Below are 261,687 nucleotides of genomic sequence, written 5' to 3'. Positions count from 1 at the left end.
AGCCAGGCACGCTCACGGTGATAAGACTAGAGCCGCACAGGAGTGAGGCCACAGCACACCTGCGTTCTGAAGGCAAGAGCCAGGGCGAGGGGGCCACGGCAGCAGTCAGGAGAGTGAGGAGGGCATCAGTGACCATGCCACGGAGCCATCCATCAAGACCCACGGCACTTACTTCCCAGCCCTCTGCTGGCCCAAGGTTCGATGCCTCTGCTCAGAAAGCCAAACACCTCGCCAGCAACTTCTCAGTCTTTCCCAGCAATGTTAAACCCAAAGGGACGCAGAGGAGAGTCTCTAGACCTAGTAATAAATGGCGCAACTTCACTGCTCAAATCACCTCCGGAAAACCAAGGCTCTTGGGGCATGAATGGGCAGTAAGTCATAGCTCTGCAGGTTAAATTCTGTCCAGCCATAAAGATGGTCAGTGTCACACCTCTACAGGTTACAGCAGTGGCTGAAAAGGGAAGAGAGGGCACTTTTGTTCACGTAAAAGAGAAAGGGGGACAGTGTTTATACAAAAGTATGAAAACCACAAAAGGCAGGACTTAGGTAGGTAAAAAAGAAAACAAAATGAGAAAGACTTACCACTTTAATTGAGGGAATGCCTCAATTAAGTAAATACATTTAGAGAAACCCAATTTTAATTCCTTAAGGAATATGTAACAAAACTGGCCCCAGGGCACTGCATGCTCACACACTCTCGTAATGGCTTTAACCACACACAAGAGTAATCAATACAAACGTTATCTGGACGCATGTGTATACACACATACACACACACACACACACACACACACACATCAAAAAAAGAGTCGCTTAAGGCAGTTTTTTTTTAAACTTACTCTTAAAAGAAAATGAGAATCCAAATGCTTTTGGGGGGCACTTAGCTCTCCTGAGAAATGAGATGACAGGTGTTGTGGACAGGAAGGAGCCTGGCTCCGCCACCAGCCATCACCGCAACATGGGCGAAGTCCCCAAACCTCCTGGGGTCTCAGTGGTTAGCAGACCTCCCTCTCCAGGCTTTTATGAACATGGGCAAGTGTAGATGGGGCACTAAGCACAGCAGCTGACAGACACATAGGAACCACTCAGTAATCAATGCAATCTCCCACCCAGGAGCTGAGGAATCAGGAACTTCCCTAATAAATGACTGCTCAAGGTCTGCAGACACACTTCCTATAACTAACTCAGTACTCTGCAAGATAGTCAGTTCCTTGTTAGATTGTTCCAGTATTTAGTTAGAAAGTTATTCCTTTTGCTGAGTTGATATCTCCCTCCTTGTAACTTCTACCCACTGAGCCAACTTCTTCCCTCTAAAATAAACACAAAATACATTTACTATCTCATCCACAAGATAACGTTTCAAATATTGTGTGACAGGCATAGGACTCTCCAAATCTTCCATCTCCCCGGCTCACACCTCACACTACTCCTCTGGCACGCCTCAATCGTGACAGTTTCTTCATCTCCCATCCAAGTCACCATCACATGGATTCAACTGTGCACGCTGCTTCTTCAGAGGGAAGCACACAATGGCACATATATTTATACTGCTCCATAGCTCTCTTATTTCTAAGCTAAGCCATTATAACCAAAGGTGGCTTATATAAAAAACAGCGCTAACAGTGGTTGAGAGTCCGCCTGCCAATGCAGGGGACACGGGTTCGAGCCCTGGTCTGGGAGGATCCCACATGCCGCGGAGCAACTAAGCCCGTGAGCCACAATTACTGAGCCTGCGCGTCTGGAGCCTCTGCTCCGCAACAAGAGAGGCCGCGATAGTGAGAGGCCCGCGCACCGCGATGAAGAGTAGTGTCCGCTCGCCGCAACTAGAGAAAGCCCTCGCACAGAAACGAAGACCCAACACAGCCATGAATAGATAAATAAATAAATTTTTAAAAAAAATTAAAAATAAAAAAAAAAATAAAAAACAGCGCTAAGACAACTGGCTATTTGGGGGGTGGTGGGGGGGGAAGATGCATTCCTACCCTCACTATACACTAAAATAAATTCCATATTGCATAAAGAATTAAAGGTTAAAAAACCCACGAGAAACTAAAATAAAATTTAGGCAAAGGTCTATATGCATACAGGTGAAGGTAAAGAGCGTTCTATGAATAAAATGGCAGAGAACTAAAAGAAAAGACTGATAAGAGTTTATTTAAAATAAGAGGGCTTCCCTGGTGGCACAGTGGTTGGGAATCCGCCTGCCAGTGCAGGGGACACGGGTTCAAGCCCTGGTCCGGGAAGATCCCACATGCTGTGGAGCAACTAAGCCCATGCACCACAACTACTGAGCCTGAGCTCTAGAGCCCGCGAGCCACAACTACTGAGCCTGTGTGCCACAACTACTGAAGCCTACGCACCTAGAGCCTGTGCTCCGCAACAAGAGAAGCCACCGCAACTAGAGAAAGCCCGCGCGCAGCAACGAAGACCCAACGCAGCCAAAAATAAATAAAAAAATATAAATAAATTTATTTTTAAAAAAAGGTATGTTTAAAATAAGAAACTGCTAGGGAGTTCCCTGGTGACCTAGTGGTTAGGATTCTGGGCTTTCACTCTCGTGGCCCAGGTTCAATCCCTGGTCGGGGAACTGAGATTCCACAAGCCGCAGGACACTGCCAAAAAAAAAAACCTCCTACTAAAGTTTGATCTAGAAACTACCTTTCTGAGGAAACACTATTCTGCAGCCCATCACAGTAGAGAGCTGAGAGGGTTAAGGCAGAGGTCACGCTGATTTCTAATGTCAGCCATCCCAGTTTGTCAGCCCTCAGCCTCCCTCCACCCCTGCTGCTGAGTGCGCCTCCAGGCGGCTCCGCTGACGGCATCAGCCAGCACAGCCCTGGCAGGCACACAACAGACACGCTAGTTATTCTGTTGCTCAAACTGTTCCAGCTCTGGCCATGGGAGCTCTTTCCATTTCTTTTGTGCCCCACTGACATGCCCATCCTTTTATTTTTCGAGCACTTTCTGGAACTACAAGATATTCCAGGCCCATCTTGTATTCTCCCTAGCCCAGCCCTAGAATCAGCCATTAGTCCAAAACTGGGCTCAGGGGTCTCCCTCCCAAAACCCATAAACCGGGCTTCCCTGGTGGCACAGTGGTTGAGAGCCTGCCTGCCAGTGTTCGAGCCCTGGTCCGGGAAGATCCCACATGCCGTGGAGCAACTTAGCCCGTGCGCCACAACTACTAAGCTCGCAGACCACAACTACTGAGCCCACGAACTGCAGCTACTGAAGCCCGCACGCTCTAGGGCCCACGTGACACAACTACTGAGCCCACGCGCCTAGAGCCTGTGCTCCGCGAGAGAAGCCACCGCAACGAGAAGCCCGCACACCACAACGAAGAGTAGCCCCTGCTCGCCACAGCTAGGGAAAGCCCGTGCGTAACAACGAAGACCCAACACAGCCAACAATTAAAAAAATAAATTAAAAAAAGAAACGTGGGGAAAAAAAGTAGCAGATCTGTATGCAGAGTGAATAACAGCCAAGAAAGAAATGTGAGTTATTCTGACAGTTCTTGAGTGCGAAATGAAGTTCCTATAAACACAGCAGAGTATGGCACAGAAAAATAAGATGGAGGGAAGAACACGGAGGTCTTTACCTAGCAAAGATTGGTAGCAGAAAATCACATTTGAGATGTTTTTCCAAGAGATATCTGAGCTGATCCAATGGGAAACTCTGGCAGCCAGCCAGACCCACGGCCCATCTCTCCACACAAGCCCTGATGAGCACCAGGCCCGGGGAAGCTCCTGATGTAGAGGGCAGGAGTGAGGAGAGGCAGGTAGAGAGTCTCTAATGAGTCTGTAGAAAACAACCCAAGTTGTATTCAGGGAAATATTCAGTGCTATGATCTGAATGTCTGTATCCCCCCAAATTCATATGTTGAAACCTAGCCCCTAAGGTGATGGTACCTGGAGGTAGGGCTTCTGGGAAGGTCATGAGGGTGGAGCCCTCATGAATGGGATTAGTGCTCTTATAAAAAAGACCCCAGAGACCTCCCTCACCCCTTCCCCCAGTGAGGACACAGGGAGACACCATCTATAAAACAAAAGCAGGCTCTCACCAGACACCGAATCTCCTGTCACCATGACCTTGGACTTCCCAGCCTTCAGAACTATGAGAAATAAATTTCTGTTGTTTACAAGCCACCCGGTTCATGGCATTCTGTTACAGCAGCCTGAATGGACTAAGACATTCAGTACCCTGGAACCCAAGATGACAGTGTGTTGTGGGTAAAATGACACAAGTGTCAAAACTTAAAAAATTAAATGAATGAGCCATCAGTTCCACTCCTGGGTATATACCCAAGAAAACTGAAAACACGTTTATGTAGAAACTTACACATGAATGGTCCAAAAAATAAAATGCTGGACAAATGCAAAACTTGGACACAAGTATTTTGGCATTAATCATAATACTAAAAATGTGGGAATAACCCAAATGTCCATCAACTAATGAATGGATAAACAAAATGGGGTATATCCAGACAGTGGAATATTATTTGGCAATAAAAAGGAACGAGATACTGATACATGCTACAACATAGCTAACCGTGTGCTAACTGAAGGAAGCCAGACACAAAAGGCCACGTGTTGCATAATTCCATTTATATGAAGTGTCCATGGAGACGGAAAGTAGATTAGTAGTTGCCAAAGGGATAGGAGTATGGGGAGTAACAGCTAATAGGTACAGGATTTCTTTTTGGGGTGATGAAAATGTTCTGGAATCAGATGGTTGCAAAACCCTGTGAATTTTTTCATACATGAATCATATCTCAGTAAAATACAACCAGAATTTTTTTTAATTAAATGATACAGATCAAAGAAAACAAAAACACAAAACCCCACTTTGGGACCTAATCTATTTTAGCTTTGTCAAAGAGTCACAGAAAGCTTCATTTCTCAATCTTTTTATCCTGTGCTCCCCTTCTGATAAACAAAAATCTCAAGCCCTTCTCAAGGTATTTAAAAATGTCTAAATACACGTCACCTATTGCAACTAAACAGGTAATCAATGGTAATATTAGAAGTAAAAATATACATACTTTTTGGTTCTGAAATTTCAGAACAAAAATTATACAGTGTAGAGTCAAAGGGAAATACAATTCGAGAATTTCCAGGGGATGGTTCATTTTTTGTTTTGGTGGGGGCAGGAGAGGGTAAGCAGTGAGGTGTGTCACTCCCCCAGTTTATATAACAAAGTTAAGGTTCACATTTGAGCAAAATCCAAAAAGGTCTCCTGCAGGGTCTCAATCTTGTTCAAACCATGACATTTTGAATAAAAATGCAAATGTCACACCCCTTCGTGGTTTGTATTACAATAGTTTGTTTTCTAAATATAATATAGTATTATAATAATAAATATATTTTATCCAGCTCTACATGGCCTGCCCTTACCCACTGAGGATCACTATAATCTACTCGAGGGAGGATGTGCTCTATCAGGTACCTCCTGACCAGAAATTTCATCTCTGGGCTATGAACTGACAGAGACAACTGAGAGATACAACTCCAGAGCCTGCCAATGGAAACTACTGACTGCATCATTTTCTGCTAGAACCATGGTATCTCCTCTGATCTAATCTAACTTTATCTAATCCTTTTATTTCCTCTTCTAAACTTGGGTCACAAGAATGAACTTGAATGAACAAATCCTGCTGGCCTAAAAATCAGAAAAATCTATAAAGTGAAATGTTTTAAAATTAAAGACTCCATAATTACAGTATCTATTCTGAATTTGTTTCCATCCTAAAACTATAAACCACTGGATAAAACAGAAGCTTGTATTTGCCTCTTGGGTGAGTCTACTGTAGATGCCCTTGCAGAATTAGAAATAAAGGCAGTCAGAACTCCGGGTACTTTTCCCCACAAGCCCTGCTCAGGAAGTTGAGGCTGAGTGTGATTCTGTTTTGCACTGGGCCACCTCTGCGTACAGAGATCCTCTAACTCTATGATAACCTAACCACACCACCTGTGGAAAGAACTTTACAAGAAGGCCAGGTCCCCCACCAGCTGGTGAAGTGTCTACCTCTCCGCGAGCAGCACTCCAGGCCAGGGCCAGGAGTGCACTGAGGTCTTTTAATCTGCTGTGGGACCACAGGTCCATCTCTCCACATACAAATTTTAAGTATGAGAAGCTACAGGAAAGGGTACTACATGAAAATATGGGAGAACATGCGTTTTCCTGAAACAAGGATGACTGAGCCCAAATGATGCAGATGTCTCTATTACAAGTCCTTGGTTGAGCAAGCGAAAAGGAAAAACAGCTTCATCAGACGCGACTAAGAGAATACATAAGAGGGTGTTATGGGTGACCGGGGCAAAAGAATATAGAGTACTCATTCTGTGGTTTAAAAAAAAATCCATTTTTATTTCAAAATGAAAAATGTCAGCAGATTAACATAATACCATAAGACTAAGTTCATGTATTTAAATGCTAATCAATAACACATACATGAAATAATTTTCTTTCCTAAAGAAAAAAAATTTAAAAAATTTTTTAAATGAGTTCTCTCAGGAGAAAGGAAATGGGAAAAGAGAAAGAGGCAACTCACACCTTTACATCTTTCTGTATCATGAGTTTTCCTTAATGAGCACACATTTTTAATAATTTAAAAACAGAGAGGGGGACGTCCCTGGTGGTCCAGTGGCTAAGACTCTGCGCTCCCAAGGCAGTGGGCCCGGGTTCAATCCTTGGTCAGGGAACTAGATCCCACATGCCGCAACTAAAGATCCCTCACACCACAATGAAGATCTGGTGTAAATAATAATAATAATTAGTAAAACTACTAATTATTAAAAGGCACAGCCAAAGAACAGTTAAGCCCCAGATTCGGAAAAAATATTTCCAACATATGGCAAAAGACATGTACCCAAATACATAAAGAACTCTTACAATCAATAACAAAAAGACAACACAATTTTTTTAATGGGCAAAAGACTTTAACAGACACTTCACAACAGCAGGTATACAAAAGGCCAATAATTATGTGAATAAGTGCTCATCATCATTAGTCATCAGGGAAACGCTCACTAAACCCATCACAAGATGCTACGGGCTTGCAGTCGCTAAGATGAAGCAGACAACACCAAAAGCTGAAGAGGACATGGAGCAACTGCAACACTCACACACTGCTGGTGGGAGTGTAAAATGCACAACCACTTTAGAAAACTAGCAGTGTCTTTAAAAGTTAATCCTACATCTAACCTATGAACAATTCCACTCCTAGGTATTTATGCAAAAGAAATGAAAATGTGGGACTTCCCTGGCGGTCCAGTGTTTATGACCCCATGCTTCCACTGCAGGGGCGGGTACAGGAGGCACAGGTTCTATCCCTGGTTGGGGAACTAAGATCCTGCATGCCTCGGGGTGAGGCCAAAAAAAAAAGATGTATGTCCACACAGTCCTGTAGAAGAATGAGTGCTCCCCACCCCAGATGCGCAACAAAAGGAGAATGGCTAGACTGTGGTAGATCCATACAAGAGAACAATACTCAGGAATAGAAAGGAACAAATCACTGACACATGCTATCGTATGTGAATTTTTTTTTTAATTTATTTTATTTATTTATTATTTTTGGCTGCGTTGGGTCTTCGTTGCTTCACGCAGGCTTCCTCTAGTTGCGGTGAGCGGGGGCTACTCTTCGTTGCGGTGCGCGGGCTTCTCATTGCAGTGGCTTCTCCTGTTGTGGAACACGGGCTCTAGGCATGCAGGCTTCAGTATTTGTGGCATGCGGGCTCAGTAGTTGCGGCTCGTGGGCTCTAGAGCACAGGCTCAGTAGCTGTGGCGCACGGGCTTAATTGCTCCGCGGGCATGTGGGATCTTCCCGGACCAGGGATGGAACCCGTGTCCCCTGCATTGGCAGGCAGATTCTTAACCACCGCGCCACCAGGGAAGTCCCGCAGGTGTTGAATTTTAAATGGTTACGCTGAGTTACAGAAGATGGATGCAAAAATACATATATTGTTTAATCTCATTTGCATGAAATTCTAGAATGGATAGAACTAACCTATGGTTATGGAAGTAAGTCAGTATTGCTGGTAGGGGATTGCAGGCCACCTCTAGGAGCTACGGGAGGCAGCCCTCAGCTGACAGCCAGCCAGCAAGAAAACCAGGACATCAGTCCTACAACCAAAAGAACTGAATTCTGCCACAACCGCAAGAGCTTGCAAGAGCACCCTGAGCTCTGGAAGAGAACAACAGCCCAACACACGACTGTAGCCACGTGAGCCCTGAGCAGAGGATCCAGCCAAGCCATGCCTGGACCCCTCACCCACGGAAACCGTGAGATAACAAACGTTACTGTTCTAAACCACTAATTTGCAGTAATTTGTTATATGGTAAATAGAAAACTAACATAAACGTCACACAAAAAAAGCTTTAGAACTTAATGATGTTTTAGTTAAAAAAAAATAGAAATTATGGATGAATCTTGAGGACATTATGCTAAGTAAAATTAGCCAGTCACAAAAAGACAAATACCGTATGACTCCAGTTATATGAGGTATCTAAAGTAGTTAAATCTATAGAAACAGGAAGTAGAATGGTGGTTGCCAGGGGCTTAGGGGATGGGGGGAAATAGGGAGTTGTTATTTAATGGATACAGAGTTTTAGTTTTGGAAGATGAAAAAGTTCTAGAGATCTACTGCACAACAATGTAAATATATTTAAGACTACCGAACTACACTCTTAAAAATGGTTAAGATAGTAAATTTGGGGGTTTTTTAAACCACAATCTAAAAAGAATAGAAATTAACATATTTTCCCCATTTGGTCAATAACACAAATAATTTTTAAACAGACAGAATAAATGAATTTAAGAGAAAACACACCACCATATTCACCATAAGAATGAGGATTCAGTCAGCTTTTACTGACCACGGAGCCTGCGCCAGCTTCTCTGAAGGACACAAGTACTACAATACCAACATGGTGACCCGAAACACTATACTTTAGACGGCAACCCCAAGGAGTGACCATGACCACCCTGCATCACCTGGGCTTTATGAAACGGAAGAAATGGGGCAAGGGTGTCCCAGGTGAAGGCAACTGGAAGACTGAGCTTAGCATTACTGTGATTCATGATAGCAAGGTGGTTCAAAGCTTTAAGTGCACAAGCAAAAAGCCTTGAAATAGAAGGCTGGCTTCACAGCTGTATACCTCTGGTTTACATAACTTGCCCTCTCTAATCCTCAATTTCCTCAACAGCAGGATAGAGGTGATTGCTGTACCAATTTTACCTGGTACAGTGCTAAATTCACTATTATCAGTTTTATCAGTAGTAGTATAATAACTTCAAAGAGGCTGGAGCATAAATTTCCACATTATGCCATCGAACTCAGGGAACAATCTAAGGTTTGAGTTGAGTTAGGTATTTCCCTGGCGGTCCAGTGGTTAAGACTTCGCCTTCCAATGCAGGGGGTGCGTGTTCGATCCCTGGTCAGGGAGCTAAGATCCCACAGGCCTCGTGGCCAAAAAACCAAAACATAAAAAACAGAAGCAATATTGTAACAAACTCAGTAAAGACTTTAAAAATGGTCCACATCAAAAAAAAACAAAAAACCTCTAAAAAAAAAAAAAGAAAAAAAAGTTGAGGTAACTGGGATATTTTAGAACCAAGGAAATAATTTCTACTTTACACATGCACTTAGCTTAAATTGTTTGTTCTAGTGATATTCACTTATATCTGCTTTATTAAGTATCAACGACATACCAAGCATATTTAAAAGCATAGACTGAGATTGCTTTCATCTGCCTCCAAAAATTAGTTAAAAATAAAAACATAATTCATTATTGATCTAAGAGTATGTTAACCAGCAGGCTACAGGGCAGAATGACACAAGGATACTTTGGGAGAAAAAAATGCAGGTCATCTCTGAATTAGCCCTCCAGTCTTGGAAAGCAATATTCTCAGGAAAAGTTTAAAAGGTCACAAATAGCCCTCCAGAACCAAATCCAATAGACTTTTCTGTCCAAATCTTTCCTTACCTCTTAGCCCATTTGATACTGCCCTCCTCCTCTTCCCTGTGCCCCAGGGCTTTCCTACCCTTAGGGCCACTCCGCAATCTCTACCAAGTGTCAGAAGCTCTCAAATCTTTATCTCCAGCCTAAATCTTGTCTTGAGCTCCAGACCTGAATCTCCAACTGACCACTAATCCACTTGGCCGCCCCACGAGCATCGTGGATTTAACCTACCCAAACCCAAACTCGCCATCTCCTCCTCCCATCTTCCCCATCGTGGTGGGTGTCATCTGCCAGTGAGTCACCCAAGTTAGAGACAAGGAAGTGACTCTAGATGCATTCCTTCACATTATGTGCCAAGCACTGACACTGAATACACCAGATAAAAATCCCCACCCTGCCCTTGTGGAGACTGAATGTAAGTGGAGGAGACAGATAAACTATATAAGAAAATAATTAAGTAGGGAATTCCCTGGCAGTCCAGTGGTTAGGACTCCAAGCTCTCACTGCCGAGGGCCTAGGTTCAATCCCTGGTCGGGGAACTAAAATCCCACAATCCTCGAAATGTGGCCAAAAAAAAAAAATATATATATATATATATAATACTGTACAGATAGTGAGAAGTAGTAAGGAGTGTGTGGGGAAGTGAGGACACACTGATATCCAGAAGAGCAGACTCGGAATGCGACGGGGCGTACTTGAATGAGGGCAAGAGTAGGAAGACAAGGGGAAAAGATGGGGTGGGGTGCTTACGGGACACTGGCAAGAACTTCAGCAGAGGAGTGACATGATCCCACTTAGGTTTTAGCAGCTGGCTCGGGTTTGAAAACTGCCTATAGTCTCCTTCTGCCTACAGCCCCACCCTTCCCCCACTCCACTCGGTCCCAAGTCAGGACCACCCTAACCCATCAATCCCTCTCTAATTCATCAGTTCCTCTGTTCCTACTGCCCTGCCCTAACCCAGAAGCTCCGTCCTCCGGAATTCCCTGTCCTCCCTAGACACACTGCACATCGCCTTTCCTGATCTCATCCTTCCATTCTCATCAATTCCCAATCTGCAGCACCACCACTCCCAGTCCCACCCCCACTTTTCTCCAAGTCTCCCAGGCGGAATCACCTCCTCAGAGCACTCGGCACAGCATTCTGTCTAATCTGTGGTACCAGACTGTGAGCTCCTCCAGGACAGCGACTGTCCCCGTATCCCCGACTACTCAGCACAGCACCTGCCATTCAGCTGGTTCCCAACAGACATTTAAGACCTTGCTTTCACATCTTAATAGGCGAATCATTTTTATCCTATACCACGAAACTGACACTTAAAACTTCCCTGTGCTTTTTGATCAGTACTTTTGTACTGATCACTTCTTTGTTAATAAAGTTCTGGTTTATTATCATATTTCACTTAGGTTTCCAAGTTATACGAATCCTACACTTTATTTAAATTCTGACTTTTCCACTTCTAGTTTTCTTTTTGTACAATTATATTTTGAAATAGTTTATAGCCCTACATGGAAAGCTACACATTGACTTATCTATTTTTCAACATTATGAAACATGCTTAAGAAGGTATAATATTTTAAAAGAATATATAATTTAAGTAACTGCAGCTGAGTTTTTACTTACTATGCAATATTTAGGATACTATGTGCCTTTCCCCAGTGGCATTTCCTCCCTCCTCCTTGCTGGCGATTCCCATGCATGTCTTTCTTCCTTTATTATGTACTGTCTACAGTACTGTTAGAAGACACTGCCAAGCCAGGTGAACCTGCAAGGCTGCCATGAGGTTACCACCCTAGGTCCTCCACGCCCCTCAGTGACAACAGGGCTGCCAGGCTCCACTGCAACATGAGGCTGCATTCTTAGATGACTTGGAGAAACTGGCTCTTAAGAGAGGGTCCTCCCGCGCCACATATAATCCCACACAATCTGAAATTTTTAGTATTTAATATCACTGTACTCTTAGAGGTACTTAGGAAACAGAATAATGAATCAAATTTCCCACCTTAACTGAGGCTTGTTGCCAGTCCCTAAAAGAGGGTCATCCTAAATAAGAATATGAGATTTAAGGAGGTTGTTCCAATTTCTAATGGAACTATTCATTGAACTATTACAATGTATTCTGAGCTAATGATTCTGATCAATGGCTTAGTCACGCTCTACCAAAAAAGCCTTTACATTTAACTAATGCAAAGGCTCAAAGAACTAACTGCCCCTTCACACAGCAGTTTAAATGGTGTATCACAAATTTTCTGCTCTCACACTTCTAAAGAACATCATTTTTTCAAGTTCTCCTTAACAAACGCTTAATATGTAAACTCTGAATGTGCTGTTTAACAAAACAGTAAAAAGCAACAACAGTACAAAATCTCTAACACCAAATTGCCTGGATCTACAAACCTTAAGTTATAAAAACCATCCAATTCACCAGGCATTCACTTTTTTAATGTCTTAAATTTTTAAGGAAAGAAGTGCATCAAATTTGACAACCGAGTAGGTATTCCAGGACCGCAATGCTACAAGTTTAGTGGGAGCAACTCCAGCCTAAGCGAACACTGGGGATGAGGCGTTTCGGGTCTCGCCGCTAGAAGAAAGGGGCCGCGGGGCAGGCGTGGTCCAGCCGGACTCTCGGGAAGGAGCCCGCACGCTTCCGACCCGCCGATCGCCCGCGAGCGTGACAGGCGCGCCCGCCCTGGGCGGTGCCGCGGGAAAGGGCGGGGGCCGGAAGGAAGGGGAAGGACTCGGACAAAGCGAGCCGGGCCGGCCGCCCCCTCCCCGCGCGCCGCGTCCTCCCTCCCGTCCCCCGCCGCGCGGCTCCCGGGGCCACAGCTGTTCCCAGGGCAGCCGCCCCCGCCCGCAGCAGGGCCGAGCCTGCGACGCGGGGCCGGGCGGGGGTCCGGGAGGGGCCGGAGCCAGATGGGCACGCTGAGGGGACCCGAACCTGAAGGGGCCGTGACGAGAATGGGCCGGAGTCCTGAGTCCTGGGCGGCGGCCGGGACCGGGGGAGAAAGGGGACGGACCTGCTGGAAGCCCGAGGGCCGGAGAGGGGCCGGGAGGGGCCGGGGGCGGGAAGGGACACGGGTGCGGCCGGAGGACCCGGGCCCGCCGCCGACTCACCGTGCTGCTCCCGCGGGGCCGCGCGCTCGCGCTGTCAGCACCGGGAGGCCGCGGGCGCGTGCGCCGAGCGGGACCGCCGGGGCTGTCGCCTCGGCCGCCTCAGGTGCGGCGCCGCGGTCACAAGCGAGGGGCGCCGGCGCGGCCGCCCCGCAGCATCCTCGGCCGCCCACGCGCGCTGTGCCCCGCGGCTCCTCCTCACAGCCGCCGCCCCGCCGGCTCCGGCTCCGGCTCCACTGCTCCCGCCGCCGAAAATGGCGTCTCTGCGTCCCTCCCCCGGCTCGGCGTCCCCGCCCCACAATGCCGCGCGCCACCGTGACGTCACCCTGCCCCACCGCCTGGGGCGGAGCGGCCCGGGAACCAGGGGCCCGGCGGAGCGGGCCACCTGGACCCAGACGCGGTCCCAGGCTGGCTGCCGCGGGCCACACTGGGGGCGGGGAGCGAGGTGGGGGGGGCCCTCCGTGGGCGGCCCCGCGCGGGCAGGGCCAGAAGGTGGCCTGAGGAGGGCGCTGGCCCAGCGCTGCCGGTCAGCACCGCGTCCGGGCCCTTCCCTCCCGGGCGCGGCCGTCTCGTGCTCTCATGTATCAGGAATAATATTTATTCACGTAATATTTATGTGCTCGTTTAAATCTTTCCAGAGCCCACTAGGGGGGCTTTCACCAGCCCCTCCAAAGGAAAGGCTCCTGAGGCGCTAGCCTAAGCCAGGAGGCCTTTCTCCAGGACAATCTGGAGTTTTCGGTCGAGACCCTGACCCCCCAGTCCCCACGCCTTGCCTATCTCGTTCCCTCGCCCCTGGGCCATCGGATCTTCAAGGATCAGAGTCCAAGGGCACTTTTCAAGCCCTCCCTTCAGCCACAAAGGCCTCGCAGGAACCGCACCTCAGGCTCATAAGCGGGATGGGATGCTTAACCTCTACTGCCTGGCAAGAGCAGAGGTGCTGTCGCCCCCCCACCCACAGGCAGCCATCACCAGGGCACACCCCTGGGCGCAGTGCCACGACCTCCAGCCCAACCCAAAGGTCAGTACTTCCAGGTCAGAGAATGCTCCTGGGCCGCATCCTGCTGCATCGGGGCTCTGCAGGCCTGACTCAGCAGCCAGCTGCGAGGATGCCTGCTGATTCAGTGGGCAAGGCTCAGCTTTCTTCGCCTGCCACCAGCTTGGGAGACCCCCCCCCCCCAGGTGTCTGCAGATGCCCCAAGTGGCATTACTAACCAGGAGGGGTTCCTGTGCCATTCCCCCCCACACTTGCTTTTAAACTGCTGTGTTTTTCAGATGCTACCACCCCAGCACCAGCAGCCGTTTTAACCCTGCGATGACCCAGTCACCTGGGAAATAAATGCTCCTAGATTTTCAGAGGGTGGTCCAGTTACTTTGCTTTCATTTGTAAATGCAAAGTTGAGCTAAAAGTGGGGAAGATCCTTGGTGACACAGCAATTACTGGGCAGAGAGAGAGAGAGAGAGAGGCAGTTAATCAGAGTCAAACAACCCCTCCACATTCCCTTAGTGACTGGGCCGCACTGCAGCTTGGATGTCACCTGCTCCCCAGCAACCACCCTGGGGCTGGGCATGGCAGGCAGCTGTAACTGAAGTGCTCTGGAGAGGGGAGGAGTGGGCTGAGCTCTGGGCTCAGTGACTGTTCCTTCCACTCACTCATCACGCCAGCAAGCGAGGAACCTGAGATGCTTATGCCCTCTTCCGATGGGTCGTGCAGTGCTCGGCAGAGAATTGAAGTAAGATGATGCGACAGGCAGAGGCAAGGTGGTGGGGTGAGCTGAGACCTAAATAATAGGAAGCAGCCAACTGCAAAGCCGGCGGGGCTGGCGGGGGGTGGGGTGGGGGGACACTCCATGCAAAAGTTCTCAGGCAGCAATGAATCTGAAGTGATGAGGGAAACAGAGAAAAGACTGATCATCCACCACATCCAGGGACCCTCCTGGAAGCACTGCGATGCACCCTCATTCTCAAGGCGGCAGGATGGAGCGCCTGTCCTCACCCAGGGTCTCACGCTGAGATTAACAAGCGTCCATCCTCCCTGAGAACCCCTGAGCAGCCTCAGTCTCTTGCAGTCCTCTGAATCTCACTGTAACTCCCAAGAGAAGCACTGCTCTCTCCGTTTTACAGATGTTGCAGCTGAGGTCCTGCTAGTTCTGAGGTTTGCTTGCTGCTTCCCGAAGAGGGGTTAACTCGGCTTTAGGAATCAAATGGGAGCCCTGGGCCTCTCTGTGCAGGCACTGGCAGAGCCAGGAGTTGATGCCTTTGTGGTGGGGAACCCTCAGCAGGGCTACTCAGGGGCCGCACATTCGTTCGTTATCTGTCCTTCCCCAGAAACCTGGAGGCAGCAAACACGCTTGCACATCCCTGTAGCCAACAGCCTGCTGGGCCAGCCAGGGTCCTGGAGGGGTGGGGCTGTGCCTGGGGGGCAGCAGGGATCTTTGGCCAGAGCTGGGCCCTGCACCCGACTCCTTAGGGCAGGACTAGGGGTTCCTCCCACAGACACGAGAGACATGAGCGGCCTCCCACCTCACTCCCATGTACGTGCTCTTCCATTTGGAAAGGCAGCCCACGTGGCTTGAGCCGCCGCCGCCTGCTCGTTCTCTCTGCCTGTCCCTGTCTCTCCATCCTCCTGCCGTGCTCTCTGCCCTCATCCACTTCTGTCTGCTTCCCACCTTTCACTCCCCTGTTCCAAAACCTGAGAAATCAACAGGCAGCCTATAGGTCGAAACAGAGGTTAGGGCTGCAGTACAGCCTACAGGGCCCAGATGAAGCTGTGACTGAGGTCCCCGGTCGAGGAACAGCGGAACATCCACAAGCCAACCTCCTGCAGTTCGCAGGCACCAGGGCAGAGGAGATAAGCTAGGAGGGTGGCCCACGCTCATTCCACTCCCAGTATTTATTGAGAACCAATACTGTCTGGTGCGAGGCTGGGCAATGGGAGAACGAGGGGCCCCTGCACAGGTGAGCCCAGGGCAGGAGCTGAGACAGAAGGCTGGGCCAGGTGCGGCAGGGATCAGGGGACCCCATGCAAGAGGGACATTCACTCGGCAGGTGGGAAGGACCCAGCAGATGATGGTCCCAGTGGAGGAAGTGCCGGAAGAAAAGCCCAGCGCCCAACAAACCACACAATCCTCTGTCTCCAGCGGAGAATGGGGCGGGATGTCACCACGGTTATAAAGCATCCATCTTCTTACTGTAAATGTCTGTGGATGTCTGTGTCCAGGCGCAGCCCTTTGGGGGAGACTGGGATCTGGGGATTTCCCTTTGATCCTGAGAGGTCTGCACTCGGGGAGCCGGGGCCGGCCCCAGTCTGGGAGTGCCTGAGAGGGAGGGCAGGCAGGGAGAAGGAAGGGAAGGAAGCCTGCTTGCTCACGGCAGTGGGGAGGGGCCAGGAAGCGGTACTTGGGTGGCGTCCTCGGTCTGGAGGGGCGACCCATCTGGTCGGCCCAGGCCAGAGAGGGGCCCGCGCACCCACAGAGGGACAGGGAGGGGGGAGGGTAAACACAGGCTCTACGGCCAGGACGCCCCAATTCCCTGCTGGCCCCACTGCGCGCCCCGCACCTCATCCAGCGCCCACAGCCCGCACTCCTCCCCGCCCCCTCCCCTAGCCTGGGCGTCGCACCCAGCCTGGACCCCGCCCCCCAGCCTGGGCCCAGAGGAGCCTGGGCATCCTCGGGTCTTCTCCAGGCTCGGGAACAAGTGGCCAGCGCAGCCGCTGGGAGGAGCAGCCTGGCAGCCAGCCCTGGGCCGGGAGTGCTCTCAGCTTGCCCGCCTTGCTCTCCGTGGCAGGTCACACCCTCTCTGGTCTCTGGCTTCGATTCTGAAAATGTCATTTATCAGATTTCCAGGTGCTTTTCCTCTAAAGAGCTCGAGCTGTTAGCATTAATTAAGCTCCAGGAACTGCTCCCTCAGACAAATGGGAAACAGCAGCGCCTTAGGGTGGGGAGGAGGTGGGCGAGGGTGGGGGAGCTGCAGGGAGAAGCCCTGCCCCCTCCTTCAGCCTCCCTCATACACATTTTTTTTTTCTGATGCAGAGGAATTGAAGCCTGGGTCCTGCTGGGGAATTTTGACCCTGCAGGAGTGCCCAGGGCCCCCAGCATTCCTGAATGTTGAATGGAGTTCATTATTTGCTTGTTTTTTAGGGAAAACTTACACAACGTAAAATGCACGCATCTTAAGGAGACCATCTGATGGGTTCTGATAAAGGCTCATACCTGCGTAACTGAAAGCCCCATCAGTAAATGGAAAGCTCCCATCACCCCACAAAATTCCCTCATGTGCCTTGTCAGGTAATCCCCCAGCCATTGTTGTATATTGTTGTTTCCTTTGGTTTTACTGTGGATTAGTTTTGCATGTTCTAGCGTTTTACATAAATGGAACCATACAGGAGCTACCTTTTTGTGTGGCACCTTTCCCACAGCTAGTAGATTTGCACTCATCCGTGTTGTTGCATGTTAGTTTGACCCCGTTGATGAGAACTTGGGCTGCTTCCATTTTGGTTAGCATGAATAAAGCTGATCTAAACGTTCTCATACAAATCTTTGGGGAACCTATATTTTCATTTCTCCGGTGAATACCTAGGAATGGAACTGCCAGGCTATAGGGCAGGGGTATGTTTAGTTTTATAAGAAACTTCCAGACCTGTTTCCTACATGACTGACCATTTCACACCCCACTAGTGTTGTATGAGCATTCCACACGTGGCAATTTGCTATACTAGAATCCTTGAAGAGCCAGTCTGGAACAAAGGCCAGCCAGTACCTCCCAGCAGGTACCACCAGGGGTGCCACACTTGGATGATGGCGGAGGGTGGTGCTGGCTGAGCAGAGGTGGTTGCTGGGAGGCATCAAGCCTCCTGCAGGGAAGGGACAGAGTGCCTCAGTGACAGCCCAGCCGCCAGGTGCAAAGTCCCTTCACAAGACATCCTGTAGGCCAATGATTCTGCTGTTCAAAAAGTAATGATTAAAAACACTGGAATATGTGCTCCAAATGTGCAGGAACTGGAGGTGGGGTGAAGAGTGAGGAGGGGACACCAGCTGTCATCTCTGGGGAGAAGGCAGGTAACAGGTCGGGTAGGTGGCCTTAGGACCGGCCCCCCCCTGCAGAGCCAGCTTACAGTTTCCAAAGATGGCAGCATCGGTATGTCCCTCCCACACATTCTTCTTACAAAGTGACTTTGACACTCCTCCCAACAAAAGGTGAAGTCTCTGTCCCCTCCCTTTGAACCTGGGCAGGTCTGTGATACAGTGGAAGTGACACTGTGTGACACTACGAGCAGCTAGGTCTTAAGAGATGATTCTGCCTCTACCCGGCTCTCTTGGGAAGCTCCCTCTTGGCACCCGGCCGCCATGCTGCTGGGAGGTCCAAGCAGCCTCGTGGGGAGACCACGCAGAGAAGCCTGTGTAGACAGTCAGTTGACAGCCAGCGTCACCGTCAGACATGTGCCAGCCCCCAGCCCTGGTGTCACCCCAGCCTCTGAGACATGGAGGAGCACAGATGAGCCACCCTGGATGTGCCCAGGCCACACCCTTGACCCACCCTTGACCCCACGAGCACAGAACACTGTGTTGTGCCGCTGAGTTCTGAGGTGGTTTGTTCCCTGACGTTATGTCGGTTCCCCCAACGTGGCCCCATTCCTCTAGTGCTCGTGGCCCTTTGGGAGGCCCTGACACCTGGGGAAGGAGGGGCATAAATTAAGAGTGCAGCCCCCGCAGGACCCTCCCTCCCCACAGCTGAGGTGAGGTCATCCTCGCGGCGCACCCATCCTGATACGAGTGCAGCACGAGGTTGGCACAGAAAGCGTTAAAGGGGGAGGGAAGGAGGGAAAGAGGAGAAACTGAGTTCAGTCCTGAACTATGGCCTGTGAGGAGCCACACTCTCCTGCAATCAGGAGAGCCCTGCTGGAATCCTGCTGGAATCAGGAGAGCAGGACCCAGCCCCGTTCCACTCCTGCGCCGGCTCAGTCTATCCACCTGTAAAGTGGGGATAATCACGCTGTCCATCTGGCCCCAGAACCTTGTGAGGAGCTGGTGGGTGAGAAGGGGGCTCAGGAGTGCCAGTCCCATGTTTCACCCCAATCCCTGGCGGGCAGCTGACCGATGGCAGAGCCTGGGGGCATCTCCACCCCCAGGGGAAAGGGCTCAGGCAGAGTCTCCCACGGCGACCACTGCTCCTCTCTCCTTCTGGGGGGCGTCTACAGCAGTGCCCAGAGCCTGAAGGGCTTCAGGAGGTTCCAAGGCTGGGCTGCTGTCCCGGCTGCCCTGTGCCCCCGGCCCACAAGGTCACAGGTGGGTTCACGGCCTCCACTGACCATGTCGTGTTCTCTCGCGTCCCTGCCCCTGTCCACCTGTCTCCACATTCTATGGCCCAGCGCAATTGGCCTCCTCCAGGCAGTCCTCCCGGTCCTTCTCTCTCCCAGGGACTCTGCTGCTTCAGCTCTGCACTCCCCACGCAGGAGCGCCCTGGAGGCAGGTCGCCAGGCCCTTCCAGGGGGAGAGTCTCTTGACCCTCCCCATAAGGCCCTGCTCGTGCAGAATGCTGACGGCCCAGAAGCCCACATCTTGGCCACCCCCTCTTTTCACCTGAGACGGCTGCAATCCCGGGGGTGGGGGTGGACCTGCTCAAGGACACAAATCTGGGGCTCCTCAGACGGCCAGATGGGTAGCTTATTCGTTTTTAGACAAAAATAGCCACGCAGGTGCCAAGTCTGTCCTGGAATCAGCACAGGCTGCAGCCCCCCTCCACGAACAGGAGTCTGTTTGGGGACTTTAACCTCTGGATGCCTGATGGTGCCGGCCTCGTGCGTGTGCCCAGATGCGCCCCCCAGGACTCAGCCTCCTCCCGCCCTCTCCACGGCGTCAGCCTCGTCCAGTTAAGACCAGGCTGTCTCCAAGCTGTTATGGGTGCTCTGGGAGCACAGACCCCACCTTGATCTCTTTCCGGCCCCTCCTCCTTCCCACACGCCCCAGGCCTAACTCAGGTTCTTGAATATAGTGATTCTCAGTCAGTGGGGCTGAATGAATGAACAAGTGAATGAACGAATGAACAAACGAGGAAACAATCAACACCCCAGGTGCTGATTTCACACGTCCCAGATGGGAATCCTAGTCGGCTTCGCCCTTCCCCTGCTCCACCTGCGGGTGCCCTTGGACTTCTGGATCCCACCATCAGGCAGGGAGCTCTGTGTCCTGTGGCTTTCTTCCTTCTGCCTCTGTTCGGGTTGTGATCAAGCCTCAGCTTGGCTCTCTTTGTAGGAGCAGAAATGGCTGCAGCAGTTCCAGACATCACATCTTTGAACCTCACAGTTCAGAAGGAAAGAGACCCTCACCTTCCATCCATCAGCAATGCCCTGGGCCTCACTGGGATTCCACCTCCCAGGTCCCAAGGCCCCCAGGACCCACCCCTAGCCGGGAGAACACCTCGCACTGCTTTGCTTTGCCTATGGGGGCTGCCCTGGGAACATGCTGCCGCAGGATGGGGGATGGGGACTGGAGGCCGGGGGCAGCTGGTCCCCTCTACGGGGCTCTCTGAGCTCACACAGGCCTGTTTCCCCGGGGTAAGGGTGGGGGTAGGGTGCAGCGGGGAACCTCCAAGCAGACCTTCTGCACGCACGCCGGTTTGGCTCAGCCAGTCAGGCTGGTTGAACCTCCCAGGCCCCATGAATCACCCTCCAAACTGACTTCCCCCTTTCCTCCCCCAAACCCCCCGCTGCCAGACAAGCCTGTCTATATACGAAGTGCAGTTGTGGGCACTGTTCACGCTGGTTTTCCCTCTCTTAGTAGACTTCTTGGTCCCCACGCGATCTGGTGGATTCACAGTCACTTTGGGAGAAGAGGGTCAATTATTTCCTCCCACCAGAATCACCTGCATGTTGGCCCAGCTGGGACCACGTGACTTGAGAAAGGGAGCTGGGGGCGGAGGCGGGCCAAAGCTGGGCTTAGAGTGTCTCCCCCAGGGGCAGGAACAACACACTCCCACCCTGCCGGCACGTCTGCTGCGCTGGTCACCTGTGCAGAGGGCAAGGCCAGGCCTGAGGGAACCTGCGAGCACGGCAGACCCAGGCCGCCCACACCCGGGGAGGGTTCTCAGCCCTGCCTGCGTTCGGTGCCCTGGGAGGGGCCTCTGACGGTGTCAGGCCCCACGCAGCTCTGCGGGACAGAGCGGAGAGGGGACAGGCGCTGAACAAGGAAATGTGCAAGTGGATACACCACGGCAACGGGCTAAAAAGGAAAACACCCGGCCTTCAGAAGATCCGGGGTGAGCCCGCCTGGGCTGGGCTGACCTGGTCCATCTACGCTGCACCCTTGGCCTCCACCTTCGTCCAGCACCCGTGACCCCCATCGGTAGAGAAGCTTGGCAACCACAGACCACCCTTATCCCACGTGCTGGCACACCCTTTCCCCAAGAGCCAGCCGGGACAGGGAGCACCATCCCACCCTGCAGATGGAGACACTGAGGCTCGAGTGTGGAAATTGGCTGCGAGGCCTCAACTCAGGTCTAGTCCTTGGACCCAAGTCGAGTGCCCACTTGGGTGCTGCAGTAAGTAAGACTGAAGCCTTTACCCACATTCTCGCCTCTGGAGAATAGATTCAGGAAGAGGCTTTTAGCAGGGCCTCTGGAAATTTTCACCTGCTGGTTCATTGTAGAAGCTGCTGATCCAACAGACATAAATCTCGTTCTCCTTTTCCAGGGCTGCACACCGACCCAATCTCATCCAAAGTGCCATGAGTCCCTCCTGCTGTTCTCCTCGCTAACCCTAAGTCTGGAGCCTGTCAGCGTGCGACTCCTATGGCTGCCGGAACAAGAGACCACAAAGCTGGGCCTTAAAACAACAGAACTGTATTCTCTGGAGGCCGGAAATGGAAGCCAAGGTGTGGGCAGGGCTGGTTCCCTCTGGAGGCTGTCGCAGGCCTCACTCCAGCCTCTGATGTCTCCCGAGGTCCTTGGCTTGAAGACGCATCACTTCAACTTTTGTGTTTGTCTGTGCGTGGCTTTCCCCTTTGGGTGTCTCTGTCTCAAGTATCCCTCTCCTTTCTAAGGACACCTGTCAAGGGATTGAGGGCCCACCCTAAATCCAGGATGATCTCATCCTGACATCCTTATCTTAATTACTTCTGCAAAGCCTCTGCTTCCAAATCAGGTCACAATTCCAGGTACGAAGGGTTAGGATGTGGACACATCTATTGGGGGCCACCAGGACGGTCAGGCTCTTCACAGAACCAGGAAGCTAACATGAGCCACAATGTTATTTAAAGTTGTCCGGTAGCCACAGTAAAAAAGAGGAAAAGAAGCAGAGGAAATTTACTTTAATAAGATATATACAGGGACTGCCCTGGTGGCACAGTGGATAGGAATCCACTTGCCAATGCAGGGGACACGGGTTCGAGCCCTGGTCCGGGAGGATCCCACATGCCGCAGAGCAACTAAGCCCGTGTGCCACAACTACTGAGCCTGCGCTCTAGAGCCCTGGAGCCACAACTACTGAAGCCCGTGCGCCTAGAGGCCGTGCTCCACAACAAGAGAAGCCACTGCAATAGGAAGCCTGCGCACCGCAACGAAGACCCAACACAGCCAAAAATAAAGTTAAATCTTAAAAAAAAAAAAAAGAAAAAGATATATACATATATTGTTGTTGTTTCTTCAGCAAATTTTATCAGAAAATTTTAAAAATTATTTTTAATTGTGGCAAAATATACATAACATAAAATTTACTGCTAGCTACTCTAAGTGTACAGTTCAGGAACATGAAGTACATTCACACTATTGTACAACCATCACCACAGAACTTTTCATCTTCCCGAACTGAAATTCTATACCCATTAAACAATAACCTCTCCTCCTCCAGGCCCTGGCAGCTACGGTTCGACTTCCTGTCTATGAGTTTGACTACTCCAGGTACCTCATGTAAGTGGGATCATACAGGATGTGTCCTTTGGTGTCTGGCTTATTTTACTTTATACACTGTCCTCGAGGTTCATCCACGTTACATCATGGGACAGAATTTCCTTTCTTTTCTTTTTTTATAAATTTATTTATTTTTATTTATTTTTGGCTGCTTTGGTTCTTCGTTGCTGTGTGCGGCTTTCTCTAGTTGCGGCGAGCGGGGGCTACTCTTCGGTGCGGTGTGCAGGATTCTCATTGCAGTGGCTTCTCTTGTTGCGGAGCACAGGCTCTAGGCGCGCAAGCTTCAGTAGTTCTGGCATGTGGGCTCAGTAGTTGTGGCGCGCAGGCTCTAGAGCCCAGGCTCAGTAGTTGTGGCGCACGGGCTTAGTTGCTCTGCAGCATGTGGGATCTTCCCGGGCCAGGGCTCGAACCTGTGTCCCCTGCATTGGCAGGCGGATTCTTAACCACTGCGCCACCAGGGAAGTCCTCTTTTTTTTTTAATTTATTTTATTTATTTTTGGTTACATTGGGTCTTTGTTGCTGCGCACGGGCTTTCTCTAGTTGAGGCGAGTGGGGGCTACTCTTCGATGCGGTGCGTGGGCTTCTCATTGCAGTGGCCTCTCTTGTTGCAGAGCATGGGCTCTAGGAGCGTGGGCTTCAGTAGTTGTGGCACGTGGGCTCAGTAGTTGTGGCTCGTGGGCTCTAGAGCACAGGCTCAGTAGTTGTGGTGCACAGGCTTAGTTGCTCCACGTCATGTGGGATCTTCCCGGGCCAGGGATCGAACCCATGTCCCCTACATTGGCAGGCGGATTCTTTTTTTTTTTAAATTAATTAATTAATTAATTTACTTATTTTTTGGCTGTGTTGGTTCTTCACTGCTGTGCGCAGGCTTTCTCTAGTTGTGAGCAGGGGCTACTCTTCTTTGTGGTATGCGGGCTTCTCACTGTGGTGGCTTCTCTTGTTGTGGAGCACGGGCTCTAGGTGCACAGGCTTCAGTAGTTGTGGCATGCAGGCTCAGTAGTTGTGGCACACGGGCTCAGTTGCTCCGTGGCATGTGGGATCTTCCCGGCCCAGGGCTTGAACCCGTGTCCCCTGCATTGGCAGGCGGATTCCCAACCACTGCGCCACCAGGGAAGTCCTGGCAGGCGGATTCTTAACCACTGCACCACCAGGGAAGCCCCTCTTTTCTTTTTAAGGCTGTTTAATATATCTTACTGAACCCAATATATCTAAATTTTATTTCAGCATGTATCTGTGTAAGAAATTATGAGGTATTTTGCATTCCTTTTCTCACACTAAGTCTTTGGAATCTGGGGTGCAGCTTATGCTTACAGATAGCTCAGCTCAGACAGGCCACATCTCCAGTGCTTGCTACCATGTGGCCTTGGCTGCAGTACTTCTTGCCAGACATACTGGGAAAAGCCGGAGTGGCCGTGCCTGGCTTGGAGCATCTTCTGGATCCCCTCCCTGCTCAGTCAGGTACTGACTCACCTGGATGGCCCACCTGTCCTCCTGGGGACACAGCCTTTTGCATCCCCCTCCTCAGTTCTCAGCTCTGTCCTGCCCCACCTGCTGCCCAGCCCACACTCACACATTCCAAGCTCCCCTCTGGGACCAAAGAAGGAAGAACATGCCTTACGGCACCTCCTAGGCCAGCACTAGCAGAACTTGCTGCAACAATGGAAATGTTGCACATCTGTGCTGCCCAATACAGTAGCCACGAGCCACACGTGGCTACCGGGCATTTGACAGGGGCTAGTGCAACCGAGGGACTGAGCTTTTAACTTCACTTTATATTTACTGAAATGTCAATAACCACACATGGCTAGTGGTTCCTGCACTGGACAGGCTACTTCTCACCGCCCTCCTGGCTACCCCCTGGTCGGAGCCACCCGAGTCCTGGCAGTAGCCTGCGTGGGGCTCCCCCCCTGCCCTGGCCCCCTGGCAGAGTGACGAGGCCATGGCCTCCCTTGCACAGAGTCCTCGGTGGCTCCCCAGAGCACTCAGGGGAAAAGCCAGCGTCTGCGCGGTGGCCTGCCAGGCCCTGGCCTATCTCCTCCCACCCTCCTCCCCCATGGTTCCCGCTGTGCCACCACGCTGGCCGTCCTGCTGCTCTTGGCTCTGCCAGGCGCACTGCAGCCCCAGGGCCTTAGGCACTCTTGCCCAGATCTGGGTCAGGTGCCCTTGACACCTGCTCCTTCCCAAACTCCCTAGTCTGCTTGCTATTTCCCCACAGCACTGAGCATCTGGCATGATTTACTCTTTACTGCATACATGTCTGCCCCCTCTAGGATTTCTGCCAGTTTTGTTCACGGATGACCCCCCAGCGCTGCAGCAGTGACTGCAAGCCTCCAAGCATTGTTGACCGAACAGGACACCTGGGAACACGGGCTCCGCGGCATCCATCCTCCCTGCCAGCATCTGATAGGCCAGGGGGCAGGCCCAGGACCTGGCCGGGCCAATCAGAGCAGATGTGATTCCAGATTGCCCCTGGATGCAGGGGCATGTGTGCTGGCCTGACCCGCCTGGCCCTGTGCTCTGAGGGGCCCCAGAACCCTCCAAGGGCTGTTCTGAGGATGCCAGGAAGCCACCTGAATAAAGCTGCAAGAGCCGTGCCTGGCAGACAATAACACTTGCTCACTATTACTGTTATTACTATTATTCGGTAAAGGGGTCCAGGGGCGCTACAAGTGCAATCATTAGCACACTTGTGTCCAAGGCCTACTCTGCACCAGGCAGCATGGCGAGCACCGGGCAGGGCGGGGGCGCGACGACAGGGATGAAGGTCACCTCCCCGGGCCGGGCAGTCACGTCCCTTGGTGACCTCTGGGCCCCATGTCTGCATGACCAGATGTTCAGATTCTGGAGTTCGTGGCCAGATGCAGCAGGACCCTAGCTGATGGGAGGTCTTGCTTTCTACGTAAAAGGCCCCCAGCCATGGCAGGGGAGCTGGGTCTCTGCAGGTGGCCCTGCCAGGTGTCCTGCTACGTCCCTACCAGAGTGGGTGCTCCCCAGGCCAGGGCCATGCTTGACATATGACCACTGTGGCCAGGCCTGGGGAGGCACCAAGGACACATTAGGATGCTGCTTTCTTTCTTTTTTTTAAATAAATTTATTTATTTATTTTTGGCTGCGTTGGGTCTTCGTTGCTGCACGTGGGCTTTCTCTACTTGCGGAGAGCAGGGTTACACTTCATTGCGGTGCGCGTGCTTCTCACTGAGGTGGCTTCTCTGGTTATGGAGCACGGGCTCCAGGCGCGCGGGCTTCACTAGTTGTGGCACATGGGCTCAGTAGTTGTCGCTTGTGAGTTCTAGAGCGCAGGCTCAATAGTTGTGGCGCACGGGCTTAAGTTTCTCCGCGGCATGTGGGATCTTCCTGGACCAGGGCTTGAAGCCATGTCCCCAGCATTGGCAGGCGGATTCTTAACCACTGCGCCACCAGGGAAGGCCCTGCTTTCTTTTTAAAATAAAAATCTCGTTTGCCTACTGGTTTTCCTGGCAGATGGGCCAAATCTTCACAAGCCAGTGCCCACAGCTGTTTGCTCCTTCGTCTGGCTGTGGCTGGTGGACCCCGGGTGTGTGTGCCTGCGTGTGCACAGAGACAAACAAGCAAGCAAGCCGCGCCTCTCAAGGGCCTCTCCACCACAGCTCTGGCTTCCTTTGTGTTAATCTTCCCACCCTGCACCACACTGTGGATCTGTTTGGATGGCAAACTCAAGTCTTCAGGTGTGTGTGCTGGGGTGAGGGGAAGGGGGGATGGGCCTGGGGGAGCTTAGAGCCCCCAGTTACCTGGATAGAAACCACCTCGAGACACCTACCAACCTCGTCCATCCATCTCATCCCCTCCTCCGGCAGCTCTTCCTGTACTTTTTCCACCCAAGGACCAACTCAGGACTCAGTGAAGACAATCATCACCGCAAATCAATAGCCAAGCAGCTCCAAATGCAGCCTGAACATTTTTGGAAGATTGACCAATTCATTTTCAATGGCATGAAAAGAAAGAAATGACTTTCCTGGAAGACCAGTGAGGTGAGCTGAGTGTCTGAGCAGGGGCACTGCCCAGCAACGAGGGAGGCTGTCCTCACCCTGTGGGCACAGGGCACTGGGGCCACAAGATGGGCAGGGCGGCCCATGAGGGCTGCTCCATTCCCAGCGCTGAGAGCAGGGCCTGGCGTGCAGCAGGTGCTTCTGAGCATTTGTTGAATGAGTGAATAAGCAAGGACCCCGCTGTCTTCACAGGACCCTAAACGGAACACCATCACGTGCCCTTTGCTGGAGGGCACACCATTCTCGGTCTACAGTGCATTTGAGGCTCAGAGGGCTTAGACGCCAGAGCTGAGACGGCAAACAAAACCGTCTTCACTTGCTACAACATGGATGAGCCTTAAGGATGCCACGCTAAGAGAAATAAGCCAATCGCAAAAGGTCAAGTATGGATGAGGCCCCCCCCGGGCAGTCAGACTCAGAGATTGTTGGGGGCCAGGGGCTGGGGGTGGAGGCGGAGAGTCAGTGTTTCACGGAGACAGAGTTTCAGATGAAAAAGTCCTGGAGACGGATGGTGGTGACGTGACTGTACTGTATGCCACTGAACTGTTCACTTAAAAATGGTGAACTTAACGCTATGTGTATTTTACCACACATACTCACACAAAATTACTCTTCTTTCCGTTTGGCCTCTGGACCTTGTGGTATCTCTGAGGTGAGGCTCGTCCACTCCGAGAGGAGGGCGCCCTGCACAGGGACCAGGCTTCCTAAGAGGGATGCCACAGAGATCCGCCTCCCAGCAAGGGGTAGCGGGCACGCCCCGAGTCACCAGCACCCCAGCCTGACCCAACTCGCCTCTGCTCAGGTACAAGGGTTGCTTCCACGGAAGGTGAGTGAGTGACAGGCCCTCTCTGGGCCTGGCCTGTAAACCCTTTGCTGCTCCTCCAGCCTCCCTCCTTTCCTGCAGGCTCGGGGGGCAGTGCCCTGGGCCACTCGCCAGCCATGGACATGGCAAAGCTCCGTTCAGGTGGGCAAGTCTCCTGAGCAAAGCTGAGGGGCAGGCCCCCTGGGAACTTTTTCTGGGGAGCCAAGTCTTGTAGCACAAGCAAGTCTGGCAGCCAATCAGGGGGTGAGGGCACTGTAGGCTGCACGTGAGGCCCCCGAGGTCAGGACAGGGACCGGGCATGAGAGGTGCCCTCTTCGGCGAGCAGGTGGAAGGTGTGGAGGGGGACGGTGCCCTAGAAGGGCTCACGTAGTTGTCTGTACGTCCCCATTTGAAGTTCCGTGTTTTAAAATTTGGCTATCCACTTTGCTGTACACTTGAAACTAACACAGTGTTGTTTATCAACGGTACTCCAACATAAAACAAAAGTTAAAAAATAAAAATAAAAAAATAAAATTTGGCTATCAACTTTACGATGCTATTTCTTTTCTTTGTGATACTAGCGAGAAAATAATGTTAATTAACTAGCACTTAGATATAATTGCAGTACATTTTAAGTAGAGATGCTTCTGCAATTGAAGGAATGTAATTAAAATCTATGGTTAACCTGGAATATAAACATGCAAATCAGATCAGGTGATTCCATAAAATATTCTTCATGGGTTCTTCATCACGTGACTAATTTTTTCTCCTACCTTAAATCCTGTTAGTCTGTAAGCGCTGCAGCGGAAGCAGCAACAAGCCCTCACCATCACAGCCCCTGTGCCTGGCACGGACAGGCACTCAGCATCTGTGGGAGGAACGAACGCTCCCACTCACCCACAGCCTTCACGGGCGGGCAGCGTGCAGCTGGCCAAGAGCAGGCGGCGTACGCCCAGGGCCCATGGGAAGCGCTGGGCTTTCCCAGCTGTGGCAGATGAGACACCACGATGCAAACACCTTGGGAAGAAACGGAGGCGCCAGAGCACATATTCAGAAGGCCTGGAAGTTGTTAAAAGGCAATTACTTTGAAATAAAAATAACACAGGTGCACTGGAGTCTGAGAGGGAACCTAACAGGACTGAGGCCTCCCCAGTGGGCTTGGCCGCCCCCCAGAGGAGGGGAAAGCACGGCCGGCGCCAAAACCCCAGCTCTCACCGGCCCCCCCGTCAGGCGGGCTTGCTGAGCAAGAACGCACAGCCTCCCCTTTGGGAAACTGATTCCCCGTAAAGGAAGGCTGTTCCTTTGCTGTCTGCTCCTCCCTGCACTGTCCCAACTTCCTAACCAGAGGCATTCTTAAATTTTTAACGTAAAAATTGTCAACAGAATATGCCTATTTGTTGTTCTGTTCTCAGAAGCAGGAAAAAAGCAATGTTAGTAGGGAAAAAAAAAATCAACACACACAAAACTTTATCATACAATTTCCCATGACTTCTATGATCTCCCCACTAATCAGAAGTGTAAAATAGTCTTTGCAAATGTGCAGAACAAGAGGCCTGTTGTGCAGGCGCCTCCATGGCTGTGCGCCCTCCTCCGGCGTGGAAGCCCCGCACCATGGAAGTGGCCTGAAGGGCTGGCTGGAAAAGGGCCCGCCAAGCCTGTGTCCTCGGGGGAGGGACGGAGGATCAGAACACAGCACAAAGCTTCTTTGCAGCGATGCTGCGATGTTTCCTCCAGAGCCCGTGTGAGGCTGCCGGCCACAGGAGTGGTACGCGGGCTCATTCGGGGAGAGGCAATCCCCGAGGACCCCGTGTGCCAAGATCTACCTACAGCACCTCCTGCTTAAACTCCCGCTGGTGCAGATGCTTGGCTCCCACTCATGACAGGGGCTGGCTTCCAGTCACCCTTCCCCCACAGAGGCCTGGAGGTGCTTGGGAACCAGACCCTTTGAATGTTATTAGTCACTAATTTCCTCATTTGTGAGCAGCCTGTTAAGTGCCGGACACCATCCCCAACAGGCACGTGGGATGCACCCAGGGGTTCTGTCAGGTGAGTGTCATTGCGGCCAAGGAAGCTGAGGCCAGGAGATGGGCTTGGGCAGATCGGTCTGCTCTGGAAGGCTCCTCTGTGCAGGTCTGTCATAAAGACGCTCCCCTGGACCTCCCAGAGGCAGACTTTCCAATATGCTATTATGGTTAAACAGGGAAAGAGGACTTCCCTGGTGGCATGGCGGTTAAGAATCCACCTGCCAGTGCAGGGGACACAGGTTTAAGCCCTGCTCTGGGAAGATCCCACATGCCGCGGAGCAACTAAGCCCGTGCGCCACAACTACTGAGCCTGCGCTCTAGAGCCCACGAGCCACAACTATTGAGCCCGTGTGCCACAACTACTGAAGCCTGCGCATCTAGAGCCCATGCTCCACAACGAGAAGCCATCGCAATGAGAAGCCCACGCACTGCAACGAAGAGTAGCCCCCGCTCGCCGCCAACTAAAGAAAGCCCGCTCGCTGCAACTAGAGAAAGCCCGCATGCAGCAACGAAGACCCAAAGCAGCCAAAAATAAATAAATAAAATAAATAAATTTATTTTAAAAAAAAAGGGAGGGCTTTCCTGGTGGCACAGTGGTTAAGAATCCGCCTGCCAATGCAGGGGACACAGGTTTGATCCCTGGTCCAGGAAGATCCCGCATGCCGTGGAGCAACTAAGCCTGTGCGCCACAACTACTGAGCCTGTGCTCTAGAGCCCAGGAGCCACAACTACTGAGCCCACGTGCCACAACTACTGAAGCCTGTGTGCCTAGAGCCCGTGCTCCACAACAAGAGAAGCAACCGCAATGAGAAGCCCGCACACCGCAACAAAGAGTAACCCCTGCTCACCACAACTAGAGAAAGCCCGTGCGCAGCAATGAAGACCCAACGCAGCCAGAAATAATAAATAAATTAAATAAATAAGTTTTTTTAAAAAAGAGCTAGAAGGACTTCCCCGGTGATCCAGTGGTAAAGAATCCGCCTTACAATGCAGGAAACGCGGGTTCGATCCCTGGTCGGGGAACTAAGATCCCACATGCTGCAGGGCAACTGAGCTCTTGAGCCTCAACTAGAGCCCGCATGTTGCAAACTACAGAGCCCACGTGCTCTGGAACCCATGCACCATAACTAGAGAGAGAAAACCCACACGCCACAACTAGAGAGAAGCCCGTGCACCACAACAAAGAGCCCACGTGCCGCATCTAAGACCCGATGCAGCCAAAAATAAAATAATTAATTAATTTTAAAAAAAAAGAATTAAAAGCTAGAGAACAGTTCATGCCTCCGGGCTCACTCATATGGAACCGGGGCCCGACCTGGTCCCCTAACTGTGCTGGCGTTCCTTTGCAGACACACACAGTGTCACATGGGCTGGTGACAGGTTGTGTTTAGCAAAGGCAGCGGCGTGACGCGTGAGATGGGGTTATTTCTGTGAAGCCTCGTGTCCCACGCTGCTTGGTGCACGCACTCCACTCCCCGGGGACCTCCATGGACACCTGGGTTAACAGCCCACAGAGCTGATGGAGTGCACAGCGTTCGCCAGGAACCACGGCGCTCAGTGGCGCCCAGTGCTGGCTTTCCTCTTCAGCAGCACCCTCGTCCATCCGCGTGGCCCTTAAAAGCCTGGGGTGGGGTGGGGGTGGGATGATGTGCTTCCTCTGGTCTCTGGAATTTCTCCTTGGAAATCACCTTCGGTGGCAGCAGTTTATAAGCCACGGAAGAAATCCAGCCTTTCGACTCTACTGTCACATCCCGTTTTGGAATAAAAACTGCTTGCCAAGTGGCTTTTGGTAAAATCCAGATGTCTCATCTGTCCTCAGAGGACACCTTATGCTCTGGCTCTGAAGGGCACTTGCCCGCTGCTGAGGCAGGTCCCCCCACCCCTTCCCCACCACGGCTCCAGGACACAGTACAAAGAGAGCCTCATCATTTTATAACCACATAATCCTATTTCAAACAATGCTGATTTTATAAGAACTGAAGCAGAGGGACATGAGCCACAGAAAGCTGTTCCGGAAAACCTTGGAAACAGGCTCTGCCTCCCTGGAATAAATGTAGCAAAGTCCCCTGGGCTCTGGTGGAGGAGCCGCACCTGCTTCCAGGTCTGTGTGTGGACGCCTCCCCGGACAGCTGCACTTCACCAGGGCCGGGACCCGGGGCCTCCAATAACCAGGGCTCACTGGTCAGGTGAGGCCGTGGTGACACTGCAGCCAGCCTCCAAAACATTCCTATCAGTAGAGGCAAATTTTTCAAGTGAAATTTTATTAATATCCTTATATTGTTCTCTTTCAAATTGGTATAATTCAAAAACACAGAAAACAGGCACACAGTGCTTGGGTTTTATTTAACATCACTTCCATGACCAAGAGCCAGCCTGGAATCCACAGTCAGGACGGAGCCACCTGGGCCACAGCGCACCAGGACCCGCGTCCTCCCAGCCTGCCCTGCACACACAGGTCTTCGAGCTCTCGTAAAACGAGCTCCTATAAGCAGCTGCTTCTCGTGGCAACTTAGACGCTGGGCGGGTGGGTCAGGGTGGGCTCCTAGTTGATGGTCTTCTTTCGTTTCAGTCTAAGCTTGTTCCAAATCCTCTCCAGGGCCACTTTTCCCATGAAGAAGGTGATGGCAAAATTACGCCTGTACCAGTCCCTAAGGAGGAACAGGACAAGCACACGTGACCCCCGCTCAGGCCTCCCAGCCGTCTCCTCTTCCACCCTTCCTCACCGTCTCTGCCATCTCCCGCCCTCTTTAGAGCTAGACTGCCCGTAACAGCCTGCCTTCCTTCCCCCTGGGTTTTCATCAGGCTGATGTGCCCAGTGCACCCCGACCCCGCTCTTCCCACTCCTGGAGGCTGCTGCAGCCTTCCTCAGTTTTTGCTACAAGACACAGAAAGAGCTCTCGGAAGCCCTGGGGCCCCCCGAGCCCAGTGGCATTCTCTCGGAGACACAACTGTAGAGCGATGGGGGCGTAACCTCTCAGAAAAGGACTGGAGGCTCTGCCGGAACTCGGTGGGGACCCTCCAGGCTTTGGCACCTTAACTGCGTAAGAAGCACATGACAGAAGTACTCCATGTTGAGAAGCTAACTTGTCCAAATGCCAACATCATCAAGTTTCATATCTTCTTCTTCTAGATGATCTGAACTTTTGGGTAACCTGTGTCTCGAAAGAGATCATTCCAGAACTTCTCATACAAATACTGGGATGGAGTTACATGCTGTCATAGGCTCACTTGCCTGTGAATTACTCTACAGAACATGTCAGAGCTTGCAAATTCACCACATTGTCAGCAGCTGAATGGGCAAAACTTGGCAAGTTTCCACAATGGAAAGCACACATTCCAGACTCTCAGCGCTGAGCCCTTGGAAGCTGAAATGCCAACAAGTGCCAATGCTTTTCGTCCAAATGAGCTAATGAGGGAACGTGGAGCTGCTATTCCAGACTGGACTCAAATGGTTGACTGGATCTCAGCATAGAAGAATGGAGAATAACCAAGGGCTTAAGTGAAGTACTAGCAAGAGGTAAAAATACCAGTTTTCTGGAGCCTTTGCACGGCTAGATAGAAAACCCCTCTCCACACGAGAACGATCCTTACATTTCTATCCACTTCAATGATGCTATAAATGGGAAGCAATGCCCTAATAAAAAAGGCTTCCAGAAAAAAGAAAACTGGTATCCCACCGAGATTAAAGTTCTTAGGTTATTAAGGAAAAGCCAGATTCCACTCCACCGATACAGACAACCTGAACTGATGAAGTGTGGCGTAAAAGACAAACTAAGCTTCTCCTGTTTCCCTAAGGGAAGCAGGGGCAGGAGGTGGTGCGGGCACAGAGCGGGAGCGCTCAGGCTCCACTACTGCCCGACCCTCTCTCTCCTCTGAGTGCCACACGGAAAACATCAAGCTTACCGGAGAGGAAGCAAGACGCAAACATGCTGTGTCCACACCAGAAATCAAAGGTCCAGGGAAACCTAACTAATACTGGCTTGACTGAATAACTCAGCTAGATCAGAGGGACACATGACAGCATTAGCAACAGACCCTGGACGCTGCAGGACTGGGCTTTATGCCTGAGTGTCACTCAAGAGCTCCTCCAGACTCGACGATCACCCCACTGTCCAGACCCTGCCCCACCTGCCCATCCGGCGTGGCCACTGCCCTACGAACGTCACAGCAAATCTCAAACGCCACGTCCTATCATCACACCTGGGAATACACATCACTATGTACCGTCAAAACCTTTTTTAAAAACACCTAACCACAATACCATCATTGCATCTGATAAAATGAACAATGACTTATCTATACAACCTAATATACAGTCACTGTTCAGTTTCCTTTGACTGACTGTCAAAAATAAATACCTTTTTTTAGGTGGTTTGTCTGTATTAGGATCCAAACAATGTCTACACACTGCATGAAGTCTCTTTTATTCTATTAGTTCCCCCTCCTTTTTTTTTTAAATCCTAGGTGCTGGTTGAAACTGGACCGTGTCTGTCTTGTAGAACTTCCAACTTCTGGGACTGTATCTTCAGGCTATGATTTAAGCATGGTCTGTGAACCGCTCTCTCCACGCCCCCCAACACACCCTTTTATCTTTTTCCTGTAACCTGGTATTAGATCCGGAGGCCTGCTGGACTGCAGTTCCCTTGTTTTGGTGAGGACACCTCCCTGGCCGTGCTCGGTACCTCCTGCCGCACCTCACAGAGATGCACACAGGCCGCTGCCCCACTCTGCACAGTGTGAAGAGGTACCGGGGTTCAGGCGCAATGAGCCCGACCTATCCATTATGAAGTCCCCATCAGCCTTGCTGCCCAGCGGTTTAGCAGCTGTGGGGTGACCAGGCCCAGATCTAACTCCAGCACTCCTGCGTTAGCTGTCATTCTTCTACCAAGAAAAATGCTCCTTCGTTTGGCTACCCTGGAATCCAGTCGGGGCAGGAAAGGCAGGAGAGGTGAGTGTTCTTTGGAGGCGCTCCTTCACGTATCGATTTTCAGAACAATGGGTTGGCTGCCTAGCAATACCCCGCGGTGCCTGTGGGCCACTCAGTGTCATTATGATCGCAAAGATGTTAGCATATGTGATAGATTTTTAATCCACAGCCGTCACTTTCTTGGTGTGGCTGCAATGGCTCCGTCTCTGGCCTACGGGAGCCCCTCGAGTCGCCTTCTGGGCTGTTCTCACATGACCCCGCTGGGCTCCGAGCTTCCTCACTTTCAAACACAAGACGTCTCGACTCCTCTTGTGCTGCTCCTGCCCCAGACTGTGCTTCTCAGTGGAGTCCGGGTTCCTTCCAGTGGGAAGTGCTGTGTAGAACCCACTGTCTACGCACTAGGGGTGCAAGCTGCTTTAGGGATGCCACGCAAACAACTTTAAGCTGTCAATTTTATTTAAAAGTGCGAAAACTAAGTTGATAGCAACTTCTACCTTTAATATAAACACAAATGTTAAATTCAGATAGCAAAATAATCCTAGACAATACGGTTGTGATATTCAAATTTTCAGGAAAAAAGTAGACACCCACCTGTTGTAATACATGTGCTTCTGAAAATTTTTACTTAAAAATTGCTTGTAAAAGTCAGCCATTTCTTCTGCATTCAATGTTGCTTTTTGACCTGAAAATTAATTTCAACTTAAACATTAAGACTTAAGGGGAAGGGTTCTACAAACAATTATTAGAATTAACAAATGAGTTCAGCAGGATTGCAGGATACAAGATCAATACACAAATATCAACTATTTCTATACACTTGCAATAAACAATCTGAAAACAAAATTAAGAAAACAATTCCATTTACAACAGCATCAAAAAGAATAAAAGACAGGATAAATTTAAGACAGGAAGTATAAGACTTACACATTTAAAAACTACAAAACATAGAAACGAAGGACCTAAATAAATGGAAAGACATCCCATGTTCATGGTTTCAAAGACCTAATACCGTTAAGGTGGCAACACTCCCCCGTAATGACATATAGATTCAAAACAAACCCTACCAAAACCCCAGCTGGCTTTTTTTTTTTTTTTTTTCCCCAGAAATTGACAGGGAATTCCCTGGCGGTCCAGTGGTTAGGACTTGCTTTCACTGCTGGGGTCCAGGTTCAATCCCTGGTCGGGGAACTAAGATCCCACACGCTGCGTGGTGCGGCCAAAAAAAACCAAAAAACAGAAGAAATTGGTAAGTGGATTCTAAAATTTATATAAAAATGCAAGGAAACCCAGTAGCCAAAGCAACCTTGGCAAAGAAAATCATAGTTGGAGGATTCACACTTCTTATATTCAAAACTTACTACAAAGCTACAGTAATCAAGACAGTGTGATACCAGCAGAAGAACAGGCTTATAGATCAATAGAACAGAGCTAAACCCAAACATTTATGGGCAAGTGATTTTCGACAAGGGTGTCAAGACAATTCAATGGGGACAAATAGTCTTTTCAACAAACAATGCTTAGGACAACTCGATTATCTACATGTAAAAAAAAAAACAAGCTGAATCCCATCTCACACCATAAACAAAAATAACCTCAAAATGAATCAAAGACCTAAATGTAAGAGATAAAACTATACAATTCTTGGAAGAAAACACGTGCAAATCTTCATCACCTTGAATTAGGCAATGCATTTTAGATATGGCACCTAAAGCACAGGCAAACAAAGAAAAAAATAGATAAGTTGGATTCCATCCCCCCCAAAATTTTTTTTTAATTTAATTTATTTTATTTATTTTTGGCTGTGTTGGGTCTTCACTGCTGCGCACAGGCTTTCTATAGTTGTGGCAAGCGGGGGCTACTCTTTGCTGTGGTGTGTGGGCTTCTCATTGCAGTGGCTTCTCTTGTTACAGAGCACGGGCTCTAGGCGCACAGGCTTCAGTAGTTGTGGCACATGGGCTCAGTAGTTGTGGCCCACGGGCTTAGTTGCTCCACGGCATGTGGGATCTTCCCGGACCAGGGATTGAACCCATGTCCTCTGTGTTGGCAGGCAGATTCTTAACCACTGCACCACGAGGGAAGTCCGGATTTCATCAAAATTTAAAATTTTTGTGCTTCGAAGGGCACTACTGAAAAAGTGAAAAGACAACCTACAGAATGGGAGAAAATATTTGCAAATCATCCTTCTAATACGGGTCTAATATCCAGAGTATGTAAAGAACTCTTACAACTCAACAATAAAAAGAGAAATAACCCAATTAAATCCTTTAAAATAACCCAATTTTAAAGGATTTGAATAAACATTTCTCCAAAGGAGATATAAAAATGGCAAATAAGAACATGAAAAGATATTCAACTAATGACTAATGAGTCATTAAGGAAATTCAACTTAAAAAGATAGTAAGATCACTTCACACTCACTAGGATGACTACAATCAAAAAGACAAACAATAACAAGTGTTGATGAGGATATAGAGATATTGGAACTCTTACATATTGCTGGTTGGAATGTAAAATGATGCAGCCACTTTGAAAAACAGCTTGGCAGTTCCTCAGAAAGTTAAACATAGAGTTACCATATGACCCTGCATCCCACTTACAGGTATATACGTGACTGTTCACAGCAGTGTTATTCATAATAGTCAAAAAGTGGAAACAACCCAAATGTCCATCAACTGATGGATAAACAAAATGTGGTATGTCCATATAGTGGAATATTATTCAGCCATAGAAAAGAATCTTCAATGTAGTGATACATGCTACAACATGGATGAACCTTGAAAACACACACTTAAGTGAAAGAAGGCACACATAAAACACTACATATTACAGGCAGACCTTGGAGATATTGAGGGTTTGGTCCCAGACCACTACAATGAAGCAAGTATTGCAGTAAAGTGAGTCACATGAATTCTTTGGTTTCCCAATGCATATAAAGTTATGTTTACACTATACTGAGGTCTATTAAGTGAGCAATAGCATTATGTCTAAAAAACCATACATACCTTAATTACAAAATCATGCTGTTGGAAAAATTGCGCCAATAGACTTGCTCTATACAGGGTTACCACAAACATTTAATTTGTAAAAAACACAGTATCTTCAAAGCACAAATGAGGTATGCCTGTATATGATGACATTTATCTGGAAATGTCCAGAATAGGCAAATTCATAGAGACAGAAAGTAGACTAGTGGCTGCCAGGAGCTGGTGGGAGGAGGAAACTGGGGAGAGAGCCCTCTGGCTTAGAAGCCCCAAGCTCCAAACAGGCGTCGCACCCAGGGTCCCTGCACTTGCAGAGCACCCCCATCCAGAGAGGCCCCCGCTCCGGCTCCCCCCGGGGTTAGTCCACTCGCCAGGACTCCAGACAGAGGCCGTGTTTCCTGGCTGCAAAGCTGATGCTGACACTTCAACCGCACCAGGATTTTTGGGAGACAGAGACAAAGCTGGGAAGGTGACCCCAGGGCACATTTCTACAGAAACAGGAGGGAAAGTGGCCAACCCTGAACTCACACAGCACAAAGGCAAACGCAGACCGCACAGTACAAGCGTGGCTGTCCCCCACAGAGGCAGAAGGGCCACCTCCCGGCTAGCCTGAGCAGGGGCCCACACGCCACCTAGACCCCCGCGGGCTGAGCGAAGAGCAGTCGATTCCACGCGCCCTCGCTCCTCTGACCCAGCCTCCTGCTGCTCCTCAAAACCTGCATCTGGAAGACCCTCTCGCCACCTCCCCAGACGCCGCCCCTCCGAGGGGGCTTCCCCGAGGCCCCCGTTAAAACGCCGGCTCCTGCGCTCCCCTCGGCTTCGTCCTCCCCTGCGGTCAACAGCCCGGGAGTGCGGAGCGCGTTCGCCGAGCTGCTCGTCTGCTGGTCACCCGCCCGGCCCACGCAAGGAGCTCCGCTCCACAAAGGCGAGGCCGTGGCTCCGTCTCGTCCCCAGCTGGTCCCCAGGACTAGCCTGGGATGTGGCAGGTGTTCAGTAAATACCTGGAATCAATCAAGGGGTGGATGCTGATGGGGGAAAGAGAGGGACAACCAGCTGCCTGAGGAGGGGAGGGAAGCCGAAGGCTCCCAGGGAAGGGGACAGTCCAGCCAGGATCCCACAGGGCACAGAAGGGGAGCAGCACGGGCAGAGCAAGTGACGGGTGTGGCGAGGCAGAGACGTGGCTGAACACAGAGTGAGGGGCGGAGGGCAGGCAGGGCTGGAGCGCGATGCGGGGCCACACACGGAGCTCTCGCTCCGGGGAGCGGGGCGCGCACGCTGGCCGAGAGCAGCGGCGTCTCCTAAGCTGCAAGCGGGTCCCGCCGGTCCTCCAGGGAGAGGCGCCTGCGCACCCTCCAGCCAGCCTCCCCTGCCTCTCACACGATGACGAGAGGTGCTGAGGAGGTGGGACGTGTCCTCCCGGCCCCGCAGGCAGTGGCTCCACGGGCCGGGGCTCCGTCCCTCGCCGGCCCTGTGGCTTCTCCGGGCTCCACGACGCGGATCACAGCAGCACACCTCATAAGGCTGCTCTGAGACAAACTGAGTCGCGGTCAGTGTGGCAGGTGGGACGGGCCTGGCACAGAGGGGCGCGCTCGTCACCGCTGCCGGCAGCACCGCAGGCGCCCCAGGGTTCTAAGGACAGGTGGGGGTGCCACCTTCAGCTACTGGTCTAGTTTGGTGTCCTGCCCAAACATTCCCAGGTGACGCACAGCATAAAGCAGAAGCACCATAAACGTTTGCTGAGTAATTCAGATTCCACACCTGTCAACACTGCAATGTGATACTGAACTTTAGTAATACTAAGAATGACAGGCAGAACAATCTAATTTATTACACATTTACCAAAAACCGAGTGGGTGTTTCTTAAATACCAGCTGACTTAAAGTAAATCCATCCTGATGGCACCCGGCTCCAGCTGCATAAACACTTCAGCAGTAAAAGAAACTAGAGGCAAGAACCCTCCCACAGCACTGCCTGCCTTACACGAGATTTAATCTGGGGGCAGGCAGAGCTGACGTCATGGTATTCTACTTCTCGCACTTGAAATGAAGTCAATAACGTTCCTAGACTGCTGCAGAATATTCCAGTGAACATCCAGTGCGCAGTGGGCCACCACAGCCTTATCTAATCTGAAATGACTGGATATTTAGATACTTCCCATTGTTTGGCAATGAAAGACAATGCTGCAAGGAACAGAGTGAAGTCCTCCCATGTTTTCCTATAGGATGAATTCTTAGATATTCAGTGGTCATAATTTCCCCGCTTCTTGGCATATGCGTACTTCATGCAACTAAATCCTTCTGGAAAAGGAGCTGGGAAAACATCTCCTTGAGTTCAGTAAGCATAAAACAAGGCCTAGGTGCTGTTTGTTTTTTTTTTATTTTTATTTTTTATTTATTTATTTTTGGCTGCATTGGGTCTTCGCTGCTGCGCACGGGCTTTCTCTAGTTGCGGTGAGGGGGGGCTATTCTTTGTTGCAGTGCGCGGGCTTCTCATTGCGGTGGCTTCTCTTGTTGCGGAGCACGGGCTCTAGGTGCGGGGGCTTCAGTAGTTGCGGCACGTGGGCTCAGTAGTTGTGGCTTGCGGGCTCTGGAGCTCAGGCTCAGCAGGTGTGGCGCATGGGCTCAGGTGCTCCACGGCATGTGGGATCTTGCTGGACCAGGGTTCGAACCCGTGTCGCCTGCATTGGCAGGCGGATTCTTAACCACTGCGCCACCAGGGAAGTCCCTAGGTGCTGTTTTAATAGGCACTGTGAAATTTAGTTTGAGGAGTTTTTTTCTTGTAGTCACATTATTCATCTGCAGGTGTTTTGTTATTTCTACAAATTTGTTAAGGCTTTTCATAAAGTCCACACGCCTCTTCATCTCTGCCCACAAACGCCTCCTGCCACCTGCCGTTCGCGTTTAATGTGCCTCCTGGACGTGGACCCCTTTGCCTGGCCCTCAGGTCTGCTGGGCACTGTCTGTGGAGCAGCCTCACTCCTTCAACAGAACCCCGCCTGGGCAGAGCCTCAGTCTGGCTACTTCCTTGGACCTGGGAGGTATAAACTGAGAGGTGGAAAAAGCCTGTTTACAGCAAGAGAAGGCTGAAGCAGTGGGGTAGACAGGAGGTGAAACGAGAGGAGGGGAGGATGTCCTGGGTTGCCTCTAGGGCCAGTGTCTGAGTGCAGGCCATGCCTGGGCCCGGCTCTCCCCTGGTCCTGTGTCTGAGCCACTTCGTGTCCCCTCAGCAAACTCTCCTTTCCAGGAGGACAGATCATAGGGAGTCCTGACTAATCCAGACATTGTCAGTTTTCACGTTCTTGAATCTTTCTACCTTTACTGTCAAGCTCAGGGAATCATCACTCCTCCAGATAATGGAGGGTCACTTTTATTGTTAGACTTCCTACAACTAGGAGCGATGTATTTAACTTTTTACTCCATAAACAATTGATTTTTAATAATTAACTTTTTCATCTGTTTGGAATACATTTGTATTACAGGGAGCATGAATCTAAATTTATCTTTTTGGGTCAAAAATAATTAGTTTCTCCAACATCACTTATTAAACGAAACTCCTCTTTCCTGGGTTCTGCGAGGCCCCTGCACTCAGGTGTCACACATGCGTGCTCTGGCCCACGGGGGTGACACACCTGTCCCCCCGCCCCCAATTCCATCCCTGCAGCCTGGTAACTGTTTAAACAGCTGACAGAGCGGCACCTCCCTTCATGAGTCCTTTCCTCAACATACTCTTTCCTGTTTTCTTACCAGACTAATCTGAAATCTAATTAAGGCCCGTCTTTCAACACTCAGTAACGCCATCAGTAGGAATCCATGATACTCATAGACGACAGTGGCCCGGGGGCCTCCCTGGGAACCCACTCTCCAGGTCAGGACCTAGGCCCCTCCACTTACTCACTCTGTGATTTTGGTCAAACAACTTGCCCTCGGGCTCCTCATCTACAAAATGGTAAAAGTAACAGTACCTACTTCATTGGGTCACCATGGGAAATAAAACAGAACATATGTGCAAAGGGCACAGTCCTGAAGTCGGGGCTCTCATTCTCTGCTTCGGGATGAGAGCCTGTCCTCGCCTCGATGCCCCCGCCCCCGGCCTCAGGACGGTGCTACCTAAGAAAGTCTTCCCCTCACCCCACACTTGCCTGCTCAGCGGTCAGCCAGTTGGAGGAGGATTCAATGGGAGTGTGTAAATGGGAGATAAAATGTCTCGGTTGTACCTGTTTGTGGTTTAGCTTTGTATTAAAAAAAAAAAGAAATAAACTTGAAAATTGTCTGTCACCATAAAAATAAAACAAAAATTAAAATATTTATTGCCCCCCCAAAAAAACAACCAAAAAACAAACAAAAACTGATAGGACATAGCACCCTTTCCTGCTCACTCCTGCCCTCCCAGACCCTCAGTGGGGCCCGTGCAGCAGACAGCATACGACTGGGCCCAGTGTGGGGCTAACTCCATCCTCCCCAGACTTCTATTCTAATGAGCCCAGGCAAGGCTACCACGAGCAGGGAGGGTCACGGTGCTTTAGCCCAACACAGACCTGGCTTTGGGGGTCAACGATTTCAGATTTTCCATCAGAATGTTTTGACAGTAGATGTCTGTTTAACCGACGGTACAAAATCTTATTCAGGCCTAACATCAACACCAAGAGAAAATGATTAAAGGTTATTTTGAGCACTAGATTCTCCGTCCAAAAGAAAGGACAGCACGGTAGGCAGAGGGAACTGAATGCAGTCTGCACCCCTGACACATGAAGTGCGCAGCCTGGGGAACAAGACACGAAACAGGTAAAACGGGCAGGGGCCGGGCAGGCCTCCAATCGAGAAGGAGGAGCACAGCTGTCACTCTGTCGTCACAGGAAATCTAAAAACCTAAGCTGAGTGGCAACTATCAGAACTGCATTTTGGGTAGAACAGACTGGCTACACTGCAAAGAATGGATTTAAGGCATGAGTTGTGAAACTACAGCCTGCAGGCCAAATCTGGCCTACTAGCTGATTTTGTAAATACAGTTTTATTGGGACAAGTTCACGCCCATTAATCTATGTATTTTCTATGGCTGCTTTCACAGAACAACAGCAGAGCTGACCAGTTGAAGGAGAGACCCATATGGCCCAGAGAGACTAAACTATTTACTATCTAGCCCTTTACAGAAAGTCTGCTGACCCCTGATTCAAAGACTGGGGGCCAGGGAACCAATTAGGAAGATACTGCAATAGGCAGAGAATTAACAAGAGCCTGAATTAAAGCCATGTTTAAAGGAGAGGGAGTAAGGACTGCCCTGGTGGCGTAGTGGTTGAGAATCTGCCCGCCAACGCAGAGAACACGGGTTCAAGCCCTGGTCCGGGAAGATCCCACATGCCACCGAGCAACTAAGCCCGTGCGCCACAACTACTGAGCCTGCGCTCTAAAGCCGGTGAGGCACAACTAGAGGAAGCCTGTGCACAGCAACAAAGACCCAACGCAGCCAAAAATAAATAAATAAATTTATTAAAAAAAAAAAAAAAAAAAAGGACAGGGAGTAGCAAAGGTGCTGAGAAACACCTAAGAGGTAAATCTGGTGGAGAGATGAAGGATGAAGGGGTGGGGAGGGGCTTCCAGGATGACTCTGCAGTTTCCGGCTCATGGTCAGTGGGACCATGAACTGCCATCAGGAATCAGGGAAGAGAAGCCAGGGCAGAAGAGACAGAGATTGCTGAAGCCATGGGACCTCGGATGTAAGTCCAAAGGTCAGAAAGAGGTCATCGATCAGAATGACCCAAAATGACGAGAGGGCTGACCTCACCCAAAGACAGAAGAGGGAGCAGGAGGAGGACAGACGTACGTAGCACTGAGGACACCCTCAGAGCGCCTGCCCCATGGAGCCATGACCTGCTCCCTGAGCTTTCTCTACTTCAGTCAACATCCTTTGTTTTTCTTTTCTTTTTTTTTTTGTTTGTGCCGAGAGGCACGTGGGATCTAGTTCCCTGGCCAGGGGTGGAACCTGCACCCCATGCAGTGGGAGTGTGGGTTTTAACCGCTGGACAGCCAGGGAGGCCTTAACACTCTGTCTTCACACCTTCTCATATAGTTACTCAAACAAAACCAGTGTTGGCAGAAAAAGAACTCACTCACCTGATTCAGCTCTCAGTTCCAGGCCTTTGGCTTTTAGTCTTGAGTCAATAAATTTTTCTTTTTCCTAAAAGAAGACAGCTATCAGAATTCCCTTTCTTCGTCTTTCCGTTTTTCCTTGGCTAGGACACAGCTCTCAGCGCTCTGGAGAAGTCTGGGTGTGGATTTCCTGAGAAGTGGCCCATCTCAAAGCCTGTTTTAAACCATCTGAACTTAGTTAAAAGTTTCATGCTTGAAATAGGATTTGAAAATGAGATGTTTAATAAACTTTGGGAGGCACTATTTGTTTATAAATCCACAGAATAAGATAAATGCAACTCCATTTGACTTAGCCTGCCCAAATGGATAAACATGTATCGCCTAAGTCTTTCTTCTGGATTAGAATATTTATACTCCTTTCTCGTAGTTTACTGATGAGTATGCTGTTAAGAATCCTGAATTCTCAGGAAGAATGACAACACATCCCAGACACCCATGATTTCATAAACACACACACACAAGCGTATATACACGTGGAACCTGCAGTTCTGGTTCCGGCTCTGCTACTCCCTTTACTTCCTTGAACGTCTCAAGATCTGTGATTCTGTGAACGATCAATATTTCTTCTTTACAGTTACATACTGATTTTAAAATTCTACGCATATATACACACATACAGATGTATGGCAGGGAGGCAACGCGATGCTGCCAAATAACTGAAAGGCAAAGCGGATGCTAAAGATTTAGCGCCCCCAAGTGGCCAACTGTATTATTTCTCATTCTGACCCGAAACCTAAACTTACCTTAAGAAAAGTCAAATTCTGGTTTGCCCAGAACTGTTGGTTCCATTCTTGTGTTTCTTGTCTTAATTCTCTTAACTTTTGTTCCAATGGTGATTCATTTTCAGGGATATAAAAGTGAACAGGTCGAAGGTTTGAATATTTATCTGGGGGTCCTATCCAATCATGGCAAGATTTTCTTGGAGGGCAGAATCTTGAGACCTTTAACAAAACGCATGGGGTTACTATACAACTTAATGAATGTCTAGTATTATAAAATGAACAGTCCAGATTTATTAAAGACCCTTGTTAGCTTCCTCTTTTTAAGACTATGTGCCAGGGAATATCCAAATTAAAAGAACTATAATAAATAGCATTCACATTAATACTACACCAAACATGTTCAACAATGGTGCTGGAATAATTCAACATCCTAAGGAGAAAAAAGAATGTCAATCTGTGCTTTGCATCATATACAAAAATTAACGCAAAATGGATCAAAGATGTAAAATGTAAAATCTAAAACTATAAAACTTCTAAAACACAGTAAAAATTCTACAAGCTTGGATTAGGCAAAGATTTCTTATGTACAACACCAAAAGCACAATCCACAAAATAAGAAATAGATGAACTGGACTTCACCAATGTTAAAATCTTCTGTTCTCCTAAAGACACTATTAAGAAAATGAAAAGACAAGCCACAGACTGGGAGAAAATACATGCAAATCTGTAAAAAGACTTGTTTCTAGAATATATAAAGACTTCTCAAAACTCCATAATAAGAAAACAGGGCTTCCCTGGTAGCGCAGTGGTTAGGAATCCGCCTGCCAATGCAGGGGACACGGGTTCGAGCCCTGGTCTGGGAAGATCCCACATGCTGCGGGGCGACTGGGCCCGTGAGCCACAACTACTGAGCCTGCGCGTCTGGAGCCTGTGCTCCGCAACAAGAGAGGCCGCGATAGTGAGAGGCCCGCGCACCGCGATGAAGAGTTGCCCCCACTCGCCTCAACTAGAGAAAGCCCTCGCACAGAAACGAAGACCCAGCACAGCCAAAAATAAATAGATAAAAATAAATAAATTTAAAAAGAAAAAGAGAAAACAGACAACCCAATTTAAAAATGGGCAAAATATTTAAATAAAAGTTTCCGAAGAAGATATATAGATGACAAATAAAAGCACATAAAAAATGCTCAACATCATTAGTCATTAGGGAAATGCAAATCAAAACCACAATGAGATATCACTATACAACTATTAATATGGCTAAAAAAAAAAATCTGCCAAAACAAGTGCTGTCAAGGACGTAAAACAATCAAGTTCTTAAATATTGCTCATGGCAATGTAAAATGGTACAACCACTTGGGAAAAAAGTCAGCAGTCCATTATAAAATTAAACACACACCTAACATACAACCCAGCAACCCGTTCCCAGGTTATTTATCCAAGATGCATGAGTACACATGTTTGCACAAAAACCTGGATATGACTGTTTAAAGTGGCTTTATGTATTAACTGCCAAAATCTGGAATTAGGGCTTCCCTGGTGGCGCAGTGGTTGAGAATCTGCCTGCCAATGCAGGGGACACGGGTTCGAGCCCTGGTCTGGGAAGATCCCACATGCCGCGGAGCAACTGGGCCCGTGAGCCACAATTACTGAGCCTGCGCGTCTGGAGCTTGTGCTCCGCAACAAGAGAGGCCGCGACAGTGAGAGGCCTGCTCACCGCGATGAAGAGTGGCCCCCGCTTGCCACAACTAGAGAAAGCCCTCACACAGAAACGAAGACCTAAAACAGCCAAAAATAAATAAATAAATACATTTAAAAAAAAATCTGGAATTAGCCGAAATACCCTTCCACTGATGAACAGAAAAACACAGCATGGCACATACATGTGACGGACACTACTCGACAACAGAGGAGACTACAGGTAACATAGATGAATCTCAAAGGCACTATGCTGAAGAGGCCACACCAAAGAGGCTGCACACTGGATGATTCTATTCCCAAGACATCCTGGAAAAGACAGGTGCTGGGGTGGAGGAAGGGGGTGACTACAAAGGAATTTTCTGGGGTGGTGAAAGTGATCGATATCTTGAATTGTGGCGTACATGTCTGCCAGGAGTGAATTTTACTATATGTGAACTGGACTTCAATAAACCTGATATTAAAATAAAGAGATCAGCTGAGTAATCAAAAGACTAACTGTTCATTTGCCTGTTAAAAGATCAGTGTAACCATTATCCATGGGGGGAAATAATATTCAGTTTGGAAATCTCTTATACCCTATTTTTAAAAAAGCAAGCTCTACCTATAATGGAAAATGTATAACTAAATCACTTTGCTGTACACCCGAAGCTAACACAACACTGTAAATTAACTGTCCTCCAATTTTAAAAAAGCAAAAGCTCTACTGAGCACGACTTCTACCTCCGGAACATCAGAGTGCCTCCCGCCAGACCTCCCTCCAGAAACAACTAGAAAACTACTCAGCAGCGGAGAGGAGTGAGTTACTGACAGGTGGAACACGGACAGATCTCAAAACAACATACAGAGCGAAAGAGCCAGGCACCAAAGAGGACGTTCTATGTGATTCCACTTATGTGACATTCTAGAAAAAGTAATCAGATCAGTGGTAGCCCAGAGTGAGGGGTGGGGGGGATTGGAGTGATGTTCTGATCTTACTGGGGTGGTGATTGCACAGATTTACACATTTGTCACAACTCATCAAACTCGAAATGGGTGCACTCATTTTACTATATATAAATTACGCCTCAATAAAAATTAAGAGTGGTAAAACTTACAAAGATAAAAAATTACTATACTGAACATAATTAACAGTTCTTTTGCATTTAGAAGGCCCTTCATTTAGGATATTTCAGTACTTCACTATCACCATTATAAGCTGCAACTTCCAAGGAACTAAAAATAGAGATGCAGGGTTTGCAAAATTTAAGATAAAGCAGCTCTTTTTCTATCAGTAAGCAGCTTACTGATAATTTCATTTGAAAAACGTAGCTTTAATAGCTAATGCTTTCACAGATTAATGCAGATAACCAGGTGCAGCTGTGTGTTTTGCGGTGGCTCAGCTGGCAGGCGCACCGTGGGAGGAAAGGAGAGGCCAGGCAGAAGCTCAGCTTGGTGCACCATCCTCAGCATTCCTCTCCCTAGGGGGGGTCTGACCATCTTCTGGTCCCTGGACTCAATCCTGGGCAATCAGAGTAAAGAACCAAGCGTAGACTGAGAGAGGAAACCAAGTCACTCTTTAGGAAACACAGTCAGTTAGCTTTCGCTTTGACGGCTGCCACTAAGCACCACCAACCTACACCAAGCATCCCAAGAACTTGGCATTAACCGAAGGAGACTGCTAAATGCAGCACTGCCCGTCCGCCCTCTCCTTGTCTTGGATGCTACGACCTTCCTAAATCTTCTGAATTCCCAGGCAGTCTAAAAATAGGAAGAATTTAAAACATGACAAGGATAGCAGTGGGTTTGGTCGGGAAGTGGGTTACAAAGCTTGGCATGGCCACCTAGCGTGGATTGTTCAGACCACAGAGAACCCCTGAGGAGGTTACATCAGCTCTGCCATCACCGCTCAGAGTTCAGCAGGTCAAGTTATATTACAAAATATGCAGGGACATCCACTCATGCAAAAAGCTTTTCCTTACATCTGAGAACACAGAGTTACTGAGTTATAACACATTATAGCTCTGCCTTTAGGACAACACTGGCATTTATAATATTCTATTAAAAATCTGTGGCATGTTCAGCTCAGCATTAGAATGCTTACTATTTTGGGACTTCCCTGGTGGTCCAGTGGTTAAGACTCCACGCTCCCAATGCAGGGGGCCTGGGTTCAATCCCAGGTTCAATCCCTGGAACTAAGATTCCACATACCCCAACTAAGCGCCACAACCAGAGGAGCCCGAGGGCCGCAACAAAGACCCAGCACAGCCAAAATAAATAAATAAATAAATAAATAAAAATTTTAAAAAAAGAATGCTTACTATTTAGAAAATTATTTTGAGTCTAGAATAAGTGAATGAGCAGGAAATGCTGAAAAGTACATATGATTCCCTCAGACTCTCAAAACATTTCTAGAAAAGTATCTTTTAAAAAAAATTTCAAAATTTTAAGGACCCTTGACAGATTAGGTAAAAGAATACAGCATTTGAATGGGGGAAAAAAAAGATTGATAGAGGACTTCCCTGGTGGCGCAGTGGTTAAGAATCGGCCTGCCAAAGCAGGGGACACAGGTTCGACCCTGTTCCGGGAAGATCCCACATGCCGCGGAGCAACTAAGCCCGTGAGCCACAACTACTGAGCCTGGGCTCTAGAGCCCACGTGCCACAACTACTGAGCCCGTGCTCTAGAGCCTGTGAGCCACAACTACTGAGCCCGCGAGCCACAACTACTGAAGCCTGCACGCCTAGAGCCCGTGCTCCGCAACAAGAGAAGCCACCGAAATGAGAAGCCCGCGCACCACAACAAAGAGTAGCCCCCACTCGCTGCAACTAGAGAAAGCCCGCGTGCAGCAACAAAGACCCAATGCAGCCAAAAATCAAAAAAAAAAAAAAAAAGAAGTAGGGTGAACAAGACCTACTGACCTCACCTGTTTGTCAAGGACACAAATGATTGTTTTTGTAATTAATTAATTAATTAATTAATTTATTTTTGGCTGCGTTGGGTCTCCGTTGCTGCACGCGGGCTTTCTCTAGTTGTGGTGAGCGGGGGCTACTGCGCCACCAGGGAAGTCCACAAATGATTTCTTTGATGAAATGGATAACGGCTTTCAAATACTGGAAGAACATTTTCTCAATTTGGTTTATTCACAATATGATGTCAACCAACAAGATACACTACTTCTTTTTTTTTTTACTATTTATTTATTTATTTGGCTGTGCCAGGTCTTAGTTGCGGCACACGGGATCTAGTTTCCTGACCAGGGATCGAACCCAGGCCCCTGCATTGGGAGCATGGAGTCTTAACCACTTGACCATCAGGGAAGTCCCAAGATATACTTCTTAATTTAATCCACATTACAGTTGACCCTCAAACAATGCAGGGGTCAGGAGTGCCGACCCTCCCTACAGTCAAAAATCTGCATACAACTTTACAGTCGGCCCTCCATATCAGAGGTGCCACATCTGCAGATGGAACCAACCTGAGAGTGTATAGTACTACAGAAAAAAATCTGAGCATAAGTGGATCTGCAAAGTTCAAATACGCATTGTTCAAGGGTCAAGTGTACTAACTAACATTTTATCCTTCACTTTCCTAAGTCTGGACAATCAACAAAACAGTAAGTCAAGCCCTGATCTGGAGAATTTGCCAGTTTCCATAGTGCAATGACTTCCACCATGGACAACTTCAAGCTAGCAATGTGATGTTACTGAACGAGGAACTGGGAAGAGATGTGCAGAAATGCCATTATATGTTACTTCTGCCACATAGGTATGGTAGAAATAGATGCAAATAACCTCAGAAGCAGAGATAATTATAATCCAACTTTTAGTAAGGGAGGCAAACTCTCCGTCTCCTCTCTGAGAGTCTCTAAACGGGCCTGAGAGTCAAACTAACATAAAACAGATTAACAGAAGAAAACCACATAGATTTTTTTATGTACACGTGGGAGCACCCATAGGAAACTGAAGACCCCAAAACGCAGACAGGCCCAACTGCCTACATACCAGGCTGAACAAAACGTAGCCGCTGTGGAAGAGGGACTAAAGTCTATGGGGAGACTAAAGGAAGGTGAGAGTTACTTTACCAAGGTCCGTTTGCACAGATCTCTTTCACTCTCTGGTGATAAGAACACAGTTTTGCTCCTGATTTAGGAAGGGCAGCTTTCACATGAGAGGTTTATCTCCTGCCTAAAGGAAGACAAGGGGGAGGTCACAGTGCCCTTCTTGCACCTGCTGTCTTTCAAGTGCTTTTGGCTCAAAATAATCTTTATGCCAAAGTGGCCTATTTCGGGGTGGCTTATTTTGTTACCCTTTAGTACTATTTATTTATTTATTTTTATTATTTTTAAAAATATTTATTTGGTTGTGCTGGCTCTTAGTTGCAGCGTGAGAGATCTGGTTCCCTGACCAGGGATCGAAGCCGGGCCCCCTGCATGGGGAGCGCGTTGCCTTAGCCACTGGACCACCAGGGAAGTCCCCAGCACAGTTTAACTAGATATGGCAATCACCGATAACTCGCAGCAGCATGTTGAGAAGTTCTGAGGGAGCCGGACGCCACCACCGCCAAGAGTGTTCCTTACGTAACTGCTAATTCTTGATGAGTTCCTAGGCTTTCCAGGAAACTCTCAAAGGCTGTATAGTCAGAGAAGCAGAGCACGTTGAGTGGCTGAGTGTTCCGGAGTACGACTCACATGTGGTGGAAGAACGGGGAGGCACTGTCGCAGGTGGACACGTCAGAGCTGCAGGGGAAGTGGAAAGCCAGGCTGACCGGCTGCTGGAGAGGGACTGGGGGAAGCGGGGAGAAGCCTAGGCGTAGCTGTCACCTCTGCGTGGCCAGTTCACACTCCACACCGGACTACTACACCCTACTGACTAGTTCAGCATGGCTATTTCGTTTCTTCTTGCAGATTCAAACATCTTTATCTCTGACCATTTTTACTTTTGTCTGGTTCTTCTAAAGAGTGTCTCTCTTGGTGTCACTGGGAAGCAAAGTTGAGCCGTAAGAGGCACAGCCAGAGTGGAAAGTTCTAAATGAAGGGCCAGCAAGTCCCCAAGAAGGGACTGAACTCATCCTTCGTGTGTGACAGTGATAGGGCCCCACTAGCAGAAAGGCATCCTGATCTGCTACCTAAGACCTGAAACTGTGCTCCTCACCATCAGGGTTGAAATACACTGACTTGATACTAGACTGACTTAAAAATCCTTTTTAGAAAGTAAAGGCAGGACCATAACACATAGATCTTTAATGTTTTATCCATCATTCTAAGAATAATATATGGTTACCACATTTTCCCTTTCTTTTAAAAAAGTTTTTAAGAAAAAACCCTACTTTTCTGCACATATTTCTGGACTTTTCCCACACAGCCTTTGCCTCTGTGATATCCGGATATTCTTAGAAACTGACGGTGATTCACACAAAGGGATGCAGTGAGTGGACACAGAAAGGGAGCCAGCCTGGGTCCCCTGCTGTGAACTTCCGCTGCACGATGGGGTTCCTTCCCCTCCTCCAAGCTGGGGAGGCTGCGCAACACCCCTTGGAGACGTCAGCTCTGCCAGCAGCAAGGAGACAAAGGGGCAGGTTCCACCCTAACTGCACCTGTTTACCTGCTTTACTATCTTCCAGAACTGTACCCCATCTATTCTTACAGGTTCCCTATCAAGAAATGTTAAAGAAGCCACCCCAGCTGCCCACACGTAACAAAGCAAGCTCAAAGAGGAGCTGGGGTATTCAGTTACTTTCCCATACGCATCTTTTAGTTGTTGCTTATAAACTACTTTACAGTTTATATGTGAACTCTGTGAACCAACTCCTTCAATCATCCTCAGTTTTCCACTATAATCTGAGAGACTGTATCTTCAATTATGGCAGAAGTGGTCCTTCTACTCTCCCCTATAAACATATATTCTGTCTTTGTTCACCCAAGAACTGCTATTTAAAAGGGAGAAGAAGGGGCTTGGGGGAGGAAAAGAAAGAATCCCTTTGAGGTCTGAGTAATTACCATAATTTATGGTTCTTACAGCAAAAGCATGCAGTGCACAGCTTCTGAGGCCTGGAGTGGCAGGGGTGTGCGTGGAAAGGCGTGCTAGACCTAACAGTTCCGCGGAGGACCACACATGTTCTTACTGGTCACACTGAGTTTTCATTACTGGGGGGTGGGGTGGTGATGAACCTTCCAGTTTTTTCTCTTTAACTGTAAACTGTCAGGCTGGGCAGCCCCACACCAGGCCTCTCCTTGTTCAGCTCTGCAGGCCCAGCCTGGCTCTCCATCCCTTCTGCCTTTCAGCAGGCTCCAGAGCTTTGCCAGCACACTCCCACCCTGGGGCCTGTCCTTCTAGAAGCCAGGATTTGGAGTGGGAGACCTTTTTCTCCAGCGCCTTCCTTCCCAGAAGTGCCTGTACACAACACAAAGCTCCTCTCTGAGTTGAAGTTTCACTGCCAGCCACTGGGGAAACCAACGGGCAACAATGAAAGGAACAAACGTTGGCCAGATTCAGTGTTCTCGGCGTGTTTCCTGGTCTAGAGTCCTAACCCTCCTGGGATGGGAACTGAAAGCCTTTCCCTTCTGGAGGGTTGGAGCCCCCAGCCTCTCATTCTAGACGGATGCTAGACAAATCAGCACACCAAATTCAGCAGTACACAAAAGGGCCATTGCATCAGGACCAAGCTGGGTTTATACTGGGAGCGCAAGGTTGGTTTAACATCAGAAAATCAATAACCAGTGAAGTAGCCTTCTCAAAAATAAAAAAGTCAAATCCACATGAAGTCAAGGCTCTAGAGTGCAGCTGTCTGTTTACAGGAAACACACAGGTCAGAGGAACATGTTAAATTACACCATGGGAATGCAATCAGCAAAATCCAGACTGTGTGAAACTCTAAAGGATACACTCCCCTCAGCAGCCCCAGATAAATTGCTTTAAAAAAAGGAAGGGGACCAGAATCACAACTAACTGCTGAACAATCATCAACAGGGAGACACTGGAATTCACCAAAAAAGATAGCCCACATCCAAAGACAAAGGGGAAGCCACAATGAGATGCTAGGAGGGGTGCAATCACAATAAAATCAAATCCCGTAAGTGCTGGGTGGGTGACTCACAAACTGGAGAACACTTATACCACAGAAGTCCACCCACTGGAGTGAAGGTTCTGAGCCCCACGTCAGGCTTCCCAACCTGGGGGTCTGGCAACAGGAGGAGGAATTCCCAGAGAATCAGACTTTCAAGGCTAGCGGGATTTGATTGCAGGACTTCGACAGGACTGGGGGAAACAGAGACTCCACTCTCGGAGGGCACACACAAAGCAGTGTGCGCATCAGGACCCAGGGGAAGGAGCAGTGACCCCAGGGGAGACTGAACCAGACCTACTTGCTGGTGTTGGTGGGGTCTCCTGCGGAGTCGGGGGTGGGTGGCTGTGGCTCACCGTGGGGACAAGGACACTGGCAGCAGAAGTTCTGGGAAGTACTCCCTGGTGTGAGCCCTCCCAGAGTCTGCCATTAGCCTCACCAAAGAGCCTGTAGCCTCCAGTGCTGGGTCGCCTCAGGCCAAACAACCAACAGGGAGGGAGCCCAGACCTACCCATCAGCAAACAAGCGGATTAAAGTTTTACTGAGCTCTGCCCACCAGAGCAACAGCCAGCTCTACCCACCACCAGTCCCTCCCATCAGGAAGCTTGCACAAGCCTCTTAGATAGCCTCATCCACCAGAGGGCAGACAGCAGAAGCAAGAAAAACTACAATTCTGCAGCCTGTGGAAGGAAAACCACATTCACAGAAAGACAGACAAAATGAAAAGGCAGTGGACTTTGTACCAAATGAAGGAACAAGATAAAACCCCAGAAAAAACAACTAAACAAAGTGGAGATAGGCAACCTTCCAAAAAGAATTCAGAATAATGATCATGAAGATGATCCAGGACCTCAGAAAAAGAATGGAGGTAAAGATCGAGAAGATGCAAGAAGCGTTTAACAAAGACCTAGAAGAATTAAAGAACAAACAGCTAGAAGAATTAACAAACAGAGATAAACAATACAATAACTGAAGTGAAAAATACACTAGAAAGAATCAATAGCAGAATAACTGAGGCAGAAGAACGGATAAGTGACCTGGAAGACAGAATGGTGGAATTCACTGCTGTGGAACAGAATAAAGAAAAAAGAATGAAAAGAAATGAAGACAGCCTAAGAGACCATTGGGACAACATTAAACACAACAACATTTGCATTACAGGGGTCCCAGAAGGAGAAGAGACAGAGAAAGGACCTGAGAAAATATTTGAAGAGATTATAGTTGAAAACTTCCCTAACATGGGAAAGGAAATAGCCAGCCAAGTCCAGGAAGTGCAGAGAGTCCCAGGCAGGATAAGCCCAAGGAGAAACACGCCGACATACAGAATAATCAAATTGACAAAAATTAAAGACAAAGAAAAATTACTGAAAGCAACGAAGGAAAAACGACAAATAACATACAAGGGAACTCCCATAAGGTTAACAGCTGATTTCTCAGCAGAAACTCTACAAGCCAGAAGGGAGTGGCATGATATATTTAAAGTGATGAAAGGGAAGAACCTACAACCAAGATTACTCTACCTGGCAAGGATTTCATTCAGATTTGACGGAGAAATCAAAAGCTTTACAGACAAGCAAAAGCTAAGAGAATTCAGCACCACCAAACCAGCTCTACAACAAATGCTAAAGGAACTTCTCTAAGTGGGAAACACAAGAGAAGAAAAGGACCTACAAAAACAAACCCATAACAATTAAGAAAATGATAATAGGAACATACATATGGATAATTACCTTAAACGTGAATGGATTAAATGCTCCAACCAAAAGACACAGGCTCGCTGAATGGATACAAAAACAAGACCCATATATATGCTGTCTACAAGAGACACACTTCAGACCTAGGGACACATACAGACTGAAAGTGAGGGGATGGGAAAAGATATTCCATGCAAATGGAAATCAAAAGATAACTGGAGTAGCTACACTCATATCAGATAAAATAGACTTTAAAATAAAGAATGTTACAAGAGACAAGGAAGGACACTACATAATGATCAAGGGATCAATCCAAGAAGAAGATATAACAATTATAAATATATATGCACCCAACATAGGAGCACCTCAATACATAAGGCAACTGCTAACAGCTACAAAAGAGGAAATCGACAGTAACACAATAATAGTGGGGGACTTTAACACCTCACTTACACCAATGGACAGATCACCCAGACAGAAAATTAATAAGGAAACACAAGCTTTAAATGACACAACAGACCAGAGAGATTTAATTGATATTTATAGGACATTCCATCCAAAAACAGATTACACTTTCTTCTCAAGTGCACATGGAACATTCTCCAGGATAGATCACATTTTGGGTCACAAATCAAGCCTCGGTAAATTTAAGAAAATTGAAATCATACCAAGCATCTTTTCCGACCACAATGCTATGAGATTAGAAATCAATTACAGGGAAAAAAACGTAAAAAACACAAACACACGGAGGCTAAACAATACGTTACTAAATAACCAAGAGATCACTGAAGAAATCAAAGAGAAAATAAAAAAATACCTAGAGACAAATTACAAGGAAAACACGACGATCCAAAACCTATGGGATGCAGCAAAAGCAGTTCTAAGAGGGAAGTTTACAGCAATATAACCCTACCTCAAAAAACAAGAAAAATCTCAAATAAACAATCTAACCTTACACCTAACGGAACTAGAGAAAGAAGAACAAACCAAACCCAAAGTTAGTAGAAGGAAAGAAATCATAGAGATCAGAGCAAAAATATATGAAATAGAAACAAAACAGTAGCAAAGATCAATAAAACTAAAAGATGGTTCTTTGCGAAGATAAACAAAATTGATAAATCTTTAGCCAGACTCATCAAGAAAAAGAGGGAGAGGACTCAAATCAATAAAATTAGGAATGAAAAAGAAGTTAGGGCTTCCCTGGTGGCACAGTGATTCAGAATCTGCCTGCCAATGCAGGGGACACGGGTTTGAGCCCTGGTCCGGGAAGATCCCACATGCTGCGGAGCAACTAAGCCCGTGTGCCAAAACTACTGAGCCTGCACTCTAGAGCCCATGAGCCACAACTACTAAAGCCTGCACGCCTAGAGCCCGTGCTCCGCAGCAAGAGCAGCCACCACAATGAGAAGCCTGCACACCGCAACAGAGTAGCCCCCGCTCACCACAACTAGACAAAGTCCGCGCGCAGTAACAAAGACCCAACATAGCCAAAAAAAAAAAAAAAAGGAGAAGTTACAACGGACACCGCAGAAATACAAAGCATCATAAGAGACTACTACAAGCAACTCTATGCCAATAAAATGGACAACCTGGAAGAAATGGACAAATTCTTAGAAAGGTATAATCTTCCAAGACTAAACCAGGAAGAAATAGAAAATATAAACAGACCAATCACAAGTAATGAAATTGAACTGTGATTAAAAATCTTCCAACAAACAAAAATCCAGGACCAGATGGCTTCACAGGTGAATTCTATCAAACATTTAGAGAAGAGATAACACCTATCCTTCTCAAACTCTTCCAAAAAATTGCAGAGGAAGGAACACTCCCGAACTCATTCTATGAGGCCACCATCACCCTGATACCAAAACCAGACAAAGATACTACAAAAAAAGAAAATTACAGACCAATATCACTGATGAATATAGATGCAAAAATCCTCAACAAAATACTAGCAAACAGAATCCAACAACACATTAAAAGGATCATACACCACGATCAAGTGGGATTTATCCCAGGGGTGCAAGGATTCCTCAATATACACAAATCAATCAATGTGGTACACCATATTAACAAATTGAAGAAAAAAAACATATGATCATCTCAATAGATGCAGAAAAAGCTTTTGACAAAATTCAACACCCATTTATGATAAAAACTCTCCAGAAAGTGGGCATAGAGGGAACCTACCTCAACATAATAAAGGCCATATACGACAAACCCACAGCAAACGTCATTCTCAATGGTGAAAAACTGAAAGCATTTCCTCTAAGATCAGGAACAAGACAAGGATGTCCACTCTCGCCACTCTTATTCAACATAGTTTTGGAAGTCCTAGCCACGGCAATCAGAGAAGAAAAAGAAATAAAAGGAATACAAATTGGAAAAGAAGAAGTACAACTGTCACTGTTTGCAGATGACATGATACTATACATAGAGAATCCTAAAGATGTCACCAGAAAACTACTAGAGCTAATCAATGAATTTGGTAAAGTTGCAGGATACAAAATTAATGCACAGAAATCTCTTGCATTCCTATACACTAACAATAAAAGATCAGAAAGAGAAATTAAGGAAATAATCCCATTCACCATTGCAACAAAAAGAATAAAATACCTAGGAATAAACCTACCTAAGGAGGTAAAAGACCTGTACTCAGAAAACTATAAGACACTGATGAAAGAAATCAAAGATGACACAAAGAGATGGAGAGATATACCATGTTCTTGGATTGGAAGAATCAATATTGTGAAAATGACTATACTACCCAAAGCAATCTACAGATTCAATGCAATCCCTATCAAATTACCAATGGCATTTTTTACAGAACTAGAACAAAAAAATCTTAAAATTTGTGTGGAGACACAAAAGACCCTGAATAGTCAAAGCAGTCTTGAGGGAAAAAAACGGAGCTGGAGGAATCAGACTCCCTGACTTCAGACTATACTACAAAGCTACAGCAATGAAGACAATATGGTACTGGCACAAAAACAGAAATATAGATAAATGGAACAGGATAGAAAGCCCAGAGATAAACCCACGCACCTATAGTCAACTAATCTATGACAAAGGAGGCAAGGATATACAATGGGGAAAAGACAGTCTCTTCAATAAGTGGTGCTGGGAAAACTGCACAGCTACATGTAGAAGAATGAAATTAGAACACTCCCTAACACCATACACAAAAATAAACTCAAAATGGATTACAGACCTAAATGTAAGACCAGACACTATAAAACTCTTAGAGGAAAACATAGGAAGGATACTCTTTGACATAAATCACAGCAAGATCTTTTTTGATCCACCTCCTAGAGTAATGGAAATAAAAACAAAAATAAACAAATGGGACCTAATGAAACTTAAAAGCTTTTGCAAAGCAAAGGAAACTACAAAAAAGATGAAAAGACAACCCTCAGAATGGGAGAAAATATTTGCAAACGAATCAATGAACAAAGGATTAATCTCCAAAATATATAAACAGCTCATGCAGCTCAATATTAAAAAAACAAACAAGCCAAACCAAAAATGGGCAGAAGACCTAAATAGACATTTCTCCAAAGAAGACAATACAGATGGCCAAGAAGCACATGAAAAGTTGCTCAAAGTCACTAATTATTAGAGAAATGCAAATCAAAACTACAATGAGGTATCACCTCACATCAGTTAGAATGGGCATCATCAGAAAATCTACAAACAACAAATGCTGGAGAGGGTGTGGAGAAAAGGGAACCCTCTTGCCCTGTTGGTAGGAATGTAAATTGATACAGCCACTATGGAGAACAGTATGGAGGGTCCTTAAAAAACTAAAAATAGAATTACCATATGACCCAGCAATCCCACTACTGGGCATATACCCAGAGAAAACCATAATTCAAAAAGACACATGCACCCCAGTGTTCATTGCAGCACTATTTACAATAGCCAGGACATGGAAGCAACCTAAATGCCCATCGACAGACGAATGGATAAAGATGTGGTACATATATTCAATGGAATATTACTCAGCCATAAAAAGGAACAAAACTGGGTCATTTGTAGAGACGTGGTTGGATCTAGAGACTGTCATACAAAGTAAGTCAGAAAGAGAAAAACAAATATCATATATTAACGCATATATGTGGAACCTAGAAAAATGGTACAGATTAACCGGTTTGCAGGGCAGAAATAGATACACAGATGTAGAGAACAAACGTATGGACACCAAGGGGGGAAAGTGGGGGGGTGGTGGTGGGATGAATTGGGAGATTGGGATTGACATATATACACTAATATGTATAAAACAGATAACTAATAAGAACCTGCTGTATAAAAAATAAATAAAATACAAAAATTCAAAAATTCAAAAAAAAAAAGGAAGGGGATAGAGGCAAACCCTATAGGTTGAAAGAAAACTAAAAGAATATTAATCAGTTGCAATGTGTAGACCTTATTTGGATGCTGATACAAGCAAATTGTAAAAGAAAACATTTATGACATTTCTAAGACAACTGAAGAAATTTGAACATTGGAAATTTGCTGGGATTAAGGAATCATAATATTTTTAGGTGTGACGATGGTATTATGTTTTATATATACATATATACACACACAGGTATATGTATATATATTTAAGTCTGTATCTTTTAAAGATACATACTGAAATACTTACAAATGAAATATGATGTCTGCTATTTGGCATAAAATTATCTGGGAAGGGGGACTGGATTGGGGTAAGGATGAAATAAACAGCCATGAGTGGATAACTGTAGAAGCAGGGTACTGGATACACAGCAATTCTTTATATTCTTCTATCCTTGTACATGTTTTAAATTTCCCATAAGTAACAAAAAAAGAAAATCAATAAATCAAAGTAATTCTCCACATTAACAGAACAAGGGGAAATCATGTAATTGTTTCAATAGGTGAAGAAAAAGCATTTGGTAGCGTTAGAACACTGGACTGAGAGTGGGAAAACATTGATTTCAATCCTGACTCTGCTGTGTGATAGCAGGCAAGTCACTTTACATCTCTGGGTCCCAATTTCCTCACCTTTATGATAATAGAGTTAAATTGCATGGTTTTTAAAGTCCTCCCACCCCAGCTTTGTTTTCCAACTATTTATTGAAAGCCTTTTAAATACTAGAAATATCCATGTTAACCTTAAAATTCAATGACTAGCTCTCTCACCAGTTTCTCATTTATCCTGAGTTTCAATTTCTTCCTATGAGGTTTATTCCAAATCTAAACTTGGGGATTTTGGAGATCATTCTCCTTAATGAAAATGTAAGCAAAACGTGACACCAGTAGTTCCATTATCTGTTATCTGCGAATACTACCTCTTTATGCTGAGGGCCTGTTTCTCTGTTTTGTTCATCTAGAAATTACTAGAAGAAAATTTTTTTAATTCATTATCCTTTGGATAAAGGAACTATAACATGTATATTCCTTATGTGCAAGCATTATGATCTTGAAATTGTTTAATCTTACTGTAAAAGTAAGTAATTATTGAAAAGTAATTATTCAATCTCATCTGTAAAATGGGGATGATAAAAGCACCTTCTGGACAGAATTTTAGGCTTAAATAAGTTAAAATATGTAAAGTTTTCAGAACAGTGCATGCAAGTGCTTCATAAATGTTTACTATCAGTATAAACGTGAATGGAATTCAGGACTATAAGCAAATATTAATGCATATAATATAACCGTGGTTCCCTAACTTGTGAACTTATTGGACTTGCCCTTAAGAATCCTGATGTTTGGGGCTTCCCTGGTGGCACAGTGGTTAAGAACCTGCCTGCCAACGCAGGGGACACAGGTTGGAGCCCTGGTCCGGGAAGATCTCACATGCCACGGAGCAACTAAGCCCGTGAGCCACAACTACTGAGCCTGCGCTCCAGAGCCCGCGAGCCCCAGCTACTGAAGCCCGCGCGCCTACAGCCTGTGCTCTGCAACAAGAGAAGCCACCGCAATGAGAAGCCCGCGCACTGCAACCAAGAGTAGCCCCCGCTCGCCGCAACTAGAGAAAGCCCGCGCACAGCAATGAAGACCCAATGTAGCCAAAAATAAAAAAATTAAAAAAAAAAAAAAAGAATCCTGATGTTTGGACTTCCCTGGTGGCACAGTGGTTAAGAATCCGCCTGCCAATGCAGGGGTCACGGGTTCGAGCCCTGGTCTGGGAAGATCCCACATGCTGCGGAACAACTAAGTCTGTGTGCCACAACTACTGAGCCCGTGTGCCACAATTACTGAAGCCCGCAGTCCTAGAGCCCGTGCTCCACAATAAGAGAAGCCACCACAATGAGAAGCCCGCGCACCGCAACGAAGAGTAGCCCCCGCTCGCTGCAACTAGAGAAAGCCCACGCGCAGCAACAAAGACCCAACACAGCCAGAAATAAATAAATAATTAAAAACAAAAACAAAAACAAAACAGTAGCCAGGGAATTCCCTGGCCGTCCAGTGGTTAGGACTCTGCGCTTTCACTGCTGAGGGCCCAGGTTTAATCCCTGGTCAAGGAACTAATATCCCGCAAGCTGTACAGCACGGCCAAAAAATAAATAAATAATAATAAACTGGTAGCCAGAGATTAGAGAGGGAAATAAATTGTGTAGGTCCTAAAAGCAGGTCTCCTTAACGCAAGTGAAGAACAAAGAATGAGAAAATACATAGGGTGAACTAGAAATACAGGATTAAAATATATCTCTTTAAATAAAGAAAACAAAAGGTTTAGGACCTGTGACTTTTAAGAAGACCTTAAAGAATATTTAAAATCACAGCCTGAAAGACAACAATCTCTCTCTGCTGCAGGAATTGAATTACCTGGAGAACCGGCTGTGTGCTCAGGAAGCACACAAAGATGGGGCCAAACACATAGGAAACACAAATTGCCCTGAGGAAAGAACTGTTCTTTCACGTCCCATCCAAAACCTAGCGTAATGGGGAACACATTCTAAAAAACAACAACAGCAGCACAAGTCGTAAGGCTAGAACGGGGAAGGTCTGACTCATGGGTCAGCTGCTCCACTTTCAGCCTCATCAGAGTCATTGCCTTCACAGGTGTAGGCAGTCCAACAGCTACGCAGCACCGGCTTCCTTGTCACTTGGACTGCAAAAGGCAGAGAGGTCTCATCTCGAGGATCAGACCCACAGTAAGACTTACTTTAACAAAAGGCTGTATGTCAACAGAGAAAGCCCTGTGTGGGTGCTGTTCTTTTTTCCAGCACTTGTTCACAAAAGAAGTTGGGCTAAGTCCTCACCCTGGGGGCAGTTGTTGGCTGATGTTGTTTGCCCTCCCAGAGCATTTTCAGATACCTGTTGAGTATCTTTCTGCCCAAACACTGAGATGCTGGTGGGTTTCTATGTTCTAGGAATAGAAGTCAGGGCTGTGGCCACTGTATGAGGGAACTGAGCCAGAGGCTTGGGGTCTAGGTGCCCAGTTGCCCTGGTAACTCCCTGTTTAAACTGTAAACCAGACAGAACTTCAAAGCTGCATTTATAAAAGCATGCTAATAGCAACAGACCAAAATAAATGAAAATTTACAGGCAGGCACGTTTTGGAATTCTTAATAGGCTCTTTTTATCCTTCTTTAATTATCGTTTAAAGGATGCTTGCCAGCCTCGCTCCTTAGCCTGTTGGCAAATGAAACGTTAGTTTTTGTATGCTTTTTTTTTCGGGGGGGGGGGGGCGGGCTGCACCGCGCGGCATGCGAAACTTCCCCGACCAGGGATAGAACTCGCATCCTCTGCAGTGGAAGCGCGGAGTCTTACTCACTGGACCGCCAGGGAGGTCCAGTATTCTTAGGCTTCGTTTAAATATTCTATCTGCAGCCTATTCCACACCGTTAGTCCATATTTTCATGTGACAGTTGGAATGAAGGCCTACGGCTCCCTCAAACAAAACATCCTTCCCCAAAGCAGTGCAATTTATAAAAACTGCTCGCCCCTTTGCTGCTAAAGATATTCATCTTTGTGCATCTTTGGTCAGTAAAATGCATATATGCACACACAGTTTCCAAACCAGAAAAAGCGTTCAACGTGAAGTCCTACAAAATATGACGACAGTTTGTCATCACTTGACGAAAAGCACTAATAATTTGAACGAAGCCAAGCGCGCGCGAAAACACACACACACACACACACACACACGCTGTGCTTATCAACAGCTCTTAAATGTAAAGACTAATTATCCTCGACAAGAAATAAGGTACGTATAAACTTCCTAGCTGACTCTGCTCTACTTAACAGAAGTTTTGTCAACAGCCCCGGGGTGGCGGCGACGCAGGACACTTGGCGACTCCGGGGCCTCCCCACTCTCCACCCGCCCGTCCCCCCACGCCGCGTACGCTGCTCCGCGCCAGGCCCGGGCCAGCTCGGGGACCCTGCTCCCGGGTAGCTCAGCCGAGGCCGCCAGTGCGGCAACGCAGGTGAGCGCCCACGTGTGTCCCTGAGGGGCGCGGCTCGGGTCTGTCGCCCCTCGCGGTCACTCCCGGCCCAACCTCTCCGGGAACCACACTCACCCGGCTCGGCGCGGCATCCCTGCGCTCACCGCCGCGCTCGGGGGCGAGCTGGCAGCCGCCGCTGGAGAAGGCGCGGCAGAGACGAAGCAGGGCCCTCCTCGGGGGTCGCAAGGCCGCCATGGCTGCCGTCCGGCGGCCCCCGCGACGCACAGCGGAGTCGCGACGGCGCGAGGGGCTGCCTTACGGCACGGTCGCAAAGCCCGCGGGAGGGGACGACTCGGCCGACCGTGAGCTTGCCCGGCATGTGACAGGCTGCGTGGGCGGCCGAACGGCGAGAGCGCGCCCGGGTGGCAGCTCCTCGGGCGCGGGCATTCCAGGGGACTGCGCTAGGCGGCTAGCGGCGGGCTCAGCAAGGGTCGAGGTGCAGCGCGGACGCCGGAGGACTGTTTCCCAGGGCGGGGAGTGTTCGGCCCGGGGGCGGGGCTGCCGGGCCCGGCGACGGCAAGACTGCGGGGCGTTGGTGGCAAAGCGTGCGATGGCGCGGGCGGCGCAGGTGAGCGAGGGCGGAGGCCTCCGCGGGGCGGGTGGGGGCGCGCGGCCTCACCTCGGCGCGGGCTGCCAGCGGAAGACCCCTGTCCCGGGGCGCCGCCCCGCTCCGGCCGGGCCGGAGTTGGCGCCACCCCCGCCCCGGGTCAGACGCGGCCGGGCCTGGTTTCGGAGCCGGGCTCCCCGCAGCCGGCCGGGCCCGAGTTTCCTCCCTTCTCGCCGGCTCCTCTGCCCGGCCGAGCACGGCCGTCCCCTCCCCCCACGGGCCATTGTGAGGTCAGGCCGGCGGGCGCGTCGTGGGGCCCGGGCGAGACGCCCGGAGCGGCCGCTGCGGCCAGTAGCTGTCGCTGCCACCGCCGGCCCCTTCACCGGCTGCCCAGTTCAGACCTAGCCGGGAGGGGGAGAGAGATGCAGCTTGGGGCGCAGCTCCGGTGCCGCACCCCGTAAAGGGCCGATCTTCTATCTGGCCACTTCACCCACGGGAAGGCAAGACCAAACCAGCTTAGACCGCTGCTGGGTAAAGTGCTGGGAGGGCTGGGCGAGAGGGGAGGAAACAGTCGAGGCAGCCTGCTCTTCTGGGCTTCCAGAGGCGTGTTCTGGGCTCGGCTACCCACAGGGGATTAGTTTTGGTTGAGCATCCATCCCCCTCCCGTGAAAGAGCGTAAAAAAAAAAAAAATGCGTTAAACCCTTCTGGACCCTTAACGGGAGGCTGGTGAATGAATTAGTCATAATTGTCTCATTCTCGTGGGGTGTGTTTTGGAGGAGGAGAGGAGCACGATAGGACCTAGGGGGTACTAGGCCTCCGAAGCCCAAGGTGGTGCCTTTAACGTAACCCAGTCGCCTTCCCTGTGGAATTTTATCCCTGTGCAGGGAGGATTTGTGAGGTATGAAAAGGGTGGGGCGAGAAACAGGGTATTTTTACACAAGTGCTTAAAGGGTGGAGAGGAAGTAGAAGTGGGGACTTTTGGGAGTGTCTGCCAACCCCTGGTGTTGGTTTCAGTGGCTCAGCTCCTTTTGTTTAGTTCCTTTTCCTGAAACTAGGCATAGCACTTTGGTCTGGTCGGGGTGCTTCAGTGTACCCATGACGTCTGGAAGGTTAGAAGAGCTGCTGTTGTACATTCCACAGAGGTGCCCTGCTCTTGCCAAAAACCAGCTTCCAGTGTTAAGACCTAAGGTACTTGTGCTTTCTCCAAGCTGATAGTTCAACCTCATGGCATACTTATAAAGGCATATGCCGTTTTCTTTGATGACTGAGGAAACTCTGAATTTCCCAGGCCCAGAGCTCCGGCTCATATTCCCCACTGCAGTAACCCCGGTCTCAATCACTGCCATGTTTAGGTTATTTTCAGGAGAGGGAGTTGATTAGTCACTCAAGTGTGACTGTCCTTGGGATCGCAATAACAAGCCATATTTCTTAAGCATATCTTTTTAGAATGAATTAATATATGATTACCGTTCTGCAGGCTTTGTGGTGTAATAAGTTATGTTTGTCATCTTTTAGTGCTTGTGAAACTGAACACAACAAAAGTATGGAGATGGGAAACCAACATCCTTCTATTAGTAGGCTTCAGGAAATCCAAAAGGAGGTAAAAAGCATAGAACAGCAAGTAATTGGTTTCAGTGGTCTGTCAGACGACAAGAATTACAAGAAACTGGAGAGGGTTCTAACAAAACAACTTTTTGAAATAGACTCGGTAGATACTGAAGGAAAAGGAGATATTCAGCAAGCTAGGAAGAGGGCAGCACAAGAAACAGAGCATCTTCTCAAAGAGTTGGAGCAGAACGCAAACCACCCACACCGGATCGAAATACAGAACATTTTTACAGAAGCCCAGTCCCTGGTGAAAGAGAAGATTGTGCCATTGTATAGTGGAGGCAACTGCGTAACTGATGAGTTTGAAGAAGGCATCCAGGATATCATTTTGAGGCTGACACACGTTAAAACTGGAGGCAAGATCTCCTTGCGGAAAGCACGGTATCACACTTTAACCAAAATCTGTGCAGTGCAAGAGATTATCGAGGACTGCATGAAAAAGCAGCCTTCCCTGCCGCTTTCTGAGGACGCGCATCCCTCAGTTGCCAAAATTAACTCTGTGATGTGTGAAGTGAACAAGGCCAGAGGCACTCTGATTGCCCTTCTTATGGGAGTGAACAGTAATGAGACTTGCAAGCACTTGTCTTGTGTGCTCTCGGGGCTGATGGCTGACCTGGATGCTTTAGACGTGTGCGGGCACACAGAAATCAGGAATTACCGGAAGGAGGTCGTGGAAGATATCAACCAGTTATTGAGGTACTTGGATTTAGAAGAGGAAGCAGATACCACTCATGCGTTTGACCTGGGGCAGAATCATTCCATTTTAAAAATAGAAAAGGTCCTCAAGAGAATGAGAGAAATAAAAAACGAACTTCTTCAAGCACAGAATCCTTCAGAATTGTACCTGAGCTCCAAAACAGAACTGCAGGGTTTGATTGGACAGTTGGATGAGGTAAGTCTTGAAAAAAACCCCTGCATCCGGGAAGCCAGGAGAAGAGCGGTGATTGAAGTTCAGACCCTCATCACTTACGTCGACTTGAAGGAAGCCCTTGAGAAAAGAAAGCTGTTTGTTTGTGAGGAGCACCCCTCACACAAAGCGGTCTGGAACGTCCTGGGAAACTTGTCAGAGATCCAGGGGGAAGTTCTCTCATTTGATGGCAGTCGAAATGATAAGAACTACATCCGGCTGGAAGAGCTGCTCACCAAGCAGCTGCTTGCCCTGGACGCCGTTGACCCGCAGGGAGAGGAGAAGTGTAAGGCTGCCCGGAAACAGGCAGTGAAGCTTGCACAGAATATTCTCAGCTATCTCGACTTGAAATCCGATGAATGGGAGTACTAAAACGCCAGAGAGCCCATGGTTGATCATTCTTATTTTGCACTTTATATATGTGTCTGTGTATTTATAGAGAGCTTTCAGTTTGTTGAGCCTGCATGTGATTTATACATGCATACGTCAATCTCAGTATTTATGATTTAAGCAAATTATATTCAGTATCTCTGCTGCTTTTGATGTTGAAAAACAAATATTACAACATACTAACTTTTCCATTTGGATCACTATGTTGTGGTGTGGTTTTTTTTGTTTTTTTTTTTTAAATCAGAAAATGGAATAGGGGCAGCTTTTAAAACAGTTTTAATGGGTTGTTCAAGCATTAAAATGCAGATATTTCAGAATCTAGAAATAGACATAACCTTACATAATAAATACCAGGACAATTATGAGGAAGGGGGAAATTTTTGGTTAAGTAGAAGTAAGGTCCAAGCACAAACGCAGTACAATGATATGTTTTATTATGCTAAATAAAGCAGAAGGATTTTTTTCATTTATAAAACCCAATTGGTCCCACCCAATTTAATAGGGTGGGAGTTTTTTTGTTTTTTTGGATGGTGGGTTCTTTCATAAACATTTTTTGTTTGAAATACAGTGTATTTTCTCCTGTACTCTGCATTTAGAGGGGGAGTCTTATTTTTGTGTGTGACATAAGAAAATTATGAAAATGAATAGCAAAAACACCTTTGAGACTGCATTGAAGAAGGGATAAACACCAGCTAATACCTTCAAGTTGTTTTTGTTTGTAAAATCTAAACTTACAATTTCTCTTAGAAATTACTAAGGATGGGAACATTTAAATGAAGTTAATGGACCTTTTATAAAAAAAGGAGACACCCACACCCATAGTAAGATAATGAAAAGTGTAAATTACCAATTATCAGGTTATGCTAAAATAAGCAAAAATGTCTGCATGTAGCACGTAATGGGCTTCTTCTGTCGTTCAAGGCATAAGGGACAAACTTGTTAAACATTCCCAATGCTGTTTTATAGTGTATGAGAGCAGAAGCTGTCGGCAGCCCTGCAGGACCAGCTCTTTGAAGCTTGTTCAGAGGAAGCGAGCGTCAGCTCCCTGCACCTGCAGACGTTGGGCACCAACCTGCTGCATTCCTTAGCTCATGTTATTGGCACATGGATGTTTCTCTAGTGCCTGAAAGGGCCAGTAAAGTCTGTCAGTGCAGGAAATTTTTTTCTTCTGCTAAAGGGTGTACATATTTCTGTACATACTTTTTGAGGGTCCAAGTTTACCAGTTGCCTGTTAATGTGAACAGAAGAATTTCCCAGAGTTCTGAAGTGCCTTGATAACTTGCTGCCCCAGTATTATAACTAACAAACAGACTACTCTGTAGTCAGCTCTCACAAAATAATCGTATTAGAGTACATCTTTTGAGCTCTATAGTAATTTGTTATTTTCTTTCAGAGATAATAATTTGATAACTTTGGAAACAGCTAAAAATAAAATGGATAAAGGAATAGCCCTAAATACCTAAAAGATTATAAACGTGTAGCCCTAAAAAGTTTTCACTTTGTCTCAGTACTGCCCAATAATTAAAAGCCCTTGATATGTCTTTCCTACTAGAAATGTTCTAGATTCATTGGACAGTGGGGTCAAAGGGCAATCGGAGGTCTTTGGGCCGTGAGCCTTCCACCTGCACGTCCAGCGGGCTTTCAGTGCAGCTTATTGGTAGCTCATGCTGACCAAAGTCGTTTCAGGATTGCTATTCTGTATCATAATTTTAGGGTGCTCTTAAAAACTTGAGGAGTTTTTAAGTTCGAGCACTGTTGGCGTTATATCACTGGGCAATCAAGGCTGTACTCTATAACTCACTTCAGACGTCCTCACATCCTGCACCAGGCCCCACTACTTCACGTTAATTTCAGATTTGAAAGTTAAATGTTAACCTGTGCTTTCAGAGTATCCATTGTTGTTTGAAAGCAGGTCTTCCCCTAGCATTCATTTCCAGCAGTGTTTTCCATAACTCGCAGAGATGGCTCAGACTGCTAATCTGTGCACATCGGGGGTGAGTATAGGACAGTGAGCCCATCCACTGCCATGTTGGATTTCTCACGGGGATTATTCTGGTCATTGAAATAATCAAATCAGCCTTGAGTGCTGAGGAGTGACGCTCCCTGTCTTCAGTCTGTTCTAGTTCCCTGTACCTGATGATTCGGTTCCCACAATGAGCCCTAGTGATACTGGCTTTAGCTGCTACTGTCCCTCGTTGGGAGGCATGTGCGTTAATGTGGGCTGCTGCATGTATTTTGGGTTCATCACTTTGTATTGTATTTTTATGATCTTACATGAAGAGAATCTGTACTGGAAGTAACACCTACCCCCTAAAAATGTTTGGCCTTGGGTCTGCATTAAACTGTGTAATCCATGTTCACGAAAAATTGGCTGAGAATGTTTGCTTTCTTTACCTTCCATTCAGTCAGCATTGCTTTCAGGTCATTCTTTATCCAAACAGATTAATCAGCCTACTGTGAAGTAGTTATGAAAATAAACATGATGACTGTGTCTACTAAGTACAATTTAACGCTTTATTTTGCTAAACTGCCTGGGTATAATATATTTGACATAATTTAGTATATTTGAAAAGTTTAACCAGTTTTTCTCATTTGTTTTACTTGGCCAGTTTTTAATCCGGTTTTGGAGGGTCGAAGCTTAGCCTGTTCACACAGGTTTTTTTAAGCAAAGCTTTTTAGCTTTAAACTCATGCAGTGTTTTTCTCAAGAATCATTGGAGAACAATTTGCCACACTGATTTTCATGTGTAATTCAGGTGTGTCATCCCAGCGTGTTGGTTCCCGTCCCCGCCCCATGAACCGTGTGACTACTGTAATACCGTGTCTTAAATAATTCAGTATTATTTTGAGATAGACACACTAGTATACCCTTAATTATTGGTGAAATAAAAAATCTCTTAGCTTCTCTTTGTGGTGGAGAAAGGACGTGAGTCTGAGGTGTGAGTCCTGTTGTCATGTTTTCACCTTTGGGTACTGTCTGACTTGGGTGCCCCTGAGCAGGCCAGGCCCGGGGGAGGGCTCCTTGGCTCCAGTTGGGGGCAGTGACGGGCACAGACGGGGATCCAGTGGTGGGGGAAGGGGTAAGTGTTCCCCCGTAAACAACCCAGGCAGTGGGGGGCCAGGGAACTTGGAGCAGATGTGGCCTCACGCGCTGCTTCCCTGGGGAGGGTGCCCGCGGGCCAATCGCACAGGAGCTGCCCTTACTCGCAGGAGGGGAAACTCGAGGCGTTCTGGAAAGGTCCTCTCCCCGGAGGAAAGGTTTGAGGTAAGGTGTTGTGCTGTTGAAGCTCATCTTCCTAACGGAGATGTTTTTCTGGCCATTTGAGAGTCTCGTGCTCTGCGCCTGAGCTAGCCGGGCGGCCGTGCATCTCTGACCATCTAGCCCTTCCTGCATTCCCAAAATGCTCTGCTCTGCCTCGGGCTCCCTCACCCACCTCGCAGCTCACCCTCGCTTTGGCAGCTGTCTGTCGTAAACCCATTACAACCCATTACGTGGTGGCAGCAACTGGTTTTGCCTTTTCCCTGCCTCCACCTACAGGCCCTCTTCTGTCTTCTCTGCCTGCGTGTTCCTCCCGGTGATCCAAGTGGAGAAGCAGCGCGGCCAGCCCCGCCGTGCAGGTGTGTGATGTGTGATAGGCCAGACGCCAGGAGAAACAAATCGTACAGGTTAAAAAGACAGGAAATTTGACATTTTTAATTCTCTGCCACCCGCCAAGATGCGCTCTGCCCCGTTAGGCTTGGGTTACTTATGCACGTTAGAAACTGTCCTCAAGGACTTCCCTGGTGGTGCAGTGGTTAAGAATCCGCCTGCCAATGGAGGGGACACGGGTTTGAGCCCTGATCCGGGAAGATCCCACATGCCGCGGAGCAACTAAGCCCGTGAGCCACAACTACTGAAGCCCATGCGCCTAGAGCCCGTGCTCCGCAACAAGAGAAGCCACCGCAATGAGAAGCCCGTGCACCGCAACGAAGAGTAGCCCCCGCTCGACACAACTAGAGAAAGCCCGCGCGCAGCAACGAAGACCCAACGCAGCCAAAAATAAATAAATAAATAAATAAATAAAATTTAAAAAAATACTGTTCTCAAGCTCTTGCTGTGTGTGCTCGGTGCTCGGGTTGGGAAATGTCCATCCTATTGTGTCTCAACCAGCGTGGAGGTGGTAAAGGACACGGTTGTCCCACATCTGTCTCAGGCATAAACTCCAGGATGTCAGGAGAGCAGGGCAGGTGCTCCGTGAGCGCCGGAGAGAGACCGTGGGTGCCATGGGCCAGGGAGGCTGAGGGACAGGGCTCAGGGACCCCCCGAGGCTGGTCAGGAACAAGACAGGAGAAACCCCAGTGCAGGGCAGCGATGTCGCACAGGGGCTGAGCAGCACAGCACTGGTAAACTTGGTTCTTACTTCCAGGGCGCAGAAGCGCTAACTGGAAGGCGAGCGAGGCCCACATCGGGGCCCGGATGCAGGTCAGCGGGTGCCCGGCTGTCAGAGTGTGTCTGATGCAGGGCGGGGGGGTGTCCTACGTTGCTTCCGCTATCATTTAAACATTTTTCAAGCCGTCGTTGAGTGAACCTTCCTGCGTGCCAGGCCCTCGGCGAAACATCTCATGTGCATGTTAAACCCTGGGAACCATTCCACGGCAGGTTTTGGTAAGTGTATTTCACAGATTTGGACTCTACAGCAATCACTTGCCCAAGGCACTGCCCGAGGCCGCATGGCGAACCGGGAGGACAGGACAGCCCAGTAGGGTACATGCAAACACAGGGTTTACCTGGAGGGTCCCACCCCAGGGGCTCTGGTTTTATCAGTGTGGGTGCAGGCTGGACGGCAGGAAGGCGTCCGGAGCACTGAGTGTTCGAGAACTCGGCCAGTTAAAGTGTAGTTGGCATTTCCCCCCCTTAGGATTCACAGACCTTCGGAGCTCCAGGCGCCCATGACTCCCAGTTGGACAAACACTGGAGAAACACCGAACCGGTCACAGCAAATGGCTGATGTTGTTTGTATAATAATCCTTTAAACTCCTGCGCCATTTCCCTGTAGCCTCCCGTCTCCTGGGCCTCACACCCACGTGATTGTCCCACCTCATCCTCCAGCAGACTCAGGATGTGGAGTTGGGTGGAGGGGCGAGCCACCTGTGGGGACCACTGGTGTGTTCTGTCACCTCAACCCCATCCCTGAGACAGCGGGCGTGGCCTGGTACTGGCCCTGGCTCCCCTGCCGCATCCCTCGGGGCCCACGGGCTTGTCACTCCCACGCCAGGCTGCGGTGCCTTCCGAGGCAGAACCTTCTCTTCATCCTTGCAGCCTCAGGCCCAGGCAACAGTAGGCGCTCAGATACCCTTTGGCTGAACTTCTCTTTAGAAACAGTGTCCTTGGCTCCTGGCACATAATACATATTCCCCAAAAAACTTGCTGCATAAGTAAATGGAAAATCTCAGACCTTCAGATGGCTTCATAAAGTGTTTAGAATCAGGGGGATTCCCTGGAGGTCCAGTGGTTAGGACTTGGCACCTTCACTGATGACAACATGGGTTCAGTCCCCGGTCGGGGAACTAAGATCCGTGTGGCGCGGCCAAATAGTTAATTAAATAAAATCAACGGCCCTTTTGCTCATCTGGATCCAAAGAAGCTTGGTCTACTGCACCTGCAGCCGAAACCCTGGTGTCACCATCAGGAGCTCACCTCACGCCCACCTCGCCCGCTTGGTGGGTTCAGCAGCGGCTGTGCCCAAGACCCACGTGGCAGGAAGGCCAGCCAGGCTGGCACGTTGCCACCCTCACCTCTGACTGACTGCACTTGGCCGAGCGCCCAGCTGGGTGAGAAGCCCAAGGGACACGTCAGTCCCCACGTAAGGGGCCCTCAGGGGCGCGCACTGCGGCCTCCTCGGTCACCTCGTCTTGCCGGCCAGGCTGGCGGACGAGTCCAAGGGAGAGGGTGCGCATGGGCCCTGAGCCCCTGTGCGGGGGAGTCAGAGGACGCTCTAGTGGCACACCCTTTACAGGGAGACCCCCGGGGTGGGAGGACCTCCCAGGAGAGGGGGCATCGGGCGTAGAGGCCCAGAGTCTGGTGCCAGGCGTACCTGAGGGCCTGGGAGAACCTCGGCAGGGAGCAGGGGGCAGAGCACGGGTGCCGGGGGCCCTGGTGAGCCAGGGGAGGATTTGGGTCTTTGGAGACGAGGAGTTTTGTTGAAGGCTCACCCCGGTGGCAGACGTAGGGACTGAACTGGGAGCAATGGGGCCAGGGCAGCAGGGCCCGGAGGGAGGGTGGGGCAAGAGAAGCAGACAGAGGGAGGGACCCAGGGGGAGGGTTTACAAGGGTGGTGAGGGTGGCGCCAGGGGATGGGGGCTACCAGGGGTCTAACAGCAGGAGGGTCTACTCAAGGGGACAGGGTCACATAAGCAGTGTAAGTGACAGAACCCCCTGGGTCTAGCTGAATAACAAAATGAGCTGGTTATTAAAGGTGCAAAGAGGGACTTGCCTGGTGGTCCAGTGGTTAGGGCTCCACGCGCTCACTGCCGAGTGCCTGAGTTCGTTCAATCCCTGGTCGGGGAACTAAGATCCCACAAGCTGCACGGTGCGGCCAAAAAAAAAAGAAGAAGAAAAGAAAGATGCAGAGAATTTAACAGGCAGGCACAGAAGCCAGCCATGTCCCATGGGCCTGGCTCTTAAGCCTGAGGTCTCGTCAGCACCGTCTACAGCCTCATCATGCTGCCCTACCCCACAGGCCAGCTTAGGCAGGCCCAGGCCACTCTCAGGGTCCCATATGCCAGATTTTCTCTGGGAGGTCCAGGTTCCATCTTTTCAGAAAAAGGCATCTTTTGGCACTTTTAACCAACAGGGTTATCGGGGTGGCCCAGGAGGTAGGGGCCATGCAAGAGCCTGGGGAAGAGTGTGAAGGCAGACCAACAGCAGTGCAAAGGCCCTGAGGTGCAGCAGTTCCTGTGGTTGTAGCCAGGTGAGAAGTTAGGTGAGAGTCTGCAGGGCTGGATCCCACAGGGCCTTGCTGGCTATGGGGGCAGCCATGGGTGCCTGGCAGGGCAGGATTTCATCCTAGACCAGAGGCTCCCCAAGAACAAGAGAGCCAGGTTCAGGTGGCCTTCCGGGACTGGGTGCCTCTGGGGAGACCCTGCCAGGCCCAGCCACAGCAGCTCCACCAAGCCAGGCCTCGTGACTTTTGCCGTGGATGGCCGTCCAGGTGCTAGGCCTGTGCTTGGGCCAGCTTGAGAGAGCGCCCCTGGAGGGGGTCCCTCCAGATGAGATCCCTAGAGGCCTGTGTGAGCCCCACTGTGCGCGGGGCCTGCCCGGCTGGGTGGAAAATGATGACCTAGGTAGACCCACCCCACAGCCCGGCCCTCCGCACGGCCCTGCCCGCACTGCGGCGCACCTGCTCCCACGTTGGGCCCCTGCCCTTGTAGGGCGGTCTTCCCCTCCGCGGCCCGCCCTCTAGTCTTGTTTTGCTGTGCGGCCGCCAGGCGGCGCCCGCGGCCCAGTTTCACGGAGCCCAGGACCCGCCCGGGTGGAGGGAGCAGCAGGCAGCGGGCGGGGGCGCCGGCCGCGCAGCTGCCCTCGGGACGCTGGACAGGTGGCCGCGGCGCCGCTTGGCTGCGGCTTCTGTCCCCGAGCTGTGCGTGGTGCTCGTGCTGGGTTCCATGACCCGTCACGCCGCGACCACGCGCTCTGATGGGTCCTCGTGGAGGCCTGTGGATCTCGCAGCTTCTGACTCACCCCTCGGAGTTGGGGGTCCAGCAGGACCGTCTCAGGCCGGGTCGGCCCACCTGCCCACAGCTCACGTGGCACCGCGCCATCAGGGTGGAGCTGGTGGCCTGGCAGGCAAGGCAGCCCTGCAGTCCGCCCCCATCTCTACGCAGGCTGGTCCCTCCCTCCTGGGCAGTTGAGCTCAACCTTCACGTCCAAGCCAAATGCCACTTCCTGCCCCCTGCCCCGTGTGCTGACCCTCCGGGCCCCAAGGCGCTCCGGCCTGGGACAGATGCCCCCGCCCCTCCGCTGAACTGCCTGATCCCAGTCTCATCCTCTGTTCCCGGGCCCCACTAGGGCTCCTGTGTTTTGAGGTCTAGGGCCGGAGGGCCCAGGAAGTCAGTGGAAACCGAAGAGAAGGCAGGAACTGGAAATCAGTAGCAGGTGGGCGAGCCCGGGCCGGGGGTCTGGGCCCTCGGGGTCAGGAAACGCTGCTGTGGGCAGTGGGAAGGGAGGGCTGGTCCTCGCCCTGCCTGGGCCTCCCCCGGTGCTCCCGGGGCTCAAGGAGCCCTGTCCTTCTCCAGGCCTCCGCTCCCCCCTGCAGGCCTCCCAGGGCAGCTCAGGTGACGTGCGCCAGGCAAAGGTCTCTGCCGCCGTGTGAAGCAGGCCTCTGGCCCCATGCCGCCTGCAGCAGCAAGGGGGGCGGGTGTGAGGGCGACCGCAGCAGCTCCAGCCATGGGGCCTGGTGGGTGGCCCAGGGTGCAGGGGTCCCTCCCGGCCTCCAGCCTGGCCTGTGCCCAAGGCAAGCCTCTGTGCCACTGCCACCTCAGTGCCAGGAGCAAGATCCTTTCCCCCGCCCCCGCCCCCACCCCTGATGTCGGACGCCTCCTGCCCTTTCTCCCTCAGGACCCCCAGCATGCTCCCAGCTCCGGCCCACCCACTCGCCCCTCCACGAAGCCCCCTCTCCCCCTGCTGCCCCTCCACCACGCCCCTGCCCACGGAAGCTTTTGGGGGCCTCTCAAGAGCCCCTCTCCTCTGCCCTGAGCCAGCTCTGCCTTTCGAGCGCTCCCTGGGCGCCTCACACAGCTTCACGCGCTGCTGGCCGCTGGGCTGGGGAGGCTGCAGGGGGCGCAGAGGTAGGATCCCCACCGGGGAGCCTCGGCCTCCTGGGCCCGCAGGCCTTTGTGCTGAAGGGCCGCCGTTGCTAACAGCTCAGGGCCTTTCCCCGGGCCCTTGGGATTCTGACAGACAAAGCGCTCACCCCAAAGGACGCGGGTGCCCACGGGGCCACCGCCACCGCGGGACGCAGGTCGGAAGGACGCAGGCCCTCCTGTTGGCGACGAGCCAGCGCCTGCACAGACAGCGGGCGGGCGTGAGGACCCCTGGCGTCACACTGGGAGGGGGGAGCTCACAGGGCCCAGCTGTGACCCTGAAGGGGGGCCTGGGAGTCCCCCCGGCCCCTCCCACCTAGCCCTCCCCAGGGAACTCGGCCCCCGTGCCCCTCCCTGCCCGCCCTCGCTGGGGTCCTTGCCGGCAGGGCTTCCGGGACCCTGGGGTCAGCCCCCTCACCGACGCCTTGACGTCAGCTGACGTCGGGAGCGAGGCGGGCGGGGCCCCGGCCAAGGCAGCTGCCCGCCAGGGCCTCCCTGGGCCACTGCCTGTGCAGCGGGCGGTGAAAGCCAGTTCGTCGCGGGGCTGAGTCCAGCGAGGCACACGCGGGGCCCGGGGTGGGCACGGCAGCCGCCGTGGTGTGTGGAGGAGCCCAGCGGCGCCCAGAGGCGGCCCGAGCGAACGCGCTGCTGCTCGGCTCAGTCTGCCCCTTAGGCCCAAAGAGCCGCTCCCCTCCCCGCTCCCTGAGCAGGGCAGCCAGGCTAGAGGAGGCCCCTCGCCAAGGCCGCCGAGGCCCAGCTCCGGGCTTCGCAGCCCCTCGGAGTCCGGGGGCGTCTTGGAGCCGAAGCTCTGCCCTGCAGCCCACCTCCCACTGTGAGGCGGAGCTCCTGCAGCTTCACCTTCACCGAGTGCCTCGTGTGGCTGCGCGCGAGTGCTGTGAGTGTGTGCACAGGCTGTGTGTGCAGGCATGTGTGTGCTGTGTGTGTGACGAGGTGGGACAGACACTCTGCCACGGCCCCCCCCCCCACCCCCGCCCCGGCAGCCTGCGGGTGGGCAAGGGGCCCGGGGGTAGAGGAGGGCTCGGAGACTGGGAGCAGCCCTGGAGTGGCGAGGGGGCCTGGCCGGGCTGGGGAGGGACGCCTGGCAGCTAGCTCGAGGTGTCCTGGGAACAGGGCCCAGAAGGAAGCCTGCACAGCAGCAACGGCGGCGCCATAGCAACGCTGCACAGAGCGCTGGCCTACTTACACCCCGCCCCCGCCCTGCTCGCTCTCTGTTCCAGGGAGGGGGTGAGGGGCTCCTGCGGGCTGCGCCCCAGCCTTTGGGGGCTCAGTGTCCTGGAAGCCTCAGGCCTCCTCCTGGTCTCCTCCCCAGCCACAGAGACTCAGTCTCCTCATCCATAAATGGGGGTGATGGGAGGACAGAAGTGTCCAGCACCCAGTCGGTGCTCCGTTGCGTAAGTTTCCTCCCTGTCTCCCGCTGGGCTCTGGCCCCAGTGGTTGCAAAAGGGCTTTGGGCGTTTCCGGACCAGGAATCTCAGAGCTCTCTGTGCTGCTGGAGTGACTGCAAGCCCCGAAGTTCTCGGACCCCAACCAAACAACTCAGGCCAAGTCCCCCAAGTCAGGACAGCATCTGGGTGGGAGGGGGGGCCGGGAGCCCTGGGGACAGAACCCGGAGCTGGTGCCCTCCACACGCTCAGACACCCTCTCGGCCTCTGTGCCCAGTGTGGACAGGACGCAGGGCCAGATCCTACTCATGGCTGGTGGGGCAGGTGGGGAGGGCTGTCACTCTTTGAAGGAGACCCCCTGGGCCTGACATAAGCCCTGCTGACAGTACCAGGTCTCCTGTGCCTGCCTCCTGGACCCGGCCTGACATTCAGGGCCATCTGCCCTGTTGCCTCCGCCTGCAGGAAGCCCGCCCGGCCTGGGGCCCTGGTGCACTCAGAGCCTCGGGGATGGGGGCAGATGTCTCCGGTGCCCAGCAGGGCTCAGCAGGCCACAGAGGAGATCTGGGGCATCCATGGGACAGCCCAAGGGGCTCTCTGGGTGACTTGTGCTGGCCGGGCACTATCTGTGATGTCCACATGCCCTGCCACCACTGGCCACCCTGGGCCACCTGACCCAGCAGGGCCTCACCCAGGGGTCATCTCTGGTGCAGGGGAGGTGCCCTGAAGAGGGAGGGCCGCGGGCCAGCAAGGCAGTGAGGGTGCTTGTGGAGCCCTGGGCCCCACAGGGGGCGGATGTCACCCGACACCACTGATCTCATTGAAAACCAGATGTCTTCCTGACCTCACCTGGGGAGCTGGCCAGGCTGAGAGGCTGCTCTGTGACCTCAGGCCTGGCCACCTGCTGGGGCTTGGTTTCCCCACAGGGACAGACATGTGGCTGTGGGTGTCCGAGCACCTGCTTGGATGGACTAGCTCCCTGCCCAGCCCTGGAGCCTGGGGACCACGGTGACTGGCTGTCCCAATTCCCCCTCCAGACTGGGAGCCCCACCCATCACCCGTCCATTCACTCCTTCCTCCTCCAGATGCTCTTCTGTGTCCCCAGGGCCTGTGCCCAGTGGCCATGTGTGGAATGAATGAAGGAGTAGAGATGAATGAATGAGCCTCGGAGGGGGGCAGCTCGTGCACCGGTGTGGGAGGGGGGTTCGGTGGCCGTCTGTGCGTGCCTTCCTCTGGGCACCAGCTGCAGCCGCCCTGCTCTCCCCTCCCCCACTTCAGCCCCCCTAATTTATGCCATGGGGGGGCCAGCCCCTCACTGGTCCCCTGCCGGGCAGCCGCTTTGTCCCCAGGCAGATTCCCAACGGCCGCCTTTGGGAAGAAAGGGCCCTTCTCTGGCCGGTGGTGAGGTCACCAGGAGGGGCCCTGTGCTCACAAAGGCCGAGGCCCCCCAACCCGCCCTGCTGGCAGCTGCCTCTTTGTCCTCAGCTCTGGCCTAGAAGAGACCCCGAGGGGCCCCTGCTCGGCCTTGGAGAGGCCCAGGCTGCCTCCCTGGGAAGTGGACGGAGTGGGGGAGGAGATGGGAGCAGTCCCCTGGCTTTGCTCCTGATAAGTGACAGCACCTGTTGAGGTGCAGACCCCACCCCAGATGCCTTGCTGGGCCCAGGCAGCTCTTGGTGGGGGGGGTCTTGGCCTGGTGTGGGAGGGTCTGTGTCCAGCTGTCTGTCTGGGTCCCAGGACAGGCAGGCAAGCTTCAAGGATGAGGGCTGCAGGAGGGGGAGGGGAACCATGAGGCCGGCATAAGGAAGCATCCTGGGGTGGGCTCGGGCATGGGGGGCTCTGAAACTACTATCTCCCTGGATCCCACGACGCCTGGCACGTGCACCTGTGCATTCATCTCTGTGCATGTGTGTGCATACACGTGTGTGCGTGTGTATGTGGTGGGGTGAGGGGCTTGCAGGCCTGGGCACGTCCCCATGCGGGAAACCCCCTAAGCCCAGCCAGGGAGCTGCTGGGCGTACCCTGTTGCACAGGGGGTGGGGGGCTGAGGCTCAGAGAGGGCAAGTCTTTTGCCGCAAACCACCCAGCCCCCCGCCGGTGGGGCTGGGAGAAACTCTCACCCTTCTGCCAAGCGTGCACAGTGAGGGCGAGTCACCCCCCTCCAGACTGCACTGGGCACCTCCTCGGGCAGGGGCCGGGAGGCCGGCCCGGTGGCAGGGTCAGCAAAGACAGGGTAGCAGAGAACAGAGACAAAAGCTGAGAAAGTGCAGAGACGGTGCCTGGTGGGCTCCAACGCCGTACCTGTGGACGCAGAGCTTGGACACGGTCGGGCCCGCAAGGACTGCGCAGTTCAGCTGGGGCCCCGGCACTGTGCAGTGGGAGACAGGCCTGGGTGGGCTCCTGGGATGTCTGTCTCTCGGGGCTGCGGGGGACGTGGCGGCTCGGCCACCCTGGTGGAGGGGGCCCTGGGCCGCTGGATGCGGGAACTGCGAGGGCCAAGGCCCGGTGGCCGGACCAGGAGCTTGATGACCGTCAGCGGGGTGAGAAGGGCCGCCGAGCCCCCCCCCCACCCCCGCCGGGCACCAGCTGGTGGCCCTGGGCCCAGAGCTCCTTAGCAGTCTCTCCACGGAGGGAGGAAGTGGAGCCCGAAGGGAGCCGACCTACCCCTTGTCTTGTCCCAGACAAACAGAGGCCGCGCTGGACACTGGGGCCAGCCGCCGAGGGCCTGGGGCCCTGCCGGGCGTGGCCACCAGCAGAGCCAGCCCCGGCCAGGTGCGGCCAAAAGCGGAGGTGCTGAGCCTAAGGGCTGGGGAGGGGGCGGAGGACTGGAGGCCCACCAAAACCTCTAAGCTCTGCCCGGGACCCCGTGAGAGCCCTGCGCTTGAACCTTGGGGGGACCGGCCAGGAAGCACGGTCAGAGGAGACAGAGGCCCAGAGGAGGTGGCCGGCACGGAGGGCTGGGTCAGCCTGAGCTGCAGAAGCACGCGCTGGCCACCCTCCCCACTGGGTGCCCGGCTAGTGGGCCTGGGTGTCGGAGGCCCCGAGGGGCCAGGCAGCGTGTGCCTCACGTCCTGGGGGACAGCAGAGCTGGGGGGTGGGGGTGGGGGTGGCCTGGGCCCCCAGGCCTCCTCCCGCCGAGAAAGGTCTCTGTCCCAGTTGCCTGGTGCCTGGAATGTCCATTGTGCCCGTAGCTTAGCAACAAGCCTCTGTCTGTTGCCCCCGCAGCCCCTGCCCCACAGGCGGCCACCCGCATTCCTCGGCAGGGCCCTCGCCTCCACAGGCCCGGGCCTTGCTCACCCGAGTGTGTCCAGCGGCTCAGAGCCTTCCCATCGGCGTGCCCAGCAGCCTGGGTCCTGCGGAGCCGTGTGTCCGCTGCTGGCCCTGTAGGTGCTCCCTGACACCACGGAAAGAGGCTGTGTTCAGACCTCGTCCCATCCCCTGGTTCACTCGCCCATTTAGATTCATTTTATCGGCAAATGTAATGACAGTGACAGAAGGCGGCCGAGTGTCCGTCTGGGATGGGCGCGGAGACAGACTAGGGAGGGACAGCGAGGGTCCAGGGGTGCATACGTGGGTCCAGCACTCCTGGAGCTGGACTGTTAAACGGGTCCATCCTTGTATGGGAATTACACTGCAATCGAATGAATCCCTTAGCTATCTTCTGGGGGCATGGCATGAGGTCAGGCCTATTGGTGGCAGCAGGGTGGACGAAGTGGGTACAGGGCTACGGGGAGGGTCTGGAAGCCAATACAGGGTGGTTGTCTGGAGCTGGAGAGGCCAGAAGAGGGGCCGTCTCCTGGAGCTGGGGCAGCACCCCCTCCGAGGCAGGAGGTGAGGGCGTCCTGCAGCCCTCCCCACCCCACCCCCTGCGAGGCTGGGAGCCGCTCCCAAGGCCCACGCTCCACCACAGCAAGCTGGCTCCTGGGTCTGTGGCCCCTGGATCCACGCTGAGGGGAGCAGAGAGTGGACAGCTCACCGTTTCCCCTGCCGGGGACCAACCCTCTGTGTCTCTCTCCTGCCCCACAGCGCGTGACCTGCTGCCCCCGCCCCCAGTGCTGGAGAACCCGAGGGACACACCACCACCCTCGACTTAGGAGGAGCCTGGTGGCCCTGGGAGGGGAGGCTGGGACCAGTGACCCTGGGCATTGATCTAGCTGACCTCCTCCAGGGCTGCGGAGCCAAGAGCAAAGAAAAGGTTAAGTGGCCTGGAGCATTTCTCCTTTAAAACAAAATAAAAGAAAACTCTTTATCATGGAAAATGTCAAAGAAAGGTGAAAGTAGAGAGAATCCCAAAGGCTTCCTGGTCCCAGGGGACCAGGGTTTCGGATCTCTCTCCCCTCCCCCCACCCAGGTTATTTTGAGGCAGATGCCAGCCACCCTATCATTTCGTAGTATCGTTAGCACACCTAAAAAAGCTGTCATTCCTAAACCCATGAAACATCCACTCAGCCTTCAAATGTCCCAGCTGTCTTATTTTGTAAAATAAAACATTTGGTTTGTTCGAATCAGAACCAAAAGAAGTGCCCGCACCGCGTTGCCCTGTTGTCCCCTGCTGCTCTCAATCTGGGAGCCCAGGGGCCTCTGCGATGGATCCACTGGGAGACACAGTGATCCCAGAAGGGCCTGGGGCGTCGGCACAAATATTCCAACCAAAGGGAGGGAAAACTAAGCTCTTGTTGACAAAAGCGCAGCCTCGAAAAGAGCCAGGTAGCTGGTGCTGGAAGCTTCCATAGTTGTGACCATGCCACTTAAGTTCATCAAGGCGTGTTTTTGTTTTAAGAAAGAAAAGAAAGAAAAGAGCAGTTTGAGAGATTCCAGTTCCTCTGGCAGGCCAAGGGGCTGCACTCCACGTTGGGCCCAAGTGGCGAGCAGGACGTCAGAGCCTGAAGGCTGGAGAGACCTGAGCCTCCTGAATCCTCGGAGAGGGGCGTCGCCCACTCCCCACCATCACCTTTACCCAGGACAGAAGGAAAGAGAGCCCAGGAAGGAGTCAGGGCAGGAGGGTGGGGGCACCCTCGGAGCTTTCTCACATGACCTGGCCCTGGGCAGGGGTTGATGGGTCCCAGGGAGTGGGGTAAGTGGCAGGGTGGGCAGGAAGGGTGGAAGTGGCCTGCCAGGCAGGGGACATGAATGGAGCGGGGACAGCAAAGGAAGCGGGGGAGGGACGGAAGGGACCAGCCACTAACAGACTCCCCGCCTCGTCCCGACCCCTCCGCTTCTTCTACAAACGTGCCTGCACCCGGTCTGCCCTCCTCTTCGAAGGGACAGATGCTGGGGAGAAAGCCGATTATCCTCAAAGGCTGGAGGCTGTGACCGGAGCTCTCGGGGAGCGTGACCCAATTCTGAGCTATTCTCAGCCTGGTGGGAGCGGAGTTATTCCCTCCCGCCAACGCTGCTGCTTCGGAGGCAGGCTGACTTTGAAATGCCCTCATCCTGCGGCTGGGCCCAGACACACACACACACGCGCACACACACACACACACACACGCGCGCGCACACACACACACACACACACGAGGAAATGCCCTATCCTGCGGCCGGGCCCAGACAAACAGACACACACACACACACACACACAAGGAAATGCCCTCATCCTGCAGCCGGGCCCAGACACACACACACACACACAAGAGAATGCCCTATCCTGCGGCTGGGCCCAGACACACACACACACACACACACGAAAATGCCCTCATCCTGCGGCCGGGCCCAGACACACACACACACACACACGAGGAAATGCCCTATCCTGCGGCCGGGCCCAGACACACATACACACACACACACACACACACAAGGAAATGCCCTATCCTGCGGCCGGGCCCAGACAGACAGACAGACAGACAGACACACACACACACACACAAGGAAATGCCCTCATCCTGCGGCCGGGCCCAGACACACACACACACACACACACACACGAGGAAATGCCCTCATCCTGTGGCTGGGGGCACACACACACACACACACACACACAGAGGAGGGCAAGAAAGGCTGGCGAGCCTGGCTGTCTCAACCCCCCTGGCTGAGGACCTGCAAGCCCCAGCCCCCATGCCCTGTGCCGGCGGCCCTGCAGCTCCTCCCCTAAAATCACAGGGTCTCTCTCTCCACCAGGATCTGAGGTTAGGCCATGTGACCAAAGGCTTGAAAAGCGCCTGCATGACCAGGCTCGCCCCTACTGCGCCTGAGCCACAGGACGTGAGAAGAGCCATGGTCCCAGGAGGAAAGAGTGGAGCAGAGCAGAGTTTACATCAGCTCAGCCCCCACACACGGACGAGCCTGGCAGAGGTTGGCCAAGAGCAGTCAAGCCACAGACCCAAGGGAGGAACTGGCTGCTGCTTTAAGACTCTGAGTATTGGGGGGGGGGATTTATTTGTTATGCAGCATGTCTGTGGTGACAGCTAACTAGTACACCTACCGCAAAAACTGTGGAGGTCAGTTGAGTGCCATCTGCCTGTGCACAGCCCAACGTTCTCAGTTTTTAGTTTAATTATACAACTAACTATAAGCACAGTGACTGGATGACCTGGATTTTCCCGAAAAGTCTCAATGTCAAGTCTTCTGACAAACTATTCAAGTGCCCCTGAAGGTGCAAAAAGCTATTCAAGTGTCACAAAGTGCAGAGGACGTTTCTCAGATTCATAAGTGGCCCCCAAATTCTGGCCTTGGAATCTGAAAGAGAGACCAGGGGTCTTCCTGGAAAGGGCGGTGTTTCCCACTAGCGCTAGTAATCATTGAGACATTCTGTGGACGCCGACAGTCCAAACGTTGACGCAACACTTAATCTCACGGCGGCAGCTTCCCCCACCCCCATCCCCCCACTGGGCAGGCACTGTGTTCACCTCTGCACGAAGGAGGGAGGGACTCATCAACGTGGCACCAGAAGGAGGATGTGACCCCGGCAGACCTGGAGCCTGAGCCCGTAAGTGGCTCCTCCAGAGGGCAGAGCAGGGTCTGGTTATCCCTGCTGAGGACAGGCTGACGGCCGGGCCCAGTCCTAACTCCGTGTTCCCCTGAGATTGCAGAGGCCACATCCTGGTGAGGCCTTCCTGTCCCACCCCACCCCCTTCCCTGCTTTGCTCCAGCCGTGCACTTCTCACCTGCAGTCTGTGCCTGGTTCCCGGGAGCCCTTCAGGGCAGGCCAGGCTGCCCTGAAGGTCTGGGTCCTCAGCACCAGCGGGGTGCTGGCAGGTGCTCAACCCCCATTTGCTGCGTGAGAGCGCCCGAGGCTGGTGAAGAGGATCGTCCTGAGGATTGGGCCCCCATCTGCACGCTCCCTCCTGGGGGGCATCGGGAGCCAAGACCTCCAGCAGGGCCAACCCAGGGATGCTCTCACCTGAGCCCCACTAGGAGGAAGGGACACCCCCAGGCTGGCATGTGAGCCCAAAAGCCCCTGGGCAGAGTGGAGCACTGGGTCCCATGACTGGCCTTTACTCAGAGCAGCCTTGCAAACAGCAGGCATTACCAGCCTGGGGCTCCAAAGCAGCCTCTCCTGACACTTTCCATTTCATTCTCCTGGGCCTGCAGGAAGCTGTCCTGCCTGGGGCCTCCTGCTCCCACCTGGGGAGGCCTCCTGCTCACCCGCCTCCAATTTCCACCAGCCCTTCCACACCCTGCAGACCGTCGCCTCTTCCAAGGAGCCTTCCATGACTGCAGAAGTCTCCTTTGGCCTCCGTGGTCACACCCTAGACAACCACACGGGTGGGAGAGTGTCAGATATAGGAGGTCCTGGGTGGGTGGGTGGAGGCATGGATCTGCCTCATCTCTGCTGGGCCTCAGTTTCTCCCCCTGTGCAGTGGGCTGGGATGGGGTAGGAGCTGCATCATTCCCCTGGGCCAGGGTCCCACGCAGCCCACCCGCCCTCCAACATGCAGGCTAGAGGCTGGAGAGCTGGCAGCCCTGGGAGAACAGAGGCCATGGAGGCAGAGAGAAGGGGACGGGAAGGGGGGCCTTCCTGCAGACTGCAGGGTTGAGGGGGGCAGGTGTGGGGAAGCCCATCCCCTGACTTGTCCTCATGCGGAAGATGACCTTCCTTGTCACCCTCTGCTAGACAGGGTACAGCCTCCAGGGGCCTGGCATCCCTTGAACCAACACCCATCCAACAACCGCCCCGAGCCCCCAACCCACACTGCCCCAGGTTGGGCGCAGGGCACAAGCCCCTCCAAGGCAGGTGACGGTGAAGCACAGGGAGGACAGGAGCAGCTCACGCTGGGGCTGTGGGGGCAAAGCCCGGGGGGCTTCCAGGGGGAGGTGGCTGGAGACAGCTCCAGAGGCAGGCCCTGAACCTGGCCCGAAGGTGGGATCCTGGCCCGGGGCCCTCAGGGCAGGTGAGTGAGTCTGAGTGGCCATCTGTTTCCCGGGCTCAGACCTGGGAGCGGGGGCTGCAGCGGAGGAAGCTGATGTGTCACGTCTCAGCCACTCAGACCAGGGCTGGGCAGGCGCAGGAATTTCCGAGGAAAAACTGAAGGCCAGAGGTGCTCGTCTGGGGCTGGACGGGGACTTTCCGGGTGAATCCTTGTCCTGTGACCAGCCCTAGGCTCCTGCCTCGAGGAGGTGACCAAGTGACCTGCTGATCAGTCACTCACCACGGGCCCTGGCCCTGACTCTCCGGGCATCAAGCTCCCCATCTGCAGAATTTGTGGGGCCGCTTGGCTTCTGCTTGTCTGCCTGAAGGGGCTCCCGGGCTAGGGGCAGCCCTACAGGGGTGATCACCAGCATGGGATGTGTGGGAGCAGAAGACGTGCTTGAGCAAGACGCTCTTGCCTCGGTTGGGGGGGGGAGGGTGGGAAGCACCGAGAGACACTGGAGGGGTTTTGAAGGATGCGCAGGAGTTCACTGCTGGCTTGGGGCCAGGTGGGGCTCCAGGCTGAGGCCCCTGGCATGGGACAGAGGCCCAGTGGGGCCCTGGGGGCTCGTGTGCAGGGCCTGGCAGACAGTCAAGGGGCTGGAGGGCCCCATACTTGAGAGCAGCTCTGTGCCAAGTGCAACTGCGAGCGTGGACAGGGATCCAGGTCGCCTGACCCCTACCTGGTGGCCCTGCGCCTTCATCCATCCTGGGCTTTCCCTTCCAGCTCACACGGACCCAAGTGCAGGCTCCAGTGACTCACCCAGGGCCGCAGTCTAGCCTGCCAGCCGAAGCCCCGCCTGGAGAACAGGCAGAGCCAGGCCTGCAGAGGAGGCCTATGCCCTACATCAGACACCTCACAGGCCTTTCCTGAAGGCCAAGGAAAGCCCAGGTCCCGCCTGTGTCCCCAGACTAGGCATTTGGTCAGAGGTCAGGACAGGTCCTTGAAGGGGGGACATGATCCCTGGAGTAGGGCAAGGGCTTCCAGGGACCCTAGGGTCTCTGAGGGGACACAGGTCTTACAAGGAGACACAAGGCGCCCCTGGCCCTGTGATGCTGCCACCAAGAGACTGGTCCTCTTGCAGGCCCACCTCACTTGGCATCCCTCCAAGGACCCCCAAAGCCTGGGTGGTGGCCTGGGGCCAGGACAGCAGGCCTGGGAGGTCCTTCTTGAGTTCTGGGCCCTTCAGGCAACAAGAGAGGCAACCCAGGTGCCCAGGCCGGGCTGTGGACGGAAGGCCCAGCCGGACATGGACGGACGGAAACACACACACACACACACACACACACACACACAGAGCCAGGGACTCTCTCCCTCCCCCGCCCCCACCCTTCCCAGGAACAAGTGGCCCTTTCTGCAGCTGGGTGGGGGTGGCCACACACTTGCCCCTTTGTCCACCATGTCCCAGGCCATTGTCCTGGAGTCCAGAGCCCCTGTGGTGTCTGCCCTGGGAGAGGAAGGAGCAGGGGCCGGGGGGCCACGTGCAGGGAGGTCCAGCCTGGATGCTGGTGTGGGGAGTGGAGGTCTGGCCTCGTGGGGCACCAGGGGGACCAGTCAGCACAGCAGGGGCAACAGTGTTTTATTTCTCTGCCAGGGGTGGTCGGGGACCAGCCTCAGGCCAGCCCGGGACCCTGGGGCTCTCGTGCCGCCCTGGGGTCACCGAGGCTCCTGACGGCTGGCTGAGGCCAAGGGCAGGCACCCAGACCCTTCAAGCAGCAGGGCGGGGGGCGCCAGCCGTGCACCAGAGCTGGAGAGCAGGCCAGGGCACGGCTGGCGCCCCCCACTCCGTCCTGGGTGCACGCCCCCATCCCCACATCCCTGCGGCTCCTGTGAGCGGCAGGGGCACCGAGTGGGCCCGACCCGACTGGCCACCCACCGGACGCATGTTCCCGCCCTGCCCAGCTCTTCCCTGCGTGACGCTGTGTGTTCGCACGCATCGACACGTGAGGGCTCTGGCTGGGCCAGGGCCGCAGAGGTACTTCCCGGAGGCAGAAGCGAAGCAGCGGGGCTGCCCCGGCCCTGCGCCAGCGGGAATCTAGGGACATGCCCACACGGCCTGTGCACTGCCCAGAGGGGTGGGGTCAGGCCTGAGGCCACACAGCGGGGTCGCCTCAGATGCCGGGCAGCTGGACCGTGGGGGTGCCTGGCCCTCCTCCTCCGGGTCTTTGCTCCCCCTGTTTCCTCCCTCCTCGTTTGGGGCCACCTGGGAAGGGTCAGACCTGCGCCCCGCCACCTGCACTCTTGGGCCTCAACATCCAGAAGAGCCTACGGCAGTGGAGACGCTGAGTGGCAACAAAGAGCCGCAGGACGGGGACGCTGACCACAGCGGTGACGTGGGCGGGAGGCCTCCCTCCCCAGGGGCCGGACACTGCTCCACCGTGGCAGCCCCACTCAGCCACCCGGGAGGCCCCCAGCCCCGCCCCACCCTGCGTCCGTAGGTTTCTAAACACAGGCCCCGGCAGGCATCCGCCGACCATATAAGGCAGCCTCTGGCTGAGCTTCGCCTCCCCATCCGGCCCCGCGGTGCTCCCAGCTCCCTGGAGCTCCTGGCGGGCGGCTCGCTAGCCCGGGGTCTTGGTGGCGAAGGTCAGGTAGCCGGTGTGGCCCACGGTCTCCTTCATGGGCATGCCGCTGCGGAAGGGGCCGGCGTCGGGGCCCGGACTGGCCCCCAGGTCAGGCGCGGGCAGGCTGATGGTGCGCACGTTGTAGACCTGGGGCAACACCTCCAGGGTGCTCAGCTCCGAGAAGCCACAGGCCGCCAGTGCCTGGCACGTGCGCTGCACCTGCTCGATGCACGGGGAGAACGAGCAGAAGCGTCCGCCTGCACAGGAGGAGGACGCGGGGTCAGAGGGCAGGGGGCCGTCCCCAGAGCCCTGCCCGCCCGCCTGCCCGCCTCCTCTGGCCCGGGGGTCTGCGGGCTGGGACTGCAGGGCAGAGGCAATGCACCCCCAATCCCTTCGGGAGTGGGCGCTGCGAGACCCCACTGTGTGAGCTGAGGAGGGTGGGTGCCCCGACCCCTGTCCTGCGGTCCGAGGCCATGAAGCCCCCACCAAGCCCTCTGGCCACGAAGAGCTGCGGCCCCAGAGTAGAGGAGCTGGGCCGGGGCCCGGGGGCAGAAGCTCTTCTGCAGCCACGGGGCAGGGCCTGCCTGAACCAAGCCCTCTCACGTGCCGGCACAGGCCCAGCCCACCACCCTGATCCCCCTGGGCTTCCAGAGGGCACCGCCACCCCTGATTCCCACCAGGCAGCTGAGAGCCGGGCAGAACCTTGGCATGGCAGCTGCCAGAGTGCTGGGCCTGAACAGCTTTAACCATACAGAGCAGCCCCGGAGGCGGGGGCTGCGGCTGTCACGGGAAATTAGAGGCTGTGGCCCGCTCCTGGGAACACGAGGCGCCTACTCTGAGCGGAGCCCCACCGACCAAGGGTGAGGGAGAGGGGGCAGGAGCTGCAACCCCTTCCTGCCGCCTCCCACCGGGGCTCGCCCACGCATCCTGCAGGCTGGCTAGGGGAACGGACGTGGCCCAGGCCAGCCCCCAGAGGTCCCTGAGGCCTGCTCGCCTCAGCCACGCCTGGGACACAGACCCCCAGGTGGTCCGCTGGGAGGCCTGGGCTTGGAGGCAGAGCGTGCGGTTGACGTGAACCCAGAGGGCACAGGGTCACCCCCGAGAGGGGCCCCAACCCCTGTGCACACAGCCGAGGAAACAGGCCCCATTAGACGGGGCCTGAGCCTGCTGGTCAGCCAGAGGCCCAGAGAGCCCGGGGCCGCACCTCGCCGGGCCAAGCTGGAGAAGCGCCAGACCCACGAGGAAGTCGGGAGCCTCTGGGCCAGGTCAAGCAGATCCAGAGAACAGGGCTTAGCGGGGCAGGGGGGGCGGGACAGCACACGGCACGGCTCCCTCGGGGACCGAGGCCTGGGCCCGCTGGTGTCCCTGGAGCAGCGAGGACCTGCAGGTGTCCAGGGGGCAGAGCCGGAGGGGGCAGAGGTGTGGGGAAGCCGGCGCTGCCCCTCTCCCCAGCCCCAGGCCACAGGAGTCCAGGGCTGAGCTTGAGCCAGCGGGCAGGGGCCCCACTGGGACCCTATGGCCGCCTTGCTGCCGGAGCTGGGCCTCGGCGTCTGTCTTTCCAAGGGGCAGGCCTTCCCTGGGGCGCCCCGGCTTGCCTCTCCCGCCCCCTCGTGCTGCACCGCTCAGCGGGCAGGAGGACGGGCCCGGCTGCCCGAGCCAGCAACTTCTCCAGAAAAGGGAAAAACCCAGGGCCTCGCCAGCACCTCCCTGGCTCGGAGCCGACCTTCCCGCCTCTGCACCCAGCATCTTCCCTAAAAGGGGCACATTAGCCTGCCTGTGGCGGGTGGGGAAGGGAGACTCTGCAGGCACCGGCTGGGGTGAGGGGCTGCCCTCTGACCTCTGGCATGCCCAGGGGTGCAGGCCCCGCCTCTCACTCAGGCAGGGCTGCCACATTCCCCAGGGACCCGAGACACCTCCCACCTTGGGGTGGGAGCGGGGCCAGGCCAAGGGGCAGGGGCCCAGGTGGAGCCCCACTCTCCCCAGCCCTGACCCCTCTCACCCTCACCCTCTCCCTGGGCGACCTCCCCACGACTCCCCCGCTGCCCTGACCTACCCCCCGCTCAGGCCGAAAGGGGCCCCGGCCTGGCCACACCCCTCCCAGACCCCCCGGCTCACCTTCGACCTTCAGGGCGTCCCAGGCATGGCCCACGGCCTCCCAAGGCGAGGGGATGTCCAGGAAGACAGCGTCCGCCACGCGGCTCACGCCGAAGCCGCTGCGGCACACGTCCTGGTTGCGCACGGTCACCCATCGGCCCACGCGGTGCTCCTGGAACTCCTCCCGAGCCTTTTCCGCCCGCTGCTGGTGGAACTCCACCGTGTGCAGGTGGCCCGTGGGTGCGATGGTGCGGATGATGGCGTGGGACACGGAGCCGCTGCCGGTGCCTAGCGGGACCGGACGGGTGTCAGACGGGAAATGACCCCACCCTCACCCTGAGGGACCCACCAAGGGCCCATGAGGTCAGCCGACCCCGGGTTACCAGCAGGCACCAGTCTGGAGCTCCCTGAGGGGTCCTGGGACACGAAGGCTGCATGTGTGGCGGGGGCAGTGGAGGGAGCTGATCATCTATGTCTGCCGTGGGTCTCGCGGGGAGGGTGGCAGCCCTGCCCACCCCCAGCTCTGGAGAGACTCTGCTGCACAGACCTGGAACCCCGAAGACGGGTCCCGAGAGGGGCCGGGACCGGCCCGCGGCCCTGCAGGCTCTGTATGGAGCAGATCAAGAGGATTGGAACCGTCCCACGTGGTGGCTGGGCCCAAGCTCCCCGAGGGACTCAGGTCAGTCCATCTTCCTGCCCCCCCCCCACCCGCTCCCGCCACACGGGGTGCAGCTCTGCCCTCACCCTGCGCGACCAGAGACACGGTGACCAACGTGCCCCCCACGTCATCGTCTCTCAGTTTTCCCCCAGCCTCACGGGCCGCCCCTCTACCGGCCTTCCTGCCCTGCAGCGCCCGGCCGGGCCTGCGTCCTCCGGTCACCCCCCCGTGACCTTCCCCCACCTCGCTGCTCCAGGCGCCAGGCCTCACGAAGACGCCCGGGCGTCCACTGCACACCGATCACCTCCCCCACGACCGCAAACAGCGCCCAGCATTTACAGGTGCAGAGCTGGAGCCGATCCAACCCAAATCCACTCCCTGCCAAGCCTCCCGAACCAGTTGGTGACATGACTGCCCGGCCAGACGCCACGGAGGAGCCCTCCCCTCCCCCACAGGTAACTCCTGCACCTCCTTCCCCATCTCTCCAGGAGCCGCTCCTTCTCCCCACCTGCCTGCCGGCTCCCCGTAACAGCCCCTGACCCCCGCCTTCAGTCCACCTCAACACAGCCGCGGATCCTCTCCCCCCTCGGCCAGACCAGGCCTCTGCCCTTCCCACACACGGCTGAGTCGGACTCCTCGTGACGCCCGAGCAGCGCCCACTTCCTCCCTGACCTCATCCCTGCTCCTGCCACGCTGGTCTCCTTGATGGCCCCTCGCGCAGGGTCTCTGCAAGGCTCTCCCTTGGGGTGACCCTCCCCTTTGGCTCTTGGTACCGCCTTCCCATCATAGTCAACCACATTCAACTCACTGCTCCCGCCTCAGAGAGGTCTTCCCTGACACCCCTAGCTGGAGGGACCCCTCTCTGAGTCACCCTCAAACACGCAGCCCTGTCTCCCAAGCCCCCCAGCAATCAACAGCACCGAAACCGTCACAGTGGGCTTCCTGTCTGTCCCCTTTGAGAAGCAGAAACTTGGTCTGCCTTGTCACGGCTGTACCCACGGTTCCTAGAAGGGAAGCTGGCACATCAGAGGAGCCCAGAAGCATGCTCGCTGACAGCACTTTTCAGCCGAGTGGAGCGAGGCCCAGGCTGTGGATGCACGGGGGGAAGCAGGGGATGAGCTGGCCCTGAACCCTGTCCACCCCCCCAGCTGCCCTGGTGCTGCGCAGCCTCTGCCCAGGCCCCACCCACTCTCTGACCCACTCACTGCCCAGGTTCTGCATCTGACTCTCCCCAGTTCAAAGTGCTTGGCTGGGCAAAAAGAACCATCCGATTGTCCACATGGAGAAACTGAGGCCCTCCATGTGGACAAAGAGAGGGATGGAGATGGCTTGAAGCCTCCAAAAGTTGGCAGCAGTGCTATTGGGAACTCTTCGTGACTCTGGAACCCAGATGCCCGGCCCACGAAAAACATGCTGGAAATCTAGGCACACCTGGGCCTGGGCTGCTCTTGGCTAGGTTGCATGCTTCAATCCCCAACACCTGCGTGTGTGTGTACACGCGCACGCGTGCGCACACGTGTGCAGAGGCTGGGAACAGCTGCCTTCAGGCACTTCCATCTGCACTCCAGGCTCTGGGCTCAGTGACAATGGTGCTGGCCTGGGATGAGCACGGGGCCGGCTCCTCACCCACAGTGAGCACCCTGAAGCAGCCCTGGCCTCCCTCCAGGAAGGGGCACTCTCAGCCCTGGGCCTGGGGCTCCCATTCGCAGCAGTCAGGGACTGCCAGGCCAGGCACCCTCTGCCCTTCTGTCAGCACCTTGGTCAGCGCCGAGCAGCGCTCACACCCCCCACCCCACCTAGACAAGTAGGATCCCCCCGGGGCACCAGCTCCTCCAGCGGGCTAGCCTTGGTCCAGTCCCATCAACTCACACGCAGAGTACAGCACCAGTCTCCTAACCGGCTTCCTTGCTTCTGCCCTCACTCCCTGCAGTCAGCCCCCCCAGAAAGACCCTGTTAAAACAGAAGTTGAGTAATAATGCCTGAGTTCAGGAAAGGCAGGCTGGAGGCTGTCTGGACAGTGGGTCTGACCTCCACCTTCATGAACTGAGGTAACCTGAAGAACTCACCTGATTCACAGACCACAGAGCCAGGCCGAAGCTCCAGCATCATGGTGAGCAGGGCAATGTCGGTGGAGTAGAGGATCTGGGTGCGGTGTGGCAGGTTCAGTGTCCAGAGCTCAGGTGTGGGGTGCAGCACATACACCCAGCCACCTCGGCCGCAGGTCACCTTGGAGCCGAAGGGGCGGCCAATGAGGTCTACTGAATGCCGAAGGACGCCGTGCCGGGTCTGGGTCTGGGCCCCACGCTGCACACGCACTGCCACCATCGCACCATGGCCCAGTGACAGGATGGCTGTGTCACCCTCTTTGATCAGCTCCTCGTACGCCACGAAGCTCATGGTGTTGCTGTCTGGCAGGTGCCAGGGACCTGGGAGGTGTGTCAGCATGAACATGTAAGGGGGCCAGGAGGCAGGATATGCACCTGGGGTCCAGAGAGAAGGCTGTGAGGCCCAGATCCTGAGCAATGGAGGTGCAGTAGCTGGCTCAGTCCCTGGCACTGCCCATTAGGACAGCCCAATAGGGCTGCACCCTGGCCTGACATTTGAAGCCCTTCTTGGTGTGGTCTTAAGAAAAAAGCCATCAGCCCAAATCACAGATGGAGAAACTGAGGCCCTACACTGGCAGAGAAGGGGCCCAAGGATTCCCACAAAGTAAGAGCCTGACCCTCTCTCTCTCTCTCATCACCCTTCTCAAGGAGCTTGGCTTCCATTCTCCAGCTGTAGGATGAGAGAGCGACTACCTAGGGAAGAGCTGCAAATGGCCCGTGAGGTCACATCCAGGCCAGGCAGAACCCCCCCTCTCCCCAGTTTCCCCTATGGCGGGCTTCTGGGCAGACAAGTGGCAGGGGGATGCAGATGTAAGGGCTCCCAAGCAGAGGTTGGGGACGTGCAGGGGGCAGTAAACAGAAACACTGGCCTGGCCTGTGTAGAGGCAGGGGGCGGCTTAGGCCAGGCTGGCAACAGGGCTGGGGGCGGCCATGGGAGGCTGCAGGGAAGTGCAGGGCGACCCCCACCCGCGCACTGCCACTCTGGCCCTGCGGAGTCTCACCGGCGACGCTCGTCGGCCTCCGACTCCCGGAGGGTCTGCACGTGGCCCCGCGCCGCCGCCACAGCACTTCCGGCTCTGGCCTGGTGCGCGGCGCCCGCCGATGACGTCATGGCGTACCGCCCCGCGCGCGCGGGCTCCCGGGACTCACGGGCCGTCCCTCCCGGCCACCGGAGCGCGCCTCGTGCTCGGACTCTCTGCTTTATTTCTTTTTTTTTTTTTTTTTTTTTTCCAGTTTAAATAAAAGAGGGAATTTATTAGAAGAATACAGTTTCTTGCAGGGACTCCAACAGCTGAAATGGGTTAAGAGCTAGAAGCAGGGCTTTCTGCAGGACAGATCATGTTATAATCACAAACATTTACTTCTGGGTTTTGCAAGAGCACAAAAAGAATATCCTAGCGGTCAGTCCTCCCTGTATAGTGCGTAAGGCACTAGAATGTGGCTTCATTTCTGCTGGCTTTTGATCCTTATATTCCTTTATGCTGGCCTCAAACTTGTCAAGCACATGCTGGCAGACATTCATGAGCTCAGTCAGGCCTCTCTGAAAGGGCTCAACAGCTGGAAGGGCACCTCGAGTCTGTATGCGCAAATTAATTTTGCTCTCTGAAGGATGGGTTGTAGTGTAACCACAAAATTCCACTTCCGGGTTCTTCATGATCATGTAACGAAGAGAATTTCCTAGGGTATGGTCCTCCTCGTGCAATACAAATGTCACACAGTGTCTATCTGTCCCAGCTGCCTGGACCATTTCCAGGGCTGTCTTCCTCTCGCCTTCAGCCATTGGGGTCTTCAATCCAGATATTTTTCTCTCCAGCTCCTGGTCGTCTTCCATGGCGGGGGCGACTTCCGGGATCCTCAGGTGGTGCTGGCGGGCCGGAGGCGCTGTCCCATACCTCGAAGCGAGCAGGCGCCGCAGGAAGCTCTGCTTTATTTCTACTCGTGCAGAAGACAAACTGAAAGTCCCACTGTCCCGCCGCCGAGCTGCTGCAGTCCTTCCAGACTCCTCCTACGGGCGCTATTGATAAAGGCTGCGGAACAGGGCAGGGCCCCGTTCCGCAGCCTTTTGACGGCCCCGGAGTCCCCGGAAGGGCGGCGCAGGCGAGCTGCGCAGTCCCCTCCGAGGACACTTTGCCATGGACATTTTGTCACTGCAAACCGCTCTGGGAACACCTCTGACGGGCCCCAGGATAAATTCCAGAAAATGGAATCGCTGATGAGAGGGTCGACCCAGAAGGCTTTGGCTAGGGTCAGCCAGAGGAGCAGGAGATGGTGGCCTGGAAGGGTCTGCAGAAGTGGCCTTAGGCCCAGGCCTTGCCTCTTCTTGGCCTGCCTCCTCTTCAGGGGCACATTCTCCGGAGTGCAGGAGCTGCTTCAAGGAGGGAGGGGGTCCTCTGTCCCCTCCTGGAACCCAGGGTGCAATGAGCAGTGGCTGAACTGTGCTCCCTTTGGGGCCGGTCAGTGAGGACAGGGCCAGTGGCCTGAGCAGGGGACAGGGGGAGGGGCAGCTGGAGGACGGGGGCAGAAAAGGGAAGCAGCAGCCCTGCTCTGTCTCAGCAGAGCTGATTCAGAGCCGGTTCCTCTGGAGAGTGTGTGCGGGGGAGGGGGACAGGGGACATGGACTGCTTTCCTCCAGCACACAGGTCCCTGTGGGCCAGGGCTTATCCTGTTAGCCTCGGGTACTGGAGAGGGATAGAGACCCCAGCCCACCCAGCCACCCTGAGGCCTGAGCCCTAACCCAGGGCCAGCTAGCAATGACCCTAGGCCACACTTCCCAGGCCCAGGCTGCTCCATCCTGGGCAAATGGGAGGAGCCAGGCCCTGCAGAGCCAGTCCCTTCCCAGAGCCCTGCCAATCTGTGAGGCACTCTGAACTCTCCCTCCTCTGGGGCCAGGACTGGCGAGGGTGTCAGGACCACAGAGCCCATGATGGAGACCCAGGTGCCTAGCCTCAGCCCCTCCGTGCCCCTGCCCTGACTGGGCCTGGGCCTTGGAGCCCCAGAGGGAGAAGGTGAGGGGCCTTGGTGGCCTCCCATTCTCTGGGGGTTCTTGTCCCTGTGGGGCCAGTGCTCTGGCCACCAGCTGCCTGTGTGGCTTCATCACTGTCCCCTTGCCTCTTGCTCTCGACACTGAGACAACCCAGCTCCATCCACGGCTCGCCAACCTTTGTTCCAGGTGACTTTGCACCAGCCTGAATCACCCCCTAATTGCTCTCCTGGGAGATCTCAACTTTCCACTTCTCGTGGGGGTTCCTTTTCCCCAGGCTTGCAGCTACTCAGCGGCTGAGTGCCTACTAAGAGCCTAAATTAGGACTCCCGACTTCCCACTCTCCTCTCTGTGACTGGCTGGCCAGCTCCTCCATTGCCCCCTCCTCCAAGCAGCCTTCCCAGGGCTGTCCATCTGAGCCTGCCCCATCAGCCTGAGTCCTCAAGCACCAACTGATTAGCCAGGTCAGGTGGGTACTTTGCCCAGGGCAGAGTTTATATATTGGGCACCACCCTAAAAAGAACTGATACTGTATGAGCCCAGCTAAGTGTCATCACATTGAGTCTCCCCCACAATCCTGTGAGAGAGGGACCACCACTTTACAGATGGGGAAACTGAGGCTCAGGGAGGTCAAGTAACTTGCATAAGATCACACAGCCAACGTGGCCAAAGCGGGATTGGGATTTAAAGCCAGTAAACTTGGCTTCAGAGAACTAGTGGCAGATTTGAAGAAAGCTGGGAACTGGCAGGAAGTAGGCCCTGGAGGAAAGGGAGACCCTGAGGATGCCCACTGGGGGAGGCTTCTCTGCTCTCATCTCAGGCAGGGATCAGGTGACCCAAGGTCTCCTCTTCCCTGAGCAGCTCAGTCTCCTGCCCCACCATGCTCTGTGACCACAAGGCAGCCCCTGCTCCTTTTCTGACCCTAACTAACTTCCCTTTTGGGTTTTGCGGAGCTCAGGGACAGGGGACCAGGAGGAAGCAATGCCCACCCTGGCTGCACTCTGAGCACAGACTCTGAGGATGGCCTCGCGTCCCCTGCTTGGATCCTGGCCCTGCCCTCCTACGTGGCTCACCTCCACCTGCCCTGCTCTGTGCCTGCCCCGCTGAGCAGGGTCATGCTCTGTGGATGAAAGGCCGGGGACTCCTTTGAGGCTCCCCACCCCCTCCAGGGCCAGGTGGTTAATGTATAACCGGGTGTGATTTCCAAGAAACCTGGACCATAAATGGGCCCGGTGATGTCACCCAGCTTCTTGCCCGGACGCGGCCAAACCGGCTCCTGTGGGCCCTAGGGAGAGTGGAGGGTCCACAGACGAGGGCAAGTGTAGCTGGGGGCAGTGTTCTTCCTGCTGAGGTGGAGGCCGGTACCCTCCTGGCCCCCTTCCTGCTCCCCTGCTTGGGACCACCCAGGCTCCCAAGCAGCCCCTGCCTGGTGGGGGGCCTCACCCTGACTTTTGGGTCTAAAGGCCTCAAAGGCCCCCTCCCCCCTTCCCCCATCACAGCTGCTGACCATGTGCGCTATCAGACTGAGTCCAGCCCAGGCTTGGCCAGCCGTGAGTCCCCAGGGTGGGCCCCAGTTCAGGTTAGCACAGGGCCAGTCACTCCAGGACCGCTGAGGGACTGCCGACCTCCGACCCGGTCCCCCATCACGCACCTTCCGATCTTCCCTTTGCTCATCTGCAAAACTAGGACAAAACACTCATCTCCGAAGGCTGAGGATTACTGGAGCCCCAGGCAGCAGCATCGCTAGGGCCCGGCCCTGCGCAAGACCCCAAGCCTCTGGACTTCACCTCTCCAGTGTGGACCTTGCTTGTGGAGAGAAAGGGAGGCAGGGGTCCTTTCCTGCCCTCATCCTCCCAAGTTGGTCAGGCCCTTGGTGGCCTGAGCATGGGGGAGGGGGGCCTTCTGGGAAGCTGCAGAGGCTACAGACAAAGAGGAAGCCCTGAGTGCCACCCCTCCACCCGCTGGGGTCTGAAAGCCAAATAGGCCTCTAGGACCGGCAGCTCTGTTTCTAGAAACAGAAACTTGAGCCCATCAGGCCTTTGGGGTGGAGAGTTGGGAAAGGCAGCTGCAGATATTTCTAAAATTAGGGGAAGGGGTTGCAGGGGGCGCAGAACACAGGAATTTCAGGCTTAAGGGACACCTGCTGTCTGGCCAGTCCAGACTCATTTGCCTTTTTTACCTTGGCTTGTTTCATGGGTCTAAAAAATGCTGACTGCGAGCAGGTCAAAACACGCCAAGGTGAGCAAGAGAAGAGGCAGAAGTCTCTCCGCAGTAACCACGGGGGACAGAGCACAGAGGCAGAGGCAAAGGGACTTGCTCGCCCTTTGCTCCAGTGCCCATTCCTCAGAGGCACAAAATACGCTGGAATGCCCGCTCTGCCCCAGCCTCCGCACGACCCATCTCCTCGCATCTCCGGATGATATTTTGTTCACATAGCTGCTTGCTCACAGCCAGTCTTCCTGCAGCAGCAGCAGTGTTCACCTTGCTGCCCACAGAGCACACTGTGCAGTCCTGGCGGGATTTTGTTAAATATACATGTAGATAAGGGTCTTCCCCCTTCCTTGCTTCATTCACAGAGCAACGTATGATGGACATCAACCACACAAGCTCCAATTCACGCTTTTTAATAGCTGTATAATATTCCACACTGGGGAGATGCCTTCCCTACCCCCGGCCAGTCCCCAAGTGATGGGCATCGAGTTATATCCGGGTTTGTTTGTGTTTGTTTCTCCTACTACACATCTCTTGGTCTATCTGCAAAGAGAAATGAGACTGTCTATAGGCTGGATTCCTAGAAGTGTGATTGCTGGGTCATGGAGTATGAACATTTTAAATTTTAATAGATACTGCCAAATTACTTTCCTAAAACGATGTAGCAATTCACAGTTGCAGGCAGCATGTGAATGCTTGTCTCCCCACATTCCAACCCATAGCCAACACTGGCTGGTATCAATTTTTTCTTTTTTTGCCAGTCTGGGTGTGTTGGGGCTAGTGGAAGGCATAGTCGTTATTTTAACTTGCGTGATTCTGATTTTTAGTGTCTTTTTTTTTTTTTTTAAATCTCACATGTGCTTATTGTTTGTTAGCATTTCCTCCAGTCTTTGCCAAAAGTCTCTGAGGACTGCCTTTGGGGGTGGGGTAGGGAGATGAACCTGTCCCCTGCAGAGAGGGCACAGGCCTGGGGTCTGGGGACTCTGAGACTGTGCACTCCGCAGCAGAGCCAGAGTATTTCCGCATCAACCAGGAGGGGCTGGGCCCGGGGGTCTCTGGCTCAGACGCCCCAAAGCCCGGGGACTTGCCCAAGGTCAAGGCACAAAGGGTGCCGCCGGGCTGGGCCGCAGCCAGGCTGCGCCTCCGGAGCGCCTTCGCTCTGCACCAAGAGCGCCCGGGAGATGCCTGCGGGCACCTTGGAGAAGGTCGGCGGCTCGGGGCCAGCTCGGACGGGGCGGGAGAAGGGGGGGCGGCGGGGGTTTGGCAGTACCTGCTGTGGAAGCCCTGGACGCCCTCGCCTGGCCCCTCGCCGCGACCACCGCGGGGACTGGCAAGACGAGGGAGGGCAGGAGCCATGGTGCAGACAAGCCCGAGCGTCCTCAAGTGCCTGGTGGCCCTCCTGCCTCGGTTTCCCGCTCGGAGGCAGGCGGGGGGTGGGGGAATCCAGAATGTCCAAGGGCCTGAGGTTCCGGCTTCGGGATCCTGGGCGGGCGTGGGGTGGGGTAGGCGGGCTGCGCGGGGTCCCAGCGAGGGGATAGTCGGGGTGGGCTGCCTGGGGTGGGGGGGCTCCGGGGGGCTGCGGGCGGCGGACAAAGCGACGGCACCACCCCGTAGCGTGGTCCAATGGAATGAATGGGCTATAAATAGCGGCCAATGGGAGGCCCGCGTCGCGCCCCTTAAGAGCCGCGGGAGCGCGGAGCGGCCGCTGTTCGCCTGCGCCGCGCCCTGAGCTGCCGACCGACCGAGAGCCCCCGCCCCCGCCCGGCTGCTCAGTGAGTGGGCCCGAGGGCGGGGGTGTGGGGGTGGGTCGCGGGGCACCGGGGCAGGGGCGCTGCGCATGGAGGGGGCTCGGGGGCCGCGGCGTCGCGCGCTCCCGGCACGCCGGGGCCCGCCGCCTGGAGCGGGCGCGCCAGCTAGGCCGGGGGTCCTGGGCGATGTGGTAGCCCCCTGCGCGCAGTGCCGACCCCGCTGACCTTGGCCGCGTCCCGGGCGACCGGTGCCCGGGGCCCTGGGTGGTTAGCAGGTCCCCAGGAGGCCCGGAGCCTCGGGTGCCCGCTGACCCCCGCGTCTCCCCGCAGCCCGCCGCCGCCATGCCCTTCTCCAACAGCCACAACACGCTGAAGCTGCGCTTCCCGGCCGAGGACGAGTACCCCGACCTCAGCGGCCACAACAATCACATGGCCAAGGTACTGACCCCCGAGCTGTACGCCGAGCTGCGCGCTAAGAGCACGCCGAGCGGCTTCACGCTGGACGACGTCATCCAGACCGGCGTGGACAACCCAGGTACGCGCACACCAGTCCCGGGGTCAGGGTGCCAGCGCTGTATCCGCGGGACACCCCCCGGCTAGGGCCCAGAGGCCCCCCCCCCGCCAGTCCCCCTCGGGCCAAAGTCCGGGCGCCCTCTTCCCGCGCACAGCCGCAGGGTCCTCAGCGGCTCGCTGAGGCCTGCCAGTGACGTCACTGTCCTCATTCCGCGGCCCCCCCACAGGCCACCCCTATATCATGACCGTGGGCTGCGTGGCTGGCGACGAGGAGTCGTACGACGTGTTCAAGGAGCTCTTTGACCCCATCATTGAGGATCGCCACGGCGGCTATAAGCCCACAGACGAGCACAAGACCGACCTCAACCCCGACAACCTGCAGGTGCCGGGCGGCCCGGGGCGGCGGGGCGGCCTGGGGAGGGGTCTCCCGGAGCTCACCTCTGCTTGGCCCCCAGGGCGGCGACGACCTGGACCCCAACTACGTGCTGAGCTCGCGGGTGCGCACGGGCCGCAGCATCCGCGGCTTCTGCCTCCCCCCGCACTGCAGCCGCGGGGAGCGCCGCGCCATCGAGAAGCTCGCCATCGAAGGTAAGGGTCGGGCCGGCCGGGCCACACTCCCGGTCCCGGTCCCGGCCCCTGCCGGCTTGTTTACTAGTCATCCGAGCCGCCGCCGACGCCGCGCTCTTATCTGCGCTCTGGCTCCGGTTTCCCGGAGGGACCGAGGCCCAGCCCCGCGCCTACAGCGTCCCGGGGCCCGGCGAGGGTCGGCTTGGGCCGGGTCACCGGCTCGGCCCGCCGCCCGGACCGAGAGGACTGGACTCCAGCCAAGCCGAGCGGGCACGGGGAGGTGGGGCGGACCCGTGTCGCTAGGGGTGGTGGCGGTGCGGGACAGGAGCCCACCCGCTCGTCCTCCTGAGCGCGCCCCTCCGCAGCCCTGTCGAGCCTGGACGGTGACCTGGCGGGGAGGTACTACGCGCTCAGAAGCATGACCGAGGCGGAACAGCAGCAGCTCATCGACGACCACTTCCTTTTCGATAAGCCCGTGTCGCCCCTGCTGCTGGCCTCGGGCATGGCCCGCGACTGGCCGGATGCCCGCGGCATCTGGTGCGTGCTCCCCAACCCCCCTCCCGCGGGTCCCCACTCCCCGCCTTCGTCCTCTCCCTGGCGAGGCCGAGGAGGAAGAGGGAGGGGCCGGGCTCCTGGGATGGGTTTGGTGCCACCCAGGCCTCCTCGCAGGTGACCTTGACCGCGCAGGTAAGTGAAGGACCCCGGCTAGTAGAGGCCTCAGCCTCTCAGGATCTAGGAGGTGGGGGACCAGTCGTGTTGGCTTTTCTCCTCCACCCCCCTCTGGGGAGCTGGAGCTACTTGTTTTCTCTCCTTTCCCACCCGCTCCCCCGCGGGGAGTCAGTCAGGTGCTGGGTGACGCAGACGCTTCCTCGAGTGGGCGGCGGGGGAGGAGGGCTTACAAGCGCCTGTTCACACTGTGCGTGTATCGTGGGGCTTCCGCGCCCAGCTACGGCGCATCCCCCTGTGGGGGGCTGTGCTGGCTGCCTCTGTCCCTTGTCCCCTTGGTGGGGACCGCACAGTACCTGATGGGCAAGCTGCGGAAGCGGCTCAGGCCTCTCTTTCCGTCCCCTCTCTGAGCTGTCCTGGCCTCCCTCCGTGCCCCCAGGCTGTTGACGGGGCTGGAGTCCGGGCAGCGGCCCCCGCTCCTGGGTACAGCTGGGATGAGCACCCCAGGGACCTGGGAAGTGCCCCCGGTCTGGGGACCCCCTAGAGTTTTTTTTCTGGATGTGCCCTGAGACCACAGTCCAGGGAGGAGGCTTGACTGTGCCCCTCCCCCAGGCACAATGACAATAAGACCTTCCTGGTGTGGATCAACGAGGAGGACCACCTGCGGGTCATCTCCATGCAGAAGGGGGGCAACATGAAGGAGGTGTTCACCCGCTTCTGCAATGGCCTCACCCAGGTCAGGCCTGGCCCCCGCTACCTGGGCTGGCACAGTGGGGGTTGGGTGCCAGGGAGGGGGCAGGGCCAGGCCCCCCGGTTCAGGCAGAGATGTAGGTGCCCCATTAACCTCCTGGGGAGTCCAGGTCTCAGTTGCCTCAGGGTCCTGCTGGGGGGCTCCCGGGTCTCAGCTTGTCCCCTGGGGGATGTCTCAGCCAGGCCTCCCCTCTCACACCTCCACCTCCAGATTGAAACGCTCTTCAAGTCTAAGAACTACGAATTCATGTGGAACCCTCACCTGGGCTACATCCTCACCTGCCCGTCTAACCTGGGCACAGGGCTGCGGGCAGGGGTGCACATCAAGTTGCCCCACCTGGGCAAGCACGAGAAGTTCCCGGAGGTGCTCAAGCGGCTGCGGCTTCAGAAGCGAGGCACAGGTGAGTGGGGTGGGGGGCCTCCAGGCACCCCTCTCTGCTGGGGCAGCCCCCTCCTCACCAGCCCTGCTGACCTGGCTGTCTCCCCAGGCGGTGTGGACACGGCTGCCGTGGGCGGGATCTTTGACGTCTCCAACGCCGACCGCTTGGGCTTCTCGGAGGTGGAGCTGGTGCAGATGGTGGTGGACGGTGTGAAGCTGCTCATTGAGATGGAGCAGCGGCTGGAGCAGGGCCAGGCCATCGATGACCTCGTGCCCGCCCAGAAGTGAAGCCCTGGCCTGCATCTGCCACCACCTCCAGCCCTGCTGCTTCCTAACTTATTGTCCGGGCAGCGCCCACCGTGCACCCCTGAGGCTCGCCGTTTGGCGGCTGAGCCCTTAGCCTTGCTGTAGAGACTTCTGTCGCCCTTGGTAGAGTTTATTTTTGTGATGGCTGAGATGTTGCTGATGCTGAAATAAACTAGGGTTTTGGCCTGCCCCAAGTCTGAGTGGTGCCTCCCCTTTCCAGGGGCAGCCCAGGGCTCAGCAGCCAGGCTCTGGGGCCTGAGTCTTGGGTCTGCCCTTTGTGCTTCACTGTAAGCTGGGACAGTAGTAAGAGGCAGGCACCCTGCTGTACCCACCTAGTCCTGTTCCACGAGCCTCTCCGCCATCCTGTCTACTTGGCTTCCCTGCAGGCCTGGGGTGGGCTGGTGGGGGAGGGACAAGAAGGGGGAGGAACTCCAGGGTGGCAGAGCCCCAGCCTGAGCATCCAAAGGATTTTTGGGCCTGGGGCGTGGAGCCTGGCACTTTGCTTAGCCCCATCCTGTAGCCTGGGGGAGCTGTGGATGCTGGGGGGAGGGCAGGAGCCCAGAAACTTGATACCTTTTCCTCTTCTTCTTGCAGGCAGCTGCTCCCTCTCCCACCTCAACACCTACTCTATCTCCTAAATAACGTCTCTCCTCCCCTTCCTTCCCTCCCAGCCTCCCATTAGGCTGAACTGTCCCCTCGCTCGCCCCTAGCCTAGCCCTCCAGCCCCTTCCAGGAAGCCCCAGGGCCCCGTCAGTCCCCCTCCTCCCTGCAGCCTCCTCTCCAGGACCCTCAGGTGTCCCAGTCCCTGGGCTTCCCATGGCAGGTCCCCACCAGAGGGTCCCTGAGCAGGAAGGAGGTTGGGGCTGTTCGGGACATGGCCTCCTGGTCTGTTTCCCAGCCACCTCCCGGCTGCTGCTGTCCCCATCTGGTCTCACTCGGGGGTCCCACCATGGGTGGGCACCCTAGGTGGGACGGGTGAGCCAGCCGGGGTCCTGGGCTCTTCCTTCGCCAGCTCCTCAGCTCTGCGGACAGTCTGTGCTGCCACCTGCTGGCCAGGGCCGCCTCTGTCCTCCCGTTCCTCAACCCCAGCAGGGTCTGCGATGCCCACCTCCCCATGCATCAGCCACACAGTCCTCCTGAGGTTATCCTGCAAGTGGGAGAAGCCAGGCGTGGCCTCCGCGCCCTGGACTGGGCAGTCTTGCCCACTAAGGATTGTGGGCGCTCACGTCCCAGGGGCAGCTTGTCAAGCCAGACCCCGAGGCCCAGGACAAGCAGGTTGGTGGGTCAGCAGTGGAGTAGGAGGTGCGCCCTGGCATCTGCCTCGGTGGCCAGGCTTGGTCTGAGGGGCCCATCCAGGCGGTGTCCAGGCTGGGGAGGGCTCTCAGGAGCCTTTGCCAGGGAAGGGGGCATGGGCCCAGAGGTTGGGTGAGTGAACACCTAGATAGGCTGAGCATAAGAGGGGATAGGCCCCCAGGTGCAGAAGACTGGCAGGGAAGGGGTCTCTGCACCTACTCTTGGGGTCCCTGACTGGCCTGGGGGCCAGAGGCCAGTTCTGGGCTGGCCCTGTTGCCATGAAGGTCCAGGTCAGGGGCACACATCAGGCAGGGGGCCCCTTTTCTCAGCTTCCTCCTCCAGCCACCGTCCCCCCACCGCCCTGCTCCAGCCAGTGTGGGCTGGGCCAGGCCAGACAGTGCTTAGTAGACGGTAGAGTCTGGAGACTCAGGGTAAAAAGGGCTGCAGGGGCCCAGGAGGCGTGCGCCTCCTCTGTGAAGGCCTCGCCCTGCAGAGAAGGGAGGCTGCGGGCAGCTCAGCAGAGAGCGGGAGCAGTGGGAGGCCTCCCCCAGCTGGTCCAGGAGCTGCCCAGTCTGGCTGTGTCACTACCATCCGAGGGGCCAGCAGGGTTCCTGGCCCGTCTGCCTGCGCCCACCCCGGGGGCCCTTGCCCGTGCTCCCTCCAGCTGAAGGACCTCCTGCTTGCTCAGGCCCCCTCACCACCGCCTGGACTGAGCCCGGGGTGCAGGCTCAGGAATGACTGTCCCGGAGCCACCCTCCCGTGTGCACGGGTACCTGAGGTCCCTGGTCAGGCAGGCATGTCACTTCCTGATACAGAGAATGTTCCAACACTTCCCTTTCACCACCTGCGCAGGCCTCTCAGGGCTTGGCGCAGGGAAGCTAGCTCCCTCAGACTGGCCTAAGCCTCGCCCTCCTGCCCTTGCCCGCAGCTGGGGTGGGGCACACCCAGCACCGGGGCTCTCAGAAACCTGGTCAAGCGAGCAGGGCGGGCACAGCTCGCCGGGACCCTGGGGGGAAGCGTCTTCCACAGGCTCAGAGCTACTGCTGCTCCCCTAGGCCGCTCGTTTTCCTCCCCACCGTTTTCCCTTTGCCTCACTTTTACTTCTCACTTTATTTCTCATTTATTTTACCTGGCTGTATTGAATGCACGCTTGTAAGCTATAAGCTGCATTAATTCTTTTTTAGGACAAGACAGAGCTGACTATACACTCAGCAAGGGCACCTCTGCTCAGCAGTCCATGGACCCTTCAGCCACAGTCCCTACAACCTCTCCCCCTTTCCTCTGGATTCAAGAGACCTCTAAACAGGGTGGTTTTAATTTTCCTGAAACCATGGTCAAACATGGAAGGTCTAAGAAATGCCCCACCACACGACAACACACACTCGTATTCGCTCGCTGTCTCGGCGGAGGGCACCGATCAGCGCCAGTGAGAGCATCACACCTGCGGCGCAGCCAGGGCCCAGCCAAGAAACTTCTCCACCGACAGCCGGTCCGCGGGAGGAGGGGGAGCGGTCCCTGGGTACTGCCGGGCGCTCAGCACTATCACCAGCCTCCAACCTCTAGATGCCAGCAGTATTACCCACCCCGACTGCGACAATGGAAAGAAAATGTCTCTAGCATTGCCAAATATCCCCGGGGGGGCCAAATTGGCCCTCAGCTGCTTCAAGAACCATTGCCCTACAGAGATAATGAAGAGATGCAGTCACTTAGAACAGGGAAGAGCTGGTCAGGACTCCAACAATAAAGGGTTGTTAAAAAACCAGGCCACCTCCCTCCCTCGATGTGGCGCCACGCAGGCATCGACAGCAACGTGGAGAGCTCAGTGAGACGGTGACATGATTAAAAAAAGCAGAAGCGTAAAAGCAGGTTATAAAACAGCTTGTACTCTTGGGATCCCACACAGAACACGTATGGAAAAATCCTGAGCAGCAGTAGTCAGCTGTGGGTGGTGGGGTAACAGGTGATTTCCTTCTTTATACTTTATTTTCCAAATTTCCTACAGTGAACACATATTACTTACATAAATAGCTGAAACAAATTCTTTTTTTGAGTGGTTTAAAAAAAACACTGTAATGTGTCCCAGTTGGTGGGAGACCACTGAGGCTGCAGGGCTTCACCGCCACCACCCCCATTTGCTCTGGGCGAGCCTCTCCCCACCCCTGGGGTGGAAACAGAACTGGCTCAGGGATCAGCACCAGTGAGCCCACCCAGTTCCAAGTCCTGGGCTCTTTTCACTGCTCTTTGACTTTTCAGAACATCTTCGACGTCCAGTGTGCAGGACCTGCTGCTCTTTTTGGTAGCTGAACTGGTGGCAGTTGCCTGGAAGGTCCTTCATGCTGCATTTCTACCTGGAGCGGCTTGGTGCCTACACCAAAGCCCCATAAAGCACCCTTGGGGGCACACATGTACTCACTCCACAGGTAACAAAGGAAAACGATCTTTTCATTGGCAAGAAGTCATCTTGCTGCCTGTGAGGTTTCCAATGAACAGGGGACAGAATTTCAGCTTGGAGAAGCAAGGCTTTTTGACCCTGCTAAGGGTTGAGGCTTTTCACATGTGAACTGGATGACAAAAATCCCAGTTCCGGGCTTCCCTGGTGGTGCAGTGGTTGAGAATCTGCCTGCCAATGCAGGGGACACGGGTTCGAGCCCTGGTCTGGGAAGATCCCACATGCCGCGGAGCAACTGGGCCCGTGAGCCACAACTACTGAGCCTGCGCGTCTGGAGCCCGTGCTCTGCAACAATGAGAGGCCCGCGCATCGCCATGAAGAGTGGCCCCTGCTTGCCGCAACTAGAGAAAGCCCTCGCACAGAAACGAAGACCCAACACAGCCAAAAATAAATAATAAATAAATAATTAAAAAAAAAAAAAATCCCAGTTCCCAAGTCTGGCTAGAGGCTTTCTGCAGGGATCCATGCCCAGCATCTGGACTCTCTCTACCTTTCTCCCCAAATCTGTCTTTGTATAGCTGGTTCTGCTTTGCTAAAGACAAAGAGAAGTGAAGATGTTCTGCTTGGTTTCAGAAGTTCTAACTTTCACACCTTTCTCAGAGTTGGGGTCTTGTCAAAATCTAAGGCTCAACCTAAAGAATTAAGCTTAACACCCAGAAAAGTTAAAGAGTACTCCTTCCAGCCCCTCCTGTTGCTGATAAATCTCTGTGCATTCTCCTCTTCTGCTTTCGTAGCAAAACCCTGGCTTTGAGCCTGGCATGCAACTGCCCAGCTAGAGGAGCACATTTCCAAGACGCTCTTGCAGCATCCGTGGCTGCAGGGAAAACGCTTCAGAGGTCACCTCGGACAAGGGGCGCCCAAGCCCGGCGGGTGGAACACCCTCGCGTATTTAACCTGGTGCACACGGGTGACAGCCAGTATCACTCCTGACCTGGCAATGGGGACTGGGGCGGGGTCCTGCCTGGCCACACACTCATCCCACTGCAATGCCAGGCCTGGCTTGGTGCCTGCTGGTCCAGGAATTCAGTTGGAACTGAGACCAATGGCTCTAGAAACAGCCTGGCTTTGGGCCCCTCCCAGCCAGCGTGCACTCAGTCAGGATGGGACACACATGACCAGAGACTGACGGCAGTGGCATCAACACCCCCAGACTTGTTCCCATCTGCCACCTCGGTCCAACCCGGGGCTCCCTTGTGCACGTCTGCACTCTGCCTGCGATGCACCTACCTAGTCCCACTCAGTGTTCTCCTTATTTCAACCCCCTCGTCGAAGGATACCAAGCTGGGTGTCATGCTTGTTCTTAAGGGTCACATCTCGTGGGGCAGCCCAGACACCCCTGAGCGGAAGTGTGGGAGAGCACTTCTCTCATGGGGTTCACAGGCGGACTTTATCAATCCCTGAACAGAGGTAGCGGGCGAGCACCTTTCTCAGTGGGCTTACGAATCTCTCTCAGGAAGTGTTGGGGCCGCACACCTTCCTTCCTATCCTGGATTCCTCTTATATCCTCCTCTCCTGACTTCTTGGACTGTCTATTGGTCCTTGAGCCTCCTTGGAGGCCCCTGGCTCTATTTGTTTCTCTTTCTTTTGTTTCAGTGATAAAGTTAATCTGTTCAGTTGGCTCAGGGCCTAGGTCTCCTCCCTCCATCTCTGAAGGATTTAGGCCCTGGGACTCTTGTTCCTTTCCTTGACTAATCCAAGGGGCATCCTCAGGGTAACTAACCTGGCAGATTTCAGGTTGACTGGTGGCTCTCAGGGACCCCACTGTTGACACTGGGAGAATGCCAGGACAAATGACTACCATCTGGCCAGGATCAATCAGAGCCCCGTCATGTCAAGACACCCCAATAAAAAATGGGGGCAACTACAAGCATCCCGAAGGACTCCCCGCTAGGATGCGTATTAGCTAATTGGGGAAAACTTAGGATGGTTTAAGAAAAAAACAAATTAGTTTTCTTTTGCAATACTGCATGGCCCCAGTACGAACTAGGGGACCAAGAGATCTGGCAAAAAAAATTGGGTCATTAAATTATAATCCATCTTGCAGCTGGACTTATTTTGCAAAAGGAAAGGGACTTCCCTGGTGGCGCAGTGGTTAAGAATCTGCCTGCCAGTGCAGGGAACACAGGTTCGAGCCCTGGCCCGGGAAGATCCCACATGCCGCGGAGCAAGTAAGCCCGTGCGCCCCAACTACTGAGCCTGAGCTCTAGAGCCTGCAAGCCGCAAGTACTGAAGCCCACGCGCCTAGAGCCTGAGCTCCACGACAAGCCAAGCCACTGCAATGAGAAGCCCGCGCACTGCAACGAAGAGTAGCCCCCGCTCACCGCAACTAGAGAAGAGCCCACACGCAGCAACGAAGACCCAACGCAGCCAAAAATAATAAATAAAATAAAAATTTATTAAAAAAAAAACAAAAAGAAAGGTAAATGGAGGGGAAGTCCCATCCATCCAAATGTTCATGACCCTATTCCATAATCCAGGTCTGAAGAACTCCTGCTGGGTGTGCCTGGCTCACACCCCTTTCCAAGTGCCTTCTTCCCCCACGGGAGCCCGATGTTTTAGATGATCCCTTATGAGTCCACTTCCCTGGGGTCCACAACCAGGAACTCCTACCTCCCCCAATTCTGAGAGGCCACAGTCTTCCAGACCATTTACCCCTAATGCCCCATCTGGGGAGCTGGAGACCCCAGACCCCCATAAATCAGGCTCATGGATTTGGCGTTTGGAATATTTAACAATACAGATAGGGTTGAAGAGACAAAAAGGATTCAGGGACAACAGCAAAAAGCACGGTTACTGGCAGAGGCCCTAACCCCTGCACCATCTCAGGGTTTCCCACCCTTGCGAAGATCCATGGTGAGGACAGGATCCAGGAAGCCTGGATCAGAGCCACTGTCTCACTGAGAAAGGATCTGTTTTAAGTGTGGACAAGAGGGCCACTGGAAGAACGAATGCTCCCTGTATGGGAAAAGTCCACCAGGACCCTGCACAATAGATCAAGAGGGCCACTGGAAGCGGGACTGCCCTCAGTCCCGAAGGGGACTCGGGGCTCTCAAACCAATGATGGCTGAGAGGACCAAAGACTGACAGGGCCGGGGATCCGGGGCCCTCCCCAGCTCCCCAGTGACACATGGTCATTTCTCCAGAGGAGCTTTGGGTAACCCTTGGCGTGGCAGGTAGGAAAGGTATTTTCTTAGTAGATATGAAGACTGCCTACTCCGTGCTGATCTCCCTGGACCCCTGTCCTCCTAACCCTGTAAGATAACGGGGGTTGATGGAAAGCCCAAAACGAAGTGCTGCTCATGCCTGAGCGCCTCATTCCCTTGTTGGGAAATGGACTTGCTCACTAAATTCCAGGCATCCACCAAGAAAAACAATTACTCTTGGCCAGGGGAGCATGCTTCAGTCCCAAGTGAGAGGAGGTCTCCATTCCACCCCATCTAAGTTTTAAAACTATGGGCTGGTAAACTCGTTCACAGTGCTAGAACTAAAGGTTGCTTTCTTCTGCATTCCCCGGCTCCCAGACTCCCAATATCACTTTTCCTTTGAGTGAGCAAATCCGGACACTGTAATGCCATGAATGCCTCCTCTGTGTGTGCTTATAAAATTCAAGCCGAGGGTGCCTACAGAAGAGGAATGGAATGAGTGAAAAAATTGGGCTAAAAACTGTCCAGCTATCTTTAAAAATGGGATCACATGAGGTTACAGGAAAGCCTCCTCAAAGGCCAGACTGAGAGCCATAATTAAAAAATTTCTTAAACCCAGGGAGGATCCCCAAAATTGTGTGTGAACAGATTACCAAAATGTGAGGCCACTGGTCTGACTAAACTAACCATACCTGATAGGAACTTTGGGGGAGGGCTTCTCCCCTAAGCTAAATAAGGAAAAGTAAAACATTCCAACATAGGTGAATGGGTATATCAGCCCTTCAATATCACTGAGGTAGCCACCCAATTCTTTAAAAGAACAAACAAAAAAATGTCCTTGTCATACAAATCAAGTCTTTACAGGAACAGAGGTGTGGCTCCAAAAATAATCCAAAGTCCACCAATCCTTTTACCACTCCCAAAACTTCCCTATTTATCTTAAGAGGCTTGTAAGTATTAAACAAAGGGGAAACCTAGGAGGAACTTGCCTATGCCTGTGAGATGCAAATGTCCTACCAGGAACCCTTGTCTCTGCCATCTTTTTTTTTAAAGGAGTTTTCGATGTGGCCCATTTTTAAAGTCTTTATTGAATTTGTTACAATATCGCTTCTGTTTTTTATGTTTTCATTTTTTGGCCGCAAGGCATATGGGATCTTAGCTCCCCGACCAGGGATCGAACCTGCACCCTCTGCGTTGGAAGGTGAAGTCATGACCACTGGACAACCAGGGAAGTCCCTCTGCCATCTTTTTAAAATGCAAATTTTGAAAAGGGGCATAAATAATTTGGAACTTGCCAAGCACAAATAAAAATCTTAAACACCTTCCATAAATATTAGTAGAAAGGGTTTAGCCATCTAGATAAGTGAGCTTGATTTGTTCCATCTGCTAGAAACCCAATTTTAATCCAACCTCTTTGTAGACTGATGGATTTTACATTGCTGTACCTGACTCATGGCTGAAATTTTGGAATGGGAACTACGAGGCCTCTGTATTTGTTTGTGTGTTCATTTGTATCTATATGTGTGTTGTAGATGTATGGTATTGCCAAAAATTAATTCGTAAAAGAGCTCTATTTAATTGACTTAAAGGAAATTACGCGTTTATATAAATGCTCAGAAATAGAAAGTAATCTGGCCAGAATGAATTTCAGGTTCATGTCATCTGGAAAATATTTAGTACTAAACTGATATCTGGTACTGAAGGTGGCTTAAGCTTGTTGGTTTAATATAGACATGTCTTTAGAGTCATCAATGTTAAGTATACTACTTCTGTTGACCCTAGGTTTACTAGACCTTATATCTATTGCAAATTTGTCAGCAAGAAAAATAACTCAATGTGGAAAAAACAAAACTTAAGTTAAGATATGTGTTTTCAGTAAAAGGTGTGAGGAATGAAAAAAATACTGAAAAGAGTTATGCACGATCAGGGTTTTCTAAGATTGGATTGAATTTAGTTGGGTAAATGGATTTTGTTGGGAGTAAGCTAAAGTAAGACTTGGATTTGGTTTTTCTTTCTGTTAAGAGAACAAAGTTTTCTTGGAATGCCGTTTTTGATAACAGATTGTCTTTAAGTGATCTGTATTTGTTTTTGAGACCTCTTGTAACTTTGGTTAAGAAATTAGTATTGTCTCACAGAGACCGATGATCTTACTTGATCAAGTGTTTTAATTAAAACTTTTTGACAAACTCCCCAGATTCAAATTTTAATCAAAGTTCTTTTGACTTTCAGCTAACTTTGGGATGCTTTAGAGGGCTCCTGAGGCATCTCAGAGAGAAATATTTAACTAGTATTATTTATTTTATTTTAAAAAAAATATTTATTGATTTATTTGGCTGCGTTGGGTCTTAGTTGAGGTATGTGGGATCTTTCGTTGTAGCACAGGCTTCTTTCTAGTTGTGTTGGGTGGGCTCCAGGGTGCACAGGCTCAGTAGGTGCAATGCGCAGGCTTAGTTGCCCCGCAGCATGTGGGATCTTAGTTCCCCGACCAGGGATCGAACCCACGTCCCTTGCATTGGAAGGCAGATTCTTAACCGCTGGACCACCAGGGAAGTCCCAAACTAGTATTATTTAGTATGCTGAATTACATAGAAAGCATTATCACACGAGCCATAAAGCTACTTAAAAATATACTGTATGGATGAATGTTATTAATATAGACATTCTAAAAATTACATAAAGTTTCTAAAATTTGGGTATGTCCTGGTATAAGGCTAGAGTTCTAGTTGTTACCTTAAAATGTTGTTATGTCACAACAGTAACCAAGCTTCTTTATCAATTACACTGTAATCAGATGCTTAACCATGCCTTTTAAGTCTTTTGTTGTTGTTGTTAATATTTATTTATTTATTTGGTTGCGCCGGGTCTTTGTTGTGGCAGGCGGGCTCCTTAGTTGCGGCATGTGTGGGGGATGTAGTTCCCTGACCAGGGATCGAACCTGGGCCCCCTGCATTGGGAGCACGGAGTCTTAACCACTGCGTCACCAGGGAAGTCCCGCCTTTTAAGTCTTTTGTCATTTACAGAGTTATTGTACTCTGATGCTGTTACAAAAGTGCTTCATCTTCAAAAAGATTCATAGCAAGGCTAGGGAAGCAGTTACCACAGTTCCACATCAAGATGATGGCTATGCGAGGATTCCTGCCCATACGAACTCAAAGCAAGAAGCTGTCCCCCACCCCCCCACCCCTGGGACCCCCTAGATCAGGCATCTAGAGATTTTTACTCCCTGACAGGCAGGGTCAATGACCCTACTCAGCCCTGAAGCAGCTACAGAAGGCAGACCATCGCCCCTCTGCTTCCCATAAGATTGTGGGAGTAAAATCTCTGAGGGGGGAATGAGACAGGAAGGGGGCCAGACACAACCTTTAAAAGAATGACACAGCCCGAGGACACGACATAAACTGATTAGAACCAAATTGGTCCAAGATGGCGGAAGAGTCAACTTCCACTAGACCCTGAGCTTCAGTATACACTCATTGGAACACATAAGGAAGCTAAATGACACACCTACAGGTGCCATGACAGTTCCATAAAGGTAAAAAAGTGGGCAGTGGCCCAATTCCTGGAAATCCCCACCCCTTCCCACAAATAGCTGGAATACTCCTCCCACTCGTTAGCCTATGAAATTACCCACCACTATAAAAACTGACAACCCCATATCCTGGTGCCTCTTTCATCTTTTGAGATGGCTCACACTCTGTCTATGGAGTACTTATCTCCCTGCATAAACCTTTTCTCTCTTTTAAACAAACAAGCAAAACCAGGAAGGACCTCAGCCCTCACCCGTCCTTCTCCTTGTCCCCATCATGCAATGGTTTCACTGTGAATCTCCAGAGAACACTGGCTATGGGGTCAGGCTTTGGGTTTTTCCCCATTCATCCCACCTCACCCAAACTGGGCTGCTCCTATTTCTCGTTAGGGTGGTCTGTGTTAATATCAATACACGCCCAGGTTACTACACCATTTAGCAAATAAACAAAACTATCAAATTTTCACTGGAGTGAAAAGTCTAGTTTTGTCAATACTTTTGACCCACCAACTGCCCAACACATTAAGTAGCGCTACAATTTCAAAAAAGAATAAAGGTGGTCCGTACTCATCCATACTTGAAATTGTCGACTCTGCTTGACAGGGACCACCTGGGCTGCGCACCAGCAGTCACGGCGCCAGTGCCTGTCTTGGAGAGGAGATGCTGTGAGCAGAAGTCGGGACCAGAGGTCCCGCCTCCTCCTCCTTCCTCGAGACCAGACCAGAAAGGAGGATCCAGATGCTGATGGCTTTCCTCTATTCTCCAGCATCAAAGACATAGGATAACATGCCTTTGCTTTTCCAGTCCCGTTCCAGTGTTTTGGTTCAATTCATTAATGCTGTGATACTGGGAAACTCAACCCAGCAAAACGTGCCCTACACACCAAGCGAGGTCAAGACAAGAGGATGTCCTGCACAGCCTTTCAGGGTAACAGGAACTCCCACCCTCTACCCACAGGCTAAGTCGGTATGTGACAACCCATGAGACAAGCCCATGCCAAGCCTCCAGAGCTCTAAGAAGGAGGGGAGAGGACCAGAGACACAAAGAGAAGCCAGGTGGGCTGAGGGTGAAAACGCTGAAGACTGGGGGCAGCAGGTGACAGCTGAGCTGGGTGCTGAAGGACAAGCAGAGACTGGCCTGGGGACCCGAGCCAAGTAGGGACCAGCACAGCAGCCCCCAGGCTGCACAGTGCATTCAGGGAATGGGGTGCGCCTGGGGCTGGAGGAGCAGCCCGCAGCTCTGGTGTTGGGACATGGCTCTCAGGGGCACCCTCTACCAGAGGACTCCTGGTGCCACGCTAATGAACACAACCGCATATGCTCCTACTTCCCAGCTTATCTCCATGCAGAACATGCCTGCTCTGAGAAAGTATTCACACCTCCCCACGCCTGCTGGCAGTTCCCTCCCGAGAGAGGGAGGGCAAGTCAGTGCAGACCTCGCTCTGGAAAGAGGTGGTGAGCCAGGTGCCCCACACTAGGATGCTTCCTTTCTGGTCCCCAGGACCTGGCTTCCCAGGGCAGCAGGGTCTCATTTGGTCTGGCAGCAGAACTCTCCCCCGAAGCCCGCCACATCACTGCCTAAGGAAGTGTTGGCCCTAAGTCCCCTTAACAGAACAGAGGTGCATTGTCTGAGACGTGCTTTATTGGGATGGCGACAAGAAAGCCTGTCCAGCAGCATGCCAGGCCCACCGCTGCCCTTACACGTCCCGAGCTGGAGATGGGATGGGCCCTCCGTGCCTGCCTTTGTACACGCTACGCCCTCCTCTTCCACTGAGCAGACTTGTGGGGCTTCAGGCCATACCTGTCATCTCTACGTGCCTCCTCCACCCAGACTGGGCTTCCTGCTTGGCCCCGAGCCCTGGTGTTCCTTCATGCAGTGCTGGCCATACCAGGTTTCAAGGCTGTGTCTTTGTACTTCTTCCTGTGAGAACGTGCTTCTAGAGGACACAGGTTTTGCCTTATTTTTGGATCCCCAGAGCTCAGCACAGGGCCCTCCAGAGTAGCTGTCTCACCTTAAACCCCCCCAAGTATCAATGTCAATGAAGGAATATATGAACATAAAAACAAGGATAGAAAGTCTCCACATCTTGTCCTGAAACATCTGAAAAGAACTGGGGCAGTTTAACTTAGAGAAGCAAAATTCAGGGATGGAATACAATTTTTATCTTCAAATACTTGAGCCTTGACTAGTTAAAGGCTAGTCAAGGAGAGCAGGAGAGATTCCCAGGGTGGTGCAGGAAGCTGCTGTGCATCTGGAAAACGCAGAACCAGCCCGAACTCCTCGCAGCCCTCTGGCACTGGAGGCACCCAGCAGAAACCAGAGAAGTTCCTGATGAGCAACTGCAGACTTCCCTTCTGTGTGAGGGACGATTCTGGCTTAAAATAACACTCAGAGATGGGTTAAGTGGGTGGGATGTAGAGGGAGCAGGAACATACAAATGGCACAGGGGAAGAGCCGTGGTATGATCGGTCATCTCTTTTCTTGGTGACACCCCCAGGAAGGCCTCTACTCATCACCATAACTAGAAACCACAAGAATGAATATCCAGGGAGCTGGGAGAGAATGTGAGAACCTCAGAGTGTGCAACCACTCAGCCCCATCACACAAACAACCAAAAAAACAAAATAAATCAGCAAGGTGACCAAACCAACGCCAATGGCATCAGAAGTGCCCAACACGGCCCCCAGTCTCCCCTACCCTCACCCCAAGAGATCCAGGTCGTCTCGGCAAGCGTGGTCTGGCCTCCACCCCAAGGTGACCCTGCTCTGTAGGAGGCTCCTGCGCATGACAAAGAGTCAGAGCGGGGGCCACCGTTAACATGCAAGCGAATCTGACGGACCACCTGATTGAACACAGCTCACACGCACTGCCGACCCTCAGGTCGCTACTCTTTCAGCAGTCTGAAATCCAAATGCTACACTGACCGAGCGATTCTTTGTGGCGTGGGACGGAGTACGGCACTAAGCCAAGCGTTTCAACTTGCAGTTTCACATCTGATGGCAAATGTCATGTGATGCGGGGCCTCCTCCTGTACGTCCCAGGAACTTGCACGGTCTGAGCCCCACTTGAGCTGAATGACACCATATGGGCATCAGTTATACAGGCAGCTGGGTGGAGAGTACAGTGCACCGGTCACCTGGACTGCGGGCTCCATTCTCAGCCCACCTCTGGGCCTCGTCTATAAAACAGGAAAGGCTCGGAGAGCTGCCGGACACCAAGGAGGATGGGCCTTGTACAAACCAAACATGGCTTCCCACAGCTGCTGCCTGTTTCAGCCTGGGCCGTCGGGGGACAGGCAGCCACAGGGGAAACTCATGACTGCCTCGTGCTTTCCAGATCTCTCCTGCTTGCGCTCCATCATCATCCTGAGCCTCATCACTCAATGAATACTTATTTTGTGCTGTGTACCAGGCACTACTCTAGGTACTTGGGTTACATGAAAAAAAAGGGCTTACATTCTAGTAAGGGCAGGAGACGAGAGACAGAATAAATCTGTAAATGAGGCTGACGGTCAGGGCGGCAGGAGCAGCAGACGGTGAGAGGACAGAGCTGGGCAAGCAGGCCCGGAGAGGCCAGGGCCGGCCTCGGTGGGGGCGGCGCTGTCGGCTTCCTGTCTGCACGCTCACACCAGGCCTGCTGCTTCTCCCCGTCCTCTGCGGACACTGGCAAAGGCTTGGGGCCAGCAAGGTGGTGGCACAGGCCCGTCAACTTTCCGAACAGCAGGCTCTGAGCCCAGAACTCTACACTTTAGATACTGGGGGAATGTCCTTATGAAGTCTCTGCTGGCAGGGCAGTGTCCCCCCGAGAGCCAGAGTGTGCAGTTCAAGGACTTCTGCGCCTTGGGCAAGCCGGGAGGGAAGGGAAGAGGACCGGCTGGTGTTCTTCTTTACAAAGACCTGCGCCTGTGCGCGCTGCCGTCTTCCAGACACCTGCCAGGCGCCCTGCTCTGCCCTGGCCGTCTGGTGGACCCTGCCAACAACCCAGAGTGAGATACTCTTACAACATGCTGACCTTCTGAGGAGGAAACCTGAGGTTCAGAAGCTGGAATCTGGACACCAGGCTGCCCAGGTCAAGTGCGTACACCTCTAGGCCACGCTGCCCAATTCACTTTTAAACAGGGCTCTGAGTCTGCCTGGAGGGAATCCCGAGGTCCTGCTTCGGCATCCGCCCTGCCCCGGCCTTCCTGGCCGCGCAGTCCCTGCTGCAGCAACTAGCAGGGACTGGCTCAGCGCCCCCGCTGTGGCCAGGGACTCCCCTACTGCCAGAGGACCTTGAGTTCACAAAGGCCTCCTTGCAATGCCCACCCTGCTATCTGTTCTGGGCCACCCCTGAGAGTCTGGCCCAAACACAAAGAAAGGTCTCGGACTCTCCCACCACAACCCACTCTCCACACACATCACATCTCCTCCTCACCAGGTGAGCTCCCTTCCCTGGGGACGTAAGTCTGGCCCAGATGTCCTGCTTGTGCTTTTTTTTTTTTTCCCTGCCGTGCCACACAGCTTGTGGGATCTCAGTTCCCCAACCAGGGACCGAACCCGGGTCCTCAGCCGTGAGAGCGTGGAGTCCTAACCACGGGACCGCCAGGGACGTCCCCCTTTCTGACTGCTGAGGGCTGTGATGCTGCTCTGTCACATACCCCCCACCTCACCAGCGGCCGGGCAGCCACCCTGGGACGCCGCCGCACCACGCAGCGAGCCCTGCCTGTGAGGAAGCGCCACCTCTGGCTGGCTTCTGGTCTCTCCGCGTGGCAAACCAAGACCAACTCACGAAGCTGCTGGATTCTGGCCTCCTCGATGACTGGCAAGGACACCCGGGGTCTGCGCTCGGGGACAGTCACACCTGGACTCACCTGTGCACTGTCAGGACACCTGCAAGGCATGTCACCCTCTTTACGTCGCTCCCTTCAAAGGCAACCATTTCCCTCCCCATTCAAAAGTGGCTGCTGAGCTGTCTAAAGGATCCCATGGCAAGTTAGTAATAAAAACAAAAAACAACCCAACAACAAAAACCAAAAAAAGCAAAGTTCTGGACCCTCTGATCCAAGCCCTTCCTCATTGCTGCTGCCCCTCTTGCCCGAGCCCGGCCACAAGAGAGAGCACTTCACAGACATGCCTCCCACGCCCGTGTCTCCCTGCTGCTGCTCGCGGAAGCCCCAGGTGCTCCGTGGAGCCCATGGTCACCAAGCGTCACTCACTGAGCAAGAACTGCTGGGAGAGGGTACTCCAGGGACAGTTTCCACGGCAACAGTAACTTGTTCATACCGCACATGGAGGGAGATTTTTCTTTTAAACATCATTGTTCTCTAGACTTTTGGAGAAACATATGCTGTGGAAGCGATCACAGTTGTGCTTCTGAAAGTTAGTCATGTTTCTTAACAGTTTTCTGCACGGGTCTTCACTTTTAGAAACGGAAGGACAGCCTGAGAACAAGGCACGTCATTAAGAAACGTTGTCTTGGTTCCTCTGATTTGCCTGATCTAGATGAGAGGAAAGTCGACCTAACTGGAAGATAAGCCTTATTTTCAAGAGTAAGACAACACTCTGATTGTCAGGTAAATAAAACCAGTAGTACTGCCTCGCCAGGTACCTTATCTCACTTCTGAGGGATTCCAGGGAAGTAAATGAGGAAAAAAGTGTGGCTTTGTCTCAAGTAATCCAAGTACTCTAGAATATTCCCTTTCAAAATTCACCGTAGGGGACTTCCCTGGTGGTCCAGTGGTTAAGAATCTGCCTTCCAATGCAGGGGACGTGGGTTCGATCCCTGGTTGGGGAACTAAGATCCCACGTGCCACGGCGCAACTAAGCCCACGTGCCACAACTACTGAGCCCGTGAGCTCTGAAGCCTGCATGCCACACTAGAGAGCCCGCGCTCTGGAGCATGTGCGCAGCTAGAGAGCCTGTGTGCCACAACTACTGAGCCTGTGTGTTTTGGAGCCCGTGTGCCACAACTGGAGAGAAGCCCACGTGCTGCAAAGAGCCTGTGTGCCGCAACAAAAGATCCCGCGTGCTGCAACTAAGACCCAACGCAGCCAAATAAAGTAAAAAAAATTCACTGTATGAAGAATAAAAATGCCATATCCTGAGGACATAGTATCTCAAGGAAGGACATGGGCCCCTCAGTAATGGATGAGATTTCACGTTTTAACCTCAGTAAAGGTAACACTACCTAAGCTGCCACTAAACTCAAACCTTCATCAATAGAGCCTTTTACATACAACCAGTTCAGATGATTTCTGCAGGTGAATACTGGTACTACAAACACAGTTTCTCATTGGATCAGTAACATATTAAGATGCAGATATGGCTTATGACAAATAAGTAACCAAAAATAATATGAACATTTGTGTCTGTATAAAGAGTGGCCATTTCATTAGGGCATGTGGTAAACTAATTTCTCCTAAAGGAGTTTAACTTCTAGTATTCAATTTGTCCTTGAAAACATAAATATGGAAAACAATTTAAAACACGTCTAAGGCAACAGGATCAGAAGAAACTCGGTGCAGCCACACCTTCGCTTGGCAGAGCTCCGCTTCACCCCCGCAGCTCCCGCAGGGCCATCTTGCACAGGAAGTCGTGCACACTGAGCTCTCGGAAAAGTGCATGCTGAAAGGGGATGGGTCTGGAGGAGAAAGAAAAATGCCTCAAGTGAAAAAAGGAGGGGACTTGTTTTGTTTTTTTTCCTGTAATCACAAAGGTTTGAAAGTACCAGTAAGGTGAAAATGACTGGCTCTATTGTTAGGTCAAAGGGCACTGACCCCTCCATCCTTCCCTGACCCTGGCTGGGGACCACAGGCCTGGCGCTCCTCCCACCACAAGGCTCTCCCGCCAGGCCCACCTCTTCTCCCCGTCCTCCCCAGGCACTGTCTCTGGGGCTCAGCACTGGTCCTCTCCTCTGCTCTGATGAGCTTCTCTCTCACTTGCCGAGGGTTCCTGGGGTCTCTCCTCAGTCTCCACCTGTGTGTAAAGGTACCTCAAACTCGATGTGTCCAAACCTGTTCTCCCACCCCCAAACTCTCCCACAACCCGTCCTGTTCCATGGGCAGCAACCCTCTCCTTTCTGCTGCTCCGGCCAAAAACTAGATGGTCATCCTTGGCTTTTTCTCACTTACCCATTTCTAATCCAGGAGTAAATGCAGTTGACTCTTACTTCAAAACATACCCAGAATCCAACCACTGTCTCACCAGGGCAGCATCACCTCTGACCTAATTATGGCCGACAGCCTCCAAATGGCGTTTCTGGCTTCTCCTCACGCCCTGGGATGAATTCGCAACACAGCTGCCAGAACAAGCGTTTGAAAGCCTGAGGCCACTCTTCTTCTTCTGTTTGAACCCCCCAGCTGCTCCCATCTCAGAGTAAAAACACATCTGCATCGCCTCCGTGGCCCAGTTGGCACCCTGACCAAACGCCCTCCACTCTGCTCCAGCTCGCTGGTGCGCTCTGGCCTTGGCCAGACGCTCTTCCGGGACACGTGCGCGGATGCCTCCCTCGCAGCCACGCCGCTGCTCAAGCGCCCCATCCCCGCCCGAGCCCCAGGACCTCTGGAATGCCTGACCCTGCCCTGTGATGTTTTTCATGCCATTTACCACTTTGTTCCATACTAGATACTGTATATTGTTCACTGACTGCTCTCCTATTAGGACATACGCTTTAAGAGGCTAGGGATGTATCCCAAATACCCAAAACAGTGCTCTGCCTGTGGTAGACAGTAAGTATTTGTGACTGAGTGACTGTCCAGACTTTCATACTTGGACCACCACCGACAAACCCAGAACCCAAACAGCACACCAATTAATGTGATAATATCCCTGTGAGATTAAAGCATCAAACTTACTGATGAGTTCATTACCCTCTTTATGTAACCATGTAGGTGTTGGGAAAAGGCTGTTGAGTCTAATTCATGTACTGAACCACAAAGAACAGGAGAGGAAAATTACATACTTCATGGAGAACAAACCCAGAACTGCCAAGGCCTGGCGTTTCTCCACACGGGGGTGTGCCGGGGCTCCCGAGGCTGAGGCTGACGGCCACTCCCGACTCCCATCCTGCTCAGGTCACCAGGAGGGCCATCTTCTCCCTTTATTGCCTTTGGGGAAAAAATATGCTAGAAATCACAAAATGTTGGGATCCACGCTAAGGAAAAAGTGGCCCAGCCTTCGCACACTTTCCATTTGCTTTTGTTCAACTTGGTGGTGGAGGCAAAAACACATACTTTTAAGTCACTGCCTTAATCTGAGTCTTAAATACAGTATTAGAAGACAATGCAAGATTTTACTGAGAAAAAGTGAATTTTTAATTATCTTGTGAATCTACTTAGAAAAACACACACAAGCAATGTTCACAACTATAAATTTAAACCTTTTGCACTAAAAAAAAAACACGAAACAACAAACACAAAACCACAGGCATGAACTGTAAACCTGCATTAATTACCAACTAGTCTTAAAGTTAATTCTTAGTAGTAATTCAGTATTTTCCTCCTTGGCAATTTTAATGTTTTAGCACCAAATAATCTCCCACAGAGGTACTCGTAACAACTCTGGTTGCCAGTGTAAGGAGATGCTTCCGTAGCACTACTTCACACACACACCGTCCACTCTCACACCCGCACAGACAGGAGGCACGTGGAGATGGATGTCACACGCTGACTTTCAGGGCAATGGAAATAAGACAGAGGGCACACGTGTCACACGTCTTTAATGTAGTGCATTCGTAGAAAAAAGGCCAGCTTTCGCTCCCAGGCGTGCTCTCGTCCTTATATTTTAATATCATGATTTAGAAGATGCAGACGTTATTGCCTAAATATTATTCTATACATTTCCATCAGTGTTCAGGAAAACACTTTAAATTGCTACTTAATTTACACCATAATTACTGGGTTACAGCTTTAGCTCATTGGCAATTTTGGAAGCGATATTTTTGAAAGCTATGGACGTCCCTGATATCCGCTTAAACCGGACCCCGTTCAGAGACAGTCTTGGCAGCTTGCACACTTCCATCTCCCACTGCACGAGGCTCTCCGCGTGCCCGTCGCCGTGGACACAGAAGAGCAAGAAGCGCTCTCTCTGCTCGTAGTCACAGTTATTGGCGTCCAGCACTTTGCGGATTTCCCGCATCATGTCATTGGGATCCATGGAACTAGTGGTTTTCATGCTCCAGGTAAAGCGCAGGGAACGAGGTTTTGCTTCTTTGTTTTCCTCCTTTTGCTCAGCAGATACGTTGCGACTGAAAGGCACAGTGGCAGGTTTATTCTTAATTGCACAGGAAAACCCACCTTTTCTACTCTACCCAGCTCATGACCAACATCTTCGATACAGCATAATAAATGACTTCCACGTTTTTCCCGCATAGGCTCATGGTTGGTAGTCTGTTCCTTTGCTAAGAAGTACTCACCTATTTCTCCACAACCCCCTTCCCGTCCCAATCATAAGCCACAGATGGAAAAAATCTACCAGGCCGAAAAATCTGCACCAGTCATCCGGTGAAAATCAAGAACGTAATTTGTTGAACAGAACCCTTGGGAGCAGGCAAAGCGGAGAGCGAGCGAGCACGTCTCCAGAGCCCAGCCCTCGCCATCCAGGCTGGCTGCCGGCGGCAAGGGGCCGCAGGGCCCTTCACAGCCCAGCTCAGGGGGGTGGCGGCGGCAGCCCAGCCAGCAGGTCCGCTTGGCCTGGCTGCTTCTCCTAGCACAACCTTTAAAGATCCGATCCATCATAACCTCCACTGTGACTGTTACTCAGGACAACCAGTGACTCAACGCAGCTGAAAATCGCTTTCCCGGCAAACGGCCCCAGATGCTGAGCACAGCTAGGGAAGGGGGTGGGCCGTTCTCTCAGTCCCCTACTACCACCTTAGCATTTTTCCTTCTACTTCGGTAATTTAAACTTCCAATTTCACAGTTAAAAAGAATTCTTAGATGACACTACCTTACTACTGAAATAGGAAAATGAAATGTTGAGGCTTACTCAAACTGTACAGATTCACAAGGTGTAGGCTGTGATCCCAGGCACGGCTCTCTCAGGAACTCCAACAGGCACCTACCATCTCACTGCTCTGCGGTATTTAATCATTACTGCCACAAACCGTTACTGACATTCTCAATTCGGAGGGTGAATACCTAACACGCTTGTGCATTAAAAACTCACAGTGTATGTATGTTAAATACACTCAATCCTATGGCAAATTCATCAGAGCTGAGAGTGGGCCATAGGTTTTACTATGTATATAACTCTCCCTGTCATCCACCTGCTAACAGAATATTCAGTTTGGTTCACACCTACCAAAACTGTTTGAAAGCTTCCTAAGTATAAAATGCTGTTAAATACTAAATAGGTTACAAAAAAAAGCAAAAGCTCTCTAAGCTGGGGTCAGGGGAGGAAAGACTAAAACACAAGGAAACAGCAATAGCACAGGTAAGGCACGGGCAGTCAGCTAGAGTCCCAGAGAGGTGGAGCCCGCCTGACGGGAGGAGTGCAAAAGAAGGGAGGAGTGGAGCTCAGGGAAAGGCAGGGGGGAAGACGAGAAAACAGCTTCGGGGCGGGGTGGGGTGGGCAATGGCATCTGAGAAGAGCTACGAAGAGCCCATGGGATTTCAACAACATGATTGAGGTGGGAGAAAGTCTGTGTCTAGAGCAGAGGAAATCTCTTAAGTGAAGGCAAGGAGGTATGGAAAGCACAGAACATGTCGAGGGACCCATGGACTGGAGCTGAGGGCGCAGTCCCCCCCCCCCTCCCCCGACAGCCGCTGGCGTTTACTGAGCCCTTGATCCTCAGCACACCAGGAGGTGGGTTCTGTGAGTCCCTCCCAACTATGGCTGGGGAGACAAACTCAGGGCAGCTAGACTTGCTCAAGGGCAGGTTGGGGGATGCTGCCTGACTCTCACCCCGAACTTCTATATCAACTGAGGGATTTGTGTGGGGGGGGAAACTGGGGCTGCTGAGGCCACACAGGGACTTGTATGGACATGGTCGGCCAGGCGATGGGGCCACTGCAGGTTTTCATTCAGGGTAGTCATATGATCAGAGCTGTGTTTTAGGAAGACCAGGAAGAGAGCAAATGGGCTAACAAGGACCTGAAACAGCATGGTGGCGACTGGCATAAAAAAGGGCTCAAGTGGAAGAAATCTGGAGTCCTGAGCCCATCTGGTGACTCCCCCCGCCGCCATATCCATGCAATGACAGGTACAGAAAATTTAAAAGCAAAACACTCAACTACATAATCACTCTTTTTTTTTGGCCGCACTGCACGGCTTGTGGGATCTTAGTTCCCCGATCAGGAGCTGAACCTGGGACCTAGTGAAAGCACAGAGTCCTAACCACTGAATTCCCTACATAATCATTCTCAAAAAAAAAAAAAAAAAAAAAGACATCTAATTTGAAATATGAAAATTCTCCTAGGGAATTTCCTAGAGGTCCAGTGGTTAGGACTCGGCGCTTTCACTGCCAGGGCCGGGGTACAATCCCTGGTCTGGGAACTAAGATCCCACAAGCCACGTGGCGCAGCCAAAAAAAAAAAAAAAAATTCTCCTAAATATTCTGCTTTCATTCCTTGAGACTACAACTATGCCAAGAGTTCTCACCAGGTCGACAATGCTCCAGACTCCCAGACCTCACCTCGGGTCAGGAGAGCTCAGGCAGGAGGAATGCGTTTTTGTTTTTTTTTTTAATTACAAAAGGAAATTTATTTCAAAAGCATAAGGGAACATTTACATTTGAACAAGGGTATATACAGGTGTCTCGCAAAAGAAAACTAATCCATGGCATGAAGTTTTTTGTTCAAATTTTTGAAACAGAAATAACCTAAGTTGTGCACTATTGCCTTAGGAAAGGGAAGGGGAACAATGAGGTGGTAAAGGAAGGAACACAGTCAACTTAATATCAAACTTTAGAAAGTAAAGTCACTTCTGCTCAGCTTTGAGTTTACAAATATTAAAAAGAAAAAGAGGGAAAAATTACACTTAATGTTCAAATTTATATAACTGTAGTCCCAAAACAGCATCTATACTTGAAATGGCTTTAGGCCACTGGCTGATCTGCCGCTGAGGTCCAGGCTACCTGGTCACAGTTTTCAAATGGCAATTCCACGTTCCTATGCCTAGGAATGCGTATTTTAATACCCAAACACCAGTGAGAACCCAGGTGGGGCTGGGACCCGAGGCTTCCACCAGCAGGTGGCTGCAGCACTCCAGCGCCCTCATGTGGCTGCCAGGTGCCGGCGGCAGCAGCAATGCTTCCTGACCACATACTGCTGGTGGCACTAAGCAATCCCACTTGGAGCAGGGATAGATGCAGAACGTTCAGGAAAGGGTGTTGCCTCTGCCGCAGAAATGAGGTAAATACCTATAAAATATTTTAAGTAAAAATCGTTTCCCTCACCTTGAGCCCTCATATCTCCCGTTCCTCTCATATTCAGTTGGAAGCCTCAATGAATAGAATGTAGAAGCACAGAGAAGTGGGAAAGAGAAAAGATATCTTACACACCAGTACATGACCAACCCAAATATAAACACAGACATCATAAAATGAACAAATCCAAAGCACTTTTTGGTCACCAGCTGAGCTTATTAAAACTCGTACTCTTGTAGGTGTGACTCTGCCAGAGGCCGTCCCCATGTGCTCACGAAGGCCGTGCAGGAGGCTGGCTGCACACCTGCTTCACATACACAACAGGTAGTCCTGCCCAGCTCTGGAATCTGCGCACACTCACGGCCTTCAACTGGAGGTATTCTTTTTAATCACTACCCAAAGTATAGTGGGTTTCCAATTAAATAATCATGGAGTGGAGTTTCCCACAGGAAGAAAGCACTCTTTCCACGGTTTCTGATAAAGAGCTCATGTGAGCAAAGCCTCTCCGTGACCCACTGGTGGCCTCCACATAAACACCCACACCCTGGCCCTCCGGTGGGCTGAGAGGAGCAGGCACGGCGCGGCTGCAGCGGCAGCTCCTCCCCTCAAGGGCGTGTGTGTGTCCCGAGACAGCGAGCAACGCTTCTGGTCTCTTGAGCGTCACCACCAGAAAACTATCTACCTAGTAAGAATAACATTTACTGCAGCGCTTTCAGTAAAAATGAGACATACTTTCTTCAGAGGTTGGTGGAAAGTGCCTTTTAGATACAATACTATTCACTCTTCAACTCTTGGAAAATATTAAAACATTTCTGCTGTACAGTTGCCCACGTCCGAATTTCTGAAAAACCCCAACAAATGAGGTTGTAGGTGCGAATTTTACATTTATTTCCAGTATCAGGATATTAGCTGATTTATCTGTCACTTTAAAGCCTTCTGCTAATGCAATCCTTCATGAAATAAAAAACGACAGCTGACACAATTACCACTTACCGTTTGCATGCTTGAGGCTAATCATTAATTGCACATTGTTACTGAACATCTCATTCTTCAAACAGAAGCATGCTAAGTGTTATTAGTATGAAGACAGAATTATTTGGATGCTAAATAATTCTACCAAAGGAAGAAAATGCACAGAGCATGCGTAGGCCTCTTGTTACATGGGTGCCACAGTCCCTTTAAAAATGCCTGACAGAGTTAATCTCTTTCTTTCCAGCTTCCTTTCAAAGAAGTATTTAGTTCTCAGCAGAAAGTTTAGTGTTTAAGGAAAAAAAACAGGGCTAGAAAGCCAAACCTGATGTTAATTGCAGGAGCCATTTCAGGGTGAGGATTGAAAAAAAAATGTGTATATATAAATCCTACCTTTTGATAAACCTGAATGACATGTTTCTAAAAGAAATTAAGCCAAAAAAAAACATTAACAAAAATGAGTTGCACAAGTTAAATAGTCAATTACAGATAGAACAAAAAACAGCAAGTAAAACAGGGCTCCTCTCCTGTCCAATGAACAATGAAACAGCGACATTTGATGAAAAAGTAAAATTATCACAAATAATTGAGTATGTGATCTTTTAAACAGAAATATTAAAAAATCTGTACTTGTAAGAAAAAATTTAGCAGTAAACATTGACATTAACTATAATTAAATGTTTTAAGGTTCTTCAGATGGGTATACCTTAAGATAATAAAATTCAACATTTTGTGTTAAAGTCATTTGCAATGTACTAGAAATAAAATAACATTCCTCAACTTTCTTCAGAATATCTTATGAACAAAAATATCACCTTATACAGAAACATTAAAAATTTCATTATAAAAATATTTATCCATGAAGAGAATCATTACGTATTTCAGGAAGATGATTTAGACATTAACAGAATGTCTGTTACAGTGGTTTCGTATAAATCACTTTTTAAGAAAAAAAGTCATTGGAGGTTAGGTTTTTTTCCCTTCCAGTTTTTTTTTTTTTTTCCCCTTCCAGTTTTGATATAACTGACATACAGCACTGTAATAAGTTATTGGGAGTTTAAAATGAAGTAGACTTTTCAGAGCTTTAGATATCAAAATGAATGAAAATTAAATGACAACAGTGGGGGGTTCATTTTTATGTTTTATGTAATAAACAGAAAGCTGTATTTAAAAGAAGTGACTCTGCTCGTTAAAAAAAAATTTAAGGAGATGCTTAGGTTGTGCTGAACGGAATTTGACAAAAGAAATTTCAAACTATGGCTCAGGCTTGTATGATCATGCAATAAGCATTCCTGGGTGAGTGTGAGCTGGGCTTGTCAAGCTATCTCTAAATCTCAGTTCTGAGACAGAGCACAGGAGGCACTCAAATGTACCTGAGGATTGACTGAATTAATAACTTCCTTCGTTGTTTTTTTCCCCTAATTTGGGATGACTTTTGCATTGCTTCAGATACCTACCAATTTTAAAAGTATCTAACTGCTGGAGATAACCGCCAATCACTCCATAATCAGATCAAAAGTAGCATACAGCAGGATTACACACAGTAGGAAAGATCATGCACGTGAAAATTGATTAAAAGGCCTTTAAAACGTATTTTCATTTCCGAATTTTCAACCTGAGAAAAGTCAAGGGGACTGCTCAGGTACCATAGGACTGACTTTCTTAACGTTTCCTCCCTTAAATCCCTTGAGGTATAAAGAGGAGGAAGCTGCGGGCTTAAGGCTCTCACACGCCACCCGGGACCACGTGGATGACTGAGGAGCACAGAGGCACCTGCGATTCCGCCCGGGCTGTCCCGCCTGCAGAGTATGGGCGACTCTGAGCGCCCTGAGCCCATAGCTCTCTAAAGCTCTCACAACATCCAGGGCACAGCCAGGAGCAGAGGGTGAGTTTTCTGATGCCAGTCCCACCACGTCACAGCAGGTCTCCTTGCGGCATCTATGTGCCAACACCTGAGCCTTTCTGGCACTAGAACTTTAACCCTCACAATTATTGTTAGGAGAGGATAAGAAGTGATGCTGCGGCAGCAAGAACTCTGACTGCGTTTAAGAACGAACCGACTACAGCTGAAGTACAGCACCAAGGGAGGCCACAGGTCTCAGTGTGCAAACTAACAAACAGAAGACTTTCTGTAAAAATTTTGGGGTGGAAATTATAAAATCAGATGACCCCCTCTAGAATATTTTCAACAAGAAGGCTCAGCCTTCAATTTCAATTCAAATACATGAAATAAATTTAATTAGAAAATGTGGGAAAAGGACTCACGTCTGTAACAGTGCTTTACCGTTTTCTGCCAGGGACACTACATAGTGGGTTCAAGGCTCTTCTGGAGCCACGGATCTGACTCAGCACTCTTCTGCTGTAGGATCTTGAACATGTGCCTTAATCTCTCTGAACCTTGCCTCCAGTTTCTTCTATGAAACTGGGACAATGTCTATTCCACAGGGTAGATTATGGAGATTAAATGAGTGTGTGAGAGAGAATGCATGTGTGTGCATACACACATACTTATTTATGTATATAAAATGAGTATTCCTACATCTATAAATCTACACACATCTCTTTAGCTTAGCACATAGGAAGTATTCAGTATATTGTGGCTGATGCTATTTTTATCAATGATAGTATTAAGATGACCAAAAAAAACCACGAAGGAGGCAAACAAATAAATTCAAGGATTTTAATGATGTGCAAGGCTTTAAAGAGCCCATTATTGACCAAAATGTAAGGACACAAAGCTGATTGTCCTGTGACTGAAGCTTAGACAGACCTGACTGCCACACATCCCTTCTGTGCTCGGGAATCAGAGGGCAAAATATCAGTTAACATTAAGCAGCCTAGGCTCCAAGGAAGGAGCTAAGGCACAGGGTGGCTGGGGATAGCACCTGGGATGACTCTGAAAGGAAGCAATGCGTTATTTTGGGGGTCATCAGACTCTTCTTGGGTTGAACCCATTGTCTCTCTTGCTGGCCACAAATGGGTGCCCCAAATCTGGCAAGGCCCTTCAGACGATTCTGCTCTTCTGCCCAGCCCAGAATGGGATGTCTCAGCAAAGGGGCTAAGAGAATAATAGGGTAGACCAGAAACTCTGGACTCCTCTGACCTCTAGTCAATGCTAGTGGATATCAGAAGTCCTCCCTAATCTGGTATTTGACATCCTGACAACGAACAGATCATCTGGGGAAAGACAGTTTAATGTGACTTGTCTAAGTTTTAGATGACTGATTTAAGATAAAATTACTGGGGGAGACTGAAAAGTGATATTTAGCTTACAGGTTAAATAAAGAAGACGGCATGGAACAGATCAGTAGGCTAATGGGCCACAGGGAGTCAGAGAAGAGAGGAGGAGGACGTGTATCATTTTAGACTCTGGGAAGACCCCACTGTTGTTCTGTGCAGAAGACACAGGTGATGAACCACAAGGTCTGTAACAGGCAAAACCTGCAGGACACCTCAGACAGACTAATCCACAGAGAGGCTTAAGTTCAAAGAATTTCCTCTGGGTGTCCTGGAACTGCAGGGGCTCCCAGGTTTCCTGGCTAAAGGTGCCTTTGCTTATAATGCAGAGTGTTATCTTTTCTTTTTCCTCTTATAGCAGCCAATGTTTCTAGGCTTTGCAACTGCTAGACTAGATTCTGGAAATAAAGTTAAAAGTACCTCAAGGGACCTTTAGAGATTCCCCAAGGCCCCAACTGACAGTCTACAGGACATACAAAAGATTTTATACATGACCAGATACTAGCTTCTTCCTGAGAATAAGGCAAGGATTTTATCTCCAAAGCTATTCAATATAGAATGTTACCTTCTTCTCATTATAACTCAGGCCAACAGAGAGAACAACTTCAAGACTGAAGCTCTAAGAAACTTAGTGCTCCTCAACAACACTGGAATGCAACGAGACAAGAGGAAATGTCTCTCTCCTCCGTGTCTAGGGACGATTACACCATACACGTCTTCCTCAGTGGCTACTTATGGGGCGCCAGCCCCTGGACTACACTGGATCTGGGGTTTTGCTAAACTGAAGTGCACACACCGTGTAGAGAGATGTGAGATTAAAAGGAAAAGTAATTAAACAACAACAACCTCCCAAGTGCTAGAGAACTTTTAGTGTTGTGAAAAGACTCTGAGCTCTATAATTTCTCTTCTGAAAGGTTTTAAAAGTATAGCGTTAGATATGCAAACCAGAACAATGTGAGCTAAAGACAAAATGAAAAGCATCTGGGCAGTGGCTTCACACAACGAGGAAGACGACACTTCTCCTTTTGCCCTTGTGTTTGCTCCAACCAGCACCACCTAGGCACTTACCTCCTTGTGAGTTTGGAAGTTAATTTACTAAAAAGATTAGTGGAGCCTCGGCTTCGAGTCTGCGACAATGGTGTGGCTTCATGGGACAGGCTGGGTGAAGCAGGCGGGCCGTTATACGTGGCAGTGCGCCGCTCCCGGGGCTGGCCGTGGAAAGTGCTACGACTGGCAGTGCCTCTTGGGAAGCGGGTTCGATCTGGGGTGGTGGTGCTGCTAATACTGTGTGTTGAAGCAACTGGAGCTCTCTGGTCAGGAATAGTGCTTTGAGATCAGAAAATGACAGATTCTTAGATCTCTGTTCACAAAACCCTGGCTTTGTAGCAAACATGGCACACAAACATTTACAATCACAATATACCTTTGATATAGAGTGGAGAAAACCAGTTATATAAATCCAGATCCAAGGGGTATTTTATAGGACTTAGGAGCAAAAGGTAAGTTAAATGGCAAAGGGTACCAAAGGAATAGTACATAAACAAAACCTCATGGAGTTTAAGGGAACAGTACACACATATTTTCAAGGACAAGATTAATGCAGGGAAATTCTAGAACAAAGAACAGCTAACTCAAGCTTTTTTTCCTTTGCTTCCCTCTCAAATTGCTTACATGCAGAGAACCTTGCCAATACAAAAGAAATAAAGGCTATGCAGGTGAAATTGAAGAATAGGCAACTAAAAAGTTTTGGAAGCACAAAAATGGCATAAGTACTGTAAAATTCCACATGCTGAAAGCAACTTGGAAAGAAGGGGGAATTTCTTACACCCTTTATAATATGCAAAGGCATGAAGACACAAAGATGACCAGGGACACCATGAGACAGGATGCGCTTAACTAAAACCACACATAGGAAGGACACTTTGTAGACAACTGGAACAAAATCTTGGACTATAAAATCCACAGCACAAAATTAAGAAGCAGTGGGTACACATTAGTTTCACAAGGAATGTGCATTTTTCTTACATAGCCTTGAAGTTATCTCCTTCACTGTCTATTGGAGGTAACATCATCCTGGGGCGCCCAGAGCCTGACATGGACATCGACTTGTGATGTCGCAGCCGACAGGTGGAAGATGTCTTACAAACAGAGGCAGGGCTAGCTGCGTAAGCGAACATTTCCATCAGGCTGGGAGGGGGTTTGGGTTCAGGCAGAGGCAGAAACAACAGTATGATGGACTAGTGACAAAAAGAGCAACTCTTGTTCAAAGCATATAACCTTCCTCCCCAAACCATCTCGTCTTTGTCAAGGAACAAAAATCTCTTAAACCTGTTTTGGGGATTCTGGAGCAATTGCTAATCTGTATCTGCTTTTTTTAAAACAGCAATTTAAAAAGTTTATTAGCTTTAAAGAAAAGAAAATAACATCATACATGTTTGAATATTTATGTGAGAGGGACGATCTCTTCTGAGCTATGTATAAAATTAAGCCTACCCTAAAAGAGATGCCTCCATTCAAATCAAAGTGAATCTATAATATGAGCACACTATGCTCTTGACCTGTTCCCAAAGCACACTGTCATATTTTAAATGGACTAGTAAAATCACAGGTATAGTAGTAACTAGTTGTATTTATCAAAGTATCCTACGTTGTTTAAATATCCTATGTTGTTTGTATTTATCAAAGTATCCTATGTTGGGCTTCCCTAGTGGCGCTAGTGGTTAGGAATCTGCCTGCCAATGCAGAGGAGACGGGTTCGAGCCCTGGTCCAGGAAGATCCCACATGCCGCGGAGCAACTAAGCCCGTGCGTCACAACTACTGAGCCTGTGCTCTAGAGCCCGCGAGCCACAACTACTGAGCCCCCGCGCCACAAACTACTGAAGCCCAAGCGCCCAGAGCCTGTGCTCTGCAACAAGAGAAGCCACCACAGTGAGAAGCCCGTGCACTGCAACAAAGAGTAGCCCCCGCTCGCTGCAACTAGAGAAAGCCCGCGCGCAGCAACGAAGACCCAATGCAGCCAAAAATAAAATAAATAAATTTACTAAAAAAAAGTATCCTGTTGTTAAAACCTTCCTACTCAAAGGACTTTCACTTCTTTATAAACAACACTCAGAATTCCTAAGGGGTCAACAGAGCCCCATTTTTCAAGGTGGGAAAACTAATAAGAGCGCATTAACTGTTTATAGACAGAAAAAGAGGAACAGAAGTGGCTACATGTCTGCAGTTTCACCTGGCACAGACAGCTATGGGACAAAACTACCTAAGGGAGTTTCCCCATCCTTAATTCCAGCTCAGTCATTGTGTCCTTGGAATTTCAAAGGGGCAGTTTCTTTCCTTTAAAAGATAATCAGGGATTTAGAATTCTGATCATACTCTTTCAGTGACTTTCTACAGAAATCCTTTCAAAGCCCAAAACCTAGAAACATCAGGTTCTTTCCCTCATGCCCCACATCCAGAGCAACTGGGACATCTTGTTGGTGTCAACTTCCTAACAGCACTTCAACGAGCCTGGGCCTCCCTACCTCTACTCTGAGGGTTTTCGTGCAGCGCTTCACCTCTCCCACAGGCCCAATCCTAACTCATCTGTCTTTACTGGTCTCCAATTTCACACTTTCCAATCTGTCTACCATACAGCTGTGAACTTTCTAAAGCACAAACCTGACCTTGTCACTCATTGCTTTTAACCATGCAAAAGCACACTGCGTCTTCAGGATAAAGTTCAAACTCCTCACCCTGGCATCCAAGTCGCATCCTCAGGTGCCCACAGCTCGGCCCCTGCCACCTCTCCAGGCTTGACCTTCCACTGTTACCTCCCGGAACTAGACTTTCGGGCCCACCTGATGATGTGCAGTCGCTTGGTCGTGCATCAGGTCAAAGAACTTTTGCAGGAGCTATTCTCCGTGTCTGGAGAGCTGGCATCTTTCTATTTGCATCAAAATTCAACCCAGAGGTCATCCCCTCCATGAAGTCTCCACCGGTGCCCTCTCCCAGCAGGAGTGACTCATTCCACTCTATGTATTCAGTGCAGGCACCTGCTACTGCACACCACACTGTACCACAGTGACTCCTGTCTGCTCATGCGCCCTGGAAGCACGGCCTGCAATCTCATCGTGTCCCCGGGGTCTCCTAACTGAAAAGGTACATTAATGAAATGAGCCACTGGAATTCTAACAGTCCCAATATGAAGGAGACAGGTCTTTGTAATAAACTGCTCAAGAAGATCTGCTTGTCCCTGCGTTTCTGTTTGACAATCCTGCCCTCTCACTTGGGGGAGTGGCTTATAAAGATTAAACACAGATTCACTTTTGTGTTTTCCCCAGTCTTTTCCTTTGGCAAAAACACCTGAATTCTGTTTTGGTAGAAATAGGTTCTTGGTCTCTCGATGTCGTTGACTCCACCCCAGACTTTCCCAGCTACCCTGGCCAGTGACAGATTAAGAGATGGGCACATGGCCAGAGCCAGACCAACAGGGCCCCAGAAGACAGCCCCAGGGCTTCTGCTTGAGCAGAGCTGAGTGTGGGAAGATGTCAAGGCGGATGCTGCTGAGCCCATCAAGGAACTCCTGCAGAAGAAGCAGAACTATGAGATGAACCCTCACTCTATCCCTGGACTCTTTTAGTTATAGGAATTCACAGATGCCCTTTTTCATTTAAACTTGTTTGGACTGGGTTTCTGTCACCTGCAACACAGAGAGTCCTAAGTGATTCAACTATCTGAAGAAATGCTTTGTTGTTTCCAATATGCACGTACAGACATACATACACATAGATACATATAATTTTACTTTAATAAGTTACAGATAAATACAACTGTCTTTTGTGCTCTATTACCTGTTCCGAGCAGGTCAAGAGTTGTCAAACACACTTTATCCCCCTGCCCAGCTGCTGATGTTCTCTTGCCCAAATTAGGAGCTAAGATCAATAGATGCATTAAAAAAAAAGCAGGGGAAGAAAAGGAGGCAGGGGTTATTTGGCATCTTCCCTGGAGAATATAAATGGGCCCAAAGACTCTGGATAAGGAAATGGCTTTCCTCGTCCAGAGCAGGGAGATGCTCGGTCTTTTCCCCGTGAGGCCATTGCTCCCTGGCTGGACAGTGAAGGCAAGATTGTGTGGACCGACGCTTTGCAACAAAAAACTGACCCTCCTTAGAGTCAGAGGCCTTCTTAAAAAGGAAGTGTAAATTGATATATTCATTACAAATTATTAAATATTTACATAATCTTAAAGGCAATTTTAAATGAATTATTTCTTTAGAAATTTAATCATGTCACATTACGAGTTCCATAAAGCAAGCAACAAAACAGATATGGTTTTTTTGACTTCTAAAGTAGGCCTAGCACCTCAATTTAGGAAACAGTAAACTCAATAAATGTTTGCTGAGTGTCAAGTCTGTACAAACTCACAAAAATTCTCTTTACAACATACAACCCCAACATCACCATGGGCGGCATCAAGTTGGACAGAATTTCTCCCCCAGAAAAGTGGCAAAAACGATGGTTGTAGTTCATAGACCTCCCCACAAGAATCTACACAAACAAAACAGTAACTGCGTTATAGTTTTAGTAGTTCTGGGTCCAAGGAAAAATCATTTTTTAAACCTTAAACTTACAGAAATAGTATGATTTCTTAAAATTCACATTGTGTGAAGTTCCTGTTAATCTTCTGGTTTTATATCTATGCCTGATAATCTTTTTTTAATTCTAATCCACTTACTATTATTAAAGGAAAGGTATTTTCAATTTGTTTGATATGACATCTATCCCATATCAGAACATTCTGATATGAAATACTTTGGTTGCTGACTCAAAGCATACTCAGTGATTGGGCAAAAGCAAAATTAAAAATACAATCCAAAGATACATGTGTTAACTGTGATAAAACCTTCTTTGCTCATTTAGTTTTCATTAGCCACGATCATTCTCTTGTTGGAATTCTGTAAAAACACTCACATGTATAAGAAAAGAGTCCAACATATTGAAGGCTAAAATGGGAATTAATGTCCTTCTTTCAGAAGTTAACATAGATCCAGGCATCCTGTACCTCATTAGTATTGTAGTCAAGGAATAAGATATATACGGGAGAGGAAAAAGCAACAATCTGCCAAAGAAGTCATCTGTGCACAAAGAAGGCTCAGTGCATAATTTATGACTCAAGCATCTATTTTAAGGGCGAGAAAGTTGTCGCATTTAATGCCTTCTTTAACTGGAAGTAAAAAATATGACCACCAATTTGGCACTCAAACCTCCAATATTTTCCCACAATTTTTCAATTCATTTGTAAGACAGAAAAAGAAAATCCAGATATTATTAAAATCATGGGCCCCAGCTTGTGTGGCTGGAGGCTCTGTCTGACTGAAGATAAAGACAACACTTGCAGAAGCAAAGCATTTAAAGAGCTGATGCTAACAGATGCCATAAGGCCCAGGTTGGGATAAGGAGGAGGCAGCCCCATTGAGGAAGGTGTCTGCAGGTAGAACACAGACAGGTTATGACTCCAAAGAAATCAGAGTATTCCTAAAACTATTTCCAAAGAGTGAACTGAATAACTGTAGGGAAGGAGAATTAGAGGAGTAGATGCACACACAGAAACACAAATCAAGGGAGCAGACCTAGATCTTGGTCTTAACAGCTTTTTAAATAAAAGTCTGACTCTGTACCTCAGAGAACTGTATATTCTAAAGTTCAAAAGGAATCTGATAGAATAATTCAACAATTTAGAAGAATCTGTAAAAAGAAGGGTCATGAAACAACATTTTTCTAGTTCTACAGACTAAAATCCGTAACATATTAGAAACTTTTCGGAATTCCCTGGCGGTCCAGTGGTTAGGACTCAGCACTTTCACTGTGGGGGACCCGGGTTCAATCCCTGGTCAGGGAACTAAGATCCCATGAGGCCAAAAAAAAAAAAAAAAAAAAAAAAAAGAAGAAAGAAACTTCTAAGTCTTCTACTGATATCTCCTATTCAATCACTTTGAACTAGAAGAAATTTGATAGATTTGACAAAGTAACCGTAAGAAAAGAAAATTTACCAAAGAATAGACCACTATTAAAAAATAAATATACCAGTCATTAATTTATAAGCTATCTAGCCCAGTTGCTCTACTCAAATTATTAATAGCTCTTAATCATACGAAAGACAATGTTAAAACAAGCACACACATAGGAATCAGAAGACAGAATACCAGGATGTAAATATTTCTAAAACTTCACTGAAAAATGAATGTAATCTCACATAGTAAGCTTTTACCTTCATGTCAATTCAAACATAAGTGGTCTGTGGAAGAGGGGAATGATAAAATAGTCTGGTTTTAAGGATGAAAGAGGATAGAAGAATTTTTGCTTAGGTTGTTATAGAAGTTACTGATCAAACATTTCATTTGACTGATGAGATCTAAAGGAAACAGAAATCTTATAATGCAATTTCAGAAAGTAAATGTCAGAAAAAGAGGAAAAACAATTTTGATGCTACACATGAGAATGTGATATGACTAAGCAATGTTCAGAGAGGCCAGGGGACAATGAAAGATGATGTGAATTTATTTTATGGATTTCTACTCCAGAACTTTATCTGCTCACTTTGACCTTATCTCACCATTTTGAATTTAGTTTTATACTACTTTTCCAAAAAGAAAGAAGGAAAATCATGCCCATTTGGGAAATTTGTTCTATATAGAATATATTTAACTACTCTACCAATCCAACTCCCCCCACCCACTTTTCCCTCTGCCCAAACTTAGCTCTACTCCATGGTTTCTGGATGTACTTAATCCCACTTTTCTGACTCTATTTCTTATTTTGAAACCCCAAGAAAATTGTTTGCATGATTTAACTCCTTACTGATATATTACTTTGTTAGTATTTTAAATCATGCTTATCCAATGTATGATTGCCTCCCTACCAGATTAAAATCATTCAGAAGACTGCACTCTCCATTTCTCTGGGATACTCAAGTGTGTCTCTTTTAAGGTGAAGACTGTGTTACTACTCGTCCACCATGCCCCTCTGACACACTGCTGACCTATACCTGAAGGCTCACCCACCCCACCAGGTGCTCCGCATCTTCCTGAGGTGTGGCTCCCAGTCTCAGGTCCTCATCCTTCCCCCTTCCAGCCTTGGTTCAAGTTATTCATGTGCACAAAATAATCTCCATTTCCCTGTTCATAATTCTACAATTAAACCATAGCTCACCATCTATTTCCTCTGGGAAAGCACCCTGCTTTAACTCAACCCTTCCAATCATCATACACAGCTGGCCAGGAGGATAAGCTCTGGACAATGAGAGGAATTTGGAATTCTAGGATCTCACTAAAACTCTGCGTTCAAATTTAACTTACCATTAGCGAATACTTACCACTATTATTTGAATTTTGATCATAAAAACTGAGAAGCAAATATCATTCTTCCATTTCTCTTGGGAAAAACAAATTTTCTTGCCAACAGGTAAAATTTCATACCTGTTTTCTTTGCCATTCTGAATTACTGAATGTCTATCAGCTGTAGTTCTTTCACTGCAAACATAAGTATTCCGCCGCGTCATTCCACCAGATGCTGTATTACTCTATTAAAAAAAAGGGCATTTTGGTCTTAAACTATTTAGTAAGTATAGTACAATGGGAAAAAAACCCCACCTAATTTAAATAAACGTGAATACTCTTTAAATAAACCTACACTAAAATATCAACAGTACTGGCCACTAGATCAGAGAAGAGGATGAAGGCAGCAACCTCTACCCTCCTTCCTACCCTCCAACGTTTCTGCAATAATGAAAAATGACTAGGGTAAAGTGACTTTGAAAAGTTGGCTATAATAATCTACAGATTAATAACTCATGGATTATTTAAAACAAAGCAGAGAGATCCACTATTTTTAAAAGGTACTACTTTCAAAGTAAAAAATTAAAAAGCAAGGATTATAAATATAAGGTAAATATACAAATAAAATAAAAATTAAAAAAATAAAAAATAAATATTAGGGTTAAAACTGTAAAACTATTAGAAAAAAATGGGTAAATCTACATGACCTTGGATTTGACGAGAGATTCAGATATGACACACACAAAAAAATATGAGTAACAAAAAGAAAAAAATAAATTGGACTTTATCAAAATTAGAAACTTTTGTGCATCAAAGAACACTATCAAGGATGTGAAAAGAGAACCTACAGAATAGGAGAAAATATCTGCAAATCCTGTATTTGGTAAAGGTTTAATATCCAGAATATATAACGAACCCTTACAACTCAACCACAAGATGACAAACAACCCAATTTAAAAATGGGCAAAGGACTTGAATAGACATTTTTCCAAAGAAGGCATACAAATGGCCAATAAACACATGAAAAGATGCTGAACATCACTGGTCATTTAGGAAACGCAAATCAAAACCACAATGAGGTACCACTTCACACCCACCAGGATAGCTATAATTAAAAAAAAACAGAAAATAACAAGTATTGGCAAGGATGTGGAGAAATAGGGACTCAAATACGGCAGGTGCGGTACACAAACTTGTACACAAATGTTTACAGCAACATTACTTATAATAACCAAAAGATAGGAACAATCTAAATGTCCATTAATGAATAAGTAGATAAACAAACTGTGGCATATAAAAAGGAATGAGTTCACTCAACAACTTGGATGAACCATGAAAATATTACGGTGAGTGAAAGACGGCAAACACAAGAGGCTTGTGTCTAAGTATAAGGTATAAGTTCTTATATGTAAGGGGTAACAGGTATAAGTAAGTATATATAAGCAAGAGGTATAAGTCCATTTATATGAAATCTCCAGAATAGGCAATCCTATTGGGAGAGAAAGCAGATTACTGGTTGCCGGGGGCTGAGGAAGAGAGGATTGGAGAGAGTGATTACTTAATGAGCACAGGGTGTTCTGAAGTGTTTCAGAACTAGAGAGAGGTAGAGGCTGCACAACACTGTGAATGTACTACATGCCACTGAATAGTATGCTTCAAATGGCTAATTATATGTCATGTGAATTTCACATCAATTTGTAAAAAGCTAATACTTTCAAAATTAAAAAGCAAGGAACAAAAGTCACAAGTAAAAACTTTTATCAGATAATTTTAAAACAAAGGTAAAAGCAGTCACCTTTAATACAGCATGAGCAATGTAGGGAAGCTGAAGACAAATGGGAGAAAATTATAATAACATACTTCTTTCTTTTATAAATAATCATATATGAGTGGCTAATAATGCTTAGGATATACTTTCAAAAGGGGGGTGTGCAGATGAGTAGAGTGAAGGAATGGAAGTTATGAAGGCAGGGAACAAAGTCTTTTTCTTCCTCTGGTAACTGTCAACAAAAAGTGGAGGCTGAATTTAAATTGCAGGGCTATGGAATGACGATCCAATTTTACTGCATTAGGAAGCCAAACAAAAAACCTTTCCACACAGCGTTTACTCTGATAAAGCACAATATCAAAGGATGGAACACACAAAACCTTCTGGGTTCCTTTATAAGCCCCTCCCCAAGAACCGGCCAAAGGGAGCAGCACAGCTTCCATGTGGGCTCCTCAGTTTGGGGTTTCTTTAGGGTAGAGGGAAGGCTTTGTCACCGCTAACTTTTAGGGAAAAATGTGGTTACAGAATATCCTTAAAATTGTTCATTCTCTGCAAATTCTTTTTTAAATTACTTTTTGAGTCTTCCAGTTATAAAATAAATAAGTTCTGGGGATGCAATGTGCAGCATGGTGACTCTAGTGAACAATACTGTAGTGCATATTTGGAAGTTGCCAAGAGGGTAAATCTAAGAAGTTCTCATCACAAGAAAAAAATTCTGTAACTGTGTATGGTAATGGATGTTAATTAGACTTAGAGATCATTTCACAATAAATACAAACATCAAATCACTAAAAAAATTACTTTTGGAGTGCTAAGAATAATAATCACTATGTTAGGTCAGAGAGAACACATTTCAATTCACGAAGAAGTTTCTGAAACTGAATAGATTCAATTTAACAAATACTACCTACTTCCTAGGGAGATTTTGTTCAGGGCAGGGATTAAGAGATGGATTCAGTTTAGCAGTATAATTTTAGACAATTACCTAACTTTTCTTCAATTTCTTCACCTTAACATTTAGCTAATAAATGAAAAAGCACTCAGCATGGTCCGTGGCACATGGTAAGGACTCAGTCAACACTCTGTATCGATAGAGCCCTTTGAGATGCAGGGCAAACACCAAATCCCTGGCAGTCAGAGCTCACAGTGCCCTGTACAGACTCCATTAGGTTTCTGTTTGCCATCACCTGTCTGCACTGTCCCCATTTGGTTTTATTCATTTCCTCTGTTAGATTATGATGTCTTTCCATATCTCAGCATCTGATACAGTCTAAAGTTTAGCAGATGTTTATGGAGTAACTAAAAACAGCCCTTGACATAAAGGATCTGATCACTCATCCAGTGGGATACGGCTCAACAAGAAATACATGCAACAGAGCAAGTGATCCTTACAGGCTGAGACTGTGCCTTGTGGCCCAGTGCGTAGGGCTTTGTAGGAGATGAACACACAGGAGCAAAATGTCTTATCATTTCAATCCTACAACCCTAGGCTGCCCTACAGTACGACCATACTTACACCGGGGACGGTGGAGCTCTTCTTGCGTTCAGGAATATCCGCCTTGTTGGGATTACTCGCGCTGCCAAGCATGGGGCTGGCTGGAGCAACTCCCTTTCCTCCAGCAGCACTACCGCCTGGTTTCCGGGACGGAACTCCATCTTCTCTGAGGTCGCCGTCTGCAGTGCTGGTCTGACTCCTTTTCGGATACGCCACAACTGAAGGAATAGCTGGTCCAGCTAAAATACAGAGTTCACTTTTTAAAAGTCAGAATACAGTTTTATATTTTATCCTGTGAAAATGAACACTTTATAAGATGACCCAAGATTTCTATTCATCTAAGAAAATATAAGACAGTAAAAATCTTCTAAGATGCTTCCCATTCATGTATAATGTTTTCCCTATGCAATGAATTCAATTTTATTTTATTTTTTTAAAATTACCTAACCACTTTTTTTAAAAAAAATAAATTTATTTATTTATTTTTGGTTGCGTTGGATCTTCGTTGCTGCACGTGGGCTTTCTCTAGTTGTAGCGAGCGGGGGCTGCTCTTCCTTGCGGTGTGTGGGCTTCTCATTGCGGTGGCTTGTCTTGTTGCGGAGCACGGGCTCTAGGTGCACGGGCTTCAGTAGTTGTGGCTCGCGAGCTCTAGAGCGCAGGCTCAGCACTTGTGCCGCACGGGCTTAGTTGCTCTGTGGCATGTGGGATCTTCCCAAACCCATGTCCCCTGCATTGGCAGGCGGATTCTTAACTACTGTACCACCAGGGAAGTCCTGAATTCAATTTTAAAATTTCACTTATTAGTCCCTAACATTCTACTTTTTTAAAGTTGTTTTCTTTTTAACTAATAAGCTTATATAGTTGTCTTTCTGAAACATGTTCACGGGGTGTTACTGGACAGATAAATAATCAAACTAACTTGATGCACACACATCATGCAGAATGAACTGGTTCACCTGGTATCTATACATCTGAGTGAATTTCATCCTTTTTGTATAAGAGATGCCGTCACCTTTTGGAAAAGAACAGTACAGATTTACAGGCTCTTTCTTTTGAAGTTTTATCTTGCATTTTTTTTAAAGCACTAATAATCTTCTAGGTAAACAGGAATTTGAGTAGACAAGGAGAGGCAGTATAAGCAAAAGAAAGCATGTTTCTCATGGAAGTGACAGGGAGGACATGGGTGGATGTTCCCAGTCAGACCCCCTCCCAGGAGGAGGATGCCTAGGGACATCTCAGGTGGGCAATTAACTGATGTCCTGCAGTAAATCACCTAGAGACTCTGATGACACAGGCGATTCAGAGTTCAAAGAATTTTGGAAATGAACGAGATAACTAGTATATTCATTATATATGACGTCCAGTGGTAATCTTAAGGAACAGCACCAAATGCTCATCATTTATGGTAGAAAAGCCTTTATATTTTAGGTCTATTAAAAAATGGATGGGAGGAGGAAGAGGGAAGGGGAGGGAGGGACTGGGAGCTTGGGGTTAGTAGATGCAAACTATTACATATAGAATGGATAAACAACAAGGTCTCACTGTATAGTACAGGGAATTATACTCAATATCCTGAGATAAACCATAATGGAAAAGAATATGAAAAAGAATGTATATATGTGTATAACTGAGTCACTCTGCTGTACAGTAGAAATTAACACAACATTGTAAATCAACTATACTTCAACAGAAAACTAAATCATTAAAAAAAATGGATGGGGTGGGGTACAGTAAAACTACTTCTAGGACAAAAATCCAAATGGTAAATCTAGGGAATTCCCTGGTGGTCCAATGGTTAGGACCTTGTGCTTTCACTGCTGAGGGCCCGGATTCGGTCCCTGGTTGGGGAGCTAAGATCCCACAAGCTGCGTGGTGTGGTAAATAAATAAATGATAACTTTATTTGGAACTGAATTAAAAGTAAACAAAGATTTGATTTATGGGAGAACAACAATCAAGTTCTCAGTTTGGCAATTTTAACATAAAAAACAAAGAATCAGCCAAGTATAGGGTGATACTACCCTTAATACTTCTCTTTCTTCTCAATATCATGATACATCTAATGACATTCTGAATCTTTAGGGTTACTACCAATTTGTTTTGAAACATTTATTATTGCTATTTAGAAAATTAAAAGATTTTTTTTTCATCTTAGGATTTGAGATTGTGCATGGAAACAGCTATTGATACAACCCAGTGACCTCCTTCATTCAGACTGCTCCTGTTTTACTTGCACTGTGTGTTATGTGCGTGTGTATTCAGCTCTACACACTTTAATCACATGTGCAGATTCATGTGATTACCACCAGTCAAGACGAAGAACAGTTCTACCTCAAGGACCTTGTGGGCGATCCTATCACAGCCACAGACACCTATCTTCCACCTCAAGTCCCTTCCCTAAATCCTGGCAACCGCCAATCTGTTCTCATCTCTGTAATTCCATCATTTCAAGAATGTTATGTGAATGGAGTCAATGTAACCTTTTGAGATTGTCTCCCCCGACTCAGCATAATTCCCTTGAGATCCATCCAAATTGTTGTATTTATCAATAATTTGTTCCTTTTTATTGCTGAGTAGTGTTCCGTGGTGTGGATGTATCACGCAAAAATGTGATTTTTCTTCTTCTTCTTTTTTTATTTTTGGGCCGCACCGCACAGCTTGCAGGATCTTAGTTCCCTGACCAGGGAGTGAACCTGGGCCACAACAGTGAAAGTGCCTAGAGTCCTAATTAACCACTGGACTGCCAGGGAATTCCCCAAAATATGATTTTTTAAAAAATAATTTTTATTTAATTAATTTATTTATATATTTTGTATTTTATTTTAGGCTGCGTTGGGTCTTAGTTGTGGCTCGTGGGATCTTCGTTACAGCATGCAGGATCTTTTGCTGCGGCGTGCGGGCTCCAGAGCACGTGGGCACGCAGGCACACGGGCACTCTAGTTGAGGCACGCGGGCTCAGTAGTTGTAGCATGCGGGCTTAGTTGCCCTGCAGCATATGGGATCTTAGTTCCCTGACCAGGGATCAAACCCGAGTCCCCTGCACTGGAAGGCAGATTCTTTACTGCTGGACCACCAGGGAAGTCCCAGTTTCTTTCTTTCTTTCTTTTTTTTTTTTAATAGTAATCTTTTACTTATTTATTTACTTTTATATTTATTTTTGGCTGTGTTGGGTCTTCGTTTCTGTGCGAGGGCTTTCTCTAGTTGCGGCAAGCGGGGGCCACTCTTCATCGTGGTGCGTGGGCCTCTTCACTATCACGGCCTCTCTTGTTGCGGAGCACAGGCTCCAGACGCGCAGGCTCAGTAGTTGTGGCTCACGGGCCTAGTTGCTCCGCGGCATGTGGGATCGTCCCAGACCAGGGCTCGAACCCGTGTCCCCTGCATTAGCAGGCAGATGCTCAACCACTGCGCCACCAGGGAAGCCCTCTTTTTTTAATATTTACACCTTTATTCCAATTGGAATCCAACGTTGTATAAGATGTGAGAAATGGATGCAAATTTATTTTTTTTTCTGATCACTACCAACCTCCCCAATACCACTGACTGGTTAATAGAACAGTGATTCTTCACTTTCTTTTCTTTTTTTTTTTTTTAAATAAAAGAACCCCTTGAAAATCTGATGAAGATCACCCTTCCTAGAAAAAAATGTACATACATACAGGGGGGTTCACACATGGGACCGAAATTAAGAAACACAAATAAAAATTAAGTTAATGATTTTACAGAAGCAGGCAGATATAAATCATTGGCATCTAGAGGTAGGGAACAAGAGGAGAGATGAGATGGGGTGGGAGGGCAAGCTAAAAGTTGGTCTGTCTATGGGCTTGTCTGCCTTCACTTGGTACCAAGTGGATGTGCTTTACTAGATTTCATTATTTGGAACCTATCTCATTTTCAGCACTTAAATGAACAGTGCCAGAGGCATAATCAAATCTTTTTTTTTTTTTTTGCTGACCACCATCTTCATCCCCAAAGAATGTGGAATTGGGTCAGTGATTTTCTATATACAGAATTTCTGGAAGTATTCTTTTGTGAACTTCTTTTTAATATCAGAGGCTCCAAGAAAGAAGGATGATTATTATTATAAAAGCACTACTATAAGAGGTAATGGGCGGGTTAGTGGAGACAGCCATAGGACCAGGGGCCAGGAATCCTGGGTCTGTCTCAGGCGTTCCCACTTCTATTTAACCTCAGAAGACCTGGTGAACTCTCTTGCCCTATTTCCTTATTGCTAATACGGGGGTTTGGTGAGCTCTTTTTAGCTCTAAAATTTTCTGAGCTGGGGAAAGGGATATGAGAAAACTCCATCACCAGGTTTCTTCCAGGCTTTAGGAACAAGTCCCTTTAAACTGGTTGATTTAGAGCAACACGTAGGCATTTTGCTAATTGCTCTGCAGTACACAGAAAACCCCTCCTTGTAAGCAACTAATATGAGCACAAGAGACAGAGACCCAGATCAACACTTGGTTTACAAATGCCACCTGCACAAATCCTGGCATCAGACAGGTTCTGAGCTCTCAGTTATACCCTAGAAAACAGCAGACATATAGACAGTTTACTGACAGTGTCAGTACCATGTGCTGCTTTGGCCCAAACCATATAGAGAGGCAGCAGCAGCAGGGAGAGAAATGGAAACCAAAGCGTCATCACTTTTGGTACAAAACCAAAGCTGCAGACACCTGGAATACTCTGTGCAATTCTAAGTGCCACATCTCAAGGTGAAAGAATGGAGGTGGACAAAGTCCAGAGAAGGGAAATGAACTGAACAAAGAGATGAATGGGTGTTTCATGTGAGGATGTATTTTTAAAAGTTAGGACCAGGCCAACATAAATTCGGTTCCTGCACGCTGGAATTAAAGGAAATAATAATATGTGAATAAACACACACCTACTAGAGTCTCTGAATTCCAACAAATGGGGCTGCCTTGAAGGTAGAATAACTGTCAAGTTTGGTAAGCATATCCTTTAGGGTCTTAAGTCTCATGAAATATTCACTTCTATGGTGAAAACTTTTAAGAGTGAGGGTGGTTAGACACACCAACAGCTAGAGTGTGGCTGAGAAAGACACATGTCAAAAATTTAAACCAATTAAGGCAAAACTGCGATACTATACATTTTCCAGGGCTGTGCTGTCCAATGTGGTAGCCACTGGCTGCACATGGCTTTATAAATTTAACTGAGACAAAACTGAAAATCATTTCCACAGTTCAAGTGCTCAACAGTCACATGTGGCTAAGGCTTCCACCTGGCCAGGCCTTACTCAATAAAAGCCTACTGAGGGACTTCCCTGGTGGCGCAGTGGTTAAGAATCCGCCTGCCAATGCAGGGGACATGGGTTCGATCCCTGGTCCGGGAAGATCCCACATGCTGCGGAGCAACTAAGCCCGTGCGCCATAACTACTGAACCTGCGCCCTACAGCCTGCGAGCCACAACTACAGAAGCTCGTGATCCTAGAGCCCGTGCTCCGCAACAAAGAGAAGCCACCGCAATGAGAAGCCCGCACACTGCAACGAAGAGTAGCCCCCACTCGCTGCAACTAGACAAAGTTTGCACGCAGCAACGAAGACCCAACGCAGCCAAAAATAAATAAATTAAAAAAAAAAAAAAAAAAAAAAGCTTACTGAGTGTACCAAGGAGATCAGAGCCTTGAGATAAATATGCCAGAACCTGCAGGACTGCTTTGAAAGAAACGTCAAGAAGGGAAATCAAGCAACTCCAACCCCAGTAGTCCACAAGCAAAAGGATGCTTCCAGTGTTAGGAGGCCTCCTGGTTAACGGGAGGCTCCGGGAGAACACACTGGAATGGCCTCAGACTTACCATGGTCACTGTACCGCCTCTGCTTCTGGCTTGAAGAAACACTTCTCTGTACTTTGTGGTGAGGAGACTGGCCAGTACTGTTGTTGAGGTCGCTGCTTGGCCTAACCTTAGCAAGTGAAAGATTGCTGCTAGAACTGGAATCACTAGCATCCAGCTAAGAGAAAATGAGAAAAACAGAGCAAACCACAACACGAGCCCAAATGGTTTATTATGAAACTAAACTTACAATACACAAACCTCTCATAAGTAGTTCATTTAGAGAGAAGAATCACAGTGTACAAAAATGACAACCCTAAACTCAGGCGAAAGTATTTTTCTGACTGCTGGAAAAACTCACACAAGGATAAATATTTACGTTCTTCTTTCCACGCTTTTTCAAAAAACTTAAAACGCTCTATTTATTTCATCTGATACTTTACATCATTTAAAAACTACTAATGACTATAGGTTAACTTAATGAAAGCTAAATTACTAAAGGTTATTATCTTAAAGTTAAAATAGTATCTCATAATAGTTATAGGAGTTAGATTAGTTATTTGAAGGTAAATTTTAAAATATTATCAAATGTTATACACACTAAAAAAAAACAAAGAGTTTACATGAGCTAATAATTCACAAAAAGGATATTGCAGGCTTTTATCTGATTATTCTTACCTCTGAAGATTTTCTCCCCAACAACAAGTATGTAGCTGTGATTTCATCATATTTCATCTTACTAAGAGATTCTTGAATTTCGTCTTGTGAATATCCCATTCCCACCATAATATCTAAAAGAAGGGTATAATATAGCTTACGTGTTTCGTTTGGTTAAGAAATCATTATGTTACAGGGTAAAATAATTTCCTTTATTTGACCCAAAAGATCACACATTTTCTAACATAAACGGGCAGTTGGCTTATTTCTGAGTTACTGAGTGCTATTACAGGAAACTGCAGATAAGTTCCTAAATATGACAAAACATATAAGCTGATTCATGTAACTTATGCTTAACTTCCCATTATCCCCATTTTAGGCATACACATATGAATCAAAACAGAAATATGTTACCTGTACACACACCAACATGCAGGCTACAGAATAATTACCTATCCTTTTCTGGTCTGAGATGTCCAGTTCTGGTTCAACAAACGGTTTTAGTTCATCTTCCTCATGCCCTGCATTGATCCACCTGTCCTTCATGATTTGCTGAAAGGTGAACTGTTCATTAGCAGCATAAAATGAAACATTCTGATAAACACAATATTTAGGAAAGCTTATTTTCAACATTTCATCGATTATGGCTCAAAGGATAACTTTTAAAAAATGTCTCAATGTTACTTAAAAAACCCCAGGATAGTATTCAATACATCATACAAACCAAGCAAAGTTCTAAAATTACTTTAAAGACTCTCCAAAGTTGTTCCTTATTTCCAGTTATGTGATTACCTCTAGAGTGCCTCGTTTTATTGGATTTAGCACCAGGAAACGTTTGAGAAGGTTTTCACAGTCTGTGGACATGTAGAAAGGGATTCTGTATTTCCCTCTTAATACTCTCTCTCTCAGTTCCTTTGGGGAGGTAGAGAGGAAAGAAAACTAGTGAGTCAACTTTTAGGTTAAAAAAGAACTCAAAGAACCCCACTGAAACAACATTAACACATTAACTCTTATCATTTTATAAAATCCTTTTAGCTTTCTGAAGAACACGGATGCAACCACTTCTTATACCTTTAGGTTCTGTCCATCAAAGGGGAGCGACCCGCTGACTAAAGTGTAAAGAATGACGCCGAGGCTCCACACGTCCACTTCCGGCCCGTCGTACTTCTTGCCCTGGAAGAGCTCTGGGGCTGCATACGGAGGACTGCCACAAAACGTATCCAGTTTACTGCCAACAGTAAATTCATTGCTAAAACCAAAGTCAGCTATTTTAATGTTCATATCAGCATCTAACAATAGATTTTCAGCCTAGAGGGAAAACACCAAGACAAAAATGAAATTTAACCAAAATATAATCAGAACTGTGATAGAATCAGGCATTTCACAAAAGCTTTTTGTAATGATGTAAAGTTAATATATCCTAATGAATAAGAAAACATTCTTTCTAGAGAAAAAAAATAGGAGCTAAATCAGAATTCCTCATTTTTCAGCATTAATAACCAGTAACAGATATGAGGTGTAGTCATCCCTCAGTCTTCTTAGGGGACTGGTTCTAGGACCCCCTGTGGATACCATAATCCATCATCATACCAAACGGTATAGTACAGCCAGCCCTCCTTAGCCACAGATGCAGAACCCGGGGATATGGAGGCCCAACTGTAAAGATTGATTCTAGCACTAACTATACAGCAAATGTCCATGATCAATAAAATTTTTAAAGAGCTTTTTAAGAATAAGGGGCTTTTAAAAAATAGATACTTGCTTTAGGTGGATAGTCACATTTCAAAAACACTGCTAAGCAAGCTGTATAATGGCTATTACTGAGGAGAGAGCATCCTAAACTTCATTCAAGATAGAGATCACAGTCTTTTCCACTTGTTTCAACAAACATTTACCACGTGGCAATTACACACCAGGTGTTATATTAGTGTCTGGATATATAGACAGACAGGGTCCTGCCCTCAAAAAGCTGACAATTTAGAAAAATAAGCAGCTACACTCTTGGGCCTAACTGCTGTGACAGATAAGTGGGGAGTCATGGGCCCAGCACTGAAAGATACGGTACGGCTTCCTAGAGGGGATGAAACTGAAACTGCTGCCTGGAAGATTAGTTGATAGTAGTGGGTGTGTTAACGGGAGGTATTTGAAGCAGAATAAACAGTGTGAAAACCCTGCTGAGACAGAACACGTTTTCCTCAAGAAACTGAAAGGCAGTGTGTGGTAGAGAGATGCAGAGAGACACAGCTGGGGACGGTGCCATGCCTGAATTACAAAGGGCCAGCCCAGTGACTTGTAGTCAGGAAGTTTGGGTTTGTAACCTAAGGGCAACAGGAAGCCACTGAAAAAGTCATTCAAGCGGGAAATGACAATCTTATTTGTGTTTTTAAAGGACCATTCTGGTTACAATGTAGGAAACAGACATGGAAGAAAGAGGCAAAATTGGAAGCAGGGAAGACCAGGCAAGAGGCTAGTGTGGTAATCAGGTACGAGATATGCTGGTGGTCTGGACTAGGAGAGTGAGTGGGGACAGAAAAGAGTGAGCTCAAGTGATACTCAGGAAACAGCAGCAAAAAGACCTGGGGTCTGAGTGGACGGCAGAGTAAAGGAGAGAGGGGCACCTGAAGGACAGTCACCACAATGAGAAATAAAAATTCAAGTTTAGGAAGAAAGAGTTTAGGTGTTGAACTTGCTGAACCCGAGCTACCTGAGGGATGCTGAGGTGAAGGTGTCCTTTTGTCAGCTGGACACTAAATCCTAGAAGAGAGCTCCGGCTGCAGGAATGGATCTGGGGGTCATCAACATATAGGTGGCCACTGCAGCTACTGGAGTGGATGTGAATGCAGCAAGGGTGGGTGAGCAGAGAACAAGCAAATCGATAACAGTTATGTCAGGAGAAAGAATAAGTGAATATCAAGTTAAGAGAGAATCTAAACAATGTTTAGAGAAATACAGCTGTGAAGGTGAAGAGGAAAAAAAGGGTGTACCAGGAAGGGGAATCGGGGTGGGGAGGTTTTTCGGTAAAAAAGGGTATAAACTTGAGCATGTTTTTATACATGCTGCTAGTGACACGCCAGCAGAGAGAGAGGGCAGATGAAGAAGGGAAAGATGGGAGGAAACAGAGTGAAGCAGCCCCTGGAAGGACACAGGACCCGGAACACAGAGGCAGGGTCAGCAGAGGCACCCCACTGTCCTGTGACGAGGGAAATCCTGGAAGGTTAAGGGTGGATGCAGGTGCAGCTGGGAAAGAGGGAGTTTCTGCCTGGTGTTTCTATTATCTCTGTGAAATAGGAAACCTTATCCTATGCCAGGAGTGCGGGCAGAGGTGGAGAACCGTGAAGTAGGTCTCATTTAAATACCGCTGCTGTTAACAAGAGAGAATGTGGACTAGAAAAACAGAAAGGGATGCCAGGCAGCACTGAGGACACTGTCCAGGTGAGAGCGTGCATTTCTGGAGGCCCCCATCTGTTTGGTGGTAGGATGATTTTTCTCCAGAGACCAACTATGAGCTGCCTTAACTGAAATGTAAAATATATCTTAGGATTTCTTAAAAAATTTAATAACACATTCTAATCTATGCCTCCTTTATGTCATGAGCACTGGGAGAACTGAGCACACACAAGGCAAGTGTACACTAGTAAGGGCACTATGACTCACCTTGAGGTCTCTGTGAACGATCCGCTTTTGGTGGCAGTACTGGACTGCAGACACTATCTGGACAGGAGAGATGCAAGGCTATTAGTCATCGCCGGTGCAGACTACTCAGTGAGCACTCACTTCAATGTCTGTGTGGATCTCTAAATATAATTTTCTCATGCTTTGAACTTTTCAATTTGGAGAGATTGAGTGCAAGAAGAGCTAAGTGAGGCTGTTCTTCCTGTTCTTTCTAATTTTAACTAGAAAGTCTCTTCTTGAGCCCTGCCCTCGATCAGAAGGCTCTGGTGCAACTTCTGCACGCCCACGTTGTCAACTCACAACCAAGCCGGCAGATACAGACTATTCGCACTGGGTGTTTATCCAGGTTGGTTCTCCCCAGCCAGTCCCTACAACACCCTCTTCCTTTTGGCTAATGTAGGTTCAAGGACAGCAAAAATGACTTAACTTCTCTGAGGACCAGTTTCCTCTTCCTTAAAATGGAAGGATGAATGTTGTAATGTATGTGAACTACAAACTATGAAAACTATTATGTGCTTTATCAATAAGAATCCCTCCTACTCTCAGCAAATGACATGCTTTCATTTAGCCAACTTTTGATTACTCCTGTGATTAGTGCTGTTATTATTATTATTTTTTTGGCTGCGCCGTGCGGCTTGTGGGATCTTAGTTCCCCGAGCAGGGCTTGAATCTGGGCCCTCGGCAGTGAAAGTGCGGAGTCCCAAACACTGGACTGCCAGGGAATTCCCTGATTGGCACTGTTAAATAACTGCTCTACTGAAATTTCACACTTACTAGCAATTTTTAAGTCTCCTTGTCTAATTATAAAACTTTTATATCCTTATTATAAAAACTTTAGGAAATACAGAAAAGTACATACAAGAATATGCTTTTATAACCAGCAAATAGAGATGACATCTCCTGTTATTCTGGTGCATTTGCCTCTAGTCTCTACTTTGGTATTACATATGTGTATTTAAATATATATGATTACACATCTACAAAACTGGGGTTATAATGAAAATACTGCTTGTTTCTCCAAATCATCATTAACTTTGTTGTAAGCAACATGCATGTAACTACACTGGACACAAAAACTCAGAGAGGGCTGTTCTATTGGTTGCTATTTTGGTTCAGAATAAGCAGCAAGGATAAGCTAGGCTGGGGTTAGGGTGGGAATGATGCCAAAATCAAGGCTTCACTAAGCAGCTTCATACTTTATAAAGTGCATATGCAGAAGACCAGCCCACTCATAATCAACTAAAGGTACACAAATTCCAATGCCAAAATATTGGTTTTAGAGCATCTGTTAACAATTACGCTGCTCTATTCTGTCAGCATGAAAACTGGGAAAGTGAAATATCGATAGATTTGTTTCCCTCAAAGTAACAGGTTTATTGCCTAGGAAGGACATAGGTAAATTTTATCTTACTTCTGCCTGATCAAAATTTCCCTGTTCCCCCCAACCCGGCCCCCATATTGAGATTTCTCTCATAGGTTATTTTCAAATTCTGCTTCCGAACCAGATTTGACAATGTCCTACCCTTTCTCAAAGAGAATTTCTCTTCTTTTACCTCCAAACAGCTCAAAGCTAACCTGATGCCACAATAACCTGAAAGTACTCAACTTTCAATTATTGCTTTTTTGCGTTCTGCTTTTAAGGCAAAAGCAGTTATTTCCAAAGAAGGCTGACAACCCAGATGTTTCCCAGGTGAAATAAGAATGCACGCCTAATTCACCTCCAGCCACACATGAAAGAACAGAGGCAGCAACACCAGCAACCCACCCAGAAAGAGCTAAGGAAAGAAGACGGAGCCAGGAACCTCGTCTCTCTCTTTGAAAAGAATGAGAGCTCAGCCAAAAAATTAAAACAGCATAAACAGTAACAAGTACGAGAGTGGGGAAGAAAATGGGAAGAGGGAAAGCCATCTGCTGATGAATATGGAAAGAAGGGCCTATTTTTGACAGAAAACAGATCAAGCATAGTGTACTCTGTGTGTGGCATACCTTTCTCTTTGTAATAAATAGGAAAACTTTATATTTCATCAAACTAATAATGACATAAACTTTTGGAAGGCATGGCAATTAGAAACAGAGAAAAGTGGAAGCACCAATATGCCTGATCCTTCCAGGTTTAGTAAGTGGACTTAAGGAAATACTATGGCAGGAGAAAAGATTACATTAATTGTAAGCACTGTAAATCAAGCCAGTAATTGTGCAAGTACATAAACTCTCTTTTCTGGACCAACTAACAGGTCCCTCAAATAATGCTTCAGAATTTCCGCAGGAAATTAAGATAAGAAGCTGCGTGATAAATGTCCAAGTATCCCTGACAAGTCAGACCCCACCTGGGGGATGGGCGGAGATGGAAGAAGAGAGGACAGGTCTAAGCACTGAACTGCTTCCCTGGAGAAGGTCCAGGCTCAAACCTGCTGCTGCCCGCTGGCAAGAGTCTTTTCCTCACAGTCAATAAATCATATTTGCATAACCATTTGCAAGTCAGATAGATTCATCTGAGTGGGAATGAATTTCAGTTTTATGAGGCAAAAAAATCTTGACTTTTAGGTGGTCAATTTATAAAAATTAAGAGTACAGTTATGGGGCTTCCCTGGTGGCACAGTGGTTAAGAATCCACCTGCCAATGCAGGGGACATGGGTTCGAGCCCTGGTCCAGGAAGATCCCACATGCCGCAGAGCAAATAAGCCCGTGCGCCACAACTACTGAGCCCATGTGCCACAACTACTGAAGCCCACGTGCCACAACTACTGAAGTCCACGTGCCTAGAGGCTGTGCTCCACAAGAGAAGCCACCGCAATGAGAAGCCCGCGCACCACAATGAAGAGTAGCCCCTGCTCACTGCAACTAGAGGAAGCCTGCGTGCAGCAATGAAGACCTAACACACCCAAAAATAAAATAAATAAAATAAAAATTAAAAAAAAAAAGAGAGTACAGTTATGGAAAGGGCCAAACAGACTTGTTTTGTAATAAAGAGAAATTTGAGCTTCCTTCCATAGACCACAGGATAAAATGATATCAGAAATGGAAAGGATTTCAGAATTAATCAAGTATAACTTCCTCTTTATATAGCTAGAAAAACTGAGGATCAGAGAATTTAAATGATGGCCAAAGTCAATTTCAACTTTGATATTTAACAGGTTTTAATTCAAAGTACCATTAGTACTTTTTTTTTTTTTAATTTATTTATTTTTGGCTTCACTGGGTCTTCGTTGCTGCGCGCAGGCTTTCTCTAGCTGTGGCGGGCGGGGGCTACTCTTCATTGCCGTGTGCGGGCTTCTCATTGCGGTGGCTCCTCTTGTTGAGGAGCACGGGCTCTAGGTGTGTGGGTTTCAGTAGTTGTGGCTCACAGGTTCTAGAGCACAGGCTCAGTAGTTGTGGCACGTGGGCTCAGTAGTTGTGGCGCACGGGCTTAGTTGCTCTGCAGCATGTGGGATCTTCCTGGACCAGGGCTCGAACTTGTGTCCCCTGCATTGGCAGGCGGACTCCCAACCACTGTGCCACTAGGGAAGTCCCCCATTAGTACTTTTAAATCAAATTAAATTTAAGCAACAGCAAAAGTTAAGAAACTTATTTATAAGTCCTTAACTGTAAACACTAGACTAAGCAAATCAAGAGAGGCAACTGTTAAGAGAAATCTTGAAAATCGGTTAAACTTGCCTTTCTAAATATTGTGAAACCCTTAAAGACTCCTACCTATACTTCTACCTTAACAACCTTAAATGTTAATAAAACAAACATTTAAAGGTTCTGAGAGAAATGAGGCTATACTGCCATTTAAATACAGAACTTAAAACTATGGGAGGACAGCATTAATTAAGAAGTAATAAAGTACCTGCTCCTTCCTTTAATCTAAATCAGGCGTGGGCAAATTATGGTCTGTAGGCTCAATCTGGCCCACCACTTGTTTTTGCAAATAAAGTATCGTTGGGACACAATCATATGAGTGTATTTATTCACATATTGTCTAAGCTGCTTCTGTGCTACTACAGCAGAGTTAAATAGTTGCAACAGACTGTACGGCCTACAAAGCCTAGAATATTTACTATCTGGCACTTTACAGAAAGAGTCTGCTGATTCCTAGTCTAAGTAAGACCACATCATAATGATTAAGAATTTTAGTCCTGCAGTCAGAGGACCTGTCTCTGACTCAATGGTAGGTTTCCTACTTGCCAGGCATCAAATTTTGGGCAAATTATTTAGTCTTCCTGTGCCTCAGTTTCCTTATCTTTAGCAAACGGGCATAATACTCTTTACTCACAAAGCTGCTGCAAGATTTACATTAATGTAGGTAAAGCACTTATCCCAATATTTAGCAGGTAATGATCAATCAATAAATAGTAATCGTTATTAGAGAGTTAAGTCACCTTTATGTTTAAAACCTATTTATTAAAATGAGTGTCTCTTTAAGGCCATGGGGTAAAGACAGCAAGAAGGTAAGCCATTAATTCACAGGTTAAGTTCTGTTTGGTTTTGGCTTATGTAAGACAAAACTAATGATGAATTTTGGGATTGGGACACTTCTTGCTAAAAACTTGGAAATGGTTTTCTTTAATGAAATCTCAAGTGTTTGCAAGGCTCTTGTTTTTTAAGGCTCAACTGTCAAAAAACTAAGGTTAAGAGTGGGACTGAAAAAAAAAAAAAAAAAAGAGTGGGACTAAAATTTCAATTACAAAGCTAGAACTAGAACCCATGGTTGCCTCTAGCACAGTGCCTTAGGCATGAAAGCACTTAATAAATTAATAAATCTTTGTTGTGTTGAACTGAACGGCCAAACCCGGATCCACTCTATGGGCCTTATGACATTTATAGAGGCAAACACTTGTTTGCTTTAGGGTTTAAGCAAGAAAACATATTAAATCAATAAATTAAAGGTGCAGCAATCCATACCTGTCTAAATTTAGCTCTTGCTTCTTTTTCCTTCATTCTTCCATGTGCAACCAAATAGTCAAACACTTCACCTATAATTGAGAGAAATAAAAGTAAGCAGAAGTCCTACTTCTGAGCATTAACTTTCCCATAAACTGAAAATGTTTCACTTTTAGCAATGCTCTAATTTTAATTTTTAAAATATAGGTATGAAGATAAACAGAAATATGTGGAATCTGAACTAACTTAGCCTTAACTACAGGCAAAGTTTATAGACAAAATCTTTTAAGCCAAAGATAAGCCTTAACACTAAATTCTCATATGTTTAAATTATACAACTTTTATTTTAAAGGTTATGTTTCCAGTATGCTTTAATAAAAACTTGGCAATGAAAAGTGAAAGTTAAAATGGTTAAGTTATTTGTGTTAAAAGAAGATGTCTTCACTATAGGACCATGACAAAAAAGCATTTCCTGAATATACTCATTCATTCAACAAATAATTACTGAGTGTCTACTAACTGCTGAGAACCGTTCTAGGCTCTGGGGAAACAGAGCAGTGAACAAAGCAAAGTCCTTTTCCTCATGGAGTTTACACTCTAGGAGGGGGTAGACAGATAATAAACAAACAAATGAATATACAGTATATCAGATTATAAAAAGTACTGTGGAGAAAAGTCAGGGGAAAGAAACAGGAAGTGTGTTTGTGTGTGTAAGCACTGTGCTGACTACTGTGAGGGAGTGGACACTAGTTATCTGGGAGAAAGATTCTAGACAGAGACAAGAGCAAGGAGGCCATGAGGCTGGAGAAGCGTGAACAAGGGAAAAGGGAGGTGCTGAACGAGCACAGAGATGGTAGGAGAAGCGAGATCAAGAAGAGTCCTGTGGGTGCTGTTCTAAGTGAGAGGAGAAGCAGAGGAGAACATGAAATGACTGGCTTCTTAAAGGATCACTCTGGCTGCTAGAGGGAGAAGAGGGTTAAGGCTGAGGAAGGGACCGGGAAACCAACTGGGAAGAGCGCAATATTCAGGACAAGAAAGAGGGTGGCCGGGCCTAGAGTGGGAAACGGCAGTGGTGGTGACAAGTGGGGAGATTCAGGACACAGTGCAAAGGAAAAGCCAATAGAACTCGCTGGTGGACGTCTAGGTGGTAGTTTTACACAGTATTAATTCCTCAGGGAAGAGAAGTGACATTTCAAGGAACCTATCAGTACTGCCAATTGCTTATCAATTTGGAATAAAGAAACACCTCTGAAATCAACCAAGAGTACTAATTTACCAAATTGGATATAAAATGTGTTTGGGAAAAAAAATCACATTTACTTCATACAAATAAAGAATATTTCCATCAGCTTAGTGACAACAGTTAACTAAAATATTTTGATACTTAAAAAACGCTTAGTTTCAGGACTTAAATATTTTTGAGGAAAAGGTTATTCTGAACTGTACATTAATATCTGACTTAAACTTTTAGCCCTAACTTTGAATAAATTTTAAAATAATAAATGGGTATAAATATTTTCAAGTTATCACTGACTGCCTAATGATCTTTTAAAAGGAATTACCTATTGTTAATTTATACTACGCAATTCATTTAACTATGATGAATTATAAAATTAAATGTCAGCTCAGTAAAATGTCAGTATTTTCTATGCGAATGACCTTTCTATTTGCAGAAAAATATACTATGTCAAAACAAGTAGTTAAAAAGTGAAAACAAAGATGCATGCATAACATACGTAACAGTTTTGACTTTTTAGAAAAACTTAATGGATTAAACCCGGTAGTTGTAGAGTCACACAGATAAAGTCCAAGTCTGTCAATATAATTTTAAAATATTTTAAAATTCAAATGCAATATAAACCTGTTAAGAGATTTTGGAACCATAAAGTCACAGTCACTAAGTTATAAACCAGGAATACAACCCAGATCTCTTACTTTTCCCCTTATTAAAAATGCATTAACACTCAGATTAAGCAGCTGAATTGAAAACCTCTAAAGGCTATTATTTATTAGGAGAGAAAATTACAAACAGGGGCTCTCCCTGCCCAGGTCACGGCCCATGTGGTTGATGAAAGGACACTGGACAGGACAGTTCAGAAAGCCCTTGGTTTTGGTTCAGGTCCTGCCACTATAACCAGTGATGAAACCACTGGCATAGAACAACCATTCAGAGCTTTAGGTTCATCTGTAAAAATTAGGCAATTGCCCTGGATGACGTCTAAGATTCCTTCCAATTCGAAAATTCCACGATTGTTCCAAATTGAAAAATACGAGGCTGGGGAGGAGTAGATAGCCATTTTTTAAAAATTATTTATTTATTTATTTATTTAGGCTGCGTGGGGTCTTAGTTGCGGCATGCGGGCTTCTTGGTTGTGGCATGCAGACTCTTAGTTGTGGCATGCGAACTCTCAGCTGCGGCATGCATGTGGGATCTAGTTCCCCGACCAGGGACGGAACCTGGGCCCCCTGTATTGGGAGCATGGAGTCTTACTCACTGGACCACCAGGGAAGTCCCTAGGTAGCCAATTTAATGAAACGTTTGTTGTTCAAAATGGCAAACGTATCAACAATAAAACAGCTGCCCTGGAGATGGTGCTTTGTTGAGCTGATTAAAACAAATGGCCCAAGCCAATAAACCACCACCACCACCCATCAGTGCTGTTATAATGCTGAGCAATGGCACCGAGTCCTCAAAGGAGGGCTGTGAGGGCTGTGCTCCCATGCCCAGTAAGAAGCTCAGAGACATGTAACTTATGAGGTCACGCTGCCAATGAGAGGCACTGGCTGGATGGACTCCATGTCTGTCTTTTCTGGAGTCCATCCTCCTCCTGGATGGACACTTCTCAGATGTTTCTGACTTCTCCTACACAGAGCAATCTCTAGGACCCTGGTACCTAAAACAGATGGGAACGGAAAGCCGTGACTGACTGACCAATCAGTAGAGGCTATATGGTGTCGGAAGGCTGGGCTCCAGGCCTGGCAACACGACCACAGTGAGATTTCCCAGCCTCCATTTCCTCAAGGGTAAAAGCCCATCGCTCACTGCCTGGCCACATCACTGAGGCATTGTGAAAGTCAAAGGAGACCAGGAAAGAGAAAAAAGCACTTGTCCACTGCAGTGGCTACACAAATGAAAAGACTATGAACTGTAAGATGAGTAGATAGCATTCGAACTCCGTACAGACTTATGGTTCTACCATTAACCTTCAGCTCTTCCTACTGCTCCTCAACTGCGAAAATCCCAACTAAACTCTCAAACCACACATTTAAAAGATGAAGCACACAACTAATAATGAATTAGGAGTATGAAAAAGTGGTGCCAGGGGTGTGCCTGCTCTGCCCACAACAGGTTTACAATCTTTTATTTAATGGTTAACTCACCACAGTGAGGCTGTGATTCAACTTTCTGTCTCCAGGTTCTGCATCCTGGATCAAAGTGCTAACAAAACAAAACTCTACTATAATCAAAACAATTTAATCTATACTGTAGAGTTAAATAGAGTATGTCTCCAGTAGTTTATAATTTCATTAATTCAGTTCAATTCTTATTTGCTGAGTATCTGCTATGTGCCAGGCACTGTGCTAGAGACAGGGAACACACAAAGACAAACAAGAAAGCTTCTGCCTTTCACAAACAATGAAAACTCACACACAGTCCAAAATCTACAAGCATAGCCCAAACATAACCCTAAAATAAGAATCTTTGTAAAAGATAACAGCGATATACATTCATTTCATAAAAATGCCTACATGTATACAACCTTATAGGCAAATAATTACCAGTCCTTAATCTTTATTTTAGGGAAGTCTAACCATAAACACGGTGACCACCATTTCTGGCCTTGGGAAATGATGGACACCAATGACATAAAAATCTGATAAAGACATCCATCCAACATGCAGTACACATTTATTTCAAATAGGCTAATGCACTGATATTTTTGAAAATTCAAGTACTGGAACAAACAAAATGTGCTATATATACACAATGGAATATTATTCAACCTTGATAAGGAAAGAAATTCTGACACAGGCTACTAAATGGATGAACCTTAAGGACATTACGCTAAGTGAAACAGGAAGTCACAAAAGGACAAATATTGTATGATCCCACTCATATGAGGTCCCTAGAGTAGTCAAATTCATACAGAAAGAAAGCAGAATGGTGGCTGCCAGGGGCTGGGTGAAGGGAGGATGGGGAGTTACTGTTTAATGGAGACAGAGTTTCATTTTGGGAAAATGAGAAAGTTCTGAAGATGGATGATGATAATGGTTAACAATGTGAATGTATTTAATGCCACAGAACTATACACTTGAAATGGTTAAAACAGTAAATTTTACGTTATACCATAATTAAAAAAATCCAAGTATTTGCGTATTATCAATTAATGATGCTAATAATGAAACACTTAATAGCAACCCACAGAACTGCTAGGAATCAGCCTTCCTGTTTCTCATCCTAGTGTATTATGATTCTGAATGTTAAATGAAACTTTAACAATTATCCGTGTGGGCTGTGTGGTTGTGTATTCTTCTAAAAGGGAAGAAAGAGAGAAAAACAATTTATAAATTTCTTACCTCCACTGGCATACTCCATGATTAGGTAGAGTGTTTTGTCAGTTTCAATGACTTCGAATAACTTCACTAGGGGAGGGGAGAAGATACAGGAGAAAAAGAAACAAATGTCCATATGCACAGTACTATGTACATATAAACTATAACTACAAAAAGTAACTTTTTCCCTGTTAAAGATTTTAATAGCTGGCCCTCTACAAAATTCTTTTAGGAAAATTTATAATATATTACAACAGCAGAAAAGATTTTATAAAAACATGGAATTCTATAAAAATAAACATAGTTTCTGGGTGCTCAAACGGTGTAACTTCAGGATGCACTCAGCAGTCTAGTGAAGTGTATCTGCTCTCATTTCATCCTCCTGTATTACGTCTATATCTGTTCTATTCCTAAAAGTGCAAGTCCATTCACTTGTCATTATGGCTTTAAGGATACATATAATTCCTCTTGAGACTTCCGTTGCTTGGGAAACTTATCACAGTTCTCAGAGAACAAGGTCCCTTTGTTTCTGTTCTTTTTCTTAAAGATGTATTTTATTTTATTTTTTATTTTTTTTTGGCTGCGCCATGCAGGATCTTAGTTCCCCAACCAGGGATCCAACTGGAGCCCCTGGCAGTGAGAGTGCGGAGTCCTAACCACTGGACTGCCAGGGAATTCCTAAGGAGGTTCCTTTGTTTCTATTCTAAAGCCAGAGATGGCAAAGTAGAAGGGATTATACTATAAATAATTGAAAATAACTTTTTAAAAAGAATTATTTTCAATGGGTCAGTGTGACTACTATAGCAGTCTCTTGTTACAGATACAAATAATATTTCTATTACTGCTAATTCATAAAACCATAACAAAATCAGAAATATAAAATTTTTAGATGAAACTGAAGTTATTCTCTCAAGCTATCAAATCACTATCTCCTGTATCTACTTTGGTAATACATACTTTACAATTAAATTTAGCAAAAAAGGGAGCAGGGAGGGAGAATGCTAATCTCTTATATTGTGGGTTATTTTCTGATGCTTTAACACGGTATTAGATCAAATAAAGTACCTTACACAGTATTGGATGTGTTTGTCAAACTGGTGAATAAAAGTATCATATCATTTCTAAGATGATATATGTTCAGGCTGTTAAGAAAAATTTAAAGATATTTAAGGCATATATGCTGGTAAACCATCAACATATAAATAATAGCTTTCTAAAATTCCAATGCAGGGGGAATTCCCTGGCAGTCCAGTGGTTAGGACTCCTAGCTTCCACTGCAGGGGGCTGGGGTTCGATCCCTGGTCAGGGAACTAAGATCCTACAAGCCACGTGGCCCGGCCAAAAAAATAATAATAATAAATAAAATAAAATAAAATTCCAATGCAAATATTGGCTCTTCTGTGTAAACTATTTTAATCCAATGGGAATTTAAATTTTTAGAAATTTATATTTTCAAAGATATGTCACTTAGTAGTAAGTATAGAGAACTCTAATCAGGGTACAACGTAAGTAATTAAAAAACAAAACAAAAAGGTTTAAGTTAGCTAGTTCTTGGCAGTTATTTTTTGGTGGGAAGTTGGAATTTGAAATCCAGAGTTGGCTAGCTAGTTCCCTATGTCTTTTAAAATATGATTCAATGTACCAGTATTTTCTTGGGAACACAGCTAGAGCAGAAAGTTTTACACCTTTGAAAATTGTAACTCTAACTTACTATAATTCCTTCTTCTTTATCCAATTAAGTACAATTATGACATTTTCTAATATATTAAAAATTAGAAAATTATAATCTGATTACGTATGTTTCTACTGAACTAAAGCTTTACATTAATCTTTTAACCTGTCTTTAGTAATTTCAAAAAGTTAACAGAAATGATCAATATATATATATACATATATATTCTAAAAGTGTACCTGGGCTGGGAGAACGGAAGAAATCTCCTGTCACTCCTGGAATATATGTTTAGCTTTATGACATACTTTCAAGAATGCATTTAGACCCAAAAGTATTTAAGAAAGCAGAAAGTACCTATGTTTGGATGATTTAAAATCTTCATTATTCTTACTTCTCTGAAGAGCTAAAAAACAAACACACACACAATTCCCCCAACACAGGTTATTAAACATTATATATATTTAATGAAGATATATTTATATTCCATGGTTGCAATATAAATTTAAATTTTCTCTTAGATAACTGATTCACTGATAATGTTTAGTAGTCCACATCTAAGAAATAGAAATCCAGGGTAATTATGAGGTAGTTTTGTTACCTAATACATACTTTAATTTTATCTTACGAAAAAGCAGAGGTCCCAGAAGAGGATGATATTTTGCTATTGTGAATTATACTTTGAATTATATTTTGCTATCTTGAACACAGAAATCAGATTTAAGCAGGAATAGTTTGTGATTAGACTTAGTCTGATTCAATAACTACCTAGGGGCTCTAATTCTGCAAATCAAAACTTGTATAGTCACAATGAACTGCATCATGATAATTCCAAGTAATTCTGTAAGAAGATTTTGAATAAAACCACTTCAACCTGACTACCCATCACACAGAATAAGGGGAAATATTAAATTGTTGCACAAACACATGCTGTGAGTTCAGAGGCGGGTCACAGCATTAGGGCCTGGGCTAATATGAGATTGCAGAAAATAACAGAATTTTAGAGGTCATCTTATACAACCCTCCTGCAAACAAATGGGAACCAGAAAAAGAGAGGAAAAGATCTTCCAAGGTCCTCCTTTCTTTCCATGGGGAATACGGCCAGAACTAGTCTCCCAGCACCCAGCGTACGACACAGCCTACAGGAGGCAAGGCTGGCAGGTGGTTTGGGCAGCGAGCAGCCGCCGGCTATGGGAAAAGGAAGCTGGGGCTCTCCCCGCGCTCGTCCTTGTCCACCAGGTCTGATGGAGAACTGAATCAGCAACTAACAGCTGAAAGCCATGGTATCTGACCTACAGACAGCTCAGAGCTTAAAAACATGTAATCAAGATGAAGAGCCTTCCTGTCTAGAATACTGGATCATCCCTAAAGGCAGGAGCACTTTTATCTCCAACATACATACTTCCTATTGCTGTTGTGGTCATTCCCACATTTTCTGTCCTGAGATGAGAAGATAGCCTCCCTGACAACCATTCAGGCTTGAGTTCTTAATTTCCCTCTGTCAAGCTAACACAGGAATCTCGTTTTCCAATCCATTATAGCTGGACTTGTAGCTATAATTTGAACCTCCCAGTTATTTCTACAAATGCTAAATTAGAAGAGCGCCAAGTTGGATACCATACGAACACAGCTTAGGGCACTGCATTTAGAATGAAACCCTGACCACGGCCATGGCAGCCTCTGCCTACCCTCCAACCTCAGCTCCAGCCACCCTGATTTCTCTCAGATATTAGAACATACTAAGCTCTTTCCTTCCTTAGTCTTTTTCCTTTTCATCCTTCAAGACTCAGGCAGATTCTCTAAAAACCTCATCTAAGTAGGTCTCCTTTGTTTTACATCATAGCAATCTGTTTACTTCCTTCCTAGACTGTCTTTCAAGTTGTGATAATACATTTCTGTTTACCAGTTCACTGTTGTGTCCTCATCCACAGGGAGCATGTCTGTCTCCCTTCACTAATGCATCCTTGAAACCAAGCCTGGCCCACAACAGGAACTCATTTGTTCGACAAATGCCTGCAGGAAAGTACTAACTACCAAGAAGTGTGGTCTGAGCCAGGATCCTTAGCATTCTAATGACCACACTGCTTTGAAATCCTGAGTAGCAGAATGCCTATTACAGGGTTGTCGTAGTTCTGCTGGCGAGAGAGTTCAAATGAAAGCGACTGTTTTTTAAATCCCTACTAGCAGTGCAGCACTAAAACATCAGAACTAAAGTGATTAGAACCAAAGAGCAGGAAAAAAAAATGTAATACTATAGGGATTCAAGGGAGGGAGACCTCACTTATGTCTGGGGTAGTGGGCACCATGGAGGTAACTGGATTTATGCAGTTGAAAATGGGCTGGCTATGTGTGCTCCATATATGTGAGCAAAGACAGGGAGGTGCAACCAACTAAGACCATTTAAAGAAGACCAAGTGGGGCTTCCCTGGTGGCGCAGTGGTTGAGAATCTGCCTGCCAATGCAGGGGACATGGGTTCGAGCCCTGGTCTGGGAAGATCCCACGTGCCGTGGAGCAACTAAGCCCGTGCACCACAACTACTGAGCCTGAGCTCCTCAACAAGAGAGGCCGCGACAGTGAGAGGCCTGCGCACCGCGATGAGGAGTGGCTCCCACTCGCCGCAACTAGAGAAAGCCCTCGCACAGAAACGAAGACTCAACACAGCCAAAAATAATAAATAAATAAATAAAAATTAAAAAAAAAAAAAAGAAGAAGACCAAGTGATCCATCTGGCAGAGCAGTGGGTTTCCAAGTGTGGGCTTCTGGCCACCAGCATCAGAATCACTAGGGTGTTTGTGCAAACTGTAGGTTCCTGGGCTCTACCCATCACTAGATCTGAAATGGGCCTTGAGAATCTCACCTTTCAACCACCACCCCAGGTGTGGTGGTTTTCAAACAGGTCCACAAATCCTTTGATAATCCTACCCTCAAAAGGCAGAACTGAATACCCCTCCCTTTGCGTGGGGGCTGCACTGAGTGACTTGCTTCTAATGAACAGAGTAAGGCAGAGGCAATGGTGAGGGGACTTCAGAGACTGACTAGGTCTTAAAAGGCACTGGGACTCCCTCCTTGCTCTCACAGATCACTTCCTTGCATGTCATGAGCACACTGAGCACCTCAATGGACAGGCCCAGATGGCAAGGAAATGAGGACTCATACCCACAGCTGGTGAGGAACTGCAGGCCCTAGACAAGAGCCAGGTGAGAGGGCCTTTTGGAAGCGGATACACCAGACCAATCAAATCTTCGGATGCTGCATCTGTGGCTCTCACCCCAAATCTCTTGAGAGCACCTGAGCCAGAACCATCCAACTAAGTCACTCCCTAACACATGACTCACAGAAACTGTGAGATGACACATGGTTCTAAGTTGCTAAGTTTTGGAGTAATTTTTAGAGAGTAGTAGTACACTACCGGTAACACACTGAAGTTTGAAACCCCCTGAGTTACATACAGCAGAGGTCACACCAAGGGCTGCGTTGTGAAAACAGAGGAAAGGTGAGTGGCACCAGATAGAAGGATGAATAGTACAAGCTTCTTTCTGTAGGCTGTAGAAAGAATAGCCAAAGGTTCCCTGGCAGGATAGTGTCAGGGTATTACCAAAATGACTTTACATATCTGCCTCTATCAGAATGATACATCAGGTAGAAATGAGTTCATAAACTCTATACCAAGTTAATCAAAGGGGGTGGGGAGAGGAAGCAAGAAGCTAACAGTGATCAAGTGTCACCTCTGTCCGAAGCTCAGCACTAGATGCTTCACGTCTATGATCCTATCTAACTTAATTTCCACACCTCTGTCAGGTGACTATGATCATCTCCAATGTACAGGAGAGGAGGACTAAGAAAGTTAAGAAACTCGTCCAAGTTCTCTCAGCTAACACGTGCCGGAGCTGACAGATTACAAGCTGGCAATACAGAAAATCCAGAGCAACAGGTGGGTACTGGCACAGAATTTTTTTAAAAGTTGGCAATTTGCATATATGGTTAAGATGCCAGAGATTTCATTTATTTGTATCAACTGTGAACTTGATGGCTGAAGACAAATTTGGATATAAATAATTTACTGAAAAGAAAACATGAACTTTAAGCAAAGTCCCTACTAGGATTGTACAACATATTTTTAAAAGTTTTGCTACTATAAAAGGACATTTAAATAAGACGTTCACCTATTTCTACTATCTTATTTCTCTACATTCCCTTTCAACCTTATGCAGATGCTAGTTGTAAAAAATAAAATGAAATAACACAGAAATGTGTAAAGTGAAAGAGTTCTCTCCTCATCAACTAATCTCCATCCTCTACACATCTTCTCATTTTTATGTCCTTTAGGAACTGGTAGATAGGAGGAGAACAAACATCTCTAAAGGCAAAGACTTGGACCCTGGTGACGAGAACACTGAACACACTAAGCCTACAGTACTACAGAGTAAAGAAATGCCCCCAAAGCCTGTACTGAGGATGTACAGGAATTATCCTTGGGAAAAAAACAATTTTACCAATTGATATAAAAATAAAATGAGCATATAAGAGACAGCATAGGGTGGGGTGAGATGTTATCATAGTCATCAAACTGTGATCTAAATCATCATGACCAAAGTGTTCAGACTTGCTTCTCCAGATATATAGGTATGAGACAGAATGAACAGGCCAAAGGTTGAGAGCCTGTGCTTTTCACGGCAGCTGAGTGACACGCTGGGTGACAACTTATGTGTTAGAAATAATGGACAGGAATATAATTGCCAACCTTTTCTTTACTAGGAAAGAGCTGAACTGTAAATCCAAGATTATGAGTAATTATTAGCTGCCTTGGATGAAGAGAAGGAGATACAGGTAAGAAGCATTCAGGGGGTAAGGGAGAGGGAGGCAGAGTTGAAGCTGACACCCAAGTTTGTGAATCTGGGTGCCACTTTGAGACAGAGAAGACTCAAGCTGCAGTGAGGAAGGTGAGTCTGGCTTTGGACATGCCATGTGAGGGGCAGTTAAGTGAGGATACTGAAAGCATAGCATGGTACTTGGTATTTGGGTCTGAAGCTCAGGAAAGAAATCTGGGCTAGAGATAAATTTTGTAGAATTATTAGCATAGGGATAGTATCCTTGGAAGGAAATGACACCGCTTAACTGTGAAATGAAAAAACAGAAACATCAACGAACAAGCATTTCAGAGAGAAGAGAGCTGAGGCCCACAGTGGAGACTCAGAAAAGGCAGCCAGAGTGACAGAATGAAATCCAGACACTGGAATCTAATGCCTACCACAGACCTACAAGTGGGGTCACAACGCTCTGTTTGTAAGCAGCTTCCCAGACCCTGGAACAGCGCTGGGGTCCTTCATGAAGGACAGAGAGAAGGATGGCGTGCCTGCTCTTCCTCATTAGGTCCCTCTGTCTCGCTCACCACACTGAGCACAGCACCTCTGCTGAACGAAAGAACAAATCAAAGACCCTCTCAGACAAAACTGAGGGAGAGAGCCTGGCAAAAGCCCAAAGAGTTCATGGAGAAGGAACTGTCAAAATGCTCTGATGTGAAAAAGAAAAAAAAAAAAAAATGTCTTTGCTTCTCTATAGACAGAATACCTCTAGAAGGACAAATAGAAACTGATGCCACTGGTGGTCCCAGGGCAGGGACCTGGATGGATGGAAGTCAAGCAGTAGATGAAGACTTTGCCTTCTATACTTTTATCTGTCCTTTGAACTCTGAATCACAACTGTAGTATCTATCTCCTCTCCTCCAATTAATTTGAATTTTAAGAAAAAGGTGGAGAATGAACAAAGAAAAGTGTTTTTTGACAAAAGGGGAATTCCTGAAAAAGAAAACTGCTGTATTCTGAGGACTGTTAACAAGAAGAGAGTTTACTATTCCTTTCCATAGTGTGGGCCAAGGCTGCTGATGGGTGAAAGGCAAGCAAGTCTTCCAGGGAATATCTTTAAAGTCCAGCAAATATGACAGCCAGCACAGTAAGGCAAAACTTAAGGAGCTTAAAGAGAGTTTAGTTACTCTCAGAACCACCCTAACATTAAAATAAACAACAGAATAGGAAAGTTAACAAATAACAGAGAAGATAAGAGCACTATTAAAGACCATTTGTTTAACACTAGGCAAAGGCAGTGACCTATCTCCTACCCAGGAAGAGCTGTCTATAGATGGGGGGAGATATATGTGCGGGTGTACTACAGTGTAATTAACCAGAATTTTACTGATATCATGTAGGTTATCCCTAACTTTTTGCTGTTGTAACATTACAATGAGCATCCTTGTATATATACATCCTCATACACTTATGCAAATATATTGGCAGAGTAGGTTGGGGGGCCAAAGGGCATACATGCTTTTAAAATTTTGTTAGTGCTATATTACTCTCTAAAAATATATTAATTTAAACTATGTCAGCAATAACAGAGTTCCTGATTCTCTACACTCTTGCCAACAATATGTATTACCAGTTTTTTGCAAATCTGGTGAAAAAATGTTACCTTTTCGGATGTTAAACATTTTTTACTTGAATATTGACCATCTGTCCTACTAATTGCCTGAGTGTATCTTTTGACTATTTTCTATTAGGTTATATACTCCTGTTTCTCCTCGATTTGCAAGATCTTTTATATAGTATGGAAATAAGACCTTTGTCTGCCATAGCAGACAATGTTGGGTCCTTACTCAAATTCACCCTGACTCCTTTGCTGACTATCATGAGCAATCCTTTCAACTTTTTTAGCTATTTCATCTATTGTTTACTGCATATTTCTAAAATGCCAGATTATATTGCTTCCTTGATTTTCCATTTTAGACACTGTTTTGTGACTCCCACTTTGGATTTAGCTTTCCTATACCCTTCCAAACACAGACTTATGCTTCCCCTCTCCATCCTCTTCATGAGGTTCTATTACAGTTTTGGCTAAACAAATATTATGTTTAATTTTTATTGCTAAAAGTAGTACATATAGTTTTAAAAGTCGAACTGTGTAACGTAATATATCTCTCCACCCTCAACCCTTGTTCATAATGTCAAGCACTTTCAACTCAGGTATTTGCTGCCTTACTTCTTTTTCTTTTTTTATAAGATTTTTTTTTCTTTTTGACATGGACCATTTTAAAGTCTTTATTGAATTTGTTACAATATTGCTTCTGTTTCACGTTTTGGTGTTTTGGCCATAAGGCATGTGGGATCTTAGCTCCCCGACCAGGGATTGAACACGCACCCCCTGCATTGCAAGGCAAAGTCTTAACCACTGGACCGCCAGGGAAGTCCCTGCTACCTTACTTCTGAATAGCATGCTTGTGCTGTTATTCTATGATTTCTTAGCCACTCCCCCTGATATTAGCTATTTTCTTAGTATTGGCAGTGAAGATTTAGCTCTCTTACATCCTGTCCCCCACCCCACATCCCTTCCCGCCTTCCTCCTGATCAGTTATCATAATATTTGGCTAAAGTATTCAGTTTACATTATATAAATATTCTTTATAGCCAAACTAGGAATGCATTTCCATTCTTTTTATTTATCAAAAATGTTTCTGATTTCCTTTGAGCTAATGACTGTCTCGGTTATTTTGTTCACTTAGGTTTTCTATGTATCTCTCACTTTACTAATTCATCCTTAAACTTTGTAACAGAAGTGTATACCTCCTCTCAAATACTTTCAAATAGTCAAGTATTCTTTTTTCTCCCCCCGGAAATATGCATATTCTGGAGGCCTCTGTCCTGCTCTCAAGGCCTGCTGTGTTGGATTTCCTGTTCTAGACCCTATGCTCTTCTCTTTTTTAGTATTGTCCCCCGTTGTGGTGAAATATCCCACCAATAGCTCCTGAGGAAGGGTAAGTGTATGATTAAAACCTTGCAAAAATGTTCTGATTCTATCTTCACATTTGATTGACATTTTGGCTGGGTAAAGAATTCTAGGTCGGGTATTCCCTGGTGGCACAGTGGTTAAGAATCCGCTTGCCAACGCAGGGGACATGGGTTTGAGCCCTGGTCCGGGAAGATCCCACATGCCACGGAGCAACCAAGCCCATGCGCCACAACTACTGAGCCTTTACTCTAGAGCTCGCGAGCCACAACTACTGAGCCCACGTGCCACAACTACTGAGGCCCATGCGCCTAGAGCCTGTGCTCTGCAACAAGAGAAACCACCGCAATGAGAAGCCCGCGCACCGCAACGAAGAGTAGCCCCCGCTCACCGCAAGCAGAGAAAGCCTGCGCACAGCAACGAAGACCCAAAAGCAGCCAAAAATAAATAAACAAATTAAAAAAAAAAAAAAAAGAATTCTAGGTTATAACTGTTTTCTCTCAGAAACGCCCCCCCCCCGTTTTAATGAGATATAATTGACATAGAATACTGTGTAAGTCTAAGGTTGTACAATGTGATGATTTGATACACATATATATTGTGAAATCTTTACCACAGTAAAGTTAGCTAACACATCCCTCACCTCACATAATTATCATTTTGTTGTTGTTTTCATTGTGGTGAGAACATTTAAGATCCACTCTCACAGCAACTTTCAAGTACACAGTACTTGTTAACTATAGTCACCATGCTGTACATTAGATCCCTGGAACTTTCTAACTTGTAACTGGGTGTTTGTACCCTTTGACCAACAGCTCCCCATTTCCCTCAACACCCCCATCCCCTGGCAACCACCATCTACTCTGTTTTTATAAGTTCAATTTTTTTAAAGATTCCACATATAACTGATATCATAGAGTATTTGTCTGATTTAACTTAGCATAATGCCCTCAAGGTCCAACCATGTTGTCACAAAGAGCAGGATTTCCATTTTTACAGCTGAATAATATTCCTATTACTATAGGATAGAATATATAATAATAATACTCCTCACACGTTCTTTATCCATTCATCTGTCAATGAACGCTTAGGCTGTTTCCCTAGCTTGGCTATTGAGAATACAATGCAACGAACATGGGAGCTCAGATATCCCTCTGAGATAGTAACTGCATTTCCTGTGGATATACACCCAGAAGTGAAACTGCTGAATCATATGGTAGCTCTATTTTTAATTTTTTGAGAAACTTCCATACTGTTTTCCAAAGTAGTTGTACCAATCTACATTCCTACCAACAGTACACAAGGTATCCCATTTCTCTACACCTTTGTCAGCATTTATCTCGTCTTTTTGATAACAACCATTCTAACAGGTTGAGGTGATATCTCACTGCAGTTTCGATTTGCATTCCCTTGATGGTTAGTGATGTTGAACACCTTTTCATGCACTTGTTGGCTATTTGAATGTCTTCATTGGAAAAATGTCTATTCAGATTCTTTGTTGCTTTTTAAATTGGATCATTTGGGATTTTATTTGCTACTGGTTGTAGGGGTTCCTTTTCTCCCATTTTGTAGGCTGCCTTTTCATTCTGTTGACTGTTTTTTTTTTTTTTTTGCTGTGAAGTTTTTTGTAGTCCCACTTTTTTGGCTTGCGATTTTGGTGTCATTAAAAAAAAAGTCATTGCTAAGAACAATGTCAAGGAGCTTTTTCCCACTGTTTTCTTCCATGAGCTTTATGGTTTCATACCTTCCGTTTAAATCCTTAATCCATGAGTTAATTTTTGTGCATGGTATAAGACAGGGGTCCAGTTTCATTCTTTTACACATGAATATCCAGTTCTCTCAGAATTTTAAAGGCCTCGATCCATTTCCTTCCAGCTTACAGTGGTGTGGAATGGTATGATGACATTCTGTTACAATTCTTTGTGACCTATTTTTTCCTCTTCCTTCTCTTTAATTTTGATGTATTTAAATTTTAATGTACCACAGATTCAGTCTCTGTGGTACATTAGCATTCAGTCCAGATATATTGTGGGTCTTTTGTCATTTACTGCATTGGGCACTGAGCCTTTCAATCTGGAATTCAGGTCCTACAGTTCGGGAAAATCACCTTCTGTTAGTCTTTGATAATCTCCCTTCCTATCCCCAGTTCTTTTTACAACACCTCTTTACCAGAAACTAGACCTCCTAGATAGGTACCTCAATTTCACATGGTATCTTTCTTAATTTTCATCTCTATGAACTTCTGTAATACTTTCTGAGAGATTTCCTTGACTTTATTTTCCAACCCCTTTATTGAATTTCTTTCCAATACCATAAATTACCCTCTCCCCAACAGTCCTTTCTCAATGCACCATGTTCTTCTTTCATGAATATAACGGCCGTTATTGCATTCCGTCTCCCTCTTTTTAAAATCTTTGAAAACATAATTATAGTGTTGTTGTTTTTTAAAGTAGCTGAGTTTCCTCTTCCAGTGTTCCTTTCTCTTTCTTATTCCTGTTTGTTTTAGTTTCAGGTTATCCTCAAATATCTGGAGATTCTTGGCTGTCCTCCCATATTTAAGAGAGGCACCAAAATGCTGGACTAAACATCATATATATAAAAGCTGGACCATAGGATGACCGGGCAGAGATTAAGTAGATTTACTGAAAGACAATAAATGTCTCTACCTATATTTTCATTTAACTCAATTTTCCTGGAGAAGAATCCTCCAATCTCCTTTTCAGGCAACACATGAAGGGCTAAAGAGTTCTGGGAGGCACGCAAGGAGCGGGAAGACAGAAAGAGTGTCTCACCACTCAGTGGGCCCCTGTTTTTAGTATGAGGTCCCCAAGTCTAGATGCTCTTCAATTCCGCCTCTTCAGAAAATAAACTGCCCAATTTCTACTGGGGCAGAGAAGGGCGGGTTGCCTGAAGGTGATATGAGGCCCAGTTATACATTTTAAGCCAATCCTGTTTCCATTTCTATGTGTACCTCCACCCACAAAAGAAGCTAACAGAACTCATCCTTCAACTTTCTGAATTCTGTGGCATGACTCAGCATGATTTTTGCTGGCACCAGCCTACCTATTCCCACCCCTAAGTGCTCCCCTTAGGGACTGGTTTCAGTTCACTATGATTTGCTAAGTCTATTACATGAAAAAATATATACAATAGTGTACACACACACACACACACACACACAACTATTCATCCATCTGTTTTCCATCTGGCAAACTAGGTTTAATTCTTTGTCTATTTTTGACACTCCTTTTTAATTCCTTTACTACTATTTAGTGAGTGGGAGGAAGGAGCAAACATAAATGTACTAATGTTTAACTGGAAGTCCTATATGCTAATACTTTAATTCCCAATTTTTGAATGGATGTTATAAGTGGGATTGAACTATAGTTTTCTTCCCTGTTTCTAATACATTTTGATAGCCATGTATGTGAATTCCAGAGAAGAATTTGGAAGCTTCCCTTCAAGACCTATTCACTGAAGGTTTCAAAGAAGCCAATCATGAAATTCTGCAAATGGCAATCTGAGGTGGCAGCTGGCCTTTTTACCACTATTCAATTTCTTCTGTAGTTACTGATGCATTTAGATTCTTTTGTAGACTTAATTTTGATAAGTTACGTTTTCCTAGAAAATTATCCATTTTTTAGGTGTTCTAGTTTATTTGCACAAAAGGTTCTCTCATAATAATTTTAATTCTTCTCTATCTGGTCTTTTCCCTGCCCCTCATTTCATACTCATACTTTGTGTTGTCTCTCCCTATCCCCTGGATTAAGTTAACTAGTGGTTTATCTATTTTACTGCCTCCCTTCTCATCGCCCTCTCAAAAAAAAAAAAACAAAAGCTCTAGATCATTTTGATTGTTTTTCCAATTCACTAATTTCTGCCCTTTGTAAGTTCCTTACATTATTCTTCATTCCTGAGATTTATTTTGTTCCCTTCTCTAACTTATTAGTTGAATATTTAATGTATTGTCATTTTTTGTTTAATAATGTGTTCAAGGTTTCAAATTTTCTTGAACACCAAAAGCAGTATTCTATAGTTTCGGATACACAGTGTTACTTTCTAGATACACTGCAATTTTGGTTTGCATTTTCTCTTTGACCCCATGAATTCAAAGACTGTTTTCAAGTTCCACATGTTTGTACTTTTTGTTTGTTTCTATTTTTACTGGTTTCTATTTTTATTGCTTGTTCAGAAAATGTAGCCTGGAAAGATCTCTTAGTCAGGCTTATTAATCATATTAACTGTTTATAGCTGCGCAAGTTATGCATTGCCCAACGGTGAGGAAATCACTTACGCTGCAGTCATCATGGATTTGAATAGTTATCACAATAATTTCCTGGCACAGAGCTGTAAAGTCTCCTAAGAAAGGGGCGCTTTTTTTAAAAAAAATGCACAAATGTGTGGGACTTCCCTGGCAGACCAGTGGTTAAGACTCCGTGCTTCCACTGCAGGGGGCACAGGTTCGGTCCCTGGTCAGGGAACTAAGATCCAGCATGCCACACGGTGTGGCCAAAAATAAAAAATAAAATAAAAAATAAATTAATTAAATTAAAAACGCGCAATTTGTAATATGGGCTAGTAGAGGGGCTCTATATTAAGATCTGTATCTTTTTTTCCTCTACTTAATGTGTCATACATAGCCTGAGAGAGGATAAGTCTCCTTTGTCACTCTTGTGCTTCTATAAATTTAGCTCAGATTTTTCCTGTCATATATTTTGGGGTTCTGTTTATCAGTTGCCATTCTACTATTTTTAAAATAAATTTATTTATTTTTGGCTGTGTTGGGTTTTTGTTGCCACGTGCGGGCTTTCTCTAAGTTGCGGCGAGCGGGGTCTACTCTTCACTGCAGTGCACAGGTTTCTCATTGCGGTGGCTTCTCCTGTTGCGGAGCACGGGCTCTAGGCGCACAGGCTTCAGTAGTTGTGGCTCGCGGGCTCTAGAGCACAGGCTCAGTAGCTGTGGTTCACAGGCTTAGTTGCTCCGCAGCATGTGGGATCTTCCTGGACCAGGGCTCGAACTGGTGTCCCGTGTTGGCAGGCAGATTCTTAACCAATGCGCCACGAGGGAAGCCCTGCCATTCTACTACTGAAAATAAAAATTTTAAATATGAAAATAAATGTAAAAAAACTGCCTTTAAAATAGCAATTGTGAAGTGAACCAGAATAACCACTTTGGAAGAACACAGTATGTGTGTGTAGAGGTAGGTACGGAAACTCTGTATTGCAGAGGAGTGGGGAAAGGAGAGACGAGGCAATAAGTTGTAACATGTATGAAAAAACATAATTGGATTGCTACTTCACAATATGCACAACTTCAAGGTAGATTAAAGATTATAAACCTTTGAGACAACAGAGAAAAATATCTTTATGGCCCCAGGCAGGGAAGAATTTCTTAAAGAACACAGAAAAGGTACAAACCATATAAGAAAAGACTGACAAATTCAGGTGTGTTAAAATTAAGAAATTCTGCTATTCATCAAAAGACAACATCCAGAGAATGAAAAGATATACCACCAAACAGAGGAAGATATGTGCCACATGTCAGTATCCAGAATACATAATCTCTAAAATGATTAAGAAAAAATCCACTAGAAACTGAAAAGGCTTGAACAGGCAATTCACAGAAGAAGAAACAAAAGCCAATAAAAATATGAATGATGTAATACTCATCAGCAATCATGGAATATAAATGATAACCACAATGACATAGTTTTATATCCATCAGATAGGCAAGAATTGAAAAATCAGACAAAATCAAATTTTGACAAGGATGTGACATTACTTGAGCTGTCTTATATGCTAATGGTGGGAATATAAATTAACACAACTGCTTTGGAAACAAGTTGCCCTCCTCTAATGAATGAGGATGTACATACCCTGTGAACCAATAATTCTACTACTGGACATGTATCCTTAAGAAACATAAACAACTTCACCAGGACACATACGGGACAATCCGTAGCAGTGTCTGTGATACAAATAGCTATAAGCAATCCAAATGTCTCTGAATCAGACAGAAAATGGATAAATAAATCATGAAATATTCATATAATAGGATACTATATAACCATGAAAATAAGCATAGCAGTGAAAGTAAATTACATCTAAATACATCAACATGGAACACAATTTGGGCAAAAGAAAGCAAATAGGAGAAGGACACAAATAACATGATTCCATTTATATAATATTTAAAATCTTCACACTATACTGATGAGGGATCCTTATGTGGTAAAATTATACTACTGAGCCCACGTGCTGCAACTACTGAAGCCCACATGCCTAAAGCCCGTGCTCCGCAGCAAGAGAAGCCACTGCAATGAGAATCCCACGCACTGCAACGAAGAGTAGCCCCCGCTTGCTGCAACTAGAGAAAGCCCGCGCACAGCAACAAAGATCCAATGCAGCCAAAATAAAGAAAAAATTAATATATAAAAATAAATTAATTTTAAAAAGAAAGAAAATAGTAACACAAAATTTTTGCTAGTGATTACCTTATAAGGTGGGAAACAAAGAAAGAGGTCAGGTTGGGGAAGGTTACAACGTGACTGATCCATTTCTTGAATCAAATACCCTAAACATATTTACATGGCAAATATGTAACATTCTTCTGTATGTAAAGCATTTAATTAATTAATTTATTCATTCATTCTTTCATTTTTGGCTGCATTGGGTCTTCATTGCTGAGCGCAGGCTTTCTCTAGTTGCGGTGAGCGGGGGCTACTCTTCGTTGTGGTGTGTGGGCTTCTCATTGCAGTGGCTTCTCTTGTCGCGGAGCACGGGCTCTAGGTGCACAGGCTTTAGTAGTTGTGGCACGTGGGCTCAGTAGTTGTGGCTCACGGGCTCTAGAGCACAGGCTCAGTAGTTGTGGCGCACGGGTTTAGTTGCTCCATGGCATGTGGGATCTTCCCGGACCAGGGCTTGAACCCATGTCCCCTGCATTGGCAGGCGGATTCTTAACCACTGCGCCACCAGGGAAGCCCAATGTGCATTTTTATGATCAAGTATTTCAAAGACAAAGAAATTTTCCTACCGCCTCAAAACCTAAGGTTCTGGTGGTCAAGATTCCTGGAATTAGGGAAATATGAGAAAAATATTAATTTAGTATTAAAATAAATTTGGTACTTATAAAATAATGAACAGATATTATTGGGTATCTACCACACACAAGGTGAAGGAGCTTCAGTAAGCTCCTTTGTATCCTTCCCATATGGAAGGTGCTGGGCCTGATTCCTTCCAAGGGGACATGTTGGGAAAAGGCTATTTGAAGTTAGGGCTTTAAGTTCTAATGTTAGTTCAGTCAGTGTGTCAGTTAGTGCACAGTCATTAAGAATTTGAACTCTGGAGCCCACTATCTGGCCCCACCTGGGGATCTACCACTCACTGACTGAATCTAGGTGGCTTGACCTCTCTGGGCCTCTGGTACCCCCAGGGATAAAGGAACCTGACATGTTGAGATCGTGGAACAGTGCGTAGCACACAATAAGCAACATGAGGCTGTGATTCTGGTTGTTGTTGCTAGGATTCTTTCCCAAAGGTCTGGTTTTTGCCCAACTTTCAATTTTCTACAAATGGGTCCATGCTAGGCTCTAAGTTTAACCCATTTAAAATACCTGGTTCTTGGGACTTCCCTGGTGGTCCAGGGGTTAAGAATCCGCCTCCCAATGCAGGGGATGCAGGTTTGATCCTTAGTTGGGGAACTAAGATCCCACATGCCACGGGACAACTAAGCCCATGTGCCACAACTACTGAGCTTGTGCGCTCTGGAGCCCTCACACCACAACTAGAGAGAGGCCCATGCGCTGCAACAAAGAGCCTGCACGCCACAACGAAAGATCCTGCATGCCGTGAGGAAGTTCTGTGTGCCGCAACTGAGACCCGATACAGCAAAATAAAATAAAATAAAATAAAATAAAATAGTTGGTTCTTCAGTGGCTTTTCTAAAATAGCACAATGAACAACTGGTACAATTAAAAATAAATTCTAATATTCTCAATTCACAATCTATATTCTAAATTTGCTGCCAAAGTGAAAATAAGTCTGGCAATAAATTAAAAATTTCCCCATAAAGCAGCAGCAACACTGAAGCTATATTTTCTTACACTCCTATTACCATTTTTGAAATGTAACAATATACATATATTTTTATTCTCAATATTTTAAACATGTAAAATGAAGAGGGTTTGACTTAGATTTCATTTACCATATCCTATTTGTAAAAGTTTACCTAATTCATTACACTGATCTGAATGCAGATGCTGGATTGTAATTAATAGTCAGGACTCTAGGTATTTTTTAATCTCCTCTTTGATTCCTTCAGTGATCCACTGGTCTAGTGATCCATATTGTTTAGCCTCCACGTGTTTGTGTTTTTCGCAGCTCTTTTTCTTGTGGTTGATTTCTAGTCTCACAGTGTAGTCAGAAAAGACACTTGATAGATTTACAGCTTCTTAAATTTGCCAAGGCTTGTTTTGTGGCCTAGCATGTGATCTATCCTGGAGAACGTTCCATGTATACTTGAAGAAAATGTGTATTCTGCTGCTTTCAGATGGAATGCTCTAAAGAATCAATTATCGTTAAAATGTCCATACTAATGAAGGCAATTTACAGATTCAATGCAATCTCTATTAAAATACCAATGGCATTTTTCACAGAACTAGAACAAATAATTTTATTTGTATGGAGGGGCTTCCCTGGTGGCACAGTGGTTGAGAATCCGCCTGCCAATGCAGGGGACACGGGTTCGAGCCCTGGTCTGGGAAGATCCCACATGCCGCGGAGCAACTAGGCCCGTGAGCCACAATTACTGAGCCTGCGCGTCTGGAGCCTGTGCTCCACAACAAGAGAGGCCGCGATAGTGAGAGGCCCGCGCACCGCGATGAAGAGTGGCCCACACTTGCCGCAACTAGAGAAAGCCAGCGCGCAGCAACAAAAGACCCAACTCAGCCAAAAATAAATAGATAAATAAATAAAATTTAAAAAAAAAAAAACAACAAGAACATGTTTTCAAAAAAAAAAGAAAGAAAATTTGTATGGAAACACAAAAGACCCCAAATAACCAAAACAATCTTGAGAAAGAAGAACAGAGATGGAGGAATCACACTCCCTGACTTCAGACTATACTACAAAGCTACAGTAGTCAACGCAGTATGGTACTGGCACAAAAACAGACACATAGATAAATGGAACAAGAGACAGAGCCCAGAAACAAACCCACACACTTATGGTCAATTAATGTATGACAAGGGGGGCAAGAATATACAATGAAGAAAAGACAGTCTCTTCAATAAGTGGTGTTGGGAAAACTGGACAGCTACATGTAAAAGAATGAAATTAGAACATTCTCTAACACTATATACAAAAATAAACTCAAAATGGATTAAAGACCTAAATGTAAGACTGGATACTATAAAACTCCTGGAGAAAAATATAGGCAGAACACTCTTTGACATAAATTGCAGCAATATTTTTTTGGATCCATCTCCTAAAGTAAAGGAAATAAAAGCAAAAATAAACAAATGGGACCTAATTAAACTTAAAAGCTTTTGCACAGCAAAGGCAACCACTGACAAAATGAAAAGGCAACCTACTGAATGGGAGAAAATATTTTCAAATGATATGATTGATAAGGAATTAGTATCCAACATATATGAAAGAAGCAGACTCCCAGATACAGAGAACAAACTAGTGGTTACCAGTGGGGAGAGGGAAGTGGGAAGGGGCAATATAGGGGTAGGGGAGTAAGAGAAACAAACTATTAGGTAATAAGCTGCAAGGATATACTGTACAACACAGGGAATATAACCAATATTTCATAATAACTATAAATGGAGTATAACCTTTAAAAACTGTGAATCACCACTATATTGTACACCTGTAACTTATATAACATTGTACAACTATACTTCAATTTTTACAATTTTTTAAAAAAGGATTCTAACAACTACTTTTGTTAATGGCCTGAGCTGTTTAGTCTCCTACAAGTCAATACGGAAAGAGGAAGGTATTAAGAGAGGAAAAGATGAACAGCGCTCATCAATGAAAAAGATCCCAACAATGATTTGTGCTTCACCAGATGGGCAAGGAGAAGGAAAGAAGTCCAGAAATTGGGTCAGGAAGAGTTCGAGAGAGGGGGGAGATATTCGGCAGCTGTAGTGGCAGCAGTCTATAAGACTTGAAACACTGGAGGAGGGGGTCACCTTTAAAACAGGTTACCTTTAGAAAAAGAAGAGAAATTAAGAATTTTTTTAAAACTACACAGATGATTCTACTGCACAACAAGGGTTAAAAAAGACTGCCCTAAGGAGGCTGAAGCAAAAGTACCCCAAATAACTCAGTGGTGGTAACAGTAAGAGTAAATTACATTGTAGACCATAAGAAAAGCATGAACGGGCTCTCTCTGCTTCCAAATATACAGTTCCCTGGCTTGTCCCACAACTAAGATTCCCTGGGATGCCAAAAAAAGGTCACTGCTATTACAGAGCTCTAACCATTAACAGTGGCTCCAAAATAAACACCAACTTTAAAAAGCAACCAGACCTGAGTGGGTGTAAGTAAAATTTCCCACAAAGACCCTGATAAAAGGAATCTATAGTCAATAATACTCCGATAATCATTCAGCAATCTGCTGTATATACTTTTTTTCTTTTTCTTTTGGCCGCAGTGCACGGCTATGTCGGATCTTAGTTCCCCGACCAGGGATCAAACCCGTGCCCCCTGCGGTGGAAGCGTGGAGTCCTAACCACTGGACCTCCAGGGAATTCCCGTATTTTGCACATACTTGAATTTATGCACATATTTGAATTTAAAATCATTCTTTTTTTTTTTTCTCAGTAATTTTGATTAATTTTTTTTGAACACAGGGATTTCCGTTTCTCTCTTACTAAAAGTCTGGACTTAAGAATGGTGCTTGAATGTTACTCAAAAATTGCTTGATGAGTCAGCAGGACCAACTAAAGGGTGGTTTCTCCAATGAGGTGCCTTGTCCCTACCTTGTCGGATATTTTAATTGGATGAAAACATCCTTGTCCAATGTATACAGCACCAAACTAGAAGTGATAGCTAATACAAAAGACTCATTTTTCAAAAATACCCTAAACAGACTGGAATTATGGTAGGAAACCATTTAAATGGTCTTCAGCAAGAATGAAATAAATTCAATTAAGAAAAAAATCAATTACAGATATGGAATAAACTAGCCCTGTGTTGAGGGCAAGTCCTGTAGCTGGCCCAAGAGGCTGAGTATTTACTCTGGAGAAAAGACCAAGAAGACCCAAGATAGATGGTTATGTTGGATTGGTAGAGTTTTTTTTTGTGGATTGGTAGATTTAACCTCCAAAGCGCCAAGTGAAAGAATAGAGAACAGTATTGTACATGTTTCTAGAAGACAGATGCTAATGTAAACTATGAAAGAAAAAAACCTGTTTAGGGACTTCCCTGGTGGCGCAGTTGTTAAGAACCCACCTGCCAATGCAGGGGACACAGGTTCGATTCCTGGTCCGGGAGGATCCCACACGCTGCGGAGCAACTAAGCCCGTGCGCCACAACTACTGAGCCTGCGCTCTAGAGACCACCAGCCACAACTACTGAAGCCCGCGCGCCTAGAGCCCGTGCTCCGCAACAAGAGAAGCCATCGCAGTGAGAAGCCCGTGCACCACAACTAAGAATAGCCCCTGCTCGCCACAACTAGAGAAAGCCCGTGTGCAGCAATGAAGACCCAACACAGCCATAAATAAATAAATTAATTAAGAAAAAAAAAAACCTGTTTAATAACTAGAGTCGTCCAACACTGGAACAAGATGGCATAGGAAGGAGTGTGCCTCCATCCTTATACATGTTTAAAGCTGGCTAACCAGCTATCGTAAACACGTATTTTTAAAAATCAATTATTTCATTACATTCACACATTTGTTTTTGACTAATGGTTCCAGTTTAAGAAAAAGAGATTACTGTTTAAACTGATTATGTCACAGTATGGTGACAATGAAAGTTTCTGCCACCGAGAAGACTGAGTATTTCTAAGATAACAAAATCTTAGTCAGAAGAACCCAGGGGAAAGCTAGGGGATTACTGAAAAGTTTATCACACAGAGATGACTGTTCCTTAAAGAGCCGGGGCATTCAAGGCTCCCAGTTTGGCCTGATGTAACCGCCAGCTCAGGGCCTTGCACTGCCCTGCACACTCGCAGGCCTTGGCAGCCCACTGCTGCTGCAGGTGCTGCTCCTCAAGCCGTGTGTGCAATCCTCCCAGGAACACTTAGTGAGGACCTCCACGTCAACGCTGCAAGGAGGACTGCAAAGGTCTTTCCATTCTTTATTACTTGGTAAAAAACATTTAGATCCTAAAGGCCTAAGTAAACTTTTACTGCAAACCACATGGGTGCACCCAGAGTCTGTTGTACTTATCTGACTCTTCTTATCACAACGCTTGGTTCAGGAGAACAAGAATGTTTCTTAAATGAATTATTAAGAGGGCACCCCTACTTTTCACTTGAAATCTACACATTCCTCGCATACTATCTCCTCACCCTGTGTTTTTGGTTTTTTAAAAAATTTATTTATTTTTGGCTGCATTGGGTCTTCGTTGTTGCGCAGGCGGGCTTTCTCTAGTTGTGGTGAGCAGGGACTACTCTTCATTGCGGTGCACGGGCTTCTCACTGCAGTGTCTTCTCTTGTTGCAGAGCACGGGCTCTAGGCATGCAGGCTTCAGTAGTTGTGGCATGCGGGCTCAGAAGTTGTGGCTCGTGGGCTCTAGAGCGCAGGCTCAGTAGTTGTGGCGCACGGGCTTAGTTGCTCCGCGGCATGTGGGATCTTCCCAGACCAGGGCTTGAACCCGTGTCCCCTGCATTGGCAGGCGGATTCTTAACCACTGTGCCACCAGGGAAGTCCCCACCCTGTGTTTTAAAATGTAGGTTCTATTATTATTCAGGTATGGTGGTTTGTTACTTATAGTTCCCAAAAGAAGGGGGCACACAGCGCCATGCAGGGCCATGTGAGGAAGCACCAGGATGGGTTAGAAGGCCGATGGAGCAAGGGGAAAGCACAAGGAAGAGTTTTTATTCTGGTTTCCACAGGAAGGGTAAGTCCAGGCAGGGTAAAAGCAGGCTGAGGACTGGTTCATTGGAATAATTTCAGCAGGTTCTTGGGTATAAGTACGGTCTCTAGGTGTCTGATACTGGCTCTGCAATGATTAGGGCAGAGAAATATTGCCTCTTGGAGTTTAAGAGCCAGACAGGGGAGGTGGTTCAGAGTATGGGCTCTGCACTGGTTAGTCTGCATCTGAACAGTGTACTCACAGGGGAGTAGCTTACTATTTCCAGGAACTAGCTAGCCCTGGGGAGTAGTCTATCTCAGGTCAGCAAGGCCCCAGATGCCAGAGCAGCAAGAATACAAAAAATAAGAAAATACAGTTAATACATCTTGCTTTATTTTTCTTCATGGCACTGACATGACATTATATCATATATCTGTTTATTGCTGCTCTCCCACTATGATATCAATTCCATGAAAGTAGGAACTTCATTTGGTTCAATGTTGTACCCTCAGTGCTTAGAACAGTGCCTGGCACACAGCAGGTATTTACTAATAAGTGTTTGTTAAGTGAAGGAGTGAATAAACAAATTTGCATAAAAATATGACTTACGCAAAGTTTGGAAGGGGAGGTGGGGTACAAGGCCTACTTCTCTTTCATACTTGAAATATTGGGTTCGCCAAAAGGTTCGCTTAGTTTTTTCTGTAAGATGGCTCTAGTAGCACTTAGTTGTCTTTAACTTCATTTGAAACAATTTTGTTAGATTGTGTGTGACAGCTGTCATATCAGAGTGCATTTAAAAAAAGGCTTAACAAAATTGGTGAATTTTTGTGTAGCCATTTTAATATTGAAGATGTAAGAAAAAAAGCAACATTTTTGGCATATTATGCTTTATTATTTCAAGAAAGGTAAAAACTCAACTGAAATGCAAAAACAGATTTGCTCAGTGTATGGAGAAGGTGCTGTGACTGAACATGTCAAAAGCGGTTTGTGAAGTTTCGTGCTGGAGATTTCTCGCTGGACAATGCTCCACGGTTGGGTAGACCAGTTGAAGTTGATAGTGATCAAATCGAGACATTAATTGAGAACAATCAACGTTATACCATGTGCGAGATAGCTGACATACTCAAAATATCCAAATCAAGCATTGAAAATCATTTGCAACAGCTTGGTTATGTTCATCGCTTTGATGTATGGGTTCCATGTAAGTTAAGCGAAAAAGACATTCTTGACCGTATTTCCTCATGCGATTCTCTACTGAAACATAATGAAAACGTTCCGTTTTTAAAACAAATTGTGACGGGCGATGAAAAGTGGATACTGTACAATAATGTGGAACAGAAGAGATCGTGGGGCAAGCGAAATGAACCACCACCAACCACACCAAAGGCCGGTCTTCATCCAAAGAAGGTGATGTTCTGTATATGGTGGGATTGGAAGGGAGTCCTCTATTAAGAGCTCCTTCCGGAAAACCAAATGATTAATTCCAACAAGTACTGCTCCCAATTAGACCAGCTGAAAGCAGCACTTGACAAAAAGCGTTCAGAATTAGTCAACAGAGAACGCATAATCTTCCATCAGGATACTGCAAGACCGCATGTTTTTTTGATGACCAGGCAAAAACTGTTACAGCTTGGCTGGGAAGTTCTGATTCATCCGCCGTATTCACCAGACATTGCAACTTCAGATTTCCATTTATTTCGGTCTTTACAAAATTCTCTTAATGGAAAAAATGTCAATTCCCTGGGAGACTGTAAAAGGCACCTGGAACAGTTCTTTGCTCAAAAAGATAAAAAGTTTTGGGAAGATGGAATTACGAAGTTGCCTGAAAAATGGCAGAAGGTAGTGGAACAAAAGGGTGAATACATTATTCAATAAAGTTCTTCGTGAAAATGAAAAATGTGTCTTTTATTTTTACTTTAAAATGAAGGCACGGGCTTCCCTGGTGGCACGGTGGTTGAGAATCTGCCTGCCAATGCAGGGGACACGGGTTTGAGCCCTGGTCCGGGAAGATCCCACATGCTGCGGAGCAACTAAGCCCGTGCACCACAACTACTGAGCCTGCGCTCTAGAGCCTGTGAGCCACATCTACTGAGCCTGTGTGCCACAACTACTGAAGCCTGTGTGCCTAGAGCACACGCTCTGCAACAAGAGAAGCCACCGCAATGAGAAGACTGCGCACTGCAATGAAGAGTAGCCCCCTTTCGCTGCAGCTAGAGAAAGACCGTGCAGCTACGAAGACCCAGCACAGCCAAAAATAAATAAATGAAAATAAATAAATTAAAAAAACAAAAAACAAAAAACCTGAAGGCACTTTTTGGCCAACCCAATATTTCCTCAACCTTGAAACTATTTACTAACTTCTTCATAGCTACTACAAAGAAAGCCTCAGGTTAGTTCCCATCTCAGTTAGGGAAATTTAATTACAGGAGGGGGGCATAATGAAGTGGAAATAGTCCACGCTTTGGAGTCAGACTAAGATTTACATCTTTGCTCCATCACTTACGAACTGGAGAGTCTGACTATATCAACTTCTCAGAGTCTGTCTCCTCAATGGAAAATCAAGATGGTAGTAATACTCACCTAACAGAGTATGAAGGTGAAAAGATATCTATCAGACTAGCTACTGTGAGAAAGCCTATATGTGTAAGAACATGGGAAGCACATGCTCTAGTATCTAATGACAATGAATTTCTATCCAACTAATAAACCTGGGACATTGCTTACCGCAAATGCTCTATTGTCTAAACTGTGGTAAACATGTTTTCATTTAGAGTTCATTAATGCTCGACTCAATGATGACTACACCTATCATAAAATGACTGCCCGAGCATCTATCACTTATTGGTTAGGGGACTTTGGGCAGATTACTTTATCTCCCTGGCCTCTCTTTCCTGAATAACAGAACTTACCTCATGAAGTTGTCCCACACTGTGATATCTGGAGATGGGGCATTTGGGAATTAAGTTGGTTTAGATAAGGTCATGAGGGTGGGTCCTTATGATGGGATTAGTACCCTTATAAGTAGAGACATCAAACAGCATGCTCATGTACCTTCCCCCTACTTTGCCATGAAGACACAGTGAGATGGCAGCCCTCTGTAAGCCAAAAAGAGAGCTCGCACCAGAACCCAACCATGCTGGCAACCCTGATTTTGGACTTCTACAGCCTCTACAACTGTGTAAAATAAATGTCTGTTGTTTAAGACACCCAGTCTACAGAATTTTGTTATAGCAGCTCGAGCAAACTAATACAGCACTCACTATATACTACATGAGCAAATATTAGCCGTGATCAGAAGTAGTCTACTGCAAATAAGTCCTATGAGACCTAAGCCACAACCTACCATTCAATTCTTAAGCTTTACTTATTTCCTGTGAGGGTAAAATTTAAAAAACAAACAAAAAATATCTCCTGGGAAAAGAATCTTAAAAAAAAAAGGAGTGGATATATGTATATGTATAACTGATTCACTCTGCTGTACAGCTGAAACTAACACAACATTGTAAATCAACTATACGCCAATAAAAGTTTAAAAAAAGGGGCTTCCCTGGTGGCGCAGTGGTTGAGAATCTGCCTGCCAATGCAGGGGACACGGGTTCAAGCCCTGGTCTGGGAAGATCCCACATGCCGCGGAGCAACTGGGCCCGTGAGCCACAACTACTGAGCCTGCGCGTCTGGAGCCTGTGCTCCGCAACAAGAGAGGCTGCGATAGTGACAGGCCCGCGCACCGCAATGAAGAGTGGCCCCCACTTGCCGCAACTAGAGAAAAGCCCTCGCACAGAAACAAAGACCCAACACAGCCAAAAATAAATAAATAAAAATTAAAAAAAAAAAAAAATCTCCAACTCTCCCTCAAAACCAATATTCAGCAGGACACACAATAACAGCAAACATTCGGTCCTTACCATGTGCTAGGAACTACACTCAGCTAGCTCTTCTACGGGCTTTTATTTTATTATTATTTTTTTAACATCTTTATTGGAGTATAATTGCTTTACAATGGTGTGTTAGTTTCTGCTTTATAACAAAGCGAATCAGCTATACATATACATATATCCCCATATCTCCTCCCTCTTGCATCTCCCTCCCACCCTCCCTATCCCACCCTTCTAGGTGGTCACAAAGCACCAAGCTGATCTCCCTGTGCTAAGGGCTTTTAAATGTTAACTTATTTAATTCTCACCACAGCCCTAGAGGTACTGTTATTATTTCCATTTTACAAACAGGGAAACTAAGATCCAGGAAGGTGACTTGTCACACAGCTAGGTTGGGTTGAAGCCGAGATTTGAATCCATGTAGGCTGGCTTAACTGTGTTCCTAACCATTACTCTATACTCCCTCTTTACGTTAACACACTACTCCAAGATGAGAAAAGAAAATAACTTTAGATGAGTTACACTTAGTGTACTTGCATGTCTTTTCTTTTTTCTTTTATAAATTTTATTTGTTTATTTTTGGCTGCGTTGGGTCTTCGTTGCTGCGCACGGGCTTCTCACTGCGGTGGCTTCTCTTGTTGCAAAGCACAGGCTCTAGGCACGCGGGCTTCAGTAGTTGTGGCTTGCGGGCTTCAGTAGTTGTGGCTCGCTGGCTTCAGTAGTTGTGGCTCACGGGCTCTAGAGCGCAGGCTCAGTAGTTGTGCCACACGGGCTTAGTTGCTCCGCAGCATGTGGGATCTTCCTGGACCAGGGATCGAACCCGTGTCCCCTGCACTGGCAGGTGGGTTCTTAACCGCTGGGCCACCAGGGAAGCCCTACCTGCATGTCTTAATAAAGTCATAACTTGCTTCTTAATGACAGACTTGAATTTAATAAAACAAGATTATCTGTAACCAAATCAAAGCTAAAAATGACTTTGTAAAACCAGGAGGAAGACTAACATTTTTTTCTCTCCTGTTGTTTTCAAAACCATTAAAGGTACACAACATTACAGAGTTCTTTAAAGGCTGACCTAAAAGACATTTATGAACAGAAAATGTCTCAGGGATAGTACTCAGAAATTGAGATGTACAAAAACAATGGAGAAAAATATATCTTACTAGAATCTAACATTTATTCACTCAGTGGCTGGAAAAATTAAAAGGAAAAGTGAAGAACTTGTCAGTGAAAATAACATCAGTTTACTAATATGCAGTCAACTCAGGTTTGCTTAAATGCATTTATCAGATGTACATGATTCAATGTGTAAGCCAGAATATTGTGAACATTTTGAAATGACACTACTTTAACACCTGTGTTCAAACACTGCCTGAACGAGCCAGTCCACATTTTCTGGCAGTGGCAGCACAAAAGATCGCATATTGTTGATGGCAGAATGTTGCTTAATGTAAATGTTAGCTCCTAAGGCCATACACCAAGCTCCAGAGTTTAAAATTACAATATAAAGAGAACTGTTCCTGATGCAGGTGTGATACAACTGTGAGTGGTGCTGAGGAAGAAAACAAGCTGCAAGCACCACTATTCCAAGGACAAAAGATGCCAGGTATACACCACTCTGCTGCCACTTTTCCATGGAAAAGGAACTCAGCGAAAAAGAATGTGAAGGAAATATTTATAGAATGCTTCTAATTTATAAGAATACAAACACATGATTTATGATTTAAAACAACACCTTACAAACTGAAAACATTACACTTATCAAATTATTTAACTTGGACGGATCTGCCTGTAGTATAAATCTTTTGTGGATGGTTCATACTTGAACTATACCAAACAAATCTTGAAAGTCTTATTATTTATATGCCAAAATTAATGCTGATGCAAATCTGCATCACACCATCAAGTTAAACCAACAACCTACCAGGTACTAAATTGATAATGATGTGACAAACAGTAATTTGGAATAATAACAAAAAAGAACAGTGGCAATTAAAAACTATGACCAAAAATAATGAAAAAAAGCAAGCAAGCAAGAAAGAAAAATCACAACCAACTCAAGACAATACTATAATAAAATTCTTCCTAGAAAACTGCTAGAATTCCAGTTATCTGCAAGTACACATGAATAGTGGAAGATCTGTAACATTAGAATACTGAATTAGAATCCTTAGCAAACTTCTCTACCTGCTAATTTTAGTTCTGAATACCAAATTTTAGTAACCCCTAACTTATTAATTAGTACCAAGTCCTTAGATATATGAAGAAATGAGTTTAAGGAAATGGATACAATTTAATCTTCAGAACAAAGGACTGGAATTTTTGGATCCTTCCAGGGCCACCCTGAGAACTCTTAAGGCCCACTATGCCCTGCAGAACCACTTGTTTAAATAACATTTTCAGTGCAAGATAAAATCTGTCTCCCTCTCCACCTTAATCCCACCACCCCACACACACAGAGTTTCAAAATTATGATGATATAAATAGAAAATAATCATTAGAACTAGAACTACATTAGAAATGTACATAGGGCATTACCCTTAAAATATCTTACGCACTGCTTTGTAGTTTACAAAACTCTTTTATATGTATTATTTCATTAATATAATCCATCATGAGAAGATTAAATCTCCATTTAATTAGTTATTTTTATTATTATTTTCAACTGAAGTATAGTTGACATACAATATTACGTTAGTTTCAGGTGTACAACATAGTGATGTGACAATCAAATACATTATGAAATGATCACCATGATAAGTCCAATAACCATCTGTCACCCTACAAAATTATTACAGCATTACTGACTACATTCCTGATGCTGTATATTATATCCCCATGACTTGTTTACTTTATAACTAAAAGTTTGTATCTGTTAATCCCCTTTACCTATTTCACTCAACTCCCCTCGGCAACCAACAGTTTCGCTCTCTGTAAGTCTGTTTCTGTTTTGTTTGTCTATTTGTTTATTTTTTAGATTCCACATATAAATGAGATCATATGGTACCTGTCTTTCTGACTTATTTCACTTAGTGAAATTATCTTCATTTTTAAAGATAAGAAACCCAACATCCAGAAAGTTAAGTGACTTGCTCAAGGTCAAGTTACACATTCAGCTAAGTGGCAGAAGACTTCCTGTTCTTATTTCTAGGTCTCTGTATCCCCCAGCTACCAAAGGCCAAGTCTAGAAATCAAATGAAGTATGTAAAAAGGCTCTGCAAAACCAAAAGGAACTAGAAGGATCTTATTATGAAGATCATTAATCATTCACTGATGCACCAGTGAAATACCTATGACCAGGCCCTACCTGAGCAATTAAATCTCCCCATGGGCCAGTCATCAGGATTTTGAAAAGAGGCCCAGGTGATTTTAACATGCACCGGGTTGAGAACTTCTGATCTACATCAGATAATACAAATGGCAATAGTGCATTAACAAACATGTTTTCAACTATCAGTTTAGTTTTACTTTTATATTTTCCTTTTATATCAATTAATCATCACTCCTTGATTAGACATATTGTGGTAGTTTAATAAAGCCAAAGTGCTGACTTTAGAGATCTCAGTATTAGCTGTAAGAAAGATGTGTAACTCTGCTTAAGACTAATTACATGAAACTATGTTGTTCTGTCTTTTTTAAAACTCTATTCTAGTCAATATTTAGAATATTCAATTTAAAAGTACAGCCTTCAGTTTGTGCTATTAAGAACATTTAAAAATCATTATCTTCAACCGAAGGAAAAAAATCCAACAATACAACATTTAAACCATATTAAATTTAAGTTGCATTCATTTGAGGAAGAGGAAGCTTTACTGTGTACTAAACACAATAAATAAAAATAATAGTAGAGGTAATTAATGGACAAATTAGATGACAATTAGCACTGAAAATCATTAAAAAAAAATACTGGATACTGGACCAATCTTACCTTTTGTAGACTTGTTGGATTCAACTGAGTTTTGTCAATTATTTTTATTGCGACCTAGAAAAAAATTAATATTTATGGATTTTAAGAATTTGGTCATTACAGACTAATTAGTAATAGTTTTGTAAATGCCCAGACATGTAGCACTGTTAAATAGCAAGCAAGTAAACAAACCTCAAAAACCCAAAACTCAACCAGTTACAATTATATTTTACACCTTATAAATATTTTATAATTGACAAGAGAGGCTTCATGCAAATAAGGGTATTTTATAACATTTTAAGTTACCTATAGACACAGGGAAAAAAGGTCTCCCAGAAACCACCTCTTAACCCCTCCCAAAAGGGGAGAGAGATTATACAATGAAAATACTTCTAAAAACATGGCAGTGTAGTAGCAAATCTATTCATTATTTTCTGACAGTTTAATTTTATCTGACTCTGGGATACAAGGGCAGGAACTATAGCTTTTATAGGTTTATACAGCCCAAAATGCTTTCCAGAGTGTCCGGCACAAAGTGGGAGCTGGTTAATTGAGTAAATATACAAACAAATAAGTTGGTGTTGAATCTGAAAACTTTAAAAACATCTTATTTCAATAAAATAGAAAAGCTCTTTAGAGAAGAGGAAGAGGCACTAGCTCTTTGAGAAGGAAAAGGCACTCTTCCTTAAAGAAGGAAAAGACCCTAGCTTCAGATCAATCTACAGGCTAACCAAATGAGTATGTACAGAGGCAACAAATGGGTCACCTGGTAGCCTTTGTTCAAAAAGGGGTGAGGCAGTCTAAAAATAAGCCACTAAGATATAGGAAGAAAGAGCTACAGCTTCTAATTATATGCACTTCTTATCTTAAAAAAAAAAGAAAAAAAAATTAAGTTGTACTAACCCTGCACTGACATCCTCACCTAGTCAGTCTGTCTTTTCTTGCTTAAAAATGAACTATGTGCACTGTGGTAACCTAAACGGGAGGGAAGTCCAAAAGGGAGGGGATATCTGTTATGTGTACGGCTCATTCATTTTGTTGTGCAGTGGAGGCTAACACAACACTGTAAAGCAACCATACTCCAATAAAAATTAATTAAAAGAAAAAAGTGAACTACGGATAACCAGAACTAGGAATTATGGATATCGAGAAGGGGGGATGGGGTGATAGGGGACAGAAGGAAACATAAGTGAAGAGAGAGGCTTTGCTATGAATTAGGGAACATAATTAACCCAGCTTTGCACCTGAGGTCCAGAACAACAAATGATCTCACCCCATGTCAATGAGGCTGTGTTCCTACTATGTGTCCCTCAGAACACAGATCCAATAAGAAGCACCAATGAAGAAAGGGACTATAGTCAAAGTCTGGGGAAAGTGTTCAAAGATTCTTTGTCAACGGTTCTCGCACTTTTTGGTCCCCTTTATATTCTTAAAGATTATGCTGGACTTCCCTGGTGGCGCAGTGGTTAAGAATCCGCCTGCCAATGCAGGGGACATGGGTTCGACCCTGGTCCAGGAAGATCCCACATGCCACGGAGCAACTAAGTCGGTGCACCACAACTACTGAGCCTGAGCTCTAGAGCCTGTGAGCCACAACTACTGAAGCCCATGCGCCTAGAGCCCGTGCTCTGCAACAAGAGAAGCCACTGCAGTGAGAAGCCTGTGCACTGCAACAAACAGTAGCCCCCACTCGCCACAACTAGAGGAAGCCCGCACGCAGCAACAAAGACCCAACACAGCCAAACATAATAAACAAATAAAATTTAAAAATTAAAAAAAAATGGTGCTGGGGAAATGATATCCACATGCAAAAGAATGAAGTTATCAGACTCTTGACCTAACATCAAATACAAAAATTAGCTCAGCGTGGATCAAAGACCTAAATATACGACCTATGAAACTATCAAATTCTTAGAAGAAAACATAGGGCAAAGCTTCATGACATTTTAAATTTTATGCATCAAAAGACGTTATCAACAGAGTAAAAAGGCAACCCACAGAATGGGAAATAATATTTGCAAATTACATATGTGATAAAGGATTAACATCCAGAATATACAGAGAACTCTGAAAACTCAACAAAAACCTGATTTAAAAATGGGCAAAGGACTTGAGATGTTTCTCCAAAGAAGATATACAAATGGTCAATAAGCACATAAAAAAGACGCTCAACATCCCTTATCATTAGAAAAATGCAAATCAAAACTAAGAAATACCACTTCACACCCATCAGGGTGGCTTACTGCCAAAACCCCCCCAAAAATAATAAGCCTTTGTGAGGATGTGGAGAAACTGTAACCCTTGTGCACTGTTGGTAGGATTGTATAAAATGGTACAGCCACTGTAAAAAAAAAAAAAAAAAAAAAAAAGTACAGAGTTCCTCAAAAAATTAAAAATAGAATTACCAGATGATCCAGCAGCTCCACTTCCGGGTATGTACCCAGAACTGAAAGCAAGGATGGATGGACAGATGGATTGATTGACTGATTGATTTTTGGCTGTGTTGGGTCTTCGTTGCTGCACCGCAGGCCTTCTCTAGTTGTGGTGACTGGGGGCTACTCTTCGTTGTGGTGCATGGGCTTCTCATAGCGGTGGCTTCTCTTGTTGTGGAGCACAGGCGCTAGGCGTGTAGGCTTCAGTAGTTGTGGCACACAGGCTCAGTAGTTGTGGCTCGCGGGCTCTAGAGCTCAGGCTCAGTAGTTGTGGCCCATGGGCTTAGCTGCTCCGCGGCATGTGGGATCTTCCCCAACCAGGGCTCAAACCTGTGTCCCCCCCTGCACCGGCAGGCGGATTCTTAACCACTGCGCCACCAGGTAAGCCCGAAAGCAAGGATTTAAAAAGCTATTTGTGCATCCATGTTCATAGCAGCATTATTCATAGTAGCTAAGATGTGGAAGCAACTCGAGATCATCAAGGGGGACCTCCCTGGAGGTCCAGTCGTTAGGACTCCACACTTCCACTGCAGGGGGCACAGGTTCAATCTCTGGTCAGGGAACTAAGATCCCACAAGCCACGTAGCATGGCCAAATAAAAAAGTTCATCAAGGGATTAATGGAAAAGCTTAACGTGGTACATCCATAAGATGGAATATTATTCGGTCTTATAAAGGAAGGAAATTCTGGCACCTGCTACAACATGGATGAACCTTGAGGACACTATGCTAAGTGAAATAAGCCAGTCACAAAAAGACAAATACTGCATGCTTCCACTCTTATGAGGTCCCTAGAGTATTCAAAAGCATAGCGACAGAAAGTAGAATGGTGGTTGCCAGGGGCTGGGGGGAGGGGGGATGGGGAATTTAATGGGTGTAGTTTCAGTTTTATAAGATGTAGAGTTCTAGAGATGAATGGTGGTGATGGCTGCACAGCATTATGGATGTATTTAATACCACTGAAATATACACTTTAAAACAGTTAAAACATTTTATGTTATATGTATTTTATCACAATAAAAAAATTGGAGAAAAAAGTCTGTTAGTGTTAATATAAATAACATTTTAATGAAATTCTCATATGTCCTCCCATAGTCAATCTGTTATGATATCACACGTCACATACTTCTGGAAAATTCTACTGTACACTCGTGAGAAAGAATGGAAGAAGCAAATAATGTCTTAAATAGTATTACCAAAACAGTTTTGATTTTGCAGACCCCCTAAAATGGTCTCAGAAAACCTCCAGGGGTCCACATCCCTACTTCAAGAACTGCTGCACTATTCATATTAATGCTTTTTTTTTTTTTTTAACTGATTAACTTGGTTTAAAGCCTCCATCTGCCCATGCCATTTGATTACTTCCTATGAACCTATTAACCTCCTAAGGAGCTAAAGAAAGGGAAACACTGCAGCAAGGCATCCAGTGAGTCTGACCCTGAAGTGCAAGGAACCCACCACCCCTTCACCCCTGACTGGTGGAGGAAAAAAAAATCAGAATTGGTGGAGGAGGGGAGAGTTAATGAGTGTGTGTGCTTGCAAAAAGCAAAGTCAAAATTCTGATTCTATATTTGGAAAATATAAGTCTTGATGGAAACTACAGTAAATAAGTCTAAAGGAAATACTGGCTGCTGGAATATGCAAACAAGGACCACCTTGTGCATAATTCAATCGGGGAGAAGACATCCTGTTATAGCCCTAGAGCACTACCTGTACACAAGAAGCATTCAATGAACACTTACTGGGGTGATCTGAGGACTCAAACACTTGCATCAGTAACCACACACACATCAGAGATAGAGATAGAACAGTGAAGAAACATGGTTTCTGGTGTTTTAACAAATACCAATGTGGTTTTAAAATTCCGTTATTTTAAAGTGGAGGGAACTCCCTGGCAGTCCAGTGGTTAGGACTCTGCATTTCCACTGAACGGTGCACAGGTTCGATTCCTGGTCGGGGAACTAAGATCTTGCAAGCTGTGTGGCGTGGCCAAAAAAGAAAATAATAATTTAAAGTTGAATGAATGAATTTTCTTCAAACTTTACTTTCATAAGTAATTTTATGTGGTATACTTGGATCTCCCAAAGATCCAAGGGATTTCCATCTCCCAAAGGGATTTCCGAAGAAACCCCTTCAATAACACTGTTCTGGCCACGATTCTGTTTTCTTCCTCATTCTCATGGCCAAATCCATCAAAAATGCTGCCTTTCCACTTCCTCTTTCCTCTGATCTTCTGAGACTTTGTTTCTATTCTCATGACAGGCCCTTTGATCACTAGTTTCTTCTGGTTCTGCTCAATATCCACCTTCTAAAGATTCTATTCTGATTTTGTTATTATACATTTTCATTTTCAAGTACTGCTGTTCAAAAAGTATCTAAAGCAAAAACAAAAAAAAAATGTGTTGCATTCAGCTAAATCAAACGGTAGAAGAGAGTCATTTTATCAAAGGCGAGTGTCCTCAGAGTGAAACGTTATCATTCAGCGTGATGCGTCGATGTGTGGCAATGAAAACTCAGGGCCAGCTCCTAATCCCCTCTTCCTTCCAGTTCCCTTGCTGGGATGACTCAACTACCAAAATAACCTTGGCCCAGAGCTGGAGCCTGGAGAAGAGCTCAGACCTCGAGGTCACCAAAAGAGGAGGCAACTGTGGGGCATCACTAGGTGCCTCAGAAAGATGCAGACCGGAGAGAAGACCACTGACTCATTCCCGAGGTTGTGGAGGGTCACTGACTCATTCCCAAGGTTGTGGAGGGTGTGTGTGTGTGTGTGTGCGCGCGTGCGTGTGCACGCGCACACAGCAAAAGCCAAGGGAATTCACTAGGCAAGGAAAGAGGAGTGTCCCTGGCACTTGTGTAAAATTCTGGGAAATTCCACTTATTCATTCTGACGCCTAAAGCAAAGTGGAAAATTACAAAATAGGGATAAAGAGAGCTCACACATGAGAAGGGCTTCCCCCCACGTTCCTCAAATCAAGAGTCCAACAAACCTGCAGCAAATACTCACTGGAGGAAAAATCCTTATCTTCCACTTCCTGTCAATTAACTACTGGTCAAAAGATCCTTACATCCTGCTCCTGACTGGTGTTAAAGCATCTACAACCGCCAGCATCTACAAGAGCAGGCAGAAAAAAGATCCCAAGTCCTTTAAGAGGACACAGTAATCCAGAAGAATGGTATATTAGTCAGCTCAGGCTGTCAAAACAAAAAATACCACAGACTGGGCAGCTTAAAGAGCAGAAATTTATTTTCTCACATTTTGGGAAGCTGGAAGTCAGAGATCGGGGTGTCAGCATGGGCAGTTCCTCTTGGCTTGCAGATGCCCACCTTCTCACTGTGTCCTTACAAGTGGAAGAAAGCAAGCAAGCTCTCTGGTGTCTCTTTTTATAAGGACACTAATCCTATCAGATCAGGGGCCTACCCTTATGACCTAATTTAACCTAATTATTTCCACAAAGGCCCTACCTCCAAACAGGCTTTAACATCTAAATTCTGGGGGACACAATTCAGTCTACAGCAACGGAGAACAAGCCTATCAACTATAACAGCTCCCTACAAAATAAAACTTCAAATTAACACCTAACAATACAAACAAAACGGGTGAATGGCACAAGCACAGGGCGGAGTAAAAGAGGCAGACACAAAATCATCAATACTGTATGATTCCATTAGTAAAACTTTAAGAGAAAAAACCAGAATATGGTGTTTTAGAAGTCAGGATAGTGGCTATCTTGAGGAGGAAGGACAGTGAAATGATTAGGAGGTAGAAAGGAGGACTTCTGGGGTTCAAGTCATGGTATATTTTTGCCCTGGGTCATGGTTAAGCAAATGTTTACACTTTTTCTGGATGTGTGCTATATATCAATAAGGAGTTAATTTTTAAAAGTCAGTGATGACTTTAAAAAATCATAGTGAAGTTAATAGATAATGATGCCTAAAACTGAAAAAATAATTAAGAATAAAACATGCTATTAAAAGATATGAAAGTAAAACCTAAAGAATCAGTTTAAAAGACTGAAAGTGGCCATCTTAGGAGATTAGGGAATTGGTGGGGGCGGGCAGGGAACACATAAAAAAAAGAAAAAAAAAAGTCTTGACTCTTTAAACTGTATAATATATAATTAACTTGAATAAAAATAACAATGAAAAGCTCCTTCATACCCATAATGAGGACATTCAGTTAAAGATGGCATACTAATCACATGCATTCTCTCTTCTTCCACCTGATAGTCCAATTAAACAATAAAGACAAAATGACAAAGAATGGCAAAGAGAATGGGAGAGGTGGCATCAGCAGACAAGTGACTTTAAATAATTTCTGGGGGACAAAAATCAGAGGCACCCAGAGCAGGGCACATACAAGCCTAGAGTATGCTCTAAGAAGGGTGCAATCCAGGAAAAACTTAGTACTGACCAGAGAAAATAACTCAGTGCCTTGAATACGGAAGATCCCGGCGAAAGGCCAACTTTCCTCCCAGCCACTGTGAAGCCAAGCCAGGCACCTGAGCAGCACCTTCCACACATCTCATGTAGAGAGCTCTCAATGTGCTTCCTATTTCTCCGCTCTTAAAAACGTTTTCAAGAATCAGACATCTGAGGAAAGCCTATACCCTTTTCTAATACCCCTTCCCATATATCTGTTGTTAGGGGAAAACACCAGTAACAATTAACCCTCCTCCTTCAGAAAAAAAAGGACAGTTGATTCACGTTATTCACAGTAATTACATTCTATGAAGTCACTCTGAACACTGAACTAGTGAATACTGAACCACTGTTCCTAGGGGGAAAGAGTTAAGACTCCTGTGAGCCCCTGGTCATAACATTTTCATCAACTGATCAACACATAACCTTGTTTTATGTGTGTTTCTGTTTAAGGATACCTCATTTACTATACATTATTGATTCATTAACACTGAACAGCACTATCTAACTCATGCCTGAATGAAGCTTACCTAACAAATGTATTTTCTCTGTAAGGCACATCAAAGCCTTGCACATAGGAACACTGGCTAATACTCAGCCCTACAGTTGGGGGCCATTTTAAACAACAAAATCACCAACAAAATGCACAAAAATGTGGAAAATGTGTACTAAATAACCACAAAAAGGGCATCTGTTTATAGTATGAGGGCTGAAAGAAGGCAGAGTGTCACCTTGTTGGGCCTCAGCTGGGGAAACGCACATTAAGCAATTCAAACTTTTTACTGCTCTGTGCGTGTCCGAAAAACACTGCAAAAGCACAGCTAGTACTCATTTTTGGGATTACAAATAAATTTTGTAGTATGTGAATTTGCACATATGGAATTTGTGAATAATGAGACTGACTATATCTGTTCCTAAGATGGACAGTGATGGTTGCAAACACTGCAAATGTACTTAACGCCATTGAGCTGCACACTTAAAAATGGCTACAATGGTAAATGTTATGTATATTTTACCATGATAAAAAAAAAAGTGTCACAACTATGTAATTAAGTGATTTTTAATTTGTGGGAACTGGGTTTATGGGAAGTTTTTTCTTTTTCTGCACATTAACTGTAAATACTCCACAATAAACCATGATGATCGTCTTTATGATTTTCAGCTGTATCTGTTATCAGACTACTAAGGCTATCTTTACCGTTCTGCTTGCTCACTTCCAAATCTGCTACTATTAACTTCCAATTGAAGCAAATTGTTCAGAGTATTAACTCTTTTTGTCCATCAACAGTGTTTTGAATAAACATTCTATTAATCACTGCCCCCCTTCCAAGAAATGACTATTTATTGAGTTTTAGTAGAGTATCAAAGAGCAATACCCAGAACCACCTGAAAAAGATACTGAGGTCCTCCTTTCTCTTCTCGCTACCTATCTGTGTGGGGCCACATTTTCTTCATACACTCCAACCAGAGCAACTACCAAAACAGCGTGAACGCAGATCAGATATGAAAATCCAGCTAACTTTTACTAAACAAGACGTTAAAGAGATTTGCAAAGAATTAAAACAGTATCACTCTTCTCTGTAATTTGTTTTGGAAAATAGTTGTTTTTCATAAAAATACATTATATTAACAGGTAAAAGGTCTGCCATTATTTTAAATGAATTAATATATATTTTAGGTTTCTTAGTGCTAACTTCTAATACCGTAAACAGCAACAGATATAACCCATATAAACAAAAGCTTGTTGTGAGTTCTCAATTTTAAAAGTTTAATGGAATTTTGAGACCAAAAAAAAAGTTTAAGAACTATTGTTCTAATCAATGGAATTGCACATAAGCACTGAAACCTACAATTATGATTATGCAGCAACAGGGAAACCTGTTTAGGATAATTAATATTCTGAGGGAAAAACACCAGGATACAAAATTATGGCCAAAAGTATGTTGAAAATACATATAAAATATGGAGAATATACAAAAAATAAAAATGGTATTCAGAATATTTTGATTGTGGGAATTTTTTTTCCTCTCTGGTCTCCAAACTTCCTGTAAAGCTATTAACATAGTCTTCATATACACAAAAAGTTGTGACTAAAATCTCAAGAAGTTTAGCACATTCAAGGAAAAAGAAGTACGATTTTATCATTCTTACAACCAACAACAAATAGTTATTGAGTATTTAGAGGCCAAGGACAAATGAGGTTCAAGACTGAATCTTTTTCCCTCTGGCCTCTCTCTGGTTTCTCCTCTAGTGTAGGAGAGAGGACACAGACTGACAATAAACGCATACAGCCACAAGAGCACAATAACAAGCTGAGAAGACAACAGTGGGAAAACTATTTCAACAACTTTCTGAAAGAGAGAGAAGAGACAACAGAGGAAAGGACACTATAACCAGGAACAGTGTGACTTCCCAGCATGACTTGGAAACGGCTCCAGACTTGGAGGTCCCAGGGGACCAAAGGCGACAGGGGAGCTGCTGGGCTAATTCCAAAGTCAAAAGTCTGTATAAAGAATGCTGCTGCTCCCCAACCAAACCAATGACCACCGGTTCTTAAGGGACTGTAAACCTATTCTGTGGAGAAGACAATGAGGCTCTGGACTCAAGGTCAACCGGCCCAGGAGAGGGCAGGAGTGAGGCATGGAGATGAAAAGGGGGGCGGAGATTAAGTGTCAGACTGCCACTGAGGGGTGGGACCATGGCTCCTCCCAGGCAGAACAGAGGATTCTTAACCTAGAGAACAAAATGGTCCCAGAGAAGAGATCTAAAGACAAAGATATCTGGGTCCTCCAATAAAAGCACTGGATGACTCCCAAAGGAAAGTTCTGTGGTCAAACATATCCTATACATGCAAACCAGCTTCTGATCAGCTTCTTAGGGTTCCACCTTAAATAGACAAAGACAACCAGGGGTTACCAGATTCCAAAGAAAGTCTCTGTATGAAAGACAGACACCAAGAAAGAATCCCAGAGAAAAGAGAAACAATGTAGGGAGCAAAAAATCTACTTAAAAAAAAAAAAAAAAAAAGAATAAAGCTTTTACTATCCTCAGAGAGTTAACAGAAGAAACAGTATTGATACCAGAACTGGATACTACAAAGACAAATAATCAGAACAGGAAAGAACTAGGAGGAGGACACATGCAGGAACTCCAACAAATTTATCAGAAAGATTGGAAGATAAAGTTAAAGACATCACTCAGAAGGTAAAACAGAAACAGAGACAGAAAACCAAGACAGATAGATAGATAGATAAATAAATAAATAAATAAAATAAATAATCAAGGCTCTTGGGAATTCCCTGGCAGTCCAGTGGTTAGGACTGGGCACTTTCACTGCCAGGGCCCAGGTTCAATCCCTAGTCAGGGAACCAGGATCCTGTAAACCACACGGGCACAGCCAAAAAAAAGGAATTCTAGAATGACGATTTTTAAATAATAAAATGAGACAATTCTCCAGAACTGAAAGATAAGAATGTTCATATTGAAAGGGTTCAATGAGTACCAGGAACAAAGAATGAAGACCAACTCCTTGGCACTTCACTGTGAAATTTCTCAACAGCATGGATAAATGAGAAGAGTCTAAAAAGCTGCTAGAAAGGAGGGGGGGAAAAGCCACATACTGAAGCCATTTACACTGTTATACTCTAGACTTTGGAACTACCAATATCGGAAAACCCACTATGATCTTAATCTTGAGTTTCCCACTCTCTAACCACCTCCTCCTACCTTTCCCACCCACCCACTCTAGAATCCCAATAACTATCTGAACTCACCGGCATCCATAGCCATTGATCCCATCACCTTCTTTTTTTTTTTTTTTTAACATCTTTATTGAAGTATAATTGCTTTACAATGGTGTGTTAGTTTCTGCTTTAACCATCACCTTCTTATGGTCTGCCTTCCCCCTCAAGTACTTACTTCCTACTTAAATCTATTGTCTTTAATTGAAATCACTCCCTTGGGTATTCCAAATCAATGCCCTTGCTCTGTTTCCATTTCACTACACTTACTATAGCAAAATCCCAACCATCTACAAATGCTATGCCTGTGTCTGGTTAACTGAATGTTGCTGGACAGTAAATTACAGCCAGGCTGTCTATTCCCGCTTTAAATCCATGATCAGTAACCTCAGGGAAGCGTTAAGGCTGCCTGGTAATTCTACTATATTTCTCAGTCCATTCACTCTCCTACTAACCTGTTAATTACTGTAACTTTCTCAGATCTCTAATATCTCCTATCTCCTTGATAGTCACATTCTTAGTTGGTAATCTTGCTTTCTATTTTACTGAAAAAAGAGCTGCAATGAGAAGAAAACTTCTCAAGCTCCCACCCTCATCTAGAACCACTCACCTGCAGAATACTGGCATAGTACCCTCTACTTTCCTCCTACTTCTAAGTAAGGACTGTCCACGTTATCCAAAGCCAATACCTCTACCATCCCCTCTCACCCATTCCAGCACCTCTCCTCAAAGCACCATTTGTACCCTTTCTCTTAAATTATTCCCACTAGCAGACAAACATGTTGGTATTTTGCCCATCTTTTAAAAAATATCTTGGCCTGACATCTCCCTGTAGCCACTACCCCATTCATCTGTGCCTTGAAAGCGCTATCTTGCTGTTTCTAACCTCTACCCACCTATTCTCTCTTGAACTAATACGTTACATCATAAGCATCGGTACTGCAAGGTATTTGAAAGATATGTTGGAACAATTTGCAGAAAATACATAGAACCATAAGAAAGTTAAAAAAAAAACCCACAAAACTTGAGGTAACTATTAATTCTAGACAAAATAAAAAATTATATAAGAAAATAAATTATTGTGGTCCAACACTGAACATTTACATAGCTTGATTAAGTTAAAAAAAATCTAACTTTAACTAAATATATCATTGCAATAGAAAGGCTGAGGAAAGGAAAGTAGATGTGGAAGTGAATCATAAGAAAGCTATATCCATCTTCCATAAGGAGAAAGTCAGTGATGTCTACAATTATAAATCAGGAGATAACCAAAAGAGTATCAGAAAAAAGAGCCTAGAAAATTGAAAGTAGGAGCCTTTGATTAATGGTACTGAATGATAAAGAGGAGGCAAAGAAAGTCCAATTTTAGTTAGAAGCTTTTTAGTATTATTTGACTTTTTAAGCTATAGGCATGTATTACTTTGGAAAATAATTTTTTAAGGCAGTAAAAAAACAGCCTCAATTAAGTACCAAATGACAGATACAAGTGAGTTCTCCTATAGTTCATGTTAGGGGAGAGATCCCTGGGGGTCTATGAAAATAACTATGGGGAAAAATGAACTTGAAAGAAAAACTTGACTTGAAAGAAAACTGTAATATTAAAACAAACAATATTTCAAAACCCAAAATAATCTTCAGCTGTGAAAAGCTAGCCAAAACCAAGACAGCAGATGGAACTAACATCCCCAAATCCCAAATATGGGATAGCTGCTTCTATGACAATAGGTAGCATTTTCATCAAAGAGTTAAATCAGATGAATTTTATGACTGGTGCCTGTATTTTTAAATATATATAAAATAAGGATTTTGGTGTTTTTCTGGTCTAAAATTAAGAATCATCCTAGAGAGATAGGTCTCATCTACAGTGGACTTCTACCACAATCATTCTATTTAAAGACTTGATTAGAAACTGTTCACTAGATGTAAGACGTTCTCTTGGTTATAATTCATTAATCTAATTTGTCTGTTCACAGGAGTTCCCTGGCAGTCCAGTGGTTAGGATGCAGCGATCTCACTGCAAAGGGCCTGGATTCAATCCCTGGCCGGGGAACTAAGAGCCCAAAAAGTCGTGCGGTGCGCACCTCAGCCCCCACAAAACAGACAAAACAAACAAAAAAAAAACTCACAAAAACTAATTTGTCTGTTCAGTAAAAATGCCATTCTTCCGGGCTTCCCTGGTGGCGCAGTGGTTGAGAATCTGCCTGCTAATGCAGGGGACACGGGTTCGAGCCCTGGTCTGGGAAGATCCCACATGCCACGGAGCAGCTGGGCCCGTGAGCCACAACTACTGAGCCTGCGCGTCTGGAGCCTGTGCCCCGCGGCGGGAGGGGCCGCGATAGTGAAAGGCCCGCGCACCGCGATGAAGAGCGGCCCCCGCACCGCGATGAAGAGCGGCCCCCGCACCGCGATGAAGAGTGGCCCCCACTTGCCGTAACTAGAGAAAGCCCTCGCACGAACCGAAGACCCAACACAGCCAAAAATAAATAAATAAATAAATAAATAAAGTAGCTACAAAAAAAAAAAAAAAAAAAAAAAAAAAAAACTACCGAAAATAAAAAAGCTTGATTAATACAAATGGAGAAATATACTTAAAAAAAAAAAAAAAAAAAAAAAAAAATGCCATTCTTCCATCACATAAATTTTCTTGAGTATCTTTTATGTTCACAATGCCCTTGTGACCTAAGTGCATGATATAGATTATCCCCACTCTCTTCTTTCAGGGAATTCTTTCCACTATATAATTCTACTACATTGCTAGTCTTATCCCAACGACAGCAATTAAAACTGTCTCTTAACATAACATATAGTAACTCTTTATCTCCTACTGACTCAGAATGAATTAAGTCTCTGAATCACCAATACCACTTTCTGGAGCACTCTGGGTTTTCTTCAGCAGTCTTACTACCTCAATAGGAAAGATATATCACATTCCCATAAAAGGGCAAGAGAATGCTGATGGAAAAACTTTAGTTTCTAGTGGGCTGAGAACAGTACCAAGTGATAAAAATAATAACTAGACTAGAGTTTTAAGTTTCTTTCTATTAGGAATATTATACTATAATAAGCCTGTAATAAAACCAACTTTCTAGAAAAACTTCAGTTTTTTACCATATGACAGCAATCCCACTCCTGGGTTAATTATCCTAGAGAAATAAAAATTTATGTTCACATAGAAACCTGTACAGGAATGTTTATAGCAGTTCTATTCATAATTGCCAAACATGGAAACAACTCAAATGTCCTTTAGTGGGGGAGTGGATACAAACTGTGGTCCAGTCATACAATGGGATACTACTCAGCAATAAAAAAGAACAAACTAAGAATACTATATGCAACAACCTGGATCAATCTCAAAGGCATTAGAGAAGATATACTGTATGATCTCGTTTACTTGACAGACTTGAAAGAAACAAAATTATGAGGATGAAGAATAGACAGGTGGTTACAGGAGGTTATGATGGGGGAGGGAGCAACCATAAAGGGACCACAAGGGAATTTTCTGAGGTAATGGGACTGTTCTGTATCTTGATTACGGTACTGGTAACATCAATCTATAAATGTGTTAAAATCCATAGAACTGTACATCAAAAGAAAAAATGATGTATAATTTAAAAAATAACATAAACTTGCTTAATTTTGATATCCAAAATGAGAGTAAGTTCAAAAGGTGCTCAGATACAAGATATTATGCAAATTTGGTAGCCTTCCCATATATTCACAAACCCCATTCACAACAGCAACAAAAATTATAAAACACTTTGTAATGAACATAACAAGAACTATGCAAAACCCAGATGAAGAAAATTATGAACCTTAAAAACAAAATCGAGACACACTTCATATGCCTGGATAGAAACACTGGGTATCATTAAAACAGCAAATTGCCTTCCAAATCAGTTTATAAATTCAATTAATTTCATCAAAATTAATCCAATCAAAATTCCAGTAAGGCTGTTTTTAGAACATGGCAACTTATTTCTAAAATTCATCTGACTGGGAGTTCCCTGGCGGTCCAGTGGTTACCACTCAGCACTGTCACTGCCGTGGCCTGGGTTCAATCCCTGGTCGGTGAAGTAAGATCCCGCAAGCTGCATGGCACCACCAAAATAATGAAATGGAATGAAATGAAATGAAATAAAATTCATCTGACAGAGTAAATTGCAAAAAAGAGCAATGAAATTTTTAAAAAATAAGAATAATCAGCAGGGGACTTAACCTACTCCAGAAAAATCAAAATGTACAATCAAAAGGTGCAGTAATAAAAACACCATGATATGGGTACAAAACTAAATAAATTAAATCAAAGAAACAAAAGGGAATTTAATAAACAGGGGGGAAAGAACAGATGATCTGGGACAAGCAGTAATGCACACAGGGGAAAAAAAATTAGAGCCCTACACCTCATACTAATCCCCCAAAATACATACCAAATGAATTAAACATTCAGATGCCAGCCACAGGAATATTTGAAGAAAAAACAGAATCAATTTAAAAAATCTTGGAAGTAAACCTTTCTCACCAAGACATGAAACCCAGACAGATCAGACTGATGTCTGAAACACATAAAAGGTTTAAATCACTAAGATTTAAAAGAGAAAAGAAAAATGGATAAAGGATATACAACAGGAAACTTATTTTAAAAAGAAAATAAAAATGACACAAATATATGAAAATATCATCAATCTAAGCAGTTATCAGGAAAAAGCAATCTTTTTTTAAAAATACCGTTTATTGCTCATCCGATAGACAAAAATTATCTACAATGTTAGCAAGGGTGTAGAAAAATGGGCACTCTCATTCATTCCGGTAGGGCTAATAAAACAGTACAATGTTCTCTCAAAACCAATTTAGCAGTACCTATTACAGTATCAAATATTCATCCCCTCTGACCCAGGACCTCCACACTTCTAGGAATTTATCCTTCAGAAACACTCTTAACAAGAGCACAGAAAGTTATGTTAAAGAACGTTCACTGCAGATGTTTGTAATAGCAAAAAAATCAGAAACCACCCAATGCCCACCAACGGGGGTGAACTACGGTGCCAGCACACACTGGAAGATGACGTTCCATTAAACATAATGTCAGATCTATGAGCACTAAGATCCAGACGTGATCAAGTATGTTGCTAAGAAAAATTAACATTAAGTCCCATGAGTCCCTTTTTGTTAAAATAAAAAGTTACTGTGTATATAAAAAACTGTGGTAATCTACACCAAACTGCTGAAAATGATCCTCTTTGAGGAGAGAAAGTTCAAGGAATTTTATTTTCTACATAATGAATTTCTATAATGTTTACATTTTATATGATTCTGGATAAGACCTACAATAGGGGGAAAAAAAGAATAAAATTGTTTTTTTCAAATTAAAAAAAAAAGTGTTTTAATTTACCCACTATCTAGTCAGATTCAAGCCATTTCTGGAGAGAGAACCTACTAGATATAAACATGGTAAGCCACACTCCAGCACACATGTTATGTAAAAGGGGAGAGGGTCTGTCTGTCCCACTCCTCTTTTAAACCACCATCTCTACCTATGTAAGGAAACTGGCCGAGTAACCACTCGAGATTGGTGAGGGAAATAAACTCAGAGGTTTTGTTCCTTATTTCAAAAATTTTTGATCAAGGGCAGCAAAGAAACCTGCACCCACTCATGCTATTTACTGGTTCCAAAAGCAGTCCAGGCATCTCTACAACCAGAAGTCTTAACCAGGGAACTGTCACTAAAATTGAGATGAAATGTGAAGAGGCAAATTTTTAGTTACAGTCTTTACTTAAGACTCCAGTTAGCACAGACCAATGCTCCCCAACCTTCTTCAGGTCAGCACACACAGAAAATCGGAAGATTTGTAGGGCAAATTGTAGCAAACCCAGGGTGGGTCCTGCTCCAGCAGCCCTCAGCATGGTGGGCTGCAGGCATCAGTACCATGGCACATCTGTAATACCACCTTGGCACACATATCAGGAGGCTTTGGTACATGGGAGGCATTTCTTTATAAAGCTTCCTTCTAAAGTAACATTAAATTCATTCAATAAATATTTATTAAGTACCTAATATGTGCCAAACATGATTAAGTACTGACGTCTACCCTATAGACTAGAGGGGGAAGACAGGTAAACAAGCAATTCCAATATAATTGTAATTGTAACAGTAAAACATAATTGTTTATGTAACTGTAATAGTAAAACATGCTATCTAAGGAAAGTATCAGGATTTTTAACATGAATCCCATGCCTGGGGAAAGGGAGTCTGTCAATGACTACTTTCCAGAAGAAGTGACTCCTATACAAAAGGGTGAAGCGTATTTTAGGCAAAGGAATTGCAGGTACAAAGATCCAAATGCAATAAACTATGTCAAAAAAAAAAAAAAAAGGCAGAACAGTTCTGTACTGCATAAGTAGAATGTGAGGAGGGAGTTAGTTTAGTAGCAGTTTCGTTAAAAAAATTATTTATTAATTATTATTGTTATTATTATTATTTTTAAATTTATTTTATTTATTTTTGGCTGTGTTGGGTCTTCGTTTCTGTGCGAGGGCTTTCTCTAGTTGCGGCAAGCGGGGGCCACTCTTCATCGCGGTGCGTGGGCCTCTCACTATCGCGGCCTTTCCTGTTGCAGAGCACAGGCTCCAGACGCGCAGGCTCAGTAGTTGTGGCTCATGGGCCCAGTTGCTCCACGGCATGTGGGATCTTCCGAAACCAGGGCTCGAACCCGTGTCCCCTACATTGGCAGGCAGATTCTCAACCACTGTGCCACCAGGGAAGCCCAATTATTATTATTATTATTATTATTTTTGGCTGCGTTGGGTCTTAGTTGCTGCACTAAGACCTTTCTATAGTTGCGGCGAGCAGAGGCTACTCTTCGTTGTGGTGCGCGGGCTTCTCATTGTGGTGGCTTCTCTTGTTGCAGAGCATGGGCTCTAGGTGTGCGGGCTTCAACAGTTGTGGCACGTGGGCTCAGTAGTTGTGGCTCGCGGGCTCTAGAACGCAGGCTCAGTAGCTGTGGAGCACGGGCTTAGTTGCTCCATGGCATGTGGGGTCTTCCCGGACCTGGATCAAACCCGTGTCCCCTGCATTGGCAGGCGGATGCTTAACCACTGCACCACCAGGGAAGTCCCTATTAATTATTTTATTATCTATTTATTTTGGCTGTGCCAGGTCTTAGCTGCGGCAGGCAGGATCTTCACTGCAGCATGTGGGATCCTTTAGTTGCATCATGCGGACTCTTAGTCGCGGCATGCATGCAGGATCTAGTTCCCCGACCGGGGACTGAACCCAGGCCCCCTGCACTGGGAGAGCGGAGCCTTACCCACTGGACCACCAGGGAAGTCCCTAGTAGCAGTTGTTTTTTTTAAATTAACTTATTTTTATTATGATTTTTTTTTTTTAATTTTTGGCTGCGTTGGGTCTTCATTGCTGTGCGCGGGCTTTATCTAGTTGCAGTGAGCGGGGGCTACTCTTCATTGTGGTGCACAGGCCTCTAATTGCGGTGGCTTCTCTGGCTGCTGAGCATGGGATCTAGGCACACGGGCTTCAGCAGTTGTGGTCCGTGGGCTCCACAGCACAGGCTCAGTAGTTGTGGCCCAAGGGCTTAGTTGCTCCACGGCATGTGGTATCTTCCCGAACCAGGAATCGAACCCATGTCCCCTGCATTGGCAGGCATATTCTCAACCACTGGACCACCAGGAAAGTCCCCCTAGTAGCAGTTTTAATGGAAGTGTTTTTAATAAATATGGCATGTGGTTGAGTAGAAAGCCAATATCACAAAAACTAGGAAAGCAGGTGCCTTCCTGCACAATAACCTGTCAAACATAAGCTATGAGAAAAATATTTGGGGAGATGAAGAAACTTCTTGAGGATAAATCTATAAAAACAGACAACACTATTGATTTTTTCAAGCACCATGAGCATATAATGAAGTTAAAAATTTTTACTGTGGTGGTATACATTTACCACTGAAAAGAACACTACCTCTTTTTAAATGCAAAAGATTATTCAAACACTCAATATAATCTTTATAACATTTAAAGAAATGAGAAAGCAAAAGAACTCCCACATAATTAATACATAAGCTTCTTGTTCTTAAAAAAATGTTTAATTAGCCCAAATATATACATTCTTTTCCTCTTTCTCTCACATGGAACTAAACAGAGCAAGTGTACTAACAGAAATCAAGCATAATTTGTATTTACCTCTCTGCCTGTAAGGATGTGTCTTGCCAATTTCACTTTTGCAAAATTCCCCTTGCCGATTGTTTTCAACAGTCTGTAGTTTCCGATGTGAGGTTGTTCATCTGCACAGGAAGCTACAGAGTTTCTACACCGTGCTCCAGAGCGCCCAGTGCGAGAGGTAACTTCTTGCCGCCCGTCTCCATGTGACGTGTGCTACAATAAAACATACAACAAACATTAGGAAATGAGAGACCCACAGTACTTGACAAGTTTTAAGAGCCTCTAGTTGAAGAAACAAAACATCACTGCTGGGGCTTCCCTGGTGGCGCGGTGGTTGAGAATCTGCCTGCCAATGCAGGGGACACGGGTTCGAGCCCTGGTCTGGGAAGATCCCACATGCCGTGGAGCAACTAGGCCCATGCGCCACAACTACTGAGACTGCGCGTCTGGAGCCTGTGCTCCGCAACAAGAGAGGCCGCGATAGTGAAGAGGCCCACGCGCCGCGATAGTGAAGAGGCCCACGCACCGCGATGAAGAGTGGCCCCCGCTTGCCGCAACTAGAGAAAGCCCTCGCACAGAAACGAAGACCCAACACAGCCAAAAATAAATAAATAAATAAATTAATTAATTTTAAAAAAACACATCACTGATTTAATTTTAATCCCAATACATGTGGCACTTCAAAGGGATTTGCCCACCTGATATAAATTTATGAGGAAAACAAGAAAATGCTGAGAAGAGAAATACCAAGTGTTGAAATTCAACTGGCTGTTCAGAAAGAAAGAAGATATTTCCTATATGTGGCTGTAACATAAAATAAGAGAAACAGGACTGCCTTACAGTCGTAAAGAGTTTAACTTTTCCATTGTAAAACAACTATACTCCAATAAAAATTAAAAAAAAAAAGGAACTTGACTTTTTCATATGCTATTAAATGTACCAGCACATATTATCCTTAACACACCCTGTGATGCAGGCAGAACAGCTAATATCACCATTCACCAGATGAGCATACCTTGAGATTTATTCACTGCCACATCACTAGTGAGAAATTCAAAGTGAACCTAGATTCCCAACTTCTTTCTAAACTATGCTGCTAACGATAATTTAAAACAATGTGTTTAAAGAAACAGCCAGACTCTGTAGTCCCTGACAAATATTTGTTGAAGAGATGAATACAGTACTCAATATACTCCATAAAGGTAAAACAAATCATATATGCCTCTAACCATCTTAAATATAAAGGTACGAGAGATACAAATGCCTGATGTGTACAATTCTGTACGTACAGGCAGCCAGCTGCCTAGTGCTTCCTCTTTCCCCTAGTGCCCAAAGGATGCCATGCCCCACTGCCTACTTTTCATGGCTGCTAACTCCTTCCTGCTCAAGGAAGGCCTCTCACTCTCACGACACTCTACAAAGACACTTTCAACCTCTTTCACTCTTTTCTCTTTTCCAACTTTTTGTCCAGGAAAATGTCCCTTGTTTCTCATGCTCTCTCTCTCTCTACGTATAGATCACAACAAGCCTGATTCTAGGTGATAAACATAAGAAACTATACTTTGTAACACACTCATATCAAGGAAAAAGGAAAAACAAGTATTTTACAGTAAAAGCTTAAGAATTTGTGCCATCAACTGAAGTCCTCAAAAGATGTCCTTTTCAGAATGTCCACGTTAATTTCTATCTACTTTTTCATATTCCACTAAGTAAATCTCTGTCTCTCATGTACCAGGTTTTGGGATAGGTTCTCTTCTGTTTTATTCAATTATCACATAATACTGCATTGCAAACAACAATTTCTATGTTTTTTACTGTAAATGTATATTTTAGGTTAAATAGACTTTTACAAACTGGTTACAAATCTAAGCAACTTTGTTCCTATAACAAAAAGATTATAATTTCCAAATTATAAAATAGCCTATTATAGGGTCTCCCCTGGTGATTCAGTGGTTAAGAATCCACCTGCCAATGTGGGGGACACGGGTTCGAGCCCTGGTCCGGGAAGATCCCACATGCCACGGAGCAACTAAGCCCATGTGCCACAACTACTGAGCCTGCGCTCTAGACCCCATGAGCCACAACTACTGAGCCTGCGTGCCACAACTACTGAAGGCCATGCACCTAGAGCCTGTGCTCCACAACAAGAGAAGTCACCGCAATGAGAAGCCCGCACGCCACAACAAAGAACAGCCCCCACTCGCTGCAACTAGAGAAAGCCTGTGCACAGCAACAAACACCCAATGCAGTCAAAAATAAATAAAATAAATAAATTTTAAAAAGATTATTTTAAAAATAGCCTATTATAAACGAGGACTTGATTAAAGAAAAAACTAAAATAACAACTAAGTTATTACACTAAGGCTTTACACAAAATAGGTATATTGTAATGCAAATTTTTGTAGATCAGCTGGAGTACAGTTTTAAAAAAATTTTGGTAACCATTATGTTTATTTCCAAACTAGATGTAAGTTTCATAAAAACAGGGACAGTAATTTATTGTTCCTTAGATCTTAGCAGTTGGCATAGAACAGGTACTTAATAAATATTGGGATGACTAAATAAATGATATCAAAATACTGATCACTGTAACATTCACATGGTTAAATTATGGGAAATTTTTATCTCCCAGATTTCTTTCTTCTATTCATTCATTCAAATGTTTATCAAATGATAATGTATAATAGATTTTTAAAAATAAATTTATTTTATTTTATTTTATTATTTTTATTTTTGGCTGCATTGGGTCTTTGTTGCTGCACGCGGGCTTTTCTCTGGTTGCAGCAAGTGGCGGCTGCTCTTCGTTGTGCTGCGCAGGCTTCTCATTGCGGTGGCTTCTCTTGTTGCGGAGCACAGGCTTTAGGCACGTGGGCTCCAGTAGTTGTGGCACACGGGCTCAGTAGTTGTGGTGCACAGGCTTAGTCGCTCCGCAGCGTGTGGGATCTTCCCGGACCAGGGCTCAAACCCGTGTCCCCTGCACTGGCAGGCAGATTCTTAACCACTGCGCCACCAGGGAAGCCCTGTATAATAGATGTTATATAAATATGAGCTGGGCACTGTTTTGAGTGTTAGAAACAGCAGTGCATAAAACAAAGTCCCTGTTCCCACGAGGTATGTGTCAAGTGGTTTTACTATTTATGCAATGAAAATATAGTTTTTAAAATTATACTGCTATCCAAAATTTTGGTCAAAAAAGCTTTTTAAATGCAAACATACACTTTCTAATTTATATGTTTTTTTTTTTTTTTTACAACTTTCTAATTTATATGTTTTATAAATTCAGCCCTTCATGTATTAAGTTTTATAGAGTGAGGTACAGTTAAACAGACAAAATATTAACTTTTATGCAAATCAACTGTCTTCTGCATGTAAAATAGAAATATCAGAAACTTAAAATTCAAAGGCATCTAGTTTATACCTTTGCATACTCTCCGATCTACTTATAATAAAAACTAACTCCTTAGCACTACATCCACTAGCATGTAACCTGCAGGAGAACACAGAGATCTTTGTCTGTTTTGTTCCTTATCAGATATTCCCTGAAATTGGAACAGTGCCTAGCACATAGTAGCTGTGCAATACATTGTTGTTGAGTGAATGTTAAATGAATTCAAGGCCCTCTGTGATGTAATCCATTCCTCCTCTCCCGCTACATCATCCACTATTCTTTAGCATGATCCTCCCTCAGTTTGAGCGCCCTTTCTTCTCTTCAAACCTAAGAAAATCCTACTCATTCCCTTATGTTTCAGTCATTTGTCACCATCTTTATGAAGCTTTCCATGACTCTCCCTGCATCCCATCAGAATTTCTTTTCCTTTGGGCTCTGGATGTACTCTGCTTGTATCTATCTCTATTTGGCTACTTTGTTGTAGACAATTATCCACCACAATACACTGACTTCCCAGAGAAACTTACTCCCCTCACTTGAGGTTGGCAACAGCCATGTGCCTAAGATTGGCCAATGAGATATGAGTGAAAGTGACATGTAATTTCCATGCTGAAGCATTTATTGCCAGTGCTTGACTCCAGCCCTGTGGTCTCTCCTGAACCCAGAGCACTGTCCAAAGATGGAGGGTCACAGGACCAAATGGCCTGGAAATGGAGATCACTCTCCATGGAGTCAATGAAGTTGACAGTTTTTTTAAACTGTGTTAAGACACTAAGATTTTGGTCATGTATGTTACCACAGCATAACCTAGCTTAACCTAATACACCCTTATGCAAATAATCATAATACAAACCCAAAAGAAACCCGTACTTCCCCGTAAGAGTGTAAACTCATATAACAGATTGAAATATCTGATGTTTGTTAAATTCCAACAGAGTTATTGAACTTAGTATATTTAGTTTGATACATAAAGTCCTGAAATTTTAAAATCTAATGTGTTTAACTAAAAAATTCTCTCAAACAGAAGCAAATTAAATTGCCTTTTCTTGGCCTTCATTTTATTTTTCCCATGCATCCATCAGTGGTCCTAAAGAAGAAAAAATTTCCTAGTATTCTAAAAAATAATTTTGAATTCTTGTACTATTAGCCGATTACTTCATGCATGAATTTTTTTTTTCTTCCTAAGGTGACAATAAACAACCTGAGGACCAAAAAAAAAAGTTACATAATAGTAGCCACTTTTTGTGGCAGCACTAAACACACAACAGGCACTCAGAGCTGTTTAATTTAATCTCAAAGATTAAAGGAGTCCAGGGACTTCCCTGGTGGCGCAGTGGTTAAAAATCCACCTGACAATGCAGGGGACACAGGTTTGAGCCCTGGTCCAGGAATATCCCACATGCCGCGGAGCAACTAAGCCCGTGTGCCACAACTACTGAAGCTGGTGCGCCTAGAGCCCATGCTCCGTAACAAGAGAAGCCACCGCAATGAGAAGGCTGTGCACTGCAACAAAGAGTAGCCCCTGCTTGCCGCAACTAGAGAAAGCCTGTGCACAACAACAAAGACCGAACGCAGCCAAAAAAAAAAGAAAAAAAGATTAAAGGAGTCCTGATCCTTCTCCTTCTCCTCAAGGAATTGAGCTGAACCACTTTATCCACCATGAAAACTAGAATATGGGCAGTGCTACTAAAAATTAGGCAGAATCAAGTCAAAGAGAGAACACTGTTAACAAATCCATAAAGTGTTCATTTTCAAACTAAAACTTCCGTTTATTGCAATACATTTAAGTTGCCAGGTAATATTAAGGAATGGAGCAAATACTGTAGGTATCTACTCAATATCCATTCCTCCCTTCTTCATTTCTAAGAGAAGCCAGATGTGTATTTGGGGAGGCAATATGGCCAGTGAAATTCCTGTTTTCCCAAACTTCCCTGTAGCTGGAGGTAGCTTATGGCTTAGTTCTGGTCAGTTCTCATTAGGGAAAGTCTACTGGGGGGTCCTCGGAAAACTTTTTGTTTCTCATAAAGGGAGACAGGTACACTAGCACAGCCCCTTCCTCCCTTCTCCTCCCTTGAATGCAACCGTAACAACTAGAGCTATGTAAGTTACCCTGCAGCCGTTAAGGTCTCAAATGTGAGAGAAAAGACAAAAACATTTTTAAAAACCACCAGCTCCAATATTACTGAACTGCTGAACCAAAGCTAGAAGCTGTCCAGACTTCTTTTGTGAGAAAAATAAACCCTTATTTGGTTAAGCCATCATATAAGGTTTAGTTACTTTCAACCAAAGCACTACTAAACTGTTACAGGGGCCATATCAATACTAATGTAAGAGGCAGTAAGAAAAGTGAATGGGGAATGCACTCCATTTTATGTTATATATATTAGTTCTTCTTTAAAAATGTGTCTATATATTTGTGTGTGTGTGTGTGTATATATATATATATAAAGCAGAAACTAACACACCACTGTAAAGCAATTATACTCCAAAAAAGATGTTAAAAAAAAAATGTGTCTATATAAGAGCCATAGAACTACAAAAAGGTATCACCTCACACCAGTCAGAATGGGTATCATCAAAAAATCTACAAACAATAAATGCTGGAGAGGGTGTGGAGAAGAGGGAACCCTCTTGCACTGTTGGTGGGAATGTAAATTGGTACAGCCACTATGGAGAACGGTATGGAGGTTCCCTAGAAAACTAAAAACAGAGCTACTATATGATCCAGCAATCCTAATCCTGTGCATATATCCAGAGAAAACCACAACTGGGAAAGATTCCTGTACCCCAATGTTCATTGCAGAGCTGTTTACAATAGCCAGGACGTGGAAGCAACCTAAATGTCCATTGACAGAGGAATGGATAAAGAAGATGTGGTATATATATATACCACATAGGACTTCCCTGGTGGCACAGTAGTCAAGAATCCGCCTGCCAATGCAAGGGACACGGGTTCTACCCCTGGTCCAGGAAGATCCCACATGCCGCGGAGCAGTGAAGTCCATGCGCCACAACTACTGACCCTGTGCTCTAGAGCTCACGAGCCACAACTACAGAGCCCACACACCGCAACTATTGAAGGCTACGTGCCTAGAACCTGTGCTCCGCAACAAGAGAAGCCACTGCAGTGAGAAGCCCGTGCACTGCAACAAAGAGTAGCCCTCACTCGCCGCAACTAGAGAAAGCCCGCGCACAGCAATGAAGACCCAATGCAGCCAAAAATAAATAAATAAGACAGATAAATTTTAAAAAAAACCCAAAAAACTCGGAGAGATAAAAGTGTCGTTATCTGTAGATGATATGATCTAACTGCAAACCAAAAGAATTGGAAATACCACTAGAACTCAAGAGAGAGCTTGGCAAGGTGCAAGACCAACCTATAACCACAGTTCTCTACACCAGTAGTAACGTACCACAAAATTTAACTAAAAATAAGTATTTATAATAGCAATAAAAACTAGAAAGTAGGTAGAAAGTAACTTAATTAAGAATATATAAGAGCTCTCTGGAGAAAGCTTTAAATTTTTAATAAAAGACATAAAAGATACTCTGAATAAATGGGAATTCTACACTCTTAGATAGATAATATTATACAATCTACCCAAATTAATCAATAAGTTCAATGCAATATCAATTAAAATTTCCAGCCAGTAATTTATAAGTAATCTTAAACTTACTCTAAAGTGTACATGGACGAATATTTCACGGCTGCCAGGTCAGCCTTGAAAAAGAAGTTAAAAAAAAAAAAGTTCAGAAATGAAAAGTGATCAAGGTTAAAACCAGTAACAAGACGTATCTCTTTCACTGCACCCTCTAAAAGCATGCACTGAGAGGGACACAACATCTTTTCTGTGGCATTCTTGCCAAAAATATATAACCTTAATCTAATTTTGAGAAAACATCAGACAAACTTAAATTGTGGGATCTTTGATTGGAACTTAGAACAGAAAAAGAACCCTGGAGAAAAACTGGTGACAATTCAAATTAGTTCTGCAGTCATCATTAACGGTATCGGACCAATGTTAACTTTCTGGTTTTCATAACTGCATCATGGTTATCTAAGTGTTAACATCAGGAGAACCTGAGTGAAAAGTATACATAAACTCTGTACTAATCCTGCAATTTTAAGTCTAAAATTATTTTAAAACAAAAAATTCAATAGATACATATAAAGGTACATAGATTACATATATTACAAAGCCACGGTAATTTTTAAAGAAAAGAAAACCTGTCGGGTATCGGCACAACAGAAAAACAGACCAATGCAGCAAAATACAAAGCTAAAAGACATGAATGTATGGGAACATAAGATACAATGAAAGCAGTCCTATAAACCAATGGGGAAAGGATGGACCACTGAGTGGATAGCAGTAGGAAAACTGGTTCACTGTATCAGTCTATAGAGGAAAATAAAACTAGATCCCTACCTAAGTCCATACACAAAAGGCAGGCTCCCTTTTAATCTAGAGGGATTAAAAAACCTACATGTGAAAGGTAAAATGATAAAAGGTTAATGTGAAATGTGAGAGAATATATCCTTGTGAGCCAGGCATTTAAGCAAAACTTCAAAAGCACAAACATAAGGCAAACGTTGGTTACACCAAAATTAAGAATTTCTGTCCAGTAAGAGTCTTATAGAAAGATGACAGAAGATACATGCAATGTCTAAAACCTACATCAGATTAATATCTAGAAAATCAAGGAACACCTAAGAATCTACAAGAAAAAAACAACAACCAAATAGAAAAAGGGACAAAGGAAAAGCAGCAATTTACAGAAGGCCCCCAGAGCCAAGGAATATATAGACATACTAAAAACCATAGAGAAACGCAAGTTAATAATGAAGTAGCACATTAAACTACTTTAGTAGGCTGGCAAAAAAAATTAGAAAGCTGGATAATTCTAAATGTTGGAGGAACCAAGGAGACAAAAACCCCTGTGCACTACTGGCGGGAGTGTGGGCTGACAGAGCTATCCAGAAGAGCAACCTGGCACTATCTGACATTTCCTGTGACCCAGGAGGTCCACTCCTAGCTACACATCCCCAAGAAATTCTTACACAGCTCCACAAGGGGACATGTATGAAGATATTCATTGCTGCATTGCATGGTGGGGGGGGAGTGAGGCGGCAAGTAGTCTACCTCAGCAAGTGGGTAAAATGTGGTAGACTCATACCAAAGAGTGCTATGCAGCAGTTAGAAGCAACAGATTCGATGCATAGATGAGACTATGCAATATTTACAGAGTATGAAACATACAGTTCTAAGAACACATACATGTACACGCATGACAGTATGTTAAAATGTTAGAACAGTAACCTGTTGGAAGGATAAGGAAAATGACATATAGGAATTAACAGGAATAAATAAGCAAGAGAACAGCCTCACACTGTTCAGATCAAAGATACGATTTTTGCAGCTGAGTTTATGAAAATGTTTCCAAAAATATGAATAATAGGGAAGGGGAACTATTATTGTTCATATGCATAAATTCAAATTGGTTTCACTTGTAATAAAACACTTATTGGGCTTCCCTGGTGGCGCAGTGGTTGAGAATCAGCCTGCCAATGCAGGGGACACGGGTTCGAGCCCTGGTCTGGGAAGATCCCACATGCCGCGGAGCAACTAGGCCCGTGAGCCACAACTACTGAGCCTGCGCGTCTGGAGCCTGTGCCCCGCAACAAGAGAGGCCGCGACAGAGAGAGGCCCGCGCACCGCGATGAAGAGTGGCCCCCGCTTGCCGCAGCTAGAGAAAGCCCTCGCACAGAAACGAAGACCCAACACAGCCAAAAATAATAAATAAATAAATAAATAAATTTATTTTAAAAAAAATAAATAAATAAAATAAAACACTTATTATTGGCATAGCAAGTGAGCTATCATAATAATGAAATAAACTGAAAAATAATTTACTTGACCAATCCTCAGAAGAAAAAGGCACAAATAAATTGTGGCTAAAGAAAACTTTGACTTGGTAGCTTTTGACCAGTTAATTATATGCTAAGCACTTACTAAGTAGCAGGCACTATAAGGGGATAAAAGAAATAGAAAAGTATGGTGTCAAACTTTTAACACTCATAATCTAGCTGGGGAGCTAACACGGGGAACAGTAACTGAAACAAGGGGCAATCTCCGCCCCATGAGAAAATCAGAGAGTGAATACTCCAAGCTCCATCCAATAGATTTGTGAGCTATGCACGAAATTTTCAATTTTCTAGTAGCAACATTAAAAAAACATAAAAAGGGCTTCCCTGGTGATGCAGTGGTTAAGAATCCGCCTGCCAATGCAGGGGACACGGGTTCGAGCCCTGGTCCGGGAAGATCCCACATGCCGCGGAGCAACTAAGCTTGTGCGCCACAACTACTGAGCCTGCGCTCTAGAGGCCGCGAGCCACAACTACTGAGCCCATGTGCCACAACTACTGAAGCCGGCGCGCCTAGAGCCCATGCTTTGCAACAAGAGAAGCCACTGCAGTAAGAAGCCCGTGCACCGCAACGAAGAGTAGACCCTGCTCGCCACAACTAGAGAAAAGCCCGCACGCAGCAACGAAGACCCAACGCAGCCAAAAATAAAATTAAAAATAACATAAACTTTTAAAAAAACATGAAAATAGGTTAATTTTAATAATAGTTTATTTAACCCAATATATTCCCAAATGTTTCAACACATAATATAAAAAGAGTAAGATTTACATTCCTTTTTTCATACTGTCTTTGAAATCTAGTATATATTTTATACTCACAGGACATCTTAATTCAGACTAGCCACATTTCAAGTGCTCAGTAGCCACATGTGCTGGACAATGCAGCTCTAAGCGCTCAGAGGGTATGATCACATTTGGGTGAGATGAAGGAAAAAAAGGGATGGAGTCTTCGATGGGACAAGTAGTAGAGTTCTAATGAAAGATGAAGGCCATTTCAAGCCAGGCACCAGCACAAGGAAAGCTTAAAAAGCTTGGGGGATTGGGGGGGGTGGGGAACCTCCCTTAACCTGCAAGTCTAGCCAGTTTCATCTCTCACAACTCTAACACTGAAAAAAAAAAATGGCTTTAGTTCCTTGACATCATGATTGCTGGCAATTTCTTATCTTTATGTTCTTGACTAGGCTGGTACTTCTCTGTCTTGCATCCCCTTGCTTAGCTTAGTTAATTCCTACACTAAAGTACTTGACAATGAGCTCCTTGAGGTTAAGAATTATCTCATCTCTGTATTCTTAGTACACAGGACCTGGCAACCAGCAACTGTGAAACTGCTAGATGAATAGACAGCCAAGGAGAATTGTTTGGCTGTAATGTTATATGTCGATTATATCAATTAAAGTTTTATTTATTAAAATTTTTTAAATGAAGCATAGACAAGTAATTAACTTGCCCATAGTTAAGTGACTTGTATTTGAAGACCGGTTTCAAATGCAAGCCTGTAACTCCAAATCCCAATTTCTCTTATGTTCTGTCAATCTTACTTTTTGGCTCCTCATCTGGTCAACTATTCCTCAGAAGTGTCTTCAGAATCTCTCCCTCAACCACAGTCCTAGGCTCCCACTTTATCTCTCACTTCCAAGCCCAGACTCTTTCCATCAAGCCTCCCTTTAAGAAAGCTATCTGAGGTTTTAAGAAAGGAGAAAGAAGATGAATTCATTGGAACTACAGAGGGAAGAGGCTGAAGATACAGGACACGAGAGATGAGAGAAATGACAACATAGAGATGAGAGATGAAAAGACCAGTAAACAAACCACTAATGATGGCTAACATTTATCTATTACTTATTATGAGTCAGGCACCATTCTAAATGCTTTACACATATTGTCTCATTTAATCACTAATTCGACCAATATTTATTTACTCTTCACCTGTAATAAATGACCAGCATGTTCTAGGTATTTGAAATAGTATCAATAAACAAAACAAATATTCCTGCTCTCAGGAAGCTTTCAGTATACCAGAGGAAACTGACAAAATACAATAAACATAAGAAATATGTAAATTATATAATATGTTAAAGGTAACAATGCAATGGAAAAATAAAACTAGATCAGGATTAGGGAGGCTGGGAGGGCCATAGATGGTCAGAGTAAGACTCACTGAGCTGATGTTTGAAAAGAGTAGAAGGTGAGACGGCCATGTGGCTATCTGGAAGAAAAGTGTTCAAAGAGAAGAGCCAATGTCAAGGCACTGAGGTTGGAGTGTCCCTGGTGTGTTCAAAGAACAGCAAGAAGACACCTGGGTCTATGAATGTAGTGGGTGCGGAGAGGTAGGAGATGAGGACAAAGAGGTAAGGGAGGCCACAGCATGGAAGGCCTTATTCTTATAACAGCCCTATGAGGTCATTACTACTACCAATCCCACTTTATAGATGAGGTAACTGGGGCATGAAGAAGTTAAATAACTTGTCCAAGGTCACACAAAAAATGCTAGGTCAGATTATAAACCCAAAGAGTTACTATTATACTGGTTGGAAAACATGAGCCCAAAGTCTTTGACATACCTCCCATTACAAGGAAAGGTCTATGTCCCTTCCACTTGAATCTGGGTGCCCATGACTGCTCTAACATTTTAAGAATAAATGGCAGAAGTGATACTACGTGACTTCCGAGGCTAGGTCATAAAAGGCAAGCAGCTCCTGTCTTGTTTGCTGAAACACCGAGCCACCTCATGTGTCTGATCACACTGGAGTCTCCATGCTGGAGAGGCCCAGGTAGCCACTCTGGCCAAGTCCCAGCTGAGCCCAGCCTTTTAACAATACCTGCCAAGGTGCCAGATATGTGAGTGAAGAAGCGGTCTTAGGATGTGGATCTTCCAGCCCAGCTATTCAAATCCCCCAGCCTTTCGTTACTCCCCCAAACTGAAGTCCCAGCCATAAACCATTCCCGTCTGAATTCCTCACACAAAATCTGTGAGTATAATGAAACACTTGTTGTTTTACACTACTAAGTTGTGGACTGGCTAGTTCCACAGCAGTAATAAGTAGGACAACTATACAATAAGCAGGATATAAATGTTAAGCACCTGACCTAAATTAACAGAAATGGAAAAAGCAACTAGAATACCTTACCATGGTATGTAGAAGGTTCTTTATCATTGAATATCTTTAACGTCTAGAAGGCAACCTTCTTTTAAAAAAAGAAAATGTAAGTTCCTTTAATCCATTCCACTAGTAAAGCTAACATGTGCCTATAAATACCAAGGCAGGCCTAAGGTAGGCAAGGGCTACACAAGGGAAGGAAGACAAGGAAAGAGGTGGAGACAGTATGTGAATAGAATGCCATCAAAAATACCTCAAGTGCCTTGAACAACAAAAGCTGCTTGCCCAGCTTAAATTATTCTTCTGGACAAAGAATGGCAAGGCTAAGGGCAAAAGGCTGTGCTAGGAAATGGTTCTAGGTCTGCTCCTCTCCAAGACCCTCATTCTAGTCTGCTACTGTTCTCAATGAAGTCATAAAGGTACTGACTACAGAAAGAATGGGGTTATATAAAATTCCGGAATAAAACCTTTGGTTCAGCTTACTTGAGCTTCATGTTAAATTCTTCCAATACAGATTTCCATGTAAAATGTCCATAATACAAACCCCACAATATTTCAACTCCAACCCCAAGCAACACCTAACTATTAGCAAGAAATACAAACAAAACATCTCAAGCTTTATTCAAGCTTCAACTCTGAACACCAAGATCCCAGGTAACCCACAGAAACAATGCCTTATCTAGTCTGCATAAGACTGTATAAGACTAACCATGGCCAAGCAGCTCAGGTGACTAAAGTGCAGTGCTAAAAACTCTAGCTTGAAAGCTGGACTCCCCCCAAAAAAGTCATTTTCTTCCAGTGCCGACTTCTGCCCTCTCAATTACCGTTCAGGCAGGTGCCATGTGGGTCAGCACAAACCCCTTATTACTACTTGCAGACCAACTCCAAGCACATTCTTTAAATTCCTACATAAAACAACATTAAAGCTGGGAGATTCCCAAGGAAGAGATTTGTTTTCTCCTTGTTCATTCTGAAAGTTCAAAATGGATGTGAGACAAGTGAATTTCTGCTTTAGTCCTCCCAATGGTGATCAGAAGGGGCTGTACTCCCTGATTCTTACTTCCAGCTTGGAAACAAATTCCAGGGATAAAATTTGACTATGGGGACTTCCCTGGTGGTCCAGTGGCTAAGACTCCGTGCTCCCAACGCAGGGGGCTCGGGTTCAATCCCTGGTCAGGGAACTAGATCCCACATGTCGCAACTAAAAGATCCCGCGTGCCGCAACTAAGACCCAGCACAGATGAAAAAAAAATTGGCTACGTTTCAGAATCCAGAACAATCCTCTCTGAAATTAAAAATAACAGGGACTATTGGGACTTCCCTGGTGGTTCAGTGGTTAAGAATCCGCCTGCCAACGCAGGGGACACGGGTTGAAGCCCTGGTCAAGGAAGATCCCACATGCCGCAGAGCAACTAAGCCTGTGCGCCGCAACTACTGAGCCTGTGCTCTAGAGCCCATGAGCCACAACTACTGAGCCCACGAGCCCCAGCTACTGAAGCCCGTGCATCTAGAGCCCATGCTCCGCAACAAGAGAAGCCACTGCAATGAGAAGCCCGTGCACCACAACGAAGAGTAGCCCCTGCTTGCCGCAACTAGAGAAAGCCTGCGCGCAGCAAGGAAGACCCAGTGCAGTCACAAAAAAAAAAAAAACAAAAAAAAAACTCAAGGAAACTGAAAATGTTATTGAAACCATTGAAATCTCTTTTCTTTAGTCACAATACAATCTAAAGGAACACTGTTTAGTCAGCAAGTCTTCACTGAATACTAAGATAGCAATTCTTTAAAGTGTGGTTCCTGGACCTGCAGCATCAACATCACCTGGTAACTTGCTAGAAATGTAAACTCTAGGGCCCCGAAGGTAGAATCAAGGTCTGGGGGTGAGGCCCAGCAATCAGTGCTTTCATAAGCCCTCCAGGTGATTGTGTTGTTTGTTCCAGTTTGAGAGTTTACAGACTAGTTTCACAGAGCTCAGGGTGCTTTGTTCTGCAGGGACTGGGAAGTCCTAAGGCAGGGGAGTGATATGGTTCCTAGGTATATCCTCTACGGCGCCTAGCACAGTGTCATACACATAGCAGGCACTCAGACCTTAACAGGTTAACAGTCTCATGCAACCAACAGCTGGCTAGACAATAACACCATCAGTTTATTTATTTCACAGAGATAAGGAATTCTGATGACTGTCTGCATTAACTAATAATAAGTAAGTACATGGTGTGCACACACACCAGGAGCTGTTAAATTGGCAAAGCCCTCCAGGACCTCTGGTACTTTTGGCAAATAACCCAGGCTTACTTACAAAGTGTCATACGCTTTGAAATATAAGTGAAAAATACATTTCTAATTTTACCAGTACACAAACAGGATTTGTCCATGACCTCTATACAAGTCAACTGTAGAACATAAACTAAAATGCAAACTTTTTTGTTGCCTTTAAAAAAAAAGCATCTTGGGGGACTTCCCTGATGGTCCAGTGGTAGATAATCCGCCTTGCAATGCAGGGGACGCCGGTTTGATCCCTGGTCGGGAAACTAGGATCCCACATGCGGCGCGGGGCAGCTGGGCTCCGCACCACAACTACTGAGTTCACACGCCTCAACGAGAGAGCCCGCGTGCCGCAAACTACAGAGCCCACGCGCTCTGGAGCCCAAGCACCAAAACTAGAGAAGAGAAAACCCGCACGCCACAACTACAAAGAAGCCCGCCCACCACAACGAAGAGCCCGCGCACCACAAGGAAAGATCTCGCATGCCACAGCTAAGACCCAACTCAGCCCAAAAAAAAAAAAAAAAAAAGCATCTTGGGGACTTCCCTGGTGGTCCACTGGCTAAGGCTCCGCGCTCCCAATGCCCAGGTTCAATCCCTGGTCAGGGAACTAGATCCCACATGCATGCTGCAACTAAGAGTTCGCATGCCACAACTAAGGACCCTGCAAGCCACAACTAAGACCCGGTGCAACTAAATAAATAAATTTTTTTTTTTTTTAAAAAGGACTCATCTGTGAAGAATTTAAAAAATAAATTTAAAAAAGCATCTTATTTCACATATTAGCCATCTATAATACATGGAAACAACATTTATTCTAATTTGAACAAAGTGTTTTTTAAAAAAAGACAACTGAGGAAACGAGCACTGACTGGATATTTGATATTAAAAAATTATGATAAAGGGACTAAGGTTACATTTTTTAAAGAAGCTTTATCTCTTCTAAAACCTTTGGAGATGAAATGATATGATGTATTGAGCTTGCTTCTTGGGGAGAGAACAAATAAAAGAAGTCTGGTCATTGAGCTGTTGAGTACATGGGGGGGCTAACTATATACCAGGGTTTCCCAACCCTGGCACTCTTGACATTTTGGGCCAAATATTTCTTTGTTGATGGCCAGGGGGCACTGTCCTATGTACTGTAAAATGTTTAGTTGCATTTCTGGTCAGTAGCAACGCTCTTCAGTTGTGACAACCAACAGTGTCTCCAGACATTGTCAAATGTCCACTTGGGCGGGGGGGGGGGGGGGGGGGGCAGCAAAATTGTCCCCAGTTGAGAACCATTGATAAATACTTATTAAATTCTCTTTACTTGTTTGAAATTTTCCATAGCAAAACATTTTTAAAAGTCTAATTTTAATTATACTGTGTATTGGTACAACTACATCTCCCTGGTTGAATAATTAGTACATAGCTTTTGAGAAACAGCCTGCTACACAAAAAAGCAGAGAGAATTGAGATGGAGACCTGAGGTCTAGTACAGGCTCTGCTGCTAAACAGTGAATAGTCACAAGCAGCTCCTGTCACCTCTCTGAGCCTCAACATCCTCATTAGGTCTGACTGTTTGACTAGTCCTTTTGAGTTTTAAAATGATTTGATAACAGTTTATCTTTTTATATACCTATCAGCTAAAGGTGAATACTCACATCTGGAAATCAAACAAATGAAAAGAGAGTAGTGTACTAGCATGAAGATAATATTCTTCTTGCAAATTATCTGCCTTTTATTACTCCTGATCTATAAGCAAAATTCTTACCACAATTATATTTACTTAAAATTTAAATAAGATTCCTAGGGTAAGCAAAATGGAGAGTCTTTTTACAAAATATAAAGACAAAGCTATTTGTCATATCAGCCAAAATGTCCATCAACTGGTGAATGGATTAAAAAAAACTGGTACATCCAAACAATGAACTACTTACTACTCAGCAATAAAAAGGAATGAACTATTGATACACACACAAACATGAATAAATCTCAAAAGCATTATGCCAAGTGAAAGATGCTACACACAAGATTATATGCTCTTTGACTCCATTTAAATAACGTTCTAGAAAAGGTAAAACTACGGAGACAGATAACAGATCAGTAGTTGCCAGGGGCTGGGGGAAGGGAGAGGGAATTGACTGTAAAGAGACACAAGGGACCTTCTTAGGCAATGGAAACGTCCTCTAACTTGACCATGATAGTGATTCCATGATTATACATTTGTCAAAACTCACCAAACTGTACACTTAAAAAGAGTGAATGTTCTATCTCAATACACCCAACTTTAACAAAAGAGCTGCCCAACAGACTGAGAACTCCCATTCATTCTTTTTTTTTTTTTTTATATAACCTTTTTTTTTTTTTTTTTTTAATTTATTTTTTTATTTTTTTATTTTATGGCTGTCTTGGGTCTTTGTTTCTCTGCGAGGGCTTTCTCTAGTTGTGGCGAGCGGGGGCCACTCTTCATCGCGGTGCACGGGCCTCTCACTATCGCGGCCTCTCTTGTTGCGGAGCACAGGCTCCAGACGCGCAGGCTCAGTAATTGTGGCTCACGGGCCCAGTTGCTCTGCGGCATGTGGGATCTTCCCAGACCAGGGCTCGAACCCCTGTCCCCTGCATTGGCAGGCAGATTCTCAACCACTGCGCCACCAGGGAAGCCCTCCCATTCATTCTTGAACCCTCATCACTCGATTGGCAGGAGGTCTAACACTTAGCAGTTCAGTAGTGGTAGGTAAATAATATGGTATATGCCAGATGTGTAACACTGCCACAAGGGCACCACACTGTAAAAGATACACAACTACTTCCAAAACATGTCAATACCGGAGTTAAAAACAGGGCATGGTGAATTAATGCAATGATGTGCTACAAACCTCTATTTTAGCACTGTTAAAAATTCCATTTTAAATACATTCCATGAGAATACAGGCATACTCCATACCCTACATTGTTTTTAAAGTTAGTACTTCCTAACGACACAGAAAGACTACACCATAATTCAACAAATTCAACAGAGAACAAGGTAAAGACCCATTTGGTGTAAATTCTTCATTATCACAAACCTGCTATGATTGTTTCTGGCTTCAGTTTATTCAGTAAGTATGGAGCTCCTGCTCTGGTTCAATGTAAGACTTTGCAATGGAAGTCAGTGATCAAAGCTAATCAACTCACTTTTTTTGCTTGCTCCGCCCTACAGGGTAGTCGAAGAACAACAAAATGATGAAGAATTAGGTTCTTCAAAGGATCTATGAGAAAATGAGTTCACTGACTCACCTAGTGTAGATTTTCTACTACTTTTTATGCAACTTTCTAATCCATCTCAGGTGAAGGAACATACACCACCGTACTACTTATTTACCAGGTTAAAGAGCATTAAATACCACACCTTAATATACTGAAGGGATACTTTAGACCAAGGTTTACACAAACAGATTAAATCACCTGACAGCTATCCAGCAAACAAGTGGCATTTTAAAGATTAAAATGAAGGCATTTGATACCACTAGGCCACAAGGTCTCAGGACGTTATTGAAAGCATGAAAACAGGCAGAGCCAGGAAGCTTTTCCTAAGTGATCGCATTTTCTTGCCAGGAATTACCTCATAACACTTATAATAAAAGGCCAGTGAAGTTTCTTTATGAGTTATTTTTTAGATATTTTTGCTCTTAACAGAAGATAACTCCCAGGTAGCTTGGAACAGCCCTGAAGCCAGTGCTAGAGAAGAGTTCACAATGCACCTGGACAGAGTCAACATTTCTCCAATGGAATTTCTACTACAAGTTGTCAGGCCCTAAAACTGCTTGCGGTTCCTGGCCTTTTGAAAAGGTTTACGTGAACAAAATCAAAGGTTCCTTTTACAGAATCATAGAATGTGAGTGCCAGAATCGACCTAGGAGCTCATCTAAGCCAACTTCTTTTGGGGAAGGAGGAAAGCTAAGCCCAGAGTGGGTGGCCCTCCGCTAGGCAGTGCGTGGCAGGGCTGCTTGACTACACCTCCTCCTCTGAAATGTGCTTAACCAGCTCCTTCACAACAGATTCGTATGGAAACGAGGCTACTCCTCGACAAAGTCTTAGCTCTCTCCAAGAACTTCTGAATAGCTTCGGAGTTGCGTCGAAGGGGCCGAGAAGGTTCCTCAGTGCGCACCTAGTTTTAGTGACTGTCACTTAGTTTAGTGACTGTCACTAAATTTAGTTCGAGACAACTTAAAGAACGAGGCATAACGGACAGTCCACTCGATCCAATCAGTTGCGTTTAATCAACACCACGAACGTGTTTTTAACCCGACAGCCTCTCGAAGCTGCCTACCTAATTTAAAAGGCGAGTTCAGTGGAAATAAGCCCTGTACGCTGCGGGGACCCGACACACGCTCGGAGAGCCCACCGCACGGCCACCGGCCTCTCAGGACACCGGCCGGCCACGCTGCAGCCCTCAGGCTTCGCTACGAAGCGAGCCCCCGGCGTAATCGCGGATGCACTTCCCCGGCCCGCGCGCTCGGGAAACGGGCCGCCGAGGCCGCCTCCCGGGGCCCACGGCCGTCCACCGGGCCCAGAGCGCCGCGGCCTGGGGACCCGCCGGCGGCGAGGCGAGGCGAGGGCTGCGGCCGCGCTCCCGGGGACGGCGCGCGCAGACCCGGCCCGGGGCAGTCGCCTAGGTTACTCACGTTCTCAGTGTCCCGTTCATTCACCGTCGGCAGCGGGGTCCTAGTGGACATTTTACTTCACTTCACTTCTGCACAACGCGAGGGTGAAACAAAACAGCGCGGCCCCGGGGGCCGGAGAAGCGGCGTCGAGGGCCCGGCGGTTCCGGAGCGGCGCCGCGGCAGGGCGGCTCCCCTCCCCCACGGCCGTCTAGATCCCGGGCCGGGCCCGGGCCGTCCCCCGGCGGGTCGCGGGGCTCATGCTCCCCCGGCCCCGGCGGTCGCGCCGAGGAGCCCCGCGGGCGGCGGTGGCGGGGCCGGGCCGGCGGCGGCGGGCTGCGGGTCGGCCCACTGGCGTCCCCGGGCCTCCGGGCGCCCCGCGAGCCCGGACCCCCTCGCCTCCTCCTCCGCCCCCGCCCGTCGCGCCGCGGATTTCAGCGCCGGAGCCTCCACACAGCGCCGCCGGCGGCCCCTGAAGAAGAGGAGGATGTGGAGGAGGTGAAGTGCAAGACAGGTCCCCGCGGGCTGCGGGCGCCGACCATGGAGGGGGCTGCGGAGGCGGCGCCTGCACCCGGCTGTTCTTCTCCCTCCGGCTCGCTTTCCGCCTCAGCCTCCGCCCGGTGGCCGCCGACACCGCCGCCCCCGGCACCTCCGAGCCTCACGGACCCAAGATGGCCGCCCCTCGGCTTCCTTTGCTGCCTCCGGATGCCGGAAGTGACGGCACCGCCACCTCCCGGAGTCCGGCCAATCAGCGCGGCCCGAGGAAGCTGGCCCGGCTGCTGTTGCTAGGGGCGACTCGGCCTGGTCTGGGGCCGAGGGGGCGGCACCCAAGGCTGGGCAGGGCTGGCGGGTCCCGGCGGGCAGCCGGGGCAGCGGGTTCCCAGCGTCCAGAGCACGCGGCACCCGCGAAAGAGCCGGCAAAAGGCCCTGGGCGGCGGCCTGAGCTTGACTGCTGGATTGATACTTATAGTGTTGATCGAGCGCCTGCTGTATGCAAAAGCTGAGGTAGCGCCCCTCAAAAGCTGGGACCGCGCTGCCCCAAATCGAGATATGACAGTAACTATAGGGCCGGGGCTGTGGGGAGGAGCCGAGTTCCTGCATCGTTAACGGTGACCCGGGAGCCGAGGACTCAAATCACCCTTCCTGCCTCCGGCTCTGAGCAGCCGGGGCTGGGCTCAGCATCCCGAAGGCGGCAGACGCGTCCTGCCTTCAAGGAGCTCGCGGTCAGGAGGGAGAGGGACCCGGACCCAGCTAAAAGCCTTTGGGAAGGAAGAGTGCTAGAAGGGGGCGGGGAGCCCTAGAAGCCTCCTGGGACCACCGCCTAAATGCTTGTAGGGGATTTATAACCAGACTCCTCATCCCCGGGTCGGACGCTCAGTGGACGGATGCTCCACCTTGGGGCGGAGCTCGGTGGACGCTTGCAGACTGGGACGTTGGAAATGGAACCTCCCCTAGAAGCCTTCCTTGCTCTCGAGCCTCTGAATGTTTCCCGTGGACCTGCCTAGAGCCTGGCCAGCGTTGGATGGAATGCTTTGGTGCAGGGTTCTGAGGAGGAAGAGCGGAATGGGCTGGAGTAACATGAACTGTTACTGAGAGTCTACCTTGTGGGTTCATTACATTTGTTACCTCATTTAAGCCTCAGAGTAACCCTACAAGATGGGCAGACAAACCTTGTGATCCCAAGTCTAAACAGGTTACAGTGACTTGACCAAAGTACCCAAGTTGGTTAGCCGCAAAGCTGGGATTTGAACCCATATCCTAAAACTTCCATAATAGATAAGCCCTTGTAGTGGGTATGTCTTGCTTTTCTTTTTCTATTTTTAATGTTTTCTCCTTTGGTCCCCCAGGATGTGACTCCTCTTGCTATGTCTGGGACATTTCCTGCTCCGTGAGACATATACGTCTTTAAACACCGGAATCATTCCCAGAGAGGACAGATGCTCACAGCGTAAGAACATGCGAGGGCTAAGATGCAGTCAGGGCTTTCATCTCTCCCTGTCAGGAAAGTGTTCACTGGGCCAAGGACAGCCCTGTTTAAAATGCCCTTCTCTTTCTCCCTCTTTGGCCAAGCAGAGATGGTTGAATTCTTGTTAGTTACACATGTGTTTCACACAGTTCAAGTGAAATGTGGGTGAGCACAAAATTGTGGGAGTCCCTGTAGGGACACTTAGCCCAACTTGGGGAGTTGGGTCAAGGAAGCTTCCTGGAAGAGTGGTGGTTATGCTGAGTCTAGAAGCATGAGTCGAGTTAGCTAGGTGAGGATGGGTGGAAAGGGATGCTAAGCAGGATGGCCTGTACAGATGAGGAACAACATGGTGGGTTTAGGTCAATGTCAAGAGATGAGAGGTGAGACTGGAGGGGTAGGCAGGGGCCAGGCCAGGTTTAGACACAGCATGGCACTCCTGACGACAGGAATGTCAACTAGGTCAGCTGGGAAAACACCCAGAGGACCCACAAAAGGGTTTCAGCCTTGGGCAGGAGCTGAGAGAAAGGGTTTGGATGATTCAGAACGTTCCACATTGGCCAGAGAAGTGGCTGGGGGTGAGGTTTCCACCTTGATGCTTTTTTCACTGAAGCCACACATTAAATAATGAGTGAGTGAATGCCAAGAGGTAGGAAGTGAAACTGACAGTACTTAACTCAAGATGCTTCTGGTTTTCATAAAGGCTAGAATTAAAGAAACACTTTGAACTTTTCATAGCACTTATGTCAAATGATATCGTGGTACCATAAGGAGCTGGAAATGGGAGGCAAGGCGTACATGTTACATGAAAACTGGAGAGGAAGAGGAGAAAAAAGAAAAAACAACACATTGTTCTGTCTGAAGGACCCTCTGTAGCCTGAAATATGTACTTCTGTGGATCTATGGTCTGGAAGGAATGGAAGCACAGGATCTGGAAGTTGTTCCTGGAATCCCTTCTTCTGTCCTTTTTCATATTCCTGTTTCCTATCTTCATATTAAAATAGGTTGTATCTCAGCCTCCTTAAACTGAAAAGACATAACTAAATGTACCAAGTTGTGTATGCGCCTAGGTAGTGCCTACTTTCATGTCAAGGAGGAAGGTCATCCTGAGAGGTAAGAAACTGAAGATAATCTAGCCCTACCCTTGCTGCTGTAGGACACAAGAGAAACTGAGCCTCAAAGAGGTGAAGTGACTTGTCTGAAGTTGCACAGCTGGTTAGCAGCAGAGCCAGAATGGGGCCCAGATTTCAGAAGCCCCAGGCCTATGTCCCTGCTCTACAGCTACTGTGGGCATGTGGTGGGGAGATTTGTTTAGCACCCACCCCATCCCAGCACCAGAAAGAAAGAGTAACTGCACTAGTCCTGAAACTGCTCTCCTCCGGACTTCTTATGCAAGAAAAATAAGTCCCCATTTGTTTAAGCCATGAAAGTTTAAGCTGTCTGTTACTTGCAGCCCAGTGCATTCCTAACCAAGACTATCATGTCAAGTGGTCAGATCTCCTGACCCCTGGGCCTGTGTTCTCTGCACCACACCTAGTTTGGACAGAGGTGGAGAGGCCTGCTTCTGCCTGGCCATCACACCACAGCACTCACAATCACAACTCCCCTTTGAGAAGGTGTGGGAACTGCTGGGATCCAGGATCCATTCCTCAGCATGTGTGTGCATGTGTGTGTTGTTGTTGTGTAATTGATAGGGAGCAGAGAGCTGAGCACTGAGAATAAAGTCAAGAAGAGAAGGAGTGTGATAATTGTGGGACATCTGGGGTCATCATGCCTGGAGGCAGGGACAGGTGTGCCCCCAAGTAGGCCTCAGATGCTTAGAGGCCGCCACACAGGGAAATATAAAGTCCATTCCAGACTCCACCCTCCCCAACATATCAGGGGTCAGAACAGACATGCTGCTATTCTTTTAATTCACTGCTCTGGTCTCCTTCTTCACCCCAGTGGGGCCATTGTTTTCCTCTGTGAGGGCCAGCAGGCAGCTTAGGAATTCTCACATCCAAGACTTGTCCCTGCCTTTCTGCCTGGGATGGCTTCTGGTCTAGTTGAATCTTCCCTACTGTTACAAAGCCCTGTCATCTTACTTATTCTATGGGACCTTCTCAGACTAGCTCCCAGTGAGCATTCCCCCACTCCCAGAATCCTTGATTTTTGCTGCCTGAGGTCATAGTACATTTATTGAGTTCCATTTTGAGTACATTTACTGTGCTCCAGCTCTGTTGGCAATGCACCAAGCACCTAGGGTAAGACCACTAACTGCACCGGCCCGGTGAGGGAGGTGTCAGCCAGTGCTCAGAGAGAGGCTGTAACTTGTCCCACGTCGCCACAGTTCAGAGAAGAGCCACGATCGGACTCCAAAGCTGTGCTCTGCCCTCCAGTTGCCTAGCGGTGATTGGTTCCTTTTGTTCTGGTAAGTGGAGGGCATTCTAGTCCGTCTGCTTAGCTCCGAGGAGGGCCCAGTTAGAGACCCAGCATAGATCTGTCAGGGATTTTCCGCCCGTCTCTCTTCCACAGTTCTGTATCTTTTCAGGATAATCGTGGATGGACTGCTTCTGAGACGGATCACAGACTTCCCAGCCTTCCTAAACACACTGTTCTGAAATTTTCAGCTTTTATGAAGGACTCATAGTCCTTTTATCATCTCCCATGATGCACTGCAATATTGGGATGGCCTTGGGGGATATGGGGATAGAAAGGGCCATTCGCCCCTGCAGTTAACGGCCCCAGGCTATTGAAATGTTCTATTCTCTCAACCGTTGGAGATCATAGATCCAGATCTAGGTACAGAAGCACACGTATATGACCTTCTGTTGGGTGTCGCTGCTACATCCTGACAGTGGAGCTCTCTGTGCAGGCCCTTTCCCCCATCCACTCGGCTCTGAGCTGGGAAAACCCACTGTTTAGAACTGTATCCAAAGGTCTATGGAGACAACAGAGGTGGTCGGAAAGCAAGGACTCTGGAGTTTCAACCCTGGATTTCAACCCTGGCTATGACCCTGAATGCTAGGTGACCTTGGCAAATCACTTCATGTGTTTGAGGCTCAATTTCTTTTTTTAAAATAATTAATTAATTAATTAATTTGGCTGCGCTGGGTCTTAGTTGCGGCATGTGGGATCTTCCTTGCGGCATGCAGAATCTAGTTCCCTGAGCAGGGATTGAACCCGGGCCCCCTGCATTGGGAGCACAGAGTCTTAGCCACTGGACCACCAGGGAAGTCCTAAGGCTCAATTTCTTAATCAGTCAAATGGGAATATTAGAACCTTCCACCCATGGTTGCTGTGGGGATCCATGGAGATAATGCCCAGAGAATAGCCAGCATATATGTGCAGAGGTCACCCTCCCACCGCAGAGAGGACCCTCCTTCCTGGGCAGCTGCACTTCTCAGTTCTCCCCTGGATGAGCACAGGACTTGGAATCTGGAGACGAAGGTCAAGGCTTACCAGACCACACATGGCTGCGAGTCAGATTGTCAGTCCTCCCCCCATCCAGTTTCACCTAGCTCACTGGGCACTGAGCTCATTATAGGAGGTAATGTGTACAAAAGAGCTTGGTAAGGGGTGCTGCAATACAAAAGGTGTTGGTGTTTCTATTATTGCCTCTGTTTTGCAGACAGGAACATGGAAACTCAGAAAGGGCAGGAGGCGTGCTCAAGCTGCCCAGGGCAGAAAGCAGTGCCCTCAGATTCCACTCTGGTGGCTCTGACACCATGCTGGCGGCAAAGACAGATGGGCAACAAAAGAATGGGGGAGAAAAAGGATGAGTGGGTAAATAAAACCTGCTCTCTCCTGGAGCGTCATATCTGCCCCTTCCTTTAGGGTTGTCCTATTAAAGTAAACATCCCCCCAAAATACAAATCTCCCAAATACAAATCATAACTTTTAAATCTAAGCTCTGTCAGAGGAAAGAATATTTCTTCCATTATATAGGTTCCTGCCCAACTCTTGGAGCCACGGGACCCCCACAAAAAGCCGTGTTAGCCCTTAAGGGTGGCCCTCTATCCTTCCCTCCTCTCTTTCCTCTGTTCCTTTTTTCCACAGTGTTAGGTGAGCACCTGCCTTATGCAAAGCAGTGGTTTAAGCACTGGGGATATAGCTGTGAACAGAAAAAGTTAAGTTCTTAAGCGTCACTTACAGGATACATGTAAAAGAACTCAAGAATAATATAATTTTAAGACAATGACTAATAAAAAATTTAATCAGGGTAAAGTGATAGAAACTAGCTCTTTGTTTAAATATTTATTTATTTATTTATTTTTGGCTGAGTCGGGTCTTAGTTGCAGCACACGGGCTCTTTCGTTGCATTGCGTGGGCTCTGTAGTTGCGGCACTCGGGCTCTCTAGTTGTGGCACGTGGGCTTAGTTGCCCCGTGGCATGTGGGATCTTAGTTCCCCAACCAGGGATTGAAGCTGCACCCCCTGCAGTGGAAGCATGGAGTCCTAACCACTGGACCACCAGGGCATTCCCTAGCTCTTTTGTTTTAATTCAAATTTTATTCATTGTTTTTCTTTTGGTAATAGATGCACATGGTGCAAAATTTAAAAGTTGCAAAGGAACATACAGTTACAAAAAAGCTCCCCTCCACCCTACAACAATTTCTGTTTTTCAAAAACACTATCAAGAAGGTGACAATACAAACCTCAAATCGAGAGAAGATGTAACTGATAAAGGATTCATATCCATACTCCATAAAGAATGTCTACAATTGGGACTTCCCTGGTGGCACAGTGGTTAAGAATCAGCCTGCCAATGCAGGGGACATGGGTTCGAACCCTGGTCTGGGAAGATTGCACATGCCGCGGAGCAACTAAGCCCGTGCACCACAACTACTGAGCCCGCGCTCTAGAGCCCACGAGCCACAACTACTGAGCCCTCGTGCCACAACTACTGAAGCCCGTGCGCCTAGAGCCTGTGTTCCGCAACAAGAGAAGCCACCGCGATGAGAAGCCCGCACACTGCAACAAGACCCAACGCAGCCAAAAATAAATAAAGAAATACTTTAAAAAAAAAAAGAATGTCTACAATTTAGTAAGATAAATAGCATAATATGAATATGGGAAAGACATAAAAGCAGGCACTTCACAGTGGTCAATAAATGTAAGAACAAATGCTGAAACTGACTTGTTAATGCAAATGCAAACCAAGACCATAATGAGTTACCATGCAACAGCCACCAGAAACAGTCAGACAAAAGCAAGTGTTGGTGAGTATGTGGAGCGAAAGGAACTCTAAGACGCTGCTGGGAGGAGTGGAAATTGATATAAAAGGCCAGAGCAGAAAATTATGAGATGCAACACATGCACCACACAGAGGACCAACAAAGCCAAAAATTGGTTCCTTGGCAAAAATGAATACAACTGACATCTTGGGAAACAATCTGGCATCAGTGAGTACGCTTGAAGTTGTGTATCCCCTGCAACCCAGCAATACCATCTACAGTATTTACCCTAAAGAACCTCCTGACCATGTGCACAGGGGACATGCATAAAAATATTACCACATTGCCATTTGTAATAGGCAAACACTAGAAACAACCTAGTTGTCCATTATCTGTGTGAATAGAGAATATAGCATGTTCACGCCAAGAAACAGTATATAGCAGAGAGAACTTTATTGCAACCATGTAGAACGACGTGAATGAATCCCAGTTCTTGAGTACAAAAACAGTTCATATAGACTATATAAAGCATGATTCCATTTATGCCAAGTGCAGAAACAAAAACATGTAAAGCCAACATACTGTTTAAGGATGCAAACATAGGGGGTAAAACAATTGAAATAAACATTAAGGGGGTGATAAACCCAAAAATCAGGGTAGTGGTACAGTGGTTACCTTTAGGGGAAGAAGAGGGAAACGAGAAGCAAATACAGGAGTGTTTGTGTATCACAACTCCTGACCAATACTTGAGATGTACCTATCAATTAAAAATAATAACTTATTGATGTGAAATTCACAGAACATAAAATTAACAATTTTCAAGTGAACAATTCAGGGGCATTTAGTACACTGGCAAGGCTGTGCAACCACCATGTCTGTCTAGTTCCAAAATATCTCCATCACCCCAAAATAACACCCACACCTGTTAAGCAGTTTCTCTCATCCCCTCCCCCCAACCCCTGACAGCCACCAATCTGTGTTCTGTCTCTGGATTTGCCTATTCTGGATATTTCAGAAATCAATGGAACCAGACACAATTTGATCCTCTGTGTCTTGCCGCTTTCATTAAGGATAATGTTTTCAAGGTTCAGCCGCATTGCGGTACGTATCAGTCCTTCCTTCTTTTTCGTGGCTGAATGGTAGTCCATTGTACAGATAGACCACATTGTGTTTATCCGTTCATCCATTCATAGCCATTTGGCTACTTTTTTACTGTGAATAGGGCTGCAATGGCCATGTGTACCCACGTACCTGCGTGAGTACCCGTTTTCAATTCTTTTAGGTATACATCTAGGAGGAGAATTGCAGTTCTATTCAGTTTTTATTAAAAATAAAAATCATGAACAAACATTGGCCAAAAAGAAAATAAAACGACCCTCCGGCGGGTGGGGAGGGGCTGAGAGGGAAGCTGCAGGCCTGGTGAGGTAGCTGCTGTACAGCCAGGAGTGAAGAGGGGGCTGGGGCCGGGGGGCTTCGTGCCAGGTCAGATTTGGGAGAGCTTATCCCTGTCAGGACTGCAGGACTTGCTGATGGACCGGATGCTTGGGGAGAGAGAAAAAGAGGGACTGAGGCTGGCTCCCAGTAGCATTTCCTGAGATGCGGGAGACCGGGTTGAGGCAGGGGCGCTGGGGGATGGCAACAGAAATAAATCCGGTTCAGTTTTGGACATGTTACTTCTAAGATCGCTGTCAGACATCAAATGCAATAACCCGGGACCTATTTTGTGTCATAATTTCCATCTAATAAAAATGGAATAGGGGGAAGAAAGACAATAATACCTCTTGCAACATTATTATTATTGTAACTACGTTTTGGTTGGTTGGTTGGTTGGTTTTCTTTCGGGATCTTAGTTCCCCGACCAGGGACTGAACCCGGGCCCCGGGCCGTGAAAGAACCGAGTCCTAACCACTGGACTGCCAGGGAATTCCTTATTATTGTAACTACATTTATTCAGGAATATAAACTCAGTAGGAGGCATGACTATACACCTGTTTTTCTCTGCTCCCTCTTTTCAGCAGAGTACTGTTGAATTCCTAACTTTCTGGACATTTTCAGTTGTTGAAAGTCTGGCCCAGTTTAAAGCTGCCAGATCAAACTCGTTGTAAGGGTGGGATTCATCCCACCCCATGCGGCTGGTGAGCCCCCAGAGGAGGAAGGGGGTGGCCCCTGGCCTTTGCACACCTCCTCCCCTTTCTGGGTTGGAGCTCCTTGGGGCAGTAGGGGAAGGGCAGATACTGGGGTGAGCCGTGTCTGCCCCAGAGGACACTGAGAGTCAGAGAAGCAGCAACAACCCGCCCACCAGCCTGCACCGTTCACCTGTTTAATGCCTCATGGCTGGGAGACCCCACAGATAGCCCTGGGCCCTATGGAGGGCCACCTTTTTCTTCTACTTCCCTGCATATCTGGGGAGTCTGGGCCTAAATCCTTCCGGCCCCCTCAAACCTTCCTTGGACCCTCCCTGGATCCTCGGCCCCTCTTTCCTCTGTACCCTCTCCCTCCCTACAGACCCTTCCCCTCAGGCACCAACCGATGCCTTTCCCCATGTTCTAAAACAGGGGACCCTCGGGACTTCCCTGGTGGTCCAGTGGTTAAGACTCCACGCTCCCGATGCAGGGGGTCCCAGTTCGATCCCTAGTTAGGGAACTAGATCCTGCATGCCTCAACTAAGAGCCCACATGCCACAACTAAAGATCCCGCATGCCGCAACGAAGATCCCCCGTGCGGCAAAAAATATTTTTAAAATAAAATAAAATAAAACAGGGTACCCTTGTTTGTCCCCTGCCCCCAGCCTTTGGTTCCCTTCTCTTGCATTTTTGCTGAGGTCAGACTGTCCCCACCATCCCCACACAAGGCCACAGTGAATCCCAGGTTGGCCCCTCCTACAGGTATTCCCAACCTCACCCTCCATCAACTGTCTGTGGTATCTGGGAAGGCCCATCAGCCTGCCTGCCTTCCCTCTTATCTTCCTGGCCTCTCCTGCAGCGAATGAATTCCCATTTTACAGATGAGAAAACTGATACTCCTAAAGGTTAAGCAGTTTGCCGAGCTCCCCCAGCTGGTAAACGCTGATACCAGAACTCGACTCCATCTGTGCCCTGGAGTCTGCGTGGGATCTGGAGAGTGTCTGAGCTCACTTGGAGGTGGGTCTCCTGCCCCAGATTACACCCCCAGCAGCAGCCAGCCCTGGGCTCCAGTGGACTTTTACAGACTTAAGGATCTGGGGCTCCTGAATTTGGGCAGTGAGAAAATGAAAATGAAAATGAGTGATGAGTAGTTGACTTATTCATCAGAGCTCAGAGGAAGGAGCCTGAGTTTGCTCGCGTGGTTATAACCCCTCAGCGGACCAGGAGGAAGCAGAAGCCAGGGACTCGCCAGGGACTCGCCAGGGACTCGCCAGGGACTCGCCAGGGATTCGCCAGTGAGAGGTGCTGGAGAGATGGCAGCTCTTCCACCTCTGACCTCCCAGGGGCTGCCTGGGGCCTGCCAGGCCTGGGCTCACTCTGGTGCGGGAAGGGGCGTCAGCTGGGTCTGGACAGGAGAAAACCCCAGCGGCCCACGTCCACCGAGCAGGACAGTGGGTTCCCCTGGGGACCAGCGTGCAGCACCCACAGCATCTCCACAGTGCCCCACGCGGCATCCTCCCTGGTCTCCCTGGTCTCAGCGTGTCAGTTTCCTATGACCACAGACAGTGGCTTGAAACAACATGCCTTTATTCTCTTACAGTTCTGGAGGCCAGAAGACCCAAATCAAGGTGTTGGCAGGGCCACACTCCCTCTGGGGGCTTTAGGGGAGAATCTGTTCCTGGCCTCTTCCAGCTTCTGGCGGCTGCTGGTGTTCCTTGCCTTGTGGACACATCACTTCAGTCTCCAGTCACAGTGCCATCTCCTCTTCTCTCTGTGTGTCTAACGTCCCACCGCTTTTCTCTTAAAAGGACACTTGTCACAGCTGAGGCCATGCTAAACTAGGGAGCCCTCAGACAGTCCACAGCTGACTGCAGGTGCATGAGTGGACGGACCCAGCTGAGATCAACCAGACCCACCTAGATCAGCAGAGGGACCCAGCTTACCTACGCATCCCTGAGCTAAATAAATGCTTATTATTTATTTATTTTTTAAACTTTTTTTTATATCTGGGTGATTTGAATCTTTAGTATCTTTATTTCCTTCCTTTCTTCCTTTCTTTCTTCCTTCCTTCCTTCCTTTCTTTTTCTTTCTCTTTCTTTCTCTCTTTCTCTCTTTCTTTCTTTCTTTCCCTTCCTTCCTTCTTTCTTTCTTTCTTTTTTGGCTGCGTCAGGTCTTAGTTGCAGCACGCAGGATCTTCGTTGAGGCACAAGGGATTTTTCATTGTGGTGCGCGGGCTTCTCTCTAGTTGCAGCATGCGGGTTTTCTCTCTCTGTAGTTGTGGCACGGGCTCCAGGGCACGTAGGCTCTGTAGTTTGTGGCCCATGGGCTCTCTCGTTGCGGCGCGGGAGCTCAGTAGTTGTGGCGTGCGCTCAGTTGACACCTCCCCCCTCCCCTGCATGTGGGATCTTAGTTCCCCGACCAGGGATCGAACCTGCGTACCCTGCATTGGCAGGTGGATTCTTAACCACTGCACCACCAGGAAAGCCCAGGACCTGACATTTTGAGGGCCATTACTAAGCCTAATATACTCGGGCTTAGTGGGACTAACTAACTTGCCCAAGGTCACCAACTTGAAGTGACAAAATGACCAAGAAAGTGTGGCTAAAATATGCAGGCAGTTTATATTGACTATTTTTGTGGTTTTGAAAGAAAGGAAGGTAATTCTTCACTTGCTGGTAATGGATTTAACTTCGTCTTGAAGTCAGTGCACGAGGGCATAATTAGTACTTGACTGACCACCTTTCCATCCCTCATTATGGATTCGATGTGGGAAGCTGACAAAGAGTAGCTGTCAGGAGACGAAGTTCACCCCACCCTTGCACCTGACTGGTGAGTGGCCCTGCCTAAGACCCTTCCTGCCCTCCCTCACTTCTGTTTCCCCATCTGCTGATCACAGCGATTCTGATGGTTCATCATATTCCTCAGCACATGTCAGCTGGGAAAGCAGTTGTCACTATTGCATTTGGAAAATATTTGCTGTCAGTACGATTCCAGCTCAAAAACAAGGGCAGAATTGAAGGAGTGAAACCCTCAAAGGTCTAGCATTTCATCTTGATAAATCCCTGACTTCACACGGACAGCTCAGGAGCTGGTATGGCGAGGCAGCTTGGAGCCTGCCAAGCTGTTAGACAAAATTCTGTTCCGGCTCTTGCGACCTCAGACATGAGCTGTCCAGGGCTGGCCTTCTGAGTCAGCCCTGAGTCCCACCTACACGCCCTCCCTGTGGGACCACCAGACTCAAAGCCTCCTTTCACAAAGAGGGCAGGGGCATGGATGACTCGGAGTGTGTAATGTGTCCAAGCTCAGATGAATAATAGATGCGCTTGAATATTAATAAGTAGGAACGGGTTTCTGTGGCCAGGGAAGCCCCAAAAGAGATTCTGTTAAAGTAAACTCTTGAATCTAGACCTAAGGCAGGCAAACAAACATACAAACAACAACAAAACCCCAAATTTCCTAAAACTCCCCTAAACACAGAAGCCTACACACACATACACAGGGATAATTTATAGTTCGAAGAAATCAAGAGAAAACAGTAGAACTGAATGATAATGAAAATTTTACACATCAAAACTTGTGGGATACAACAAAAGAGGCATTTAGAGAGAAAATTATAGCTTTATATGCTTAAATAAGAAAAGAGGAAGAGCTAAAAATTAATGAGCTATGTGTTAATATTATGTAGTTAGAAAAATAACACAGTATACCCAAAGAAAGTAAAACGATCATAATGAAAAGCAGAAATTACTGAAATAGAGAACAAAGGTAAAATGAAATTGACAAAACCAAGAAATAGTTCTTTGAAAAAACTAGGAAAAAAGGCAAAACTCTAGCCTGGTTAACTAAGAATAAAGGAGAGAAAGCATGAATAGCACATTAGAAAATATAAAGGAGGGTATGACCACGAGTGTTGCATGGATTAAAAAATTAAGGGACTACTGGGACTTCCCTGGTGGTCCAGTGAGTAAGACTCTGAGCTCCCAATGCAGGGGGCCCAGGTTCCACCCCTGGTCAGGGAACTAGATTCCACATGCATGCCACAGCTAAGAGTCCACATGCTGCAACTAAACATCCTGCATGCAGCAACGAAGATCCCATGTGCTGCAAATAAGACCCAGCACAGCCAAAATAAATAAATAAATAAATAAATAAATAAATAAATAAATAAATAATAAGTTACCAAAAAAAATTAAGGGCGCACCGCAACGAAGAGTAGCCCCAGCTCACTGCAATTAGAGAAAAGCCCGCACACAGCAACGAAGACCCAACACAGCCATAAATAAATAAATAGATAGATAAATAAATAAATTTATTTAAAAAAAATTAAGGGACTACTATCAACAAACTGTGTCAATAATTCTAAAGCTTATATGAAAGAAATTAATTGCTAGAAAACTAAAACATCATCACTACTGAAGAAGAAACAGAAAATGAATAGCTCTATAACTATTAAAGAAATTGAAGCAAGCCCAAACAATTTTACAGGTAAGTTGTACCAAATGGTCAAAAGAGCACATTATTTCAGCTTTATACACATTCTTTCAGACAAGAAGAAGAAAGACTGAAAATGCATAACCTAAGCAAGCATCTCAAGAAGCTTTAAAAGGAACAGTGAACTAAACCCAAAGAAACTAGAAGAAAGGAAATAACACAGAGGAGAAAACAAACATAATAGAAAGAATGAATGAAGCTACAAGCCTCAGCTCTGGTGAGACTGATCACGGTAAAAGAGAGTAGCACAGATAACAACGTCAAGAGTAAAAAAAAAGACATTGTTAGAGCTCCTTCAAACATTAAAGTGGCAATAAGAGGGTATTATGAACAACTTTATAGCAATACATTTATTTATTTATTTATTTATTTATTTTACAATCTTTATTTGTTTATTTATTTTAAAATAAATTTATTTATTTATTTTTGGCTACGTTGGGTCCTCGTTGCTGCGCGTGGGCTTTCTCTAGTTGCCACGAGCAGGGGCTACTCTTCGTTGCGGTGCTCAGACTTATTGCGGTGGCTTCTCTTGTTGCAGAGCATGGGCTCTAGGCACGCAGGCTTCAGTAGTTGTGGCACTCGGGCTCAGTAGTTGTGGCGCACGGGCTTAGCTGCTCCACGGCATGTGGGATCTTCCCAGACCAGGGATCGAACCCATATCCCCTGCACTGGCAGGTGGATTCTTAACCACTGCACCACCAGGGAAGTCCCTATAACAATACATTTAGAAATGTAGATACTATGGACAAATTTCTAGAAAAATACACCTTACCAAACTGTGTGAGGATAAATAGAAAATCTAAATAGTCCTATAACCAACAAAGAAATAAACTTGTAACTCAAAACCTTCCCACAAAGAAAATTCTAGGCCCTGATGACTTTACTAGGTGTCCTACCAACTTTTTTTTTTTTTGGCCACACCACACGGCTTGTGGGGTCTCAGTTCCCCGACCAGGGTTGGAATCCAGGCCCTCAGCAGCAAGAGCACGGAGTCCTAACCACTTGACCGCCATGGAATTCCCTGTCCTACCAAACTTTTGAAAAGAAGTAACACTAATCTCACACAAACTCTTCCAAAGAAAAGAAGGAGAGGATACTGTACAGCAGAAATTAACACAACGTTGTAAATCAACTGTACTTGAATAAAATAAATTTTTTTAAAAAAGAGACACTCACAAGTTTGTTTTAGTTGGACATTGTAGCCTTTTTCCTAAATCTGACGAGGACATTATGAGAAAAGAAAATTACATGCCAATGTTACATTGTTTATGAACATGGATAAAAAAAATTCTAAATAAAATATTAATAAGCCAAGTCCAGTGATTATGGAAAACATAGTATATCACAACCAAGTTGGGTTTATTCTAGGAAGGCAAGTTTGGTTTAACATTAAAAAATCAGTCAATGGGGCTTCCCTGGTGGTGCAGTGGTTGGGAGTCTGCCTGCCAATGCAGGGGACGCGGGTTCGAGCCCTGGTCTGGGAAGATCCCACATGCCGCGGAGCAACTGGGCCCGTGAGCCACAATTACTGAGCCTGCGCGTCTGGAGCCTGTGCTCCGCAACAAGAGAGGCCGCGATGATGAGAGGCCTGCGCACCGCGATGAGGAGTGGCCCCCACTTGCCGCAACTGGAGAAGGCCCTCACGCAGAAACGAAGACCCAACACAGCCATAAATAAATAAATAAATAAAATTAAAAAAAAAAAAAATCAGTCAATGTAATTCACCAAAATAGTAGAATAAAGGAGAAAAAAAAATCATATGAACATCCCAATACATGCAGAAAAACAATTGTTTAAATATCCCTAGCAAACTAGGAATAGATTGGGACTTCCTTGATCTGTTAAGAATATCTAAACAGAAACTAACACACCATTGTAAAGCAATTATACTCCAATAAAGATGTTAAAAATAAAATGAAATAAGCTAAAAAAAAATATCTAAACAAATATCTGCAGCAAACATTATCATCCCTAATGTTGAAATGTTCCCAGCTTTTACCCTTGTCGTCAAGAAAACACAAGGGCTGCTTTAACTCAGGATTGCATTGGAGCTCCTAGTAAGTGCAGGAAGAATAGAGAAGTAAGAGATAAAAGGATTGGAAAGGGACAAGTAAAACTGTCATTATTTGCAGATGACAGAATATGTACATAGAAAATCTAAAATAATACGTGGATAAATTATTAGAATTAATAGATGACTTTAGTAAGGCTGCTGGATATAAGATCAAAATATCGGGGCTTCCCTGGTGGTGCAGTGGTTAAGAATCCACCTGCCAATGCAGGGGACACGGATTCGAGCTCTGGTCCGGGAAGATCCCACATGCCGCAGAGCAACTAAGCCCGTGTGCCACAACTACTGAGCCTGTGCTCTAGAGCCCACGAGCCACAACTACTGAGCCCACGTGCCACAACTACTGAAACCCACGCATCTACAGCCCTTGCTGTGCAACAAACAAGAGGAACCACCGCAACGAGAAGCCTGTGCACCACAATGAAGAGTAGCCCCCGCTCGCCACAACTAGAGAAAGCCTGCGTGCAGCAACAAAGACCCAACGTAGCCAAAAATAAATAAATAAAATAATTAATAAAAAAAATTGAAAAAAAGATCAAAATATGAAAAGAAATTGTATTTCTATAAAGTAGTCACAAAGAGCTAGAGAATGAATTTTTGTGAAAAGATATACTATTATATAGGGACTTCCCCAGTGGTCCAGTGGTAAAGAATCGCCTTCCAATGCAGGCGACACGGGTTCGATCCCTGGTCAGGGAACTAAGATCCCATATGCCCTGGGGCAACTAAGGCTGTGCGCCACAACTACTGAGCTCGCATGCCTCAACTAGAGAGAGAAAAAAACCTGCACACCACAACTAGAGGGAAGCCCGCGTGCCACAACAAAGAGCCCGTGCTGCAACTAAGCCCCCACGCGGCCAAAAAATAAACAAATAAAAAATAAATAGATATACTATTATATAAAGGGTACACAAGGCATCTGCATAGAAAACTAGAGAGAACTGAGAGAAATTAAAGAATATCTAAATAAAAGGTGGAATAGTACTATTTTTACATATCAGAAGACTCATTATTATAAGCACATTAACTCTTTGATGAAATTAATCTACATATTCAGTGCTATCTCATAAAACATGCCAGGGGCTTCCTTGGTGGCGCAGTGGTTGAGAATCTGCCTGCCAATGCAGGGGACACGGGTTCGAGCCCTGGTCTCGGAAGATCCCACATGCCGCGGAGCAACTAGGCCCGTGAGACACAACTACTGAGCCTGCGCGTCTGGAGCCTGTGCTCCGCAACAAGAGAGGCCGCGATAGTGAGAGGCCCGCTCACCGCGATGAAGAGTGGCCCCCGCTTGCCGCAACTAGAGAAAGCCCACGCACAGAAACAAAGACCCAACACAGCCAAAAAAAAAAAAAAAAAACAAAACAACAAACATGCCAGAAGGGTTGTGTGTATGTGTGTGTGTGTGTACGTGTCTGTGTAACTTGGCAAGCTGATTCTAAATTTATATAGAAATGCAAAGGACCAAGAATATCCAAAACCCTTTTAGGTCAGAAGAGCAAGGTAGGACGATGGTGTCACTGGAGATCAAGGCTTATTATAAGGTCTGGTAATTAAGGCACTGTGGTATTAGTGTATAAATACAAAAATATTTCAGTGGAATAGCAAAGAAAACTCAGCAGCCGACCAACACATAAATGGACACCTGATTTACAACAAAGTGGGGATTGTAGAGCGGTAGGGGAAGAACAGTCTTTTAAGTAAATGGTTCTGAACAAGTGGATATTCCCATATGAGAAAAACAAAACAAAACACGTGATTCCCCCTTCACACCATACACAAAAATTAATTGTAGGTCTAAATATGAGAGACAAAATATAAAGTTTGTAGAATACAACATAGATAATATAATATCTTCAGGAATTTCAGGTAGGGAAGACTGATAAATTTGATTACAGTAAAATTAAGAACTTCTGTTCACTAAAATACATCATTCAAGGAGTAAACAAACAAAATCAAGCAAATACCTTGGAGAAAATATTTGTAGCACATATAACTGACAAAGGCTCATATTCAGAATATATAAAGAACTTCTACAAATCCTTAAGAAATAGTCAAACAACCCTGTAGAAAAATAGGCAAAAGACTTGAAAAGGCACTTCACAAATAGGCTGGCAAATGGGCAGTAAACATACATAAAGATACTTAATTTGGGACTTCCCTGGTGGCCCAGTAGTTAAGAATCTGCCTGCCAGTTCAGGGGACACGGGTTCGAGCCCTGGTCCAGGAAGATCCCGCATGCCACGGAGCAACTAAGCCCATGCGCCACAACTACTGAGCCTGCGCTCTAGAGCCCATGAGCCACAACTACTGAGCCACAATTACTGAAGCCCGTGTGCCTAGACCCCGTGCTCCACAACAAGAGAAGCTACCGCAATGAGAAGCCCGTGCACCGCAACGAAGAGTAGCCCCTGCTCGCCACAACTAGAGAAAGCCCGCGTGCAGCAATGAAGACCCAACGCAACCATAAATAAATAAATAAAACTGATTATTAAAAAAAAAAAAGATACTTAATTTTGTCAGCAATCAGGAAAATACAAGTTAAATCCACTTTACATTAGAATATCAAGAAAGGAAAAGACGTGCTACAAACTTGGAGAAGATATTTTCATGCACATCATCAACAAAAGATTAGATCTTGAATACATAAGGAATTCCTGTAAGGCACTAAGAAAAGCAAACAGTACAATGCAAAATAATAATCCACTGTATGTGTATACCACATTTTATTGATCCATTCATCAGTTGATGGGTATTTGGATTGTTTCCACTTTTTGACTCATGAATAATACTGCTATAATATTCATGGACAAGGTTTTGTGCGAACATATTTTCATTTCTCTCGAGTTTATACCTGAGTGGAACTGCTAGATCATATGGTAACTCTATATTTTGAGGAACTGCAAGCCTATTTTCTAAAGTTGCTGGACCATTTTACATTCCCACCAGCAGTGCATGTGCGTGAGAGTTCCAATATCTCTACATCCTCACCAACATTTGTTCTCTGTCTTTTTTATTATAGCCATCTGCATTTGTGTCCTGGGACTGCCATAACAAATTACCACAAACTTGGTGGTTTAAAACAACAGACATTTATTTTTTGGCAGTGCTAAAGGCCAGAAGTTTGAAATCAAGGTGTCAGCAGGGCTGTGCTTTCTCTGAAGGTTCTAGTGGAGATTCTGTTCCTTGTCTCCTCCAGCTTCTGGTGGCTGTTGACATTCCTAGGCTTGTGGCTGCATCATTCCAATCTTTGTTTCTGTCCTTACATATCCTTCTCTATTGTGTGTGTCTCTCTCAAAACTCCCTGTCTCTTTCTTATAAGAATACATGTGATTGCATTTACTGTCAGCTCAAATAATGCAGGGTAAGCTTTCCCTCTCAAGGGAGAGCTTAATCACATCTATTGCCACATAAGATGGCATTTACAGGTTCCAGGGATTCGATATGGCTCTATCTTTTGAGATGCCATTTTCCGACCTAGCACACCATCCTGGCGGGTGTGAGGTTGTATCTTATTGTTGTTTCGATTTGAATTTTCCTGATGGCTAATAGTGCTGAGCGTCTTTTCATGTGTTTATTAGCCACTTGTACATTTTCTTTGGAGAAATGTCTATAGAGATCCTTTGCCCAATTTTTAATTGGGATATTTGTCTTTGTGATTTATAAACTGGGTTACTTAATTTTATATAAGAGTTCTTTATATAGCAGTGACATCAGGGAAGATGATGGAGTAGGAAGTGCCAGGAATCTGTCTTCCCACCCAGACAACAATTGTAGTGGCAGAATTTGACTGAAGTAACTATTTTGGAACTCTGGAGTCTACAGGAAAGCTTTCAGTTTCCAGGGAGGGCTTAGATGGTAAGCCCTGGTTAATTCCAGGCAATTTATCTCTTAGCATACATGGTAGCAGGTACCCATTTCCCAGTCCCCTCAGCCCAATAGCAGGAAGCCGTGCCCATGTTGCTGGAGTGGTTTATGGGAGCCAGGGTAGGTAAGTAAAAAGGACCCAGTTCTCTGAATACCAGGGATCTGTGTACTGATTGCTGATTGCTTCTTCTGATCACAGACGTGCAGATACAGAGGCGGGCAGTCATCATTATAGTCATATTATAGCCACTGGCTGAAGTGGCTTCCAGAGAATCTAAAGAGACAGAGTCTGTTGTCCCCTACCCCCTTTTGTTTTTCCCTTTTCTCCTTTTGAAAGCCAGACAATTAGAAAGGGGACATTTGATTTTTGGGGGTTTTTGTTTTTCGGCTGTGCCCCACACCTTATGGGATACTAGTTCCCCGACCAGGGATTGAACCCAGGCCCTCGGCAGTGAAAGTGCTGAGTCCTAACCACTGGACCACCAGGGAATTCCTAAGGATGGGGACATTTGAAAGCAACCACATATACAGGGGAATCTAGAAAGTCACTGCACATGCCCAGGAAAAGACATAGTCTCAGAAAAAACCTGAGAAGACCTTAAGTTTGTACCTCAGGCTGATACCCAGCACAGAGACACCCTACAACAATTATTTAAATAAAAAGAAAAAGAAAAAGAGAGGAAAAAAAAAAGAAGGAAAGAAGGAGGGAAAGAAGGAAGGAAGGAAACTCTGGGGAAGGGGGGGGTGTCTGAGAGTTACCACATTACAAAATTTTGAGAGTTACCACATTACAAAATTCAAATGTCTGGTTTTCAACAAAAATAACAAATCATAAGACATATAAAGATACAGGAAAATCTGGCCCATTCAAAGGAAAATATAAACTGACAGAAACTTTGTCTGAGAAAGAGCATATGGTGGAGTTTCTAGAAGACTTTAAAACAACTGTCTTAAAAATATTCAGAGATAAAGGAAGACAAGGACAGAATCAAGAAAATAATACTTGAACAAAAGGAAAATATCAGTAAAGAGACAGAAAGCATAAAAAGGAACCAAAAGGAAATTCTGTATCTGAAAAGTACAATAACTGAAATGAAGAATTCACTAGAGGATTTCAAAAGTGAATTTGAGCAGGCAGCAGAAAGAATCAGCACCCCTGAAGATAGGAAAATGGAAATTATTGAGTCTGAGGAACAAAAAGAAAAAGATTGGAGAAGAGTAAATGGAGCCTAAGGGACCAAAATATGCATTGTGGGTGTCTCAGAAGGAAAAAAAGACAGAAAAGGGGGCAGAGGGATTAATTGAAGAAATAATGGCTGAAAACTTCTCAACTTTGATGACAGACATGATTGGAAACACTCAAGAAGACCTTCACCAAGACATATTATTTTCAAAATTTCAAAACACAAAGACAAAAAGAATCTTGAAAGCAGCAAGAGAAGCAAGTCATCACATATAGGAATGCCCACTAAGATTTCTCAGCAGAAACCTCAGAAGCCAGAAGGCAGTGGGTTGATATATCCAAAGTGATGAAAGAAAAAAAAAAAAAAAAACCACACTGTCAGTGAAGAATCCTGTATCTGGGAAAACTATCCTTCAAAAATGAGGGTGGGGGCTTCCCTGGTGGCGCAGTGGTTGAGAATCTGCCTGCCAATGCAGGGGACACGGGTTCGAGCCCTGGTCTGGGAAGATCCCACATGCCGCGGAGCAACTAGGCCCCATAGGGGCTTCCCTGGTGGCGCAGTGGTTGAGAATCTGCCTGCCAATGCAGGGGACACGGGTTCGAGCCCTGGTCTCGGAAGATCCCACATGCCGCGGAGCAACTAGGCCCGTGAGCCACAATTACTGAGCCTGCGCGTCTGGAGCCTGTGCTCCGCATCAACAGAGGCCGCGATAGTGAGAGGCCTGCGCACCGCGATGAAGAGTGGCCCCCACTTGCCGCAACTAGAGAAAGCCCTCGCACAGAAACGAAGACCCAACACAGCCATAAATAAATAAAATAAAATAAAAAATTTAAAAAAAAAATGAGGGTGGGGGACTTCCCTGGCAGTTCAGTGGTTAAGACTCTGTGCTTCCAATGCAGGGGGCGTGGGTTTGATCTCTGATTGGGGAACAAAGATCCCACATGCCGTGAGGCAAAAAAAAAAAAAAAAAAAAATGAGGGCGGAATTAAGATATTCCTAGATAAACAAAAGCTGAAAGAGTTCATCACCACTAGATCAGCCTTCCAAGAAATGTTAAAGGGAGTCCTTCTGGCTGAAATGAAAGGACACTAGACAGTACCTCAAAACCATATGAAGAAATAAAGATCTCTGGTAAAGGTAAATGCACAGGCAATTATAAAAACATATAGTATTGTTGGAATTTTGGTTTGTAACTCCACTTTTTATCTTCCATGTGATTTTAAAAGCTAATGCATAAACAATTGTTAACCTGTTTTTGGACACACAATGCATAAAGATATAATTTCTAACAGCAGTAATGAAAGGGGTGGTAAAAAAGCTTGATAGGAGTAGAGGATGCTATTGAAATTAAAATGGTATAAATGTGAATGAGTTTTTTAACTTTGGGATGCAATCCTAAATATCCCTAATTGTTTTGGGTAGTACTGACATTTTAACAATATTAAGTCTTCCAATCCATGAACATGGGATGTGTTTCCATTTATTTGTGTATTCTTTAATTACTTTCAGCAATGCTTTGTAGTTTTCATTGTACAAGTCTTTCATCTCCTTGGTTAAGTTAATTCCTAAGTTTTTTTTTTATGATACTGTAAATGGAATTGTTCTTTATTTCCTTTACAGATTGTTCATTGTTAGTGTATAGAAATGCAACAGATTTTTGTGTTTGACTTTGTAGTCTGCTACTTTGCTGAATTTATTTATTAGTTCTAAGAGTTTTTTTGGTTTTTAAAAACATTTATTTATTTATTTATTTATTTTTGGCTGCGTTGGGTCTTCGTTGCTGTTTGCGGGCTTTCTCTAGCTGAGGCGAGCGGGGACAACTCTTCATTGCAGTGCGCCGGCTTCTCATTTCGGTGTCTTCTCTTGTCGCAGTTGCAGAGCACAGGCTCTAGGTGTGTGGGCTTCAGTAGTTGCGGCACATGGGCTCAGTAGTTGTGGTTCACGGGCTCTAGAGCACCGGCTCAGTAGTTGTGGCACACGGGCTTAGTTGCTCCGCAGCATGTGGGATCTTCCTCAACCAGGGCTTGACCCCATGTCCCCTGCATTGGCAGGCAGATTCTTAACCACTTCGCCACCAGGGAAGCCCTTTTGGTTTGTTTTAGTTTTTTGGGTTTTTTGGTGGAATTCTTACGGTTTTCTACATATAAGATCAGGTCATCTGCACAAAGAGATAGTTTTACTTCTTCCTTTCTTATTTGGATACTTTTTTTTCTTTTTCTTACCTAAATGCTCTGGCTAGAACTTCCAGTATTATGATGAATAGAAGTGTTGAAAGCAGACATCCTTGCCTTGTTCATGATCTTAGAGGAAAACCTTTCCGTCCTTCACCATTGAGTATGATGTTCCCTGTGAGCTTTTCATTTATAGCTTGTATTATGTTGAGGTAGTTTCCTTCTATTCCAAGTTGTTGCATGTTTTTATCATGAAAAAGTGTTCAATTTTGTCAAATGCTTTTTCTGCATTACTCAAGATGTATCATGTAGATTTTTCCTTCATTCTGTTAATATGGTATATTACACTGACCAATTTTTGTGTTGATGCATCATTTCACTCCAGGAAGAAATCTCACGTAGGCCTGATGTATAATCCTTTCAATATGTTTCTAACTTAGTTTGTTAGTACTTTATTGGGGACTTTAGCTTCAATGTACATAAGAGATAGTTTTCTTGTAGTGTCTTTGTCTGCCTTTGGTATCAGGGTTATGGTGGCCTTGTAGAATGAGTTAGGTAGTGTTCCCTCTTCAATTTTTTTGGAAAAGTTTGAGGATTGTATTCTTATTTAAATATTTGATAGCTAACCAGTAAAGCCATCAGGTCTGTGGCTTTTATTGTCTGGAAATTTTACATTTCTGATTCAATCTCCTTACTAGTTATACTAGTTTTTATTTCTTGGTGATTTAGTCTTGGCAGGGTTTGTGTTTCTAGGAATGTCCATTTTATCTAGTTTATCCAATTTGTTGGTGTACAATTGTGCATACTGCACTTATGACCCTTTTTATTTCTATGGACTCAATAGTAATCTCCCCATTTTCTTTTCTGATTTTAGTAATTTGAGACTTTTTTTTCTTTTTTCTTATTCCATCCAGCTAAAAGTCTGTCAGTTTTCCTGATGTTTTCAAAGAACAAACTTTTGGCTTCATTTATTTTTTCTATTATTTTCCTATTCTCTATTTTGTTTATCTCTGCTCTAGTCTTTATTTCCTCCCTTCCACTAGCTTTTAGTTTGTTCTTTTTACAGTCCCTTAAATTGTTGTTAGGTTGTTGATTTGAGATTTTTTTTTTTAACATAAGCACGTATAGCTATAAATTTCCTTCTTAGCATTGCTTTTACTGTGTCTCTTAAGTTTTGGTATGATGTGTGTGGTTTATTTTATTTATTTATTTTGGCCACACCATGTGGCATGCAGGATCTTAGCTCCCCGACCAGGGATCGAACCCATGCCCCCCTGCAGTGAAAGCGCAGAACCCTAACTACTAGACCACCAGGGAATTCCTGTTTTTTTAAATTATTATTCATCTCTAAGCGTTTTCTAGTTTCCTTTGATTTCTTCTTTGATCCATCAATTGTGTAAGAGAATTTTGCTTAATTTCTACAATTTTTGTCTCCTAGTTTTACTTCTGTTGTTGATTTCTAACTTCATTCCACTGTGGTCAGAGAAGACACTTTGTATGATATCTTTTGAAATGTATTAAGACAATTTGTGTCCTAATATATGGTTTATTGGGGAAAATGTTCTATGTGCACTTGAGAAAAATGTGTATAGCTGTTGTTGGGCAGGGTGTTATGTATATTTGTTATACTTAGTTGGTTTATCGTATTAAGTGCTCTATTTCCTTACTTACCTTCCGTCTGGTTGTTTTATCCATTATTGAGAGTGGGGTATCAAAATCTCCAACTACTACTGTAGAACCATCTATTTCTCCTTTCAATTCTGTCAGTTTTTCCTTCATATATTTTGCTGGTCTGTTATTAGGTGTGTAAATATTTATAATTGTTATATCTTCTTGATGCATTTAAACTTTTATTAACATATTGTGTCTTTGTCTCTTGTAAACTCTTTTGATTTAAACTCTATTTTGTCTGATATTAGTATAGCCACCCCTATCTCTACTGGTTACTATTTGCATGGAATATCTTTTTCCATCCTTTCACTTTCAATCTATTTGTGTTTGAATCTCAAGTGAGTCTCCTGTAGACAGCTTGTTGTTGGGTCATGTGTTTTTATCCATTCTGCCAATCTCTGTCTTTTGATTGGGCAGTTTAATCCATTTACATTTAAAATATTACTGTTAAGTAGGGACTTCTGTCATTGTGCTATTTGTTTTCTTTCTGCACGCCTCATAGCTTTTTGTCTTTCATTTCTTGCATTACTGATGTCTTTTGCATTTAGTGGATTTTTTTTTTTTGAGGTTAAATGCTTTTTTTTTTTTTAAATTAATTTTTTATTTTTTGGCTGCATGGTGCGGCATGTGGGATCTTCGTTTCCCGACCAGGGATCGAACCCGTACCCCCTGCATTGGAAGCATGGAGTCTTAACTACTGGAACGCCAGGGAAGTCCTCATTTCCTTTTGTATATATTCTAGAGCTGTTTTCTTTGTAGTCATCATGGGCACTACATTTAACATCCTAAAGTTTTAACACTCTGATTTGAATTTATACGCTCTCCACTAACATAATCTCTGCTCCTTTACAGCTCTATCCCTACCCGTATCTGTTGATGTCACAAAATTACATCTTTATACAGTGCAGTGTCCCAAAAGATAACACAAAAAGTTATACTAGCTCTTAGATTGTCTTTAATGTATTATTCTCTTAAATCACGTAGAAAACTGAGTTACAAACCATGTTACAATAATACTAGCTTTTATAATTTTCCATGTATTTACCTTTATTGAGATCTTTTTTCTTATGGCTTTGAGTTATTGTCTAGCGTTCATTTCACCCTGCAGGAGTCTCTTGAGCATTTCTTGCAGGACCTCCAAGGTTTCTGATGAGAAACCTGCTAGGTTATTGGGGCCCTGTATGTTATGAATTGCTTCTCTTGATGATTTCAAGTTCTCCTTACCTTTTGAAAATTTGATTATGTGTCTCTGCTGGGTCTCTTTGTGTTTATTTTACTTGGAACTTGTTAAGCCTCTTGGTTGTTCGTGGAGCTTCATTCATTTACTTCGGGACGTTTTCAGCCATTATTTCTTCAAATATTCTCCCTGCCCTTTTCTCTCCCTCTCTCTCTTCTCCTTCTGAGACTCCCACAATGTATATGTTGTTCCTCTTCATGGTGTTCCACAGGTCACTTAGGTTCTGTTCATTTTTCTTCAATCTTTTTTTTTTTTTCTATTCTTCCCTTGTCCTATCTTTAAGTTCACTGATTCTTCTGTGTTTAAAGGCTGCCTTTGAATCCCTCTAGTGAATTTTTCATTTCAGTTATTGTACTTTTCAACTCCATAGTTTATTTTTGTTTTCTTTTTAGGTTTTCTCTTTATTGACGTTTACATTTTGTTCAGACATCATCTTCTTGACTTTCTCCACATCTTTAGTTCCTTGACGTCCCTTGTGTTGTATCTATAGCCTGGTCACCACAGTCTGATTTTTCTTTCACACAAAATGTTCCTCTTCAGTCTGCATCTGGCTCCAGCATTTGGGTCTCCCTGTGGCCCAGAGAATATTATTTAACTCAGGAACTCGTCCACCCTGCATCCTCCCAGGAAACCTTCACTAACAGCCTTTCACACAGATTCTAACCACAACTGTGCAAGGCCACCTCTTTATCAGGTAACCTCCGGTAGCTTCCTGAAGGCAAATCGTGCCTCCCCTATTAGACCCTAAGATCTCTTCAGCAGGGTCCATGTCCTGTCCTCTTGCCTCCCACACAGGGTAACTGAAGTGCTGGGTGCTCACAGAAGGGCAGAGTCCACTTGCTATTTGACTGCCTGGTTATACAAGGAGGCTGCTGAGCAGATGTCCTTTACACAGCAAATAGGTTCCAGTGAAAGCACCCTGTCCTAGATGTTTCCAAGCGCCAGGGTTTCTCTTGCTCCAATCACAAATCCCTATTGTGAGGCAGCCTTTGGCAGCCACATTTCAAATCCCTTGTAACACCCTGCGGTGCCCCCCCCCCCCCACCTTTGGCCACATTTGACTGGAGCTGCCAGTGGAGCTCATGGTGCTGGAAGTGAAAAAAAATCAACCTGATAGAAATGTTGAAAGACCAGTGGAGCCTATCAGACATGCCTTCTTAGGAATCTGAACTGGTAAGTCTGGAGAACTGAGCATTAACCAGCAGGAACAGAAGCTTGATGGTCCCAGGGGGGGCATGAGAAAGCCAAGCCATGAGGAGGCTCCGTGTAGCTTCACAGGGCCAGGAAGTTCACGAGTAGTGGACAGAGAATTGGAGAAACCTAGAGAGAAGTAGACATATGGGCAAGCGCCCTGGAGGAATGTTCTTTCTTGCCCAGGCACCTGGAGTCCTAGCTGGTACAACCTGTGTCCACAAGGCTGGACCTGCTGGTGTCTCTGGGTCCTTTCAAGGCCAGGTTTGTGCAGTGGGGCTCCCAATGATTCCGTCATAATGTGAATCCTTGGGAAACCCTTCCTCCCAACTGACTCCATGAGTTGTCACCAAAAGAACTTGACTAACACATAAGATCTGTGATCACATTTGAGAATGCTTTTCTTTGCTCTTTGAGGAATCCAACCCTGCAACTACAGAGGACTGTTCCTAGTTTGGAAGTCATTACAGAAAAACCCTGTGTTCACTCAGGCCCTGAACCTCCTGGAATCCCCTCCAGGGTGCTGCCCTAACCCCAGACGGCAGATCTTGGTCTGCAGGGAAGGTTCCAGCACTCCTAGGTGCTCAGATTCTGCTGCCTGTGGGATAGGGGTCTGTGCCCTCAGGACAGCCAGGGGACCCTGACATTCCCAGGCCAGAGTGCATCCTTGTCTGACCACTCCACCCTCATGGCAGCTGCTGGCTTTGTCAGCCATGGGATTAACAGCCCTCCTCGATTCCCCCAGTGGCTCAGCATTCCTGGCAGCAGGATACAAATGTAATTCCATTCCTGCAACTTGTGAAAATTCAGTCCTCCAGGGTTCAGTTTGCAGGTAAGTCCTGCCACCTCCTCCAGCCTCATCCCCACGTGCACTGCACTCAACTAAAGGGAGTAGCTTCTACTTTCCAGATGTGCTCCCCTACTTCTTCCTCCCAGGTAAATTCCTGCTTCTCCTTTGAAATGCTACCTCTTCTCAAAGACATTCCTCCCAAGTCCCCAATCATTTCCTCCCTCCTCCGAAGTTCCACCCCTCTGCCCTGTGTCTGCTTTGGTCTGTGAGCTCCTTTAAGGTGGGGCAAGGCTGGAGCAAGTGTGAGACGTGGGGCAGGAGTACAGATGGGGTGCATGAGGTTGGCACCCCACCTCAGATTCTGTCTGGAGCTTCACCCAAGTCAACCCTGGACCCTGAGAGCTGCTATCTGGCCCTCCCTCCACCAACCACCCTAAGGACCAAAAAGTTACTCCTTATCCTTGCCCTAGGTACTTCCCAGTTTAACAGGACCTGAAAACTGTAGGGTGGGACAAGGTGTAAGTTTACACAGCAGAAGCCATGGGGTCTGGGCTATATGTGGGTGTGCTGTGGAACCTTAGGCCAGTCTCCTCCTCCTCAGGACTTGTTCCTTCCTTGTGAAGTACATGTTACCTAATCTTTATGCCACTGACCTCACTGGGTACTTTGGAAGGATTCCTTCCCTGGATGTTAGAGGACCACTGGGACCAGACTCAACCCAGCCTCATACACTGGCCCTGCACCCATCAATCCTTCTCTCAGGCTGGGCTGGCTGCTGGTTCGTGCTGCTATTTACATTATGTTACGGGTCCCAGGTGGGGCCATGGCCTGCCCTCTGCCTCTGCTCTAGACTGGTCTGAACATCACTGCACATTAAGGGCTGCTTGCGGCAAAAACTGTACCACCCTGCAACTGCTCCAGCCAAAAATAACAGCCCTTTCAACTACCCACTGCTCTCAATCTACTGTAACCCCTGTTCTGAATGTCTGGAGGTACCAGCATGAGCTCTTCTTCCCTTTTGTCTCTCTTCCACACAGGGCAGTTTTCCCTAGCTGCCCCAGTCAGGCATTATCTCTCCTGCTTGCAGTATTCTAATTGCTGTACACAGGCATTACCATCCCCATTAGACACAGAAAAATGGGCTTCCAGTTTTACACAGAGGGCCTGCCAAAACCTAGATGACTCCAGAGCCCAGGTGAATACGCCCCTTTAACTCACAGAACACATAACCGAATGCCAGTCATTGAGAACAATGTACAAGTCCTGGTTTCGGTTCTGAGGAAAGAACCTCTCTGTGATATTGCCATATCCTAGTACATAGGAATGGTTCAATTTTCCGGCTGTGAAGAACTAGCAATCTTTCTGAAGACCTCTTTGTTGGGCTAGGGCTGGAATATAGAACCGAGACAGGTGGCCACAATGCTTGAGCTCCCAACCTCCTACAAAGGCTCAAAGGGACAAATTCTGGAGGCTGTGCACAGGTCAGACATGACAACTTTGGCAAGTCTTATGGAGTGTCATTCTTGGAGGAGTAAAGGTCTATACAGAGTACTGGGGACAGAGAAGATGTAAACATGACTCTGTCCATTCAGGAAAGACAGAACACAAACCACATGATAGTTGGAGAGGGCAGAGATTCAAGTGCAATACTGTTCCTGGTACCGACAGCGCTTTGAAGCTTTGGAATGGTCAAATAGGCTGGAATCTGAAAAACCATCAAAACTGACAATGCAGAGATAGGGCAAAATTTTTGCATTTTGGGGTTACTCAATACTGGCAGGTGAAGCTGTAGCAATTCACTAGATGAACGCCCATTCTCTCTCAAACCTTCAGGAGCCCAAATAGTACCTTGCAAGTTCATTAACCTCAGAGAGAACTTCAGAAACATTCCTTTCTTAACTAAGGCTATAGCCAGTTATTTAACTGTATACCTGACACATCTAAAGTCCCTCATCAACACCTAGGCAAGATTTTAAGAAACCAGATGAAAGCAGACCTTTTCGGTTTGTAATCAACTTGAGTTACAGAATAAGAACATGAGATCTAAGGAAAGCCATTGTAATGAGCCACATCTGTTCTGTGAGTAGGGGGGCAACTGCAGAAGGAAACATCCAACACGAATCTGAAGCAACAGCTACAAAAAAGAGGAGATTTCATTGCTTCAATTTTAAAAACAAAAATTTAGGTTAATATTAAAGCAGAGACAAAAAATAATTTTAACATTGTTTTAATCACGTAACATAGCTGTTTCAAACAGGAAGTTTTAAGACAGTTGAATACAGCAAAGTGAAAGATCACTCTATTAGGATAGCCGCTATGAATAAACTCCTTACTATGTGGATTTGAATTCCACTGAAAGTTTGGCACTAGACTGAACAGTGGTCTAAGCCAAAATTTTCTTTTTAGTGTTTAGAAGCCTTGAAAGTTTTCCTTCAGATTTAAGGGGGAAAGAAAAAAAAAAAAAAAAAAGGAAGAAAAAGGGAAAAAAAACCCTCTATAACAGAACCTCATTAGCTTGATAATGGGTATGCTGAATGCAACTTGATCCCCCCTAAACAATTTCAGATAATGGTAAAAATTTAAAACCTAGGTGAGACATGAATTTGCAAAGACCTCTTCTCTTTGGTGCGACAAAGCACATTCCCTCCAGGTAGGTATATGGCTCTCCTTCAATCTCATCAAAATCTATCAAGAAAGGCAGCTGGAGACCAATTTGTACCTCTCCAGTAAGACCGCCAGGGTTTAATTTCTTAAAATATCAAGCTAACAAGGTTTTATTATACCAAATGTTTATATAATTTCAATGTGAAAAAAACTTACATACATTTGTTAAGGTCTCATTGTAATCTGTGAGATGGATCACAAAGAGGTGAATGATATAAGCCAGTGCTCCAATAAAAATTCACTCCATGCATTTTGATTCCCACAGTGTACTTTTTGTGTAAATTTGCTTCCTCAAGATGATTTCTCAGATGTAATCATAAGCCCTTCTATCAAGTGAGTTTACATCAGCAAACTGGGTAAGCAAATCACAAGCAAGTTATTTCCAAATCTAAAGCCCAGGATGGGCTGGGTCAGGCCCTCGTCACCTGCTTTCAGTTGCCATCATCACAGACTTCCCGGGTATCTCACAATATTCATTGTGAAAATAAAAAACACCCCAAGTCTTACACCAAAATATAGGCTCTCAGAAGTATGCTTTTAGCTTTTTTAAAAAATAAGACATTTTGGGGGGTGGGGGGAATTTGAGATATAGTTAACACTTATTTTGGCAAGATAGCAACAAAAAACCCAAAGAAGTATAAGCTATGTGTCCAAATGCAGAAATCATCAAAGAACCAGTTTATCAAGGGAAAAATCCACACTGAACAAAAGATACAGTATGTCTAAATATTTTGAAATTGTAATTTGAATCAAGAGTAAATGCTGAAAAATTATGCTCAGTTTTTGCTAGAGATTAAGTTTACCTTTTCCTGCTTCCCCCAAATAAAATCGTAGAGCTTACTAATCACTCCCCAAAGTTTCAGTTTTCTCTCAGTATAAAGCAAGAGCTACATACACATAATAAAATGCTTATGTTAATGTAGTAATTCCCCTGGCTCATCCAACGTGCAATGCACATGACTTCAAAGACTACAATTTGGGGCAAGTATAGATGAAAAAAAAAAAAAAAAACCAATTCAAGTTTCAAAACCTGTTCTTAGAATTATTTATAGGACACTCGGGTCATTTTAACATCTCAGTGAGATAAAGGCGTTGCACTGTCATTTGATCATCCGTCCACCTTGGCATGGGAAGAATGTGCATTACCAGATGCCCATCTGAGGGACTAGAAATAAAGACTTGAAAGTACTACATTTCTTAATGACTGAGTGAGGTATTGGTAAGTTCATGTTCACCTTCTGCTGAGACCTCTTTACAGTCTCAGCACCTAACAATACCTAACAGGCTCCAATAATCCTATCAGATTAAATGATGGTGCAACATTTTTTAAAGGAGTCAATTATTTTAGCTTACTTAAGTCAATCAGAGCCAAAAATGTGAAGAACGACCAAAATCAAATCTTTGTTTTTATAACTGTAAAAATGTGATCCAAATGTGTCCACCACTAAATTTTCAAAAAGAAACATGCTGTAAATAAGCAAACTACATCTGCTCACTGATATGTGTATGGACTCCCTAGATGTCTTGTTGGGTTTAAATACAGACCACCCACAGCAATACATTTTTAGTAGAAAGTGTAGCATGACATTAAGCCATTTTAGCTTTTGCACATACATGTTGCACTTCTGGCTGATGATGCAGAAAGATTCTCAGCATTACACTGTTAAGCTGGGCTGCACCCACCCCTTTAAATGGCATCAATATCAATGTC

At 46.6% G+C, this 261,687-nt stretch overlaps 7 protein-coding genes across 33 annotated transcripts in view; 2 read left to right on the top strand and 5 right to left on the bottom strand.

The window, feature by feature from the left end:
- Positions 1-31,764: 31,764 nt before the first annotated feature.
- LOC118889969 (cytochrome c oxidase assembly factor 8) lies at positions 31,765-63,741 on the bottom strand. Of its 7 annotated transcripts, XR_005018640.1 has the most exons (6): positions 63,515-63,741; positions 44,611-44,808; positions 43,832-43,895; positions 35,335-35,425; positions 34,175-35,237; positions 32,141-32,464 (listed from the first exon to the last, which is right to left on the bottom strand). XR_005018640.1 is itself a non-coding variant. In XM_036842124.1 (5 exons), exons 1-5 carry the CDS (start codon positions 63,632-63,634, stop codon positions 31,992-31,994), a joined length of 525 nt encoding a protein of 174 aa, XP_036698019.1. In that variant the 5' UTR covers positions 63,635-63,741; the 3' UTR covers positions 31,765-31,991. The 7 variants fall into 7 exon arrangements, 6 of the variants coding, with proteins under 6 accessions (XP_036698019.1, XP_036698016.1, XP_036698020.1 ...); XM_036842124.1 differs by lacking the exons at positions 32,141-32,464; positions 34,175-35,237 and adding an exon at positions 31,765-32,043; XM_036842121.1 differs by lacking the exon at positions 34,175-35,237.
- A 139-nt stretch (positions 63,742-63,880) lies between these two features.
- On the top strand, positions 63,881-69,259 carry BAG5 (BAG cochaperone 5). 4 transcript variants are annotated; one of them, XM_036842115.1, is made up of 2 exons: positions 63,881-64,007; positions 65,503-69,259. In XM_036842115.1, the coding sequence occupies exon 2, from the start codon at positions 65,531-65,533 to the stop codon at positions 66,872-66,874; it is 1,344 nt and encodes a 447-aa protein (XP_036698010.1). In that variant the 5' UTR covers positions 63,881-64,007; positions 65,503-65,530; the 3' UTR covers positions 66,875-69,259. The 4 variants fall into 4 exon arrangements, with proteins under 4 accessions (XP_036698010.1, XP_036698011.1, XP_036698014.1 ...); XM_036842116.1 differs by lacking the exon at positions 63,881-64,007 and adding an exon at positions 64,310-64,517; XM_036842119.1 differs by lacking the exon at positions 63,881-64,007 and adding an exon at positions 64,552-65,175.
- Positions 69,260-87,039: 17,780 nt separating this feature from the next.
- TRMT61A (tRNA methyltransferase 61A) lies at positions 87,040-94,041 on the bottom strand. Of its 2 annotated transcripts, none has more exons than XM_036845095.1 (4): positions 93,900-94,041; positions 92,860-93,219; positions 90,157-90,423; positions 87,040-88,298 (listed from the first exon to the last, which is right to left on the bottom strand). In XM_036845095.1, the coding sequence occupies exons 2-4, from the start codon at positions 93,188-93,190 to the stop codon at positions 88,039-88,041; spliced, it is 858 nt and encodes a 285-aa protein (XP_036700990.1). In that variant the 5' UTR covers positions 93,191-93,219; positions 93,900-94,041; the 3' UTR covers positions 87,040-88,038. The 2 variants fall into 2 exon arrangements, with proteins under 2 accessions (XP_036700990.1, XP_036700989.1); XM_036845094.1 differs by having other exon boundaries at positions 92,860-93,273; positions 93,900-94,030.
- Positions 94,042-94,137: 96 nt separating this feature from the next.
- Positions 94,138-94,811, bottom strand: LOC118890455 (DNA-directed RNA polymerases I and III subunit RPAC2-like). The gene is given in 2 exon segments (XM_036843331.1): positions 94,138-94,354; positions 94,357-94,811. Coding segments are annotated over 2 exon segments (399 nt in total). The 5' UTR covers positions 94,730-94,811; the 3' UTR covers positions 94,138-94,328.
- Positions 94,812-99,758: 4,947 nt separating this feature from the next.
- CKB (creatine kinase B) lies at positions 99,759-103,212 on the top strand. Its single transcript, XM_036844050.1, has 8 exons — positions 99,759-99,861; positions 100,168-100,372; positions 100,578-100,732; positions 100,806-100,938; positions 101,283-101,454; positions 102,196-102,319; positions 102,545-102,734; positions 102,822-103,212. Exons 2-8 carry the CDS (start codon positions 100,180-100,182, stop codon positions 102,998-103,000), a joined length of 1,146 nt encoding a protein of 381 aa, XP_036699945.1. The 5' UTR covers positions 99,759-99,861; positions 100,168-100,179; the 3' UTR covers positions 103,001-103,212.
- An 18,483-nt stretch (positions 103,213-121,695) lies between these two features.
- On the bottom strand, positions 121,696-229,560 carry MARK3 (microtubule affinity regulating kinase 3). Of its 16 annotated transcripts, none has more exons than XM_036841434.1 (19): positions 229,423-229,560; positions 210,124-210,315; positions 191,368-191,421; positions 163,117-163,165; positions 161,115-161,180; positions 156,558-156,628; positions 151,655-151,711; positions 149,072-149,308; positions 148,793-148,912; positions 148,453-148,552; positions 148,022-148,134; positions 147,368-147,521; positions 141,574-141,791; positions 138,431-138,534; positions 132,003-132,164; positions 131,046-131,303; positions 127,134-127,160; positions 125,802-125,846; positions 121,722-122,651 (listed from the first exon to the last, which is right to left on the bottom strand). In XM_036841434.1, exons 1-19 carry the CDS (start codon positions 229,471-229,473, stop codon positions 122,306-122,308), a joined length of 2,424 nt encoding a protein of 807 aa, XP_036697329.1. In that variant the 5' UTR covers positions 229,474-229,560; the 3' UTR covers positions 121,722-122,305. The 16 variants fall into 16 exon arrangements, with proteins under 16 accessions (XP_036697339.1, XP_036697331.1, XP_036697341.1 ...); XM_036841437.1 differs by having other exon boundaries at positions 121,723-122,651; positions 147,368-147,473; XM_036841436.1 differs by lacking the exon at positions 125,802-125,846 and having other exon boundaries at positions 121,720-122,651.
- A 29,963-nt stretch (positions 229,561-259,523) lies between these two features.
- Positions 259,524-261,687, bottom strand: part of EIF5 (eukaryotic translation initiation factor 5) — a 9,008-nt gene continuing 6,844 nt past the window's right edge. For both annotated transcript variants that reach the window (XM_036842079.1, XM_036842080.1), the window contains one exon: positions 259,524-261,687. This exon is cut by the window's right edge and continues 66 nt beyond it. In XM_036842079.1, coding sequence (XP_036697974.1) covers positions 261,664-261,687 — 24 coding nt within the window. In that variant the 3' untranslated portion in view covers positions 259,524-261,663.

This window comes from Balaenoptera musculus, chromosome 2 (genome assembly GCF_009873245.2).
Source record: "Balaenoptera musculus isolate JJ_BM4_2016_0621 chromosome 2, mBalMus1.pri.v3, whole genome shotgun sequence".
Taxonomy (NCBI): Eukaryota; Metazoa; Chordata; class Mammalia; order Artiodactyla; family Balaenopteridae; genus Balaenoptera; species Balaenoptera musculus.
The sequence above is the reverse complement of the archived record's forward strand: the minus strand, read 5'-3'. Positions and strand labels throughout refer to the sequence as shown.

Coding starts and splice junctions, on each gene's coding strand:
- LOC118889969 (XM_036842120.1), bottom strand. CDS start 63,634: ATGGCGGCCTTGCGACCCCCGAGGAGGGCCCTGCTTCGTCTCTGCCGC. Junction 44,809..63,514: donor GGGATGCCGCGCCGAGCCGG/GTGAGTGTGGTT, acceptor GTTTTGTTAAAG/GTCTCAAGATTCTGCCCTCC. Junction 40,769..43,831: donor GGAACTGAGAGCTGAATCAG/GTGAGTGAGTTC, acceptor TCCACCTCTCAG/TTTATACCTCCCAGGTCCAA.
- TRMT61A (XM_036845094.1), bottom strand. CDS start 93,244: ATGTTCATGCTGACACACCTCCCAGGTCCCTGGCACCTGCCAGACAGC. Junction 90,424..92,859: donor CTCTGTGGTCTGTGAATCAG/GTGAGTTCTTCA, acceptor CGGTCCCGCTAG/GCACCGGCAGCGGCTCCGTG. Junction 88,299..90,156: donor GGACGCCCTGAAGGTCGAAG/GTGAGCCGGGGG, acceptor CCTCCTGTGCAG/GCGGACGCTTCTGCTCGTTC.
- CKB (XM_036844050.1), top strand. CDS start 100,180: ATGCCCTTCTCCAACAGCCACAACACGCTGAAGCTGCGCTTCCCGGCC. Junction 100,733..100,805: donor TCAACCCCGACAACCTGCAG/GTGCCGGGCGGC, acceptor CTTGGCCCCCAG/GGCGGCGACGACCTGGACCC. Junction 102,735..102,821: donor GCTTCAGAAGCGAGGCACAG/GTGAGTGGGGTG, acceptor CTGTCTCCCCAG/GCGGTGTGGACACGGCTGCC.
- MARK3 (XM_036841434.1), bottom strand. CDS start 229,473: ATGTCCACTAGGACCCCGCTGCCGACGGTGAATGAACGGGACACTGAG. Junction 161,181..163,116: donor TTTAAATCATCCAAACATAG/GTACTTTCTGCT, acceptor CCCCTCCCCTAG/TGAAGTTATTCGAAGTCATT. Junction 148,553..148,792: donor TAAAACGAGGCACTCTAGAG/GTAATCACATAA, acceptor TTCACCTTTCAG/CAAATCATGAAGGACAGGTG.
- BAG5 (XM_036842115.1), top strand. CDS start 65,531: ATGGAGATGGGAAACCAACATCCTTCTATTAGTAGGCTTCAGGAAATC.